Raw genomic sequence first — 285,438 nt, 5'->3', positions numbered from 1 at the left:
CAGCCCTTCAGTCTCCGAACAGAACAGTCGGGCGGTCACTTGGTTGACAAAAAGTCAGCGAGGGTGTAACGATTCTGAAACCACGAGACCGAAACATGATACAAATGGTCATGATCTTGTGCTGTGATACCGAAAGACAGAACTGAAACAACCCCACTTCGCCGACCCGGTGTTGAGCTCTCATTATGTACTCATTTTTTATTTCACCATTAACGCATGAGCTGTGAGATATTGTTTCAACCTTTATTCTATTTCTTCTAATTATAATACGTATTTAAAGTTAGAGCAATGGGGAACATAAAAATCAGTGCTGTAGCAACATTTTAGTTAACCCCAAATGTATTCAATTCAAAAATACATTTAAAAAAAACTTGAGGTCTGAACCAACTTGTTATAAAAAATCCAAGTACAGTGACTCTACTAGGGGAAAACGACCAGGTCAGCAGAGGCAGTCCCTCAGTTGGATCAGTCTGTTGGGTAATGGCGTCCCCTCCCTTTTCTCTTGAATCCTTCCCCATCTACTGTGCATCTCACCCCCCCCTTTTCTGCATTTCCACTCTCTCCGACTACCTCTCCCTTGATCCTCTCCTCCTCTCTGCTTCGTCCTTTTCTCTGCCCACCCTCTTCCCTCCCTCTCTCCCCAGAGTTGTGCTTTTCTCTGACATTTGGCTGGACAAAGGCGAGTCACACCTGAGCGCTGGGTTAAAACTATTATAGGCCCTCTCCCTGTGGTACACTGCCCTTTGCCACCACTGTCTGTGACTGGAACTGCATGCATGTGTGTGTGCGTGCGTGCGTGTTGTATGCCTACACACCTCTTTGTGCTCAATTTAGCATGCAGGAGGTTATTATAGTAAATTCCATATATTTGTGTTTTCTTTTTTTTTTTTTTTTTACATGATACATTCACAATAGTAAAACCAAGAAATTCAGCATCAAGAGCAGAAAATTGGGGCACTGTTGAGTTTCATTAATAATAACAAAAACAGGAAAAGAAGTCCAAATTACGACTGCGGGGGACACATACAATTAAGTCTGTTAACTGATTGGAAGTCACAGTGCAAACTGTGGTGGAAGTATTTACCCAAAAGGCTAATGGGCAAAAAATGTACAGAGTAATAAATTGCTGCTTTCAAAATGCCAACGTAGGAAAATATCTTAAATGGAGCGTATAACAAATCTAAAGCATCAAACAGGGTGTGGGAGACAGAGGTGGGGAAAGAGAGAAAGAAAGAGTGGAAAAACAGAGGGAGGGAGACAAACAGGGGCTGCTTTGGGGCCAGTCACCACAGGGTGTGTGTGTATGAGTGTGTATGAGTGTGTATGTGTATGTATGTGCGTGTGCGTGTGTCTTGGGAGGGCACAGTGGGGGAGTTTAGGGGCATGGAGGAAGGGATCAGAGCTTTGGGGCCAGCTCCACAGGGAACAGAGAAGATGGGGAGAGAATGGAGGGAGGGTGTGGGGGAAGGGAGAGAGAGGGCGAAAAGGACGGGATGTGGTCAGTTTTGAGTTTGAGAACACAGCGGGTAGGGACAGCACGGAGGGAGGGAGGGAGGGAGGGAGGGAGGGAGGCACATATTGTGGTCAGGGAGGAGAGGAGAGGAGAGGAGAGGAGAGGAGAGGAGAGGAGAGGAGAGGAGAGGAGAGGAGAGGAGAGGAGAGGAGAGGAGAGGAACATGGCTAGATGTCCCAGTGAGTGAGAGAGGGATGAGGAAGTGGACAAAGAATTGGAAAAGAGAAGTAGAAGGGCAGAAATGAAGGACGGCTGCACGTTCCACTTGGAAGGAGAGAAAGAAGAAGCAGAGAGAGGGAGAGAGCAACAGGGAAGAAAAAGGGAAAAAGTCCCAGGTGTCTGCAAGAGGAGGGGGGGGAGAAAAAAGAAAAGAAAAGGAGGGTAGAGGTTCTGGGGGTCCTGGTTGTTGGCAGGGGTGCAGGAATCCAAGGGAATGGCCTGTTCCTCATTATCCAGACATCCCCCTCACGTAGACACACATACGCGGAAGAGGCCCCCACATGGCCCCATGACAACTCTATCCTGACCCATTCACACACTCACACACACACACACACTGACAGAGATGTAAAACACACACACATATACATACACACTCATACAGAACCAAATATATATATAGATAGATACACATAAGGATTGCACGCTGCACATGCATGTTCAGGGTCACACTTACAAACAAACAGGCTACATTCCCCAAACCAAAATACAATTATAAACAAACATAAACACAGAGATATAAAACCGCAGCATTTGGGATTTAGCATTTCTAAAAACTCAACAGTCCACAAGATTTGGGTGTGGAATGAAAGAGGGAAAAAAATCAATTACATATACTTGTTTTTTCTACTGGGTTTATGGAAGAAGAAAAAAACCTTCACACAGAACAGAAGTAGTGGACATGATAAAACTGTAAATGATAAACCGCTGATTTAGCCTAATGCAACTAGGTCCAGAATGTAGCGGGTTAGGTGTCATCTGGTGTGTTTTGTGCAACAATGGTTTCCTCTCATGTCCACATTTCACATGTTTTACACTCGGGTATGAACTCAACCCTACTGTGTCTGCTTCAGTCCTCCAAGCAAAGCCCTACTGGGTAGAGCAGAGAGATGAGAGGTAATCTACACTCTCTCGCACCGTGTGGTGGGATCATGACGGACCAAGACGTGAACAAGCTGTAAACATGCTCAGGCACTGGATTGAGCCTCTAGTTGCACTGTCCTTTTCAATCTGCTGCTGTGTCAGTGGAGCTGGTGAGGGCTGTCCAATTACGCCTTTCAACATAACTCTCACTCTGCTACTGTTGCCACCTGTTTGAGTCAGCCCCTTCCCCCTACCCTTTACCTGTGGGCCACTTTCTCAAGGTTCCCTGAGGTGTTTAGAGCCTCTCTACCTCCTCTCACTTTCAGATGGCCTCAGTGCTGTGGTTGGAGTGATACAAAAGAGGAAGTCCTGACTAAAATCTGCTGTTGTTTAGACAGTAGCACTACATTGCTGGCACATGATTGGATAACTGCACTTTAACACAATCAGTATTCATTCAAACATTGCATTGCATGTCATATTATAAATATAATTTAAAGCACTAAGTTGCTTTTGACACATATAGTGACCGGAGGGATTGTTTAATAAAATGATCAGAGTGAGAAAAACCTGGCATTTAAGAGACGGCTACAGTATTAGGCTTAAAAAAAAAGGCAAAGCAGTTCAGTGGGGTCAACGTGGTGTTTCTGTTTGTAATAATGCAGTTAGCTTCAACCCCACTGGAGTTTGGAACACAACACTGTAGCTGAGTCATTCACGACATAATGAAATCTACAAAATAGCTGCAGGATTGTCTCAGTGTTGGCAAACAGAAAAAAAGAGAAAGATTGAATTCTACATCGCCTGTATTATATTGAGTTGCTGGTTGTTTGTGCACTGGTTGGTTTGACAGTTTGCACAGTCAGATGGAGCGTGATACTTTGCACTGTTTATCATCTCTGAGTCATCGTCTCCAGTTTTTTTCTAAAATTTAACACCATGATTGATTTGGCTCAATGGATACTTACAAATACGATGCTGTCCTTAGCGCTTAGTTTGACAGGAATATTTTGCTGCATGGCTATTAATGGCGAAATACATCAAGGGCCTCATCTCTATGCTCCGAGGTCAGCTGTCTATTATTAATAATACTAGTTCATAATCTAGACCAGTCTAATGTGTATGCACAAGTTATAAATAAATGATTAAAAAAATACTACCATAAATCCAATAGGGATTGAGGCTACTGTTAACACTCTGATTCAAGGTTTTCGCTCTTTTTTGAGCCACTCTCCATTTTCTACAATGTCTTTTACAAGTGATTTAATGATTGTTGATGTTACCAACAATCACTGTCTAGTATTTGTGACTGATAAGAGCCAATCAGGGGGCCCGGTGGGTGCCTATCATTCTCAAAGGTTTACTATGTGCAGATCCACACTACAGCAGCAAGTTTTTCAGAGTTTCAAGAAGTCTGTTTTAGGGCTGGAAAACTCAAACATATGGATTTTATGTGATGTACAAAATGCAGAGGTGGTGCTCATGTTCCCCTAGTTCATGAATGCACACATTAATTAACTGACATGAGCACGAGTAAGTTTGTAAAAGGCTGCAACTGTAAGTTTAGATACTTTTAATACTTTTAATTGCCTAGCCTTGGTTAGAAACTGATTAAACAGTACAAATCTACTTCTTATGAGTCGTCTTATTGCAGATTTAATTCAAGGTCCAGTTGAGTCTAAAACGAGCATATAGAGTACACATCTGCAATCAAACCAGTCTGACTGCAGAGATCAGACAAATGTTAGTTATTCAAAGATATGTAAATGTATATTTTTATAATCTGACTATGTAAATATTTGATCAATAAATACACACAAACGCACTGACACACACACACACCACACAGGGAAGCTGTAAACCCTTTGGCTGAAGAATTCTAATGAATGTTTGCAGACAGTCTTTTCTGTCTCCACCTTGCACAGTAACCTAAAAAAAAAATCCCACACACTGTACTGGACTAAAGATTTAAGTTTTTGCTATACACATGTACACACATGCACGCACACACACACATAAATACAGCCTCAAAAACAGACACACACAAATATTTACTCTCTGCAAGATCTATACACAGGCACACAAGGACAGGCAGAAGAAGAGGGGAGAGATGAGAAAGAAAGAAGAGGGGAAGAGGGAAGTTACATTTTTAATCGAGTGTTTCTTTTCCTCTGAGCAAAGTAGGACTGAATACAAGAGGGTTAGCTGGTGCCAACACACACACAACACACTTTCTTGTGTCCTTTGGCAAATTCTTCTTTTTCACTCTTGCATTAAGTAAGAAAAAAGGGAAGAGAGTCAAAGTAGGAGGAAAGGGAGGGAGGGAGGGAGGGAGGGAGGAGAAGGAGGAGGAGGAGGAAGACGGGGACGAGGAGGGGAAAAGGGGGGGAAGAAGGGAAGAGAAAAGAGAGGAGAAAAGAGAAAACGTCCCTGCAGAGTCTTTCTCCCTTCCTGGAGCGAGCGCGGGCCCCTGCAGCGCCGCCTGTGTAATTTCCAGTGGCAGTGAATACAGGTATTAATAAAAGCCCCATGGGGAAGAGCACACAATATAACCCTACATTTTCAGGCATTATGAAAGGACGCCCCCAGGGGTCCTTGGGCTCAAATTTCTGAGATGCAGGCATTGTAAAAAGACGCCCCCGGGGGAGGACCCCGCAATAGAAATCTGCTGAATTCAAAGCATTTCCAGAGCCCTGGTGGGAGCCATTACTCCCACTGGAGGAGCAGAGATTTTTTTTCACCCTCTCCTCTCTCCTTCCAACCGCTCTCTCTCTTTTTTACCAAACATGTGTTGCTGACATGTTGACAGATTGCTCAGTGAGGTGTTTAGGTGCATGCACAAGGCACGTCTGCTGAGACACGAGCTCCCTCACTCCCTCCCTCCCTCTCCCTCTCCCTCTCTCTTTCTCTTTCCCTCCCTCCTTCCCTTACCAGTTCCCAAGTTCCATCCCTCCCTCCCTCCCTCCGACTGCAAACCTCTCAGCGCGCCCAAAACTGCTCCCATCCATATTTCATAAAGGAGAAACTAGGCTGAAAGAGAGAGACGGAGCCAGAGAGAGGATGGAAAGAGTTTAGGCAAGAGGGAGAGAGAAAGAGAGAGAGAGAGAGGAGTGTGGTGGGGGGGAGAGGAGGAGGGGGGAGAGAAAGGACGACAGGAAAAAAAAAAAGAGGAAAAAGGGAAGATAAAGAGAGACAAAGCGGGATCAAGGGAGGGGAACGGGAGGAGGAGAGGACAGATAAAGAGAAATAGAGCGATGTAGAGAGTGGGAGAACTCTGCAGTGAAAAATGAACCCTGTGATGAAAAATGACTTCACAACAACCCTTCTCCATCTCACCCCCTCCCTGTCAACCCTCCATCCCTCCCTCTCCCTCTCTGCATGTTGTACCTCCTCCCACCCCCCCTCAACTTCTTCTATTGCTCTCCTCCTCCCTCCCTCCCTCCCTCCCTCCCTCCATCCCCCTCCTCTCCTCTGGTGCCGGGCTCCTGCTCTCTCCCTGGAAAACCTGAGCGGCAGCCAGCTGTGTCTGTGTGTGTGCGCTGTGCACTTGTATGTATGCCAAGGGCTTAGCACAGGAATCTTCGGGCCACCCCCGGGTACAGAGACACAGAGGGGTGGGGGGCGGGGGTGGAGAGGGGGTAAAAAAAAAAAAAAAAATGGGAAGAGGGGCACATGGCGATGAAGAGGGCAAGAAGGGAGGGAGGGAGAGGCAAAAAGACAGGAGCAAAGAGGATGAAAGCCAAGAGGAGGGAAAAAAAGGAGCGAACATAAAGGAAATGACTAGGAGCATGATATTTATTTTTGTCAATCAAAAGCAGCTACCGGTTTTAAAAAACACACACACACACACACACACACACACTGACATGAGACACAGTAAGTGGCAGGCCAGAGTGCAGGAGGCTGTCTGTAATTTTGTTTCAGATTACACCCCTCCTACCTCTCCGTCTCTCCCTCTCTTGTAGAAAGTGATCTGTGGTTTTAATAAGAGTCTTGGCCTCACAGGACTCAGCTGCTATCCTGACGACAGACACACTGAGGTGTGTGTTGCGTGTGTTGTGTGTGTGTTGTGTACGTGTATGTGTGTGCGTGTAGTTCTCTGCTCGAGAGGGTGATTCTCTGCATGTGTGTGTGACAGCGGGTTGCGACAGACGGTAAGAGCTTAGCAGTGGGGAGACGTCCCGCGGGAGGCCAACCAGTTACCCAAGGGCCCCTCTGCTAACAGACGTGTTTCTCCTCCCTGCTCCTGCTCCATGTTTTTCTCCCCCCCTCCACACCCTAACCTCCATCTTTCACCTTCTTTCTGCACAACTTTATTTTTTTTCTTTATACCTTCACTCTCTCGCCCTCCTCCTCCTCACCTGTCTTCATCCTGGTACCCGTTACTCCTTTTCCACTCCTCTTCTGTCTCTCCCTCATTTCCTCCTCTGTCTCCCCCTCCCTCCCTCCCAGCTAGTAGACAGGCTCCCTAGTAATCTCTCCTCTCCCCTACTGAGAGAGGGAAGCGAATAGACGAGAGTGCAGCTGTATGTGCTCAATTAACAGAGACCTCACAAATACCTTCGGAGAGGATATGCACAGTATCTTGCTCTCTCTCCCTGCACACACACACACACACACACACACACAAACAATTTTCCACCCACACCATCTCGCCGTCTAAGAAGCAACTAGCTGGGTTAATGACTTGCTATTTGTCACTGACAGAGCCGGTTTCCACCCCCCTGCCTTGACTGACAGCTCCCTCGTTTACTCCGTGCCTACCTACCTTCTCATCGCTTCCTCTTCCCCCTCCAGTGGCTTTTACTGACATCTTTAACAATCTCTCGCCCTCTCGCCCTTCTCACTCACACCTACCCATGCACGTGTGGACACTGTTGACATGTGTGTGGGTGTGTGCAGAAGTGTGTCTGACTGCCAGGCAGCTTTTTATATAAAACCCCCCAGTTAAATGGACAGTAGCCACAAACAAAGAGGGGCCTCCATAGTCCGTAGCCTCTAAAACACATCACAACGACCCAACCTTACAACGCCGTGGCCAGAGTGACCACTTTTGGGTATCCCCTAATGGGTTGAGTTAGTGTGTATGTCTGTATTTGTGTGTCTGTATTTGTGTGTGTGTTGATGTGGCGGAGCAGGGCCAGAGAATGTTCTCCATTTGATCTGTAGGAGGCTTTTTTCCGCTCCTCCTCTCCACAGGGAGTCTCTGCTCCACATTCTGACTCCTACTGAGACCCATCGACACTTCCCCAACTCGCACACTCACTCTGTCTCTCTCACACGTACTGTACTGTACACACACAGGATATAGGCCCACATGGACTGTAAGTAGTAGACACGTCACACACACAATATACGATATATCTCAGCAAGTGAGCTGGAAAAGAGCCTCTTAAAGATGAAGGTTCACGATATTGCACATGGCTCCACAGTGAAAATAAATTGACTATATTGCAGTTACATGTTCAGGAAAATCAGCATACAGTACATGCACAGTGTTGGGAAGTGACTTAACTGCATACAACTACATATAATTACTGAGGAATCACACTGACAATTTAAGACCAAGGCCATCACACTGGCTTAAAGGTGCAGTGCCAGAGAATAACAATGGTATTTTCACTGGGGCTCCTAATCTGGATCACACACACTACACAACCAGCTGAGCAGTCCAAGCTCATGCACATTAATGTGGCATTACATTAACCAGATGTGTAGGGTCTGTGGGTATGTGCGTGTTTGAGTGGGCGCACACACATTTATGTGTCATTGATCTGTGCCACTGTGATTGTGTGTGTGTGTGTGTGTGTTTGTCCAATTTCCACTCAAATTAATGGTGCCTCTTTATAGGCCTTCTGCTAGAGTGGCACTGAATTACTTGGTGCTTCACTCTCGCACCTGGGACCCATTCGATGTTATAGCTGCGGCTAGCTGCTAACTTGGGACCCATTTGCTACAACAGTATAGTTAGCATTACAGATACCAGTGCTTTTTCTGCAGAGAATTCAGCACTAACTAACATGGTTTGTAAAGCAGCACCTGGGGCTCACACATGTACAGATATTATTCACCATTGGATCACTGACAACACGTCTTCAAGAGACTTTATGAGATTAGCATGAGCTAATTTCATGTTGCAGACAGAAGGATGAGATCGTTAAAGTAAGTAAAAAGTGTTTTATATGCATTTCTTCTGTATGAAGTGTAAATGTGTTAGACAAGGCAAACCTCCAAGCTCTGCTGCCAACTGATGCATCATCTCACTGCGCCTTAAGTCAACTCCAAATGTTTCTTTTGTTTTTTGTTTTTCCCATGCAAAGCTTACAGCGGGCTAACATCACAGTTGCATCATAGCTAGTTACTTCTGGCAAGATGGCCCCCTGTCTGTCACCCCCAACCAAGATGGCTGATGTCTGAGTTGTTTGGTTCTGCTCAGGGACAAACACAACACACCACCTACAAAATGCATGAACACATTAACTCTCTCATGCAGATCTTGAGTGGCGTGTGTTTATCCCCAATAGACTGTGTGTGTTTTGTGTGTGTGTGTGTTTGTGTGTCCCATGCCCTCCTACTAAACTGGCTCCCAGGGGCCTCCACCAGAGAACTTAAAAGGATTCTTTAGTCCCTGTTTTTTAATTTAGCCTTCTCCTCAATAATAACCAGAAAGCCATGGTCCTACCACTAACTTCACAAACACGCACACACAACAGTCAAATACACACATGTGCAACCATATAATAGCAAACACCAACACATGGATGAACCCAAGTACACAAGCCCCCCAGACCCCCACCCTGCATGCAAGTGCACACACACACATCCCGCCAAGCTGTGGGATTACTCTGCAATCTCAACCACTCTTTCTCCAGGGAAAAACATGTTTTATCATTTCATTTCATTTCTTTCTTGTGCGCTCCCTCTTACCCTCCCCTTCCTCCCTCGGCTTTCTCGCTCAGCAACATGTAGCCCTCCCCAGACTCCAGTGCTGAAATCACAGGCCACATCCCGCGCTCTGATAGCAGCCCTGTGCTTTTGGCGGTGTGATTCTCTCCGAGTGTGTGCTGTATGTGTGTCTGAAGTGAAACGGCACGCAGGAGTAAATGACTATGTAGTGTGTGTGTGTGTGTGTGTGTATGTCTACTTAAGGGTAATTTGTTGGTAATAAGAGTAAGGGAACCAAAAAAACAAGAACAATTCTGAAAAGCATAAACAGGTTTCCTGTTTTGTAAAAAAAATTCTTTAAAAAAAGCAATTACCAGTTCATGTACTGTATGCTAAATTACATCATGGCTTACTTTGAATTAGTGTAGGATTAAACTGATTCTTCACAACAGTCAGCCATGGCTAACAGGACTTAAGTGGAACAAGTCTAGAGTCTAATATCTGCAAGAAAGGAGGAACTCTCATACTGAGCCTCAAGCAGAGTGAAGTATCCCTGCATGATTTCTGTTGTTTGAATTAACTTCATTTACATCATTCTCATAATTTCTAGTTATTAAAGACCATGAGGCCACCGGGAAGCACCAATCAACTTAGGTACTATGTAACATTATTAGACAGCACAGGACAAAGCTCACTGTCACCTGTCATCCCTCTCTGTCTTACTACATATAGAATTTCAGCTGCTCATTTCATTTCTTTATTCTTGCATCTCCGAGCATCTCCCTAACGCTGTCAGTGGGATTGGATGTCAAGTCAGCGGGTGAATAAGAGGTTGCTGAGGCAGGGGTCTTATCATCTACATTACACAGTCTCTGGGAACACTGTCTCTACCAGTTTAAACAAAGCCCTCCATCACCACCCCTCCTTATTTCTTCATCCCCCTATCAAAAGTAAACACACACACACACACACACACACACACACACTTGCTAAGAGGCAGACTGCTTTGCAGTGGCAAGAAAGTGTGTGTTTGTTCATGTGTGTGTGTGTGTGTGTGTGTGTGTGTGTGTGTGTGGTGTGCGTGTGTGTTGGCTTGTTAAGCGAGCGTTTGGATTAATCTGTAGGAACCAGATGCCCCCGCCGCGTTCCTTTCAGCCTCTCCATTAATTACACCAGTACTAATAACGGCTTTTGTAGAGTGTGTATGTGTGTGTGTGTGTGTCTGTGTGCACAAGTCTGTCCCTGTGGGACATATGGGTATAACTGAATCCAATAGCTATAGGTATTCAGAAACAAGGGAGAGTCTGAGTCACCCAGGAACTTCTAAAATTGGTGATTCTGCATGATGCAACTAAACTCTTTCATCTCGTCTGAAAGCGGCGCATCCTTCCCACTGAAAAACACACTTATAAGCTAGACATTAAATCAGCTTAATACCACAGTTTCAAATCTTTTCATTTGTTGTGGCAAGAGTTCAGACTACACTCAGATACATTTCCTTTCCTTTATTTTGGTTCCTTTTCATGTTTTCCCTCTTCTGATTATTTTTCACTTGACAATTTCTACCCATAAATTACAACATTATCTTAAATAAATTTGTATCCCATACAAGTATACAAATGCACTATGGCTCCTTCATATATGATGATTGTGGACATTTAGTTGTTCTATTCACAACGATAAAACTCTTACCAGCGGGGCAGTGGTTGGTTCTGTGTTCGGTGAGCTCGGCCAGACAGTCAAAGTCCTGCTGACAGTTGTCACAGGTGAAAATGGACTCGTCATCTAGGTCGTCGTCGTGTTCTCGTTCATCACGGTCATCGTGATCCTCTGGTTCTCCATCCTCGGCTCCTGTCCCCTGACCTTCTTTGGCCTCTGTCTCTCTGTCAGATGCTGGGACTTCTGAGGACACAAACAACATAGAACCACAACGGTGATCAGTACACTCCGCTATACAGACTCGTTTTGAATTTCTCTTACATTCAGTCATAAATAGAGGGACATTAATGAGGAAGGACATGTGACACAGTCCAAGCTATATTGTAAGTTTATGAGTTATGATTATGACCTTGTATCATCCCAGTCAGTTGTCATCTTTATTTTTTGAAGTTGTCCTCACATTTTTAGATCTGACAAAGATCTCCTTGGAGTAATAATATTTTCGTAATCTTTCCACCATCCGTATTTCATCAATGACATGTGCAGCCTGACTTAATTGCACTGAGCGTGTGGAACGTCACTTTAGCACGAGACGGAGTGTGTGTGTGAATGTGTGTGTCCTGGTAGCAGACAGGCAGAGTGTGAGAAGGGACCAGTGAAAAGCTGCATCGGCCCAATCCTCACTTCTCCATTGTGTCGCCATTTTCACACCTTATTAACACATTATAAACGCTGAGGATCCAATAGGACTGACACTGAAGACACCAGCTTGACAGAGGGAGGGGAGGGCAGAGGAGAGGAGAGGAGAGGAGAGGAGAGGAGAGGAGAGGAGAGGAGAGGAGAGGAGAGGAAAGGAAAGGAAAGGAAAGGAAAGGAAAGGAAGAAAGTGTGCTATGATATGAAGAAGTTCAATCAGAGCTTCAGTGAAATGGACAGCCCAAAAACAATATGGCTCCATCTCTGGCTGTTGCTGGACACAAACACTTCAACCACGACTTCAGGAGAGAAAACGTGATCACGAGTGAACGTGAGCTAAATGAGAGAGAGGTGCAGGAGGCTTCAACCCACTCTGATTTATTATGGGAGAGGTGTGGTGGGAATGGGGGAGATAGGGATGCTGGGAGGTGGGGAATGGGGGACTGAGGTGATGGGGTGTTTGGGGAGCTGCAGGAGAGGAAGACAGTGATGAAGGGAGAGAAGGAGGAATAGATGAAGGGATTGGGGAAGGACAGAGGGAGGGTTTTGGCCATCTGTCCAGTGGTGAGAGCACCGTCTGGCCAGGGAGAGAAAGTGGCCCCTTGGCTGACAAAACACACGCACGCGCACACGCTCGCGCTCACATAAACACATCACACGTATGCACGCTGCAGGCACACCGGTCATTGTGCACTGAACTCACACACAAACACATACAGATACGGATACACGTGTGTGCAGCCGTGCACACAGATGTGTACACACTAGCGTCACACTGACTGGATATGTAAATAAATGCACACATTCACAAATGCACTTAGATTCATGTGTGTGCTGGACTGGAAATATGTGCAGCCGTGTTGTGCGACTTAAAACGACTCTACTAGATATAACCAGGATGTGATTGTTGATACAGAACATATTTTATTAGACATTAATTGTTAAACTTTGTCCTAATTACTGTATGGATTTCATGAATTGTAACTAAAACCATATTTTGTGAGGTTACAGTGACCTTTGACCTGCAACCACCAAATTCTAATCAGTTCATCCTGGAATCAAAGAGGATGTTTTGTTTTGTTTTTTTTGGTAGATGTAATAAAAAATGTCCTCTTGGCCTTTCCAATACAGTAAGTCTCATTCAGAAGAACATGAGGTCACTGCAACCATGACCTTTGACTCCATAAACCTAATCAGTTTATGGACATTTGTGTAAAATCTGAAAAATTTCCATCGAGCCGTTACTGAGATATCTCGTTCATGGGAATGGGACAGACGCCTGGAAAACATAAAGTCTGCGGCCACAGCTGTCGCCCATGCAAAGGCATAAAAAATATAGAATTTCCACATATGACGGAGAAGTAAAGATTGTCCCTGTTGCAACAGATTTTAAAACCAAATGTTACCTGGGAGGTTTTAATAGTCCCAAATGCATCACTACAAAAAGCACAGGAGCACACGTTAGGTTGACTGAGTTTGACAACATATCTGTGCCTCTCTATTTGCCCCTTCCAACACCGTTAAACTAAGGATTTGTTACATCCAAAACTGACCTTTAGGAAATCCCTTTCTGGAGTGAGTAAGCCTGCAAATGGCTGTCTCACAGTGTGGACTGGGAAAAGAAAGCTTAACCTGAAACGATGGCGCTTAGACACAGTGAGGGACTCACCTGTGACTCTCATTGTGATCGTTATTTTATGTCAGCACAAAACACAATACGGCTGCTGCTGCTGCTGCTGTCCTTAACCTGTGTGTATGTTTATGTTGTTGGGATTCACTTCACAAGCATAAAATAGGGAATTTACAGGCAGCGGCCCAGGAGCTCCCGTTCACCTTGGTTTACAAGCAGCATTTATGATCACCCATTTCACACCCATTCAGTTGTCTCAGCAGATATATTTTCCTCAGTGTGCTCCAGGTGTGTGTATAAACATGTTTTTAAAAACCACCTGAAAATCCATACAATATGTGGCAGTGCAGAAATGTTTTAAATCTGAACACTGAGCTGGACACAGTCTAATAAATCTGACATTATTTGTCGGTTTTCCTAATTTTTGTCTTATTTTCTTCCTAAACTCCCCAACATCTCTTTTTCTCTTTCTCTACAATACCCCACCCCCACCACACCAGAAAGAAGCAGCAGGCCTACTTAATGAAAGCAGGCAACTCCCATGGGTGCTTAGGGTGCAGAGGGGTATGTGTGTGTGTGTGGTGGGATATTGATTGAATAGTACGACACTAGTCCCTTGCAAATAGTATGTGTGCACCATCAGCACGCAGTCTCTCTCTCTCTCTCTCTTTCTTTCTTTCACACACACAGACACAAACACACAGCCATCAGCGGGATATAGGTATAGTCACTCATAGACACACAGACACCCACATGCACACACACTCGCTCTACAGAGAACCATTATCTCTGTGTTACAGACTGTCCCTACGCCAGGAATAACTGCACATTCTCTCACATAAACACCAAAAGAACACACACAAGCACAAACACCAACTCTCCAATCCTCAACCCAGACACCCTGTGTTATTCTTACATCACCCCGAGACACACAATAAATCAAAATTAAGTCCTGTAGTAAAAATATACAGAAAACGTTAAAAATAGGAATTTTCAACATTAAATGAAAAGCACGGCATACGCGCAATAACTTTGGCGTCAAAGAGTTTGTTTCAGAGGAATGGTTTTCTAATAGTCCTTGAGTCACCGAGCCCTGCTGATTTTTATTCTAGCCATGTAATGAGGGACTGAATCACACCTGAGATGCACAGTCAAGGCAATTAATTGAATCAACTAGCTGGTAAAATAGAAAACCAGCAGTATCCAAGGTCCTCGGGACAAGGATTGAAACCCATTGTTTGGTAGAAGAAAAAATGTATTTATGTGGAAAAAAAATCACTTGCTTTTCCCTTACTTGTCTGCAGTTAGATATATAGTCTTTAAATGCCAATATTAGCAGTCTGACTAGTATAAGAGTGTTTGGTTACAGGTTTATATATGCAGGGCCGTTGTATAGGGGAGAAAGGTGATGATAATTCTAGGGGCCCAGCGCCCAGTAGTGCCCACAAAAAACCCAGTAGTCTAATCTTTGTATGACTGATTTATTCTGCATAATATCCTGACTAATACTAATAGTAATGCTGCATTAGCATCAAAACCAAGTAGGCTAAATAAAAAATGATAATACATATGTACTCTAAGAAAAAAAACTGGAAAAGTCAGGGGGTAGGGGCCCACTTTAGTATTCTTTAATGGGGCCCAGAATTCCTAGCAACGGCCCTGTATATATGCGCACTAAATGTTTAAGTGCAGAATAAAGATTCACTTCACTTGCATACACAGCTGTTAATTCAGCCTAAGAACTGATATGAATACCAATATTATATATGTATTTTATCAATGGATACAAAAAATACTTTTCATCAATAACACTATGATTGCTTAACCACATGTAGTTGTTTTTTTCGGGACTGATCTGGGACCCTCATAAATGCAGGGATAATAAATTGGACCTACACACTTCACATTCATATTAAATATCAACGGCTATTTTAAGAAAGTTTTCATCTGCACACCCATGTGTGTGACACCGTGCAACATCAGGGTTGGAAGTGGAGAAAAGATGTTTTTACACCGCGTGTCTCCTGAGGAAACGTAATAAGCAATATTCTTGGCTGCACCCACCAGCCTCAGTAACCTGATGACAATGGGCTGTTTATTAACAGATAAAAATATAAATATATAAATGGATACCTCAGGAATAATGAGGTCACTTTGCATATCTGCAGGAAAGATATATGCAGGTGGTGTGTGTGTATGTGTGTGTGTGTGTGTGTGCGCAGCATGAGTGCGTGTGTGCGTGTTCATGTGTTTGTGCGCACCCTGGGTAATTAGATAAAGAGAAGTGAATTAGCAGAGTCCACAGTGCAGAATGATGTTACATAGCCTAACCACGCCTAGCCGAGACCCACTAATCACCACTCGTTAGATTCACAGACGAGTGTGTGTACGTGTGTTTGCGTGTGTTCATGGCATGGGTGTGTTTGTTAAGATTGTCTGTGTGCATGTACGTGTGTGTGTGTGTTCTCTCATTACCCATGTTAAAATGAGTTCATTGAGGTAATTAGCGAGCTAAATGATAATAAGCTGAAGCCATAAACATACCACAAAAGGAGACAGATAGACTATAACAGTGGTTTTGTTTCGTCTTGTTTGAAAAAAGTGGGATATAAACTGAACAGAGAAACCTCAGCACACGATCCAAGTTCACTCAATATGGACACACTCCATCCTCCTGTCAGACTGGTAGTTTCACAGCGCTGTCGCGAGCCGCTGCCAAGACAAACTAGTGGACACACAAACTGGAACACCAAAAATCAAACGCACACAGTCAGCATGACCACCGTACATCTCCATATATCCTGTGGGATGAAAACTGGGGAGCTAATGAACTTTGGGAAGTGTTCCTGAACTGCCCCTGGGTGATAGAAGTGCACTAAAAGAGGAGCTGAAGGGGAATAAAACATACCCTAATACTGCAAAGGTAAAGTAGTTATTCAAGTGTTAGATTTGGCAGCCAGGAGCTGGGACTGTGGTCTGTCTGGGACACACTCTGCAGCTCAGAGAGATGTATATCTGCTAGCCAAGCATGCATAAAACACACACACACACACACTCACCTATGTCTGTGTGAGCCTAAAACAGGCTTCAAAAGGTGGTGAAAAAAAGTGTGTGTGTAGCTTCCAGGAGAATGTTTAGAAACCAAACAGTCTCGACACAAGGCTTTCATTCTGCTCCACATCGCACTCCACACTGGTCCAGGATACACAGGCACCTGGCTGGGCACCACCACCTTCAGCAGGCCTAAGAACCAGCCACAAGGTTAAAAGCAAAGCTGCATCATATGACTTACATAGAGCACCCAACGGGCAGAGTTTACACAGTCAAAACCCTGGCTTCACACGCTGCACAATGCAGAAAGGTACGTTACAGCTATTCTCAGTCATTTCAAAAGATTTCTACTAATTTCCGTGTCCAGGTCCAACTGTGTGGTCATTAAGCACGCTCAAACGCTGATTGAAAATCTCTGTGAATGTCATTTGTTCCTGCTGTTTCCGTTATCACTGTAAACACAGGTTATTGTTCTTCAGTCATGATGAATCACCGTCTGTACTGTACAGTTTACAAAGCTTTAAATAGACCTCTAACAGGAGTCTTGTGATGAGTTCCACCACAACCTTCAGCAAAATACACAACAAGTGGAGTAGTCGCTTTAGTGTCAGTGTGGTACACATCAGCAAGACATGACAGCCGTTGACATCTTGTTGTGTTTTTTTTTTGGTTTTTGTTATTAGTATTCCTCATACATGGGCTCCAGACGCACTACAAGCAGGGTTATAGTTCTGTAGTGCTTCACCTACATTATAAAAGCTGCTCGAATGGGTGTTTTTCACAGCAGATATTTGAACCAGTCATTGAGGAAAAAAGCACAGGTGTTAAAGTAATGATGGCCCTGTCCTATTCATCTGCCCCACTGACCCATGACAGACTGACTGACTGAGCCAACACCGAACCAGGACCCTGAAACAGAAGCAGCTGAATGAAAATCAGCTATTATCTTAATTATTTACACTTGTGCATTTTTTCTGCAATGACATGTTAAAGGTCCAGTGTGTAAAATGGGTGGAAAACCATGATATCTAGCATTTAGATTCTAGACTGCAGCTTTCACTCACCCCTCCCGTCGGCTAAGTGACGGTGGCCTCCGAGGACAAAAAAAACTTGTCCGGAAATATATATTATAACTCAAAAACCTCTTACTACACTGTACCGACTAACTACTAACTCACTCTCTCTGCCGTTTCCTCCTACTTCTTCTTTCCTTCTGCCGCCTTCCTCTTTGGTTTATTTATGCATGCGGAACGTGCAAAACTTGTTAAACGCACTCTCTGGCTGGCTGGATTTTCCATTCGGCCTGCCATACAAATATGGCGGCACAAGAAGGCGACAGTCTCTAAAGCAAGACCCTTCCAAAAGAATAATTGTAAGGCTACGAAAACCAAACGAGTTTTATTTTATAGCGATTATACACTTGTACAAATATATTCATGGGTAGTATATTCAGATTTTGCCAATAAACCTTGCCAAATATTACACACTGGACCTTTAAGACCTCTTGCAGGATAATGTATTTCAACCAATGTAATTTTTAACAATTGTTTTTTTTTTGGTACATATCCTGAAAACAATAAAAACCTCCTATAACCATTATTATAAGCAAAACTTTCTATAATCTCGATTGTAAACTAACACAACAGCTCTGCAATACCTTCATAAAAGGTACGTAACGCCACTTGATTGTAGTCACTGCATTATTCTAACTTTAACCTGCTCCTGAGTATAATATACAAAATGCACTCTATTTACCCAGCCAGGCTTAAAATGCCTTTTTACTATGGGAAGATACAGTTAGCTACACAGCACACAAAGGCCCAACTATCTGAGCTCAAAATGTTGAGAATCAAGCAGCAACAAAGAATAGTGGACACATTTGGCACCAAGTGCACACTCAACTGCACACACACACACACACACACACACACACAGGCTGAACAGGTGCAGCTGGACACAACAACACAGCCCTTGCTCTCTCTCAGGAGATTGACTCCCCCAGCCCTCTCTCACCCTCTGCCTCACACTGTTTGCAAGTGTGAGTGTGTGTGTGTGTGCGGGTGTGTGTTGGGTGGCTATATAAAGAAGCCATCTCTCCTCTCCTCTCCTCTCCTCACCCCCCTCCCTCTTACCTTCCACCTCATGTTCTTTTTCCCCCACTATAGCCTGTTTGTATGTGTTTTCACAATACAAGCCACAGCCCCTAGGGAGACGATCTGTGCCACAGGGTACCAGTCATGCACACACACACACACACACACACACACACACACACAGACACACACAGACCCCTGGGATGTGGGATGTGCTGCGGCAGGGGAGAGCAGCACCCAACACCAATGTCTGGAAACAGGATGATGAAAGAGCCATTCACGTCATGGAAGGAAGCAGACATGACACACACACACACACACACACACACACACACACACACAGTAAGACAGACTGTATATAAACAAACAAACACATAAAATTCAGTCGGACATGCACTACACACACGCTGCTGACAGATCGGCAGAAAAGAGTTTTCACAATTAAGTTGACAGCTGCGCACTTATTTGAATTTGTGGTACACGCACCAACAAAAATTGCACACATGAAAAAAAAAACAAAGGGCTTAAATGCTGCAATACAGACAAAAACACAGATGCTGTCACAAGCAGGCAATGCACACACACACACACACACACACACACACATAGACAGGAACTGTTTTCCTGTGGTAGCCTTGGGGAAATTAAAACTACATTATGGACCTCCAGAGGGTAGCGGTGAGAGAGGGAGAGAGAGGAATTGGAAAAGAGAGAGAGAGGAAGCAGAGAGAAAGAGAGAGAGAAGGGCCAGTGTCCTGTTTATCTCAGCGCTGGTCATCATGAAGATATTACAGTCAACCCACTAATTTCTCCTTATTCTCCCTCCTCCTATAAAATGCTCTTTTTTACATTTTCTCCCTCGCGTTTATTTCCCTTCCTGACAATGATCACATCCCTGTATCAGATGGAGGGATGGACAGATCACGGATGAGATTATGTATCTATCAATCTATCATAAAGTCAAGATATGAGTAATACACTTCCTTTTTTTATGATTCTTATTATCAGGGGTATCTTGAGTCAAGTTTATTTCTCTCTTTTGAGGAAGATACTTTCCATCAGATTTTATTGCAGTAAGTTATCCCCTTACAAACCAAGTAAATGTAAATCCACTGAGAAATAGACATTAGAAAACATAGGGTCAAAGGTCAAACTCACTTTGCTCATCTGTCCCCCACAAGGACCTAAGATCATGTAACCAGATGCTCAGCGTTGTTGTACGTTGTGGATGAATTTTGAAAACGGCATAAATGAAAACTGAACAGACATGAATGAAAGCTGAATCATCTGTACCGATGCTTTCTGTCATCCGATAGGTGGAGGCAACTTCCTGGCTGGCAACTCACATCTGTGTCCCCGTACGCCAATAAACACAAGCACACACACGCACACAGACACACGCACACATTCACTCAGTTCTGAAAGTCTGAGTAACAATAATGCAGGAGGTCTCAGTTTCTCAGTTTCAGCTTGGGGACCTGACAAACCTTTTCCATGATGACTCACTGGCTCTTTCTACAGTATGTGACTCTGTGCACATTTGAGTGTATTTTGTCCAAGAGAAACAGTAAGTGTGTATGTGTAAGTGTATGTGTGCGTAGACTACGGTAGATAGTCAGACAAGGAATGAGAAAAACAAGGCTCTAGAGAAAGAGAGGAGGTTTTCATCACAGACACAGACACACATATCAGCAGCACATGCCTCTGAAGCGCACTCCCGCCTGGTTGGACATGTGTCTCACCCCGTCCTGGTTTGTTCTTCTGCATGAGACTCAACATACAGTACAACCAAGTTTGAACAGACAACTTTGACAACTTTGTTGCTACCTGTCCTTCACCAACTCCCCCCTTCTCATCTTCCTTTTCTATTCCTGCCAACTTCTCTATTTTTCTTCTCCCGGCCTGCAGGGAGAGCAAAGGAACGAGGGAGAAAACAAGGGAGGAAGATGACAAGTTGTTTTTCTGTCCCGCCGAGGAGCGGTGTTGGGAAGAGAGGAAAGAGACCAAGGGCGCACACTGGCACCTTCGGCCTTCAATGGCTCTTCTCTGGGCGAGGAAGGAGGCGAAGGAAGGGAGGGAGGGAGGGAGGGAGGAAACGGAGGAAAGGGGAGAATAGGTTGGCTCGGTGCTATTCCCTTCGAGTCACCCTCGCGCCGCCCCCCCTCCTTCCCTCCCGCGGGTCTTTCCAAACTCAACACACATTTTCCAGAGAAAATGAAAGAGAGACAGAGAGGGAGAGAGAGAAAAGAATCGAGAAAAAGCAGAGGAGGGGTGGAAGTTTGTGAATTTAATAGCAGAATGGGAAGGTATACGTTTCCATTCTCTCTTTCTCACCCCGTCCTTGTCAACACCATCTCCCAGGGAGTAAAGAAACCAAGGCCTTTTCTCTTTTTAATCATCTTGAATAAGTGATGGACAACAGTGTCTGTCTTTTTTTCTCTCTCTCTTTCACACAAACACACACACACACACACACACAATTATTATGAGCAGACATAAACAGAAGAAGAAAGAGTGGCAGACAAGGAGAAAGAAAGAAAGAAAGAAAGAAAGAAAGAAAGAAAGAAAGAAAGAAAGAAAGAAAGAAAGAAAGAAAGAAAGAAAGAAAGAAAAAGACGAGCTCAGCGGGACAGAAAAAGTGATGCAGAGGATGCTGGGACAGGGAATTGACGGTAAAATCCAAATTTGAAGAGTGGCTGAGTAAGGGAATATGGGACAGTATGTTTTTATGAGAGGAAGAGTGTGAGATAGGTGTGTGTGTGTGTGTGTGTGTGTGTGTCTGTGTATGTGTGTGTGTGTGTGTGTGTGTGTGTGTGTGTGTGTGTGTGTGTGTGTGTGTGTGTGTGTGTGTGTGTGTGTGCGTGGGAGTGTGTGTCTGTGTCATGGGACTCCAGTTTCCTGCAGGAACTGACACACACAGCAGTTCTAGTGAGCCACCCAGGACCTCAGTCAGCACCCCCCGTAACACACACGCACGCACACACACACAACCACACACACACACACACACACAGATGTAGACCCGTGCAGCAGCCCCTGGAGGAGAGTTAGCACAGGTCTGAAGGAGGGAGGGCGGTAAGGATGGGAGGGTTCAGCACGTCATCCACACCCCAGGGGTCATACTTTCCTATCCTTCTATCCCTGTAGAGCTGAGCGAGAGACAGGGCAGGAGAGGTAGAGAGAGAGAGATATAACTGCATATTTACCACATTCAGCAGTATCTTATTTCCCTGTTGGGATCTAGTCAGAGGAAGTGTTTAAGTGTTCTCTGATAGGCTGCAAACCAGAGCAGAAAAACCAGCTCCAGCTGACATACGACCTAAAGTAGTCAAAGCGTGTTTCTGGCATCATTTGGGGAAATGTTTAGTCTTCCCTAACCCTTACAGCAGTGGTGATACAAACATTAAAATGTGAACTGCTGCCTCATGTTTGCATGACTCAGTCAGCCAGACTAGTTTCAGGTTACATCCCTGTTTATCCATTTGTGTGAAATGTGGTCATAGATTGAGTGCATACATTGAGTAATGGCTGAAAAGAGATTTCTAGTTTCTCCGTGAACCTTCGGCCACTAAAATTTAATCAGTTTGTCCTTGAGTCCAAGTGAAGGTTTGTACTAAATGTGAATAAATTCCTATGAGATGTTATAGAGATATTGCCCTCACAAAGCCAAAAACTGTGTTTTGTGAATGTGAGGTCACTGCGCCCTTGACCTTTGACCCCTAGAATCTATTCAGTTCATCCACGTGTACAAGTGAAAATTTGGGCCAAATTTGAAGGGATTCCCATCAGGGGGTTCTTGAGATATTGCGCTTACAAGGCCAAAACTGTGTTGTATGAGGTCACCACAGCTGTGACCTTTGACCCCCCCCCCAAAAAATCTAATCAGTTCATCCTTGAGTCCAAGTTTGTGTCTGCACCTTTAGGGAGTGACAGAAATGTCCATGAGAATGGGACGGATGGACAACCTTAAAAACAATATGCCTCTGGCTCTGGTTGTCGCAGGCGTGGAGCCATAAAAAAGGTGGAAGAGGTAAAAGAAGAGAGAAGGAGAGAAAGAAAAAGACAGAGAAGGTGAGAGACATACAGGGAGGAAGGAAAAAGAAATTCAAGGAGATTCATGAAGGCAGCCAGAGGCATGAATCCAGAGAAGGACAGAAAAAGGCAACGCAGCAGAGGATGCTGGGACAAGGAGCTGACAGAAAATCCACATTGGAAGAGAGGCTGAGTAAGGGAATAATACTACACCTATTAACGATACTGTATTTCCACTCATGTCATTTATACTAGAATCATTGGGCTGTAATGATAAGTGATGAATCATTCAGGCATTTTTAAGCAGAAATGGAACAAAATCCCTCCCTCTAACTTCTCAAATAAGAATATGTTTCTCCTTTGGTGCTAAAATGTAAATAAATGTACTTGATTTTAACACTTTAGGTTGGAGAAATAACTCTGGTAACTGTAATCTAATCATCTAATGGAGAGAGCTGAGGCTGAGGCTTCAAAATTACTTTTTAAGTACGACAGACTTTGCATCTGCTGAACTCCATTAATTATTCTTTCATGATCTTTCAAGACAATAAAGGAAAAATCATTTAATAAGTTTTGTGTTGTCTTTAATTCATACAGTACCACTTGCAGTTGAAACTTGAAACCTTCTGGGCTTCACTGAAAAAACGGATCCAAATCAACGGAGTACATTAAAATTAATTGAGCAGAAATAAGGACAGCTTAGATTTCACATTAGATTATAATTATTTTTAATGAAAACATATGCTTTAATTATGGCCTGCTTTTCCAAGTCACTGTAGCTGTACAAAAATGTTTTTTAATCCGCCTTAAAACATCCATATCGCTGCCATCCTTCTGTCTAGACCCAAGATCTATATTATTTCTCATATCATACACGGACCTCAGAGAGCAGTTGGTTCAGTTCTTTTTCAATAAAGGCAAAAGGCAGAGTCAGGATAATTTCAAAATTTCCATCTCAGGGTGGAAACGAGAGAGAGAGAGAGAGAAGAGAAGATGGAGGAGGGGAGGGAGAGACTAAGAGCGAGAGAAATGGAGAAGTTGGTTAGGAGAAACCACAAGGAAAAACAAAATCCAAGAAAAGAATAAGAAGAAAAGCCCTTCCATCTCTCTGACTTCCTCCCAAGATATCACCAGACCACAGAGACCAGTGAAAAAGCATACAAATCTCTCTCTTGTCCCTCCTTCCACCCATCTTTCTCTCTCCATATCCCTTTTGTCATCTCTCTTTCCATTCAGTCCGACTCCTGAGACCAGCGAGAGCTCTCTTTCCACATCCCCCTCTTTTCAAATCTCCTCTTCTCTCTCTTATGATTTTCCCTTCTCCTAATACTTTCACCAATCCCTCCATCCTAATTCCTTCTACACTCACTTCATTTCTCCATCTCTCCCTCTTTCTTCTCCTTGATATCCCCCAGAGCTGGTCATTATAAACCATGTGGAATTGATATTACAAATTGTGTGCGTCTGTGTATTTGTGTGTGCATATGTGTGCGTCTGTGTCCGTGCGTGTGTGTGTGTGTGTGTGTGTGTGTGTGAGGGAGACGCATAGACTTGTGTCTCCTCTGACAGCTGCTTGGAACTCTATTAGTGTGAGTGTGTGTGTGTGTGTGAGTGTGTGTGTGTGTGTGTGTGTGTGTGTGTGTGTGTGTGTGTGTGTGTGTGTGCGTGCACTAACCTGTCTGGACAGTTGATTCATCCCAGGTGCCTCCACACTCTGAAGACTCCCCTTCTTCTACCGCTGAGGAGAGATGAAGAGGGACACGGGGAGAGAAACAAATTTTTTTTAAAAGGAGGTTTTAAATTTATTGCATGTCAACAAGTAAAAGAGCTCCATTTTCTCCACGGAGAGCCAGGACTCTCAGACATTATAGATCTACACCGTTTCAGGGGTTTCAAGGAGTCCAACACAACCAAAAATGGGCTCAGCCTGAATCAGAGGTGAAACAATCAATCAATCAAGGAAAATTAATTAATTGTTCATTTTTGACAATCAATTTATTTGTGTAGTTAAGACATAAAAAGAAACATAAAATCATTGTTTCCAGTTTTTCCGTTGTGCAGATTTTTTTTTGTCTCTTTTAATAAACCAAATAATGTTCAGGAGGTTTTAAACAAGAATTTCTCACTAACTTCTCACATTTCATACAGCAAATAATCAATTAATCGTGAAAATAATCAGTCAGTTTCAGTGCTAAACTAATTTTACCAAGGCAGACTAGAGTATACTGCACAATCACGTCATGTGACCTGAGACAATAAGGTTTTAGATAAACCTTTTAAACATTACTGTTAGACTTGAGGAGTCTTAAACATAGATAGACACATAGATTCATGGTTTTAATTACAAATCTAACATTGTCTCAGATGGTTATCCAAATTAATTTTGCATTCACCGTCTACAAAAACTCCAGATTTAAAGATTTATCCCTTTCAACAAACCTTCACCACCAGAACAGTATTTCAAAGGGAGCATAGTGACGTCTGCAAGTATAAACTGTACCTCTTGTGTAAATGAAATTTCGTTCACACTCCTAAAATAGCCAGGGGAAGCAACAAACGTGCGGGTATTGACAATGACAATGTCCTGAGACCACTCGGACACACACACGGAGTTGATCAGAGCTGGAATGTGACACTGACTTCCTGGGTACAACAGGAAGGAGGGAAGTGCAGCTGGCACACAAACAGGAAATGGCTGGAGTCACCACACAATGGGGTTTCCTGTTCACCCCCTCCCCACCGCGCGACTCCTCAACTTTTCACTTACTCACCTCTGTCTCCGATCATTCAAAATCACAGTTCTCATCCTGCTCTCTCCGGTGACCTCCACCCCTCAAACTCTTTATACCGCTCCTCATATTCCTCACTCCATATCCTCACCGGCTCCCTCCTGACCAACCCCGTCCTCCACTTCTCAGCTGTGCCAAGAACTCAAATGAAAACAAGAAGTTATAAATCAGCGAAGTGTTCCTTTTAAAAGAAAAACAAAACCCGCCTTGGTGTGTCTTGTTTCAGTTCAACGTGCAGCCAAAACAAAGAAAAATACAGAGAGTAAAATTATACCAATGGTCACATTTGACTGGTGAACACGCAAAATCGCTGCTGCGCCGGCTCAACTGAACCCCACACAGTTACTGTAGGTCACTCTTCACTATCAGTTTACTTACATGCAAAGTGTTCAATAACAACCAACAATGCAGTGGAGTCACTTCATCAGTTATCAGCTGTCAGGATTTCCATCCAACACAGCCAATCTGACAACATGAACTGAATTAATTCAGTGGATTAGAAAAGGAAAAGAAATGACACGTGCGGGGCGGTGCGTGGCGCAGTGGGTAGAGCGGCCGCCCCATGTAGAGGCTACAGTCCTCACCGCAGGCGTCCCCGGTTCGAATCCCGCGTCGGGCAGACCTTTCCTGCGTGTCATTCCCCCTCTCTCTGCCTCCCCATTTCCTGTCTATCTCTACTGTCATCACTATCAAATAAAGGCAAAAAGCCGAAAAATATACTTTAAAAAAAAAAAAAAAGAAATGACACGTGCCGGCTTATTCATGCATGTTCAGTGTAACTTAAGGTAGCTCCTTCTGCTGCAGTGAATAAGTGCGTCCCAAACATGCTCATCTCATCCAATAAAAACGGTTCCACTTCCCATATCCACTCCAAAAGTTAAAATCATCGTCCATCTAACACCCAATTAACTTGGATGTTCCTGCTGCATTATGTATTTAATAATGACTTATAAATTATGATGCTTTCATAGCCACATCTAGACAGATTTCTTTCTGTAATATTTTCATACTGCAGAGAAATCTTGCTAATACAGAGATAATTACCGCAACGCTAGATGTCTACCTGCTCTCCTGAGGTGTGTGATGTGTCGGTCTGTAGAAAACTCTAACCTTTGTGGAGGAAGGCAGATGAGGAAGCTCCTTCTTTAATGCAGGAACAAATTGAGCATTATAACATAATTAACAATACAAGACAAGAAAGGCTATTGTACTGAACTTAAACTGGGCCCAGAGTTGGGATGAGTATGAAAAGCACAATCATTCAAACATTTGTTCCACAGAAGATCTTGCTTTATTGCAAAGTCATCTTTCCCTCCCTCCCTCTCTCTCTCTCTCTTGCTCATGTTCATAACATCTTCTTTGTGACGTACTGCATTATTATGCTGGAAGTGGCCATTAAAGCATAGCAACAAGGAAGCATTTCCCACACCATTAGGCACATGGAAGGGCTGCGTCTATGGATTCACGCTGTTGACACCATACCCTGCCCCCGCCGTCTGCAGCCTCAGCAGAAACCCTGATTCATCAGACCAGGCTACGTCTTCGCCGACTGTCCTGTTTTTCGGTGAGCCACGCCAGCCTAAGACTGACCTCTCTCAGCAACAAGATACTTCCACCTGCAGACCTGCCACTCACTGGCTGTTTTTTATTTTTTGTTTTGTTTTGTTTTGTTTTTCACTCCATTCTCAGTAAAAACTCTGGAGACTCTTTTGTGTGAAAATCCCAGGAGATCGGCAGTTTCACAAATACTCGAACCAACTCGCCACAGTTACTGAGAGTCCTACTATGCTGAAGTTTGATGTGAACAGTGAATGAATTTGCCCAGTGAGCGTAAATCAAAAGCAGAACAAGCCTGATGGAGAGAAATTAGACATCTTTAAATATGGATCTCACCACAGGTATGACATACTGTGCAGAAGAGCTGAATCCCAACAACTATTGAACCAAACCTGGACTGCAGTATTAGGATCTAGTCTGAATCGCCCTTTCAGCATCTGGAGCTGGTTCTCAGGGCCAGATGTGTGGACCACGGCGTGCTAATAACAGCCTAATGGATCCCTGGACAAACACATATGCGCACACACTGTACGGCAAACACACACACACACACACACACACGTGTTCACTCGAGACAGAGACGAACAGGAGTTTGACTTGAAGGAGGCCGTACGTCTGCCTGAACAGAACCCGGCGCAGATAGAGACCTCCCACCACGACCAACATGTCTGCCAAACACAGCAGACAGAAACAGACGAGAGAAGGTGTGGAGAGAGAGAACCAGAAGGAAAACAAAGTACTTCCTCTCAGCTAATAAAAAGGGTTTCCCCCGAATAGCAGATTACCTTCGGTTGCATATTACTGCGTTTATATTAGATGGGTCGTACCTGCACTGTCTTGAGCTGTATGCAATAGAAAGTACATGCGAGTTACTATAATATGCATTTATATGAGATGATAAATGCAGTTGTATGATGTTACATTTCTATTACCTACATGACATCTATCGCCTATGGCCAGTTTCAATGTGTTTGTATCCCTGATAAAGAAGGTGGACTCATGACAAAACAACATGGTTCGGGTTGTTAGGAAAAGTTTTGGATGTTAGAGAGACCTAAATGTACTGGTAACTCTGCCTCTAATAAGAGCCCATTTTTCTTGATGAGACTGTGGGGAATACAGTGTGTTTCATTAGCCAAGCACACATAGCTTTATTTAGACTCCCAGATTCCTCTCTGCCCCCCTCAGAGACACACACAGTGTTACTGTGAACCCCACACACACCAGGGGGTTGGTGGGGTAATGAGAGTGGTGGTGGTGGAGGAAGGTTTTCGTCGAGCATGCTCATGCATACAACTGTTAGTAAAAGCCGGACCCATTCAAATCCAAGTCTGTGCAGGTGTATGTGTGTGTGCGTCCCTGTGGTGCTATGCTTTCAGAGAGAGGCCTGGATATGAACGTCAGTATATACGTGGAGGTGAAAAAAAAAAATTAATAAAAACAACATGCAAGGTATCCATCCAATTAATGAGCCTTTCCACTTGTGTGTTGCTCCATCTCTTTTCCGCCTACAGTACATCTCACTTCCCTTCGCACTCAGGCCTCTAGTTTGAAAATATAAATTGGCAGCAGAAGCCGATTAAAAACCGAGCGCTTTTTGCAGGCGCTAACATACAGTATCCCAGCACAAGGAGCTGACGGTTGTTAGAAAGGCCGCTCTTGTTTGACATGAGACGCCAATTTGCAGGAAGAAGTGTCTTGTTTTTAAGAAGTGGTAATATCAGACGACAGAAGACAGTGAACTGAAATCTTCTTTAAAAAAAACAAAAAAAAACATTATATTTAGCTATGACAAGAACTTACGATATCAGGTGCTTAGCGAGTGTAGTTGGTGCATGGCTCATTAATTATTTCTGATGAGCCGCAACTGTACTTGGTCAAAATTTACTGCATGAGCATTCACACTGCACGTTGATATTATTTACTGTCAGTTTTGTTGCAGATGTGTCAGGTAAATAACAAGTTCATGGAGTCTGGTGACAGGTTAACCAATGTTAATCTGCCAATAAATAAAGTTTACCAGGTCCTTTAAGAGAAAAACACTAATACCGATCTACTCGGTAACTCAGCTGAGTTACCTTGTGTACCATACACACTGGTACACAAGTACTGAGCAGGTCAATAATCACAGAGACATCCGAGGCCTCGAGATCACATGACAACCTGCCCTAAAAACAACACTAACAAACACATTGCACAAATTCACCATAAACCTGCGCGTGATATGTGTGAGTGTGTGACACAAAGAAAACAAGATGCTGCAGGGAACATCTGGGAGCATCTATACACATTTTGCACTCACACACAATAATTAAGCCTCACTTTTGTTGTTGCATACACTGACCCCGGAGACACCTTGTTCTGTCAAATAATGTCTTTTAGTTGTGTTTTCCAGCAAATACACCAGACATAGTTCCTGTTAATGAGAACAGTGAAGTGATTTCCCAGAAAAGTGGGGTGTTGTGTGCTTTAAACTGGAGTGTTGTGCGCCCTACTAAGGGTTTGTAGTGTAGTATCTCTCCTGAATGCAGTCTCACAGTGTGTATTAGTACAGACTAAAAATACAGACTGTTTAGATTGATTTGGCATCCTGGGTAATTTCCGGAGAATGGTGTTAGAAGTCTGCAGACGACAGGAACGTCAAATACGAAGTTCATTTGTCATCACATTTAGAGGAATCACTGCTGTTCACACACACACAAGTCTTATGTGTGTGTGTGTGTGTGTGTGTGTGTGTGTGTGTGTGTGTGTGTGTGTGTGTGTGTGTGTGTCAATTACTGGAGTTACCAAACACATTCTCTGTCACATGTAAACACACACACAAAAACAAATTGATGTAGAATAAACATGTCAACAGCACATACCCACTCAGTGATGGTTCTCACCATCAAAGTAGAGTCTGTGTAAATAGGAAACGTTGTCTAATGAGGAGACACACCATTACTAAAAAGAGAAAAAAAAGGACCAAGCAGCAATGAGTGCATCTGACATAAAAGTGCATCTGCTTGCATATTTTAAAATCCCACATGAATGATAAATGATAATGAATTAAAAAATTAATTAAGGCAAAGTGCAATCAAGGTGCTTGTTTTATCAAACCGCACAGCTCGGATCACCTGCTCCAAGCACAAAGCCAAATTAACAGCCCAGTCACATAAAATATACGATGCGCCTTTCTTTCAGATGACTGAACACCTGCAGCCATCATACAGCCCATGAATGATCTGCGACTTCCATCTGCAGCCTCTAATTTTAGCAGTGCAGTGCAAATATTTACACATGGGTCTTAGACCGACGACAATTAATTACATTTTCCAACACAGTACCTGAACAGACCTGCTGTTGTACTGACTAGAAAACTATTTCAAGTGTATATACTGAATCAACTCATTTGAAGTGTGGATAATATGACCTCAGACTGTGTTGGAAATTGGCAGGAATATGAAGTCAACTTGATGGCCTTTAGTTAGTTAGACATTATGTATATGTACTTTTCTTTTTTTTAATCTATACCCATTCAAAGCCTCTACCTGCTTCTGTTAATCTTTATATTAAAGCAAGGAATTTAAAGCCCTGACTAAAGTTTGTTGCATCAAATAAAGCACTCATTAAGAAAAAGCAGGTTAACTGTACTGAAGCTGGCATATAATGTTAAACACACAGCTGTTAGGTACAGCTGTATTGGCAAGATCCAATTTTAGATTTTACTTTACATCAAGGGAGAGGAGAGGAGAGGAGAGGAGAGGAGAGGAGAGGAGAGGAGAGGAGAGGAGAGGAGAGGAGAGGAGAGGAGAGGAGAGAGGACTCTGCATCATGATGATGTTATCATAAACAAATATTTACACACATGCCGTCATTAATTATCCATGTGCATGTGTATGCACACAAACGCACACTGCTACAAAGCAGTATCACTGCACATTTCTCCACCTCCATCTCTTCCTAGTGTATTTACAACCTCATCTCATTTCCCTCCCTCTCTCCCTTACTCACATTTCTATCCTGTCTTTCCTTGTTCATTATCCTCTCGTCTCTCTCCCCTCCATATCTACAGTGTTTCTCCCCTGACCACTGCCAACCCTCCCTGCTTTGTTCTAACATCCATCTTCCTCAGTCATCCATTGTCGATTTCTTTTCTTTCTCTCCACATCTCTTCCTCCCGTTCCCTCAGCATCTCCTCTCTTCTACCACATTCCCATCTGCGCCCCCTTCTATCCCTGTCTCTCGTTGTCTTCTGTCCCATGAAAGCAGTTACAGCATCAATAAGAAAGCCCTTTGTCTTTTTTTTTTTCCTCCAAAACAACACATGCATGTGCGCACAGTATCAGGGCCATTTATTCCCAAGGCAGCCCAAGGCTCTGGTGTTCCCAGATCTCTTTGACGAACGGGTCACTGTGGCCAATCATGTGGCCCGGAGAGGCGGGATGTGGGTCAGTGTAGCCAATGATAGGCTGATTCTTTTCCCCGAGCGGCGGGCTGATTGACAACTGGTGCTGGACAGAAGTCAAGAGGGTAATTGTCAGCCGACTCTCCCTCTCTCTTTATCTGTCTGTCTCGCCTTCTCATCCTAGACACTCCTTTTTTTTCTTCCTCCCTCCTCCCTCCCTCCCTGTCTCACCCCTCTCACTTCCCCTCTTCAACCCACTTCCTAGCCCCCACCTCCCTACACTAACCCGCTTTCTCCCTACGGCTCCGGAGGGATTCTCTCATTGGCTGCCCTTCCTGTCCCTCAGGAACGACTTTGTGACGCTACTGGCCGAGGGCTGATGCCAATCTCCATCCCCAGCCCACCCCCCGGGAGCCCCACCAACTTCAATGGCCTGTGTCAAACACACACACACATGCAAACACTTCTAGTCAGGGGACAGGGACAGAAGCTGATTAACCAAATACTTTTATCAGCAGTAAAACCGCTCTCTCTGCCTGCGTGCATTCGGAACAAAACAGCCTTAAAATACATAGACACACACACTGACACACATCCCGAGCACCGAGCCACTGGCCAGAAACACCAGGCTAGTCTGGGGTTTGGGACAGTGTGGGTATGTGTGCACGCATGCTTTTGTTTGTGGGAGTGTGTGTGTAAAGGGACAGAGGTAGCAGAGGGCTTAGATGGATGGCAGAGAGAAAGAACAACAACCAAACAAGCCTGGCGGACAAGCTCCATCGCCCTCTCTATCTTCCTCTCTCCACTGTCTCTGTCCTCTCTCCTCTCATCGTTTTCCCTTTCTCTTCCTCTATTTTTGGTCCAGACTGTTTCTACTACCTGATTTTTTTGTTTTTTGTTTTGTTATCCCCCCCTTCTCTTACTTTCAATCATCGCTACTTTTTCTTCCCATCACTCCTCCCTCTGCGTCACCTTTGCAATAATAATCTTTTCATCCGTTTTGTCCCTCACCTTCTCCTTTTGTTCCTTTCTGTTTGTGAGCTCACTGTGGTTTTAAACCATGCTGTGCTGTCCCGTCGAGTCGCTATGCAACCTCCCCAACATCCCCAAACATACCCCCGACATAATATGACAACATAAACACACATGCTCCCTCACTTTCTATTACACACACACACACACATGCCCACATCAGTTCACCCCCCGAAAGGCTTGAGTAAAAAAAATATTGATCTAAGACTAAAGACATGAAAGCCTGAATCAATCACCCCTAATACAGGTGTAAAAATGAAAGCCTTGTAATGTTTGTTTTTTTTTCAAACGCCGCTGTTTCATTCTTTCAGCCATGTTCACCAAAAAGTTGACACTATTGTCCCCCATTGAAAGTGCTGCATATGAATACCACAAAACAGACGCGCAATAACGGGAAAATGTTCCACTTTCTAAATTACTTTTGAAACACTTATAGTGTTGTTAAAAGAAGAGGTGATGTAACAGGGTGGTAAACATGACCATATCCCAACTTTTTTTTTTTTTTATGTGTTGCTGGCATTTCAAAAAGGGGCAAAATAATTTCCAAAAACCAATGAAATTTCTCAGTTTCAACGTTGGATATATCGTCTTTGTGCCATTTTCAATTAAATATGGTGTTTAAATGTTTTGAAAATCACCCAATTCTGCTTCTGTTTACATCCTCTATAGATATTTTGGAAATGGGAGTGAGTACTTCAGAAGTGAGCCTCCTCTTCACACATGCGTCTAAACTCAATGTATGAAAATGAGGACGTGGTTTAAAGCTGCTGTAAACACTTTAAATACTGGTGGCATTTCGCTAAAGCCTGCTGGAAATGATAAATGTGGCTAGATGATGCAACACAACAATTAGCATATTCATAAAACGTTGAATGTTCAGTTTCAGCTGTTCCACAATACTTGAACACAACTTTCTGTTCTCATCTACATTTTTATCTTTCTCTGTTTATGATGGGGTTATAGGGTTAGCAAGTAGGAAACAGTGACAGCATCACAGGGCGTTAAGGCAACAAGTTAAAGGGGGCTGAAAAGAAAAAGCATTAAAAGGCACTAAGTTTGCAATGATTCCTGAAAACACCCCCTGATTATTCACCACCAAAGCACTCATGAAGAACTCAAGAACTCAAAGTCATGGTATCAAGTCATTTTGAAAAACTAATGGGGACACTCCAACATTTGGCCGACTGACCAATAACCTCATCACTCAGTCAGTCAGTCAGTGAATCATTTATAGGGCTGTCCCCGTCTGTTAAGGTCCAGCCAACGAGAGGAAACACGGGGTTTATTAAACTAAAGAGCTGCTTATTAACAAACAGTAAATTCACCTCTCTCAACACCTACAGAGCATTACACTCATTTTCACACACAGACACACACTCAGACAAGCACAGAGTTGATGTTCAGGGCCAAACAACACAGCTTGAGATTAAAGAGCCTCTCTGATCTGACATTTGTTTTTCTGTCTGTCAGAGAGAGTGTGGCGGGAAGAGGAATCAATAGCAGAGGAGAGACGAGGGGAGCAAAGAAGTGGAGAGGAAGGAGAGGGAGGAGGAAAGGGGAAAACAAAAAGAGATGGATTTTGAGGGGAAGTTTGCGAAGGAGAGGAAAGAGTTGAGGATGAAAACGCCGGTGAGAAAGCACGAGAGGTGAAGGAGGGCAGCGAGGAGAAAGATAAGGAGTAGGACAGAGAGAGAAAGAGAGGGCAAGAGGAGGAGAGGGAGAGCATTCCTCTGGAGTACCTCGACTCTGGGGAAGGCGCCAGAAATAACTGAACTAGAAGTTCCCCCAGCAGCCTCCAATCACCATTACAGACAGGGACACACACACACACACACATACACACACACACACACACACACACAAGTCAAATACAGGCACTGAGTTCACCATTAGAAGACTGAGCTCCAACACAGACAGGCTCAAATGTTGTCAAGAACAGATGCAACAAATTATGAAATATAGCAGTTGTAGTGCATGTTTATCCACTCAGACACACAGTGCACATGAACAGCAGCAGCAGAGAAGGCTGGAGGCTGGAGGGGTGGGGAGGGGAGGGGAGGGGAGGGGTATACATAATTGCCTTCTCTTGTAGTACAGGCTCGGGAGTGCTTTTTGACTGAAGACACCAATTTCACGCTAAGGCATTATTTAGCTTGATACAAACTTGATTAGACTTTACAGGAGGAGAGAGAAAGGGAGAGAGACAGTGACGGAGAGGAAGAGGGAAATAAACAGCTTTGTGTCATGCCGCATCGCTGGCGGACAGATTAACTCACTCGTCACTCTCCTTCTGGGAGTAACAAGAAAAATATACACACAAGCGCGTGTGCGCTTGGAGCGTGGCTGGTTGTTTGTTTGTTTGAGCAGACGTGTAATCAAGAGTCTTATCCTGAACGCAAACTGTACTTTCCATTTTTGGAACAACCCAGAAATCTGTGTTTAAACTTTAGGCTTTTATCCACAGTAGTTCATCATTGCAGGGTGACGACTGGGGGGTTTTATTCTTTTTTTCTTTACAACTCTTTACAGAGTCAGCATCTTAATAGTTCCCCATCGCTTCCTGATAAAACGTTCAATAAGTTAATGTTGCTTAGCAACACATACAATCCTGGCCAGTGAGGAGAGTTTTAGCTAATATTGCTCAGCAACACATTTTAGTCCCATGGTGGAAAAATCAATCAACCAATGCTTGAAGTGTAGGAGTGACTCATTATAGATAAGATATGAGCCACGATCAAAATGATCAATATCTTTAATCTCTAGTGAAAACTGGGCAGTCGACAGTATCCGTGCATTTAAGCTTCAAGAGCCTTCAAGTGACTGTGCTTTGGTAGAAGAAACCCACAGGTCAGAGTGCTGTCAATAAACAACAACAGATATTATTCTCCTGAAGAGAGTTCAGGCTGCTTGTTAGTCATTTAATACGTCTGCAAATGTGGCAATTCATTTGTTTATGGGCAGAGAGGAGAGGAGGAGATGGGGGAGAGGAAAGGAGGAGGAGAGGAGGAGAGAGGAGGAAGAGGGGAGAGTGGATGTGCAGGTCCCCTGACTGCTTATCAACTCTGAATCTAAGACAGACAGTACTTCTGCATTTTTAAAATAGGCCTGCACTGACCAACACACACACACACCTTCACACTGTTCTCACCACGCAATCTCTTATTCTCTTTCTGCTACCTCCTCCTCCTCCTCCTCCGACACAGCCTCTTTATTTCATTCTGTCTTGATACGGACATAAAGCTTTTATTAGGGACCAGACATACAACAGAAGACAGGCCCTCATCCTCCTCTGCTGTTGTTTCTACACAGTACAATTAAAGACTTTTCAGAGCCTACGCTGCAGTCATAAAAGTGCACATTTACTCGCCTAACCTCACTAAGCCTGTGCTAAAACCTTGTTTATCCTGAGAAAGAAGCAGAGCAAAGAGAAAAGGACATCAAGAGAGAATGTTTAACTTCTAAAAAGAAAAGGGCATCACTCTTTATTTCAATTCTTACTGTGTTCAAGTCTGAATATTGACATTCATGACTACACTTTGCTAAATCATGCTCAAAAGAGAATATCATTTTAAAGTTGCAAAAACATGTCTATCAAATATTCTTCCACATTTCCAGTCTTTCTTTCAGAGTGGAGTCTATCTCTCTCTGTCTTGCTCTCTCACTTTTCCTACTCTCTCGCTCTATCTCTTTCTCTCTCTCTCTCGCCCCATTGTAGGTGTCACAGCAGGACGCCTTTGCCTTTTGACTGGGAGGTGAATGGAAAAGAGCTGGAAAAACCAACTGAAGACACAAGCACTGAAAAGAACCATTGGTAAGTCTATAGTGGAGCGCACTACAAAGACCCTGCAATGAAAAAGGAACACAACACAAGCAGCTTGTTATGTGGAGGACTCAACGCTCTGAGGACAATGAACATTAGTCTGGGTCCATCGTCTGTCTGTGTGTGTGTGTGTGTGTGTGTGTGTGTGTGTGTGTGTGTGTGTGTGTGTGTGTGTGTGTGTGTGTGTGTGTGTGTGTGTGTGTGTGTGTGTGTGTGTGTGTGTGTGTGTGTGTGTGTGTGCGCTTAGGCAAAGAGCAAGCAGAAAAAATGAATGAGTGACTGAATGAATGAGTGAAAAAAAACTGTTGTGGGGCCTCGGTGGTTTGTGGAGGAAATGTTACTCCTTTATTCCACTTTGCCTTTCTGTATAAAATTAAAAAAGGTACAAATACAGAATGTGTGTGTGTGTGTGTGGGGGGGGGGTTCAACACCAGATCGACGTCTATGTAAAGGGGAAAGCTGGCACAGCAGGACAGACACCAATAGTCACTGGGGGCAGCCTTATGCTGGCTTTGTTTGGTTCAGTGTGAACAAGCAAAGTCATTTTAACAGCAATAAAAGTGGGAGTGGGATGCGTGGAATTTTATTTTATTTTTTTTAAAGTGGTGGATATGCAGGGGCAGAGCACCCGCCCCATGTGTTGAGGCTATAGTCCTCACTGCAGGCGGCCCCGGTTCGAATCCCGCATCAAGCGGCCCTATCCTGCGTGTCATTCCTCCCCATCTCTGCCTCTCATTTCCTGTCTCTCTCTCTCAACTGTCCTAAAAAAAAAAAAAAGGCAGTGGATATGCAACCATATAAAAAAAGATATATTTCTTAATTTTACTAATCCTAATTTACTCCTAAAAAAGATAAATGATGCAATCTGGAAAAGCAGTACTCGATGAATGAGATATGCTTGATGTTTGCGTAACCTAATTTAAAAAAGAAAGAAAAAAAAACTCATTACAGCAACTGTTTTCAACACAGGAAAACACACAATCTTCGACGAGTAGATCAATAGAAATAAGTATTTTGCCTGCAGACCTGATGAGACCTATGAGTTTTGACCTGGTCATACTCGTGAGGTTACGCAGGGTCAGACCAGCAGCAGACAAAAGGTTTCAACACCTCACACACACACACACACACACACATACACAGATTTTCCATTTCCCAAAAGTCACCCCTTCATCAACAGCAGTGTGTGTGCGTGTGTCAGAGAGAGAAGGGAGGGGACGCAGCCGAATAAATATATTATGCATCAGCCAGGTGTGCAGAGGGGCACTGCTAATTGCCCCCACCACTAATGTTTAATGTACAGAATAGGAAGGAAAAGGAAGGAGGGAGGGGGGGGTCATGAGAGGGAGGGGGGGCAGAAGGGTAGAAATGCAGGATGCTGCAGGAGAGGAAAGGAGGGAAGAGGGGGGGTGAGGGGGGGCTGAATGAGGAAGAAATTACTGCAATTAGGTCCAAAATAATAAGCTTGTATTTCTGTTCCCTTACCAATTCTACATAATTTATCACAGATATGAATGCCTGCTGGCTATATCCACTTCAGAGTCTTGTCTGTGAAATCCTTGCATCTCCAAAGAGTCAACAACAACCTTTTTTTTTCCAGAAGTAACACCCAGTGCACTTTTAAAGCAAACATGGATTTTCAATGTTTAAATATTAAGTGATAATAATAATAACAAACAATAATAAGTGGCGGTTTAAAGTTAGGCTATAATTCCTCCAGAATATACGACTGCGGACAAATTAATCATGGAATTCATAGGATTATAGGAATGTAGAAATACCATCTGTAGGTATTTTCTTTTTTCAAAAGCTCAATTCTTCAGAAGTTAGTGTTTATTAAATCTTTTTTCTGGTATTGCACGATTCTAATCTCTGATACCACTCTGTCCTCTGGTAACATTTTACAAATAAGAACATAATTGATCTTGTGTTGCTTTTATTAGGTATCCAATATGCTAGAACAGACACCACAGGACATAAGTCTTAATTAAACAACCCAATCTAGACAGATAAATACACTGCAGGCAAATAGTCAGTGTTGAAAGAAGTAACGAGCGTAAATCTCTTAGAGAGAGACTGTGAGCGACTGCATGTACATAAATGCACACACACGCCCTTCTAGGAAACTTAGAAGGGCCCCTGTCCTCTGAGAGTATCTCGTGATGGGGGATACGGACTTGGCAAGCAGGGCCTGGATTGACTGGATGTGTGTGCGCGCCATGTGTGCGTGTATAGTCACACCAGCATCATCTTTCCCGTCTAAAAAGATGAGGTTATGGGCACGCACAGAGCTCAGCTTCTCTGTGCCCGTGTGTGTGTGTGTGTGTGTGTGTGTGTGTGTGTCTCCAGAGGGGTGGGTGTGCGTTAAGGTCCAGTGAGTTTGCAGCTGATAAACGAGGCTAGCTAAGCCGCTACAATGGCACAGTCCTGGCCCATGATGCCCCTGTTCTCACACACTCTCACACACATGAGTACATGCACAACCCACACCAGGCTGGCCGCTGATAAGGAGTTGTCGCTGGCATACACACACCTCACTGAGGGACTTCACCCTTTCTGGACACACATGTGAATTCTCTCACACACACATTTCCGCAGCTATCCTTGTTGGGACATTGCAGTGGTTTCCGTTCTTGTGGACAGCTTGACCCTAAGTATGAACACATCCTCAGAAATAAGGTTTTGCCTCATTAGGACCAGGCTTTGGTCCTCATGAGGGCTTCTGGTCCTGACAAGATCGGTGTTTATAGTAGAAAACATCCCAAAGAGGTACAAAAACACGCACACATACACACACAGTATAAAAACCTGACCCAGTCTTCCAGATGTTATGACTTTTCCCCAATCCATTACATTAAACAAAACCAAACCTGATGAAGGATGGTTCTTAATCTGGATTTATCAAGTCAACACCATGGTTTGTTGTTTTCCCAAGACATTTCGCCGAGTTCACGTCGACTTTCAGGGATCAAAAAGATCACGTAACCGCCAGATGCTCAGAATCACAGAGCACGGAATAACCAGAAAAACAGAAATCTATTTCAGTCGTGTACATACAGTGGGGTGTTTTATTGGGCAGAGTCGTTATTTCTTCCACCCTGGATACAGTATGATCCTGATATATTTTGATACATGATCAAAGGAAGCCAATATGAAAACACCACAAATTACTATCAAGTATCAACCAATGAATCTTACTGACAAAAAAAGATTCTGTTCCAACAAGTGAGTTATTGAAAATCTTCCAGTTTCCATAAAAAATGTACTCAACCTAAAGTTTCAGTTGACATGAGTCGTGCCAGAGTAGGAGAAGCACGGGTTCTACTAAAGGCAAACTGGCTCCATTGTAAGTGCTCCAGTGTGTTATGATAGCGTGAGAAAAACCTGCACAGCACCAGAACTCAAAACAGAGCTAAGTGGAATTTAGCCATCATTCTTTTCTTTCCTTTTTTGTTTACACCTCTGCTTTTCCTTGTTTTCTGTGAGCGAGATGTTTTCTACTGAGTTACATTCTACTCTCCGAGCCTTCAATTGTTCAGTAATTTCATTTTAATTGGGAGCAGATCAACATGACTCCTGTTACATTCGATGCATGGTGCTACTGGGCTCCACCAATCAACAATTACATTATCCTGTTTTGTCCTATTTAAAAAAAATAAAAAAAACTACCAAAGACTCAAATCCACCCCCTGCCGAGGAGTCAATGGAATTCCTAACAAAGCTTTCAGAAAGCCATTTAATGGTTCAGCAAACCTTAATGCAAAGCCAATACAAGCTTTTAGAAATGAGTTACTCAATGTGACTGTACCCACACTGATTGTCCTACTGCTAACACATATTTATAGCTGCACAAACAACAAGATAAACTGTAAATCTTTAGTATAATTATAACACATTCAAAGCATTCCAGTGCTTCAAACACTTAAACACTCAGGATTTACCTGCAAAAAGACACACTGTTGTCTCTGAATAATCCAAGCCACATGTGTAGTGTCTCTGAGTTTTATAAGAGCCAGTTGCCCTATGAAAGGCTTTGTGCTCTGCCAAAGGGTGACATTAAAACTGATCTAATGGTAAAGCCAGATGGGGAGAGAGAGGCAAGGAGAGAAAGAAAAATAGACAGGAGAGAGAAACAGGATGAGAAATGAGAGATTAACTGTACTGTACAGTGTATTCGGAAAGTATTCAGACTTTGTTTATACGTTAAATAAATTTAGCCTACGAAAAAATCCTGGTTTTGCTTTGTCATTATGCGGTATTGCATGTTTATGGGTTGAGGTTTTTATTTTAGAGCAAAACGGTTGCATAACAAAATGAGAAAAAGTTGAGGGGGTCTGAATATTTTCCGAATGCACCGTACTGTACTCTAGCATACAATTCCTCACAGTGCTACCGCTGGCGTTGGGATAATACCAGGTTCCACAGCGCTCATATGAACAAAAATAACAAGTGCACTTGGTCCCTACACAAATGACCAGCAAATAACACCGGATGATTTTATTTGGAGGGGAGTCATAAGTAGATTCAGCAACTATCAAACTGGCTTGTAACTTGATGACACTTCCCAGCACAATTAATTTTTACCCACATTCAGCGGGTTGGCGGTTGTTAATTTCAAGTCTTGAGTAGTTAATTGACAATAACTTTAACTCCAGGCAATGAATAATTACTATCCCAGAGTCTCTTATTAGATTTAAATCACATACTTACATGAAACATCATGCAGCCCTTGCGCATATAAAAAAAAAACTGAGATTGTGTAGAGTACAATAGAAATGATTATACCATTATTTTATTCGTCAAATGACGAATATCAAGCCATTTTGATTAGCGATTATTGATTATCCCTAAAATGTAAAAAAGTAAAGTTTGGACTTATGAATTTTTATAGGCTAATTGATTAAAGTGAAAATGAAAATAACCTTGTTGCAAGATGATGTAGCTAGTCACCATCACCTGCTTAATGAAGAAATTGCAAACTAAAAAACAACCCACAAACACATTCTTAGTTCTTAAATCCTCTCCTGAACTAAAAATGTGTGTCATCAGCAAATAACACAAACGGTAATAACTTTGATGTTTCAAAAATGTCGTCAATGTAATGATTAAAAAGTTCAGGCCCCCAAAACAGAGCCTTTTGGGACCCCACACACAATGTTCATATACTCCTAGAAAACAGCACGTATAGTCTTTTATCTAAATAGCTACCTAACCAGTTCAGAGCAACTACTTGAACACTGTATGATTTTAATTTTGAAATTACTATTTTATGATCTATAGTGTCAAATTCTTTCTTTAAATCAATCAATACACCAATTGTAAATGTCTTATTTTTTATGGCTGTGGTCATTTCTTCAGTTATTTTCATCAGCGCTAAAGTGGTAGATCTTTTTGATTGAAAACCAAACTGACTCTCACTCAAAAGTTTTTTATTTTATTTTTTGCAAAAACTTTTTCAAGCACTTTGGAAAATTGTGATAATTATACTGGCCTGTAGTTAGTAAAACTTTGCTTGTATCCTAATTTATAAAATGGAATAACCTTTGCCACTTTAATTTTATCTGGGAAAACTCCCGTAGAAAGAGGAAGATTAAAGATATAACTCAAAACCATCATTATCGGTTGATGTCTTATTTTCGCATTTAGAAACAATCGATAGGATTTCTTCATCACTCACTTGTCCCAGACATGATTTGAGTGGTCAAAGAAGAAAGATAGAGAGAAACAAACACAGACAGCAAAAGATATGTAAAGGAGGAGATCAAGTGGAAATGATGCCATTAGCCCAGAAGAGTTCAGCTCAACACACGTCAGCAGTTAACTCAACCTCCCCCTCTTGGTCAAAGGATTCACTTGGCTCCACTAACCATAAACACTCTAAACAAACCAAGTAAATGCTAAAAAAGTAAGTGCTCCCTCTTTTCTCCCGTTTCCAGTCTTCCCTGCTTTCTCTCCCCTCCATCTCCTTGTCATATGCGCTCAACTCCCGTTTAATGTCCTGCAAATGAAGCGGATTTATTAATGTGTAATTAAGTAATAATCATCACTACATAATGCATGAGAGACTCAAGGGGCTAAGAGCTGAGAGAGAGAGAGAAAGAGGAGAGAGATACGAGGTAGCGAGGCTGCCAGAGCAGACAGAGCAGGAGATTTTTGCTGCCTCGCCTCACTAAAGACACACATTAAAAACGGATTAATCCACTGAAATAATAGTTTGATAAGAGAGGAGCCGTGCTCTCTCATTTCTTCCTCCAGCTCACCCCTCCTTTTTCTCTCACCCCATCAGCTAGTTTCATGGCCCATCATCATGCCATTAGTCCATGTTCAATTAACAGACCGCAATTAGTTAAGTCCCCCCACTGTTGACAAGGCCTAATCACTGTAAAGGCAGGACTGGTCAAGTAAATCCATCAGAGGAACTTAGCCGCAGTGGTGAAACATGGAGAAGCGCTAATATCAAGACTAATGCTGCTGTTTGTTTTAATTGGCTACATAGTTTCATATTTGTGTATATATAGCTATATGTTTGTGTGTGTGTGTGTGCACATAATTACAGATGTCGTCACAATAAGTCCTATGTTTTTTTTAAAGGTCCAGTGTGTAATACGGGGTAAAACCGTGATATTCAGTGTTCAGATTCTAGTTTGCAGCGCTCACTCGCTGGCTCGCACTCACCCCTCCCATCGGCAAAGTGACAGTGAACCCAAAATACTTGTTTACCACGACTGGGAGTATTTCGGGAGCATGGAGCGATGGCGTGAAGATCTAAACCATTTTACGATATGTCTGCTGTTTCCTACTCCTTCTTCTTTCTTCATTGGTTTCTTTATGCACGCGAAACTCACGAAACACGCTCTCTGGCTGGCTGGATTTTCCGTTCGGGCTGCCATACAAACATGGCAGCGCAAGATGGCGACACTCTCGAAAGCAAGACCCTTGCTATATAAAAAAGAAGAATTATACGAAAACCAAACTAATTTTATTTTATATCGATTATACGCTTATACAAATATATTCACGGGTAGTATATTAAGATTCTGCCAATAAACCTTGCCAATTATTACACACTGAACCTTTAACATTCTATTGAAAAATACAGGCAAATTGGCAGCGATACAGAACTTCTTTTGTATCCTTAATAGAATCAGCCAAAAAGTTTTTAAAAATTTGCTTTAAAAAAGTGAATCCCAACCTGAAAAAGAGGAACTGTTGTCTGTGTTTCACCACAATACAAATCACAATGTAATGAGACACTGAGCCTAAAAGTGCATAAGAAAACTTACTTTACCATTTACCATAGCTCTAGCTTCAGTAGTGTTCTTCCTCAAATCATTATATTTACCAAATAAAAAAAGAAAGAAAAGAAAACTTAACTATTTATTCTCACAAGTAAGAGCAGGTAATGCCTCTGATATCCCTGTCTAGGTTATATCCAAAATATAATTTCCTCACTGTGATGAAAGATACGGTGTTTGTTTTATTTGTCACATGCCAAGACAGAGTGTAAAATATGCAAAGCAGAGAAATGAGGGTCAGACTCAGCATCAGATCTATTATGATGTATCGTGATTTTCAATATTATCAAATATCAGCCCCAGTCCATCTTAGGAGTCAGAGTCAGGGTTGGCTTTCTTTTCCAGAAAAAAAAAACAAAAGTCTTTCCAGGCCGGGGCCATCTGAGACAGTGCAAATCTATAGCAGGAGATGAATGAAGTGGGACTTTGTGCTTGTTTGTTATTGTTTCAGCATGCCTGGCTGGCCAGTAAGTCCGCAAGCAGGCCAGCCAGTCAGAGTTGGGTGAGCAGGTGAAAGACGGAAGAACATGAAAACACAGATAATCCCCCGGCGATGCTCACCTCGTCCTGGCCTCCATCACTCCCTCCTCTCTGCCCACTCACCTGCTCCCGCGCTGCCCCCAAACACCACTCCCCTCTCTACCCTTTACCCTTCACCCGCTCTTTCTCCTCCATCTCTATCTGTCTCTCCTACAGCTCTCTCTCTCTCTCTCTCTCTCTCTCTCATCTTCCCCCAACACCAAGTCTTGCCAAGCTGTCAGAGGGGCAAGGTGTGTGGGGCAGATAGCAACACGCATGTACACACACAGATGCATGAGTACACATACACAAAAACACACCCCCGCTTATGCAAGCTAGACCACAAGGGCTATGTTACCTTTGCTGCACACACACAGTGGTGGTCGTCTGCCTCAGCTTTGCTTCGCTCTGCTTCGCTTGGCTGCCTGACTAAAGCTAAGCTCTGGTTATCCAGGCTGCTGAGGTCCGACACACACACACACACACACACATCCATACACACACACAAACACAGACGCACAACGCATGCATGTCTATGATGCATGCAAACGCAAACACAAGGATGTACATCTTGCAAGCATAATCATATCCACACACACACACACACTGACAGAGCAGTGACGGAGCAGCAGTGGACAGATTCACTGGTCCACAGCAGCTGATTTGTTCACTGACAAAGTGCAGCAAGCATCAACAACACTACAGCAGGAGGCAAAAACAATGACATCCAACCACAGCATTCACATATTCACATAAATCAACAATTCATACAATGCCACGCACATGATAATTGATATGGGTGACTGCTCCAGTCATTTCTCAAACACTTGCTGGTTACAGCTTTGAAAATGTTACGATTATTTCATTAATTCAACACTCAAACAATGTGAATTTGGCACTTTAGACCCTCAGATGACCGTTTATTGTTATATTTGAGACTTAAAAGGCTGAAGCCTTGGTAATTTTTTAATCAAAACAACAGTTGCAGCCCGTCTCTAAAACATTGATTTCCATTTGCCATTATTTACCAGCTGCGGCTTCCAAGCATGGCTGTCAAGTGAAGACAGTGCATTTAATACATAACTGAAATGAGAAACACTGAAAAGTGGCAACCTACCAAGAAAAAAAGCAGATAATGACAGTGACAACTATGACTAATTATAGGTCTTTTTGTGGTCCTGTTAACTGAGCACAACATTACCCAATATTGGCAGAGCTGGAGTTAATCTAAGTATCTACAGCAAAACAGATATGTTGCAATATGTGCATCCATCAACATACTCAAAGTGCTTTTTGTAGCCATTTTAGTGCCAGTACTTTATAATGTTTTCAAGTGTAGAGAAAGAAAGGAAACAGATTGTGCTGCAGTATTATGAGTCAACCCAAGACCACACGTAAGACAATATAAAACACCAAAGTCCTATTTTTCCGAAACACTTGCATGCCAAATCTAGTTTCAATTTGGAGACTCTCTTAGTTCCTTTTAAAAATCCAAACTTAACAAGATGCAGAATCTATTTATGTATCTAGTATTGTTTTTGGCAAAAACTGGTCGTTATTCTTTTCACAACCATTTCTAATTTTATTATAAATATGAAGATGGACTGCAATAACTGAAAACTGGAACCAGCTTTTCAGCAGATTCCTGAGGAGACTGGGGAATCTGTTGACTACCACATCACTCACAGTCCTGTCCTGACCACCCTGTAAGTCTATACTGAAAAGCTGCTCCTTCAACTTCTGCACATAAACCGTAATAGATGTTAGCATCACGAACTTATCCCCTAGTGAACACAATAACAGGCACTGTCAGTACTTCATGTGTGGCATGTACGAAGCCGCCTACTATTGATGAAATGAATCCCACCCGCACCTCACATGAAGCAGGCTTAACTTCGCACCCCGTAGGAGAGGCTGAAATCCTGCAGCGAAGATCATGCTGCTAATCAAACTAACCACCCAGTTTGAATCACTGTCAGAAATCTGCCTCTTTCCCAGATAGACACAGAGGGAGAAAGTCTATATGATGGAGGGGAAATGGAGGAGGGGGTGGCAACCACATGGTCAGCTCGTCCCGTTGCCCATCTGGGTCCCATAAAGGAAACATGGAGGCCAAGGCCACCACATGCCCTCATGCATGATGCCCACTCACCCATGCACAGCAATGAATACTATTTCATGGGAATGGGAACTGAGGCTTCATTTTGCAATAATAATAACCTTCTTTTTTTTTTAATTTGCAGAAATCCCATAAACGTTTTGGACTTGGATGAAATTTAATAAGATGAATCAGTCAGTTCCAGTGCTGCATCTGTGAACCAACCTCTCAGGGCACTGTTTTAAAGTAGGAGAGTAAATCCTCATTTTTTATTTTTTTTTAAAAAGGTACAAGCCCAAATGTCCACAAATATTCTGAATTGTGAGATTAAATTGTAAGACTATGCGTAAACAACCCTGTGGCAGAAACTACATAATCTTTAAAAAAAAAAGAAAATTAGATCTTTAAGTCAAAATGTGATCATTGTTTTGATGTGAAAGCAAATGTGAGGAGACTCTACAGGCATGTCGAGTCAAGCGATTTGATGGGGTCAAACAGTCACGTTTACAACAACAAAGCAGCAGTGTGCAGTTTCAGGACAAGTGCAATAAATCACAACATGTCCATAATCCAGATTGCCAGTGAATCACACAAACGCACTCAATCCCGAGAAGCGACACACCAAAACTATCATCTCCTTCCTGTCCTGTCAGTGTGGCAGCTAATTGAAAACAATTAGCCTGGTGGACCAGCAGCAAACACACAGATTGCACCGTAGCTCTTTGAAAGCTTCTTTCTGACAATGATATGACCATTAGGAACAATAAATAACCAGTCAAATTTAACTACAGCATTTATTTTCTATTAAAGCCACTCTAACAGAGTCCATGGCCATTTACAAACAATTTGTGGAGCAAACACTAAAAGTCACCTTACTCGCCAGATCTTCACATAAGTGACATTGATTTACCTCTGATGTACAACTAGCTGCACACAGACTGCATGCAACCCTCTGGGAGGAATAAAATTAAATTAGCTGACACAAGGCACCAGAGTTGGGCATGGTTTTTTGGTCACTGGCTTCATTCACCGCTCCAAAATTAAGTGTCCGTTCACATGAGGCACAAAATAAACAGTTTCTTACCTTTAACGGAGCGCGGCTTGGCCTGTTTTCGTCTAGACATCTCTGGTCTGGAGCTGCTTCTTCTAATTTTGATTTTCTAATTGTTTTCTTCTTCTTTTTCTTGTTCTGCTTTTTTGTTCCGTTTCGTGTTTTCAGCAAACCATGCAGGCGAGCACAGTCAGGGTTATCTTTGCTCCTCCACTTCGCTGCTGCTGCTGCTGCTGCTGCTGCTGCCTCCTTCTCCGCCTGTTGCAATGCGGCAGCTTGTGAGTCTGAGTGGGGAAACGAGTCGTTAGTCCAACGACAACAAACCCCAACACGCCGGGAGTGAAGCGGCTGGGAGGCGACACTCGGCTCCTCCGGTGCGTTTTCCCTCTTCGCCCCGGCCGCGCAACCTGTAGAATAAACAGGACCAACTTCCCGTCGTTGGTCCCTTCTTCTCCGTTACCGCGACGCAGAAAACCCTCCTTTCTTTTTCTTTTCTTAAATTCTTCTTTTTCTTCTTGTTCTTTCTTTGCTTTCTCCTCCGTGCGCGTTTATTCTGCTTCTCCGGGTACAGCACCGGACGCTCGTGCCGCTCCAACTGGCGGACCGGGGCGCGAGCTGCCAGCCACGCGCGCGTCAAACACCTGAACAGGTCCCGCGCGGTATTAACTAAAAGTGACAGCGGCACCGTCCGAGTGTGAGGTTGTCGGTGGCGGCGGCGGCGGCGGTGTCGGTGGTGCCACAACGGTACGTGACGGTCCAGGTGAGGAGAAGCGGCGGAGAGTGTTTTTTTGGGGGGGGGTGGGGGGTGAAATTGCTTTCAAAATCAAACGTGGCTTCCTCCCTCGCGCTCCTGGCGTCTTCGTTGGTGTGATGTTTTTTTGTTTTGTTTTTTTAGTTTATCGAAACTATTTTCTGTCTGTTAGGTTTTTCATTTCCCTCCTGGAAAGCGGCACCGATCCGAACCGACCAGCCGTCAATGTTTCGTCCCGCTATTCTACTCTAGGCAGTGGTGGTGGTGGTGGTGGTGGTCTGGTGGCATGGACATTGCGCTCTTCCCCTGCATCTCCACCCCGAGGGGAATACTGCTTTTACTACCCACGCTTTCTTTTTTGTTAATATTTCCCAATGCACTGCCGGCGGTATTAATAGCAGCCTTAATATTTCTAGCAGTCTAACCCTTCGCTAGCCTCTGTCTCCCTGCTTTTTCTTTGTCCTGACTCTGGCTACCAGTCTCCCTCCTCCTCCTCTGCCTGCCTCTGCTGGCGGGGCTGCGGCGCAGACACACATAATAAAGCCAAGGCAGGCAGTGCTTGGCTGGAAATGTAGCCGCGTCCCAGCAGGGGGATGTGAGAGAAGGGTCCCGGCGGGGGAGCGCTCTGATCCCGCAGGGAGCAGCTCGGCACAGCCCGGGTTGGCTGAGGCAGAGAGGCAGGAGAGAGGCAGGCAGGGCTGTTGGAGAGAGAGAGAGAGAGAGAGAGAGAGAGGGGAGGCAGGGGGAGAGTTAGGCAACAGCGCCCAGCTGTGGCCGACCGACACAACTACAACAGGGATTCAGAGACTACAGAGGGAAGAGACTGGGAAAATGTGGGTCGGATTTAAGTGGGACGTGGAAGAGGTGCTATAGGTTAAGGTGTAATCTTTATAAATTTGATCATCGATTAACAGTTGACAAACATAGGCATGTAGGCCTATACAACAAACTATGAGGGGGGGTCAGCCAGCAACTATCCTTAGCTGTTATTGTCACAACACAAGTCACATGACAAGACAGTGTTTTGTATCTCTAGTTGTTAAAGTTATTTCCCATCAGTCATTATTATCTTAAATATCTGTAGGCTAAGAAAAGCAGTCAAGCAGCTGTGAATGAAAATATCCTGCTATAGGTGGCCAGAGGGAACAAACTAGTGATTTGCCACCACAGCATCATGGTCAGAGTTGAATGGGCTCTTTTGATCTCCCTGCTCCCTGTTTACTGCAATTCCTCAACAGTAGTTAATGGAAACTAGTTTACTGAACATTTATTTTGCCTGCTTGTTGAAAATTCAGTGCAGAAAAAAAAAGTGCAGCTGAAATGAAGTTGAATAAAAGTTATATTTATCACCTATCCATGTGTTGTGTATTGGGCTTGAGCAAACACCTTCACCTAAAACTAGTCCAAATTATGTTTGTATTGTATTATGTTTAAATGCAACAGCAGCCATAAGTCTCCTTGTTTGCAAAGATGTAGCTTAATGGGTGCAAATATATAGCTTTTGTCATTTTTGGACAGAAAATGATTTACATGTCATTTAATTGAATAATATGCAGGGATTTTTTGACTGTGTGTTGTTGGTATGCATCTCCTGTACAGCACCTAAAACTATGTTCAGTGTGCAGTGATATTGTGTGAAAGCTAATAGGCCAGTTCTCACTCACTAACCTCCCAATACCATCATGAATTTGAATTTGATGTTTTGCCCCTAATACATTTTAATATCTAGTATTTTGGTCCACACGTTCAGAAAAAGATTGAAGCAGGAGAAGCAATACAGAGCTTGCAGGGAACAAATGCGTATGTAGCTTCACCCTGTAATATGGTTCATTCCCCCCATAAAATTCATCACTGTATTTTGGAACGTCATACTTTTTTCTTTTTTTTAAATCGTGAAATGCTCTCATTTTCTTGAGGGTTTATCGTTTCACTTATTTGTGGTGGATTAATTTCTTTATGGCAGTTTCTGACAGGATTAGTCTAAGCCTATTCATTTAGGGTGAGCAGAACCTATCCGTGCGTAATGAACATTTTCCACACTTTATATCATGACCACATGAAAATATCAGTTTCCATGCAGTCATGAGAATACATGAGCATAGACCTTTGTGTTGCAGTAATGTACCATCAAAGGCTTAAAAAAAAATACCACCGTGTCCTCCATTGCCCTTTTCTCTGCTGCTTTTTTTTTTTTTTTTTTTAGAGAGAGAATTACTTTTGCATTACAGGCTACTTTCTCTCATAGTGAGAATGAATCGTTTGACTTACTGTATAAACATAATTCAATTAGCCAAACAAAAGCATGTGCAGCAGTGACTGTATGGCATGTGTGTGCATGTGTGTGTGTGTGTGTGCGTGCATGTGCGTCTTCTTCAAAGTTCCTTTATTTCCAGTAAAGGAAAGAGGGACACGTCTGTGTACAATATAAAGGAGACAAAGAGGGAAAAAATGAAAATCACTGGGTGCTTTGTTCTTCACACTCTGCTCCAACTGAGCGCTCTCTGACCGCAGCTGAGCTTTTCTATGTTCTCTCTCTCTCTCTCTCCCTCTCCGTCTCTCCCTGACTTTTCCTCTCTCTGTCTGTCTGTTCTCTCTCTCTCTCTCTCTCTCTCTCTCTCTCTGGTTGTCATGGATAACTGGGTAACGTGGAGCTCCCTGTGCTGACCAACAGGACCACTGCCCTCTGCAGACTGAGCCTCCCTGCCCACCCTTCCCACACTGACTCACCCCCACCCGGTCCTCCCATGGAGACACAGAGCAGCCTTTAAGATTGACCCCCTGCTGGAGTTTGGGAAGGTGGGGGGCTCTTGTCTCTGTGCTACCCCCCACACCCCCACCCCCACCCCGCCGCTTCCTCAACCCCTACCCTCCCTCCCCATCCCTCCTGTCTCCCTCTGCCTCACCCCCCAACCTTCACCTCTCCCTCCCTATGAAATGAGTGCACGCCAGGAACCGTGTGTGTGTGTGTGTGTGTGTGTGTGAGTGTGTACATGTGCATACTTGCATAGCTCCCCCAGTGTGACTGCTGCTGGCATGGAGGGGAAAAACCCCTCTCCCAGTGGTTGGTCCCCCCTCCACCCCTGTCCCCCTCCTCATTTCTGCCGGTAAATACAAAGAGTGGGAAAAAAGCCCACATTACAAGCTCCTTAAGGGTCAAGGACAGGCCCCACTCTGAATAGCTTCTAAGAGTCGTATTGTTGAATCACATAGCTAGCGATTACACCCTCTGTCATCTCTGCGCGGATTTGGCTTTTTTATACACACAACAAGAGAACATCAAGTAGCAGAGACTGAATAAGTCAGCCAACAGACATGCACTGGTAACTGATACAGACAGGACAGCAATGGAATAAACCAGGGGCAGATGTAGAATTACAGCCCCCAGAAAAAAAAGGGGGATTTGGCTTAAAGGTTTCATATCTTAACAGCAGTCGCTTTTACTGTGGAATGTGAAAGAAGAGAGATTATGACAGAAAATAAGGTGCCAGAGGAATGTGATTTCAAAAAATACATTCCTCAAAAAGCTGCTGCGGCGAGACAGTTTCACTAAAAGAAACACCTTTGATCCACCCATGAATATAGTACATGTCACTGTCTAATAAATTTAACAACCCCGATCTAAACTCTGCTACCACCCACTCGGGGAAACGATTATTGACTTAAAAACAGAGGAGTTCATTTCATTAGACCTGGTGGAGCTGCATATTTTCTGATGACGAGAAATATTTAGGTGTCATCACTAGAGCATTTACAGAACTTACACAATTCAATTATTTTTATGCAACTTCTTTAATGTTGACAGAGTTTGTTATCTTTTGGGTAAGCTTTAGTTAAAGAGCCTACACACTTAAGAAATCCAGTTCTCTTCATTCATGCAAACCTGATTATCAGCAGGTTATCAGCAGGTTATATAAATAACCCTGGTTCTCTGATTGGCATGAGTTAGAATATCTTTATATGAACATACATATGCAAAGGTGAGGATGCAAACACAGTTTGGTTATGCTCCATACCTGCCTTAGTATTCCCAAAAGAAAGCTGTATGTATGTGCTTTGCCCAGGTGACTAAGGGTAATCTAAGGATCCACATTGGGAACATTTAGTTGGATAATGGTAATTAAAATACCTGAATGCAATAAACCGGGAGTTACCGACTGGGAGGCAGACCGCAGAACTGGATTGGATGCAGGATGGGAGCAAGCGGAACAAAATGTAGCTGGGAAACGAGCACTAGGAGGTAAAGCTGGAAGAGTTTAGTCAACAGTGATATTTATTTAACAATGAAAAGACAAAAGTCTTACTTTGATGGAGAAACAATCCAATTTCTGGTGGGCAAGGAATCCAAAGTCCATAAGCAGAGGCAATAACCAGCAAGGGAATTCACAAAAGTGTAAAACCTAGACCAAGGCAGGAAGGGAAACAATCAAATACACAACAGGGAAGATATTACACATACATCAGGAAGTACAGAGTTCATGTGAAGTTACTGAGAGGGCAGATCCAGTACCAACAGCCACTGAGCAACCCTTCTTCTGCAGGGATGGATCAGAAATACTGTGGGCAATATCTAAACTTCTTCAGTTCCTTTGCCTTCAGAAATCACCACATTGTGAGTTTTTATGTCAGTTCCAAGCCTCAGTCTTTAACCATCCAGGTGTTGCACCCTCAACACTGACATGTAGGTCCCTCTCAAATCACCGGGTAGCACACATTTAGTAGTGATAAACAAAGCTGTGTAACTGGAATCAGACATCTCAGTTTGGGCAGGAACATGAAAAGACAGGAGCCCAGAAGCACCTTCAGATGAGACAGGAGGACAGATAGAACAGCAGGCAGGCGACTCATTGATTCAGATACTGGTTGGACGTTAGCAGGCCCAACATTGGCTTCAGGAGAAGCAGTTTGGAGGCAAGCAGGTCTGAGGCTAGCTGACTGGGGAGCAGGTTGGACACTAGCCAACTTGGATACATCCATGGTGGCTTGCTGACTGGGAAACAGGCTGGAAGTTAGCAGGCCCAGAACCAAGAAGAGAGCAAGTTTGTGAACAGCTAGGTTGCTCCAAAAAGGTGGAAGGAAGGTCCCTGGAAACACAGCCGCAGGGAAGTGTGCAAATCAAAACACAAAGATGCAGAGTGAGCTTGAACAACAGGCTCAAGAGGAACAGAGGCTGGAGAAGGGCTAGCACAAAACTTTCACCTGTGGAATGATACTTCTTGGGCAAACTCAAGGAACCAATGGGAATGGGAACCAACTTATGACAGACTGGTGACAAATGTAGACACTCAAGTGGGCGGGTTCACTCATGTGCTTTTGATGGAAGCAGAGGACAATAAGCTTCAGGCAAATGAGTCAAGATGAATTAACAACAGGCCATTAAAAACACAGGTCAGGTGACTTGAACAGGCAAAACGAACAAGACCAAGAACAGGTTACGGGCAGGCTGGCATGAATATTATGACAAGCGTAAAGCAGAAGCAACACAGACGATCTGGCAGAGGACAATGTGGAAATGAGCCAAAATAGCCGACAGGGCTAATGGGAAATGGGAACAGGTGTGCGAGTGGGCAGGGAAGGTCAGGAGACTGGGACAGGTAGGAAAGCCCAAGGGCATCTGGTGCACGGGTGGAGAATGGTAGAAGAATGAATGTGCCTGAGGGAAGTGAGAAATAGCTGACAGGGGGGAAAGATTGAGCAAAATTAATGGGGCTTAGACTGTGCATGTGACATCAGGCCCATTGCAATAAGACATCTCACAGCACGCTTTGAAACGAACAGATGTACACCCATGAAACCAACTGGAAGGACCGGATAGTGAAATGTGACCGATGACAGCAGCAGCAGCATCACGTGACCGGTGAGGTGACGCCACATAAAACACAGAGAGTGTGTGACGCGTCCTCAGCAAACATTAGACCCACTGGTCTGCTGAGTGCAGAGTCAGGGTCACACACCGCTGAGAGCTCACTGCCAGTTCATTCTTTTGTCTTTCGTCCTCTCACACACACACACATAAACACAAACACTCCATCTCCATCTACTGTAGCTGCCTGGTATCAAAGCCTGAAAATCCTGAGGTGAGGAGGTAGCACAGTGTATTCTCCACGCCCTCACAAAGCACTTGGTCCATTGTGCTGCTTGCCTGCCTGCCACTAGTGGATAGAGTTCATGTTATATTTATGTAGCCTAAAGCACACTCTCTCCGCATCTTCCTTTATCATTCTCTCCGTTCCTCCCTCCCCATCTCTCTCTCCATGTCCTCTGCTGTGTTGAACTCTCGCCAGCTCCACTAGGTCTTCCCTCTGCAGACAACAATGTTCCATCTCGTTGCTTTTGCCCTAGATATCAGCTATTTTTACATGGGATAATTAGACATAACTGAATTAAATACTGCAGAGCTACATTCTTTTGTCTCCAATTATTATGGGCTGGATGCACAAATGTAAATTGCACATGTGTGTGTGTGTGTGGAATGTGTTTGAATGAATGTAGTTGTGTGTGTGTTTGAGAGTGCTGTCGATATGCACACAAGGTATGCCGTTGCTCTGCATTACCACCCCAAACTTATGTGAATTTGGATTTGAAAGTATTTGTGGATGCATAGGGCACAACCAGAGATTTTGTATGCTCACACAGGGAGGTAGCATGTGGGGTGAGTGTGTATGTGTGTGCATGTGTGTGTATGTGTGTGTGTGTGTGTGTAGGCTGCATCGGTAAGTGAGAACAAGGGAGAACATTTAGCCTGCGGTTAGTTATTAATAAATATTCAGCATGGAGACACAGGGAGAAGATCAACATTATTTTTAATATTTGTTTTGAGCGTTTGTTAAGCCTGTTATTCCGCACACAGTCTCACCTGCCATCCGCAAGGTCTTTGTGGAGGTATCAGTGTGTGCGATTATGTGTGTGTGTGAGAGCAACAGAGAGAGAGAGAGAGAGAGTGGTTGCTACAGGATCCCAGCTGTCTGAAGTCTCTAAAGAAACAAAATCTGGTGGTAATGATGATGGTGATGATGACAATGATGATGCTTATGGTGATTAGGATGTTTCTGATGAAGACACTGATTTGACTTTGAGGATGATCACTGCTTCAATCGTTGTTGCTATTGTTGGTGTCATTATGATGATGACACATGATGATGAATCTCATATAGATCCAGATTGTTGCCAGTAAGAAATAACTGAGCTGTGGTAATGCTGGTGTTGTAGATGGCTTCTTCGACAATCTAGGGAATTAATAAAGGATCGTTTTTTTTTCAACTAACTCAATAAAAGTGAGAATAATTTCAATTTTGTTACCAAATCTGATTTCACTTTACTTCACTGTTAACAAATCTAATTAGAGCATGGGCCTGAGCTCAGTGCGTTTGACGGCTCACTGTGACTGTTTTTCAGTTAAATTCTGCAGGAGAAGATGACGAGTGAGCTGTAATGTCTCAGCTACTTTAAGATTCACTTCTCAGATTTTTGCCGTTTTATTGCCAAGGTTTTGAAAAATAAATCTAAAAAATAGTTCCTATGATTGAGGCACTCGAATCATAGGAGCTAATTTTTAAAGAAATCGTTAAAAAATGTATGAAATATGCGTATGCTCTTTGTTTCTCGGTTATTATTGTTCATCAAATAAGTCTGATGAATTTCTGGGTTCAGCCAAAGGAATTATAGAACCATTTCTTTATGGTTGCTTTGAACAAAAAAGTGTGAAAGTGTGTGTATGTGTGTGTGTGTGTGTGTAATTGCACACACACACACACACATACATACAATGACACGTCTGTATTCCTGTGTGTCTCCCTCTCTCAGGGTTGTGCCTGCTTCAGTCATGTGGGGTTGTTAAAAAGAAACAGTGGCAATGTGACAACACTTGAACGCAAACCAAATCGACTTTTCTTTCGTTCCCTTTTTTCTTCATATTCTCCTTTTCTCATTGAGTGCTCGCCTCCTAACAATGCCACGTTTCCCCCAACGATCTGCCTCTGTAGGGAACCCACCCCCTTCCTCCTAATTTCCACCTAAACAGAAAAGAGCCCCGTTAAAGAGCATCATTAGTGCCAGGCCATTTTTTTGTTTTCGTACTCTCGGAAGAAAGAGGAAGTGTTATCTGTGGCGGACAAACTTAACCCAATTAAGATCTGGTGGGGCATAGGGGCTTGGCTCAGGACACAGCTGGGGCTGCCAGCTTGCCAACCAGGCACGCAGCCAGACAGTCAGCCAGACAACCAGCCAGGCAGACAAGGCAAGTAGCCAGCCGGCCACTAAGTCAGCCAGCAAAACAGTCAGCCAGCCAGGAAACCAAGCAGCTGCCTACTCAGTACACCCAGCAGCCTGGCAGCCAGACAGCTAACCAGCCAGAAAACCAGCCTGCCAAACAGTTCGCCAAGCACTCTGTCAGGTAGCCAGACCCATCAGACAGCCAGCCTCTTTATCCTGTGAAGTGATTTTGACTTCTGTTTAAACAACTGGTCTGCTCGTTTTCTTGTTGACAGTCTGAGATCTCAGCTGTGTTGCAGACACAGTGTGTGAACGGTCGTCAGTGGTGCCAACCCGCTGCAGGAGTAGGTAGTTAATAAAGACGTGCGAGTTTGCAATCATCATGTGTGCATGTAGGTTTTTGTTTTTGTGTCTTTCTTTTATTTTTTTCTGAAATAATAATCCTCAAGGCCCCCAAACAGGTATGTTAGTTTAGAGTAGGGTTGCAAAATTCCGGGAATTTTCAAAGTTGGAAACTTTCCATGGGAATTAACGGGAATATATGGGAATTAATGGGAATAGAATAAACGGGAATAAATCAGAAATTTACAAAATTGAAGGTTGGCCCTTAACAGGGAACTTAAATATAGTTGGAGAAAATATATTGTAGCATAATCTTGGCTAAAACAACCAAATTTAATGCAAGTGCACTTGAATATCTATGCTATTTTACATATTTTACTCAACATTCATGTTTTTGTGGTTCAGTAAAAGAACTGATTGTTCAAACAAGAATTAAAACTTGATAAAGTCCTTTTAATTGTATTATTTTGCACGGATGTTTGCTTATGACAAAACAAAATACTTACATATATATGTTTGGATATGATACAGCTTGTTTAAATTACCCCCAATTTCTAGTTAATTCCCATAAATTCCCATAATTCCCGTGTAAAGTTTACAATTTGGAATATTTCCAAAATTCCCCAGCTTAACTTCCCATGGAAAGTTTCCGGAAAGTTTCCGGAAATTTACTGGAAATTTTCCGCCCCTTTGCAACCCTAGTTTAGAGTCAACAAAATGTGTCTGTGTAACACAGTAACTGTTATCAACCTCTACCCTGAAGTAGCCTCCACTGGGCAGCTCTCTCTGTGAAGAAATCAGTCCTAGCTCAACGGTACCTGTATCCCCATCCTGGTGGTGGCATCAAGTTTCATTGCCATTGTTTTTGGTAGCTGGGTTCGGCATGGAAAAATCCTTGAAAACAAAAGAATAATGAAATTGTTACCAATACCAGTATGTTTTGACAAGACTGCAAAATCCCCACATTTAAACAATGATTGTGAATTTTGTGCTCTATATTTTGTGTTCAGACTGAAACAGATTTGCTTTATGTTACTGTACATTTCCACTTGCTTCGGATACTTGTCAAATATCAGACAACAAAAACTCTGTCAAGAGGATTATAATATTACTGGAGGGATTAAAGGAGGGATAAACTTTTTTAACAGTCTTTTTTTTTAGCCAGAGCTCTGTCAATAGTCAGAGTATTGCGTTAAGATAGATGTGGGGGAACAAAAAAAAAACTCAACTTATCTTTTAACTGACAATGGATTAAATATTAAGTCCCTATGTCAAATACTCCTACTTTAATAAAACATGTTTCATAAAGGTCTCAGAGATACAAGTTCTTTGGATTGCTCTTTATTCGTCTTTCTGGACCTCTGTTAGCCTTCGACGTTATAACACGTTTCTTTAAATGCAGCACTGCAGGGCAGAACACACGGCTCAGACGGCTACAATGAAGGAGCGGTGCTATTTGCTAAACATGTGAGAACTGTCTGTCTGCTAATTGTGTGTCTCGCTGTAATGCAATGGATGCAACACAATGCCCATAAACGAGAGTATACTGTACCCCACACACACACACACACACACACACACACACACATACGCACACAACAGCAGCATATTTCAAAATCATCAAACCTTCTTCCCCTGGTGCCACACCTCATACTGGCACACACACAAACACGCTCACCCCATGATCCATACACAAGTGCCAGATACACACTCCAACAGCCAAACATGTTGATAATTAGTGCCTTGTTATTGGAAGGTGTTATCACAACAATTAACACCCTAATGTGTGTATGCACGTGTTTGTGTGTGTGTGTGTGTGTGTGTGTGTGTGTCTAAGATGGCAGCAATAGGAGGGAAGGTGCTGGCTTGTGTGTAGTATATGTGTGTGTATGACTTCACGTGATGCTGGGTGGTGAGGAGGTGTGTGTGCATTCCATTAATTCTATCATGTGGGCCTGGCATGCACACACACACACACACACACACACACATAAACATACACACGCATACAGAGACACACACACACACACACACAGTAAGGGTCCGATGTAACAATGAAACAGTTTCCCATTTGATGAAGTTCCTGTGAATTCTGACACAACAGCAGCAGGAGTAGGTGGAGTGATAGATTCTGATTGATATCCAGTGGAGAGTGGGTGAGGAGATTGGGCTGGTGGGCGGGGGCCAAGGAGAAGGGGGGGAGGGGGGAGAGACGATAGGTAACAGAGGGGGGGGGAATCAGGTGGGAGTTGCAGAGGAGGATTTTGTGTAACTGTGTAGTTTTAATCACATATTTGCACTGTTTCCTATTTACCCAATTTCCACCTAAATAACTCCCGCCTTGGATGTAATGCAAATGCAAAATAAATGGCTCAACTCCAGAGGTGAGGGGGTGGAGACGGTATGACGGAGGGATGGGGGATCGGGGAGGGGTGGGGAACGCTGCTGAGAGGATGAGGAGGTAGAGAAGAGCAAAGTGTGTGTCAGAGTGTGTATTCAAAATGTGAGCATTTTTATAATTAGCAAACCCGGATTAAGTTTTAAAATATGTTCTTTCTAAGGTGGTATTTTTTACAACCTGAATAATAATCTTATTATTGCCCAGCATTATTTAGTGTTTGTCATCATTGGTGGCATGTAATAGTGTAATATACTCTGCCTTTAGCTTTGATTACCGCATGCATTTGCTGTGACATCGTTTCGATAAGCTTCTGCAATGTCACAACATTTATTTCTGTCCAGAGTTGCATTAACTTTTCAAAGATTCTCAGTGTGGTTCAGGTCTGGACTCTGTGGTCAGATTAGACCACATTTATTCCTTGAAGATGATGGTTCCCCACTCTCCTTCCAGTTTTTAATAATGCGTTGGACAGTTCTAACCCAATTTAGTTTCAGCAATCTCCTTAGATGTTTTATTTGCTTGATGTATGCCAATAATTTGACCCTTCTGAAACAGATAAACATATTTTCCACAACCACAGGATGTGTCTTCCAACATGGTTGTACTGAAACATAATCATCCATGCAGTAATTATCCAATGGGAGACTCTAACCTATTAGCTTAGTTAAATCCAAGTGGTGACTTTTTTTTGGGATGGAGAGAGTATGTTTTCCAAAGTAACTTTTATTCAGTCGAGCAGTGACTGTGACTGAAAATAAGCTTACAGGTAGACGGGTAGATGAAGGTGAGTGGCTGAGCTGGCAGACAAATAAGCAGAAGCAGGTACCAGGAGAAAACTCCAGCGACTGGCACAAAGGGAAAGAAAAAGAAGAAAAAACCCAAACACTATGAGACAAAATCAGCCGAAGCACATGGAAACACCAGGGAACAGAAGAGAAGAGCGAGGGTGACGCAGAGGCCCAAGTCCCACTGTCCACACCTCACGGACACACAGACTAAGTCCACGAGGGGTTCAGACCGTCTCGGAGTAAAACCGTGAAGCACACGAGGCCTCTCACAGATGTTTGGAGCCCTTTATGCACACTTTCTGTAAGTAGCCTACGCTCTCCTGCAGACTGTGGCTGTGGGAATTACTCACAGTTCACAGCCAAGCAATGTTAAACACAGGGTTACCATAGTTACCAGGGGATGCATGGACCCGTCAAAAACAATCATTAAACAGGAAAAAAGGAAGTAGCCTATAAACACCTGTGATTCATTGCCAGAACTGTGTGTAGGTAGCCTATGGAGATTGTGTCTTGATCTTGGCCCACAAATAGGGAGCAGCAGAAGAAAAATCAATAATCAATAGGATAAAACCCACATTTGCTTCGATAATTTCTAAGCAACAAGCAAGTTTGAGTCTGTGATTTTAGTGTACTTACTTTTGTTCCATGTTTTTTTTTAAACTTTATCTGTTTTTTATTCCATCTATTCACACTAATTATTATTCTCAGTTTTTTTCTTCATTAGTTAGGCTATCAACCCGTTAAATTAATCATTTTTTCCCTTAACTTTATCATTTCAACTATCCGTATGTTATTGGTATTGGTGTATATTATTCTCTAAAATAAAGTCTATTTTGTAGCTACAGCTCTTTGAGGTAATTTCATCTTGATTTGTATGAACGGTGCTATTTATAGCTTGATTGACTGATATTTCCTCCCATGACATTAGCAAGGTGCTGTAGCCCAATGAAAGTTGCCTTTAAACACAACAAAAAGCACAGCACGGCTTGTCACAGGAGCTATCTAGTCACGACTATCAGCAATATAGTCACGACTATCAGTATTAGCAACATTTATCAAACATTAGTCCATGGTATCACTATTAGGCTACTAAAACTACTACTGTTTACTGTTATCATTCAGTACTGCCACTTACATAATGGGCTAGTGAAACTAACAGCTAATTGTTAGGAAAAACTCAAACAAAAGCTGAAACCAAGGTGTGGATAGGCCTACACCATGGACACATCGCCACCATACCTCAGAGTGGCGTAAACTATAATGTAATAAAATAGTAGGCTACAGATGTTAAAGCAGAAGTAAGCGATCCGGTCGTTTTGGCTAACTTCATGTCAGCCGATGGAGTTAGCAGTCCCCGCCTTCGTCCCTACGTCACCACATTCACGCGCATCCCTTGGCTGCACACACAGAGAGGACCGCCCCTTTATGCCATTCTCTCTCCTCATTGGATAAAAGTTGTAGGATACAAGGAAAGTTTTCTCCTCGGCTTACAGCAGAGCAGAGTGACTGACAGACCCGTGTTTCAGACCAAACACTCTATATAAGTGATTGCTGTCGGAAGATATAACTATTTAAGACTTATATTAACACAAACATTCCGCTTACTTCTGCTTTAAGGTCAAAATATAGCTACAGGTGCATCAAAACAAAACAGGCCGACTAGGGGGAAAAAGTCAACAATACAAAAAAGGCACAGAAAAACTGATGAGTACATTTACAGGTACAACAGTTGTGTTACCTTAAAACACACACATGCACGTGCATGCAACTACTCTAATCATTTTAGCCATTAGCTCTTGCAGACACTCCTGTAAAAGTAAGAAAAATACTTCTGAAAGACACTTAATATGAGTTTAAGATAGTTGAACACCAACAGTATGTGTTGCTGTTTCTCTGCACACAAACAACTTTCACACATACCACACAGTGTCCAATCAAAGTATATGTATGGGTGTGTGTGTGTGTGTGTGTGTGTGTGTGTGTGTGTGTGTGTGTGTGTGTGTGTGTGTGTGTGGGCTGGTGTAATGAAGTGGAGACGGTTGTCCATTACTTCCTGAGCTGATGGCTCCTCACAGCAGTGCAGTCGCAGCTGGAAGAGAGGAGGAGGAGGAGGAGGAGGAGGAGGAGGAGGAGGAGGAGGAGGAGGAGGAGGAGGAGGAGGAGGCACCAACATGGAGGAGAATACCGGACACACTCAGACATATTCACCCTCTGTGTGTTTGCCTGCCAGAGACTGTACAGCAGTTCTCAAATGAGAAGTTATTAGTCCCCCCCCACCCCGTCCTTTTTTTTTTTTTTACAGAAAATAATAATAACAGTTTAGCTTTAAAATTAAGAAGCAAATATAAACTACCAAGGTTTGGCAAGTTCCACCAGAATCTGATTTAGCCTACTGATTTCTTTTTTAATCAAACTTTTCTTAATTATCCTGTTATTACAGATACTTAATTATACCTATTTGTTTTCTTATTTACTTGATTTTACATGACATTTTGTATCTTGATTAAGATATTTAACAGTTACTAAGAAAGTAAGTGTTAATTTGATATTAGTTCCTATAAATTTTGAGAAAAAATTCACTCACTGTTAAGTTGTAAGAGTCAGATTCATCAGCTGAACATTACACAACTCATAAAGTAAACTTAACAACCATGAGGTGTTTTTCCTGTATCTATAACATGTAGAAAGTGAACCCTCTCTGTGTGCATTGTACTGCAGGTAGTTCTACAACTCTACACATTCTGGCAGTTTTTGTGTGAGTGTGTGTGTTTTACTTCTTTTACTCCAGTGGGTCTCTGGTTTAGTCAGGTTTGGAAAAAACATGACAGGGAAAAGTTTGGTCACATCAGAGGACTGTAGTTGTCAGATCCATCTCCAATTCCTCCTGGTCTGACCTACGGGCTACGGAGAAAAAGAGAAGGTGTGTGTCGCCATCTACAGTTAAAAAACAGAACTTCATCCTACAAGCTTTCTTTTTGTGCACCTGGTCGGGACTAATCTGGTTGGTGTGTATTTGTGCACATAAACCTGCAGCCACTTATGTATATCAAGCTGTTTTTTAGAATTAATTTAAACTAATGTGAATCAATAGTCTATTTTCCCACCTCATGCGGTAACAGGAGCACCTGGCATCACATGATTATAAATTAACAAAGGTTTAAGACAAGTGTGGTGTCCTGAATAATCCGGTCTGCACCCTCACCGGTTATTTCTGTACTCATCATGCTTGATTAGAGCTGGACTGTGGGTGCACAGAACTCATGTGTCTCTGATCCTCTTTACTTTGGTTAAATCACTTAAAAAAGGAGAAAAATACAGCGTCATTTTTGCTGGTTCACCAAGTTTCATGATTTCATATAACTTCAGAATAGCTCCACATGACCTCTGACACCTGAAGGTCCCAAACACCAGTGGTACATCAAATACTGTAGGTATTTTTCACTTAATTAACCTAAGAGAGTAGGATGTCATACAGTCATCATTCTCAGGGTAAGCCACTTGAAATTACTGACCTCATAATTTCCAAGTTCAACCTGAAAAGAAAGAAATTGAAAATGCCTGCAAGGCTGTAAAGGGATGTTACATACACAACACACAAAACAAACATCAGCTGTTCTCAGTTCTGTAGCTAGTTACTGAAAATTGCCCGTGGCTACTGAATATGTAACTTGCAATAAATCTTTCTAACTAAACTGATGTTAATTTGTTTGAATTTTTCACATGGACATTTGAGTCTATACCCAGGGCCACAAAACCTATTAACTCTCCTCAGTGACTCATACACGTACACACGTGCAGTCAGTATTCACAGCGGGTGTGTACTTAACCTAATGTCAACTTTATTTGTTATGGTTCAGAAATAGTCAAGCTTTTGTATCTTTCCTGCTCTTTAGTTGTTGAACATGAATATCACTAGTCCACAGCACAAAGGTGCAGTACACGATTTGAGCATCATCTTCAAAAAAGGAAAAGGTTACTTTCTTTTAATCTCATACTTGACTGCTCAAGTGATCTTTAACACTCTGATGGTTAAAACAAAAATGGTGTCATAGTGCTAGAAGAAGAAAAAAACTTGCAATTGAATACACAATACAAGACATATCTGCATTGGTGCCCTTATCTGAACTCCACAAATGCTATTATGTAAATTATAGAAGTCACGATGTTGAAAACTAATCAACGGCACAGAGCTGGAAATGTTTGTTAAATAGTTTGTTATTGAGTAAACCTGTGAGATTTTTTCCCCTGAATTACAATTAGCCATGGTGTGAATGTGATAATCTCCTCACAACTCAAACAATCAGAGAGCCTAACAAGGCACATGACTTACTGACAGAGAATATATCAGAAGAACCGTATTTATTCCTGGCTTCTGAGTCCCCCCACACCGCACAATGGTGATTTTTTTTAATATGGTCAAGACAAAGGTTACAAAACCTCAAGATGTCAGATACTTTCACTGCCAACATGTAGTCCTCCTTTTCCAGATGAAAAGCACTCTGAAGAAATACATGACGACTATGTTTATAAAAAACTGACAAGAATTGAAGTTGAATGTAACAAATTAGAAGGTTTGACGATTTGTCATAAAAGTTGCCAAAAGTTGTGCATGCAAACTCAGAATGAGAACTATTCTACAAAACTCCTTAAAGGGATAGTAGCATTTTTTTTAAAGTGGGGTTGTATGATCTACAAATAGCCCCTAAGTACTTTAATTGCAGTAGCAGACTGCAGTAATCTGAGTACTGAAATCAATCTGAGTACTGAAATCAAAAACATTTCGAGTATAATCATGTTTAAAAAGAGACATAAAGAAATGATTCTCCAGAGGTACATTGAATAATTCACACAAGGTGTTTGCTTACTTACTATTTGGATTAAAATGTGTAATGTGTAAAATGTTTAATTAGAACATATAGTTAAAATGATAGGGGTAGGATTAGATAAGTTTATACTTCTTCCTACTCCTTTTCGCTCATGTAAACTGCGTTGCTTATGAGATGTTGTGTATACATTTTTTTTCTGTTCACTTATTATATTATTATTTTATCTTATTTATTTTATTTTTTTTACACTGTCGTTTACATGATCGAAATAAAGATATCAATCAAGACTCTCTACACTCCTCCCGTTAGCAATGCCAGCCCATAGCCCTGCCTAGAGATTTACAACATACATTGTTGTGAATGGACCCAAAGAAATGGCCTATTTTCGCGGCCTAAAAGAGGTTTTTTTCTACTGCAATTAAAGTACTTAGGGGCTATTTGTAGATCATACAACCCCACTTTTAAAAAATGCTACTATCCCTTTAAAGCCCCTGTACAGACTTTTCATTTAGTGTTGATTTTGGCGGCCCCTGTGGACAAAAGCGGAGAGATGTGTGGCTGTGTAGATTTGTTTTGGAAACGTCGGAAAGAAGACGGGACTTGCTTTTTTTTTTTTTTTTTTGCAGCGTAATGTATCTATTTGTATCGTTTCGTCAGTGGTCCGACCCAACCATGCCTTCCAGAGGTATAGAATTAGACTACTTAGAAATAGCCTATCTTCACACTGATGGGCTCATTTGCTGTTGTAGGTAACAGAGACACATCAGCAGAAACCAGAGACTTTTGCGTATCCAGTTAAAAGCTCCGTACAGGGGCTTTAATCGATCTAATCCTACTTATGTGAAAAATAAATTTTGATATAAACAAAATACAATTGCAGCCAAGAATACAGCGTATAAAGACAAACTTTAATTGGTTGATGGGATTCTCTCCTCAGGAGATTCCTTAAGAAATCCTCATCATGCACCAGCATCAGAACCATCTTGAAACACTGTGTACAGCAGGTAGGCTACTCGTTATATTCACGATATACATAAAAATACCATTTTCCTTTTTGTTGCTTTTAATATCAAACAGCGGTCCTGTTGTTTTGCGGTTTTATTTTATGAATTCAGATAAACAATGGTTATTTCTTCTCATGTGCAGCTTTGTCACTGTGACCTACACCAAACATACGGAGTCAAACTGGACATACAGAAAATTATTTATTAAGAGATGACTGTGAGTGAGAGGTGCAGAACAGCATAAAGAGAAAAAAATGAACAGAGGAGAATTGGAGAATAGTCTGTGCCATCCTCTCACACAATAATAGCACAATATATAGCATTTACTACAATCATTTCAACTGAAAGTGGCTTACTATAATTTTTTGGGTGTTTTTTGTTTTTTTTTCTAAAAAAAAAAAGAGGAACCTACTCAGGGGGCCAGGAGGAGTCTTCTCTTCTAAAGTTAGGTGTAATTGTACACTGCTGGCACTGCTGGCAGTCTGCATGTGTAACTGTGTGTGTGTGTGTGTCTGTTATTTGTTAATGTCGGGAGCCACTCGGCCGGGGAAGAGGGGGCCCTGATAAAGAGAGAGAAAAGGGAAAAAAAGACAAAAAAATAAAACTTTCATTGTTTATGCCCATTGTACTATTTTAATTCATAGTACCTATTTACAAATGTAGAATAATAATCTTAGAAAATACACAATACACATCTATTAAAAAAAAAAGAGAGAGAATAATTTATTTCGAGACACTCACCTGGAGCAGCAAGAAGTGGAGGGCGGGAACTCTTTAGGGTGGGCGGGGCGCCTCGAATATGAGGGCCCCTGGGGCCTGCGTGGTACGGATGAGGATGGTGCAGTAGGGGCCCACGACCCCCAGAAGGGCCGCTGTAGGGGCTGTGTGGGGGTGGGAGGCCTCGTGATGCTGCGGCTCCTAGTGATGGACCAGGGGGCCGGTGCAAGGACAGCAGCGGAGGAGGTTTGGTTTTGGGATAAGAACCTAAAAATAATGAGAAAAAGGGGACACAATCATTGCAAAGCTGCTTTTTGTACTTCAATATGCAAATAGTACCAAAAGATCCGAAACTGGCCTTTATAACTAAATGGATAACCAAATTTGTTTTGGTTGTTTGGCTGTTTGTGGTTCCAACACTATTATCTGAATTATCTTAAGAAGGTGATCAAGTCCAACCTGGTGAAGGCAGGAGAGGTGCAGGTGGAGGAGGAGAGTGGTCCACCATGGGCCCCCCTCCTGCTGCAGACTGAGGCTGAGGGGGCCCGGGTGGAGTGGGGAGCAATGGAGGTGGTTTTCCCAATCCTGGAGGTAACATATTCCCTCTCTCCCCCTCAGTGTGGGAAACTGGGGGAGAGAGAAAGACAGAAAAATGAAAGAACCACAATAAGCGAGGAAGACATGACCCACAGAGCCAGAACAGGAGAAGATAACAGGTTAACGGGTGTAATAATCAGTAGAACTGCAGTGTAATCAGGGTCTCACGTTGTATGTGCTCCTGCCGGGAACGGACGTACTCCGAGACGGTTTCCAGCTCCTCGGGGTAAAGATGCACCCCGTCTGCCAACAGCGTCAGGAGCTGCCGTGTTTCAGAGGGAACAGTGTGGCGCTCGATCTTCTCTCGATCCAGAAAGTCATCCAGCAGCTGCGACGCCTGTGCTGCTATGTCTGCAGGGTCCCTCAGGGGCCGCTCTTTGACCAGCCCGAGACTGTACTCGGCCGCAACAAAGTCCATGGCCTGGTCTTTGGGCATGTTGCGATGGACTGGGAGGGAAATGGGAGGGTTAATGGTGAGGTGTCAGGGAACTGAAGTGGGACAAAGAGGTGAAATAAGACAAGACAATATCCGTAGATATTCCTGCAAAGTTTGTGGACTCCTTAACACGATGCTCAGGTCAAACTGAGACGCTTCTTGTTTTATATAATGTTGGGATTGGAATTTTGTTCTTTGGTAGGTAGGACTTTTGAATGCATATTGTGGTTTATACTAGGAGGGAGTGGGTGGCGGCATGGTGAGGGGCATGCAAGTTGTGTACAAATTTACATGTATTACATTTCTGGACATTTAAATGAGGATTCAGAAAGGAACAATACTACTTTACATTATCTGTGTATTGAAGTCATCTACAATAAATAATTCCTATATTATATTTGTTTTAGGACAAGTACTGATTGATATTTTGGGTGTGTGGACTAGAAAATAAAATATATTTATCATTTTCATCTTTTGATTTTTGTTGTTGTGAGTTACACAAAAGATATCATAATTACATCACTTTTTACAGTTGTGATGTTCTTTTTTCATATATTCAATATATTTTATTTGTATTATGCAGATTTGTTTGTGCATGGAGTGTGATAAAAACAAATCATCAGTTATTGAGAAATGACTGTGGTTGGGAAGAAAAGCTCAGCATCCTTAACTTGCAGAGGATACTGACCTTATAACTTGCTGTGTCTCAATTCACGTACTTCCAGACACACTACCTTTTTTTAAGTGCAAGTACTGTGTAGCCACATTAGTAGTCTACTTAAAGTTGGTGCAAGGTCACATGTTCATCATTTCTTGTGAGTGCGGTGAGGACTGTGTTTGACTTGGGACATTAGTCTGTCAAGATTAACATACTAGGCCAGTACACACTGTGTACACAGTACATGGGAGTGTCCTGACTAATGTACCCAAATTGAGACACAGCACCTGTTTCAAAATGTGTTACACCGAGTCAACTGAAGGGAAATTACACTTTATTATTACAACCCGAGTTTTTATTTTTGTTGAATAGTAAGTCTTTCTGTAAACAAGAGATGTTTACAACAGGGAAACAGTTTTACTTCCTCTTGCAAGTAGTTTGACTCGTAATTTAAACTGTTAACAACCTAAAATGTTGACCGTTTAACTGCTGATCCTCACAAAGAAAATGGAAAAAATTGTAATATAGCATAGTTTTCCTTGGACATACATACTTTGCAACTTTTAAACTTATATCAGTTTATTTGTATGTAATTGGATATACGTAAGTGGATCGTCTGCAAAGATTCACACACTAATGCACATATTTGAGTGGAAATATGTGAACATGTCAATGATTATTATGTAGATTTGATTGAATAGGATGACTTTTTGAAAACGTATATGCTTTAGACACAGAGACTGTGTCACGACAGTTAAATGCAGGTTTGCAGCTTTGGAACTATATACGTTTGTGGTTTAATAGTATATCCTGTTTTTATATGGAGTTCCACAAAATCTGTGACAGATTTTGTGTTCAGAGATGATGTACAATAAAACATAAAAGTTAAACTACATTAGCCCGTTGAACTGAGCCTAGAAGACGGATAGAGGGTTGTAACTGAGGTGGTCTGGGTATATTGGAGGAATACGAGGGGTACGAACTTACTTTTGAGGGATTCTGAGAATATGATAACAGTGCAGGAGGACAGAGCTATGTTTGTCTGCTCCACGAGAATACATAACGGGGAGCCGTCCGCTCGGACATCCTGCAGGGCCCGGGTGAGGCCTGATTCCAACTGAAGGTAGAGCATTTCCACTGACAGGCCACGCTCCTGCAAGCACTGGCTTAGCGATTTGGGGTAATCCCTTTGAGAGGAAGAGAAACACTTTGTTAACTTGACATTTCTATATTACCTGGCTCAACTGGCACGTGAAGAACCCCAAATCATGTCTTTGAGAAGAACAGAGTTATGTCTTTATTTAAAATGTGTTTTACCAACAAAATGTAACAATGAGTCATCATTTCATTAGTGGTGTGTGTAGAACAAATGTAACTTTAAGTGACACTTACACAAGTTTTTTTTTTTTTACACCCCAGTAGATGTAAATTTAATGTGTCGGTGCTATTTGTTAGCAGCCAATCTAAGAAAGTGTAGTTTAAAGTGACTGGCATTGATTAACCCAGCCACACAAATGACTCCAGTAAGGGGTTTATGTTTTTGTAGAGTGGCTTGTGAATTCTCTATAAATATAATGAAACTGGATCACTGCTGGATTTCAAGGGTGAAACAGTGTTTACTATTCAAAAGAAGTTTTCATAATACAATCTGAAATGTGCATTTAATCTTGTACTACCTTTAATACTTGTTCGTTGTACATTTTGAATTTACAGCAAATTTTTGGATTTACAATCCCTGTAAATACAGCTCATTAACATCGCTGTATATTGTCCCTTAAAAAAGGTATAATGAGAATACTCTGACTCTCATGAATTCAGTCGATTTGTTTTTGTTTGGTGCTTTTTCCACCCCAAAGTTAGGTGGCTCATAAGTTAGCTGCTCCAACTGTGTCACAGTAATGTGCAGACACAGCTGCCACAAGTGGCACAACTTCACAGGTGCCATCTGTGTACGATTATCTTGTGCATGAATTACTTCTTTGATACCACATTGTGTAGTGAGTGTAAATACTTTATGCACTTTGACCACAACTACTTTGTACCTTATTTGCAGCAGTGTTAGCTTTACAGAATAGGCTTTGTGTAATGGGGTGAGGGCAGATTCAGTTATAGCTGTTAATTCACCAGCTATGTGTGGCCTCCACTTCCGAAGCTGAGGCAAAAGCAACACTGAGTGTTTTTTTAAATCATAAGATAAAGACTATTTGACTTGCGTGTGTAGCGTGTTATGTAACAGTAGGAGCTTTTCATGAAATAAACTTGTTTTTGTGAGAATATGTGATTTAAGTAGCATTTGAGATGTGCAGTGAAAATGAATGAATGTTGTGTGATGACATTTCAATGGGGGACTGTATTCTAGGACTTTGAAAAGATTGACACATAGGTGTGAATGTGTGTGTTACTGTTAGAGACATATCAGTTTATACATTACAAGGCCGTTAAGATTACAAAATATGAATGTGCAAAAATTGATGACAAACGCATAGTCATGGACAGTGATTAACAAAATGTGTATCTAGGGTTACACTTTAGAGGAGTTACAAAAGTGCCTCTGTTAACAGCACACCAATATACAGCTCTTTATGTTCAATTCTTTTTGTGTGAGAAAAAAAAGGAAGACAAAAATGTGTCTCTTTAAATATGCATGTTTGATGCAGTACTGAAAATCTATATTAAATAAAGTGGTTGAAATTTGGATCAGCTAATATGACTCCCGACCGAGAAGATCCTTTACGCCCGTCATTTCCCCAGTCTCTCGCCCTGTTTTCCTGTCTCTCTACAGTTTCCTATCAAATAAAGGTAAAAATATCTTTAAAAAAGAAAGAAAGAAGAAAGTTGGATCTTATATTTGCAGAACTTCCAAAATATACAACAAAACATGCTCCTGGGAATAGAAGGTGATAGGAGTTTGGGTGCAACAGGAACAAAATACACACACTGAAAGTAGATTTTGAAATATTGAAGAAGAATGGCCAGGGTAAGGAAAGAAACAGGCACTTTGTTGGTGATCACAAACCAAAATGAATGGGACAGACATAATCATTAAAGACAACATAGAAAGCAAACTTATAAACCCGTTTAAAAAGGACAAACTGTCCCGACATTTCTTTTTCATCATGACTGATGATGATTTACCCTGTAAAATTTGCAAATGTAAAAAGTCGCTGAGTACTGCTATCAAACGTACAAAACCACCATCTAACAAGTCCAAAACTGCTGAGAAACTGATTAATTCATTACATACAATATATTTTTATATTGTATAGATAACTAATGGCTGAGCTTTGCCAGGTTTGCTAGCTCTTTACTGCAGCATAGGTCTCAAAATGAAATAATCGCTACACTATTGTATACATTCCTTATTGCCCATGAAAAGACAAAAATCAGTAATGTGTTAATATGTTATACAATATATATACACAAGACAAACACAAACAAAGCTCTTAACCCAACAATGAAATCAGACTGGCAGTCAGAAGAGTGAATTACTATTTGTGGAATAAATAAATGTATCAAATGCATCACTGTTAAGTGAGACATGATAACTTAAATTCATTGGGAAGAGAGTTTTATGCACAAGGGGTGAGTAAAGTCAGTATGTTCATTTTTAAAAGAGTATTATATGAACTTAGTGCCAGAAATGATCTATAATGTTTATTTTAGTCGTGTAATTGACATTCACAGGAGTTCCTTGAGTTACCAACACAAATGTATCAAATGTTGATGTCCTTAAGCCTAGTCTAAAATATGGACTTCATAAATTCAAGACAACGCTTGCTTCAAGTAGGTCTTGAAGGTTGTATCCATCACAAACACCAGTAAAACCAGAGGATGAGTCACTAAAGCCAAATCTCAATAGAATATCCACAAATGCTTGCACTTAAAAAAAAAAAAAAAAAGAGCTAGTTTTTGGCTGACAATTAAATGAAATCCATTAATCATACCGACTGGCAGCCTGGTGTAAACTATCAAAGCCTGCATGTAAAAATCACCCACATCTCCACATTAAGTGCTTTCAAAATGTATATAGTACTCACAGGCACTCGTTGGTGACAGAGAGGACCACGCAGTCGGCCGGCTTCCGTTCCTCCTGCACCTGTCTGTAAAACTTCTGATACAGGGCTTTACGTCTGTCTGCCGGAGTGGAGCTCTCGGGCTTTGCAATAACTGCAAAGGGAAAAAAAATCATTCAATGTGAAAAAAACTTGTGTGTTTTTTACTTTGTTATATAAAGAAAGCATCTCACCATTTGGCTGATGGCTGTAGGCTTCATACTTTACACTTCCACTGAAGTTTTGCATTTGATCTAGTTCTTCATAACTGAAAGAAAAATGGTGAAACAGGGGCATCTTTAATGCTACATTGAAATGAAATGAAATTAGTCTGCCTATACTTTCACTCAGTCAATCAAAGTGATGACTTGAAAACAGAGTTCCTGAGATTATTACTCCATGTCCAGACAGGTGATAGTTAAAACCATGGACTGTGGTTAAAACCAACAGCAAGGCATGCATCAAAAAGCCTAATTTCAGAAATTAATCATTTTTACTGTTGCACTCTCATGGCATCATGTACACACAATGGTTTCACTATCACAAACATTTCATTGATATATTTTTCCCTTCAAATATTGCAGAACATTTGCAGTGCTACAGCATTCAAATATGAATTGCCTTATTACCAACTACTGCAACGAGCACATATTACAAAGAGACTCCTGCAAAAAAGTACCAAAAGTTTGGAAGCTATGTTATATAGCCTGGTGTTTATTTTATCCAATACTAAGATCGATTAAAAAAATATAATCTGCACTAGTAGAAACAACATAATTGAACATATCACCAACAAATTTTTTTAAACAGAAAATGATGTAGCTCTCTTAGTGTTTTTCTTCTACAGAATCAGTTTGACTAACATTTTACTCACGGTACATTAAAAACAAAGAGTTCAACTAACGTTACTAATTGTTTTTCTTGCCTATGAAATCCAAAGCGTGTTGTAGTGCCCCTCTAGAATAAATATGTCAATATCGTGTCCACTATTTAATCGCTGAAATCATAAATTAATCAATTAGTTGATCAATGAGGCTTTTATACCTATCCAGGACATCCTTCAGCTCCTCGGTCCTCTCCTCTCTGGGGTAAGGCGCTGCTCTCCGGAACAGACGCAGTTGTTGAGCACTGCAAAACACAATTGTAATTTTTTTTAAGAGCCATGTCAAATATTTCCTATAGCAAGGTGGTAGCAAGGTGGGAGGCTGATAAATATCGGTTGATAAAAGCTAAAAACCCGTGCGGTATTTGTTTGTTTTGTTTTTTTCGTCGCGGTGCTACCTAGCATGCTAGCTATGCTAACAGGTCGCCTAGTTACCTTCCGTTGGGGTTGGCCGGCGGCCGGCGGACGGCTGCAGACGGTTTCGCCCAAGCCGACATGTTGTTGTGTGCGCTGCAAAATCGCGTTTGTAAATTTTAAGATCGCAGTGAAAGGGTGAAGATATTATTTTCTCCTGGCGTTAATCCACCAGTTCCTCTACTAACTACACCCTCTCCGCACTGGAGAGGAGGAGGAGGAAGAGGTGGGAACAGAGGAGGAGGAGGAGGAGGGGGAGGGCGCAGGTCTTCTTCGCTACCGCCACCTACAGGACGGCGACGTAAAAGGCCTCGTGAAACGAAAACAGTTTTTTGTTTTTTTTACTGTCAAAGATACTTTTTTATTGCACAAATGGTTATGTACAAACATCAATGGCTTACATTCCCTAAACACTGGTGCTTATGATAATCCAGGGGGGGGGACAACAACAAAATACACAGAAGATTCGAATGTAAGACTATAAAACAAAACAAAGGCTATGGCTTAAATCATACTTATCAATACTAAACAGTTTAATGGCATATTTCTTTTTCATAAGATTGAGGACTTTTATGAAATGAAGAAATTCATTATGAAACATGTAAAACCTAGGAGTTGATTTTAGAAATTTACACTTGTGTGATGAGAATATTTTTGATGAGAAAGTCATCCTCCAAATTATCTGTGACAAGTCCGTATATGACATAGTCCATCATCTTTATGAGAGAAGAGATTCAGCTGGATCGATGTATGAAGCCAGTCATGAATATCAAAGCATGGAACCAGTTTTTACCCAGCTTTAATCCTGTGTCCCCCACATCTCTTTCTTTAATTTCCTTATGATAATTTTTCTTTTTTTTATTATCATTTATATATTTCTGATTGTTCATTGGTATGTTCTGTTTTCTTTTTGTATGACATAGGTGGAGGCATCTACTAAGCTCTTTGAGTTTCCGCCTCTTCCAGCACTGTAAATTATCTAATTGTTCCTTTTACTTGTGTATTTTTAACTGTGCAAGAATACATCTAAATCTAAAAGATATGCCAAATTCATGTGAAATAAGAAATGTAAAGATCAAACCGGAACTTCAGCGATGCTCCCATGCAGTTTCCCCATCCCATATAAATCACATACCACCTTGCTCTAATTACCCTAAAAGGGTCAGTACACCAAAACTATAAGAAGAGAGCTTTAACATTTTTTTCACTGAGGGTTAGGGTTGAGTTATGGTTTATCATCATTATCAGTCCACTGTTTGGGTTAGGGTTAGTAGATTCATATTTCTTTGACCCACCAACTGCAACATTTCTTCTGGAAAATAGATGAGGACTCGGAAGTTTATTCAAAAGCACAATTTGCTGCATGGGTAGCCTATCTATCATCCCCTATATAAGGATGTACAAATAAAACCATTCTCAACCACAGGAAAAACATCCATTCTCTTGGTGAAGCTTGCAGGGTTGTAATGGATTTTTACACCCCTCTTTTGTCATGTAGGGTTTAATACCCACTCATAACGATATACAGCAACTTCAACCTACCTTTTCTGATCACGGCAGCACTGGATTCCTGTGCTCATATAGACCATGGTGCAACATCTCTGTTCTAGAAGAATCCGCAGGATCGTTGCATGATCTGTAATTGTAAATCAAACCAGTTATAGATGTTTTATTCAAAATTATTGCTAAATAATAAAATCTAACTGTATGACATAACATTTAGCAACAGCCTGGCAATTCATATTGTCTTTCATTACCATCCTTGTCTGCTATGGGTCTATTCCAAGTTTGCAGGGATATAACAGGAGCTGTTGAAAATGTTTGATTTTTCTGTGCTAAAGAGATATGTGTGACTATTACTCTTAGATTTTAATTATCTAGGACTGATGAAAAAGCTGAATGAATAGATGGCGTGGAGATTTTTCTCTTGTTTGTGGTGCTTAAAGCATAACAATGCACTGGTTTAATGTTTATGACAATGTAGGCTAGATCTAAAAGTAACATGCAATAAGAAGTGTGATGATGCCTCTCATATTTTATTTAATCAATCTGGCTTCACCACCACCACCACCACCACCACTACAACTGTCTGCGTTGTCAGTTTCCCATATCTAATACAGGCTGCTATGCTATTCATTTGCATAGCCTACATAGTCGCTTCCGTACAGGTGCTCACATTCTTCCATTCATATATAATTTTTTTTTCAAACATATACAAGGCACCCCGTTTATGCGTACGCTACGGTTATAAATGAGGCCCCAGGTGTCTACTAGCGAACACCTTACGCTTGTGTCGAGCGGATAAGCTCACGCACTCGTCTCTCAAACCGTGAGCGCGCCGCGGTGGTGGTGACAGTCGCCATTTTATTTTGAAAATCAAACAGTACTGGAGACACAGCGACCCTACTATTTCGTCAAGTTTGCTCTGAGAAGCAAGAAGGGATGAACATCTGAATTACTTTTCTTGCAAGCAAGGTGAGACTTATAACATATTTACGTAAACAACCGTCGACTCACTATATATATACATATACATATAACACATATGTAAACGATCTTTATCCGGAGGATGGCCGTTAGCTAGCCACCAGCGCGGGGGTAGGTGTATTTCCTGAAGAGCAGCAGCTGTCATATTGCTTATATTAAGAAAAGTAATAATTACTGAGTTTAGCCGCATTCTTAGTGTAAAGTGTAGCTTTCTTGGATCATATTTATCAAATCATTGAGGAAGACAATAGTGGCATAAGGGTCGCTGAAACGTTTCCGCGTCGTTAAAAAAAATGGCACTTGCAACTATAATGCTAGCGGATCCATAGACTAGTCGGAGCCCGTAGAAATAGCTAACGTGAACAAGGTTAATGCTAATGCTAACCCATCCGCAATACTCGCGGCCTTCAGGCTCGCGGCCAAGGCATGTGTGGTGGTTTTGGTGTCTTAATAACAATTTTCCATCAAGTTACACTTCTATTTTTTATGTGTGTCGTTGTAACATAATTGTTTGAATTTGCCGATTTAGAAAAAAAAAAACCAGCTTGAGGCTCGTGTTAGCTCCATGTAAATGCTAATTTGATTAGCATTAGCTCGTAGCCTACAGGGAGTTGGTGAGAGTTTTAATAGAGGTTAACGTTAGCTATCGACCACGGGTTATCTATACCGATTTGTGAAGACATTAATGTAAATTAAAAGGCCCCAAACTATACCATATTAAATGAGTACAAATCATCGGTGTGTTTAACCATCCCGTAAACGTGTGGGCTAACATTAACTTAAACTACAACCTAGCAAGTGTTTACCAGCGTCATGGTGATGTTAGCTTCAGTAGTTAGCTAGTTGGTCTTACTGGCCACAAGAGTATGGTCACTGAAATGTGACGCTTATTTCAAATCCCTTTATTAACTCTTCTTCATATCAAGCGAAATGTCTGTTTTTAACAATTAATACTCCGCTTAACGCGCTGTAACATGCGGTTAGACTGTGAGCACTTTAACTGTCAATATTTGCTAACTTAAATTAGCTTGCTCTTTGTCTCAGTGGGCGAGTTCAACTCATGTAATTTACACCTCAGAAAACTACTGGTTAAATCGTTTATGCACCGTTGTATTGATTGATGAAACAGTGGTAGTAATTATGCTATTGTAAACAGAAGTAGTTGTTTAGTACCGTGAGAACCATAACTAAGTCTGAATCTGTGTGCCAGACATTGAGGCCTAGTACAGGCTACTGGCACGACGAGTTTATATAATTCTGCAATATCTCCGTGAATATGTTTTTTCTCAGTTACGAAGGTTAAACTCGTACTGTCCGAATTGGTAGAGAAATATCTGTCCAGCAGACCTGAAAATACGTTTCACTGCACCATGTATCTGCCATGCACATAGGCCTCAAAGCCTACTATGTTGTGTTGATAGTGGATGGTAAATATTGCCCTACAGGAAAGTAAGACAACAGCATTCAAAGTTTTAGTTCAAACTATTTGCAGTGGCATTCCTGCGTTGTTTCTCATTTCTCATTCATATGTTTGTAACGTTATTATCAAATGTTTAACGTGCAAAAAACAAAAAAAAACTTACACACTCTTGTCTTTTCATTACAGATGCTGAACTTGATTTTAAACTGAAGGACTTTACCTAGCACCGGGAACCACTGATCGGAAGACACATTTGGAAGTCAATATTTTTCACACCTTTGGGGGGGGGGAGCAGAAGTAACCTATCACTGAAGTGACTAAAGGGGAATAATGGTGATTTTGCGCCGTGCTCGGCCGCCTGCTTCCGCCCCAACCAGCAATGAATCTTGACTCGCTCTCGCTGGCTTTGTCTCAAATCAGCTATCTGGTGGACAATTTAACAAAGAAAAACTACAGAGCCAGCCAGCAAGAAATACAGCATGTAAGTGGTATCAAAAACATCAAGTGTATTTTCTGTCATCACAGAGCTTAGAGTTTAGCAGTGTGAGGTGCACTGAAATATCTCCATGTGTCTACATTGATGTTTTCCCTGTCTTCTCAGATTGTAAATCGTCACGGTCCTGAGGCAGACAGGCATCTACTACGCTGTCTCTTCTCCCATGTGGATTTCAGTGGCGATGGTAAAAGCAGTGGCAAGGACTTTCACCAGGTAATTTTTGATTTGAAAAACATTAGCCTTAGTTATAGACGTTGTGTTGCTGGATAAACAAATTGTTTTTATTTAAAAGCTGTTTTAGGAGAAGCATTTGTTGTTCAGTCTACTTAAAATTTGTATTTAAAACATAAATCACTGAAGTTGATCTACTCTTCTCCTGAGGTTAAATTAATTTGACAGATCCTATTTACTGTTTGTGGATGTGTTCACAACCAGATGGCTGAGAAAACATAGAAATAAGAGCCCCTCATCTAATTAACACTCTTAATGATAGGAATAATGCATGAATAAAGCGATCTAAAATGCACAAAAATCTTCCAGCAGTCTTTGTTAAATTATCATTAATATTTCATATTTTACTTGGCCCTTATCTCAAAACTGTCCCAAACCATGAATACACAAGTGTGAATAACATTACCTGAAAATTGTGCCATTTTTAACAGTTGTTGCTCTAGTGCCTGCAACATGGGCACAATTTGTTTGTAGCTTTTCTTTTCCCCCAGAAAATAATCAAAGTGACACATTTTGCTTCCAGGGTGTAGAATTGACTGTTAGTGAGATCTTGGTAGCTGGTACCTGTTAGTTGGATGGCTATTGTTTGAACAAGTTCAATCTTCCTGAATGGCATTTTGGATGGTTGGGTAGCCTCAGTCAGTACGTTTACATGACACTTGAAAAAAACAAATTATTGCCTTAATCCGACTATAACTGGACAACTGAAGTGCATGTAAACACCTTAGTCCGACTGAAGGAGTTGGAGAACTCAGATTAAGACACCCAGATAATGCGATTGGAATTTGATTTTCTCCGTCATGTAAACACCTTAGTCGGACTGAAGCTGGACAATGCATGTGCGCATGCTCCACAACAGTAGAGACGGCACCAAGTGGAGCAGAGAAGCCGCCCGAACCCGGCAAAGTAAAGAAAAAAAACCCAACATCAGCGCCGATTCAATGCATTTTACGCAGCGCAACCAGCAAGAGTGTTTTATTTTTTTTTAAAAAGAGAGAGAGAGAGAGAGAGGAAAAAAGGAAGCCCGTATCCTATTCTCAGCGCGCATCCAGCCCAGACTGGCGTGTCTGGTCGGGAACTGCAGTATTCAGTTTTTTACGAGGTGACAGAAAAGTAAGCAGGACAGGGGGCGTATTAACCCGCTGAAACAACGGGTGACGCCGCATGGGGGGGCGGACCCCGTCAGTTATTCGGTTTTCTCAGTTGCATGTAAATTGAGACAAGGACAGAAGTCCGACTTGACGCCAAAATCGGATTTTGAGCATAGCTCGATTAAGCTCTGCATGTAAACGAGTAATTCACCCTTTCGAGGATGTCTGTACCATCATCCTAACATGTAACTCCAGCAGTAGACATTCATAACCACTTCATGCCATTATTTGCCATGTGTCTTGAAGTGAGAGACAGGCCAGGCACTGCACTTATCTCTCGCTTTACTTTTGCCACACAATAATTTGTGGCAGAGTTTAACGCTGGGTTCTTCACGGAGGGACTTTCTGTAAATGTGCATTGTCAACCCTGATTATAAATGAAATGATTTCGCCCCCCTCTCTCCTTTGATTTCAGAGGATTGTGCACAGTGTTAAAATCAGAGGGAAAATAGTCGTAGTAATGGACTAGTTTAAAATACTGCGGAACCTGCACATGCTCCTTCTATGGGATGCTGTCTGTCTGGAAACTTTGCAATTTGTACTTAAGTTTCTTGTCCTTTCAAATCACCTAATGCATCAAACGATCTTTTCTGAACTGATGGCCTCAACCCTTATGATATTGATAATCTCATCATTAGCTCTCCTTGTTCACATGTGTTTTTCTGTCCCTGCTTGTGCAAACAGCTCTGACAGTTTAGTTGGGAAACTCGTATTTCTTGCCGGGTTTCTCATTAACTTCAGATCAATTGGCAGATTCTTTGATTTACAGTTTTAATGGGATTTTTAATCCTATTATGCTGATGGTAGAATTTTCATGACTGTGTAGACATGTGAGTTAATACTGATATATTGGGTAATACGTTTGGTGTAGGAGACTTATTGTCTTATTTTGTTTTTCATCTGCCTGTGTTCTCTTTTCCTCTCTTCTTCTCGGTACATTTTGCTTTTCAACTTGCCCAAGACACAGTTTCTGATCCAGGAGTGTGTGTCGCTGATATCAAAGCCAAACTTTATCTCTACTCTGTGTTACGCCATTGACAATCCCCTGCACTACCAGAAGGTAAGGAGCAGATACTAGAATTTCCATGTTGACAATGTGTTAGTTTGAATATATGTACATGTGTTAACATATTACTGGTGTGTATGAATAAGAATTTACATGATTTACAACATGTGTTCATTGAATTGTCTTTCAGAGTTTGAAACCATCGGCCCATTTATTCACTCAATTGAGTAAAGTTCTTAAGCTCAGCAAGGTCCAAGAGGTAAGCCAACTCTGCAGTGGGGTTCATTATTTGCTAAACTGGAGGAGACGGTAGTCATAGTTTGACGACTTAAATGTACTGTCATCTTTTTACATGTTGGATATAAGTCTCTATTTGTAATGAAGAAACATATTACAAAGTGTTTGAGAACTTATTCATTTATTTCCTAGGTGATATTTGGCCTTGCTTTGCTCAACTCCAGCAACACAGACCTTCGCGGCTTTGGTAAGTAGTGCACTTATTGTTTTTACGTGTACATGCAATAGTTGCTGGTTGCAGTTAAGTCGTGGCAGTTCATGGATTACACTTGGGTTAAAGCAAGATTTGCAATTCACCAATCACTTGGACAAACCGGATACTTGTACGTGTAGGACAATAGTGTTAGGGACAAGAAAGCTAGTATGTTGATCTAGCCTTCTCATTAGTAATAATAAAGACTTGTAATGTTTTTGCACAAGAGAAAAGGAGTTTCTGTTAATCATCTTGACTATTAATAGGAATACAGGGAAAAATAACATTTTCTGCTAATTTCTTAGTCTAAATTAGATGTTTTTGTCTGTGCCTCAGCTGCGCAGTTCATCAAGCAGAAACTTCCTGACCTCCTGCGGTCATACGTGGACGCTGATCTCGGAGGAAACCAGGAAGGTGGCTTCCAGGACATTGCTATAGAGGTCTTGCACCTACTGCTCTCCCATCTACTGTTTGGACAGAAGGGAGCCAGTGGGGTAGGGCAAGAGCAGATTGACGCCTTCCTCAAGACACTTTGCCGAGGTATGGCGGCTTGATGCATAGCGGTGGTGTGGTTTTCCCAGTGTTTGCTGTGCCACATTTGTTTTATTTGTTTGTGTGTATTGTTTCAGATTTCCCCCAGGAGCGCTGCCCTGTGGTGCTCGCACCACTGCTGTACCCTGAAAAACGGGACATTCTCATGGACAGGATCCTGCCAGACTCGGGGGAGTTAGCTAAGACCATGATGGAGAGTTCTCTTGCAGAATTCATGCAAGAAGTTGGCTACGGCTTCTGTACTAGGTAAATCAATGTCAAAACTCTTTCAAACTTCTTCCGCAACTAACACATTCTGATTAAAATTTCAAAATACTCATTAAAATACTACTATAAATCTTTAAATGTAATGCCAATGAATGCAGTGTTAAAATTGGAAAGACAGCTCATGATGCATTCAACTAACTAACAATGTGCTGTTGCATGCTCTGTGCACGACCGAAACACTTGATACTGACTCCATTTGGTACACACAATGCCATTTTGCAATTTACCTAATTTGGACATGTGACATCACAACAAATTTACTAACATGTTTTGCAACATTAGAAGTTGAACTACGAAAAAAAAAGTCTTAGAGCTAAAAACAAGGAGTAAGTTAAATTGATATGTGGCAAAGATGATGATGGCTCATAGTTGACACTTACCTGTTTGGTCTTTTTCTCTCCCCAGTGTGGATGAGTGCAGAAACATAATCCTCCAGTATGGGGTGAGAGAGGTGACAGCGAGCCAAGTAGCCAGGGTCCTGGGCATGATGGCTCGTACCCACTCTGGCCTAACTGATGGCATCCCACTGCAGGTGAGTTAATGCATGCATGTTTCTAATTGAATGGACGAGCCATGGACTGCCAGAAGTGAAAGGTTCCTTTAACTCAGAAAGTTTGATTTACTGGGAGCCAAATCCGCACAAGGCATCCCGCAATTAAATACATAAAAAATAACTTATCTAACCTAAAAATGCTTTCCCTTTTGTGTTTCCTCTTACAGTCCATCTCCGCTCCTGGAAGTGGTATCTGGAGTGATGGTAAGGATAAGAACGATGGTTCGCAGGCACACACATGGAATGTGGAGGTCCTCATAGATGTCGTCAAAGAAGTGGTAAGTGAACTGGATCAGTTGAAATCGGTTTATCACAAATTGTTAGCTGTAATAGCTGTAACTTCTTAGAGTTTTAGAATCTATTTTTTTGTATCATATTATTCTCCAAAGTGAGTGAGGTTTAACTTGTTTTTTTTTCTGAACCGTAGAATCCCAACTTGAACTTCAAAGAGGTGACATACGAACTGGATCACCCAGGTTTTATAATCCGGGACAGTAAAGGCCTGCAAATAGTGGTGTACGGCATTCAGAGGGGGTTGGGCATCGAGGTGTTTCCAGTCGACCTCATCTATCGTCCATGGAAACACGCAGAGGGACAGGTAACTGACCCACATCTGCTCAAGCAGGACTGTGTAACTACAGGTGTTAGGATAAAGAGAAAATGACTCTTAATGCTAAGAGTGAGATCGATTTCTGTCTGGACATGATGCATCTTAAGTGGTTAAAGTGGCTTTACATTCCCTTTTTAAATCGCTATGTGCTTTGTTTATTTTTTCAGCTGTCATTCATTCAGCACTCCCTGATGAGCCCAGAGGTGTTTTGTTTTGCCGACTACCCTTGCCACAATGTGGCCACAGACATACTCAAGGCCCCACCAGAGGATGACAACCGGGAGATTGCCACATGGTATGGAGCTTAAAGCTTAAAATATGAAGCTCATAGAGCTGTGTAGCATTTGACTAGTTATCTTAATTGGGTTAAAGTTTAGTATGCACATTTTGTTTATGTTGTCAACATGTATGCATGTATTTAGCTGCACATTTGAAGCAAAAAGTCACATTTTGCCATGTAAAAGTAAATATCCATATAGGCAAGAATGTTTTACTGCAACCTGTTACAGTAGAAGAGTAGTGTTACCCACTGATTGTGACTGTTGAGATTACATCACTTGGAGTGACATTGTACACCTTCCTAATTTGAACCCTTTATTGCCACTGAGGGGCGTTTGACTGACTGTCACTAACTCCTCACAGGAAAAGTCTGGACCTGGTGGAGAGCCTGCTCAGGCTGTCTGAGGTGGGTCAGTATGAGCAGGTGAAGCAGCTGTTCAGCTTTCCGATCAAGCACTGCCCAGACATGCTGGTGCTGGCATTACTGCAGATCTCCACCTCCTGGCACACACTGCGCCATGAACTCATCTCTACCCTGATGCCCATCTTTCTGGGCAACCACCCGAATTCTGCCATTATCCTGCACTATGCCTGGCATGGACAGGTTGGTGTTGGAGTCATTCTTATTATTGATCTTTTATGATCTCAAATCAAGAGGTCATGTTTTTTTTTCTTCTGTGATTACTTTGGTTATTTGTTACCTTGATTATACGCTTATGAAAACCCTGATGGCTCTTCTTCCAGGGACAGTCTCCCTCCATCCGTCAGCTAATAATGCATTCGATGGCCGAGTGGTACATGAGAGGGGAGCAGTATGACCAAGCTAAGCTGTCTCGCATCCTGGATGTGGCCCAGGACTTGAAGGTTTGTTTGTTTGAATCCCCACTGGCATGAAAATTACTTTAATCTTCAAGAGAAAGCACAATGATTACTGATTAATTACTGTCGCACTGAACTTGTTCCCTTTTCTTCAATTTTTTAAAATTTTTTTTTACAATGTACTATTTTTAAGCAGCTTTTTATTAGCGGTTCAGAGGGACATAATACTTATCCTGTAAACATTCAGTCCGGTTTCTTGGTGTTTGCAATAATTCGTATTTAAGTTTAGTTAATAATTTTGTTCTGTCTTGTTTACATGTTTATTTTTTATGATGCTGAGTACTTACAGGAGTTTTCTTCTCTCCAGTCTTTGTCGATGCTGCTGAATGGTACTCCATTTGCCTTTGTTATTGACCTTGCTGCACTTGCCTCTCGCCGTGAATACCTCAAACTTGATAAATGGCTGACTGACAAAATCAGAGAGCATGGGGTATGTCTTTGAAGCGCATTTACTTTCAAAAGTAATCGAGCTAGTTGGTTTCCTAGTTCAACTCGTACCTTTTGAACGTATTACACTAACAGTGTTGTATTTTGCAATAATTTGGTGGTGTTTGTTTGTGCTAGGAACCTTTTATCCAGGCGTGTGTGACATTCCTGAAAAGGCGCTGCCCATCCATTATGGGGGGACTGGCCCCGGACAAAGACCAGCCCAAAAGCGCCCAGCTGCCACCAGAGACCTTAGCCACCATGCTGGCCTGCCTCCAGTCCTGTGCTGCGTAAGAGAGATCCAGCTTTGTTTTCACTGCTGTACTGTTAGTTTGTCTGATGCATTTGGAGGTTGTTGTTGTTGTTGTTTTTTACCATAAAAGACTTGTGTCACTTTTAAAACTGAAGTTGTCCGTGCCTCCCCCTTTTAACCTTAGACATGTTTTACTCCATCCTTAGGAGCGTGTCCCAGGAGTTGTCTGAGACCATCCTGACCATGGTTGCCAACTGCAGCAATGTAATGAATAAAGCTCGGCAGCCACCGCCAGGAGTAATGCCGAAGGGACGTGCCCCCAGCACCAGCAGCCTAGATGCCATCTCACCAGTACAGGTATCCTCATGTGTAGACTATATCATGCCTGTACGTGCAAACTTTGATATGCCTCTACAGGGTTAGAACTTGGGGGCAACAAAACGGATCTATCTTCTACATTGTCCTATCAGTGAAGATCTTGGATATGTTGCTTTACGACACCGGGTTTGTACTTGCTTAATCATCTCTCTTGCTCTTCTTTAGATGGACCCCCTGTCTGGCATGGGTACTTTGAACTTGGGGGGCACAGCCACCTCTCACACCCAGAGCATGCAGGGTTTCCCAACCTCACTGAGTTCAGCTTTTAGTAACCCCCAGTCCCCAGCCAAGGCCTTCCCGCCACTCTCCAACCCAAACCCAAGCACAGCATTTGGGGGCATTGGCAGCCTGTCCTCGCAGCTCCCCGGTATGGACTCTGGTACTATGAAATTTATTTTCTTCATTTTAGATAAACATAAAGTATTTTCATTCTAAGTATAAAGTGTGTTGTCGTAGCCATTGGAATCAGTCTCATTTCACAGTGAAGTGAAAAGGGACTGATTGGAGCAATTAGTTGCACTAAATTGTACCCAGGTTCAGACCTGTAACTTTACAAGATGATATAATTTTAAAGCAGCAAGGTATGATTGTAAGAGGTAACAAATTTGTACAAAGTCTAGTGGTAGTTGAGGCAGAGATGTAGGTGTGGACTTGATTTCTGAAGTGTTGTTTCTCTTCTAGGTCCCTTGGGCTCAGGCATTGGCTCTGGTATTGGCTCAAGTCTAGGGATGCCAACAGTTAGCACCGACCCTTTTGGCACCAGGAAGATGAGCACACCAGGCCTGAATCCACCTACCTTCCAGCAGAGTAAGATGAAGGCCTGTAAGTGGTGGTGGTAGTGGTGTGACTGAGAGCCCTGCCCTGCACTGCTCAGTACTGTATTTCCTCTGCAGTGATTAATGTTATTGTCTTGATTGCAAATGTATTTCTAGTGCATCAATATGAATTTCAAGCCCTGACCAAGAGCTTATAAAATATTCATTTCAAACATCTTTCTCACATTTTTGTGACTTTTTCGATTCTTGTCATTATACATTAAAAATTGACTCTAGAGGAAATACAGATCAGTCTTCCATTCCTTGTCTGCTTCTGCAGACAGCCCCACTTAAGTGTCATATATCTCTTATAAGCATCAAAAAGAGGTCTAACTTGACCTGATCAGTTGGAAACCTTTTTGCTTCCTGATATGCCACTTAACTGCCCAGTAACTGTCATCAGTGTGTGAGTTACTTTGCCTGCGTTGCACCAGACTTGGATGACATCACTGAACTGAACAAAAAATTAACTCAATATCACTTATTTCGTCTCCCAGCTGACCTTTCTCAGGTGTGGCCCGAGGCAAACCAGCACTTTAGTAAGGAGATAGACGACGAAGCAAACAGTTACTTTCAGCGCATCTACAACCACCCACCTCACCCAACGATGTCTGTGGATGAAGTACGTAGCGATGATCGTTTCTTGCAAAAACACAAACCTGAATATTGAATACTGACCTGAATTTGTGCTTATCTACATGAGCCAAATAATGCTGCTGCTCTTGAAATTAATTATTATCCCACTGCATTGTTGTCTAGGTACTAGAGATGCTGCAGAGGTTCAAGGACTCTACCATCAAGCGGGAGCGAGAGGTGTTCAATTGCATGCTGCGGAACTTGTTTGAGGAATACCGGTTCTTCCCCCAGTACCCGGACAAGGAGCTGCACATCACTGCCTGCCTTTTTGGTGGAATTATTGAGAAGGGTCTTGTCACCTACATGGCCCTGGGCTTGGCCCTGCGATATGTCCTTGAAGCCTTAAGAAAACCATATGGATCTAAAATGTATTACTTTGGAATTGCGGCCCTTGATAGGTTCAAAAACAGGTATTGACATGCTTTGTGTTGTAAAGCTAGTGTAATGTAAATAACACCAGTCAACTAGTGTCAGACTAACGTATCTTCTATCTCTAGACTAAAGGACTACCCTCAGTATTGTCAACATCTCGCTTCAATTGCCCACTTCTTGCAGTTCCCCCACCATTTACAAGAGGTAATCAGGTTTCCTTAATTTAATTTTTACGCTTGTTTGCCATTCTGGAAGTAAGTAGGTTTGTCCCAGTTGCTGATGACAGGATAGGTTTCATCCCATTCAGATAAATTAAATCTCCCGCTCTGTACCTTTCAATATCCTGTGTGTGCAGTATATCGAGTATGGCCAACAGTCACGGGACCCTCCGGTGAAGATGCAAGGCTCCATCACCACGCCCGGCAGTCTAGCGCTGGCACAAGTCCAAGCCCAGGCCCAGTCGCAGCAACCTGGAGGACCCAAACCCCCACAGCCAGGACAGCCCAGCACCCTCGTCACCACCGCCACCACCACCACCACAGCAGCTAAGACCACCACTATTACAAGACCAACGGCTACCAGCGGCTTCAAGAAGGATGTGCCTGTGAGTTCCCACTGTTACCCAAACGCCTGAATATGTTTGACAATGCCTTTTGATTGCTTTGAAAAAATACAGTATTTAAGAGACGACTGTTGAAACTGATAATGTCTGTGCTCCTGTTCTCAGCCCTCCATAAACACTACCAACATCGACACCCTGCTGGTGGCCACTGACCAAACAGAAAGGATTGTAGAGCCTCCAGAGAATGTCCAGGAAAAGATCGCTTTTATCTTCAACAATCTCTCTCAGTCCAACATGACACAGAAGGTAAAGGAACACTTGACAAAACACAACATCTCAAAAACCTTAATAGCCAAATAAGACTTTCTTGCTAATGGTGTCTGTTTTTGTCCAGGTTGAGGAGTTGAAAGAAACTGTGAAGGAGGAGTTTATGCCCTGGGTGTCTCAGTACCTGGTGATGAAGCGCGTCAGCATTGAGCCCAACTTCCACAGTCTGTACTCCAACTTTCTGGACACTCTCAAGAACCCTGAGTTTGTCAAGATGGTTCTCAATGAGACTTACAGGAATATAAAGGTGAGATACTTGTGTGCTGTAAAATCTTCAAACTAGAAACACTTTGTTCTTTTGAGCATTTGCTACCTACTACAAATAGTTTTCAAGTGTTTTGCCAAATACTTCCCTAATACCAATTAATCTTTCCACTATCAAATCTTAAGACAACATTTACCGTCCCAGATCATTTGTTTGCCTTCATGTACCAGAGTTGAAGTGCTGCCAGACATAGTCATAATTTGTCAAATCCTGACACTTCCCCCCCGTCTCTATTTTTTCCTCTCACAGGTCCTCTTGACCTCGGACAAGGCAGCTGCCAATTTCTCTGATCGCTCCCTGCTGAAGAATCTGGGCCACTGGTTGGGCATGATTACACTGGCCAAAAACAAGCCAATCCTCTATACAGTAAGAATTGAAATTGCTCTGTAAAACTGTGTGCTGGGTCAACTGTGAAGCTTTTCAATTGGTTAAGTTTATTTTTCCTTATTTTTCACAGGATCTTGAAGTCAAGTCTCTGTTACTGGAAGCCTATGTGAAAGGCCAACAGGAGCTACTATATGTTGTTCCCTTTGTGGCCAAAGTTTTGGAGTCCAGTCTGCGTAGCATGGTGAGTAACAAAAATTTAGGCCAAGAGACTTTTCAATGCAATTGGCCATTTCACTAACACGTGTTTCTCTGATGCTGTAGGTTTTCAGGCCCCAGAACCCCTGGACCATGGCCATCATGAATGTCCTTGCTGAGCTCCATCAGGAACACGACCTCAAGGTAATAGACTACCCTCAGTATTAGCCTTTTAAACTCACGCAGCTCTCAGACCAGAGTTTAAGTGCTTTTCATTGAAACAATAATTTAATGAAGGATATACACTTACCTTGCTTCATAACAGTAATATATTTTACTTGATTAATGTAACCCAGCTAGATCAACAATACGACTTAAGCCTAAATAAACCTAAGGCTACGCAAGGCAAGGCAACACGCATGTCAAATGTTGCTGTAATATATAGTTAAAAACTGAAATTATTATTATTGTATAAATCTAAACAAATCCAATGGAAAAAAATTGTAATTATTATTGCTCACCTTATTTTCTTGTTTACTGCAGCTGAACTTGAAGTTTGAGATCGAAGTTCTGTGTAAGAACTTGTCCCTGGACATCAACGACCTGAAGCCAGGGACCCTGCTGAAAGACAAGGACAAGCTCAAGAGCCTGGAGGAGCAGCTGTCGGCACCAAAGAAAGAGGCAAAGCCCCCAGAGGAGATGCTACCAGTTTCTACCACAGGTGGATGCTCCATATTTGTTCTTCACATTTGAAGTATTGAAGTGTTTGCTCTATGTTTTGTCTGACAAACCTTAATATATAAATGCATAGTTTATGCATTGTAATAAATCTGGATGATTTGTGTTGAGCTGTGAAGAGTATTGACCTCATGTGAAAATACAAATTGACTGACATTCATGAACCTGACTCATCTATATTAGATTTTGAACATGAGGTTAATAATTTCACATCACTGCCTGAAGGATGTACTGTATGTTGTCATTTTCTGTCACTGCATCGCCAACCTCTGTTTTGTCAGCTATCTTTATGGCGATTCCTTTTGAATAATTTATTGTAATTTGAGAATGCTCTTGGTGCTTTTAGACTTTGTGTTGATTGTTTTTGTTATTTGCTTGCTTTCTGTTGATTGTCTGGACATGCTGCTTTTTTTCTCGTGATTTTAATCAAACTAGCGTTTTGTGACCAACAGGAGACTTTGTTCCATTTGCAGCTCCCCCCTCAACCCCAGCTGCCACCACCACCACTTGCACAACCACCGGGCCCCCCACCCCACAGTTCAGTTACCATGACATCAATGTGTATGCCTTGGCAGGCCTGGCTCCACACATCAATATAAATGTCAACGTAAGTACCGGGCACCTGCAAACCACTGGCAGAGATGGTGGTGAAGCCGGCGTACCATCCAAGATGCACATCTTCTCTTGAATCTTTCCTCTCCCCTCGTTGAAGCCTGTCTCCCTCTTTTCTCATATTGATTTCAATCCCTTTCTTGACTCATGCTCCATCTCTTCCCTCTCTCGTTGTCCAGATCCCCCTGCTACAGGCCCATCCTCAATTGAAGCAGTGTGTACGGCAGTCAGTAGAGCGAGCTGTGCAGGAGCTAGTGCATCCTGTGGTTGATCGCTCTATCAAAATTGCCATGACAACATGCGAGCAGATCATTAGGAAGGATTTTGCCCTGGATTCGGAGGAGTCCCGCATGCGCGTTGCTGCCCACCATATGATGAGGAACCTGACTGCAGGCATGGCCATGATCACCTGCCGGGAGCCCCTGCTCATGAGCATCGCCACCAACCTTAAGAACAGCTTTGCCGCTGCCCTGAGGGTAAGCTGCTGAATACCCACATGAAACTCCCTCAATTTCAAGTGCTCTCTTTTCCCTGCACACCCACCCTTTCCTTTTTGTCTGATAGTTTGTATCATTCCTGCCTCTTTAACTTACACTGTTAATTCTCCCAGGCACCAACCCCCCAACAGAGGGAAATGATGGAAGAGGCTGCAGCACGGATTGCTCAAGACAACTGTGAACTGGCTTGCTGCTTCATTCAGAAAACAGCTGTGGAGAAGGCCGGCCCTGAGATGGACAAGAGACTTGCCACGGTGAGACTCGACAACTAGCACACCAGCTGGAAACACAATTCTGATCCTATCAGCTGTTGCAAGTGTCACTGCAAGCTGTTTCTCATTATCAGTATTACTTTTCAACAATTACTCAAAATTGGGTGCCATGGCAACACTACTAAAGAACTGTGCATGCCTCTCTTGATGGGTTATTTCTATTAGTAACATGACTAAAGACAATACTGGCAAACATCTATGCAAGAGGTAAACTCCTGCTAGGATGCATGAGGACTTTGCAAGTATAAACTGTATAATTTTAATTCTCATCTTTGGTTATACAAGTTCACAAACATTATATGAATATTTTGCTTATAAGAAAAAGTACCAAATGTGTTAATCACATCTCTATTCTTTTAGGAGTTTGAGCTGAGAAAGCACGCACGCCAAGAGGGACGGCGTTATTGTGATCCTGTTGTTCTGACGTACCAAGCTGAACGCATGCCTGAGCAGATCAGACTGAAGGTAAGATCACTCTAATATCTAATCATGTATAAAGCAGATATTTAGCCACAGACTCATGATGGTCTGTGGATAAAGTTTTTTGTTTTTTCTGAAAAGTAACAAATGCATGTCTGTGTTGTAGGTGGGAGGAGTGGACCCTAAGCAGCTGGCTGTATATGAGGAGTTTGCCAGGAACGTTCCAGGTTTCCTACCCAGCAATGATCTCTCACAGCCCACTGGCTTCTTGGCTCAGCCCATGAAGGTGATTTTCTTTTTCTTCCTTTCTTTTGACCCCAAACAAAACTGCACTTATAGTCCCAGATATCTATTGCCATTTTAAATCTACACACCCGATGACATATTTCTATATTTCTGTTTACAGCAACAGGCATGGGCCACAGACGATGTAGCTCAGATCTACGATAAGTGCATGGCAGACTTGGAGCAACATCTTCATGCCATCCCTCCTGCTCTTGCCATGAACCCCCTGACCCAGGCCTTGCGCAGCTTGCTGGAAGCTGTGGCTCTGGCCAGGAACTCTAGGGATGGCATCGCTGCACTTGGCCTCTTGCAGAAGGTACAACAAGTACTTTTTACATCTGTAGTGGAGTCTAAAATTTAAAGAGAGGCTAGGTCCAGGCTTAATCTGTGTTGGTCAGTGCTTAGGTTTGCTCTCTCTGTCTCTCAGGCTGTTGAAGGTCTTCTGGATGCAACCAGCGGGGCCGACGCTGACCTGCTGCTTCGCTACAGAGAGTGCCACTTGCTGGTGCTGAAGGCGCTGCAGGACGGACGTGCCTATGGGCCACAGTGGTGCAATAAGCAGATCACCAGGTGAATAAGGAAGCGTCTGATTCCAAATTGTTGCTGCCTGTGGTGCATGACATAAGCAGGATAGTTTGTAATTATTACTTAGGGTGTCTAATTTTAATGCTGTGTTTGTTTACAGGTGTCTGATTGAATGCCGTGATGAGTACAAATACAACGTAGAAGCAGTGGAGCTTCTGATTAGGAACCATCTTGTGAATATGCAGCAGTACGATTTGCACCTGGCACAGGTACACACATAGCATCACTTAAACAGTTAAAATCAGTTCAGTGCTCTGTTTTTGTAGGTGTCATACCTCTGTATAAACACTGTTGTTAATGCATTAAGTTGATCAGGGGATTGTGATTCAGCTGCTCATGTGTCTGACAAAGGGAAGCTTCACATTGCATTATTTTAATCTCAAGTTTGTGTTTCCTTCCAGTCAATGGAGAATGGATTGCACTACATGGCAGTTGCGTTTGCCATGCAGTTGGTGAAACTGCTGCTGGTGGATGAACGCAGTGTCAGCCATGTCACAGAGGCTGATCTCTTCCACACTATTGAGACTTTGATGAGGACCTGTGCACACTCCAGAGCCAACGCACCTGAGGGGTAAAGAACTATTACAATGTTAAAACTACAAAGAAATTGTTTTAATAGGTTTCTTGGGCCAAACCAGGTCTAATCAATGTTTTACCAGTTCATTGTAAATTTCAAACATGCCATTAGATGCTGCTTTCATGTTTTAAAAACTGTCTCCTTTCTTCTTCACATCCACAGTCTTCCCCAGCTGATGGATGTTGTTCGCTCCAACTACGAAGCCATGATCGACCGGGCCCACGGTGGACCCAACTTTATGATGCACTCTGGGATTTCACAGGCTTCAGAGTATGACGATCCCCCAGGCCTGAGGGAGAAGGCCGAGTACCTCCTCAGAGAGTGGGTGAACCTGTACCACTCGGCTGCAGCTGGCAGGGACAGCACCAAAGCCTTCTCTGCCTTTGTTGGCCAGGTAAGCAGTTGATTATCAGTTAAATACAAAGTGCTCAAAGACCAGGGCTTTGCTTGTGTTTATCTCATGTCTTTTCTCCTCTCATCTCTCTAGATGCACCAGCAAGGCATCTTGAAGACTGATGACCTGATCACAAGGTTCTTCCGGCTGTGCACAGAAATGTGTGTGGAGATAAGCTATCGGGCACAGGCTGAGCAGCAGCACAACCCAGCAGCCAGTGCAGCCATCATCAGAGCCAAGTGTTACCACAACCTGGATGCCTTTGTTAGGCTCATCGCCCTGCTGGTCAAACACTCTGGAGAGGCCACCAACACGGTGACAAAAATCAACCTCCTCAACAAGGTACAGCATTATGGTGTACCAAAAAGCAGACGCAGTACAAGGGTGGAGAGCTTAGGCCAACAATTGTATTTTTTTGGCTTTCGCTTTCTATTAAATCAACTAAATTGGGGGCATGATCTAGTTGGCCTGAAACAATTGCCTGTGTCATGAGGACTGCATCAGCTCAAAGTGTACAAGACTGATCTTATACTTGAGCTGATATAGTTACAAATGATGCAGAACAAATTGGGGATTCATGATCTGCTTTCCATAGATTTTGACAGTCCTATAAAGAGCTAGGGGTTCAAACCTGGTTGGACAAACTAGTCTTTCTCACTTAAAATGCACTGATTTCACATGATGTGATTGATTCTGATCACATTTTGCCTTCACATCTGCCTCCAGGTGCTTGGTATTGTAGTTGGGGTGTTGATCCAGGATCATGATGTCCGCCAGACAGAGTTCCAGCAGCTGCCATACCACCGCATTTTTATCATGCTGCTGCTGGAGCTCAATGCTCCTGAACACGTCCTGGAGACCATCAACTTCCAGACACTCACAGCCTTCTGGTAAGAATCCATTCCACATTCATCAACTACAACCTGACCGTCGCTCCTCATTGGAGATCTTGTCAGTAAAAAAAAAAAAGGAGGAAGTTGGTCCTCAATATTAAGATGTAGTGAATGTTGTTGCTGTTTAATTTAATTGATCCTTTGATCTGCAGCAATACCTTCCACATCCTGAGACCCACCAAAGCACCCGGCTTTGTGTACGCCTGGCTGGAACTCATCTCCCATCGTATCTTCATCGCCAGGATGCTAGCACATACACCGCAGCAGAAGGTACGCAATTATCTAATTATCACATGCATTTTAAAAGCTGACATTCAGGATCATAAATGGACAAATCTTGCTGTTTGCCCAATCTTAATGGTTTTTTGAGTTTTGATCTCATTCCTCATGATGTCTTCCAGGGTTGGCCCATGTACGCACAACTGCTGATCGATCTCTTCAAGTACCTGGCCCCTTTCCTGAGGAATGTAGAGCTCAACAAACCTATGCAAATCCTCTACAAGGTGAGGAAAAGCTGCCCCAATGAGACAAGCTTGACGAACACAGACACGGCCATGTTTCTTTACATATTGTCGTTTTTCAGCCTTTTTGTTTTTTTCCAGTTATTGAGTGACAAAGTGGTTAAAAATCACAGTGTACTGCAGTGCAGTAAATAATGTTGTGTTGTACCAGTATCATGACACTTAATTGATGACTGAAGAGTAACAGTTTTATTTCAGTAGCTAGTATTACATCATTGTCATCATGTCAGTTTCTGTGGTTATTATACAGAATCTGAAACTCATCACATTGCTCCCCTTGTCTTTTGTTTCTTGGATGTTTCAGGGCACACTGCGAGTGCTCCTGGTCCTACTGCACGACTTCCCAGAGTTCCTGTGTGACTACCACTATGGCTTCTGTGATGTTATCCCACCCAACTGCATCCAGCTGCGCAACCTCATCCTCAGTGCCTTCCCGCGCAACATGAGGCTCCCTGACCCCTTCACACCAAATCTAAAGGTAGAGTCTCCGTCACTCGGGGATAGTGTGGTGTCAATAGGAGTTTTTTCTGCTTTGTTTAAACACTGATTACAAGACCAAAAAAATGATCTAACAACTCTGTCCTTTCCCTGCAGGTGGACATGCTGAGTGAGATTAACATCGCTCCCCGTATCCTCACCAACTTCACAGGCGTGATGCCTTCCCAGTTCAAGAAGGATCTGGACTCGTACCTGAAGACCCGATCACCGGTCACTTTCCTGTCTGAACTGCGCAGCAATCTGCAGGTAGGACCAGTGTCCATTTCTTTGAAGGTATTATTCTTTAAGTTGGCATCAATATACCTTAGTTTTTGACAGTGCAGTTTTGTGTTTAATATTTCTTATATTTTCTCAGGTGTCCAATGAGCCAGGAAATCGCTACAACATCCAGCTGATCAACGCTCTAGTATTGTATGTGGGCACCCAGGCTATTGCTCACATCCACAACAAGGGCAGCACCCCCTCCATGAGCACCATCACTCACTCTGCACACATGGACATCTTCCAGAACCTGGCTGTGGACCTGGACACTGAGGGTAAGATATCAGCACACACAAAATATCTGTTAGACGAGCAGTTCAAAGCTTTTTATTATTGATAAATAAAAGTCAGGCAACGTTAAAAACATCAGGCCATCTGTGCGTCGGTATTACTTGGTAGCAGCAAGTTCTGTTTTTGTCGTAACCCAGAACCAGAGTTTGAAGGTTTCTGCTGTCGTGTCTCCTCAGGACGTTACCTGTTCTTGAATGCGATCGCCAATCAGCTGCGCTACCCCAACAGCCACACTCATTACTTCAGCTGCACTATGCTCTATCTGTTTGCTGAGGCGAACACTGAGGCCATCCAGGAGCAGATCACCAGGTGAGTCTGACAGTCTTCATTATTTCGTATAAAAGAGGGGAATTCACCCATCCACCGCCAGGTTCATGTGAAGCGCCGGTGTTGCTAACCAATGCGCCTCTCCCCCTCCTCACCTCCAGGGTCCTGTTGGAGCGGCTGATCGTCAACAGGCCTCACCCATGGGGTCTCCTCATCACCTTCATCGAGCTGATCAAGAATCCTGCCTTCAAGTTCTGGAGCCACGACTTTGTGCACTGTGCCCCTGAGATTGAAAAGTAGGTTCCCTGTTGTATGAATAAAAGAGTTAAACTCTGTTATATAATCAATACTGTCCTTAAAATAGCAAAGATATATATCAGCCCTCACCTTTTGAACTGTTCTGCCGATGTTAATGTCTTGCTCCTCCTCTCTGTCCTCAGGCTGTTCCAGTCCGTAGCCCAGTGCTGCATGGGACAGAAGCAGGCCCAGCAGGTGATGGAAGGCACCGGTGCCAGCTAGCCTGTGTACCAGCCAGCTCAAAGCCCTCGGGAGAGATGCCGCGGCCTTGACCCACTCCCCCCACCACACACACACGTTGGCACTGGATAAACTGGCAACCACAGTCATTTGAAATGTGGACAAAAGGACTACTGCTCACGGATCTAAAGATTAGATTTTTGTTTATCCCTTTGGGGGCTGAATTGAGATGGAGAGAATGGGTTGGGACATGCTGTTTAATATACTTTTTTGATGCTTTGATGTAAATATTGAAAAAAAGGGAGAACGGGAGAGTAAATAAGTGGAGAACAATTCACATGTCAAATAAAATGTATCCTGACATGTAAAGACATCTTAACATATTTTCACTCACTACCAAAGTCCTTGGTTTGCTTCTCTCCACACAGATCCTTTTTTTCAGACCGTTTTTGTTTTGATTTCAGAGGCTGAATGGTAGATGATTGAAGAAAAAAGCTGCCTGCTATTTTCATTTGATTCCTTTTTATCCCTGAGTGGGACAGGAAGATGTAGTTTAGTCTGCCAGGTGGGGTGGGGGTCTGCTCCTGGTGTGTTGGTGGAGACAGTTTGCCGATTGTTTTCCCCAAACTGGCTCTGGACGTCTCTCCCTGGCACTTGTAAAATTGTGCAAAGTGATGGTTACATCGTATCTTGACAATTTGTACAAAGACCCAAATTGAAGAACAACAATAGAAGGACCAATACAGCCCATTTTGTAACATTTTGAATGTTTTGTAAATGTATTGGTCCATGTGTTGTATTTTGTAGTCCTTTCTAGTTTGCCTTTAGTTCTTGCTACTTAACTGCAGTATGCATACATACAGGAAATAAAGCATTCAAACTGCAACGCACCTGTGTTCTTTTAGTAAGATGTTGCCAATCTACCAACAGTTTCAATCACAAGGAAACTTTGAGTATCTAGTTAAACCCTCAACGTTAGTTTTCTAGACAGAGGTGCAGGTCTTACTTTTATATTTCCATCAAGTCAAGATTGATTAGCATCATGATGAAAACTACAATGTGTTTTTATTGGCCCAGTCTGAGCTCCTACAGTCACAAGACCAGACGATGCGAGAACTCAAATGCCAATAACAGACGTCCAGTTTTCAAGCTGTAGATTATCCAGTGTTACAATATCTACATTTGGTTAAATTACTTTCTGTATAAAATTATATATTTTAATTCATTTGTAGGTTCTTTGCTGAGTCTCTACAACTTCACTTTTGCATATTTGAAATGTGTTTTTTCCTCATTTTACTGCACTATTATGCAAATTGGGGGAGTCTTTGAGAAATTTTGCAGGTCAATTGAATTTAGCACCAAATTATTTGCAGACTGAAACAAATAGTCATCATTATACCCGTGTATATCAATGTACAGGTAATGGGAAAACATTCAACATAAACTGCAGAGTACACAACAAAAAAAAACGGATGAAACTCTTCTGGAAAAACATTTATTGACAATGTGTTTTGAGAGGGAAGTATTTTTTTTTTCTTCTTTGGATAAAAAAAGTTTCCACTGTGAGTCCTGGTCTGAGTCACGGTTGAAGTCACACCTTGGTGAGCTCCATCACTCTGTGCAGGATGCTCTTCTGTCCATACTGAACCTGCAGTGCTTTCCGCTGCCTGGGACTCAGTCCAGCTACGGCTGCCTCGTCCTGTATCAGCGCCCGGTCTCTGTCTACGATCTTCCCCTCGTCCTCCTCTCCGTCTCCACGGGACCTCAGAGTCAGACGAGCCGCTTCGTGAACCAGCCGTTTCCACGAAGCCTTTAACTCGGGTAGACCCTCGTTGGAGAAAGCAAAGGAAATCCTGTCGTCGTCCTCCTCGTCTTCCTCCCACCCTTCATTTTCTTTGAAGTCTGAGAACTGCTCCTCTGACATGCACAGCACCTGATGACAACACAAAGCAACAATCATGTTTTTGATCGTCCCTAATAACAAGATGGTTCTGCAGAGTTGTTGTAACTTCTCCTCCTCACCTTGAGCACGGTGTGCAGCTCTGTGTCTGTGAGGCAGCCCTGTTTACCAAACACAAACGCTCCCTTCTCCTGCATCATCTCACACAGAAACTCCACCTGCTCCTCCACCAGCTGCCGGTCCAAGTCGGACTGAATACCTGTGTGGAGGAGAAGATGAGGAGATCAGGCGTCGAGTCCTTCCACCGGATTAAAGACAACATTTTTTTTTTAAAATGGGCTCAGATTCGGCTGAGAAAATAATTTCTTTCTATTCTCAACAAGACTTTCTTGCGATGACTCTGTGGTCGCCTGTCAATCACCTTGTGTGGCGAGTTTGTAGAGGGTGGCGTGGGGGATGTCGGCGGTGTCGTTGCTGTTGCTTTGATGCGTTTCTGTGAAGCCGTACATGTGAAGCAGCTGCCAGTTGGCCATCTGCCCGTAGGTGTTGAACACCTCCTCGCCTCTACGGATGGGCCGCACACAAACCATCTTCAGACTGTCCTGAGAGGAGGCAGGACGCACAGAGAGGATGATGGGGAAAAAAATAAAGGAGTTTGCGGTTTATTTCAGAAAAAAACATACTTCATCACTTGTTCAGGTGAAACGCTGTGCTGTCAGACAACAGGGATGTCAAACATATGGCCCGTGGGCCAAAACTGGCCCGCCAGATGGTCCAATCCGGCCCGCCGGATGAGTTTGCCAAGTTTGAAAATCACATAGAAGCCATAAGAAATATAATAATGTTGAAATCTATGTATTTTTCTCAATAAATTTCAGGTTGTTCATAACACGTTTTGTAAAACGGAGGGTCCATTTGCACTAAAACAAAGGGAATATTTCTCGTTCTCATTACTTATAGGTTTTGTGCTATTATTGAACTGGTCCGGCCCAAATTGTGTTGTATGCGGCCCCTGAACTAAAATGAGTTTGACACCCCTGCTCTACGTACAACAAACACTGACTCACTGGTGTGAACTCCAGATTAGCGTTGTGATTGGACACATGGTTCAACATGTCAGCCATGGGAACCATCATCGGTGGGTTGGGGGCCTTCTCCTCTTCCTCATCCTCATCCTCAGCATCATCTTCCTCGTCCTGTGGCTCTTGGAAACTACAGAAAGAAAGATGAAGAAGATGAAGATCAGGAAAAGGCAAAAAAAACTAAACAAAAAGCAGATACCGGTACTTCCATGTCCGTGAGCGTGCTGATGGCTGACCTGTAGGCCATGACGAAGGCCACCAGCTGCGTGTACAGCTCCAGCGTGTGTGTGCTGGGGTCCCACAGGTCAGGATGCTTGGCGATGAAAGGCAGGACCACATCTGTATATTCCCTGCAGATGTTCGTCAAGTCTGTGTCCACCGCCTCTGGAATCCCCGTTCCCCTCAGCAGCCTGCCTCTCTCCTCTTTAGACCTGGACACACGTCGGACGGACATCTTTACAAATTCGATCCTGAGCAGATAAAAGGCGGTTACATTACAGCATCTACCAAAATGATGGGAAACTGTTTTTTACCAGAACATGGGGTGATCCAGCGTCTTGAAGTCGGTCCACAGAGAGAGGTAGGGCTTCCAGTGGGACTGTGAGAGCGTGTACTCGTACAGCAGAGACAGCAGCAGGGGGACCCAGCCTGAAGAGCTCTCCAGAGACGACCGCTCTGTGAAAGAGGGAAAGAGGGAGAGGATGATGTATGCAGCTTTGATGTGGAGAAGAAAAAAGAAGAAACTTCGTCTTTGTAGTTGTGAAAGCTACCTTTCTCCAGCAAAGCAGAGACTTTAGTTGTTCCCTGGTGGAGGAGAGCTGATCTGGGGATGGTGAATAAAACCTCCCCCTCCTCTATGTTGTCCTTAGCCAGCATCCCATACTCTGCCACTGTTCCCTCTTTACTCACATACACCTGCAGAGAGAGGCATTCAATCTAAGACTCTACACTTAGGTAGAAAAATTAATCTTTAACAACCTAAATCCTGATTTTTTTTTTTAAGAGATGGAGGGAAAATGGAAATAATAATAATCCTTGGAGCTGTCAGACACCTACCTTACTGTTGAGGACCAGACCCACTCTGCTGCACCACTGGAGGAAGTTCTCCAGAGGACTGAACTGTGAGCCGTCATCTACCTGTCAGCAAGAGTGGGTGAAAACATGAGGATAGTTTATCCACTGATCAGTCTTTGTATTGAAATAGGTGACTGCTGTTATTGATGTGACTGTAAATATAGATTAACAATTCATTCTGGGAATCTGATTTGAAACATAGTAATTTTCAGAAACAACACACAAATCACAGTCACAACATTAAAACCAGTCACTTGTGTGTGCACTATTAGGTCTAGGTGCACTTGATTCTCACTATTAGATCCATTCATAGAAGTTATACAACTACGGTGATGTTAAAGGGTTGTCCAACTGCTCTGTTTTCCGTTTGTATAGTCAAATTAACTCATATGCTGTCAATTCAAATTAGGCAATAAACGCAACAAACACTGTACAGATATGTTCCCCCAGACATACACACAGCACTGCCTTTCTCTAACTAGCACATGAAGCTCAGCTACAAACACAACAACATGCTGTCTACACACAGAGCCGACTGTGTACAGTGCAGCTAAATAATCATTTTTTATTTTTTATTTTAAAGATTTAAAACAATAGAGTTTTAACCTTGGGTCTCTTCGCGTCTGTTGCCATTTTAGCGCTGGTGCTAGTAAACTAGCTCAAAGCTAACTACAGCATTGAGGACACGTGGTGTGAATGACTGTGGGATCTGTTCACCCCTGCGCTGTGTCTTGCAGGAGCTATCTGATGCGATAGATAGGCGATATCAAAGATATTCAATAAATGGAAAGATACTCCATGAGCGGCTGCTCCAATGATATGAAATGGTATACACTTCCTGTCTCTCTAAGTGGGCGTGGCCAACCGTCACCCCACCTCGTCTGCGAACGTATGTGTGGATTTATACAATTTTTAGGTAGATGAAAGTGAGATATTTATATTTTCTTATGATAACATTAAATATTTACACTACTAACAGTAATATTTAGCATGCCAAAAATAATTTAAATCATTTTCACGGGAGTTCGCGGCCATTTGTTTGACGTTGCCTAGGAGATCGGTGCCAAATCTCGCGAGAGTGTGTCGTAGAGACAGAGACAGGTCTGGAACAAAGTGGATTTTCTCCGGATCTCTCCGTCTGAAAATTACCATTTTGGTGTCAAACTGTTCAGAAGAGATGTGGCTTGTGAAAAATGAGTCCAAAATTTGCTTCAGTGACCGTGGGGAGAAAGGCCCGACCATAATCGGTGTTCACATTAAATTGTCCCATAGGAATCAATACACTCCAAGCTGCCTCTGGTCTCTCTAAAGGGGCGTGGCCGTGCAGAAGCCCACGTGACATGCATACAGGAAGCTGACTCGTCATGAAAGGTCTTGGTTTATAAACCGTCTTTGGCGATATCAACCAAAAGCCTCGTTTCCGTTTAGATCTACTGGGATAGCTTTATCAACAGAAAAAGTGGAGGGAAAATAATTAATTTAATTTAATTTAATGGATAATTGCCAAAATGTTACTAAAAAAAAAATCACATAAACATATAGGCTATATTATGTAAAAAAAAAAAAGAAAAAAAAAAAAGAAATCAAATGTGGATACCGGTCTAGATATGTGTATTTGTGTTTATTTGTGTTTTATGTTGTATAACACAGTTTCTCAAGTTTCGGCATCGTTATTGTAATCAGTTTGTAGGGTTTGTGCACAGATTGATGGCACATATGGTGTGTGAGTGCTCTCTACAGACAGTTTAAGGAACTGCAACAAGGAAGCCACATGGTTTTACTTCTGAAGGATGACCATATATAATACATCCATGAGGATGACCCACAACCACTTTGCTTTCAAGGGGTCACATTTAGGTCTTTTCCCATGAATGAACCATAACTTCTAATGTTGTAATGTAAACATTTTTGCCCCTGTGATAATGGAGGGTTTGGGAAACAACAGGAGTTACTTTTTAATTGGTAAACAAGTCAGCAGCATGAATTTGATCAATTTGTGATCTTCCTGACAAAGTAAATCCTGATGAACGGTATCAGACAGGCACATTTCCAGCTCAGGGTAAGTATGGTGAATTGTCTGAATAACTGAAATTTATTTATTCATTTATTCTTTATTTTTAATTTATATATAGACACGTATGCACATGAATTATATTCATTTTCTATCTGTCACAGTGAATCCAGGAGGGACAGTATATGTGACAGCCACAGATTTCCAGCTTTCAGAATTGTTAATTGCTTCCATGTTGTGTTTGTTAGCCTCAGGGCCGTTGTATAGGGGAGAAAGGTGAAGGTGATGATACTGTAATTCTAGGGGCCCAGCGCCCGGTGGGGCCCATAAAAAACCCCAGTAGTGTAATCTTTCTGATTGATTTATTCTGCATAAGACCCTGACTAATACTCATAGTACACTGTAAAAACTCAACATCTTTCCAAGAATATTTGTCTTATTTCTTGTCCAAATGTCTCATTTCTAGTCAAAGCTAATCTCTTTCCACTTAAAATAAGACTCATAACCTAAAAATTAACTTGTTTTTAGATCATCAGAAAAATCTGCCAGTGAAAGCATGTTTTTTGTGCTTGTAATAAGGAAGAAAAACTTGTTCCACTATCAGATTTTTTCTACTTATTCCAAGTGAAAATATGCTTGAAAGGAGTAAAAAGTGTCTAAAAACAAGCTACTTTTAATATGATGAGTCTTATTTTAAGTATAATGAGATTTGTTTTGACTAGAAATTACATTTTGACTAGAAATAAGACAAATATTCTTGGTAAGATACTTGAGTTTTTGCAGTGTAATGCTGCATTAGCATAAAAAAAATAGGCTAAATAAAAAATGATAATACATACGTACGTAGTCTAAGAAAAAAAAACTGGAAAAGTTAGGGGGAGGGGCCCACTTTAGTATTCTTTAAGGGGGCCCAGAATTCCTAGCAACGGTCCTGGTTAGCCTTACATGATATTTAATGTCAGATGTTATTCACACTGACCAATATGCTCAGTAATTCAGAAAAAAATCTGCTCCCTTTGCATGATTTTTTTTAAATTTTGTTTTATTTTATTTTAGATAACAAGTGTCCCCTTCTGCATCCCTCCCTCCCTTCCTCACACATACCTGCCGGGTGTTATGCAGCCAGGCGCTGTAGGTGGCAGTGTGGAGCACAGCGTCGTTGAGTGAGGAACACATTTACAAACAGAGGAAGACATCACAATAATATTTACCTGCAGCCAACTATGAGGTAAGTCAGTGTACGCACATGTTTTTTTGTTTTGTTTTTTGTCTAGTTTCTAAGAGAACAGTAGACTTGTTCTCTAGATATTATGATGTCGCTGACACGGTTCGTGCATTAAAAACACGTGAACGAGTGGATAAGATGCTCCGTGTTATTGTTAGCTAGCGTGTTAGCCTAGCATGTCAAATGACCTGTGACGTAAGAGTTTTAAACGCTGTATTTGTGCTTTAGTAATAAAGAAACGCTGTGCTCAGCAGCTGTTTGACAGTGTGGCACTGACACTATGGTGTTCATGAGTGTTTACCATTAGACTGTGGCGTTTAATAACGACCAAACCTCCCCAGTTCGTGGCTGCCAAATACAAGTAAGTTAGGTGAACTGGTGATGAAAACAGGCACTGGAGTGAGCTTCTCGTTAAAAATGCAGGGGAAAGGTGAGCTGCGCTGCAAAAAGCCTGAAACAAAGAGATGAATCATTGACCAGTTGTCAGGGAAAACAAGAAACGTATCGATAAGAGACAATTCAACCTGAGACATGGTCCACAGAGAGGGGTCCTGTGACTGTCTTGTGGTAGAGTAATGATTGAGAGGTGCAATATTATATAACCCTAACCCTATATTATATAGACAGGTAAAGAGGTTTATGGTTAAATAGGTCTACTTTGTCATTGACTGTTTTCTGTTTCCTTCTTTCTTTGCAGGCGTCCTGATCTAATGCTGTTGGTGGAAAGCTGATACATGATGATGTTTTTCTCCATCATGGAGGCAGTCGTGGACTTCCTCAGTGTGTTTCACATTCAGGCCAGTGGGCTGCCTGTGACACTTAGCCTCTTCCTAATTTTTCTGGGTCTTCTCTACTGGTGAGTAACTATACTTTAAATCCCTGTGTTTCTGTATAATGCCTGCAGCGGCTGTGGGAAGAGTCAGTTATGTAATGTTGTGTTAGTAACGTAAGGGACACATTTGTACACACACAAGGAAAGTCTAGATCAGACAACAGCAGACCATTTGGTCAAATGTTAGTCTGTATTTGTTTTTATTCTATTCATTCATGGCTTGTTAACTCTGTGCTCCTCTAGGTATTCAGTTTACCCATACTCAGTCCTCTCTCGATGTGGCATCAAACATCCAAAGCCGGTACCTTTCTATGGGAATATATTCATGTTTCGCCAGGTAAGACATTGCTGCAGTTTTCATGAAATTTCAATACATCCGTCCCATGTTCTCTCACTTGTTTTTAACTTTATCTGAAGTCTAAATTATGTGGATTATGAGACATTTTAAGTACCAGATTTTTTCAGTCCTCGGATAAAAAATGTTATTTTCATTTGAAATAGCTGGCAAAAGCCTATTTGTCTCTATTCTCTCTTGATACCTCCCACATGTGAACATTTAAAAATAGACAAACCCACATAGATGTTTTCACAAATGTGCTTCATTATCAAGGCCTCTTATACATCTTATCTTATGTGATGATGTGATGCCTTCATGTACCACTGCACAGGAGAATGATACAATCTTTATTTTATGTCATTCTTCTCTCTGTGGCTTTTAGTTTTGGTCAAGGATAAGATGAGTGCTGTCTCTTTTATTAGACTGTCTGTTCCCTGCTATATCCAGCTTTTACAGAGGCATGTAAAACACTGCCACAATGTTGTTACCCTTTCTGCAAAAAACATGAAGTTAACATTGTTGTCAAATGTTCTTTTCAGGGCTTTTTAAACCCACTCAACAATATCATAAGGACACATGGCAGAGTTTGTGGGTAAATTACAAATTTAACTTATACATCAACGTTTTATAAAACACTTTACGGACCTAATTTTCCAGCACAGTGAAATGTGATGGATACTAAGTAGGTCTAAAACCTATTGTTGTAATTACACTGTGGTATATATTTGGTATATATTAGGTACTATTTGGGGCGGAGACCGGTGGTGGTGGTAGCAGACCCTGACATGCTCAGACAGGTGATGGTCAGAGACTTCAGCAGTTTCCCAAACAGAATGGTGAGGACCGTAACGAAAGCAAAACATGTACAGTATGTGCTTACTTATTATTCAAATGTTATGATAATGAACATGTGTGTCTTCACTCTCTGCTTCTCTGCAATATACTGTACAGACCATTCGCTTTGCTACCAAGCCCATGACTGACTGTCTGCTCATGCTGAGAAATGAGCGCTGGAAGAGAGTGCGGAGCATCCTGACGCCGTCCTTCAGTGCTGCCAAGATGAAAGAGGTGACATAAGAAGGGCTGGGGTTTTCAGGGTACAAATGAAACCAGCCAGTATTTCAAATTTGTCATGTAGTGTGTTGTACCACACACACAACTGAGGGAAAACATCTGTCTGATAAGTTAATGCCAGGGATAATGGGTAGGGGTGTGGAGTTGAGAACAGACAGAAACTGCAACTATGAAATACTCGCTTTTCGTAAAAAAATCTTAACAAGACAGTTTATAAAAGGTTGATAATGAAGTTTCTTTCATGACTATAGTTACAATGCTGTGAAACTATTGCCTTGTTTTATATGCATCTTTCTCCATTACCAGGCATCTCAGTAATTATGCCAAGTCTGTCCTCTCTATTTGGTCATAGATGGTCCCACTCATCAACACAGCCACTGACGGCCTGATGAACAACTTGGATTCGCATGCTGAGTCAGGAGAGGCGTTTGATATCCACAAGTAATCACACACACACAATGACCTATAAAATTAAGAGTAACAGAGTTGTTTCCTGTCTGTTATTACATATTTGTTTGCATTTGTTTTTTTACAGGTGTTTTGGCTGCTTCACCATGGATGTTATCGCCAGTGTGGCATTTGGAACTCAGGTGGACTCTCAGAACGACCCAGACGACCCGTTTGTCCGCCACGCTCAGATGTTCTTCTCCTTCTCTTTCTTCAGACCCATCATGCTGTTTTTCAGTCAGTTCAATCTATTTTGTATCATTATATGTACATACATTGTATATTGTATAGGGATGTTGAGCCTTACACCAGCAAATCTGCTTTGTGTGTCCAGTTGCTTTTCCGTTCATCATGGCTCCTCTGGCGGGACTCATCCCCAACAAAAGACGAGACCAGATGAATCAGTTCTTTATTAACAACATTCAGAGGATCATCAAGCAGAGAGAAGAGCAGCCAGCCGAGCAGGTGAATCTTCAAAATACTTAATTATCTTGAAGTGCAAATTGTATGTTAAAGGGACAAAGAGGAGTTTTGGAAAAGCGAAGCATTTTCACACTACATTTATGAGCCTCCGCGCGCACCGTGAAATTCTTTGACCGGCGCAAGACGGACTCATGTTTTCATTCATCAAGAATTAAAGTCAGAGGTTCAAAGAGGTTCACATACCGTCGTAGTTCTGACCATAAATGGCGATTTGGCTGCGTTATTCTCATGACTCGCCACGAAGGAAACGCTGGTCGGCTCGACCAGCATTTCCGCCACCACTAATAATAACAAAATAACGATAGAGACAGAACGATATATTTATCGAAAATGGGCCCATTAACAAGTGTGGGTAGCGTAGATTCATCCACATTAACGTGAGACTTTTTTATAACCGAATAGAAACTCCTCGTTGTCCCTTTAAATGGCGTCAAGAGAGCTTACACTTTACGTATATATTGCATCATGTGTTTGCATTTATTTCCATGCTTCCTGCTTTTTTCTTGTTAGTTAAAAAAAAAAATTGATTTAATGATTTTCTGTTTTGTCTGCAGAGGCGTCGAGACTTCCTTCAGCTGATGTTGGACGCTCGGACCAGCAGAGAGTCTGTGTCTCTGGAACACTTTGACACAACAAACCACACCGACGAGCTCGATCACAGGAACCAGCCGCCGCAGCCGTCGACGTCGGATCAGGACAGCAACCGTCCTCACCAACAGGAGCCTCCCGCCAGACGTCCTCAGAAGAAGATGATGTCAGAGGACGAGATTGTGGGTCAGGCTTTTGTTTTCCTCCTGGCGGGCTACGAAACCAGCAGCAACACGCTGGCCTTCACCTGCTACCTCCTGGCCATCCACCCTGAATGTCAACACAAAGTACAGGAGGAGGTGGACGAGTTCTTTACTAGACATGTGAGTGCTGTGATGCACTTTTGTCTTTTCTCCGTCATCTAAGTATGACATGAGTTGACAGTTGTGGACTGTGATTGGTTTCTTTTCTGCTGCGTGTTGTTGCAGGATTCACCTGATTACACAAATGTTCAGGAGCTGAAGTATTTGGACATGGTTATAAGTGAAGCACTGCGCCTCTACCCTCCTGGATTCAGGTAAAGGATGATGTTAAATCAGGATAAAGGATGTGTGTTTAGAGGATTTATCACTATTATACTATTTATTATGCAGATCAAAATAATCATGGACAAGAGAAGAGAAAAGTAAATACAAACCATACAGGTTCAATCTCTTTTATTTTGTCCCTCAAAGGTTTGCACGAGACATTGACGAGGACTGTGTGGTGAACGGCCAGCTCCTCCCTAAAGGAGCCACTCTGGAGATTCCCGCAGCCTTCCTTCACTACGACCCTGAACACTGGCCTGAGCCTGAGAGGTTCATCCCTGAGAGGTAGGAGACCACAGGAATAGTTCAACAAAACTACAAACTTGTGTTTCAGTCTCATATAGAATTATCATTTGACTCAGTGTATTTACTGATGTTGATTTTATTTCAAACAATCAATTTCTTTCTTGATTTTTTCTTGATTTCCTCCATCCACCCATCCATGTTCTGCTGTTTATTCAAAGTCAAGCTGCATGTATCTTTAGGAATTGTTGTACATACTGCTGCGGTTCTTAAAAAAGTATGATAAAACAATAACTAACTGTAGGTTTTACACATTATTTCATACTTCAGCTGCTTAGACAGTGAAGCAGGTATTAAATTGCGTTGGATGGGGCATTAAAATGTCTGAAGTTTGTTTTAGTGAGGCCTGTAGATCCCATGTGCAACTTACACTACATACCTCTTACATTTATGTTTTAAACTCATTCAGAAATGTAACCAGCTGTTACTCCCCAGATTCACACCAGAGGCCAAGGCCGGCCGACACCCATTTGTGTACCTGCCCTTTGGGGCTGGTCCCCGCAACTGTGTGGGAATGAGACTCGCTCAGCTGGAGATCAAAATGGCTTTGGTTCGTCTGTTTCACAAGTTCAGTGTTGTGGCCTGCTCAGAGACAAAGGTGAGTTGGATAGTTTAAAAAAAGGATCTATTACTCTACTGTTCTACTGACCAACATACAGACATTTACTTAAAGGGACAACGAGGAGTTGACAGACTCATGTTTTCATTCATCAAGAATTAAAGTCAGAGGTTTGAAGACGATCACATACCGTCGTAGTTCCGAACATAAACGGTGATTCGGCGGCGTTATTCTCATGACTCGCCGCAAAACCGAAAGTAAGGAAACGCTGGTCGGCTCGCCCAGCATTTTCACCACCACTAATAATAACAAAATAACGATAGAGACAAAACTATATATTTATCGAAAATGGGCCCATTAACAAGTGTGGGTAACGTAGATTCATCCACATTAATGTGAGACTTTTTTATTGTTGCGGAATTTTTCGTTCTGCCGATGGAGAAACTCCTCGTTGTCCCTTTAAAGTATCTGCTCGGCTGAAATGGAAATATAATTGCAGGGACACAGTCTGGCAGTGAATACATGTTTTAAGAAAATGACTTCTGCATTTGCATCCGGTTCCTTGAGGTTCCTTCACATATTGTATTCTTGTTTCTGTGCAGGTTCCTCTTGAGTTGAAGTCATCCAGCACTTTAGGACCAAAAAATGGGATATTTGTTAAAATTACAAGAAGAAGCACTGGAGATCAATTGAATTCTTCACCAGAGGAGTAGGAGTTCAGTTACAACTCGTCATCTAGGTCCATTTTAAGTGATACAGACAGTATTTGAGCAAATGAAAATATTTCAATAGAAATATGTCCTGCATACCTTGATTATTGTGCTCATCTAGTGCCTTTTTTCACAAGGAGAGAGCTGGAAAGTGGACTGATGAGTATCACTATGTTGTAAATGATAGGAGCGTAAATACAGTATATGGCTGCTCCTATCAAGTGCTGTGGAGAACAGTTGTCCCACTCAGTTCCTTCTGCTTCATCAGTTATTATGGTGATGAAAAAATAAAGATGACAGACGGATCTGGAGGACATGAATACAATGAGGAGCGAACAAAAGAGTAAAATTGTGCTCTATGTAAAGGAGTGCTACTCTCAGCCTATTACCTCAGTGTGTAGTATTACTGAATATGTGGCAGCTGTGATTTTCCACAAGCCATAACTGTACTGTAGAAAAGGACATCATCTGCTCAATCAAAAGCTGCTGTTTTAGAATTGTGCATAATAGGTTTTTATATTTAATCACTGCTCTCTTGATGATTTTATTCATATTTTTTTACTGAAACATTTACCATTTCTCATGTAGGAAGCAAAATCCATCTGAGACTGAATTTCAATCGATGTTTGGGAATGATTTTGAGTTAATGAATTTATGGATTTTAATTTTGCACTTATGGAATAAGAGTTACTGATGATTAATTCAAATGTTTCTGTGAAACCTTGATGTGTGTATATTCCAGCAGAAACGATCAAATGTGACTGAAGGCAGAAGACTTGAATGTCCCTGTCTGAATGATATACTTTCAAAATTGGGGCATATGCCACTTTGGTGTAACTATAACTAATAATAAATAATGCACTGTGGAAATAAAGGGGTTAAATAATTACACTCTTAATGGCATTTTAAGTGTTTATTACTTAATCAGTGAATTTCATTGTATATGTATGTGAACACCAGATTGTTGATACTTTTGTGACCACAACAAAACACCACCAATCACCAACATAAAGATTGTTACCACCAATCCACTCAATAGTATATTATGTAGTTCAGATTAATTTCATCATAAAATTAGTCTCTTGTACTGGTTTTATTTTTGATACATTATTTAGCTGAAAAAACTATAAATATTTTGACAGCAGGACTGTCACTCACTGCCATTTCTAAATATATCTACCACTATTATAAAACTTCACAAACCTTTAATAAAGCCACTAGTTACTAAGTAATGAGCACCCCATATTTATTTAACCCTTACTAAAATATATGTATGATTTTAAGGATGTGTTGTAGTGCTGTAGACCATAAAAGGTTATGTACATGTCTTCCTAGAATAAAGTAGCAGACAAGACAAGACACCAGGGGGTCTGGAAGAATTGACAGCAGCAGTGATTGATACTTGTTAACCTAGATAGGAGAGGACCTAAAATCTTATCCACCTGTTACCGATGCATTCCAGAGAGCTCATATATTACAGATCCTGGACTCATCTCTTCACTGGCAGATCAATGAATCCAGAAAATGCATCATTACAATGACTTACGAGTAATTGATAATATACTCTGGATAAATCTGATCTTTTTCAAAGATCACATAGATGCTGGGGTCGCTTTCATCGTCAACACAACTGTCATAGCGGGTTTGTTCTTCCGTTTTACTGTTATCTTTTAGCGGGGGTAGAGGGATGTCTTCGCCTCCCCTGCAGTACTCCCCCACCAGGACCAGAGCAACAAACATGATCTTGTTTGTGCTTTTTTTGATGCTGGCGTATCTGTCCGAGTAGGATGCATCTCTGGCAAAGTAGCTCCCTAAGAAATAAGGAAGTGTTAGTGTTGACACAGTTTGATGACTTCTCTTCTACTGCCACAGTTAAAGTGTGCTGCTTTTCAGTTTTGTGGGTACTGCACACTGTATAATCATTGTATTATTGGATGGGCTGCTGAGGCATCACTGTACCTTTGCCATAGGCTGTACCATGGTCACCACACCTCCTCCAGTCAAGGTTTTCCTTACAGATGTTCTTGACCAGGTTTTCATCAGTCCCGTGGAACAACTGCAGAGGATTCACATCTGTCCCTCCGTTCCTCACCTTCATCAGTTTTTTCTGCCTGAACAGGCCACATAAAAAAATTGAATGTAATTATGTGTTTTAGGGACACACAAGGTTATGAGCATTCATTCATATGGATCTCATGTTTGTCTTCTTATGGTACAGCCAACAGATGACTAGTCTGTTTTAGTTAAGCTTAGTTTGGCATTAAGACTAATAAAGGGGCAAACAGTAAAACTAGCTCTGGCCCACAGGCAACCAGCAGAAACTTAGGAAAAAGGTACAGTGCCTGACCCAAGAGTGACTGTGGCACAATATTTTTGTGAACCTAGTGTGTTATTTTTACACAGTGGAGAGACTTTTGAGATTGAGACAAATGAGACTTTAACATGCTGGTGGGTAAACAGTCTCTCTTTAATAAAGTGATTTACCTTTGAAATTTGTCCCACAGTACACGGTTCTGGATCCTCTGGATACTGTTAATTTTACCCTGGGGCATAGTCTGCTCAAACAACCACTTAATCTTTCTGTAATCCTCCACGGAGATGGAGAGAGGTACAAGCTGAATGATAAGAGTAAAATTTAGAAGTCATTATCTTTATGAAGGAACAAAAATCAATGGATGCTTCAAAGATACCTGTATATATACACTATATATTCACTCATTTATGAAGGAACAAAACATAGTAAACGAAAAAATATAAGGCACATGAATACATGTCATAAACACACCTTATATCCATAATGAGGTAGGGCATTCCTGTCCCAGTTGGGTGGGAAACTTTCAGCTGTGGAGGAGCTGGTACTGGATGATGATGCACTACAGAGAGGAAAAAAAGGCACTGAGGTTGTTTTAGAATTGAAAGGACCATGCAAAATCCGTCGGTAAATGCAAATGAAAATACCTTTCCATCTGAGGAGACACAAAGCGAGGCCTCCTCCTGACCTCTCTCTTAGTTTTGTATTCTAAATTCTCTCGATACATCTGGGGTGTTCCTGGTTTTCCTTTGAAGTGGAGAATATACTGATGGTTTCCAGCGCTGAAAGGAATCTCTGCATCTCTGTCTGCCAGGTACTTCTTCTCCAGAGTCTCAGAAGTGACAGAGGCTAGTGTGTCACTATCACCCTAACACAAAGAGCAGAGGACAGTCCAGAAGTCTTTGTCTTGGATTAAATGTGGACAAATACAATCATGAAAAGTGAAGAGGGGAACATGGCAAGTGTAAATCTACTTTTTTCCCCCATCAGAATTATTATTATTACCATTAATATTAAGAATTACAAGCTCTTAAAACTGAATTCATCTGATCATGACCTCAACAAAGATTTACTGCTGTATGGTTTCTACAGGTGTGACTGACCTGTCCAAAGGCCTGCCATTTCCCAGTCTCATCCTTCCAGTACCAAAGCCACTGTGTTGTAAGGATGAAGTGAGGGGGCTTTGAGACAGAGGAGGCAGTGGACAGACGACGAACTGGAGACCCTTCATATGTCATCGTCATGAAGTTTACTGCCTGTGCAACGGCGGATGCTGAGCTGAGAGCAAACAGCGTTAAGTAGAGTAAAATTTCTCAAGAGAAGTAGAAGTATATTTCAAATAATGTGAATGAAGGAGTTAAAATCTAGTTTCTCTCTGGGGTTTTCCTCATTAATGCACCTTTGAAGACTAGAGGGCAATTGATATGTGTCATGTCCTGGGTCACAGTAGGCCATCTCAGTGTCCTCCATGTTTGGCAAATCCTTCCAGGTCTCACCATCACTGTCTAAAACCTGCCATCTGTAAGGCAGGTCCCAATGGACATATCTGCAGTTCTCTGGTTAAAAAAAAGGAAAAAAAGAAAGGATTGAAAGCACTCAATTAGACAGTGATTCACTAGACATTTTTTATTTTCTCACAGATCCACAGAGTAGCCTATGTCTTATGGAGTAACTACTGTATGTGACTTATCAACTCTTACAGCATTGTTACCTCCGTATTTGCAGCGTCCTCGAATGAAGTACAGGCAGATTTCATTATTATCAGCACCACTTGTGGGTTTGGATGAAAGACCAGAACTGGATCCAGAACTGTTGTGGGAAGGCTTCTGTGCACAGTTTCCTGCTTCTGGTAGTACTGCAAAAGACACACAGAGATAGGTATACTTCTTTTGGTGTATCACTTCACAAAAGTGTCAGATTTTGATTAGAATAAAGTCTTTACCAGAACCAGGAGTTCCCGATAAACTCATGATGAGGATTTTTTTTCTGTAGATCTCTTGAAGGCTTTTTATAGTCTCCTCACTGCATCCAAGTAACAATTTCATTCCTTGTTCACTGATTTTATGGGCTCTCCAACAGTAAGTCCCAAAGTCACAGGCATCCTCGAAGTAGTGCTGACAGATGTGAAGCTTTTCACAGTTGCCAAACGTGCAGGAACCACGCCAACCACTGCCCTTGTTGTATTTTGCACATATCTAAAGGGGTATATATAAACGGATGACCATAAAAACAATCTATTGCACTTCATTCAGATACATTACTTTCTATAACATACAGTGTAACAAGAGACAAAACCTACCTCAGGGAGCAGTTGTGGGTCATTCTGCAGTAACAGCTGGAACAACTGTTTTTCCGTCAAGTCTTGAAGACCATGTTTCTTTAAAATCTCTGCATTGTAAGGCTCAGCCAGACTATGGGGATCATTACATTTATCTCTAAAAATGATAATAGGACAAAAATACTTACTCAATTAAGGTAGACACACAGTTAAGGTAGACACACAGACATTGAGAAATTTCCAATTTTCCTGTCATGTATTCACACAGCTGATACTGGCACTTGATAACCAAGGTATTGGCCCAAAAAGCCCATAATTATCATTTGTGACTTAAACTTAAAGATAATATAATTAGTGTCATAACAATTCTTTTAATGACAAAGTCTCTGTACATTCTCTAACTGCTACCTATTTAGTGGTAATTTCTTTTTGACAACAGTCTCAAACTGCAGAACTTCAGGATAGGGATTCTTATGCTTTAAGGTTAAGGGTGAAAATAGGCCCTGATGGGCTGAGATGACTCCAAGTAGGCTACCTCAAGAGCACATATCTTTCAGACTTCTCACTGGTAAGGATTAGGCTACATTTGTTTAACTTTGTAAGAAGAAAGCAGTGCCTATGGTTAAACTCTGGCTAACTGAGTTGACAGAAACTCAGCATTTTGGGAGAGTTTCATTTTTTTCTTAAAACAATCTCTGAGATTCTGAGAAGATTGATTTTCCCAATTTCCTACATGGAATCAAAAAGCCTGAATGCTGTCAGTGACAATATAATATCAGCCTACACTAGCTGTGTTATTTGGAGGAAGTGATAGGGATTTGCCATTTTCATGGCAGACATATACAGCAGGTGTGTCATGGCAAGCAAATGTATTTTTAGCATTATGTGCATTCATGCAGCCTGGTATCCAGTGTTTCCTGACTGACTGGATGCCATAGTCAGTGGTTCAATGTTGCCATTGTCTGAATTTACAGACTATTATCATCAGACAGGGAAAAAAGAAAATAAGGTGTGTCCACATTTCTTCTACAGTGGCTCAAACTTTATGATAGGCTACTTAACCCAAATTTAAATAAGTAATTTCCCAATTATTATTATTATTATTATTATTATTTTTTGCCAGTTATGCCTAAAGAAATTCAACTTTGAAATAGTTTTTTAACTTTTACGCTTACGGTACCATTTTAATTTTACTGCTAAATAAGAAACAACTTAAATGTCCTATGGCAGTGAATTACTTACCCGAAGGTGCAGTTCCCGCGGACATAATCACGGCACAGGTGTAAACTGTCGCACTGACAGGGTTTTTTCACACAGACCCGCAGACTGGTTTTAGCTAATACCAGACTATCAGGGCTGATTAATTGACCACCGGCCGCCTCTCCTCTTTTAATGACCACTTTCCTGTCGTCGGACAGGACACTTCGCAGGAGTGAGTCCCCATCAGGCAAACTTGCGATGATCTCGTGCAGCCTCTTGAAGTCCAAACATCCCTGGTGGTCGCACAGGGTCTTGATGACTCTTGATGAGCCTACAGGTGATGAAGACATCCTGAAAAGAGCTTTCACCGCCTTAGCGAATTAACATGAAACTACTGATGATGATGAGTAACCTGTTCTGTCTCCTGATTACTGAGATGCAAAACTGAAAGTGGAAATAAACAAATGATGGGTGTGGATATGTCAATCATACTGATGGATTCCAGTCATATTTCTTGAATGGGTCAGATACAGCCATAGCTGCAGAATCAGATTACCTTCCCCTATATATTTTTTGACATTGGTTGACTTCTCTTCACTTGACATCTAATTGCATAATATCTACTCTTTGTGACTGGTCCTTATAGCAACTGAATAACCCAAGTCCAGAGATGCGACCTGCTCAGCCTGAGACAAAGGTGGGTTGATAGTAGGCTATAACCTACTGAGAAAAGCAATCCAATGAACATGATTTGGGGTTTCAGAAAGAGACTCAACTCACAAAGGAAAAGGAAATGTTACTGCGCTTTCCCACTGTCCCATGTACACATCTTTACTTTATCATCTGCTCAGATAAAAATGTAAAGATAGGCTACCTACAGGCTGTCAGTAAATTGACAGTGTGAAATCATATTCAATCAAATGTGATTGAAGGCATGGTGTACATTTAAAACAGGTCAGATGCTGCTTGGGTGTAAATATTGTAACATAATAACACTGAAAATAAGGGTGGTTAAATGATTACACAGACTACTTTAATGGCATGTTAAAATGTGTTTATTACTTAACAATTAGTGAATTTTATTGTACATGTGAATGTCAAGTCATTTTTGTCGATGTCTCTGTGACCACAACAAAACAGACTGACAATCACAAAGAAAGATTTTTACGATCATCATCAGAATCATTTGTTCATGTGTATTCTAAAGTGCTAAATATTTTCTTTTCTTTTTTTTTATTGAGGATTCGTCCAGACCCACTGTAATAATCACACACTTCTGCTCCACTATATTTCAAAGTGAAGTATTCTAAATATCAGTTTATAGAACATAAAGCTTTGCTATAAATGAAACCACTCAACATTAAATAAAACCTTATTTAAAGTTGAGTTGTGGTTGAGATAAGCTCCACCTTCAAATGGGGCCATTTTGCTGTCTTTACTTTAGATACCTGAAGCAGACTTAGTTGATAAAGCTATATTTTTTAAAGTATTTTGGGGCTTTTAGGCCTTTAACTGACAGGACAGCTGTAGAGAGACAGTAAATAGGGAGACGGAGAGAGGGGGAAAGACATGCAGCAAAGTGCCACTGGTGGAATTGAACCAGGGCTGCTGCATTAAGGCCTATAGCCCCAGCCTAGTGCCTACTCTACCCACTGAGCTAAATGATGCCCAGATGAAGCTGTTATACATTTTGTTAAGGATCTAAATACATCTACCACCACCGGTACACTTCAAAAACCTTTAACAAAGCCACCACCGGCGACTAATCAGAGCAAAGAGCATCCCATAATAGTTGTACCATGACAAATCATTCAGAAAGGGACAACACCATTATGATTTAGGAGTAATTGATAATATACTCTGGATAAATCTGTTGCTTTTCAAAGATGACGTAGATGCTGGGGCTGCTTTCGTTGTCAACACAGCTGTCATAGTAGAGGGATCTGCTTTTTCCTTTTGGTGGGGGCCGGACGTAGCTGCCGCTTCCCCTGCAGTACTCCCCCACCAGGACCAGAGCAACAAACATGATCTTGTTCGTGCTTTTTTTGATGCTGGCGTATCTGTCGGAGTAGGATGCCTCTCTGGCAAAGTAGCTCCCTAAGAAATAAGGAAGTGTTAGTGTTGACGCAGTTTGATGACTTCTCTTCTACTGCCACAGTTAAAGTGTGCTGCTTTTCCATTTCTGTGAGTTTCGTATGATACTGCACACTGTGTAGTCGCTGTATTATTGGATGGGCTGCTGAGGCGTCACTGTACCTTTGCCGTAGGCTGTGCCATGGATACCACACATCCTCCAGTCAAAGTTTTGCTCACAGATGGCCTCGATCAGGGATTCGTCAGTCCCGTGGAACAGGTACAGCTGATTCACATCTGTCCCTCCGTTCCTCACCTTCATCTGGTCTTTCTGCCTAAATGTGCCACAAAAAACATTTGAATGAAACTATTTGTTTTAGGGAAACACATGGTTATTAGCTTTCATTTCACAAGGCTTTGGTGTTGAGGTAGACAGGCAACCAGCAGAAACTTTAGGAAATGACACTCCCTGACCAAGAATGAATGCAGTAGTGTGTCATTTATACGCAAATGAGAGAGGAGTTTTAGGCAAATGTTGTTTTGACAGAGCCAGGCTAGCTTATTCCCTATTTGTTAGGTAGCTTCATATTTAACACAGATGCATTATGCATTTTCTTAGTATAAGTGAATCAGCTACCGTTGCAAGAGCTGTTGAACTCTTAGGGTTAGGGTTAAAAGAGTGATTTACCATTGAAAGACTTTCCACAGTGAGGGGTTCTGGATCCTCTGGATGCTGTTAATTTTACCCTGGGGCATAGTGCGCTTAAACAACACCTCAATCATATTGTAGTCCTTCACAGATTTGGAGAGAGGCACAAGCTGAAAGATAAAAATAAAATATCATTAATGAAAGATGTAAATATTCACTCATTTATGAAGGAACAAAACATAGTAAACAAAAAAATATAAGGCACATGAATACATGCCATTAACACACCTTGTATCCAAAATCAGGTAGAGCATTCTTGTCCCAGTTCGGTGGGAAACTTTCAGCTGTGGAGGAGGAGGAGGAGCTGGTGCTGGGTGCTGATGCACTACAGAGAATAAAAAAATTATGTAGGAGCGCTGTATGTAGTGAGGTCACTTGATAAACCGAGATTTCCAAAGCAGCAGCAGAGTTTTAGAATTTAAAGGAGTGTGTAAAATCTGTTGGTAAATGCAAATGAAAATACCTTTCCACCTTCATCTTCACATCATTAGCTGACACAAAGCGAGGCCTCCTCCTGACCTCTCTCTTAGTTTTGTATTTTAAGTTCTCTTGATACATCTGGGGTGTTCCTGGTTTGCCTTTGAAGTGAAGGATATACTGATGGTTTCCAGCGCTGAAAGGGATCTCTGCATCTCTGTCTGCCAGGTACACATTCTCCAGAGTCTCAGAAGTGACAGAGGCTGGTGTGTCACCATCACCCTAACACAAAGAGCAGAGGACAGTCCAGAAAGGTTTAGATTTTTAATTTGTCTGGAATTAAATGTGGAAAAATTATTTGTGGGGAGTGAAGAGGAGAAAATAGCAAATCTAAATCTACTAATCTACTACTTTTTCGACTCTTTCAAACTGTTACTGTTTAGGGTCACAAGTTCTCACAAGTTTTACAAGTTTGTCTGACCTGTCCAAACGCCTGCCATTTCCCAGTCTCATCCTTCCAGTACCAAAGCCACTGTGTTGTAAGGATGAAGTGAGGGGGCTTTGAGACAGAGGAGGCAGTGGACAGGCGACGAACTGGAGACCCTTCATATGTCATCGTCATGAAGTTTACTGTCTGTGTAACAGGGGGTGCAGAGCTGAAACAAGCAGTGTAAACACAGTAAATCAGAAGATTGAAGTGAAAAAGTATTTATTTCTCTGCAATATATTTAGATTTATAAACTTTAATTCTATATATGCATATCTGTGGTGTGTATCTTCTTGCACACACCTCTGAAGACCAAGGAAACGGAACAGTCCTGAGATGGGCAATGGTTGATTTGTGCTATTAGTGTCATGTTCTGGGTCACAGTAGGCCTTCTCAGTGTCCTCCATGTTTGGCAAATCCTTCCAGGTCTCACCATCACTGTCTAAAACCTGCCATCTGTAAGGCAGGTGCCAGTGGACACGCACGCACTTCTCTGGGAAAAAGGATACAAAGCACTCATTTAGGCACAGATAGAGTATTGTGTCTTGAGGCGTTACTGTACTGTAATTGTTACACATCAGTTCTACCAACAATGTTGTTACCTTTGAAGCTGCAGTGTCTGCGGATGAAGAAGAGGCAGATTTCATTCCTGTCAGCATCAATCACAGGTTTAGCTGGACAAGCAGAGCTGGTGGGGGATCCGGGGTTCCTCTGGGAGGGCTGCTGGGGATCCTGGCGAGACGCCGGCTGCGGAGGGATTCTCACCTCTGGTAACGCTGAAAATGACACACATAGATAGGCTACATATACATATTTTTTATTTAAAGTCTCATTGGCTGACAAAAAACAGAGTCAATGAAATCAATTCTTTACCAGGAGCAGGAGTAGCCCTTAAACCCATGATGATGAATTTATTTTTGTAGATCTCATGAAGGTTTTCTTTATTCTCCTGACTGAATCCACGGAGAGACTTCATTCCCTGCGCATCAATTTCATGGGCTCTCTTACAGGAAGTGCCGAACTTACAGTCACCCTGGAAATAGTGCTGGCAAATGTGAAGCTTGGTGCAGGAGGTCTCAAACCTGCATGAACCATGCAAACCACTGCCCTTGTTGTAATGTCCACATATCTGGAGGGGTGTATACAAGAAAATGACCATATCAGAACAATCTGTTATACTTCAGAAATATACACTATTTCTGCACCATAACAAACAACAATACCTTACCTCAGGGAGCAGGTATGGATCATTTTGCAGCAGCAGCTGGAATAGCTGTTTTTCTGTCAAGTGTTGAAGACCATGCCTCTTCAAAAGCTCTCCGTTGTATGGAGAAGTCGGGTCATGGGAATTTTTACACCTCTGTCTAAAAATGACAAAATAAAATTACTTTCTCAGTGGGGGTTTACAATTAACCCATTAGAACAAGGCGTGTCTTTACAAAAACAGTAGAGCTTCACAAACTTACACAAGGTCTACAAAATGCTGCTGGGGGACATGAATTTTCTTGTGGCAGCACAGGTGCCTATACAGTGAAGTGATTCAACTGTCAGTGCAGTACAATGTGTTGTATGTGAGTTACAGTGCAGCTCAATGCCTCAAATGAGTGCTGTTTGTGTAGTTATCAGGGTAGGGCCTCTCTAAAAAATACATTTAGGTCTCTGTGGATGGTTGTATAGAGAGGATAGTGCTCAGATGGTTTTCAGATATCCCTGTTCTTATCTCTGCTTCCTGTTCTGTTTTTTCCACATTCATTTAAAGTGTACACCATTAAATGCTCTGTATGCAGGCTCTCTAATGTTGTACAGATTATTACAGTTTTGTTAACCGCATTCCATTTAAGTGACTACATTCCTGTCTGGTGTCATACATGTTGACTCACTGGACACTTTATACACCCGAGGCCTTAAATATGAAAACAAGTATGACTTGTGCTTCCTGCTGTCACCCTGCTGCCCTCTTCTGGACTGATTTCATATGCATTTGATATACTTCATTTTACTGGGAGAAAAATAATGAAGAACTTGAATGTTTGTCATCTTGCAGTGGGCTAACATTTATAAGTTTAATATTCACACATACATAGGCTATGCATTCTTCTCTCTACTATTTAGTTACATAACTGTTGACCTCCCTTTGTGAGATTGATGGTTATGAGATTATGATTATGAGGATCCTTAAAGTAAAATTAAATTCAAATTTTTAAAATACTTGAAGAAGTAAACAAAGGCACACCAGGCCTTACAGAAATGTGGTGAGAGTTATGAGTTTTACCTGCAGACAACAAAAGTTATCAGTGTGGGTGTGTGGACCTTTAAAGTTTAAAACGCCTATAAGTAGGCCAAGGCTACTGTTATTGGCCTCGGTTTGCCTAAGATACGGCTCCTAAACAAACCTCAAATATTTACCAAGGGTTTCACCAACTTTAATTATCCAGTAGCCAATTAAGTTTATAATTTTAATTAAATTAAAAAAGCTTAGCCTACAGCAGTGGGATCACTTAGGATACTTACCCGAAAGTGCAGTCTCCGCAGACATAATACCTGCACAGGTGCAAGGCATCGCACTGCTGACACTCCCCGGGTTTTCTCTGACAGACCCGCAGACTGGTTTTAGCCACCACCAGACTGTCAGGACCGATTATCTGACCACCGGTCACCTTCTCTCTGCCGGTTCTTATGGCTATCCTGCCGTCGTCAAAGAGGACACTTCGCAGGACTGGTTCAGCAACAGTGAACCTCTTCGCGATAGTTTCATTTAAGCGCTGGAAATCCAAACATCCCTGGTGGTCGCACAGGGTCTTAATGGTAAAGTCAGAGATGACAGAAGTCATGCTGAAATAGCTGTCACCGTCTTAGGGAAGTAGCATGTAGCTGCTGCTAAACAGTGACTGACCCAGCTGTTCGAGAGTTACGGAGAAATGAAACCGAAACTGTAAAAGTGAAGAGGGGGGGGGGGGGGGGGGAGAAAGCCCCACCCCCCTTCTCCGCCATGAAAGCCTTCTAGTCTATGGGCAAAACAAAATCGTCTACTCCGTAATTTACTGTTTTACAATGCCTGGAAATCACTGCTGTGTTAAAAACTGCTCCAGTGATCAGTGATTTACTTTCTCCTTATTCTTTCTTGTAATTTGTTGATCTGTTGGCGCAAAAAAGAGCTAGAAGTTAGTCGCGTCTCTGTGATGTTCTGATGACGTTGCCCCTGGCAACCGATAGCGTCTCCTTCCATCAGCCGGTCGGCACGTGACTCCTCACTCTCAATTGAGAGTGAGGAGTTGTCGTCACAGCTCAGAGCCCCACCCCCCTTCTCCGCCATGATGGAAGGATTCCGGTGGCAAAAGCCTTACTAGTCTATGGGCAAAACAAAATCGTCTACTCCGTAATTTACTGTTTTACAATGCCTGGAAATCACTGCTGTGTTAAAAACTGCTCCAGTGATTTACTTTCTCCTTATTCTTTCTTGTAATTTGTTGAGCTGTTGGCGCAAAAAAGAGCTAGAATTTAGTCCGTCTCTGTGCTGTTCTGATGACGTTGCCCCTGGCAACCGATAGCGTCTCCTTCCATCATGGCCGACCGGACTGTAAAAAGCTCAAACCCCGCCCAGATTAGACCAAATCGGCACGTGACTCCTCACTCTCAATAGCATAAGAGGCCAAAAAACTGTCATCAATTTTTATACCGGTATCTACATCTACCAGACACAACCAACCATTAACAAGCAAAAGACTGTTACCATAAAAAAAAACAGTAGCATTTATTATGCATTCAACAGTGCAAAAATATGTTTTATTTTATTTTTTTTGGCATATTGTACATTCGCCAGGACTCACTGAAGTAATCCCACAGATTCCCATTCATTCATTACTGTATTTCTATAATTTCATACTTACATTCCACTACCAGAGGGAAATGTGTCAGTTAAGAAAATGTAAAGCTCTGCAAGAGATCAAACCACCCAACAGTTCAGATGATCTCCACCTTAATGGCAGGTCATTGGGCTTCTTTTTGCTGTTGTGAACTGAAATTATGCTTTTGCTAAAGTAGGTTATCTTACATTTTATAAAGGATCTGAACAGTTATTGTACCAGACTGAACAAGCCTTTAACAACGCCACCAGTTGCTACTAATCAGAGGAAAGAACAGTTTTACCCTGACCGAAACCTTCACCAAAGGACAACAACAGCAGTATGACTTACAAGTAATCAATAACATACTCTGGATAAATCTGTTGTTTTTCAAAGATGACGTAGATGCTGGGGTTGATTTCGTTGTCAACACAACTGTCATAGAGGGATCTGCTGCTTCCTTTTGGTGGGGGCCGGACGTAGTCCCTCCTTCCTTTGCAGTACTCCCCCACCAGGACCAACGCAACAAACATGATCTTGTTAAGGCTTTGTTTGATGCTGGCATATTTGCTTGAGTAGGATGCATCTCTGGCAAAGTAGCTCCCTAACAAATAAGGAAGTGCTAGTATTAACACAGTTTCAAGAAAGTGTGATGACTTCTGTACAGTTACTGTAAAGCTAGTTGGCCTGGTGAGGTTGCCTTACTGTACCTTTGCCGTAGGCTGTGCCATGGACGCCGCACATCCTCCAGTCAAAGTTTTGCTCACAGATGGCCTCGATCAGGGATTCGTCAGTCCCGTGGAACAAGTATGGTGTTTCCACATCTGTCCCTCCATTCCTCACCTTCATCTGGTCTTTCTGCCTGAATGTGCAACATATGCATTTGCTGATTAGTTTTTGTTCATGTGGCTCTAATGTCAGTCCGTCAAGTACTGTATAAAGGTACAGCGACCAGCCTAGTTTATCTTACTTTAGGATTATAATATGTTTGAATGGGAAACAAGCTTATTAGCTTTCATGCATACGACTTATGTCTGTAAGAGCAGTCTAAAGCTACAGTCAGTCGGTGATTATCTTATTTTATCTTTGTTTGGCTGAAGCATAAATGCTGAAGGTAGGGTGAAACACCAAGTCTGTCTCTGGTCTTAAGGTAGACAGGAAACCATCAGAAGGAAGTAACTGTGCCCCGCAAAGAACGCAGCCTGAGAGGTGCTGGTAGGCAGATTTGATTGTGTCTGGACTGAGCCAGTTCAGCTGCTCTCCCCTATTTGTGTGGTGGCTCTACATCCAACCAAGTGTTATCAGCTTTGCAAAAAAGGTAAAGAAGTTATCAACGCAAGTAATGTCAAATCTTTTCTTTAAAAAACAGGGGTTTACCATTGAAAGACTTTCCACAGTGAAGGGTTCTGGATCCGCCGGATGCTCTTAATTTTACTCAGGGGCATAGTGTTCTTAAACAACTTCCTTATCATTTTATAGTCCCCCTCAGATTTGGAGAGACGCACAAGCTGAAAGTTAAGAGTAAAGTACAAATAAAAACATTCATTAACGGTGAATATAAGTATATATTTATTCTTTATGAAGGAACAAAACAGTAAGAGACTTGTACATAAGGTTTGTCTCTGTCAATCCTACGTTAGACTGGAAACCTGTCCAGGTGTACTCCCACAGTCCTCCACAGATAAATGCTATAGCTAATGGATGGATGGAATAATAAATGGTGTTAGGAGGATACCTTGTATCCAAAATCAGGTAGGGCACTCTTGTCCCAGTGGGATGGGAAACTTTCAGCAGTGGAAGTGCTGGAGCTGGGTGAAGATGCACTGCAGGAAAGACAAACATATTCAGAACTGTCTAACTGGAGGCACTGCAGTTTTAAAGTCGCAAGGACCATGTAAAACATCTTTCAATAAATGCAAATGAAAATACCTTTCCACCTTTGCCTTCACGTCGTGAGGAGACACAAAGCGAGGCCTCCTCCTGACCTCTCTCTTAGTTTTGTATTTTAAGTTCTCTTGATACATCTGGGGTGTTCCTGGTTTGCCTTTGAAGTGAAGGATATACTGATGTTTTCCAGCACTGAAAGGGATCTCTGCATCTCTGTCTGCCAGGTACACATTCTCCAGAGTCTCAGAAGTGACAGAGGCTGGTGTGTCACCATCACCCTAACACAAAGAGCAGAGGACAGTCTAGTTTAGATTTTTTCATTTACCAGGGAATGTGGGAAAGATAATTAACAAAGGGTGAATAAAACAAGGCCCTGTTACTGGCCTATTAAAACTGACTTCATCTGATCATGACTGAACAAATTCAAAGCTGTATTATTAGTAAGATTTTGTCTGACCTGTCCGAACTCCGTCCATTTCCCAGTCTCATCCTTCCAGTACCAAAGCCATTGTGTTGTAAGGATGAAGTGAGGGGGCTTTGAGACAGAGGAGGCAGTGGACAGACGACGAACTGGAGACCCTTCATATGTCATCGTCATGAAGTTTACTGCCTGTGCAACGGCGGATGCAGAGCTGAGAGAAAACAGTGTAAATACAGTAAAAAATAGTTTCTCTGCACTATACTTATAAACTTAAAGACTGTGTGCATCTCTGTGGTGCGTTTCTTCGCTCATGCACCTTTGAAGACCAAGGCGACGGAACATCTCTGAGATGGGTTGATCTGTGTCATGTCCGGGGTCACAGAAGGCCTTCTCAATGTCTTCTATATTTTTCAAATCCTTCCAGGTCTTACCATCAGTGTCTAAAACCTGCCATCTGTAAGGTAGGGTCCAATGGACATGAACGCACCTCTCTGAAAAAACAAAACAGTGATAGAAAGCACCAGTTTAGGCAGTGATACACCAGACATTTTTTTTCATTTCTCACAGATCCACATGAGTACATCTTGTCTTGCGTGTCTTATCAGGGCATCCTAGTTACCGGTGAACCTGCAGTGTCTCCGAATGAAGTAGAGGCATATTTCCTTTTTGTCAGCATCATTTGTGGGTTTAGATGGACAGGCAGACCTGGTGGTGGGGCGCCCAGGATTGGTGAGGGAAGGCTGCAGGGAAGACTGGTGGGAATGCTGTTGGAAAGCTGAGGTGGAAGGCTGCTGAGTGGGATTTGTCATTTTTGGCAATACTGCAAATGACACACATACAGTATCAATGTTGGAAACCATTTATGTAGTATATCAGTTAGGAAATATAATTCCTAAAAATATACATATTCTTTACCAGAAGCAGGAGCAGTCCTTAGATTCATGATGATCAATTTATTTCTGTAGATTCTAGGAAGGTTTTGAATGTTCTCCTCACTGAATCCACGGAAAACCTTCACTCCTTGTGCATGAATATTATGGGCTCTCTTACACGAAGAACCAAACTTACAGTCACCCTGGAAATAGTGCTGGCAGACATGAAGCTTGGTGCAGTCAACGCCAAACCTGCAGGAACCATGCAAACCATTGCCCTTGTTGTAATGTGGGCATATCTAGATGGGTGTATAGAGGAGGATGGCTGTATTACCAGAAAAATATACGTTCAAAAGCGTGCATTCTTTTTTATACTCTAATACGAGGCAAAACCTACCTCAGGCAACAGATAGGGATCATTTTGCAGAAGCAGCTGGAACAGCTGTTTTTCTGTCAAATCCTGAAGACCATGTCTCATCAAAAGCTCTGCATTGTAGGACGAGGCCAGACTGTGGGGATTTTTACACTTATATCTAAAAATGACAAAAATGCTTCATAAAGAACAATAACAACCACCACAGCAATAATAATAATAGTGATATGTTGGAAAAAAGTATTCACATCCAAACTACAATCTACAATACAGGCTGGTTTTACTGGTTAAACAATAATGGAAGTGGCAGGATAAGGTAATCTACGGTACTTGCTATTTTCAGGGAAACTGAAAGGTATTTCAAAGCTTTACACTTCATTTTCTAACAGCATAAAAGATGCATTGATGATGCTATCAGGCTACTGGACACAGAAGCAGACATTACAGTAAATAAGGACAAAAAAAATGTAACAAAAGGAAATCTGTGTGTGTGTGTGTGCAGGGCAGGCCTCTGTCACTCAAACGTTGCTTCTGCTGCTCTACAGTTATCATACAGGCCTAACCCTCTATGGTACGCATTATGATGCCAGTGGGGAAAAAAATGTTTGGAGTGTTTTTATGTCTCAAAATAGACCAAATAAACATAATCTAAAGAAATTTTTAAAAATTATTTATTTTTGGAAGTTTTCTGTTTCCTTTGAAAAAGTCTGCAAAAAAGGGTTTCAGTCATAGACTGTAAAAAGGTTTCAGTATGGCTTCTTGAAAGTCATGTGATAAATTAAAGCATTGTTAGTGGTTCTCTAAGGCAGCGTTTCTCAAACTTTTTTCAGTCAGGGCACCTTTCAAAAGTGCATAAAATCTCACGGCACCCCTGTGTAAAATATAATTCAAAATGACACTGCACAGCCTAAATGTAAATGTCCTGTTTATTTAGACGGGACAGTATTACAGTATTTATGCATAGGTGCCTCTGTAGCCTACATATGCACACACACGCACACAATAATCCGCAATGTGAGAGGAAGAGAGAAAGGTCTACATGCGCGCAGCGCAGGCACGCGTTCAGATGAATATCCGCCGGCGGTCTCCGCTCCGTTCTGACTCCGTTACGAACAATCAGAGAGGAGGGGGTGTGATACGTGTGTGATCAATGTGAGACGTGTGCCTGGTACGACGCATTTTTTTCATAGCGTCCGGTGTCCGGTGGACACGGACCCCACTGCTCTGAGTACCCGTGACCAACGGCCGTGTCCACGGAGCGGTCTCTCTCTCTCTCTCTGAACGCTGCAGAAACGAGCCGCCTCACGTCCGAGCCGCTTGACAAGCGCGGCGCTGTTCCAAAAGTTGAACATATTTCAACTCTGAGCGCTCTGAGCGCCGCAACAAAAAAAGGAAGCTCCGAGAGCTTTTTTCTGAGCTCCATAGGATCTGACGCCCAGTGCGCTAAAAGGGCGTCCGGTGGACATGGCCCCTTTGCATATATGCATCGTATGAAATGTCAGAAGAGGTATTTTTTTCACGGCACCCTTGACGCAGTCAGACGGCACCCCAGTGTGCCGCGGCACCCACTTTGAGAAAGGCTGCTCTAAGGTCTCCTCTCTTTTTTAAAGTATTACAGCATTAAATGGGATGAATTGTGGAGATGTGAGAGGCCAAAAAGTGGTATGTTGCCTGTGGGCAACATGGTACCATAGAGGGTTGAGCTTTTAACACCCAGTTGTAAAGGGTAGCTTCTGCTTTTAAAGAAAAAATACAAATCCTCCAACCGTGGTAGCTACAGCAGCCAATTAAGTTTCTTACCCAAAAGTGCAGTCTCCGCAGACATAATACCTGCACAGGTGTAAATCCTCACATTGCAGACACTCTCCGTTCTTTGTCTGACAGACCCGCAGACTGGTTTTAGCCACCACCAGACTGTCAGGACCGATTGACTGACCCAGGGTCGGCTTCATTCTTCCTTCCTTGATAGACAGTTTATCGTCGTCGTAGAGGAATCTCGACAGCAGGAACTCCTTCCCGGGGAACCTCAGTGCGACAATCTGTCCCAGGCGCTGGAAGTCCAAAGAACCGTGGTGGTCGCACAGGGTCTTGATGATGAATTCAGAGATTGAAGTCATCCTCCTGGAATAAACTTTTACTGCATCAGCAAAGTGGCATGTAGCGGATCTGCTAAACAATGCAGCAGCAGGGGCTGAGCTAACTCGTCTGACAGAGAAATGAAACTGAAAGTGAGAAGAGAGGGGAAATTTGTTTGAAGGCCTGCCCCTTTAACAATTACCCTCTCAACACAACACTCACTCAACTCAACACTCTAAAAAAAAAAAGTTTTATGGGTGTGGGCATGACAAACTAAACTGACAACTACGGTAATAACCACACGGGTTATGTCAGCTCTTCTGTGGAAATGTGTTTTAAATTCACATAGCCTGCCCTGGCCCCTGAATGCAACACTCTCCCATAGCAACCACTGCAGACTTTCAGTGTACCTTAGCAACCATGGAGGACGAGCCGAGCTCTCGGTGATAATGGGGGAAGAAAGGGGGAAAGAGGTCACACAAAAAGAACAAAAACAGCTCCGCCACGAATGGACCGAAGAAGAGCTAAGGTAATAATATAAATTCAAGAACGTCGTTTGGTTAAAAATGGTTTTTACCGTACAATTATCAACTTTATTTAAGCTATTTTGTACAGCATGCTAACGTTGGCTAGTTAGGCTAGCCAAAAGCAGAAGGTTAGACATGAATATATTTAAATTAGGTCAGTATGACTGTTAAAATGGTTTAAGCACACTTATAAAAACTGGTATTTAGAAGCATTTAGGTTTAACTGTTAGATTTGCAACTTCTGAAACCAAACTTGTAGCTGTGACACTTTTCCTTGACTGACTGAAGTCGCTGTTATTCGCCTCCTCTCCAGAAGATCCACTGCAGCCCTGCTGGCAGAAAACGACATGTTTGAACGGTTCCTCAGCCGCCTGGATCAGCAGGACCTGGTGCCCCAGGCCGGGGGAGAGGCCTCAGGAGCAGCAGCCTCCCAGCTGGAGGGTGGGGTATGTATCACCCAGTGATCAGAGCTAAAGTTAGGCTATACCTATAATCAAAACGGGCATTTATTGTTGTCCTACATTTCACTGTGGAAATCAACACAGTGAAGAAAGACCCCTTATTCTGGACAGAAACAGAATGACACCTCGAGCTCACAAATTAGGATGAAGAATTCAAAACACAAGAGAGTTTAAAGTAAGCAAATTCTGTAGCCAATAATGTGTCTTCTTACCCCAGTAATACACATTACAAAAATTATAGTTGAACAGGTAAGAGGACATCTTTGCTGCCCATAAAGTAGGAATAATTTTGTTTTCAGACACATTCCTCTTTATTATTCCTATTGTAAAGGTTAATTGTGGTTTAATTTTCACAGTGATTTGTTTGGAAGAGATTGATCATTTAAGTTTTGAGAAGATAAACACTTTATCAAGAATAAAACACATTGTCACAATCATTTAATGAAAAGAGGTTAAAAAAAATGTATTCCAACTTATGGGCAGCCGTGTGTATTGGTTTTGACAGGCAAAAGTCCCATTGTTAGTTTTGTAATAATAATAACAAAATGTATTTATTTTCTTCATGATGGTAATTCTTGAGAATTACACTGTTCCGCTGACAAAAACTTTCTGCACTGCACTCTCAGGGCCGTGGGCGGAGGCGGAGGTCTCCTCGGTCCTGCATATCAGATGGAATCCAGCAGCTGACCTTGGAACAGAAACTTTATGTGGCACGGAGGGAGGTGGCAGAGACACAACAAGACCATGGGAAGCTCATACAGAGATATAAAAGAATCCAGGACAACTACAAGGTTAGCTCCTATCACACAAACAAATACAAACTTACAGTGATTTCCACTCACTCATCCTGCTTGTCCCTCCAGGCCACAATGAAAGAGGCAGAATTGCATCTTGCAGAGATCAGAAAGGCCAAGAAAGAGTTTGAACGCAGAATACTCAAACCTATGAAGGACAACAGATTGGACATGAAGGAGCCAGAGAAGGTGCTCCATTACATCAAAGACAAGTTCAAGGTAGACATTTGGTTTGGTCCAAATAAGTATTTGCACAAAAAAGTATTTAAATAGATTCTCAACCATAACAGGATCTTTGATTCATAAAAGCTATTATTCTCAGGGCTATGTAAATAAATAACTAAAATTCATAAATGCATGTGTATTATAGTTCAGATATTTGGTGCTTTTTTCAGTTTTTTTTTTTTTTTTACCAGGATTTTATATGGCTTTAATATTTAAAGCCATAAAAAATCCACAACAACCACATTGTATTTAACTTTTCTTTCATGGGAGGAGGAAGAGATATGGGATATGCAGTTTTTTTCAAACTTATTTTTTGTCCTTTTATCTGCCCTGTTCTCTCACACACACACACACACACACACACACACACACACACACATACACACACACACACACACACACACACACACACACACACACAAAAACACAGGTCACTCAGTTGGAGAAGTTAAATCTGAAGATCCAGGCACTGAGGGTCGAGGAGAGGAAGCTCCAGCAGCAACTTCAACAGAAAAAAGAGATGGGAAAAGCCGAGTATGAGGTAGAGAATGAAAGTGACAGGATGAACAGAGATGCAAAGAGATCAGAAAGTTGAATGTGTTGTCTGTGAGTTAAACTATTTTTCAAGAGAGCAGTGAATTAGAGTCTTTAATCAGCTCAGGTTGGTTAATTGTGTACTTTATTCTGCCTGAGAAATGTAACAATGCACGGTGCTGTGTCTTGTATTTAGGAAATTTTCCAGGAGTACAATGAGCCAAGAATCGACAAAAATTTGGATGAATATCAAGTCGACTGTTTGAAAGTACAACGTGCCCTCGGTTCACACAAGGTGCCTTTTTTTTATAATGTTGCTTGACAGAAGTCTCTTGTCTAATTTAGTGTATCATTATTAAAAACACACCCCATGTTTGCAGTAAAGGTGAACTCCCTTTGTGTATATGTAAACAGGAGAAGCTGCAGAGTGTCACCCGGGAGTCTACAGAGTTGAGCAACGACATCGCCAGCAGGAAGCAGATGCTGGCAAAAATTGAGGAGGAGATCCAGCACGCTGAAGAGGTTTGTTCTTAGTCCAAAAAATAGTTTATGTTATCAGTCTCCCCATGCAAATCAAATGGCAATGTAAGTAGCATAAAATGAAATAAGACATAATACTTTAATTTCCCCTTTTCATTTCTCTTTAAACCATGTTTACTATCTCTCTTGTCCTTTAAACTAATTCCCTTTATGTGCTCCATCCCTCCATTATTAGGAGCGTTTGAAGGCAGAGGCCCTCAACCAACGGCTGCGCCGCCAGATGTCAGATTATCAGACCCCTGATATAACTGAGTACATGCATGTAAAAGATAAATATAAAAAGCTGCAACAGAGCATTCACACCTGGGAGAGGAAAGTTGGGATTGCCGAGGTAAACCGATTTTTTTCAGAAGTGTATTTTCTTCTTTACTACTCTTATCAAACCACAGCATGTTTCGGTCCAGCTGTGGGGGAAGAATGTTCTGTGACAACATCCAAAACAAAGAAATCTTTCTTCTCTGTTTCCACCAGATGGCCTTGAAGACCCACACCAAAGCCTGGAGCAAACAGAGAGTCACTCTTACTCCCGCAAACAGCGCTGTGGCTGGATGGAGGTCTGAGGAACGCAAAGTCCCTGTTAAGCTCCCGTACATAGCAGAACACAACGCTTAGACAGAGGAGGCATACATTATTCTTTAAAGAATGAATGAAGGGCTGGATGGAGACTGTGCTACAGTTAGAAACGTACTGTTTCATAATATTAGTTATTCAACATCTGATTATGTGTCATAATTTAATACCTTCCCGTAATCATTGTTTAGAAATGTAGAAATAAAACAATACACCCACTGTCAGTTTGAAGGTGTCCTATACTTTTTCAGTCATACGTATTGATAGAAAGATCTTTACCATGCATAATAATAAGGAACAAATTCTGCAGATGATTTGTAAATGTAAAAGCTCCATCAAGCTGAAAACACACTGGATAATAAAAACACCTTCTTATACGATACTGATGAGTATACTATGATTACAGTATTCTCAGTCCAATACACCTCACTACCCATAGTTGTTTCTGAGTGATGTTTATATATTTTGAATGCCCAGTGTGCAGTGCTTCTCCGAGTGAATCTGTAGATAATATAAAACATGGGGGGAAAAGAATCCACCTGAGATTCGACAAACTATTTTCTTTATTAGAAAGAAATCCTTAGAGGTATAAGCCCTCAAAGAACTCTAAATGTTATGATGTTACATGCCATATTTACAGTTATATACATAAAAGTGCAATGTCACAATGGGTAAGCTGTTTTTATTTATTATCAATTCTGTCATATAACTGTTTGGAAAATGGCATTATTACTTATTAATGTGTCTTCTTCCTGCACCGCATTTCCTCAAAAACACAGCATCTGACATGAAAATGCAACAGGACAGAATGTCTGAAGTTCCTCTAAAACATTTTCAAAGGCACTTTCACAAGTACATACTACAGATGTACATAACACCACAGAGTAGCCTAAAGCCTACAGATGGCATAACTGAGTCCTACTGTTGTTGATGATGTTACATTAGTGACAAAAGCATTTTATACAACTGGCTTCATACTGTGGGTGAACACCTGCATCTCTGGATATTTGTTCTACATTTGTTTGTTCTATACCGAAGTCTCTACCCAGAAACACAACAAAGATAACAACAAAGATTATAAAAATAATGAAAGTTAGTTATTCATTCAGAAATCAATTCAACTTCTGATTATTACACACACACGCGCACACAATTTCTGTCAAGTCAAAGATAGTGTAAACCTTCTGTTAGAGAGCACTGCTAACTCATTGCAAACCCAATCTCTTCTATGTGTTATTATGCTAGCCAAACATTCCCAGGACATGCACCCAATTCTGTTATTTGTACAGTACAGAGGTTACTTTAAAAAAAAAGAAAAAAAAAAAAGGACACATACAGGGTCACAGTCACACCGTTGGAACTCACTGGCACATACTGTTTTATGGGGCTATTGCATTTTGACTTGGGAACATAATGGAGCTGACTTGACTGGAGCTGTTCCTCGCTGATTGGGAGTCTTCCTCCGGTTTCCGTGTTGCACTCCAGACAATCGGAGTGTCTTCTTCCACAAAGTCCACAAAGAAAGGCTCAGCGTCAGTACAAAAAAACACTGAACTGTCATTCTCAGCTTAACATAAAACAAGACAAGAGGGACACCTGGAGCAAGTAGCTGTTTCCAGAGAGATCCCGACTAAGAAAAGCGAAGGGAAAAGGGTGAATGAACACGTTAGGGGTGGGGGTCGGCTTTTACACTAACAGTCATTAGGTCCATGGCTACTGGCAGCGCTCTCACACGGCGCTGCCTTCGAGTCTATACACATCAGTCAATATGAAGAATGCCTACATCATTATATGGAGGGTCAACATCCATGCTTTACACTTATACAGCCATGTCTTTGGGTAGATAAAGCCAAGCAAGGCATTAAAAGAAGCTATGGCGTGTGGTTCACACTGTATAATGTGTTGTATATACTGTAGGTAGGAGATGATTTGTCATAACGTTTCACACGGTTCCCCACGGGCTATACAGATGTAAAGGCATAACTTATTAGGCATATTTGATCCCTTCATCACCAGTAATTGATGCAGGAAATCTAGAGTTCAGTTCATAATGAAATAGTGGTTTTATCCAATAGTCATATTAAGTTCCAGGCCATGTGGGAATATGTTCAAATCATTTTTTGAGCAAATCCAGCACAGAGGTGATCTTTTTGTACATTTTCTGAGACACAACTGACAATGGTATGCCTTGCCAAAGAGAGTTGCAGTTTACACGCTAGTGAGTCAGTACTACGACTAATTTATTAACAGAGTACCATTTGTTATTGAAAAAAAAGCTCTCCAGGCCTGTTATCAGTCCCAACCTTCAAACCATCTCTGTCCATGTAGTCACAGCACCTTTTGTTAAAGTATTTATATTATCTGAAATCAGTCGCATCTCAAAGTCAGTAAGGCCTACGAAGCAGGTCACACCGCCCCTCTGAGGTCCTTCTCATCAGGCTCTGTGTCAGGTTCAGTGGTAAACAGAGGAGCTACATGCACCATGTTTTGTTCAAAGTTTACACAGTCCAGGAGTGTCTGTAAACTAAACTAACTAGAATACGTTTTTCTAAAACCTCGAGGGAAGCCTTTGTGATTTGTTGTTTGAATTCTTTTTTTTTTTTAAAGAAAAAAGTATGTTAGATAATATTAACCTAAGCATATTAACACATAACTGTGCATGTTATCAACACCACATTTGCCTGAATGACAAACCTGTCTCCATCTGTGGCTCCATCACCAGTCCCCCCCCTCCCCCTCCCGCTCTATAGGTTCTCGTTTTCAGCTTCAAAACACTACAATATATTTTCCTGTCCAGTTCAATGTATGTTACACACTCTGAGATATTTATTCGCAGTATATCTATTAAAGTCTAGACAGTGTTAGCATTTTTGCAGCCCCCTGGAAGTTGATTGAGAGTTTTGTTTTGTTTTGTTTTTGTTTTAAATCTCTGGTTGTGGTCCTGGAGGTTACATGGTGCAGGACTTGTCCAGAGCGTCCTGAGCAGATGTAGCTGGAGGCTGTGGGGCCTGGCTGGATTTGGGCAGGACCATGGGCTTGGGCCTCAAGGCGGGGGGTTTGAGCTGCACCCCCATGCGGGGCGCTACCACTGGCTTGAAGGTGCTCATGGTGTCGCTGGAGGAGCTGGTGCTGCGGCGGATGGGCGGCTCGGTGTTGGCGGTGGACCTCAGCATGACGCCGTGGATGGGGCTGAGGGACTCGCTGGAGCTGGCCGGCGTGGGACCCCCGCCGCTGCCGCCGCCACCGCCGCCGGAGTTCTGCCGCTGCTCCAGGGTGTCCAGCACCACGTCGGGGGCGTGCTTAGCCGAGCTCTGCCGCTCCAGCTCACGCAGCTCGTTCAGAGCAGTGTTCATGGTTTCTTCTATGTCCTGCGGGAGGATAAAGGAGAGCGTGTGTGTGAGAGGAGGGAGAGGATGTGGGAGGACGACAAGGACATAGATGAGCCAGATGAATAAAAGAAGAGGTAGGTTGGGGTTAAGAGGGAGAGTAAATTAGAAGAAAGGGTAGAAGGGAGAGATGAAAAAGGGGGGAAAAATAAAACAAGATGAAACGAACACATCAAAGGACAGAGATGGCAGAGTTAGATACGCAGGAACAGAAAAAAAAAAACTATATTAACAGGACCACAGTGACAGTTTTTCAAAAACCAAGCATGCACTTTCCATGCAGAGAGTTAAGAGTTTTACTTCACACCAGCACCACTCCCTCTGCATGCTCATGATTTTTGGATAGCAAAGGAGATGCAAAGATGACGCGTGGTGTTCATCTGAGCATGCTCCCAGTAGGCAGACTAGACAGACAGCCCAGCACAGTTCGGATGAAGCGCTCTCTGTGACCTCTGCTTTCAAACCTATAGGCTCTAAACAAGCAGCCTTTATGGATTTACCATTCAGAACACGTGACAACAATCAAATTAGAGCCACCACTTTCTCTTATCAGCGGTGATGCAAAAGCAGATGTCAAATTATTACCAGCCAGGCAACAACGACTTTCCATTTTGTGACAGAATTTGGTACGCTCGCAATCAAGACTGCAGTAAATTTATGGTGATGAGTCCCAACGTCAGGCTACGCTCCCTGCTGTCTGCCTGAGAAGCCAGTCTTTTGCGTGTATTTAGCACACAGACACGGTTGCAGCCAGAGGAAGCAGAAGACAGGGACTGACTATGTTTTTACAGGGCGGGGCAGGGCTTTGATGGTGGAGGGAGCTGCGGTCGGGTCGCCGCTCGTCCCGCGCTGACCTGTGCGATGCTCTCCGGGTCCAGGGGCTTGCCGCCGTGGTGGTGGTGGTGATGGTGGTGGTGGGCGTCGGTGAAGCCCGTGTACTGGCCCGAGGAGGTGGAGCGGCGGATCGGGGGGCTTTCCATCTTCTTCAGCGACTCGTGGCGGCTGATGTTGGTCAGGCTGCCGTGGCCGGTCCGACGGCGCCGCTCGGGGGAGTCCATGGGCAGGTGGTTGCGACTCCGCAGCATGTCCCGCGGGCTGAAGTGGCCCAGGACCGGGGAGCCCATCTCCGGAGTGCCGCCGTGTCCGCCGTGACCCTGCTGGGAGGCGTGCACCATGCAGTGGACGTCACTGGGGCGGGCAGGGGGCCGGCGAGACGGTGGCTCTGATCTTTTCTTGTGCCTACTGGGATAGAAAGACAACAAAACATATATATGTGTATTATTGAACAGAAAATTGCAATCAAATGCAGTTACTTTCTCTTTCTGACCCATTTCCTATTCACCAAAATGTTTTCCTTGTTTTTGCATAAACTATATATTCAAGAATTTAAAGCAGAAGTAAGCGGAATGTTTGTGTCGATATAAGTCTTAAAGGGATAGTAGCATTTTTTTAAAGTGGGGTTGTATGATCTACAAATAGCCCCCAAGTACTTTAATTGCATAAAAACACAGTTTTTATTTGGACCTAACCAACTGCTGATCGGCGGGCGCTAACCGTGGGCGGAGGGATACGTGAGTTGGTTAGGTCCAAATAAAAACTGTGTTTTTCCTGCACTTTGAAGGGCTGGAAAAAATTATAATATAGTGAACAATGGAACTGTGAATTTTTTTTCACGTAAAACCTCTTTTAGGCCGCGAAAATAGACCGTTTCTTTGGGTCTGTTCACAACACTGTATGTTGTAAATCTCTGGGCAGGGCTATGGGCTGGCGTTGCGAACGGGAGGAGTGTAGAGAGTCTTCTACTGCAATTAAAGTACTTAGGGGCTATTTGTAGATCATACAACCCCACTTTAAAAAAATGCTACTATCCCTTTAAATAGTTATATCTTCCGACGGCAATCACTTATATAGAGTGTTTGGTCTGAAACATGGGTCTGTCAGTCACTCTGCTTTGCTGTAAGCCGAGGAGAAAACTTTCCTTGTATCCTACAAGCTTTATCCAATGAGGAGAGAGAACGGCATAAAGGGGCGGTCCTCTCTGTGTGTGCAGCCAAGGGATGCGCGTGAATGTGGTGACGTAGGGACGAGGACCAATAGATCCATGACGAGGGCGGGGGCTGCTAACTCCATCGGCTGACAGGAAGTTAGCCAAAAAAGACCGGATCGCTTACTTCTGCTTTAAGCTTTTGATTGAATATACCCAATATAAGTAAATATATTTAAAACTTGCAGGTTGCATCATCAGTTATGTTGCAAAATCAGTTCTATGAGAGAAACCCTGATGTCAGTGCAGCCCATAAACTTATTTGGAGAGCAGGTAGAGTGGACCTGGACGTCGGCCACAGGAGGGAAGCCTGTGGCTCGTCACAGCAACCAAAACAGGCTCCCTGGGAGAAGCTACAGCTGCTTCAGCAGAATGGGCTGTCCTCTGTCTGAACCTGGACCTCCTCACAAACACACACACACACAAACACAACCACACACCTAATTTAACACTCCCATCAGAAAACACTGTGTGTGCAACACAGCTGAGTACGCATGGACACATGTCAGATCAGACACACACTTCTTCATCGTCAAAGATTCATCCCTGCTGAGCCGTACATGACGTCTCTGAGAGCTGAAAGCAGGGCTATGGCTCCATAAAAGGTCAATAGAGCAGCACATCCTCCTCTGTATGGCTCCAATACGCTCTGCTCTGCATATTTATGAGTTCTAGTCAGAGCTGTAATGTTTAATCAAAGAAGTTATCATCACTATCATGAGTGTAGCAGCAGGATGGCTTAAGAAGATATCTGAGCATGTCTGCTGGCAAAGAATTAGAATTTAATCTTGACAATTTCATAATCTAGTATATTGCTTGATATTTATGACTCGGAAAAAAGAGGGAAGTTTCATATTTGTTAAACATTTTCCGGAGTGGCAAAAAAATGAAATATTACATCAATACCACCTGAAAGGTGATGTGTGTCAGGTGAACTGTTTTAATGACTCTTCTGTCTGTGTTACTGCGTCTTTGTGATGATGAACAAGCAGTGAATTACTCATCCTTTAATCACTTCTCAGAAGCAAATGGCCTCATTTGGGAGTTTACATCTGCTTAATGAACGCTGTCTCAGCCATTATCATTACGATACACAGGCACCATCATCACTCTGCTAAATAAAAAGCAATAATGAGTACAGATATGAAGAACTGTGAGAGAACGTAATTGCAGATTTTCCTGTAGCGCCGCCGCTGCTGCTGAGGTATCTCCCCAAACCTGCTGTTTTCATCACAGGAAACTACTCATCCACATTAGTTAGAAAACTCATTGTGCTTATGTAACACTCTGAAACCCAAACCTGCTCACACACACACACACATACACACACACCGCAAAACACTCTGGATATGAATATTGAAAAAAATCCTCAAAAAATGTGAGCTAATGATCATGAAAAACTTCTTGACGGCACTAATGGATACTAATGTTAGATAAGCCTTTTGAAAAAGACTGGGTGGTGGAGTGGTGCAGGCTCGGTGCCTGATGAGAGAAAAATATATATATTTTTCAGACTGCAGTGAGAAATCTGAAAGAGTAAACAAGTGCAGGAAGCGCTTCGAGCCTGCAGGGGGCGCAGTCTACATTCACAACACCAGTCCCCCTTTGGGACAGAGTGTACTACAACAGGCATTGCAACTTACTCTGCAAGCTGTCACCACACTGACAGCTCACCCTTTGTTTATTATGGCCTCGGCTAATAATAATATAAATCACAAGACATGCCCTGAGTTCCTCTGCATCAAAGCAGAAAGCGGACCAACTGTGATACTTGGTGCGATGAAACAGAACTCTAATGTAACTGTCTTGTTTATGGATTTGCCATGATTGTGGTGCCAAAACTCCGACAGAGGTTCGTCTGGTGAGGGTGCTGTTGATTGAAAACGCCAGGAGAGGAAAGAATCTAAATAAAGCCGAGGATATAAATGATTCAAGGCGTATGAGGATTGTCTGAATGGAAGAGCAGGGAAGTGAGTGAGTGAGTGAGGGTTGGGAGGGGAAGGGGGGGCGGGGGGGGGGGGTCACCTGGGAGCTGGTGACAGATAGAGAGTGGCTTTGGGATGTTAGAGGAGCTTCATTAAGGCTGTTGTGAAAAAAAAAAAAAAAAAAAAGATTGATTGAGCCATGTTCTTATTCTGCATACAAATACCTGCAGTGGTGTAAATATCGCCTCTAGTATGAATCATCAACATTTCAACAGTGGAGTAGAGAGGGGAGTGAGTATGGCTCTGAATAAAATAGCGTTTGTTCATGCGTTTGGCAAGAGCCAGCAACAGACGTTTCAAGGTCGCTTACTCCACCGGCAGAAATGTAGCACTGAAGAGAAGCAAGAGACAAAATACTGGCACGCAACCAGCGGACGCTGCCAAAAAGACTGAGGTGTGATCGGATATGTGTGTGTCCTCCCTGTGTGTGTGCGTGCGTGTTGTGCTGATGATGACTAAGCACCGATGTGAAATGGGCATTTAATACTTCATACTTTACATTGTGAACTGTCTGGGCAGTGGGCAGTGGGAATAAAATAAAGTGGGAGAAGTGTATTGCTCTTTTGGCAGCAGGGCTGAGAGAGGTGGGCTGAAGATACAGGATGACAGGAGGAGGCAGCGTATGATAACGCTGAGGACTGGGTGTTCAGTGTTCATCTATTTCCTGCTTCCTTCAGGATGCTGTTCATAATACCAAACACCAAACACCATCTCTACGTGTGTGTGTTGGTCTCTCTGTGACACGTCTATCCGTTCTACAAGTATCCGAGTGTGTGGCCGTATTCACACCTGAAGCTCATTATGCATGTTGGATGCTGCAGCGCTGACGTCGCAGACATGCAGCTGGACTGTTGTGTGTTTTGGATCGACTGACTCATTAGATAAAGCTGATGTGAACTTTAAGATGTGTTCTGGTTACTGTCTGAGGAGGACTGATATTAATCAACACAGCTGCGAGCTTATTAGAATGTGTGTTTTTGTATTTTAGAATAAGAAACCCTTAAAGCAGAAGTAAGCGATCCGGTCGTTTTGGCTAATGCTGCGTTCCAGGCAGGCTTTTGAAACCGTAAATTACAGCTTCAACTTCAACTACAGCGTCACAACTTACGACTTTGTAGCGTTCCAGGCAACCCACTCGTGTTTTTCCGACCTGTTTTACCTGTGAAAGTCACTATAACGGCCACTCGTAACTTCCGACCCGTGAACTCGTACCAGATCGAACTGGTACGAGTTCACAGGTCGGAAATACACGAGTTACGGGTTGCCTTGAACGCACCATAACGTCTTGTCAGCCGGTGGAGTTAGCAGCCCCCGCCCTCGTCATGGATCTATTGGTCCTCGTCCCTACGTCGCCACATTCAGGCGCATCCCTTGGCTGCACACACAGCCCTTCATGCTGTTCTCTCTCCTCATTGGATAAAACTTGTAGGATACGAGAAAAGTTTTCTCCTCGGCTCAGAGCAGAGCAGAGTGACTGACAGACCCGTGTTTCGGTCCAAACACTCTATGTAAGTGATTGCTGTCGGAAGATATAACTATTTAAGACTTATATTAACACAAAAATATCGCTTACTTCTGCTTTAATATGTCGTTTTCATACCGCAAGTTTGAGGTACAGTGAAATCTGTGGTATTTCTTGTCTACTAATGTGACGTACCGTACTTACCTTTGGATATTGAGGACAGATCTACAGCACTCCAGATGTTTTATAATGCAAGGAATGAAGGAATCACTAAAGAGCGGCTTAAATGTTGCAGTTCAATATACAGCAGTTATTTATACCAGTTTGAAAACCAACCTGGTGATGTAGGCCTCAGAGATCCGGGTGTCAGTGGGCGAGCTGATGTCTTTCCCCGAGCATTTATCCTCTCCAGCGTGGCCGCTGCTGGCCTCGCTGTCAGCCTTCTGACTCAGAGTGTCAGAGAAGTTGTCATCTCTGGGACACAGAGATGGAGTGACATTGAGACATAGAAAGAGCAAGAGGAAGTGACAGACAAACCGATTCAGAGAGAAAGAAGAAAAAAAAAGAAAATAATCAGCAAATCAGTCGATCTTTCATATTTGCGCTGTTCTTTGATGACAGCGTTTCATATCAGTTTTCCTCGTGTCAGCATGTCTCCCCCTCTCCCCTAAGGTCCAGAGAGTCGGATGATTCATATTTCAGGGCTTCTCAGTATTCTGGTGATGCACTGTGGTGTTGACACACACACACAGGCCAGCTGTATGGGTTTCAGTGAGGTGTGTGACTGGATACCGGGTACAGTTGGCGTCTGTCAGGTGGCAGAGCTACTGAGCCTCACTGCTGCCCGTTATCATGTGAATTAGCCGATATAAACCACAGTGGATGCACTCGTTTATCCACATGGACGCACACAGACCAGAGGAGAGACGGCAGTAAAACTAAATTTACAGACAAGGCATAAGATAGTTCAAACACCCTGACAGTGGAGACTTGAGAGGACGCATCCTGTGCTGAAGTGCTCTCTCAGACGTGACTCATTCTGGACTCTTTTATAGGACAAGTGAAGATCACAACCTTGTGTGCCGTTTTTACACTCCTCAGCCTGCTGTTTAAGTAGAGAGCAGCGTGTTACTACTACTCCTGGACAAACTGTACAGCTGTAAATTCCACTGCTCTTTCATTAACTAAGAAGACACCCCCCCCCTCCCCACACTACCCCCCGGTGAATTATTGATAGAGGCACAGTGACGGGACAACAAAAGAGGAAGGAGGAGAAGGAGGAAAGAGAGGAAGGCATTCAAAATGGACAATTTGTCGGCCGGCTACTAAGTGATTGGAGTGATTTTGTTCCCACTGAATCTAGTCCATTAGGCACCAACGGTCGCCATGGCAGAGAGTACGCTTGTTAGTGTTGAGAGTCAGAAACAGAGACAGAAGGGCCGGTTAAGGACCCTGGAGATGGGGGCTGAGCGGGGGAACGACAGCGGTGGGCAGGGTAAACAAGGCTGAAGGTCCTCCACACACACACACACACACACATGACCCTGCAGCCAAATGATGCCCGCTGGCCCTTCTTCTGCAGCAAAGTCAACAAGGACAAGTGGGTGGGGGAGACCTGGAGGATTATTCTTTAAACCACCAACTCTAACGCTCTGAGTGGAGCTGGCACTGGTTGGGCTGCCCGAGGAAAAGTCATTATGTAAGAGAGAAGAAAAGAACATTTCCTCAGTGCACTACTTGATTTTATTTGTATTGTATTGTATATTTATGTATTTGCTAAACCTTAAAGGAAAAGGCAGAGAGCCTTCACAGTTCGGGTACACAACTCCCAGTGAAACAACCAACTGTTGTTTTTACACTTTGTCCTGATTAAACAATTACATGTTAATTGTGAACTTTGGAGCTGATTGTAGGCAGAGAGCAGCTAAACTATGCTTAGCTCATCAGCTGTTTGTTGTAGCACCGCATTTAGTGAACAGTAGTGTGGCGGCATCATCCTTTAGCAAGACAGTGAATAAACACCTTTCACCAATGTTTAACTACTCCTTTAAAACAGCCCTCAGTAAGAGCTCAGGTCACCAGAGGTAAACTGGCTGGTTAGTATTCACTGTGCGCATACAGACTTTGCACAAGAGATAAACACACCTCATATACAACTTCTCTATAAAGTGTTCTCTTCAATTCTAATATCAGATGTCTCTGCATGGATTATATTCAGTATATTCATATTAAAAGCACTCACATGTCTTGGACCACGATGTATTGGTGTGGCACCAGGCCGTCGATGCCATTGTGCCGTCCCTCCCACCAGTCTTCAGACGCTCTCTGGTAGAGCAGCAGGGACGCCCCCTTCTTGAAGGACAACTCTCTGGAAGAGCGTCCAACATAGTCAAACTTGGCGATGGCTTCGATGGGGTCACCCTCTGTCAGCAGAGAGAGAGAGAGAGAGAGGATCGGACAGGTCAGGAATGTCAGACAGGGGCAAAGACATCAAGAAGAGAGACAGAGAGACATTTTTAATGATTGACATTAAGTGGTGCAGCTTTATGAAAATGAAAATCTCAGTCTTGATGATACAATACAATACATGCACTTAAAAACAAATTCTGGCTCTGATGCAGGACATTGTAATATTGGCGTGTCTACACACGTGGATGCACACTATGGGCACATGGAGTTCAAAGTGTGCTAAGCCAGTTGGTTATTTCAGTTGTAGTCAATAGTAACCCAGCTCTCCAACACCAGGCCAGGGCCACAGAGAGCCCCGAGGAGCTTTAGCAGGATATTTATAGCAGCTGATGAGAGGAGATCTATATGACTCAGGGGCATGTCAGTCACTGCATGGATCCTTAGATTGGGTTGATCACCACTCAATAACTGTACAAAGAGCCCAGGATCACTGACATGGGATCAGTTAACATGTTGAAAACCAGGACGTTATTCTAAACAATACTAATTACTGTAGAGATAAGATGAGCAGTTACTAGTCACAATATATTTATCCACTATGTCAGCTTTATGTTGAAGAAAACATGTGTGGTTTCAACAACAGCCTCAGTCGACTCTCCTATTCCAAAAGGTACAAGTCTCCAAGCCAATATGCATGCACTACAGCAACACAGGTCTAAAAATAGCTTCTTTATTCCTCCCTCACTCCTCCTGCCCTCCTCCCATCTCACTTTCTCACTTTAAGTCAGACGGGTGTGGGGGGGGGTGAGGGTCCCTGGACAGATGTAGCCTCACCCTCTTTATCAACACTGCCGGCTAAGAGTAAATGGCTGAAGCTTGTATGGGTTGTAAAAAGCCATCATGATATATCTTTCACAGGGGAAGTAATTCCCAAATGAGCCGAGAGGCCACGTGAGAGAGGAAATACTGCCGGGATTCGGAGCAGAGCGAAGGTTTCTTCATTTCTCTCACTGTCCTTTTCAACCTCATCTATTTTTATTCTATTTTTTCTTTCTCCCTCAACCTTTAGGTCCACAGCTTCCTTGCGTCACTGGCTTGTCAGGATTGACAGGGTGGATGTAACGTGGCTCCAATGAAATGTGACAAGCAGGAATTTACTGTCTGAATTAATTGGGCTGCACTGCAGCGGACAAGGCTGTTAATAAAGTTGACGGCACCCTTATCAGTCAAGGGGGATTTCTCTTCATCTCTTTATTTTCTCCATCTCTTTCTCTCACTTCAACCTATCCATCCATCCTCCTTTAGGTCTATAAATGTTTGCCCAACATCTCTGCTGAACACACACGCGCGGCAGCACTGCAGTGACGCGGCTGGGGCTGAAAGCAGCGGGTTATAAACTCAGATCTCACTGCGGTAAAGGATTCCCTCTGTCATGTTGTGCAATTATAACTGAGAATCGCTTCAGACTCAACCACCCGAGGTTGTGCACACACACACACACGTACACTCTCACATTGTGACTGGAGTTAAAGAAATGCTGCACCGTTAGAGCTGGAGGCCTGTGGTGTAAGAGATACGAACTGTCAGATGTCTTACACAAGCCAGTGGAGCGGAGTTGGGGTGGATGTTGCTCTACATCCACATTCATAGAAATAGGGGAGAATAAGGCTGTTATGAGATATGGGTAGGATCAATACATCAGCGGAGGAGGGTGTCATTTCTTTCTACATCTACATTTTTCTTTAAAGACAAACATTAATCCTTGGTGCTTGCTGCCATAAACGGAGGAGACTCCATGCTGGGCTTTTTCCAGACCCTAATTACCAGACTTCTCGGTAAAAAAAAAAGCTAATAATTTGTGACATTTGAATACGGGTACTTAGATGTGTATCATGTAAATAAATTATGCAATTAAAGCAGAAGTAAGCGGAATGTTTGTGTTAATATAAGTCTTAAATAATAGTTATATCTTCCGACAGCAATCACTTATATAGAGTGTTTGGTATGAAACACGGGTCTGTCAGTCACTCTGCTCTGCTGTAAGCCGAGGAGAAAACTTTCCTTGTATCCTACAACCTTTATCCAATGAGGAGAGAGAACGGCATAAAGGGGCGGTCCTCTCTGTGTGTGCAGCCAAGGGATGCGCGTGAATGTGGTGACGTAGGGACGAGGGCGGGGACTGCTAACTCCATCTGCTGACAGGAAGTTAGCCAAAACGACCGGATCGCTTACTTCTGCTTTAATCTTTTGTTTTCATTATTCTGAATTTGTGTGCCATTATGTCACCAAATAATTTCCAGGAGATTGTAGCTTGGTACAATAGTCTGGAAAAGACCTGGAAAAGTATAAAATCAAATTCCATACTTGCATAGGAACCCAGTGTTTCAGCCTCCCAGTACAATAAAGCAGACTGCCCTTTAATAGCAATATATACTGTATACAGTATGCCTGCTGGGGCACTTGACAACAAGGACATCCTGCTGTACTCCTGAAAAGTGATATATAATCAATGTGCCAGTTAGTTGACCTCCGACCTTGTAGAGAATTTACCAGCAGATAGAACATCAATGTATTGACGGTTTGCGAGAAGTGCCACTCTGAAAAACCGACAGTTTATCTCCCTGCATGACAGCCACGGTCATGTGCGTGAGCCCTGAGAATAAACACATCTGGTCTGAGTACAGCCCAGGTTTGTGACTTTCATTCACTAATAATATTATTGTTACTTTAAAATCAGAGGTGAGGACAACCTTGAACCTTGTGTGGGTGTGACCGACTGCTCTGATACATACAGTATGTAGGTGGTGTAATGTATGTTAGAGGTTTTATAAAGCCAGGCTGCAGCTTTTCTGCCTCTCGGATGTTATTACATTCAAGTCACAGAGCTTAGCATCTGATTTTCTGAAAAATATACCAGAGGGTCATGCAGTAACACTCATCCTTATTCTGAAGGTTTGTCCAGAAAGCAAGAAGAGACCTCTAACCATCTGGATTAAAGAAAAAAAGTTCTGTCTGCTGCACTTTAAGAAAGATTTTTTATCCTAGTTCGGTAGATGTCTTTCATAATTTAGTGCAAAATATTAAAACATCATGTTATATAGAAAAATCAGCATGTACAGCTAACAACTAACTGGGCCACCTTCACTTTACTATTCATCAACCATCGTTGTTTGAGTAGAGAAGTTGAGGGAAAACATGAAACTGAAAGCTTAAAAATTGTTTTTCATCCATAAAGTTTGAGAAAATCTTTGAGTATCCTTAAAATACATTTGAGTAGGTGATATCAAATGTCCAACCAAGATCACCAGGTGCACATATTTTCAGAAAATTGGATGATTAGCTCTATGACTCAGATATAATGGTAATACCTGAGAGGCACAAAGTGGGAAAAGGCTTTTAACAAGATGTTATTTTCATCGTGATAATCAGGCTCCCACACATATGTCTAACACCTGATTAAAGCAACGATCATAGCGTGTGTGTGTGTGTGTGTATGTGTGTGTATGTGCAAATCTGGCCAGTCCAGATCACCCATCTGAGCAAATGAGCTGTGACACACTCCAGGGGGCCATGCTGTTGAGACGATGAGATTTCCGGGCAGCTACTTAGACCAGCATGTGGAATGATTTTTAGCTCCCTCTCCCTCTCTCTGTCTCTCCCTTTGAGGGCAAATGAACATTGAGGAGTGAGGAGAGAATAAAAAAATATATATCCCCACTTCAGTCTGCAGAAGAGAGTGCTGGTAACTAAACAGGAAAAGAAGTTTGCTTTTGTGTCTGAAATCCAAATGAGGTCACGGGGATTTAAAAATAACTGATGACAATAACTTGACAAGGCTCCACAGGGAGGGACTCAGCCGGTGCGGACATCCTCCCCAGTCTGCTCAGAGAAAGCTTTTGGAACAAAATCATGGTAGCGTGGGATTTCTGGAAAACATAATCTTCCATTAATTACTCAAAGAACTGAGAGCTGACATCTGTTTTTTTTTTTTTTTTTTTTTTAACAGCGGGAATCCTCCCATGCAGAACTTTCCTCCGTCTGATCGAGACGTCCTCTGCAGTTACAGAGGACGTCCATGTGACGACTTTAATTTGGAAGCAGCAGAGTGATTAACAGCTGATGTAACGGGAGGAGGAGGAGGAGGAGGAGGAGGAGGAGGAGGAGGAGGAGGAGGAGATGGAGCACATTTCCAAACTGTGTCTATGGAGACGGATGACGAATGATGACGGGGAGCCCCGAAAAAATCGGTCTCTGGGTGTGAAAAGGAGACAGGATTGGGGCAGTTGTTGTCACCATGGAAACAGGTTTAGGGAAGTCTGTTACCAAGGTAAGATATGAAGACTTGGCTCAACTATAGGTGGATTCTTTCTTTTGCTCACGTCGTCTGCATCTGGACAGCCCTGTCAGTGATGTTTATCACTGTTTAATGAGTGGAGCCTGTATTGTCTTTTTGCGCTGGAAGTTCAACAGCAACGCCTGATTCTGTCTGATATTTTGGTTTCAGCAAACTCTGTCATTATTTGATTTGGACCACATGGACCGGTGTCCATTTCATTCAGACAAAGGACCACATGTATGATCACACAGCTCGAGCGATTCCCACCCAGGTCTGAAACGAATCTGTGATTCCCTTCAGTGTGTCCACATGAGCCTGCAGTTGTTGTTTTTTTCATATCTCCATATTTCTTTTGGACACATGGAAATGTAGTTAAACGCAGAGAAAACACAGACCGTATAATTTTTTGAAAAGCCATTAAAACCTGACACTCCTGACACACACACCATACAGTCGCTATTCTCTCACAAATCACTAAAACAGATTTTTTTCAGGGTAATGAAAAAAAACTAAAAAACACAAATATCAAGGGAATTGATTTCAACCCAAGACTATAAACCTCTCTTTTCCTACGGGGTCGAGTAGGTGCAGAGCAGACCACCATGGAAATTTGTAAATGGGGACGTAGCGATGTCCCAAAGCCCCGAGGGAAAACCAGCATTAGAATATGAATGTCTGTCCGTCACTCAGAGCCCAGTTCCCTTGCCCTTCAAGGTTACTGCATTTAACAGGCTGAAAGGCAGGATTAGCAGCTGGGGTTAACCCTCGCAACGCACAGGATCGAGGTACGGCAAAGTATGTAGACAAGACGGTACAGCGTTTTATGTTATGTGTTTTTACATGTGGCATATTTCTACTACTAATAATAAGTATTTGTGTAATTCTCATGTGTGTGTATGTGTGTGTGTGTGTGTGTGTGTGTGTGTGTGTGCATGTTTGTACAGGCACTCACCGTCCTCGCTGGTGTGTGTCTCTGTCCCTCCCTCATTGTCTACCTCCTCCAGGGTCCCATGCTCACTGTAGGGGCTTTCACTGTGGAGACACAATGCAAATCATCAGGGTCACAGCCACGACAGGGGTGAAGGGTCGGGGGGGGGTAAAGCACTGTTTGAAAACAGACCACCAGAGAACTGATTTTTCCTTCCTGTTGTGTAGGTTCATGTCTTTTTTTAACTTAATTTCTAAAAAAAAAAAAAGACACATAAATTCAGTTTCTCTTCAAATCTCATTCCAGTCAAGATGACAGTGCGGGGAAGTCTTTACAAATAATACAACCTAGAGGAAGTTCACACAGCGGTCACTATCTGTATTCTGTGAGAGGCTTAGCTCCTCTATCTGTGGTTGGGCCTCTTTTTTCTAAATGGTCTTCTTCTGGCATCGTGCTGAGAGAGCTGGCAGTAATACCAGAGACACACACACACATACACACACATCTCCACAGATTACCCCTGCCAGGAAGTGAGTGTCTCTCCTCCCATGCTAACATGTCACTAGCCACCTCCTCTTCTGCAATAAAAGCGAGGTAGCAGAGGCAACAAATCTCCCCCGGGGGCTTCGTGTGAGCCTCCTCCCCCCCCCCCGGGGGGAGACGCAGCAGTCGTGCTCAGACAGGTGATTAGCTGGAGCCTGGGATAAATCTTTGTCAGTCTGTGGTGATGTGAGGGGCGAAGAAAAAAAAAAAAAGGAGCGACAGGGACAGATAACGAGAGGAAGAAACAAGTGGTAAGCCGAGCTCACAGATGTGGAGCTGGCAAAGAGCCCCAGGTTTGATCCGTCTGACTCCAGTGCGTGCTGCAATCCACCTAATCATCCTCCACCCTGCCAGGTGACCTCTTTCTTTTTTTTTTTTCCTCCTGCCGTGATGATGATGGTGGTAATTAAAGTGATTGTTTCAGTCTGTCTCACTTAGGAAGCAGGGGCCACCATGTAAAGTCAGCCCTGAGACGAGCTCTACCTTGTCATGTTCCTGAACCACAGACACCTAATTGGCGTGTGTAATTACTCACATCAACTCCAATGACATACTACTGACACAGCTGTAGCGCTGTAGAGAGTGCAGACAAACTTGCATCTTGAGGGAGTCAATAAAAATAAACAGAATGGGGAAAACCAGTGTAGCTGCATTAAAGGGATAGTTCACCCAAAATTCAAATTTCACTCACTTCCTTCCACCTCACACTTCCTCCGTGCCTTCTCTGAGTTACAGCAGCACTGCATGTCCATATGACGGTTACAAATGGGCCTCACTTTTCTTCGTTCAAAAAGACACACCAAAAAAACATCCAAATACCTCCATAGTGCTCGTCTGTAATGTCCGCCTTGTATTGAAGCCCCAACATGAGAAATTGTTCCGAAAAAGATTAAATAAGTCTATGTTTTAAGGCTGTTTGTAGCGGAAGCTCCCAGTGTCTCAGTTCACTGCTTTGCCTGTGTCTGTGCAAATCTCACGCGATTTACACTGACACCCAGTTCACGGCTCCGCAAATCGCGCAAGATTCTGGCAGTGCAACACTGGGAGGTTCCGCTACAAACAACCTTAAAACATAGACTTATTTAATTTTTTTCGGAACAATTTCTCATGTTGGGGCTTCAATACAAGAGGGATATTACAGACAAGCACTATGGAGGTATTTGGATGTTTTTTGGTGTGTCTTTTTGGACGAAGAAAAGTGAGGCCCATTCGCAACCGGGACATGCAGTGCTGCACGGAGCCCCGCTGTAACTCAGAGAAGGCACGGAGGACTCTGAAACTTCTCCCAGCCCTTAGTCGACATGAGGGTGAGTAGATAATGAGTGAAATTTGAATTTTGGGTGAACTATCCCCTTAAGCGATCAGCTCTTAATCCTGGTTAACCTACAACTTGACCCCTCCGACACCAGTGACCAGGTGGCCCGGTGCCTTCGCTGCTCATTGTCAGTGGCAGATCTCAGTGGTGTATCCTCTTCTGTGTAAGAAACTCAGACACAATCTGAAAAAGAAAAAGTGTATTTTTTTTTTCGGATTCCTCACCAATAGTCTCCTCCAGCCATGCACTTCTCATAAATGGGCCCGTCCAGTTCTTTGGCATCAGGGAAGATGGTCTCGTGGTGGATGATGATGGTCTTGATGATCTCGTTGACGTGGGCCTGGCAGGACACCTGGTCCTGGCTGTCTGGCGTGGGCATGAGCGTCGGGCCGAAGCATATGGCCAGGTTGTACGGGTCCATCATGTTCTCGTCGCTGTACTGGGACAAACTGGACAGAGGGAGGGGAAGATAAAGAGATCAAGACAAATGAAAATAACATTGGGGACAGTATTATTCAATTAACAAAGGGCAGCCCTTGTAAAATAGACAGAAGGATGGATTTACAGCTTAATGTTGATTAACTTACTGGTTGAGGAAGGCAAAGAGGTAGCGCATGACGATGAGGACTGATCTGGGAATGGTGAGGAGGATCTTACGGATGTACAGCGCTCTGTCATACAGGTTTTCTATTCCTAGAGTAGAAAAACAAATGACAGGGAGAAGGAGGTTAAAAAGGAAAATGCTGCATTACAAGCAAATACTGTTAGATTAATTAAGGTAAAAGGTAGGAATCCAGAGTCCATGTTTGTCCATACACTTCATAGATCATATTAATACCTTGCAAGGCTGTAGATGAAAAAACACTTGTTCAGATATTGATTATAACCACACCAAGTCCCAAGATAAGAATACAGGAGCAAATTGAAGCTTAGTCAATTACTTATGTGTGTCTCTGGGGAAACGGCAAAGAGCAGTGTTACGTAAAGTGTGTATATGTGCGTGTGTGTGTGTGTGTGTGTATAGAGGCTCTAACTCTAGCATTGACCTTCACCTCAGCTTGTGTTCGCCTGCTGACACCACAGAGGAAGAGAAAGAGGAGAAGGAAGTCAGCAGTTACTGTAGTGTCTGACAACAAGGATGACAACTACTTTTTCCTGCTTTATTTTGTCCAAATCTCGTCCTTTACTTTTTTTTTCCCTGCCTTGCATGACTGAGAGGAGAGAAACAAACCTCCCCACCAGATGTTGATGTTATACAGAGGCCAACCAGTCTAACTCTTTCTCATATCAAAATGCTTGAGGTGCCAACCTTGATGTCTTTCACTCCTGTCACATTTGCTCTGCTGTGGCACTTGCGGCAGCCTTTTTTTTTTTTTGATTTGGCTGATCTGGGGCTGCGTTGGCTGCTAAAAATAGTCCTGCCACCCTCCAGCCGCCCTGTGCCATCTGGGATTTAGGGCTTCTGGGATACTTTGTGATGTAATTCATTTTTCATGAATACCTAACTGGGATTCTGGGGAGGCTCCTTGGGACTTCAGTAGGAAGATTTTACTCCAATGAAAACTTACACGCAATCTAGAAACACACACACATGTAAGCACATCTGTGTAGAAAAACATGGTGCATGATTGTGCAAATCACGGTCGAGTGAAAGAGCTCGCAGGGAAAGATGATCTCTTTGCTGGTCTGAGCTGCTCCGTATGAAATAAGCAGAGGGTTTTTAATATGGAGCCTGCTGGGCGTTCGGCCCACACTGCAATCATTGGCATGTTGAGCTGGGGAATGTAAACAGGGAATCCCCATCACTCATCCTGCACAAATGTGTTAAAGTACGCCCAGGACACAAACACAGACACACTTCGCACACTCACCAGCACCAGCACACACACACACGCACGAAGCCACAGAAGGCATTACACCACACGTTGTGTCCGTGTGACTCTTGTTCTTTTTTGTGTATGTTCATTGTTCTTTAACAGAGGCAAAAGCAACCCCCTGCCCCGCTCTCTGTCATGTCTTAAAGCCACACAAAGAGCTGACTGATCTGTGATCTGACCCAGTGACATGACAATAACGACTGTTCTTGTGAGGACCTCTGTGTGGATTCAGCTCTGCTTCTCAAACGCTGCTCAGTTCTGTGGACATTTAACATTCCTCCACCGTCCCGTAAGCATGACCAGCTTTGTGCCACTTATGACAGATAATATCCCCTCAGCACTCAGCCGAATACCACAGAGTAATACCACAGAGCCGTGCTCGCACACAGTGTCAAAACAAGAAACCGGAGCCATTCTGCTGATGAACGAGCTGCGTGAGGAGCTTCATTTTGATGGATGATTTTTTCAAATTTTGTTTAAAAAAAAAAAAATAAAAAAAAACATCAGACAAAGTTTTGGGAAATGTATTTTCACAAGTGAAGTAAGCTGTGTGAGTTAGTTTGACAGTGAGGATCCACTTTCTTTGTGACTGGGATGAACCAATTTAAAGGGATAGTAGCATTTTTTTTTAAGTGGGGTTGTATGATCTACAAATAGCCCCTAAGTACTTTAATTGCAGTAGAAGACTCTCTGCACTCCTCCCGTTAGCAACGCCAGCCCATAGCCCTGCCCAGAGATTTACAACATACATTGTTGTGAATGGACCCAAAGAAACGGCCTATTTTCACGGCCTAAAAGAGGTTTTACCTGAAAAAAAATACACAGTTCCATTGTTCGCTATAATATAATTTTTTCCAGCCCTTCAAAGTGCAGGAAAAAAACAGTTTTTATTTGGACCTAACCAACTGCTGATCGGCGGGCGCTAACCCTGGGCGGAGGGATACGTGAGTTGGTTAGGTCCAAATAAAAACTGTGTTTTTCCTGCACTTTGAAGGGCCGTGAAAATAGGCCGTTTCTTTGGGTCTGTTCACAACACTGTATGTTGTAAATCTCTGGGCAGGGCTATGGGCTGGCGTTGCTAACGGGAAGAGTGCAGAGAGTCTTCTACTGCAATTAGAGTACTTAGGGGCTATTTGGTGATCATACAACCCCACTTTTAAAAAAAATGATACTATCCCTTTAAGACAAATAAACAAACTTGTAGGTAAATGATTTTAACAGAAAAATGTTATTATGTCATAATCAACAACAAAGACGGAGCACAATAGATGTGTGTTCTTACTGATGCAGGAGAGCAGATCATTGAACCTCTCTTTGGGGAAGAGAGGGTTCTCCAGGCCGCGGAAGTAAAGTTTGAGAACGCCGGCCACTGAATTGATGTCATGATTGTTCTCATCATCCGTCAGCGGGTCGTTTCCTACGACACACAACAGGCCCGCAGGTCATTAACACTTTCAAACAATGACTCAGTGTGAAATCTACCTAATTAATAACAAAAACAACTATGTCATATTTGATTAGGTGATAATATCCAGCTGTAATGCGTTTAAGAAGCTTCTTGTACCTCTCTCAAATGAATTCTTGATGTCGTTGACTTCCAGCTGGGATCCAGATACACGGAATATTCCTTGATGTTGGAGGCCTGCACAGAGACGGAAGAAGTTTCAGAAGAAGCTGGAGAAAAAAAAGAAGCTGGAAAAGCTCCTTTGGTCCGACACATCCTGTTCTTTAAGACCCTTCACTTTTCTAATTAAGGATAATTAATGAGTCAGGGAGACTGCAATCAAGTTTTACTAAAGGTTCTCCCAGCTGGGATTAGGACTTTGCTACTAAGGGGGAGAAGTCAAAGGTCAGGAGGAACATAATTAGTCTGCTGTTTGCCTCGTTTTGGATTAACAGCTGGCTGCTCGATGAGATACAGGACATGGACCTACAAACGCTCACAAGATCTCATTGGTATACGTGTTAAACGCCTGGAGTTTTAACTTTCTTTCTGAATGACATCTGGTTTAAGACCTGTATTCTAGTCCTCAGAGCTATCTGTCTGCCTCACGGTACATTACATCTGCAAAGTTGGGTGGAAACCGCTGTAAACAGGATGGAATCTGCATTTTCCCATGACTGTGACTGAAGTGGAACAAACTCAAATCCCAACATGAAAACAATAAAATAAACGTCCACGCCCCCAAAAGATCAACGCCTGGATATGAAGTCAGACTGAAGAAGTGCAGCAGTTTGGTTCATTCATCATATCAGATATAAATACAGTGCATCACAATTCATGACTGAAGTGACATAATGCTCTGCTGCTCATTCTACTATAATAACCAACTCACCATACAAGTTTATGTAGCGAATACAGCTTTCCACCACACGGGGGATAGCTTGTCCAGAGTCCTTGGAAGGCAGAGTAAACAAAAACACCCAAATGTCAGATCATGTACAGTTTGCCCTTTTGTTACAAGTACAAGAGCTAGAGCCCGACCCATTCTGGATTTATAAACACACACAGGGAATACCAATAACCCAGAGGAGGAATGTGACATTTAACATTTGCTTAACATTTCTTACTTGTGATAAAGAAAATTCAAATCACTATTCATAAAGATGAGCATCAAACAAAACAGCTGTGTATTAAAAAAAATACAAATATACATGTGAATTTTATAACTGCAGTTTACTGCTCTACAAATTACTTTTTGCATATCTGCAAACATACAGACTGAGGCCACTCTGTCACCATCATCCAGTGTGTGTTGATTCTATGCAAATGAATCGGTCGGGCAACTAGTCAATGTGCTGTAAAAGTATACAAACATGCACACAGTGTAAGTGAAGTTTGGAGGTTAAAATACAAAGTGAGGGTTAATTTGTTGAGAGTTGACCAAGACAGACCGAGTTGACTTCACCAGATATTTAGCTATTCATGTGCAATGCTTATGAAATATCACAAAGTGTAAAATAATAATAATAATAATAATAATAATAATAATAATAATAATAATGATAATAATAGAGTTGCAACAAAAACAAGCGCAAACGGGCGCATGCAAACATGTTGTCCAACAGATTTCAATTGGCCTCCAGTGCTGCTAAATATACTTGGCCTTGCTGCGCTGGCAATCAAGTGCACCCTGTGTTTAAATTAACGAGAGCTTATCTAAAGAGCCACACACTCGATACAGAGCTGGGTGCAGAATGAGATGAGGTGAGGGCAGATGAGAGGGAGCAGCACAGTCTCCTTCACAGAAAACACATTCCTCTCACGCACACAGACCTGCCCTGTGCTCTTGTTCTGCCTCGGCGCCAGCTGCTCCTGTGGCTCAGCGCTGGACAGTGACTCAGTACGTGCCTTTAATGATACAGTGGATCTGTTTACAGCCCTCGGGGGTATAAGCGCACGAGTCCAAACACAAGCAACCATGCCAAAATCGACTATCTATCGTTAGCTGCGAGGGCTGAGGCACAGGTCTGGGTGCAGCAGTATTATGTAATTTTATCTCTCTGGTTATGCGAGACTGAAGGGGTGACTGCTTTGTACCAGACAAACTCAATTTTCATGTTGGAAGAGGTTCATGCCGAGAATTTCCAAACACAGTTCAATATAAATACACAACGTTCCCACGAAATCTCGAAGGGATTTTGATTGGCCCAAATTTTCTTCAATTCGGTCTGTCTCGAGTCCACTCGCACGTCATTCAGTTGATGATTGTTAGGCAACGACAAAAACACAACATGGGGTGAAGATGTTGTTAAGGCAGGACAGATAAGAGGAAATGAGCGCAGGCAAGCAGCATGGGCCCCCCCAAGATGCTTCAAGGTGTCTACCTGATGTCGAGCGTGTGAGTTCCGTCGTCCGCGGCTACAGAGAAATGTCGCAAGAGCCAGAGAGAGACAGACAGAGAGAGAGAGAGAGAAAGCAAGACCCAGATTAGGACCACCAAAGCCTTTTTTTTTACCAAAAGCGCACCCTCATTCCACTCTGTGCTGGCATCAAACCCACAAGAAAACAGTTAAGGACCGGACAGGACCAGGTAGGTGGGAGCTGGACACGGCCACCAGTGAGAGGCAGTGAAGAGGCTGGAGGAGGGAGGCAGCAGCTCGCCTTATCAGTCTGGCATCCGCTCCCCTGGCTGCCATTTACTCTGCTGCTTTTACTGGCCTCTGCTCTCACTCTGGCAGAGGGCGGAGGGAATATCTCTCTGCCAGAGCGGCTCAGCGATGCCAGGTCAGCAGTGAGTCAGGGGAGCTGAGCTGACGGAGACAAACATTTATCCCCTCCAAACCACCGCCGCTGCTGCTGCTGCTGCTGCTGCTGCTGCTGCTGCTGCTCTCCTCCTGCAGCCCTCCATATGTATCAGTGCCACCCCCCCTTTCATGTCAGACGCCGACTGCGAGAGCTCACTGACTCATGAGGAAGGTTTCCAGATTCCATCTTAGCACAAATATGTTGTTGTTGTTTTTGTTTTTTCTTGGTTTATTAAAATATAAATCAAAGCTAAGATGCTTTTTGGGGGAACCCACCAAAATGACCAGAAAGCCAGAGCAAGACAGAAAATAGAAAGGAGGAGGAGCGATGTCAGGCGGGCAGACTGATAATAAGTACCTTGATAAATGACTCCAAATTGCCATTAAATAACCTAACATTAAAAACAGAGCGGGGTCTAGCCCGCCGGGTGCCAGTGTGGGTTTTGAGCTGCCCATTGGGATGTCTAGAATACAAAGAATGCATTAGAATAAGTAAACAGTGCGGCCCTGCACTCAGAACGGTCCATCTCTGCACTGCACTCCTATTCTTCAAAACCTCCATGTCCTTCAAAAAAAATAGAAAAAAAGAACTTGAATAAAGTTGAGGTCGACTAATCTCTAAAATCAAATTCTCTGCCAGACTCAAGATGATGGACGGGTGAATGGGAGTATTTCCAGACACTGCTGAATTAACCTTTTCTTTATAATCCAGTCTTTTCTTTCTCCACAAGATATCACAGGGCTGTAAAATATCAGACCCCCGCCGGGAGCATCATACGTGTCAGTGTCCAGCTCATGACAGGCCCTGTGGGAGATTGCCTCTCTTAGTTTGTGTGAATGTGTGCGTGACTTTAACGCAATATGGCTCCTGGTGACCTGTTAGGACCGAGATGAAAAGAGCTCAGGACTTTGGTCTCTTCTGCTTCTCAGTCCTAATGGCAAAACTATCCAGCTGGAAAGGCCTGAAAGTGTTTTAGATTAGATCTCATCAAGCCAACACAAACTCTTTGACAGCTCTGCAGTATGAATAAAACATTGCTGTTACTTTACATCTTTTTGTCTATCAACTTCTCAATTCATCTTTTCCTCTCAACATTTTTAATCAAATGTTTAAGTACTGTGTTTTTGAGAAAATACAAGAAAGATGTATCTGTGGTTTTCTGTAACACTGAATGACATTGTTGGATGGAAAACACAAAACATAAAAAAAAAAAAATTCAACTTGAAAAACGAATGTGATGTGTTTTCAAAGATGCAAAACTTGGACCTGAGGATTCAACTGATCCATCTGTTCCCAATCGTTTCTTTTTGTTGCACTTTCAACTCGACTCCAAAATATTAAAATTTCATGCAAATTCTTTCGCCTCTCCTCTATCGCCTTTTTTTTTTTTTTTTAGGTTAAATATTCTCCCCGTCAGAGCCTCTGATTATCGTTAACAGCCTGACAGGCAGCGCCGTTGGGACCATCAAGTACACCAACCCACCCCAGACGACACCAAACTGGGCTCAAAAACACGGAGAAGTGCACATCTGCTCGGTGCTCTCCGGGGAACTTTGTTTTTCCGTGTCCAGCTACAGACTCCACTGCGCTCATGGACACAGAGGATTTCATACGGCGACTACCTGAGGCAAAGTGTCCTCGTGTTGATGAGCTGCAACAAGAGTCTGATGGCAAAAAAAAAAGGTACTGGACTGGATGTGTGTCTGAAATATGCAGTAAGTGTGTGCTTTACCTTGTGGTCATGTAGTCAGCTCTGTGGCCTGCGGGTTCAGAGAGAGAAAGAGAAGAGATGTGAGGGGAAGTTAAAAGTGTTGACATGCCAGGACCTGTCTCTTGAGGTCCCTGCAGTGCATTGTGCATGGGCCTAGTGAAGCGTTTGGAGGTTGCCATCTGTCCGCAACCGCTGGCCTCTTGAGCAGCACAAACAAAACCAGTGCACACACACACACACACACACTTAAGTGCACACACGGGCAACACTTTAGCTTCATTACAATTACAGTATAAACAAACATCCAGCAGGCACATGGCTGTACCGTTTACAACTGACGCACTAATCATTATAGTAATTCACAGAGATACAAGTTTGGACAAGCAAAGGAAGAATGAGAAGAGAGCAGCTTCTAAATGGTTTTGGAGAACAGGAGTATTTTCGTTTTGTGTGGCCATCTGTTCCAGTGAACAGGATCTGACCTGTCTATGTGTGTGTGTGTGTGTGTGTGTGTGTGTGTGACTCACACTGCGCCTCAGCTCATTGACAACAATATGATTAAGGAGCATGTGGTAGAAGCAGCAGAGTTTTCTCTTCCTCATTAGCGCACGGCTCCATTAGTCACTACGCTGACAGTTTGACTGAGACCACCAGGACGGCCGGTTACAGCACTGACTGACAGATACGCTCTGGGTGGACTGTAGATTAGCCGCCGATGCCTCAAGGAGATCCCACCAGTGTAGAACAAGGAGAGGCCGTCGTAATGACCACCACCCCTCTAATACACGGCAGTCCATTAAGTTTGGGGAGTAAATCAGTCACTAAGACGGATAATACAAGTTCACAATCCCCCCTCAGCCATGGTTTGCCTGGCTAAAACCCAGATTACCATCTAGGAGCTCTGACTGGAGGAAAAAGCAGGCAAACAATGGGAAATTTGCCACAGAGAGAGGCGGAAATGGCTGGAGCAATGAAAATATTACTTAAATTTATTTAAGTTGGCTATTTAGGACACTGATTAGTGTTAATAATGTGCTCAGTATTGCTCACGGACGATTGTTGGGAGTGAATTTGACATTCAGAGGTACGAGTTAAGAGTAAGTGTGCTCCACATGGTGTGAGGGCAAGAACAGGAGGGTAAGTAAAGAAGGGAACGGTCGTGAGTGACTCTACCTTCGCCGAGCGTCCTCTTCAGCAAGTCGTGTTTAGCCTGCAGTTTGGAGATGAGATTACTGCCCTCCAGAAACTCCCGGAATTTCTGCGGAGAATTGAGAGTAATTACACGGTGGCCCCCGAGTGCCAGCCGGAGCGCCCGCTCTTAAGACAGCAATCTACGATAAGGCAGCCAAGGGCAAAGGACATGCTGAGAGTCTTTTTAAAGCCTTTATCAGAGCATGTCCATCTTCAGACTGGAACAGGATCGTGGTTAGCCTTACAAGATGGAAATATTTTGGGGAGAGCAACCCCCCCCCCTCTGCCATGCCATCTGATCAAAGGCTTGGTGCGTGAGATTCAGAGTTTTAGTTCTAATTTACATGCCCAGATTAGGCACATTAAAGTCCAGATAAAAGCTTTGAATTCATGTTCTCAGTTTCATCTTAAAGAGATTTTTTTAGCAACAATTAAACAGAGAAACTTCTTTTAAAACATCTAAGTTTAGAAAGCAAAAACAGAGACATCAGAGATCTATCTGGAGTCACTCTGAAGTCCTTTCCCTTTGGATTTTCTCACTTGTTTCCACCAGGATCTTCTCTTTTTAAACCACCACTCACCATGAAGTAGAACTGCTCTGTCTCCTGCTGGTTGGCCCTCCTCTTAGCGATGCTAGGTTTGCTGAGGTACGTCTCGGACACCGTGGACTTGACCGACTCGGTGGACCGGCTGTGGTGGAAACACTCGGACACGTCATAGTCTTCAATGGTCACCATGTCCTGGATGGTGGTCAGGGTGGCCTCTGATGTCTTTTTGATCTGTGGACAAAAAGGAGAAGGGAGGGGAAGATGAGGAGGAGTCGTCTGTCCGAGCAAAGAGTTCCCTACTTAAGAGCTGGATGTCACTTCTTAATGTTTCCGTCACTGCATACTCAGCAGCTTGTAACATCGCACTCCTTAAAACGGCACTCTCCATCCCACGACACTTTGAAAACTCTTGGTGTTTTCTGACAAGACGGGAAAAAAAAATCCACCGGCCTCCTGAACACGACTCGGAGCCAAAGCAATCCATCTGCATGCACTCAGGAGGGAGCGGAGGTGAACGGTCGCAAGCTTTTAAGATTCATATCCATAACCGCCTTGTCCCTGTCAATGCGAGTGCTTCTCTTGGATCTTATAAATGTCAGGACTTGGCTGAGCACGGACTGCCACTTAGCGAGAGAGATGTTCAGCCAGCAGCGCGAGTGCTGCGGGGCATGACCATGTCGACTATACGATGACAACAGACGACAGAGTCCGTGACAAACAAAACGGGAGGGCAAATGAGTTTTTAACAGCTCCATAAAAGTTTGAGAGACCAGAGCAGGTACAAAACTGGTTGTATAGAAGTTTTTTTTTTTTTTAAAGTCTGCCGAACACCCAGGTGAAGGTATGTTGGTATATTAAAGCTGCTGCTGTACCAACACTTCAACCTCTCAGTGGCACTACAGGAAAAGTGAGGGGGTCAGAAAAGTCAATGGACTTCTTCCTCTGAAAACCATGAATGCCTGTAGAAAAGTTCATGGTAATGTATCATAGAGTTGTTGACATGTTTTAGTCTGGCTCAAAGAGTTTGCAATGACCAACCGACAATGTCTTCTAAACCATAGCGGTCACTTATTGTTGCTGTCATTAATTTTATCACAATATTTAGATAAAAATTAGTTGTTAGGACAATTAAAGCAGAAGTAAGCGATATTTTTGTGTTAATATAAGTCTTAAATAGTTATATCTTCCAACAGCAATCACTTACATAGAGTGTTTGGACCGAAACACGGGTCTGTCAGTCACTCTGCTCTGCTCTGAGCCGAGGAGAAAACTTTTCTCGTATCCTACAAGTTTTATCCAATGAGGAGAGAGAACGGCATGAAGGGCTGTGTGTGCAGCCCGGTGCAGCCAAGGGATGCGCCTGAATGTGGTGACGTAGGGACGAGGACCAATAGATCCATGTCGAGGGCGGGGGCTGCTAACTCCGTCGGCTGACAAGACGTTCAAGGCAACTCGTAACTCGTGTTTTTCCGACCTGTGAAGTCGTACCAGTTCGATCTGGTACGAGTTCACGGGTCGGAAGTTACGAGTGGCCGTTATAGTGACTTTCACAGGTAAAACAGGTCGGAAAAACACGAGTGGGTTGCCTGGAACGCTACAAAGTTGTGACTTGAAGCTGTAATTTACGGTTTCAAAAGCCTGCCTGGAACACAGCATTAGCCAAAACGACCGGATCGCTTACTTCTGCTTTAAGTCTCAACTACATCACAGTGCATGAAAAAGAAACAGTTGAAAAGACCCAATTTTGAGCAGCACAACTTACTTTTACTTGCTATAATTGCACATATGATCAGTAACATTGAGTGAGGACATTAATTAAACTGATTAAAGCCACAGGCTAGTCAGGGGACAACACCAACTCCCCAGTTTACCGACATAATATTAATATAGGGACATACTGACTGAGGGCATACGCAGCTTAAGGAGTAAGACAATGGCAGAAAGACAGAGGAGACAGACAGACAAGGAGGAAGAGCTTAGCGACTGTCAAGCGTGAGCATGAATCACTGATGTGAAAAATCTGCAGAGGGAGAGAGGCCCAGCTGAGGCAGAAAACACAGACGACCACCTCCCAGGAAAAATCCACCAAAATGCTGCTCTGCATTCAAGAGAAACTCTCTGGGGGCGGTGAGAGGTGCTAGTGCATCACAGCTAAACTGTGTGTGCTTTTAAATTTAAAAAGGAAAGGTGGGAGCCCCACAGGGCAATGAGTCCTTGAGTGAGGCGCAGCTGGAATCCCTCCTAATTATTCTTAATGGTCAGGAGGACCCCTGCTAGAAAGTAGTGACCCCAGCATTAAGCGAGTCTGACCTCAGTACTAATGACAGAAAATGCCTGATGTACCCATTAGGGTTACAAACACACACACACATGGAGACAACAGTGGATTACAGTTTGTTTCTTTAAACTCTGTGACCTGTGACTCATCTGGCCTTCCAGACAGAACAAAGGCCACCTGAAAAGCTCGATGGACTTCAGCTCTTTCATGTGTGGCTGTGATAGATCACAGCGCTGACACCCCTGTTTGCCGGTGACACAATGTGGATACAGTTACAGTGGCATTCATCAAAACACACTGCGAGTCTGAACACGGCTAATAATGACAGCGTGGAAAAGAAAACGGGGGATTCTGCAAATCACAAAAACGTCACAAAAGCTTCAGCCTGAGACAGTGAGTGATTTTGATTTATTATTGAGTTTCTGTACTGGAATGAAAAAAAACAACCTGCTGGCTGCAGTAGAGCAGAGTTCTTGCTCTGTCACACCGCCACTTAACAAGTATGCACTATAGTTTTTATCCACAGCAGGTCCCTAAAGAAGGTAAATCACTGACATACAGTCATAATTATCAGGCTTTGAATGAGTTTGGGCTCCCTCCGCCCGGTTCCCAGGCCGCCTCATTCCAGGTGGCCCCCGTGGAGGCGAGAGGCCCAGCTGTCATCATGTGAAGACAGGACCCATGCACGCGAGAGAATCGCTTCCAGTGAAAAAGCTGTTGAGTTTATCCATTATTCAGCGGACCAATAGTTACCAGTGTTCACTGCTGGGCTCAATTACAACAGGGCTTTCAGAGAGACCTGATGGAAACGCCCATCAGTCTCTGCAGCTGCACAACAGACCTGAGGAAAGTCTCTGGGATTGAGTTAAGTTTGTTTATTTTTAACAAAAGAACCCAGACTCAGGTGAGTTTTCGGACCAACACGAGGAGCTCGGTCATTCAGCTGTCATTCAGAGGACCGACAACGAGACCGTGTTATCAAAATCCAAAATAATTCCACTCTTCACACTTACAAATCAATGTTATTCCACTGGGCAGCGGTACAACATCGCCCACAGTTATCACAACATATCTCAAAACACAGACTGCTGTCCGTAGCTTTCAACAGACCCTGTAGTGAATGTGTAATCTGCTGATCATCCTGCCACACACACACACACACACACACACACACACACACACACACACACACACACACACACACACACACACACACACACACACACACACACACACACACACACACACACACACACACACACACACACACACACAAGCTCGCAGGCTTTGATGTGCCTCCCTGAGATTTATCTGAGGAAAAAACAAACACTGCCTGAGAAGGAGATTGCATTAGATTGCCAGAGTTTTAGTGTGAAATGTCTTGAGAACAACCGTTCAGTGGTTTTGTGCGTCCAGTGAGATGACGAACAGACGGCAGATGGGGAAAATCAGTCCGTGCGGGCTCTGGCTTTAAAAGGCCACATTATTAAATGAGAAAAGGAGATGAAGCACGATGACTGACCGAGGAGCCGAAATGAACGGCGTTCCCAGCGTTAAGCCTTTTTTAATGATAGAAGATTCGGTTGTAATTTCTGCAGCCGAGGCACCCAGCAGGGCTGTGTTAACCCAAACAACTTAGTAAGAGTCTCCCCACGTCGCAGCCCACTCGCCACTGATGCAGAGTAAATTATTTAGCAATGTTTTCTTTCGCCATTTCACAGGAGTCAGAGAGGTTTGAGGAAACAGCTGTACTTCTATTAAGCTCTGCCCTGCAGCTTTTCCTGGCCGGATATAGACGGGGACTCTTTTCTCTCTGCTGTACATTTGACAGCCGTTGCTTGTAAATCTCCACAATGCCTTGAAAGTTCATTTTCAAGGATGTATCTGGCGCGCCGTGCCCGGGAAGAGAGGCCATCTGGTGATCCTAACACAAGGCAGCAGCGCCCTCCAATTCTGACCCACCAGGACATCCGCTTCAGAGGCGGAGGCAAACAAGGACATGGAGCAACCAGGGCTTGTCATCGTACCCCCACGTACACACAAACACACACTCTCGAATACACACGGGCTCATGTGTACGTGCGCAGTTGCAGAAATACCTTAAATAGTGCAGGCAGTGTTCATTCGTGATGACACCAGAAGGACACAGACTGACAGTGTGATGTAAAATAATGAACTAATTTGAATTATTGATTGTTTTTTTGTTTTTTTCAGTTCTGCTTGGCAATCAAAATTATAATAAAATGGCAATAATTCACAATCTTTAAACTCATATGGTGAGCTGTTGGATGGAGAGTGAAGTCCTTGGCAAGGTGTGTGTGGAAAGCTACTCCCACTGTGTGCACCTGTGGTTGCTCATGACACGATGGAAAAACAAGCCAATTATTAACTGTTGTCGGTTTATGACAATTGTATCCGTATTTGCACAATGAATGAACTCCAAAAACAGCTATCCTATATCCATCATCGTCCATTTCTGTGGATGTGTTTTCAGTGAATTTCGCGAGACTCAACAGCATGATCAAAAGGAATCTGAGGGTGTATAGGGAGATGAGTGACATGCTCCTGTGTGTGTCTCTGTGGGAGAATAAAAGAAAGAAGATGCACTGATGTGGAGGGAGAGAATAAAGACAGGTGGCAGTGAGAGCTCGCAGAGAGGAAGCAGGTCAGACGTGAGACAAGAGCCAGCCTGATAGTCGTGATTGCACTCAGTGAATCAGCAGCCGCCACTGCTTCTCTTCCCTATTGGCCTTTGTTTTCTCTTTTTAAAAAAAAGGTTACTCAAGCATGCTGCAGAAACATTAAAACAACACAGCCCGAGAAGCAGAGATGCACCTTCCAATGTCAAAACAGAGCAGCGCAGGGCGGGTTTTTCTGCAAATAAAAGCAAAAGAGTGAATTCTACCGGTGGGAGCAAAAAAAAAAAGACAGCTTCACAGAAATGGTTTGATGGCTACCTGCAGGGCATGATAAAGAATAAAATACAGAGTGTGTATGTGTGCAGCGAAGGTAGGTTAAAAAAATATATCATCAGTAACTATTCCCTGCCTCACCTTGGATGACTTCTGGCAAAAAGTTAACTTTCTTTAGTAGCTTTTGTAGCTTTAATACTCAATGCATCTGTGAGTATCATGCAACCAACAACTAGCAGCATATTGCAAGAGCTGCTCATCTGATAGACAACACACCTGGAGCAGCAGGGAGTGATTTCGACAAGTTTGATACAACTACACCCCGACATCTCCCCTCCCCTCTCTCCCACATAGACCTGTGGTGTCGGAATAGTCACTTGAATTTGTTACTGCATCATCCTACCTCTTCGTTTTCAATCTTTAGAGTAGCAAGGCGAGACTGCAGCTGCTGGAACCTCAGGATGAGCTCTCCGTTCACCGGCGGCTGCACTGAGATCTGACACACCTGAGGCAGAAAGTAAACAGTCAATGATCAGGTACCTGACAGTGCCTTCTACAGAAGGAATGAAGTCACGTAACCTGGTTTAAAACAAGACACAATCAGGCGTCTGAATTCTTCTTCAATTGCAGAGCAAACCACAGTGACTTTTGCTGAGTGAATGCAGACAGCAACACAACAGCAGCTAGTAACAGGCCAGACATGATATCAGCATTGGCAGTGCCAGCCAAGCAGTAAAACTCTTTGCACATGTCGTGCTACGTGGCTGCTGGGGGAGGGATAACACATGATTTATCAATTTTAGTGTCCCATAAAACCTAATCTGACAGTTAAACGCTGCACTTAGGCCACTGAGAATCACACCTCATTAAGTCTGAGACTTTTCTAATCTCCTCCAAATTCGCTCACATGTTTCTTTGTGTGTTTGTAATGCAACACATATGATTTAGATCTAAATATAGCACTTTTCCAATTTAGCAATCAACTCATTTGGTTCTAAACCAGTTAAAAACGGACAGTTTTCATACCTCGTCTCCCATGTGAGACTGGAACTCAAATTTGGCCGGTGGGCAGAAGGCCGTGGGGTACATCTCCATGAACCTCTGCCGGTCACTACGTGGGTCCAGACTGTCCACGGCATTTTCGATGATGTCGAGACCCTCGTGGCGCGATGTCTCGAGGTTGTATTCAGCAGACAGGTAGGTCCGCAGGGCTCGATTCAGACTGGCATGATATCCCAGATCGCAGCACTGGATGGAAAGAAGGAGGGTCGACGTCAGATACGACTTACAGATGACAGAGATTTGGGAAGATGAGTGGGCGGCTATCATTTAATGAACTTATCTAGAAGGAAAAACTTGAAATCTAAAATGTTTTCCCATGAGTCCAACACCCAGGACTCTCTAACAGCAAGTAGCAAAACTGAAGACAGTCTCATGTCGCTGTTGCACAGCTCCCAAAGGCAGAATCTGTGTAAACAAAAGGTTTGCCCCACCGTCAAAATGAAAAACACAGGAATGATCCCACAGGTCTCCTAACACACAAACTAATATTAGACTAGAGCTGCATCCAGCAAGTGTTGTTTGATTAGTTGTGTGAAAAAATGCAAATTGCAATTTCCTACAGCAAATGATCACATGAAAAGCTAAATCTATAAAGAGTTCAGTGGTTAAACTATATATATTTTCTCCCTTAAAAAACACTACTTCTAAGAGTAGTAGTAAATTTTCCCTTGATTGAGTTACGATTAATTGATTAATCAACTCATTGTTTCAACCCTTAAAGAGACAGCGGCTGAATTCAGCTTATAAAAATAAAACACATGTGAATATGTAGGTGAGAAACTGCAGATTAATATTTGAATAAGAGACATTTCTTCAGTAAAACAGTCCAACACTTTATGAGCTCACAGTGCTGCCTCTGTGTTTCACAACCTGAATGTTACCTCCAGGATCGAAATGCTGATTTTTAATAACTAGAACCATCTCCGAGGTCTCTCCTGGGAAGACACACACGCCCCAGGCACCCACAAATACAGAGAAAACACACACTCGCTCAGTTGGCTCACACTCAGAAATCCGACATGGCCTGAGCAAGAGGCAAACATGATCCCACTAACAGCCGGCTTGTACACTTTGTTTTCAAAGTCTCCTTCCTCAGCAACTAAACGTGTGTGAGGATTGAACATACAGCTCACGCAGAGTGCATCCGAACATAGTCGCGCACACACACACCCCGGTGAGATGTGAAAGCGTGTGAGCAAAGTGGGAAGAGGGGTAATTTCAGCGCACAGCATGCTGCTGAAAAGACGTTGCATTTCTCCTCTGCTTCAGTCCTGTCTGGAATATAAAACCCTAAAACGCTCACTAAAAACTCGGCCTCATCCCCGTTTCCTTAGAAACACTACAGAAAATGGTGCTTCTATATATTTCTCTAAAAAGATAAATAAAACCAACCCAGGTGAACCACACTCTAAATAAGTCATGTTTATTGGTATGGTAGCAAAAAAAAACCACACAAAGCAATCAGCTTGAAAGTGGAGTGGAGAGACCTGAGTTTCGTGGTGAATGGAGCGATGACCTAAAGCTATAAATGACAAAAAAAAGTAGGTTTCAGGGTCAGAGTCACTCCCACTCAGACGGTTTGAGATGTAGAGAGATTTCCAAAAAGTGATGTGGTGTCAGACAAACACAGGAGAACTGAATATAATATATATACATATCTGGGATTTCAATAATGTCACAGAGAAGGGAAGGAGAAGAGTTTTTAATTCCGTCCTGCACTGTAATTTCCACCACCCACCATCATTTATATGTCAAGCCCATCTGATAAAGTCATCAGTCTGTCCTCTCTTTTATGATTTTAAATTAAAAGGTCTCTGAAAAACACATCTGGCTAGTCATGAGGAGCAAAAAAGAAACAACTAAATCTACCTTAGGTGGGGAGGGGGGATAAAAAGGCAGTCTAAAGAAAGATGACTGCAAAAGTGTATGTTCAGTTTATGTGAGGTAATCTTCAGCAAGAAACTTTCCCCAGTCTCTCTGGAGACAAACAAGGCTGAGCTGAGGATGAAGTCATCTCAGAGCGGAGCTGACAGAGGCATGTGGTTTTATACTTACATCAATTAAGTCCGACAGGTCGTGGATGTAGTATTTGAACACGGAGGAGTTTGTCGCTTCCAGTGTCAGCAGGTACTCGTTCCGCGCTTTGATCGACTTCAGCTTATTCTCAGAGTACTTGGCTTGACGCTGATGAGAGAATTAGAGGAAGGCATAAGAAGCAGGCAACAACAGAGCGGGCGAGAGAAGGATGAATTTAATGAGCTGAGAATTGCCTTTTTTTTTGACAAGTGATTGTGCTTTTATGTCTCTGCACGCACTGCACGTCACCGCGCCGCGTTAGTGGCAAAACAACAGCTTCAGTACACATTAGAGGAGAAATAACTTTAATTCTGTTATAAATAGCAAGAAAAAAAGGGAACAAAGACAGAAAAAGAAAAGGCCTCAATTAAAAACAGTCCGTGTCCTTTAATTCAACTAGGACACCTCAGTCTAAACCATCTGTCTCTTTACCCGACACTTCCTCTGTCTCAGACAAACAAGAGGCCGTTGGTTAGTCACCATCCACTGACCAATGGGCCCTGACTCACACGCTTTCAATTCATCCATACTTTAACACTTCCCAAATGTATTCCAGGAAGAGCGTAAAAAAGAAATTCCATTCCCCTTGGACTTTAATCGTTTGTCACAGGGATTTAACTGAAAACAGGCCTGTTTGAAGAAGACAAAGCCTGGTCGTTTGGCCTCACTGTGAGTTTTCCTCTACTCGGGTCAGAATGCTTGAAATCCTGAACAGAATTACTCAAATATGCCGAATGGGAAAGAGGAGATGTCAAGTCTAAATACGACCGTAACAAACAGTGGAGGACCGTGAACCTGCGGCGTTCTACCTTTTCTTTCATCTTCTCGATCTTCTTCACAGAGCTTCGCCTTGGATTCCTGTCCTCCATTCGGATGCTGAAGACGGGATCGCCCCTGCCGATCTGCTTCTCCTCCTGCTTCTCGGCCTCCTTCAGCTTGCTCTCGGCGCTGATGCTCTCAGAGTGGTACATGTGGTAGGTCTTCATCACCTGGACACACACAGAAAAAGTGACATTAAGCTGATATAAGCCCCTTACACTTAGTTCATTTACAGGACTATCTCCTTAAAACTGTGCAGTTGCTTAGTTTAGAAATGTTGAGTCTCAGGTGAGTTCCTGTGGAGGTCGAAGGTGACAATAATCCATCTTCACAGCTGAGACTGACCTTTTCTAACCCACAACTAAGGCTTCCCATCCTCTGACCCGCTCATTCATCACAAATCGATTCAACTTCATTCGTAGCAGGCTGCTAGTCTCTCTCTAAACCACAAACCAAGGACAGATTCTCTACAGCCTTTTTATGTGAGGCGCTCATACGACCACATCGACCACAAGTCACTGCAGCTAAATCTGAAGTTCTGCCTTTACTGGTCTGAAAAAAGAAAAAAAAAAAAGACTCAGGAAGCAGATGTGTCTGCTCTCGGCTCTGAAGAAAGAAGTTGACTGCTCCTTTTTAGGGTTTGATTGACAATTCAGCTCTTCTCTATTACTGTAAGTCAATACAAGTAAATGGACACAGAGACAGTTTAAAGACATTTTATTCAGATGACATTAAAGCTGCACCTTTTGTGAGAATAAATATAGCTACAATGGGCCCATGTCCTGCGAAAGACTTCTGGAAAATGAGGACCAACATTTGATATTTATTTCTATTCAAAATGCAGCATGCAGGCAAGAATTAAATGGTAATATTTCTTTTCCTGGAGGCTGTAATGGAAAATAAGTTGAACCCTTCAGCCCTTGGTGTCATTGCTCTGCAGTAAATTAGTACCAAAAAAAAAGAAGCACGACCTTGACAGTGACCTGTTGATTAGCACTACTTCCTATGTTCTGAGTCACCATCGGAGGAAGAGGTTGGACTGCCAGCGTTACTCATGCGTACTCACTGGATCCATTTAAGCAGTGACTAAATCGTTAAGTAGCAGGTAAACCACAAAAACACAAACAATGAGTCGTTCAAGGGCAGAGAGGATGTAAACGTCTTATTGAGACGGGTTCAGAGTAAGGATGTCGTCAGAGGAATGGAGGACACACAGACGTCTGGGAAGTCTCTAACACTAACATGGAGTCAAGGGTTTCCGCTAGAAAAAAATGGCACCAGACAACGTGACCGTCCGGCAGGTTTTCAATTTACTGAAAAATTGTTGAAATTCCGGTCAAGTCTGAATTTATTGAGCTTAAAATGATAAATGGTATGAAGGCTATTATGAATTATATCAAGGCATGCCAATTTATAATCTTTTTATTGAAAACAGGGATGCACATTTTGAATATTTTATAACCGATCACTGACGCTGGTTAACCGATTAATAACAGTAACTGCCTCTGTGACTATAGGCAACCCGATCCTCTATTGTCGAATGTCGATTGAGAGGATGATCGACAACGTTTTTATTTTCCTTTTCCTTTTTTCTTACCGATGTAAAAAGTGTCCAACATAAAAAAAACAAGAATTGCTTTAATGGCATTGAATTCTTAGAAGTTCTATGAATCTCTTGTCCTAATTACTATTAATCAAACTCTTTTCATTCATACATTTGTAAATCTAAATGAGTCGTACTGTCCAGAGTATCAAGTAACAGAAAATCCATTTAAATGCAAAAGCAGCAGCGCAGAGCTCCGGTGGTTTAACCTGGAATGAACCAACTCCTGCAAATTACAGCTCCACAACCTGTGTATGCAACACACTTGTCAACACAAAACCTCAGATTCAGCAGAAATAGAGACTCTCCCTTCTCAAAATCTAAACATCTTTAACCCAGACTGAGTTATTTATGTGCGAGTGGAACAACAGAGCGAAGCCTGGTTTGTCTGGAGCGCTTTCCCTTTGGTGGGGTTTGCCCTAACTGGAACCAGTTTAGAGATGGGTGACTGACCTTGGGCCCTGTACTCCTCACTTACTGGTCTGGAGCCTGCTGCTGGTGTGTTTACTTTGGTGCTTCTTTTAGAGGGGACATATTTAGAGATGGAGCAGACCTGTTATTTCATTGGCAGAGGTCGACATCGGGACTGTGGCTGTCTGATGCAATAGCTGCACAGTGTGTGCGGATATTATATTTGTGTGTGTGTGTGTGTGTGTCCTCCCACAGGGGCTAAACCAGGTCAAATCTGGAGTGTGGATTGTGGTGAGTGTGACACACTCATTGAGTTTGGAGTAACACGTTGTTGTGTTTGGAGCAGCACAGCCATGGACTGGAAGTGTAGCCACTGTGGTCCTCCATGGTGAGTAACAGGAGACTCTGTAAGCAAAGTGAGCTGCGTTTCACTCCATCTCTTGGGGGACGAACGTCAACTGCCTCGGCTTGTATATCGCCATCTGTGTAAATCCCAGGTCGTCATGACGATCAATAAGGAGCCCAAGACAATGATGTTGAATGTAAGTGGGGAATGACACACTGCCTTGTTCAGCCGTCCCGTCTCAGTGCATGTAATTGCCTGACAACATCTGTGCGACTTGTGTTGGGGAAACTAAGGTAGTGAAATTAGCTATTGATTCATGATTTAGGCAGCTCGCTCCAGCAGGTTCAAAGCCACAAGAAGATGTTCAGCTTGTTCAGCGATGCACAAGTTTGATGGGCTGGTGACACGGTGAAATGAGGAAGTTTAACCCCTGGGTTGAAAAGGTCTGCAGCAACGGTTATGTTTACATTTAGTGCTTCTAAAAATATATACAGCAGGCATCTCTGTGGGCGAGTGGTCTCAGGCACGTACAGTATAATATGATCAAAGACTGCAGGAGAAAAGCCTTTGCTAGGTGCAATCTTATACGATCCCTCCCCACATGGTCTGCCTGTGTCTAGTGTCAACAATTAAATAAAGGCAAGGCCAAAATCAAGAAAATAGACACGGCAACATCACTGCCATTTGGCTCCAACCCCCTGGTGTGGCTTTGCAAGAGTTTGTTTTGAAGAGGAAGAAAACACAGGTAATAAGAGCCATTAAAAACAGAGAGAATGCTGATAATTCACAGTTTGAATATTCAATCCATGAGGGGTAAAAGGGGAAATTACGTTTCATGTTTTTGTGCAGCAAAATAAATCATTTCCTATGGTTTCAAATCAGTTTGGGTCTGTTTTTTTTAATGTTTAATATAGTATAGTCTCCGAGCAACAGGGTTAAAGATGCCAAGCTGTTACAAAGAGTATTTGTTAGCTTAGTGCAATAAACCAGTCTCAACCACAGCACAGACTAATGTCCTTAAGTGCATCAGTTAAAAAAAAAAGAAGGAGTCATTACTACTTACTGTGTAAAGCTCGTTTAGGACCTTCATTAAGTCTTCCTGGAGTTGAAAGGCTATTTCCTTGCTCTGAAAAAGAAATACAGAAGGAAAGACATTGAGACCAATAAAGTCAATCACAAATTTGATGCAATAAAATATGGATAAAGATTTTTCCCAAGCAAAAATTATAGTTAATGCGCCTGTCAAACCAAACACACCCATTTTGCCGGTGCTGTCTGCCATGTTTAAGCTCCATTATAAACATTGCAGTGACCACTTTTATCAAATGCACACTGTTTACTGTGTATAAGGTTTCATATGAATGTAGACGGCGAGCAGATGTTGGACAATGAGCTCGGCCTGGTTTGACTGGTACAAGCACAAAACAGAGCGCTGCATTTATCATCCCGGGTCAAACACAGGGTTTCTGTGGAGCGGTATCAGCGTCACGACGGCTTTTCCACACAAATCGTCGAACGCAGCTCAAGTTTCACCGTCCACATGCTTAACACATTATCTGGGCTTCCATGGCTGAATGTGAAAGATTTTTTCCCAAATATGTTAACTCAATCAGCCGTGCCACAAGGCTGACTCGGTAACACAATCACACACACGCCCACATTAATGCATCTCACGGTTGTGGGATACAGTTTAACACTGATGCCGCGATGGATTTAGTCTGGCTTTCACTATTAATTTAACTGTGAAGCGCCCATATTTCCTTCACACTGACTCATATAGTGTATTTTTACAAGATTATGAGTCAGGACAATGAATTTTTTGATCTCTCCTCTGCAGTCGATACCACGCACTGCAACCTGGATGATGTTACGGTGTTGGCCTGTACTCCAGGTCTTTCTCTAACCCAATTATCCTCAGACAAATCTCATTCTGGGAGCCGCTCGCAGCAAAAGGCTGTGAGAGGGCATCAAACCACTGAGTGCAGTAAGATGGAGTGGTGGTTTACTTCTGATCAAGAAGTGGAGTGCACTGTGGATTTTTTTAAAGGGCCCTCAAAGTCAAAATAAACTAAAGTTAGATCTACAAGTGCAATCTGTCTTTACTACCCTGTGGTGGTTTGTGTTCTGTAGAAACACTATGCAAGCAGGTTCTTTCATACATGGGTTCTTTTTGTACCTGTATTATTCAATATTCACATGTGTGAGCAGGAAGGCACCATTATGTTACATGCACTTGTCACTGGTTTCAAGCTTTTCACCCTGATGGGGGTGATAAACAATGTAGTCATGTGCCAACAAAGGTGAGAAGAAGACTGCAAGCTAGTGAGCATGGGTTTAAATTTGAAAAAAATAATAAAAATGAAATGACGAAAATGCATTTGTCACCTCCAAAACACATACACTGCATTTAGAAAAACACTGATTATAAATATAATTTGTTCGTGCGCGACATTACTACATTTAAGAGATGTTTGTGCACACAACAAAGAGCTAAATGGATGATATCTGGAGAAAAAATATAAAGGAAAGTCCATTCAAAAAGCAGATTTTCAGACCGTGGATTATTGAAGAGTGTTAGATTCATAAAATATGCACAAGATTTATGATGTTTCCTGGATCAAAATCAATCTCTTTCTTGTTAGGATCCAGTGCAAACACAGAGCTGAAGTAAACCAAATACCACTAAAGCTGAATAATCACCAACTGTAAAATGTTTCTTACATTGTCTGCTTCGAGAAAATACACCAACACGAAACCGTTAAACAATGTACGGGATTTCCTGACTTGATGTTAGATAGGTGAGTCACACAGACTCTTGTTGCCTTACACGCGCGAGGCCTCATGTAGATGTTGGCAACAGGTAATGAGCTCTTTTGTGGTCACACACACCTCACTGATCCAGGTGAGTTCACAAGTATGTTCACCAAAATCACACCAATTTTCAGCTCTAGGGGAACTCTGCTGAACTGTGAACGTGCAACAGACCAGGACAGAAGCAACGTTGTGAAAATCTGAGTGTAAAAAACACACTCTCACTGCAGTTTTCACTCACAGGTAAATCTGCACGATGTCCGAGCATGTACGCAGATAGCAAAGAGGATTAGACTCTCAGTCACTGGATGCCAGGCTGGTGCTGAAATTAGAGTATCCTGCTGGGCGCCCTGGCCGATCAGCAACATCTTTATAACAACCACCTGGTCAGACACTTCCCTGGTCTGAGGCTCTTACCTAATCAGAGCACAAAGAGTCTGTAAGCCTGGATAACCAGAGTTTCAGAAGCCACAAACTTGGCAAGTGGCAACCTCAGGCATGTTTAAGAATGGAGTACAGATAAGGGAGCTAGGGAAAGGTCTCGGGGTTTCTGCTGCTAAATTATAGGCACAATCTGGTCCTTGAGTTTATAGTAAACCTTTATATCCATTATATCTCACCAAAGAAAATGGCAGGACGATATCATAAATAAACTGCCTATTACGTAATTGTGAATTTTTTGCATATCATCAAGACTGTGGGGACGCAGGCCTCCTCCTGTGGGAAAATCCATTAGCAACTGTCAGTCCAGAGGACAGAACCTCTGACTGTCTGTCAGGTCTAACACTTGTCAGCTCTTCCCCATTGAGAAGGCTGGGAAGTGGTCCAGAGCTCAATGAAAAGCCTTCTAAGGGATCACATGAGCAGCCCGTGTGTGTGTGTGTGTGTGTGTGTGTGTGTGTGTGTGTGTAAGAGGTAAAGACAGAGATGAAAGTAAATAGTCATTACATTCAAGACATGTTTTAAGTGCTTTCACCAGAGCAGCTATACACCTAACATAATGTCTTTAAAAGAACGTTGAAATCATCTCGCTTTTCAAACTGTCACTAAATGTAACACACATACACCTCAAATTACCAGCGATAACGGCTGTTTACCAAAATGCTGTGTTGTGTAACTGATGTCAGTGATTTAATTTGCACACAGCACAGCATACCCCCTTTCATTTTAAAGGAATCCAAGTTGGGGGGTTTCCAATTTTTGGTCTAATTCATTAAAAGGATCCTACAAATGGGTTTCCCCTTTTAAGCTCATAACCATCTGTATCCCAACCACATTAGAAAGATGAAACAATCCTGGAGAGGAGAAACCAAGTCTGGCTGGTTTAGGGAGCGGTGGGTTTCATATTGCCACTGACATTAATCATAGTATAGAAATGGCAGTTGTGCACCCCTGGGGCCTGTGTGTGTGTGGTGCTCAGTGTTTATCTGAGCGTCTTTCTCACTGTAATACATATCGGATATAAAAAATGAGCTTTGACCAAATGACATGGATAGGCAACCCCTCTATTTAAATGTCAAAAGAATAGTTTAACATTTTAGGAACTACAGTTTAATTGATGAGAGGGAGATGAGAGGATTGATTATGAGTCTCATCAAAAGTACAGAGCTGGAGTCAGGACATGGTTAGCATGGATACAGAAAGACAACAGGGTGTAAAAAAAAAAAAGACTTTCAGAGACTCACTGACATTTTTACCTTTATGTGTATGTGTAAGTTAAACAAAAAAAGATGGAGGTGTTGAAGAGACGTTCAGTTTTTACAGGGCTAGCCCTCCCTTCCTTTCTAATAAACTAGCTACACACATCCTGACTTCAACTTGGTGCTTAAAGGGATAGTAGCATTTTTTTAAAGTGGGGTTGTATGATCTACAAATAGCCCCTAAGTACTTTAATTGTACGTGAATTGGTTAGGTCCAAATAAAAACTGCGTTTTTCTTGCACTTTGAGGGGCTGGAAAAAATTATATTATAGCGAACAATGGAACTGTGTATTTTTTTTCACGTAAAACCTCTTTTAGGCCGTGAAAATAGGCTGTTTCTTTGGGTCCATTCACAGCAATGTATGTTGTAAATCTCTGGGCAGGGCTATGGGCTGGCGTTGCTAACGGGAGGAGTGCAGAGAGTCTTCTTCTGCAATTAAAGTACTTTGGGGCTATTTGTAGATCATACAATCCCACTTTTAAAAAATGATACTATCCCTTTAACACGCAAACACAAGACTGATACTGACCAACTCATCTCCCTTTCATAAATAAGGTGACAAATGTATTTTCAAAATGTTGAATTATTCCTTTAAGATCCACTGTATCATCTTCTCTACACCTCTTTTTCGCAGCAGCAGACACCATGAAGCGTCACGGTAGTAAAAGCACAGATGTTATTAATAACACTAACAGCAGCTCTGCTCCGTTCATCTGTCCCAGTGAGACACGACACTGTGACAGCGTGACAGCGAGCCAGAGTGGACGACGCCGCCCGCAGCCTGAAAGCGACGCGGCCACGCAGAATCAAGCGAACATTCGTTTTATTATTTACACATGTGCTTTTCCTACTGTGACATGTCAAAGTGTCCTCTGTGAAAAGGGCCCATTGTGAAACTCTCATCCCAGCTCATGCTTGTGGCCTGTGGAAAAGTTCGGAGCTGAACGAAGCTTTGGGAAATCCACCTGGTAGCTGCAGCCACAGAACGTGACTTCCATAAATAAAACACGGCGGAGTAAAACAAAGAGCTGGTTGTATGAATAATGAAACATGATAAGATCTATCCAAGCATAAGTGAAGAGAGAGAGGTCCACTACTTGGATTCTTGTATTCAAAGAAAGAAAGAAAGAAAGAAAGAAAGAAGGAGGAAAGTCGCTTTAAAAAAAAAAAGGGACCACAATGCAACACTGAATAAATAAATACACATGTCAAACAGCAAACAGGTCAACTGGAGGATGTTGACGAAGGCACCGGGGCTACTCCGGGGTCCTCCTCTGCTGTCCCACCTCACAGCACGAGACCAGAACATACAAGGAAATAAAAACACAGGTCTTTGATGTGCTGGAAGGATGACAACGGTACAGCTGTCTCCTCCGAGCGGCGAGGGGGAGCCCATGTAACATAGAGGGGGACTTCTCTGTTGTTTGTGCCTCGTTACTGAAGCTCTGCTGAGATCAAAGGCTCGGAGAGGCTTTAATTAGAGGGCGAGCGGTGTCTCAGGTCTCCTATGAACCAGGACCTCCCACCAAGCTGCCATTTGTCTGCGCAGTGTCACCTGGATCCACTGAGAAACTGCGTTGCAAACTTTTAAAGAGGGACGACTATTACACAGTGTGGTTTGGATATGACAGATTCCACAGTAATAATGATGTAGGTGGAGGATTATAGGAGTATTGTGGCTGTACAGGACCGTAGAGAGTTACACTGAACATGTAAATCTGCATTAGATGTGGTTTCATTACAGTCATTGTCTAATGTGTTGAATCAGCAACACAATTAACATCTGAAAAATGAATCTGTTTCACATTTGGCCTCATTAGTAGAACCACGGCACTATCAAAAGGAAGTGGCTGCTGCAGCTTCCTGTTTGTGTATTTGGGGATTTGTGTGAGTATTTAAACACCACACCCCGCCGCCCCCCCCCTCATACAATCAGATAAAACCACCACTATCAAAAGATGTTTCTTTTAAAACAAATATGAATCTGGGTAAGAAGGCAAGAAGGAGAAGAGAAGCAGAAAAAGAGAGAGAAAAAGTCGCACTGGCTAAACTGACACAAAGGCACTCCTCTGAAGAAAAGCCACTTTGTAATTTAGGCCTGTGGTGAGTTCATGTGACTCCTGCAGCATAGGAGCTCATAATCTGTTAGGGAGTAGTCGTCTTTGCGGTGGGAAAGGCAAGCAGGGGCCGGGCTTCGGTCATGAAGCCACAGTTCAGATGGGAGAGTTGAGGCATACTGATCAGAAACTGTGGTGACCGAAGGTTCCCCGATTCACAAAACTAAAACCACAGGAGCCGAGCACGGCTTCAAGCCATCAAACGGAAAGCTGAATATATACTGTATGTGTCCTGCACATCATGCAACTAAATATACTTCATTGCCAAATGAATGGGTTAATTGAAAGTGAAAGACCGTTTATATAACATGGGGCGAGTGGAGATACTGCTGCCCGACCCGACCGCTATGAAAAATCTGGACTGCGTTAGTGGTGAGTTTCAACTTCTGTTTTGTTGATCAAAGAAGGACACATCCGACCTCCTCTAGTAGAGGTCAAACACCAGTACAGTACAAAACAACTGAGGCAAGAGTGAGTGAGTAGTGGGGGAAAAAAACAACTTGAGGAATGAGAACAAAAGTCATCTGTCTTGGCAACTAGGGATTAAAGTGAGTTTGTGTGAGGCTTACTACTACACATCTGAGCAAATCATATACAGAGTTACACATAGCAATGTCTAATGAAGCCCAAAGCGTCTTCCTTCCTGCACCCTGTATGTTAATATCCAACATTTCCCATGGCTTCCTGTGCAAATATGCTGTCGTCAGCTATTCTAATTAAATGCCTGATTTCTTTCCAGTATGTTCAGTTCCTTTTGGATTCTCTTCTCAACCTTAAATCGCCTATATAAGCCTTTTTTTTTCTCTCTCTCCAACCACAAAGCACCTCTATTATTGACTAGCCTATATTGGAAAATGACTCAAGGAGCTGCTGAGCAATTTACTGTGAGATTATCAGTTGTATTGTGTGGCTATGGTGGCCATAGCAGAAATCAACCGTATTCAGGTTAAGTGCGGTCATGTGGCTGACGTGCTCCCCGCCCTCCTCACCTTCTTGAGTAGCCGCGTGGAGTCCTCGCTGATCTGCATGAACCTCATGATGACGTTGTTGAGGTAGATGTCACTCAGTGTGGCGTGGTCCTTACTCTCCCTCCTCACCTGGTTCAGCAGCAGATACCAGCAGTTGACAGGAGACAGCAGGTTCTGGTCTTTCCTAAACCAACCAGAGAGAACAGTCGGTTGTCACATCAGTTGTCAAAGATGGAAAATTAACATTTTTGGTGTTTCAGTTTCGACATGTGACTCATAATATTTAGACATAGGAACCATTGGTGAGTATAAGAGAAGCAGTGATGTAGGATTTAATGACTTTAAAGGGGAACAATGTAAGTCCAGTCGCTTTTCCACTGTTTTGCTAACCCTCCTCCTGGCCATGTGCATTTGTTTTTAAGGAAGTCGGCGAGAAATCAATCAGTAGAGCGGTACATAATGTTATATATCATATATGATGTTACGACGTGTATTATATTTGCGTAGTCTTATCTGTTATAAACAAGAGATTACGGGTTACGGGGCGCGTTTGTGTCGCTGTGCCGCAGAGACGAGAGCTGGGACACGAGGGCAGTGGCGCTGATCTAGCAAAGTTGTTTTTCAGCCAAGAGACACTAGATAGAAGGCAGAGAGCCTCCATTCCCCCTTTCACAAGTTCCAAGTAATGTGTTAAACCATCACAATTACTCCGAAGCTGTTTAATTAAGGCAAAAATGTAGCATAGTTAAGCTAAAAATCCCACATAGTTCCTCTTTAAATCCCCTAAAAACGTTATAGTTCTGTTCCTCGTAGTTCTGCAGCACACCAGAGAGATGAGCTCGTAGACAAACACCTGTGTGCTGCCATGGTTATCTTCACAGCGTATAAACACTTTGCTTTGTTTATATTCGTGACAAGGTCTCGGCCCTAATTCCTTTAGACAATATTTGTCATTTTCACAAGGATATCGTGACACTTCCTCGACATGCAGGATGTCTACAAACGCTTCCAGTGCAGGGCCCTGTTACTAAAATTGAAGAGGGATGCGTCATAGGCTTCCCTTGGTGTTACATGTCCCATATACAGCTGGTTCTAGGTCTAAAACACTCCCCATACATTACGTGTACTACACAATTAAGTTGGAAATACTTTGTATCGCTGACATTTCTGGGGCATTGCTCTCACAGCGCTCTGAGCCAAGCTGACTTCCTATAACCAAGAAACAGCCACAGGCTTTAAATACACTTAGTGGAATGAAGCTGGATGTATTGTGAAATCGAAAAGTAGAATTATGTATGAACTGTGACAGCAGAAGACAGACAAGGAAAGGGAAGAGATGTTAAGAGTGAACGAGAAAGATAGAGATCTGAGTGCTACAGAGCTTAAGAGTAAGAAAAAAAGAAAAAAGTAGAGAAGCCTGAGAGCTGTTTCCTGTGCTGTGTGCCGGCTGCTTCCAAGCTAACTGTAGGACATTGTCCAGGCCAGAGCAGGCTGGGGCCCTGTATTAACACTGGCCTGCAGGCTGACTTCCTCTGGGTTAATCTATGACATTCCTCCTGCTTGCTAAAAAGCAGCACACAATGTCAGCGTGTGTCTGTGTGTGTGTGTGTGTGTGTGTGTGTGTGTGTGTGTGTGTGTGTGTGTGTGTGTGTCTGCACATGAGCTTGTGTTTGGGAGCGATTTTAAGGTTGGGTCTGGGGTCAAGTCTTGCAGGAACCATATGGAAACTAGCCTCTGCTCTCCTGTCACAAAGTGAGTTTGCATACACAGGCAGCACTTGTCAACACAACAGGTGAAACCCTGCGCTCTGCGAGTGACCCAGCCCTGAACTAACCCTCAGCACTGGCACCACATCTGCCGCCAAGAGCACAAACGAAGCATTTCTCCAAACGAATAACTGATACAAATATTCAAACCAGACGCAATGTTCCCCGAGGCTCTGCAAAAACAGGAAGCAAACTACATTTGATAAAGCCAGGGCCAAGCACACTGACATGGAAAACATCCGAGAGTCATTTTTCAAAGACACCAGGCGGACGGTGAATGAAAAAAACTGATTTAGCTAAAAGCTGAGTGATGTAGTGCTGCTACATGCCTGGGCTGCAGGACACGTGCGAGGGAAGCAAAAGCGAGAAGAAGTAGAAAATAAGTGAAGCGGCCTCAGAGCTGCAGCAGCAGGACTGCTGGACAGCATCACACACACGCTCTGTCAAAGAGCAATTACCATAAATCCTTTCTGCATTATGCATCAGCAATACTTTCATTCTATGGTGCTGGATCTATGTGAAGAGAGCATGTGTGTATGCCATGTGTGTTTATTTATTCATGCTCACTTTTTGCATGTGCAGTTGCATAAAGTCCAGGTGGCAGCTGACGTGGAGCTGGACAGAGCACACGATGAGTCTCTGCAGAAGTTTGGCAAAAATCGAGTTTAATTCTTTTGGAAATGCAAAACCGATGAAGTGGCAGCAGCAAATTACCAGGATCAGTCAGAGAGGTTTCAGTCAGGACTTGAATTATCTGACCCTCCTCGCTGTATTTACAACACAGAGCTGGATTCACTATGAAAGGTTTTGACCTAATTCCACATCAGAACTAAACTGATAAACTGATAAACACGTCCTATAAAAGCTCACGATGTCACACAATAAACAAAGGCAGCATCACTCTTTCACGTGAAATCTATGAATGACCCAGAATTCATATTTTAGACGGTCAGGGGATAAAAGTAAAACTGGTTTAAGAGTTGGCAAAAAATTATAAAACTCGTGTCTGGAGAAACTCTGGGTGAGATCACAGATGGGCCTAAGAGGTCCCACGGGCACATCAATAGTTCCTTAAGCACCTTCTGTGTTTGTGAATGGGCTGACCTACTAAATCAAAGTGGAAACCCGTGGTTAAAACAGCAGGGAATGAGAAAGGAAGGAGGGGACTGACACAGGGCCGTGACGACAAAACGACCTCTGGGAGTTGCTTACCCCACATAATGGCAGGAAAATCTCTCAATGTCATCATTTCCCCCCGCAGCCGGGGCAGGAACTGGGTCAGACAGACTCACAGACAGATAGATGGGCCCCCAAGGGGCTCCAACTCAGGTAGGAAGGGGAGAGGCTAATGTCCACAAGAGGCAGAGAGGGGGAATGAATGAAAACAGACGACTCATTAGCAACTTACTGCTTCGTATCAATGCGTGCATGTGTGATTATTCTGTCCATTCATGTCTTTCTGAATGCAGAAGTCGCTCGGTCATTGTCAACAAACTTGCACTCTCATACGGTGGCAGGATGTTGACAATGAAGGATAATTACCTCTTGAGTATGCAGGGTATTGAAACAGGAGCCCTTATCAGCAGCAGAGGCAAAATGGCAAAGTCCTCCAGAGCCTTTGCTGATAACGTCTTTCATTAATGAACTGTGCCGGCTGCCTGTGTAGCTGCAGCACAGTGACCGACGTTCACCTGTAACGCAGCCGTGCAGCCGCTGCCAAGACGTAGTGATCATGACAAGTCCTAATAGAACCAGTCCTATGACATAAAGTCAAAGTTTTAGATTTAAAAGCATGCAACAGAGTGCCAACGCCCGCTAATACATGAATTCAAGTCGATACACAAATGCTTTCAATCATTTCCTCCCATTTACCATACAAACTCAATGCACTGCTGACAGTAATGTCTGGCAATATGCAGAGTGTGCAGGTGCAGCGTGTCCTACACCTTTTTATCCTCCCAGACAGAGAGAGAGGAAGTCCTTTCACCAGAAACTTAATTCTGGATAAAAGCAGCCTATTTAAGATTTAAGATGATCCCAGCTGAGGCTTTGGCAACAATAAATAATTCAATAATTCCTCTGCTCACCGTCTCCATGTCCCTCCTTGAACAAACTTTGCATAATACAGTATATGGCAGTGTGCGTGTGCATGTGCATGTGTGTGTGTTTAAGAAAAAGAAGGAGAGAGGAAGAACGTTTGCCCATATTTGTTCATTTGTGTGTGTGTGTGTGTGTGTGTTCTGCAAACAGCCACTGAGAATCAAATGGACAAGGACTGAATGGCCCTCCCACAGACTGCCACTGTGGGCAGGACACTGTTGTTTTGTTTTCTCACAGGAAGAGACAGAGAAGATACTAAAGACAGGAAACAAAGTTCACAGAGACATGCAGCTTTAACCAGCACCTCACATTTTGTTGAGCAGCGTGTCTTCTGTAGAATTACCTAACCTGACTTTATAACTTTTTACCGTGTTTTGCATTTACCTCTGGAGGTAATGCAGGGGGGAAATGCAACACTTTCATCAGAAACATGCAAACAGCTGTGACCTCTGAACGTGGCAAAAAGACATTTCTGTGTTCAACGTGTTGTGATGCACTCCCTTATCTCTCACGTCTCTCTTTGCAGGAGCCCAAATACGTGTTTTTATAATCCTGAAAAACTTGCTATTATCAGTTAAAAAAAAAAATGTATACCTCAGTTGGAAAATATTTAAAAAGTGGCAAAATGTGGTATGAAAGAGAAAGTGTTGTTGGCTGAATCCTAATGCGAATGTGTGTTTAAAAATATCCATTCACTGTCAACCATCTTCCACTGCTGTCTTGCACCGGCTTTGTCAGATTCAGACAGAGAAGAGCAGCAGCAGCAGCACACAGGGCACTTCCCCTCGAGCAAGATGGATTCCTCTCCAGCAGCGAGCTGGCGCAGCACTCCCACAGGTGGCACAGAGTCTGTGCTTTCTGACAAACACAAACTTCATTTCACTCCTGAAGAGGATGACGGACTCAACTCCGACTGTGTCACAGCTTTATCCCAAGCCTGAAGCCTGAGAGAGAGAGGCAGTTTCAGACCTGTATATGTGTGATAAGAATAAGATACTGGTAATGCCACAAGCAGAGACCTGAGTTTCATCACCAGCAATAATACCTCCAAGCTGGTGATACATAGGAATCAATGGCAAAAAGTAAAGAAAGAAAGTACATTTACTCAAGCACTGAACTTACAGCTAACATTTTTATGCTACTATATAGTTTCATGACATCACAGGCACCAGATCAGTACTATGACTAAAATATTTAAACTATTTTTGATACTAGTATAAGTCTAGTACTGTTTTCTTACCTGAACTTGGGTATTTTTTATTTATAAGGAAAGTAAATTAAAGACCTGAATACTTCACTGATAGTAAAGGCAATATTTGCAGTTTGGTGGGATGCCAGTGTGGGATCATGCCTTTGTAGTTTTAATAGCAACATGATCTGAATGGAGAAGAGTTGGACTACAGAGGGAATGCATCAGCCTGCACCTGTGTTTCACTCTATTGGGTAAAGATTCTTCACGGCAGCTGACACACATACTTTGTATGTATTGCGAGACGGCATGTAGCCGTCTATAGGAAAACTGGACACACTCCAAACTTCAAAACAAACTAAACATTTAACCCATACTGTAAGTTAATAGCTTTAAAACTGAATGAACTGCATCTTGTCAACATGTCTGAACATCAGTAACCGCTGACAACCGTAACAGTGTGTCCCCCCTTTTGATTCCAGCCTGTCTTGACTAATTACCCAAAAAAATGCTATTCATTTAAATGCTACGACAGCATTGTGCTGCTCCACTCGACTGACCTGCTCTGTGAAAAACTGGCTTAAGGCTAGAGATGCAGCAAACGCACTTTTTCACACCACGCTCGAGCCTGTCCAATGAAAACAACCCAGAGAATATGGCGAGCACAGAAGCTCCACTGTACGTCTGTTGTTTATGTGCACACAAAAATATCGGCCACACAGTTTAAAACCCACAGGAGGGATTTAATGTTATTCAGACGTCTTGTATTTGCTTAAGAAATATGCTCCTAGGCACTTGCCAAATGTTTATCCTCTGAATGAAGTGACCAGACTGTACATCACGCGATGAAAACCACAGAGCGCCATACCAGAGTCCCCTCACCAGTCACACACATACACATGGGCACACACAGCTGCTAGACCCATTGCAGCTTCAGACAGAGAGCAGGGGCTATTTGCAGACGGCGAGGACAAACATAGGTTTTATTTTTGTTCCCACCGCAAGTTCAAACAATATGCAAATGTCTGCTTTTTCCATGAGCAGACTCCTACAGTATAATAAGGCCAAAATCTACGGCACATTTAACTGTGTCAAGATCTTGAAAAAGGCTCCAAGTCAAACTGCTTCATGCCTTTGTGCAAGTTTCATTGGACTGCATACCACACAGTGTATATCATAAAAAAAGTTATCGCTCAAGTCTCCCCAGCAAAACTCCACGGCGCTGTACACCACTGTACAATACAGTTCTCTACTGTGGCTCATAATGAGCTCATAATCAAAGAGCGCCCCAGCTACCTTAGTGTGAAATAAAAGGGCTAAAACCCATAGGTGTGGAAGTATTAAGTGTCATAAATTTGAAACAAAGGCATTATAGAGAGCTAGTAGTTAATCATAGTTAATTAGTAGTTAAGAGGTACACAAGACAAGGACTAAGAGAAAGAGTAGTCGGAAGTTCAGAGGACCTAATATTTACAATAAAGATGTAAGAATAATTGACAATAAACTTTAGAAACGTATCTGTCTTTCTTTGACTGATCTTGAATATGAAACAATAATTAATATAACCCATCAGTACAAAAGTCCTATTACAACTCCAACGATATTGGCTGCCACAATCAATTATCATTTTTTGAGAAATCATTTCAGCCAGCATTAATCACTCTAACTGTCAAAAGACTATTCTCAGGATCATAAATCAACCCATGAAAAACCTGGGCACAGACAAACACTGAGCCAGTGTGACTCCTCACTTGTACTGCTGGTGGTCCTTGGTGCTGCGAGTCTTCGCCATGAAGCGCTCGGCCAGCTTCTCCAGGTTCCTGGAGTACTCCATCTCGATCTCAGCCTTCTTCCTGAAGAAGTCCTGGAGGTCCTGCAGCAGCTGGACCCTCATCTCCGTCTGCTGGTCCAGACATTTCTGCTGCTCCACTAACTGGGCCCGGATCTCTGCGGGAGGGAAAACACAAAAACAAAACAGATCAGGATAAAGCCAGAAGTTTATAGGTGAAAAGTAGGTTCATTACACATCGTGTCATGTGGAAAAAGGTACCATGTTTGAAGTATGGATTCTCTAACTTTACAGATACATTGCGTCAAGAAAGCAGCTTTAACAGAACAAACAAAAACACACAGAGGGTACCCTAACCCGACATAAGTCAAGTTTGATCATCATACTATAATTTGTCCAACACACAGGCATTACCCTCATTATATTCATCAACATTCCTCGTCTGTCACTCAGAATAAATTGATGAATCACATAAATAGGGTTAAGAATTTGCAAGGTGAGCAGTTACAGTGAAGCACACGTACAAATTGGTACAACAGAACGGTCAAATGCTGCTTATTATCCCCTAGTTGTGGCTCCTCTGGGTGCTGGTGGAGATGTGAGGTTGGCAACATTGGTCTCAGGTGTTTCATTAAGGCTGAAAATAACTCCAAGATGGATGGAACCCGATTCCCATCAAATCCAGAGTTACAGCACAGAGCAAAGGGCACACACTTGCGCACACACACACACACACACACACACACACAGCCTCATCAGCGCCTGTGACTGAAAACCCGAGTCACTTCAGGAAGCAGAGCAACGATGGAGGGTCTCGTTTAAACAAGTTGTGTGTGCAGGTAAATTACCCTTTGAGGTATTTTCCCCTCATTTACATTTACACACATACACAAGGCACACACACTGGCACACAGAAATTGTTTCCTCTGAGTGTCCTGTCTGGCTAGGGCTGTGTATAATGGATTTCTCCTAATGGGCGGCAGCCAGGGCCAGACATCTTCAGCAGAGGAAACAGATTAATGAGGTGATTTAGAGCCACACGGACACCAATAGAGAGAGGCACAGAGTGATCCCTCATATTAAAGGCAGAAAACACTAAAAGCTGCTACATGCCCTCACAAATTCTGCACAACTCACTGAACTGGGTGCCATTGTAAAGGTAACGTCTTGTAAAGCCTTACTGCCTGTTTCTTGGCGCGCCGACAACATACTGAAAATAACACTCGGCTAAACAGGACAAAGATGCTTTGCTTTTGCAGCAAAGTTTAACAGGCATCACATTTCCCCTGCTGATAGCTGAGGAGTTAATGATAATACAAATACCAATCTATAAAGATCAAGTACTTAACAGTCAGCGTGGCTGTCCTTCGGGAGCATCTTAAAGCCTGATTAAAACTGCTCTGAAATACAAGCGACGGATAAGATGAAGACTATTCTATATATATCATTCACCCTAATTTTTAAATTGCATTATATCACTCATTTAACATATAGACGACTGGGACAGGGTTTTGCCATCTAATGCAGCACAGTCACTGGTACAGGTTCATTGAGGGACCACGAGAGGTTCAGCATCCCTCACACAACATAATGTTCAACAGCGTATGAATTATTCTCTGACATGAGGCAGCGTGGGTTGAAGACATCTCTAGGCTCTCTGCTATTAAACCCATTTATGTAAGAGGAAAAAGTAGATTTTGCACTCTGTGACACAGAGATCCCGTATACTGTAGACCTAATTAATAATAAATCAGTTTCAGTCTGATCCCAGCTGCCCCATCAGCTACCATGATCTTGCTTATGAAACATGCAGCGCTCTTAGGTCTCTTCAATTGGAAGCATTTCAAATTAGTTGTTTCTTTTTTGTTTACCTTATTTGTGGTGACCACAGCATTGCCTTGCACAAATCAAAGCATTTATTTGAATATTTATGCTAATATATATGCTAGTTAAACATGGCTCTCCTAACCATTTATATGTTTTTTTAAAGTTAAATCCAGCACAAGAACAAGTGCCTTGAATGTAAATTAAACACATAAAAATGTGTGAAAGGGTTTCTATGACACCTGTATTCAATTTAAGTATTCAAATGTTCACCAAATAAGAAAATACTTACTCATAATATTATCATCTGTAATTCAGGTTTGATGTAAACTCTGTTGATAAATCTTATCATTTTGTTTTCTTCACTTGTCCGCTGTATTTGCTACTTAAAGCTGATTTAAATGTAGGTCATCGGTGAGGAGCAGCCACAATTACAGCCACAGTTTAAAGATTGTCCTGTTGAGTGTCAGTCACTGACAGGAGGGTTCAGCCTGAGATTTTAAGACATACAAGACATTGGCTGTTTGCATTGCCGTTCACACTTTTACAAAATGTGCTCATTGGGCAGTCTCTGACTACAAGTCATGACAACATTAAACATTTTAATTTGTGTGTAGTTGCCCTAATAATTGTTTTAAGAGTCCATTTTGTGGCTTTAGCGTTCATTCTGACCACCCTAAAGAAAAATCTGTATCTGTTTATCCCTATGAGAGTCTCTCATTGTCGTCAACATCACATGAAGTGGAGATTAAAGTATCACAGAGCTGAGGGAAAGAAAACAGAGAGAGCACATGAGAGGTTCCACACAACCAACCTGCTGCTGCTGCTGCTGCTAAATGAGCAATGTGGAAGTGTAGTGGACTGAAATAAAGATGATTTTGGAGTAGAGTAGTAGAGTAGAGAGCATTTGACAAGACAATTAGACAGCATCAAATGCCTTTGCAAAAATAAAAGCCAAAAGATCCCTGAGAGCCTTTGAGGGAGACCATTAATAGTTCGGCCCGTCGAGCTGCTTTAATGGCCGATCAACTGCTGACTCAATTAGAAAGCTTCCAGTCTAAGAGAAGCCAGGGCTACACTTGTGTGTATGAGTGCGTATGAGCATGGACACGTATTCTTAATGAAGTAATCAAATTACCAGAAGGCTCGGCTCCATCCATCAGCATTAAATCGCCCCACAATCTTGATAAATTAGAGATTTACATCAGGTCTGGTGAAAGCTGTTGATTTTTTTTTTTTTTAATTTTCAAGTAGCAGCTCCGTATTTCTGGCACTCATAAGGATATAAACTACTTACAAGACGAATGGGACACAAGGGAGACGTTTGTGCAATACTAAATCTGAATGAAAGCTTATCACAGCAGTTTAACTCTCCACCAAAGAGGCCCACGGATATCATGATCATCATCAGTGTGGACAATGGGATTTCAACAACAGAGCAGTACCTTGATTGCAGAGAAGAACTCAAAACTTCAACCTTGAGAATGGCAGGCCCCAGACAAACTGGGAAACCTCAGACCACCAATGAGCATCAAGACGGAGGTGGGTTAAAATGTGACTGTATTTAAGTCCGCTCGGCCATTTTGATGCATGAGTTAAAAAAACAACTTGCAATTGTTTCCATCTCCAGAGGATCTGGGGATTAAAACAAAGCTTCCATGGCACTGACACAAAGGCGTGTACTGGATCATTTAACACAATTACGTTCATGACTGCACACGGAAACTCATTAAATCATTCACTTTCATAGTCAAACACCGGCCATTGAAGCTGCAGCACCACGTTGAAGTATGAGGGAATTAATGCTAGAGGGAAACCACCTGTCAGAGGAAATTACAGGTCTGGCACTTTCCAAAAACTAGGATGCACTTTGCAAACTTTTGTTTTGGTTCAGAAAAAACTGAGCAGTGAAACAAAATCAAACCAGGGTCATGACAACAGCAAGGTAGATCTTTTTTTTTCTTATTTTAACCTTCCATTTCTTAAACAACAAGCCGATGTTTTCAACTGAAGAGGAACACTTTTCGTAACTGTAATCCACATCCACCTGCATGTTAAACAACACATGTTCACTTGGGTGTATCCTGGAGAGGCACGCTTTTAATGAGTGGTGATGGCGACAATACATGGTTCACCCACCAAAAGTGAGCTACGGAAAATACATTTTTCCCCATTTATTGGACTTTCAGGTGTCCTTGAATACTCACATATAAACATAAATATTCACATACGGCTTCTGATTATGATCTGACAATAACATAAAAGAATGAGAGGAAGTTACTTCATCCCAAAGGCAAATACTTGAAATGAATAACTAAATTACTTCAGTGTTTGAGGACAGCTAAACAGCTCCCTTTGATCATACTGATGCTTGATCTAAATCCCCCGCTGCAGGCAACATCAGCTGTCTGACTGGTTTCTTATAAAACTAACACGGCCAACACAGATTGGCATGTGTGACCTTGCACCGTACTTTAAAAAAAAAAAGTGGCCCAAGTTTTTCCTCAAACGGGATCCATATTATTGTCATGGGCAGTGTTGCTCTGCTATTACATGGTGCATTCCTGTCGTTCTGAGGTCATCTGTATGGTAAACACGTGTAGGGACTTTTATGCGGAGGGATTTGGGTGTGGGGAGTGTGTGTTGCGTGTGGAGGGGGACATCAAAGCCCTCTGTGATCCCTTTCAAACTGGGGAACGGAGGGGAGATGAGAGCACCTGTGCACTGTGTTGAGAAATGACGCTACAGGAGGAAACGACAACGAACCTGGAAAAATAAAAAAAGTGCGTCCCTCCATTTCTTTCTCTGTGTCCACTCCGCAGGCAAACAGTCCAACCCACGAAGCTCTACGGGCTTTTATATCTATATTCAGGTTCACGCTGCCACGTGTGCACGGCGGCTTGCAGAATTAAAACAGCATCTATAAAGCTGTCAGCAACAAATCCAGCTGACTGATGGACATCCAGTCAATGTGTCCCAGAATGATGTCAATATAAACAAAGAAAGAGCACTGTTTGGTCTTTGTGGTGATCAGTTTGGGACCAAAGCCCCTTTGTTTCTGCACTGGATGTTATCCAATTGCTCCTTTGAAGGCCACATCACATACTTCCCATAACCCCATTCACGGCGACAAATATGTCCAAAGTTGCAGTTCAGAATGGCTTCTGATTTGCCAGATAGGCCTGTTCTATTGTCAAAGAAACTGCCGTGTAAGCGGGATGGGTACTGACCCACAACGTTGACCTACAGAGAGAGAAACTGGGCTTCAGTAAAAACAACTCGCCCACTGTCAGAGGGCCAGAGAGATACGTTTTTTTTTTTTTTCGTTCTCATGAACTCAACGATATGTTCTCCCCCTGCTGCTCTCAATTAACCACGCTACGAATCAATCTGTGCAAAAGGCGTCCGTCACGTCAGATGAGTGAGTGCATCCATGTATTTCTCTATGCGCGCACCAGAAAAGATTATAAACTCTGAGAGTTTCTACAGTTTTCTCCGAGTTGATTACAGTCTCCACCAGCAGCTATCTGGGACATGCTGTACCACATCAGTCCCAGGGCTGCATTTCCACATGTAGAGTGGTTGATCAGCAGCACCTGAAATAGCAGCTGAGGCCTGGGGAGGGACGATACAGGAGGGTGCCCGGCCCCGCCATCTGCTTCAGATCTAGAGTTTGGGAATAGGGGGGTTGTCTGTGCCTCTTCTGGAGGCTGGATACAAGACAGGATAAATACCATCAAAGGTAATTACGAAGCGGCCGATCAGATTTTAACAGAGCACAAGCTTTCAATTACAGATGGAGGGGGGGAATCACATGCCAGAAATAGCAGAGTATCTACAGTACATTTTCTGACATATTTTGTGTATGCTGATAATCCAACAAGGGCCTGCTGCCATACTTAATTACAGAGGGAGTATCAGTCATTTTAATGCTTCTTTGATAAAAGCATACCATATGGTAAACATTATAGAAAAAGAAGTAGTTTCATCCAAGCAATTAGATTGGTAAAAGATGTGCCTACCACATCGCTAATTTCCAGTGAGCATGACTCACTGTAAGCTGTGTTGGTTTTTAATGTTCGGTTTCGTGGTAACCAGGGATCTGCTGTTTGATCTAGTCTACCTTCTAATGTCTGCACACATTTTGTTAGAAGCTTTTCAAACAATACACGTACACTCAATCATTTACATTCCTGTCTCTGTTCTGTTGTTTATACATTAATGTGCCAACACAACAGAAGATCTTTCTCTGAATCATCAACACAAACCATGGGACGAGGCCACGCACAGACTACATAATGAATAAAAGAAGGGGTTCAGGAAAGACTGTATAGATAGTAATGCGAAAAATATTAAGTTGGACCCGTGCCTGTGGCAACACATGGCACACACTTGTGCCAGGGAAGCCGCCACCAGCACAATCTGCACAGTAAGTCTTCAACAGATCTCCAGGCTCTCTCTGTTCGATGTTGAAACCCAGATGTAAAATCCACTTCTGTAAGCACCCATGGCCATCCACCTCTCCTTCTCCCTCCCCACCTAAGGCTGTCTCTGCCCTCTCTCTCTGTATAATGTTAACGACAGGCAGATGGATGGGAGCTAAAGGCCTGCAGGGTCCAGTCCTGTTCAACCAGGCTGCCATGGCGTGTTGGTGAAATAAAGCCAGGTGGACTGGCGTGCTGGGCCCTGAACCAGATGGGAAGACACTTTAGGGAGTAGGGACTGCTACACTAAACACAGACAAGCACAGTTTTCCCCATATATATTGATTTATTTGTGGTGTCCCACGACAGTATCGACACTGACAGCAGTATTGATTTTCTATACCTTTACCTACGCCAAGAATGCTTAGTTTTTACCCATTTGCATCTGTTAAACAGAAGGATTGGGCAAAAAGTAGCAAACAGGTTTGCACCAAATTTGGTGGAGGTGTAGAGTAGAGGCCATAGATGAAACAATAACATTTTGGATGATCTACTATGTTTTGTTTTGTTCATCTCTCTGGGGTTTATGTTATTTGACATTGGCGACCGAGTAGCCCACTGACTAATAGCAATTAACTGTCACTGGGACCGGGTTGTTATTTATTGACACAAAAGGAAGTAATGGAGCTGTCCATATTGTTCAGTTATTTATCTGTCAGATGATCGTTGTCAATGAAAATATTTCTAGAGAACCTTATGTATGATATTGTTTACAGCCACATATAGACGCTCATTCTGTGGGAAACCCTGATGAGAATCACATCATGGAGGTAGATAACAGCGTTTAGTCCGGGTACTCATCTAAAAGTAATCACACAAAGCAGTATCTTCAGAGCAGCAGACAGTATAACTGGTATTTAAAGCTGAAAATGAATGATGTAAACGTAAACGTGACAAACCAGGAATTTACAAGCACACAAGTGCTATGTCAACAAACAGTGGGATTATTTACCCATTCAGTCTGTTTTGTCTATATTCAGCCCCAAACCCTTGCTACTACTAAGAAAAACAAACATCATTCTCCAATAATCATTTTAAACGGAAACACTGTACTATGCTTTATTACAAGAACTCATAAAATAACACTGAATCAAACCCACAGCCAGAGATCACATGTAAGCTGTCAGTGTAACAGCAATCTTCTGACCAGCCAGTCCGCGCCCACTGCTCACTTGACTAATGTCATACTTCCTGTGGCGCCCTCAAGAGTCTCCCTGATGGGAGAAGTTTCTCCGTTTGACGTCCTGACTCATTAGGACCAATAAGTCATGACCCTGCCGCGTCACAGACAATACACTTGTAAATAACGCTGTGCGCTGCTGACTAAAGCTGAGGAGGTCACGTGGTATTCTTGTAAAAAGGAACACTTGTGTGGTGACTTCATTACGTTGGTGGGACCAGTAAGAGATTCATCATGTGCTTGGCATGTCGGACTTTGCTGGACGCCCCCTCTGGTTTACATCCGGGGCTGAGTGCTGGAGTGTGTCACTGATTCCTCCACTTGTTATCTCACATTACCTCACCACTACTGAGGCGATGATACTGGTTTGCAAGCCTTCTATTTACCACGATGTGTCATACCCACTCTTGTCTGTGAAGAAGCACACACACACACACACATAGCGCTGAAAAGGTGAAACATCCTATTTGGGTGAAATAAAGCTCTCAGGGACACAGTTGCAGCTTGAAGTACACTCGAGTCTGTCTGAACTAACACGCCTCTGCCAACGGGGTTCAACAGATCCTCTCCGATCACATAAAGCGCAGCCAAACTACACACAACACTGCCAGCTTTACTAAAGCATTTTATCTCAAAACATTACAGAACTGGCAAAGTGGGCCACATTACAACATCTGACTGACATGTTAGCAGCTTCCAAAACCACAGAGAGGTTTCCAATGGAAGCACTGCAGGCTACTGTGATCCAGGGAATGGCTGTTAATCCGGAGTGGAAAAGAGCCTCTGGCCCGTGGTCCTCTCCGCTTCTTTCAGACGCTACGAGCTGAACCAACAGGATGTTTTATGATCCAATACTACGGCTCCGCTCATGAGAAGTGACTTAGGCATGTAGTAAAGCAACTTATCTGCATGGAAGCTTTGTTGTGCTGGTCGCTGGTGCTGAGGGGAGGAAGACTATCAGCTGTTATTGGGTTTCTATGTGCAGTGCATGTGTGTAACAGTGAGAGGAACACACAAGGCCCCTGTACACAACTTAACAGACAGAGGTAAAAACAAGAGTAAACACACTCCAGCTACTTCTCCACACGACTCCAACACACACACACACACACACACAGGAAATGCAGTGGTTGCTGTGATTCCACTTCTTGTGTTTTCTCTTGGGCTCGGGAGTATTGTGGGCGGCAGAGACCCAGAGAGCTCAGGTTCCTTCCTGCACTCTGATTTTTATAGTCTGATTCAGAAACAGCTCAGCCGCGGCGGGCTAACAGTGCTTACTGTTCAAACAAGAGTCATCTCCAGCAGCCACCAGACGGATGCGAGCCGCCGCACGAATCTCGCCGAGCGAAACGCGCGCACTTAAATCAATGTCAGTTCCACTCAACGAGGTCATATTTAAATGCCGTGATTTCAATATCTGTAATGCAATCATCTCTGCCAATTAGATTCAGCTCTGTCAAAAGGCATAAGAGCCAAAAAGGCATTGTTGCTACGGCAACGCCCCCGCGAATGAGAAGCCCGCAGCGAGCGGGAGAGAGATCAATCACCGCTGACATTGTGGTGGCCTGTAAGGACCGTCGGTTTGATCCAAACAAAATAAGAGAGTGGAGGGGCTGAATGCTGGGACAAGTAAGCACACTTTAGAGGCCCGGCTGTTTGTTCAGCTGCTGGTTAACATCTCGACGTACTGTTTGATCTGGACACCAGTTTGGTGCGTCTGGTCTGCCCGGCATTTTGTGTGGCTGGATGTGTGCCTGTGTGAGTACATGTAAGGTTCGCATTTGTGTTTTAGCAGTTGATAAATGCATGCATGGCACGTAAACTCTGAAAGGATTTAAAGTGAAATTCCGGCGTAAGTGTAAACCATGGTCAAACACACCATAACACCGAGTTAGACCCCCCCTCGAGAGATCAATTTGCCCGACCGCTACATTCACGAGATCCACCAACTTCAGCAAATACCGCAATATCGCCACACACGGCGCTGTCCGGATCCACTGTCTGACCGCAACCAAAACGCCACCATTTGCCCAAAATAATGCTCAGAACTGCACCAAATGTCATCAATAGTACACACAGGGTCCCAGCACGTAGTACGAGTTGTCAAACATCTGCTAGCTTTGCCTGTTTTCTTTAGCAAGGAGATGCAACTCAACTCACCTACTTCTCCTCCGGGAGCCGCTCGTTGGTGAGGAAGCCCTGACGAGTCGATCACCGAGTGCACCGGAGTTCCGCAGCTCAATCAACAATTACCTCATGGAAATACAATCAGAGTTTTTTTTTTTTTTATCTTGCATATCACTTTATAACTATTATTATCGAGTGCTGGCCACGATATAGGCGCAAATGAGCATTTTTAAGAGCTGCGGAACTCCGGTGCACTCGGTGATCAACTCGTCAGGGCTTCCTCACCAACGAGCGGCTCCCGGAAGAGAAGTAGGTGAGTTGAGTTGCATCTCCTTGCTAAAGAAAACAGGCAAAGCTAGCAGATGTTTGACAACTCGTACTACGTGCTGGGACCCTGTGTGTACTATTGATGACATTTGGTGCAGTTCTGAGCATTATTTTGGGCAAATGGTGGCGTTTTGGTTGCGGTCAGACAGTGGATCCGGACAGCGCCGTGTGTGGCGATATTGCGGTATTTGCTGAAGTTGGTGGATCTCGTGAATGTAGCGGTCGGGCAAATTGATCTCTCGAGGGGGGGTCTAACTCGGTGTTACGGTGTGTTTGACCATGGTTTACACTTACGCCGGAATTTCACTTTAATTTGGGTGTCAAATATTCTGCCTATATATATTTGAAAGGCGTCTCTTGGTTTGCCAGAACACAAAAGACCCTAAATGCAATATAGAGGGCGAGAATCAGAATTTGACATACAACTTTGACAGAAAGAGCTAAATCTGCTTTAACTTTAGCACTTCAGGCCGAGGCCGATAAAAAATGTGGCAGAGTGAAATGCTCAGGAGGACAGGAAGTTGTTACATCTGTGTGGCTCCGCATCAGAGAAAACGGAGAATCTGTGAGAAATACATTGATCTCTTTCAGCCTCTTGGCCAGACCTCACCTACTTGTCTCATTCATCTCCAGACCTTACCCAGCTGCTCTGTCTGTTGCCCTAAAGGGACCGGTGTGTGGGTGCTTGTGTGCGAAAGAAAGAAGGAGAGTCGTAGGTAATCAGTAGACTCAAAAACCAGTCCAGGCAAAAACTGTCAGCTTGCCTTAATTTAAAGGCATGTACACACACACACACACACACACACACATACGCACACTGGAGTTGAGAAAAGTAGTACAGTGTCAACAATTTCTATTTTCCCAAGTGAAAAATGACACCTTGCCTTGCATCTGGCCTGCTCTTTGTGCTTTTGTCTGAGGATATTAGTGATGGGAGAGATAAAGGAGCTAAAGCTTATATGTCAAGGCAGCCCGTCAGCTTCTCATTCACAACAAAGCTAACCTCAGGCTAAAGACTTGGCCCGGGCAGGCCTGCGCTTCTTACAGTTGGGATGTTTGTTTGGGGTAACAATACTATGAAAATTTCTGCGGGCGGACAGCTGAAGAGATAAATGCCTTTAAAAAGGGTGTCGCACGAGAAACATCTGGAACGGAGAGCACACAAGCTTTCATCTATAGGAATATTTTCTTCCCCGCGCGGTAAACAAATGGAAACCGGAGCACAGTGGTGGGGACTTGAATAATACAAACTCGGAAAGCCGAACCTAAAGAATGGCGGAGCAGTTATGTGGCCTGCGGTGATAAGCATTTGAGGAAGGGGTTGCTTCTTCTTTGAGACTGTGGATATATATATTCCCCCCTCGCGGGCCCCAAGGAGGCAGGCAAGAAAAGACAGAAAGAGACAGAGGCAGCATATAAATGAACAGTCGCACAATGTGGATCCTCGCCCGTGCACCTGCACACACAAACAGGTGGAGAAGAAGAAGGGGGGGGGGCACCTGTATGAGTCTACACTGCAGGTATGTAGGCGGAGTGAATCAGTTTGACAGCTCTGCGACCTACAAGTTCGCTGCCCTCTGTTCCCCCCTCCCCACATCTGCTGACCTCTGTTCTCCACCCGTCTCCCTCCGCTGCACACTGGACAGTTTGGTCTCAGCTCAGGTTTTGTCAGTGCGGTGTCTCTGACGGCGCCTAGAGCCGCCAGGGTCCGCCCTCCAACACTGCCTCTTATTTCCGTCCATGAGTGAGTCTAATGTTTCCCGGGGTCTCCATAATGTACCTCTCCGTTGTATTCAGTTAAATAAACAGTGCAGAGCAAATAATCATTATCCACTAGGGTTTTTGATTCAGTGCCTACAGTCAAGTTTATTTAATGTCAGAATATGCAGAGAAATGCTCTTGGAGACGAAACAACAGCCCCAAACCAGAAGCTGTTCACTTCATACTGGTACAACAAAAAAAGAAAAAAGAAAGAAGCAGAAAATCCTCACATTTTAAAATCTGAACAATTAATATTTAATTTTTTTGTGAAGGATTCAATCAATAAACACAATCACATACAATATATTTCCACAAGATTTACACTAACACGTCTCTATATTGTGCAAATAAACCAAATCTGTGTGGGCTGGAGCTCTGCTACATACCAGATTGTTTGAATGTTTGCCTCCACACTGACTGTTTGCCTACCTGCCTCTATTGTCCGTCCATCTCTGCCATCTGTCTCTTGTGTCTGTCACCCTGTCCAGCTGTCTGTTTACCCGCTGTGTTTGTGCATCTGCCTTCCTTCACATTATGTACATCTCTATTTCAGAGGCCTGTCCCTTTTGCCTGTCTACCCACACAGCAACGTGGAGACACCAGAGCCGGGGCAGGAACTCCGTGGCCTGCAGCCAGCTGGAGCCGCTACTAGCCGGTTTGGGTTTGACAACGCGTTCCCACAGTCGGGACATTGTGGCACCACTGGGCCAGAGGAAAGTATAGAGGAGGAAGAGGAGATGACTGCACACTATGCTATGGGCTGAGGTGTCACTGACAAGCAGGACCACCCAACCAACATGCAACCCAGAACTCAATCGACAAGTCAGATCATGAGAAACATCTTCATCTGACGTGACAACAAGCTCTCCTGTTTGTCGCTGTGCACCACATGACAATTACTGGATACAAGAATAGCCACGTTTCTTTTTTGTTTTGTTGTGTCTGTGAGTTCAGTCTGTGTTCATTTCATTTCCTTTGAACTTCGACCCAGTGAAAACTTGCACTCTTCGCTTACAAAGCCTGTGAAGAGTTTGTTTTGTCTGACTTGTGCAGCAGATCCACCAAATGTGCCTTCAAGCAAAGCACAAAACAAACAGATGACGAAGGATGTCATTGAACACACCACGACGCTGGAGTACCTTGCTATCTTTGGGGGTTAGAACAGTCTGCTGACTGAGGAGTGTATAAAGACTGGTCCTGGTCTCCCAGACATCTCTGTTGAAGCCTCCCAATCCTCTTATTACACAGTCCATCTCCATAAACACCTGGCTCTATGTGTCCCATCAGACTCTTCAGAAAGGCCGAGGTCCATCATGCAATTTTAGTTGACGGCTCCCCTAAATGAATTCTACATATTACTGCAGCAGAGGACAGGGGAAGCACGCCTCGGAGCTATTTTCATTCTCCCTCTCGTACTCGAATGTTTCATCTTCCCCACTTAATGAAAACAAATACCAGTGAGAAGACTGACCCGTGATTAGCGTGATCCGTCTTTTTATGACTCCAAGAAAAACATCAGTGGATGGAGGGAGGCTGCGTACTTCAAAAATATGTTAATGCAGGAACATGTTCAAAAACAGATTTTACCAGCACAAACACAAACAAAAACAACCTGAGATGGTAGAAAAGAAAAAGTAATGAGCTAGCTCCTTCTTGTTTGTGCTTTAATCAAGGTTTGTCCTGGACTAACAGCCTATTTCAACACTGTGTAAAACTGGAGTCATCTGCATAAAATCAATATTTCCAAAAAAAGACTAGATCAGGCTTAGTTTCAGGCTCTGTACATAATGAATGAATACAGTTCAGGGGTTAATTAACAGAACTGTGGGGTTGTGGCAATGCAAAGACCCACCCTAGGACAGTGAAAAGGCAACCAGGTAAGCTGACAAATAAAAGATACACAAGGTCTAACATCTGCCATCCTCGTTTTTATCATACATAGTGTATTTTAAACATGATATCAATATTTCATTTTTTTTGCCAGTACATCGCAACATCCCTAATACGAAGCATATTTCTGCCACAGGCCGAGGGGCCCACAGCAGTCAATGTGAAGACAATGAGAAGTAAATCAGTATGTGGTTACTTTCCTGCAGTAGGGAGGGAAGACATTTATCTCCACTGATGTGTGGTTGGGTCAGTGATTGATGACACCTTCAGGGGAGAGAGAGAGAGCAAGCAGCCGGCCAGCATGTGTGTGCAACAGACAGAAAGAGCAACAGCCATCCTTAAACTTGCACAGCGGAGTACGTTATGGCTTATAACTGAGGGGTGCGCGAATATAGGGCAAATGAATTCAGAGGAAAAGAAAAAAGCCACATGGGAAACATCATGGCATTCCTTGATTTGTCCTGTATCCACTAAACAGAGAACAAGAAAAACATCACCCTCGGCTCATGTGTTTTTGCTTCTTGTTACTGACCACCCCTCGCTGCGCCCCTCCCCTCGTCCCGCCACAAAAAACAGCACCTCGCAGGATGTGTGGTTTCTGGGCCTTTGATAGGGTTAAGCCAGTTAGAGGAGCTGGAGGGACCGAGGGAGGAACAACCCTACTATTCAAGGCGAGGCCTGTAATTCCAGAGGCATGGACATGTGCTGCAAGCCCGCTGTGGGGAGAGAGGGAGCAAGAGGAGGAGGAAGCAGAAACGGAGCAGGGCTGGTTTTAAGTAGGAAAAGTGTTCAACTCTCAGACAGAAGTGAGTTAAAAAGATTGTTGGAAAAACTGCAGGCTGTTTCTGTTTTTCTGACAACTAAACATTTGCAGAGAGACTACCCTGTACCCAAATATATGGACTTAAACTACTGTTAATCCATAACAGAGAAAAGCTACATCCAAAGTCACTTTATAAGCATGTACACAGTCCACTACAATCTGTGTACCACTAATTAAAATCAATGCAAAAACAGTGAAACATATACATCCCCTGAATCAATTTAACCTATACATCTTACAATGAGAAGGAAAAGACACAGAGATTAATCCCATGAAAAAGAATTTCAAACTTGCAATCAGCTCCAGCCTCCTACTCAAATCTCTCTGGGACAAGTTTAAAAAGACAAGGCTACTTTCAAGGTCAAGAAAAGATGGATAACGTCTTATCTGCAAAGGAGCAGCTGGCTGAGACAAAGCACAGCTGAAAGTTTGCACTGTCATGCGCACTCTAGTATACGCACGCTCCACGCACAGACACATGCCCATTCAGCCTTCTCTAAAAATACTTTTACAAACCCCACTGTGTCTACACACAGGCAGTATTGATTACATGGGTAATGCCTTTAAATTAAGACTCTAAGTAGCACACAGCGTCCCTGTGTGTTAGGCTTTGCGAGTGTTAATAGGATGTATTAACGTTTATTTAGTGATGTGCCCTGTGTGTGTCATTTGTCTGTTTCCTCCTGTCTTGTCTGTGCACTTGTGTGTGAATGAATGATGGTGAATGAATAACCAAGAGCTGTTTATTCTCACTGTTCAACTTGTCTTGTAAGCTGGGGCTGAGATTGCTGCACAGAAAGGAGAAACTCCCCTCCCTTCAACCTCTTCAGTGAGAGAAAACAGTTCATCTTTTCCCACCTGGTGCTCAGAGTTGTGACAGCTGAAATAATCCGCTCTTGGAGACGGCATCAGCCTCGTGTAAACATATTCACTTTGGGGGGAATGTGGAGTCTGAGCTCTGGCAGGAAGAGCAGAGAGATTTAAGAGTTGTCTTTCAGCAGAGCTAATATATATATATATATACAGTCCTCCTCATCAAAACTTTTTAGGATGAAAATTCTGTTTGTTATTGATTATAATCATATAAACAGATACAAGTACACCAAGAGCATCAGCATCAACATCACCGTGATGTTTACTGAGGTATTTCATTCATTCTAGTCTTAACAAGACATGAGACATAACATTCAACCCTTTCTCTACTTGATCTTATTAAATGTCATGGGCAATAAATGCAATTAAAAACATTGGTCACAACTAACATGAGTTCTTATCTGAAATCTATTTCTTTATTGAGCTACGGGGTCATCTCTGTGCACACACTGGACGTCATAACCTCGATGGGACGTGGTGAGCAGAGAACAGGCAACACCTGGTTTATCTGGACAGCTGAAGTCCCATGAGAAGAATTATTGGGAGAGTTGGAGCCACAGTTCCTTCAAGGAAATGAGTCTGATGAGCCCTGCCTCTGTGTGCCTATGTAGCACTCGGCGAGCACTTGATTAGAAACATCTGTGTACCCGTTTATTTGTGTTTTGCAGCAGTGCAAAACACAAATACATGCCAGGAGCTTCAGTAAGTCTTCATATCAACTCAAAATCATATATAGAGCCAAAATCGTGACATACATTATCTCAAACTATTTTTACTGCTGTTAACAGCCAGCAACAGATATCCTCGGCTGCAAAGGGCTGCACAGGCTCAGGAAGAAAATGTAGCCCGGTCTGATGAATCTGGATTTGTGCTGAGGCACGCAGATGGCAGGGTCAGCATTGGCTTGTGTCAACAGTTCAGGCTGGTGCTGGTGGTGTAATGGCGTGGGGAATGTTTTCTTGGCACACTTTGGGCCCCTTAATACAATCAATCATAGTTTGAATGCCATAGCCTGTCTTGTGTATTTGTTGCTGACCATGTGCATCCCTTTATGGACACAATTTACCATCCTCTAATGGCTACTTCCAGAATAATAATAATAATGCACCATGTCACGAAGGAAAAACTGTGCCAAACAGGACTGAAAAAAAAGAGAAACAATGAGTTCAGTGTACTTCAGTTCCTTCCCAGTCACCAGATCTGAATCCAACGGAGCACCTTTGGGGTGTAGTAGTGCAGCAGGCGGCGTGAATGTGCAGCTGCAGGAATAATGTGATGTAATCATGACTCTCGAAGAAATGTTTCCAACATCGTATGGAATCAATGAATGGAGTCAAATTTGTTCTTAATTAAATTAGTTTGTAACTTTTATGTTTTTCTAGTTTTATTATTACTGATAAAAACCTATTTTTTCCAATGCTGATGAGATTATGTTTGTAATTTGCTTTAGTCAGTCAGTATCAAATCATTCAAAATCTAGAGTAGGATGGAAACAATTTAAACAACATCGGGTTTAGCCTCAGAGTTTGGGCACTATCAATGACGACCACGACTAGGCTGCTGAGCTGTGTGTGTGGCACTAAAAGAGAGCAAAACTGGTTTGTTGTGGTTGATTTCCAATTAATGGCCACATATTTACTTTATCTCATGCAGCATCAAACTACATTTTGATTCTCTAAACCCCATTGATAAGTGTCGAGACTTGACCAGCTGTTTGATCCAAACAAAACCAGGCCAAGAGACTCGTATCATTTACAGATAATAACCTGATCGGATGACACCGCACTCAGTCTGAATGTCAGCAGAAGAGCATCAGTATGACTTAGACCTTCATCTGGCTGGTCACAGGCTGGGGATTGAGGGCACAGGGGTTGGGACTAAAATGGGCAGGTTGGGGGGTTAGAGTAATGAAGTGCATGGATGGGTGAGCTAAAGCTGGGATTGAAGATTGAGGGTAGAGAATTAAGGGCAGGTGGAGGACAGTTTGAGGGGAGGGGGGGGGGGGTAAGAGATGACAGTTTAAGTAGAGAGAAAAATCATTTCCCATACATGAGAGTTCATGGGCTTGTGTGTACAGAGCCAGCACGGTCGTTTGTGGTGGGGCTTTTCCTGCAGCCCCGGGAAAATGCCACAGAAATTTTTACCAAGAGTCAAACTTCAAAGCAGGCGCATAATCTAAAATCAAAGAGATATAATTATGCTGATATGAGACACTTCAGAGTTTCAACCAAATATGCACACATGCATTTTTAATGGCTGTTTAAGGGCTGTGAATGAATCATCAGAGACCATCTTAAGACTACAATCATTATCATTTTATTATCATGCAAGTTTCAAATGTTCCCAGAATTAAACAAAATATTAAGTGGAACCCCGTGTTGCTCGGGTTGCAGCTAACCAAAGTGACAGCTAAAATCAAACTTCAAATGAAAGCCAGAGTTTAATGCTATACTACAAGATTCGAATTTCTTCTCGCTCTCAGTCTGATGCAACAACATCTGTAGGGCCAAAGCCGCACTGCGAGGGCATAATAATGAGGCTGCCTTGATCGAGACGGCTCACTGCAGTGCAGCCCGAGTTTGGTGGTTTAAACCGAGACACGGATAAATATTTGCTCCACATTCCTCTACCCGAGATCAAACTTTTTAGAGACCCTCACCAGTCACCTGACAAAGGAACCTTCAAAAGAGGAGGGATGTGGGGGAGGGGGGCGGGGGGGCTCAATTGTACTGAACTAACGTTAAGAGGCTCATTCCTGATGTGTCAGGTTTCAGTATATGAGCACCTTCACACTGCGTCTCCCACTCTGTAGCCTGAGGACCAATCAGTCCCAGTCACAGCCAGCAGGGATTGATTTCTCTCAAAGCATCGGCGGTGAAAGCCAAGCCGTGGAGAATGAGGAAGTCCACAACGACGCCTCCAACGTCCCCTCCCATGGCCACCCCCCCCTTCCTCCCAGGGCACCAGAGGCCAAGATAACATGATCACAGCTCCATCACACACACACACAGAGTAGACAAGAGAATGAGAAGGCTTCACAAGGCCTAATTTTCCAGATAATTATGGTGGAAGCCAATATGGAGGAAGTGACAGAGAGTTACGTGCCGTTATCTCCTCTGACCCCCCCCCTGACCCTCTTTGGGGAGGCTTTAAAGGACAATTCCAGGCGAATTCAACTCAGGGGTGTATTTTCATATCATTTTAGGTCTAAAAGAATGAATCTGAAGATTTTCAGTTTAATCGCTCCTGTTTTGCGGTAGTTGCGTCTGTCCGTGCATCGCCACGGCAGCAATGAATGGGAGTGGATGTAAGTTCCGCTGTTTAGGCTGTTTACAGCCCTCAAAGCCGCAATTTTTTTCCACAGACAGCGTCAGATGGCTACTCAAACATGCACCGAGAAGTTTATTTACTTCAAGCAAGCCGACATGTTTGTAAAAGTCGAACTAATTCAAAGTCTCCCGGAGTCTTGCGCGAGACCCAAGTTGCAGTGCTGGTGTATTCAGGCGCAGTAGGAGCTACCGCTTGTGTCATAAACACAGGAATATCAACTCTTTACTTGCTTGAAGTGTAAATTTTTTTCCACAGACAGCATCAGGTGGAGACTCAAACATGCGCCGAGAAGTTTTTTTTACTTGAAGCAAGTAAAGAGTTGATATTCCTGTGTTTATGACACAAACGGTAGCTTTTCCCACTGCACCTGAACACACCGAGCACGGCAACTGGGTCTCGCGCGAGACTCCGGGAGACTTTGAATTAGATCGACTTTTACAAACATGTCGGCTTGCTTGAAGTAAATAAACTTCTCGGTGCATGTTTGAGTGGCCATCTGATGCTGTCTGTGGAAAAAAATTGCGGCTTTGAGGGCTGGAAACAGCCTAAACAGCGGAACTCACATCCACTCCCATTCATTGCTGCCGTGGCGATGCGCGGACAGACGCAACTACCGCAAAACAGGAGCGATTAAACTGAAAATCTTCAGATTCATTCTTTTAGACCTAAAATGATATGAAAATACACCCCTGAGTTGAATTCGCCTGGAATTGTCCTTTAACTGCCAATCCTCTCCCACTTTGCTGGGGGCCAACCTCTGACTCTGAGAGCAGCCTCCCAAGTTTGATTCTCAGGCACAAAGATGACATCATGACCCCCACTGAAAAAAATGTCTGTCAGTATATCTCATTAGAGCCCTTTGTCATCTTCCCTTGTGTGAACACAACAAAACTTGGCATGACCGGACAGGTGAGATCGAGCGCCTGCAGGAGGCCCCACTCTCGGCACAGTGCTTTTTGGGATTACCACGTGAGATCTGAGCCGAACGGGGCCGGAGAATGCGCCGGACCTCGGGGGCAGCTGCTCAGAGTGCGAGAGCCGAGAGCGGGGGGGGACAAAGAGGGAGGAAGAAGAAAAGAACAGACAGATCAGCTTTCACTGCTCTTTGTTTCTCTACACTATAGCGAGCAAGACTGGGGCTTTCTCTTTTCTGTCTCCCACAGAGCCAGGAGATAGAGGCCACTCTGTCGTGTGTGTGCGTATGTGTGAGAGAGAGAAAAAGAGAGAGAGAGAGAGACCACAGTCCAGTCATGCATGTGCCACACACCTAGCCAGGTTAGCATGCATCACACCCTGTGACACGCCATTAACCAGGACAAATCACAGGACCCCAGGGGAGACGGTAGCTTCCTCCACACAGCCTGATTAAAAAGTGAGATATATGAGGCATGTCCACAGTGTCTGTGTCCACGCTGGGCAGCTGACTGCGCAAGTATCTACACACACACACACACACACACACACACACACACAGCTGACAATTTCTAATTGTTCTAAACAATCTTATTCTGAGCGTCTATGCCGCTTCAGCAATTTTTGCCATCATCCTCCCAGTGATATATTTTTTTCTTCTTGACCATCTGTGTCAAATACGACTTTGCACTACTGGAGGTTATGAGAAAAAGGGCAGACCGGGACAGTATCACGCTCGTTCTATTTCCAGACCAGCCTGATCTACAAAACTAACTTTGCTTTGCAGCTCATGCCACTCCTATTAAACTATAATAAAATGGGCTGTCAGAAGTCTGCAGGGACTTCTTGCAGAGAGCAATGTGCTCCACTTCATCCTAACCTAAAAAAAAAAAAAAGTCGACCAGAAAAAGAAATGACATGGCAAAGTTTTCCAAGAGCTGTGTAGAGGCTATGAACAGTGTTATAGTGTTCAGTCAGTTCAGTTCCCTAAGGAAACAAGCCATGGGTGCTACGGATATCAATACTAGGACATGGTACATACAGTTACGTCGTCAGTCTGCTGAGCAGTCTACAGACAGACAGAGACAGACAGGCAGCATGACTGAGCTGAGGACATGCACGAATGAGAAAGACGTGGTACCCAGGCATCAGTTAACTACAGTCACCCAAACATTAGAGCTGTGCGACATTAAATACAAACAGCTACACATAAGTGTTATCTCACTAACTTGTTGAACCTTCACAGTTCATAAGACGTGGTGGAAACACAAACAGGAATGCTAAAAAGGGGAATTTGGGTTTCTTGTGTAGTTCCTGAGTTTAGTTCCTGTGGCTTCACATTTCCTTTGGTCAAAAAAAAAAAATTCCTAGCAGCACTTTTGCCAGTTACCAAGTTGCACATACAGTACGACTTGCAATAGACTGACCTGAAAACTCATTAATTCATGAAGGAGGTAACACTTTTCATCTGAATGGCCAACAGGTATAAAGGGATCCTTGCTGTCACACCGTGACATGCACAACCATCTAATTGAAAGGAGCTGAGGTCTGAGGACACAGGTCAAGGAGCAGGGGTCAGTTGTTTAGTGACCAGAGGGTCAAGTTGTCGTGGACAGAGGGCCGCCAGCAGGGGTTCAGTGAGAGGACAGGGACAAAAAGGCAGAACACACAGAAACCGAACACCAGAAGTTAATAAAAATGATACATTTTTACTTATCAGCTTCTAGTATTAATCAGATTGTGTGTGTTGTGTGTGTGAGAGAGAGACTGTAAGTGTGCTAGAAATAGTTGATGACTCAGCTGGATTCTTTTCTTTCATCCAACTGTAAACCAGAAGCGAGAAGAGGATACAAAGAGGTATCAGCCATTTCATCTGTTGCATAATAACCGCATGACATGAGGTCTCATGACAATAAAATGATTGTACTATTTGTGGAATCAGCTGACCAGTGCTGCACAGAAGCTCAGACGGTTTTCAGGGAATGTAAAAGCTTCATAAACGACTCAAAAGACCAAAAGAGGAATACAGAGACCTAACTCCATCCTCATATATTAACGGTGCTTTATTTTAGGATTGCTTGCAGCATGGAGAAACTCTTGAAGCTTAGGTTTTGGGGGCCATAGTAAGGCTGGGACACTTCACATGTGTGACCACTGGCAGTGGGACACAATGAGCAGTGGAGGAACATGGCTGACAGGCCTTTATCCGTAAATGGCTTTTTTATCTCTCTCTCTCTCTCTCTTTCTGAAACACCCCACAATATGCATGGCTGCAACCGCAGCTGTGGCTCCAGTTTCCATCTCGGGGGAGGGTGGAGGAAAGTTCAGGCCAGAGCTCACAAGACCTGCCTGGGGGCTGCTGAGACACCAGCGATGGCTGCCGCCCGGTCCTCCTCCGTGCTGCAGCCCACAATGAGCCTCTATTGTGAGGGTGATGAGTTAAAAACTGAGACCATGAGAAACTCTGACAAGCTCCTCTCTCCTTTACCAAACGGACTGAGGAAACCAGAGAGAGGGAGGAAGGGAGGAAGAGGTGACCACATGAAAGAGTGTAGACATTTCATGGTGTTTGCAGCAACGGGACTGCGTTATATTGGAAATAAAAGACAGACATTCGGCTTCTTGGCTCTAAGCTATAATCAATCAGACTAACAGACACAAAGGAGATGCAGCCCCTTGGTTGACATTTCATTGATGGCTTCTTTTTTTAAAACACTGTTTTCCCCCCTCAAACCTTTCCTCAGGGTATAGCCCAAGATGGCAGCCGTCCCTCAAGGGGTGGTCTCTGGCTATTGATTAGGAGGGCAGCCAGCTCAAAGCCTGCTTCCCTCGGGTCATGAGGTCAAGGTAGAAGAACGAAACAAAAAAAGAGGGGGAGGGGACAAGGAGGAGTATGGGAGATCAGTAAATTAAACTTCTGTTCATCAGCGTTATGGGTGGATGGGTAAGAGAGTTTGCGAGAGTGGGTGGAGAAAAGGATTGTTTGGGGGGGGCACTGTGGGAAAAGTTACACCTCCCTAAAGCTGCATTTTAAGAAACACATGTCTTAGGACTTGATGAAATTGACTGTTTTAGGTTTTATGAGAGTAGATATTGCTGTTATAACAGCACTGACATGTACTTACACTGACGTAAGCATATAGTGTGGGAATGATATGAAAACATGTGTTGTTTCAAAACACATCCAGTTGCTAATGTAATTTGGCTAGTCTTTGTCAGGTGCAGGAAATACAACTGGTCATTTGATGCAAGCAGACAAGGCTGGACTTGTCAGCACAATGAAAGCCTCTCGATTGTCGTTCCTGCCAAACACTTGATTGTTCTGAATTGCATTATTTCAGGAAAGCTGGGAAAGCCGCCAGGTGAAGGCGGTCGGAAGTACAGAGACAGCGAGGGCCCGGGATAAAATAAAAGTCAAGTTGTTGTACATCTTTGAGTTTTAAACAAACCCCATTATCACTTTGGACTCAGGTTTTGTTTATGTGTCACTGCTCTGATGAGGCATTACACGGAAATGTTTAATTGTGGAACAAAGGTTAGGTTCTCAGTCTGGACTTAATTAAACCCATTTATCAAAAGAAAATACAGATAAATGCCTGGTGAGTAAAACAGTTGTTTATTTAGTTATGCTTCATACAATTACAAATTTAATGTGATGTGGATAATCTGATTAAAAAGTTAACATGCCTGTTTTAAATAATAATCAGGTAATTGCTTTACTTCAGTCATAATCAAATTAGTTGAGTGGATGTAAAAGCAGTGAGTGACATCAACTTGTGACGCTCAGATGAGTAAATCACACTGAATTGTGTGTGTTGTATAGAAATGAGGCTCTTTGCAGAGCATGATGTCTGCTGGGAATGCAGAGGAAAAAAGTATTCACTGATCCATAAATCCAAATTAAAAAATCGCAACCAGGAGCGGCTCCAGTCAAGCAAATAGCATGAGCGCCATCGGGCTTTGCCAGCGGGAGTACATAAAGGAGCTGCGACTCCATACAGCTCTGCCCCGCTGCCCAGAAGGTTAACTCAAGACAAAACTGCTGTACCTGAGCCAAGCAGCGAGCCCCAGCTTGGGAACAGATTGTCATGGTAAGTAAAACCTTTGACACAGAGAAGAGAGGAGGAGGCCAAAGTGGCAGATGTCACGTTTGTGTAAAAAAAAAGTGAATGCAGGAAATAAGGAGCAGCAAGAGACTTCACTTACAGCGTGTTTGCACTCATCTTAAAAAGCTTTCACCACCGCTTAACACATAAACGGCTTACGCTCGGCAGATGAACCGACGGGACGCACACACACACACACACACAGACGCAGATTAAAACAAGTCAACCAAGTCACAGCTTATGACCTCCGCCTTCACTTATTCCTGAGCTGACCTCGTAGCATCCCCTCCCCCCCGAGTCGTCTTCTTTCTAATCCAGCCTTACTGGGTGGCGGGCAGCCGCAACGGCCTGATGGTCAAACTGTGTCTTGTCTGCCTTCGTGTCTGTCCATCTGCCGGGGCCCAGCAGTAGTTCAAAGGAATTAAAAGTTGTCCAGAAATTAGCCGGAGATCTCTCCAACACACCCTCCTCCCTTTTTACTCCACTTTTCCCCTCCGCGGTTTTAACTCCCCTTGCTTTACTTTCTCCAACCCATTGTCCAATTTAATTAACACCCTGTACTTCCCATTAGTGAATGCAGCGTAGCTACACACTGCATCTCATCCAGCTCATTACCAGGCGCTCAGGTCCCACACAGGGGGCGGGGAGGCCGACAGCAGCAAGAACATGGCATGTGGCAACCAACTTGCTTGGGACAACGCAACAGCACGTTTATTTCTTCAAATCGCTGTATGATTCATTCAGAGGTAGGGCAGCCTGAGCCGGCGTCACGCTGCAGCAGGTTTGATTTGATCCTTTCAGAGAAGAAACTGAATTAACCAGTGTCGGTTACAACTGCAGACAATACACCAAGCTTCTTGTTTTGTCTTCCAACTGCAATAGTGCCACGTGAATTGCAGCCTCTTTTTTTTTTTTTTTTTTTGGTTTAGGAATGCGGGGGCATGGATGGATGAGGGTTGGTTTGGCTGGGGTTTTTTTGGAGGTGGGGGTGAGGGTCAGGAGGAGCTGCTGCAGTAATATCCCAGTGGCCTTTGTGGCCACAATGAAAAGCACAGCAGGGAAAGTGAAGCCTTGCTTGTGCTCAGCAGAGTTTATTAAAACTGCAAAAAGGGTGAGTGGCCACAGATGGTGCTGTCAATAACTATTCACCCACCCATGCAAACGCACGCCCAGGCACACACACAAACACACACAAACACACAGACCAACGCCACACCCAGTGCCATACCGCCGGGTGGAAGCAGGCTACAAACACACACACACATTAATAGAAGGACGGGTGCTAAAAACAGATGGTAAGTGTGTGAATGGACGTGTAATGTTGTGAAGAAAGGCTCCAGGAGGCGTTAGGATTCCATTAGTCTTTAGACCTCTAACTCCTTCAACGCCTCTGAGACGCTTTTAAGACAAAGCATCACTGATCCACTAATATCCAACGTGGAGTTATTAGCTACAACTTAACTGCTGCAGGAAGTAAGAAAAAAAAGCTCTGAACAAACACTGCATATGAATGAACGTGGGTAAAACTGCTTCCATTAATTTGTGCAGGTTTGTGCCTGAACCAAATTTTTTTTTTTTTTTTTAGAACTTTAAAAATTAAAGCTTTGGCCTATTTTATATTATCAGCAGGCATTTAGTGAGCAAATGACTCCAAAGTGGACTCATTCATTTGTTGTGTAAGTTTGTGTTACGCAAAACAAACATTTTTGTTTGATTAATTCTAAATTTGTGAGCAGAGCACATTGGATAAATAAACAGTGATAGACTCAGATGTTGGAGTCATTTGGATGTGTTTGACTTCTCAAAAGCATCACATTAGGTATTGTACTTGTTGCATGCCCAAAACACTGTTGGTGTGTAACAGAATAACAATTGTGAACACAATCATCAGCATGCCATACTCTCTCTGCATACCACATGCTGAAGTTGGGTGACAACCAGATTTATGTTGCACAAAAAAAAAAAACTAAAAACAAAATTACAGCTCCAACACTGCACGATCCAGATGTCACATATGCGTGACATCTGGATGGTGTAATAGACAGTGATCAACACATATTACACATAGATCTGCCGCCACACAATCAAACAACAGTAATTATTACTAATGCAGGAAAACTAATGACTTCTAACCACAAGACAAATCCTATTAATTTGAAAGATAATCACAACCAAACCATCTCAGAGCAGTTTCCTGCCTTTAATCCCTCCTGCATACAAACATGGGGCTGACCACGCTCTTTTGAGTAATGCAGCGGGGGCCGGGGCTCTGATTTCAAATGACAGCGGGGGCAGGTCAAAGGGGGCAGCCTTTATGATGATCCAGGAGAGGAGCCCTGTCAGAAGCTCAAGGGGTCCCGCTTTCGGAGTCACGACCCCCAGGTCACGATCAGCAGGCCACAGACTGACATCAAACCAACACTTTGCCCAAGAGAAAACAAGCCAGTGCTGCTACGTCCCGATCCACCGAGTCCACGGAAACATGAGAGCCACACAGAGAATGCCAGCGTGCCCACAACCTTTCACTTGCCGGTCTAAAATGACTTAAATGGAGCGCAACCGATGTGCACTATAAAGCACTAACAAATTCCACTGTCTTAACCCGATCGTCTTGATGTTTTTTGTTTTTCCAAAACAGACCAGAGTCTTGATTTGAATGCCGATTTTAAGCAATTAGCACAAATTTAATCCCCCCATACCACAGAGCTCTTTCAGTACAAGGATAATTTCCTTGAACTACCAAAATGACAACCATTTTCCTTTCTTCTGTGGGAGGGTAAGAAAAAAAAAAGAGGCTGTTGGAGGGTACTTTAGAAGTGAATGTCAGCTGAATGACAAGTCAGGCTGAGAATTGTACTGTCATCCATTGTAAGGAGGCTTTCAGACAGTCACCATAGGAAATTACATTAAATACCTCACATCTGCTGACTTGAAAAGCAATCCCACTCAGCACACAGCTGCTGCCACGGCTCTGAAAAACACTCAAACTGTGTATATTTTTGAATTGAACAAGTCTTCCCGGAGAATAAATGGCTGCTAGATAACTGGATGAAAGCAGATGACCACGGTTCTCATGTTATGTCCCTTGTCAAAATCAGGACTGAGGCCTGCGGGCGACAGATCAATGTAGTTATGTAAGATGAGACAGAGCTGTCTGTGTCCAAATATTGGGAGAATTAGACAAATTCTTTAAACCGTGAGACAGACAGGATGCAGGCCAAAGGATCAAACGTCTCCTCCAGCTACTTTCTGAGCCGCATGTTGTTCTGCTTCTTGAGTAATCAATGTCTGTTCACCAGAATCCACCTCTGGCTATCAGAGCCACGCTGCAGATGTGATCCCGACTCATTATCACTGCAAACACTTAAGTCATAAAACGCTTTACAGCTGCAAAATTAGGAGCTGCTCTGAAAACAGAATACTTAATGTTGACTGAGTGCAAAAACCATGTAACTACATCGCAAAGCATTTTCTTCCACTACTAACTGCTGATATGCAAACGGGCCTGGCAGCTATTTTTCCACATAAACAGCGTCGTCTGCTTTAGCGGGAGTCATCTGACCTACTGAAGACTCAAGTGTTGTGCTTGACAACAGGCATAAACATGCAAGTTTAGCCGAGATGATACAGTGTGTCTGAATATTGCCTGGTTCTGACAACACAATGTGTCTGCGCCTGCATCCGAGACCGGATTCAAAATAAAGTCAAGATGATCCTCCTCGCGCATCCTGAGATGTCTTTAAAAAATGTGATTATGAATGAAATAAAGCAGCTCTCAAAGTGAATACCCATAGGATGTTTGCCGTGCAAGCCAAATGAGTACAGCACGCCGCTTTGTGCAAATAATTCTTCGCGGTACCTGTGATGTTAACAAATTTATTTACAATGCATGTCAAGCCTCGGTGCATCGCCCCTCTCGGAGCCGAATCCTGCATCTTCAACAAAACAATACACCTGGGGCTCCGTCTGGGTTCCTTTTAAGCAACAGTTTTTTTCTCATCAGCATCAGGTTGCCGTGTGTTATTACCCCTGCTGCGTTCTGCATGACAAATGGAAGGCTTCGTCATCTCTTGTTCAGCATCCCCTATGACTGTGCATCATCCTCTATTATCGGCTAAAAGCCCTTAGTCATCCTCACCGGGAGAGGAAGGGGACGCTGAGCATTCCTTGCAAATGAGAACTTGCGCCTCAGCCACATGCAATCTTGTAATTCCTCAAGCTGAACCGGTCCCTTCTCCCCCCCTTTACACACCCCACACCCCCTCTTCTAAACCCCACGACCCCTGCTAACCCCCCCCCCCCCTTTTTTCCTCTGGATTTAAGGTTGGATGCGGGGGAGACTTCAATAGGTGGTATTTGAGCATTTCAGCATGCTAGCAAGAGCTGAGGAACAGGGCTGATTGGCTGGGGGCCAAATCCCCATGGTTACCCTGGAGCAAACTGCTTCTCTTTTCCTGTGCTGGGTCTGTCTGGGAATAAGCTACCTCCCCTGCTCTGCTCGGTGTGTGCTTTGGGGTTGGGAGGCTTGAAGGAAGTTAAGTTAAGGTGGTATCTTCTTCCACACCTTTAAATCCCCACTCTGAAATCCAAGGAAGGCACATAGCAGTCACATGAGTGTGGGCTTGTGACATTAAGCGAGAAAACACGGTATAAAATAGTATTTAAAAAAAAACAGATCCAAGTGAAAGCTCTGCTGGGGTGCCCCTGAGCAACACATTGAAATCTTAACACACTAGCGCTGACTGACTGAGCTCCTGCTCTTCCTCTCTTTTCAGTTGCATAATCCTGCTGTAATGCTGTGGGAACCATGCGGTAACTACAAAGTCTCCAACTCTGCAACGGGTGACAACAGCCCAGTCACTACAGCCATAACTGTAACAGGTTGTTAAACAAGCACACACAATAAAATGCACCAGTCCAAGCAGTATAAATGATAATAAAAAAAAGGAAAAAAAAAGGTGTTTGATCTGATGAATTGCAGTAACCTGACTGGACAACCAGAACATAGGAGGATCATTTTTATAGGCTAAAAGATAAGAGATCTTTCCCATGGGCAGGTGGTGAATGTGCAAGACTTTACATTGGCTTTCACATGCAAAACTACTAAACCATAGACTACAAGCCCCCCACCCCACCCCCCTACCCCTCCTCCCCTGAGCTCAGCCTTTTTTTTATATTGCTAATGAAGTTCATCCCCTTGTAATACTGACATTAATACTATTAAACTACGGGGCTGGAGGTTTAATTTTACAGCTGGATATTCTAGTTATACATGTTTTATCTTATCCTGAGGTCATATATTACCAACTTTTTCTAGTGAACACTACAGCATTACCAGGTAGTGATGAATAAGCCTGGTTCCAGTTAATCTCACCCCCCTTTCTTTCTTTTTTATTTAACAATATCGCTCCCAGCGGCTTCAACGAGCACATTTCCCCAGCAAAACATGTCTCTTCTCCCCCGTCTCTTTCTTACCTTTCACTTGACTCTCATACTCGGCGATGATTTCTTTATCCTTTTTGAACCTCGGCGTGGACATGTTGCGTTGCTCTTCTCGGCGTCCGAAGCTTGTTGTAAAACTTCTTGTTTAAGAAAAAAAAAGTAGTGTTTGTCAACAACAAGCAGCCAGCAGCAGGATCCTACAGCAGCCGATGCATCCCACACAAGGAGCAGCAGCAGCAGGAGGAGGAGGAGAAGGGGGAAAAAAAACTGAAGACGAGAAGAGGAGGAAAAAGAAGAGGTGCGACACACAAAATGGCACTTTGAACGGATTTAACTCTGCAACAAGCTCGACTTGGAGCAAGAGAGGGAAGCGTTTTGGTTTTTAGTCCGTCATTGTTCCTCTTCCCCGGTGGATAAGAGGTGGATACACCAGCAGCAGAGCCTCAGCCAATGCGCAATCCTGCTCCAACCAATGAATCCACTCAAACTATCGGAGCAGTCGGCGCCGCGCAACAGCACTCACTGCTGCCGCCGCCACAGAAGAGGAAAAAAACAATCACGCAACTTTCAGGCTCTCCGTGGCGGCGTGCTTTTTTTTTTTTTTTTTTCCTCCACTGCTGTTTGAAAAGTAGTGCGTCCGGACGGAGAGCTGTTTCAAAGTCTGGTAGAACCGTGAGCGTGGCTGTCTCTTCTTTTTTTTTTTTTTTTTTGGTAGTGGTTTCCAGTTTAGGACTCGCGCGCTCACCACTCATACACGCACGCGCTCACTCACCCACTCACTCACTCACTCATACCCCTCCACCTCTGGCTCACTCACTCACTCACTCGCCCGCTCTCCCTCGACGGTTTTCTCCAACCAACTCCCAGCAGGCTCAGAGGCAGACAGACAGACAGACACACAGACAGACAGACAGCGGGGCAGGCCGACTGCAGCAGCCGGGGCCAGGCAGGGTGAGGAGGAGAGGAGAGGAAGGAGAGGGAGGGATCTGGATCTGCCGCGCACACACTTACACACACTTATTACACACACGCACACACACACTAGTGGACACCAGTGGACCGACACTCCAGTTCCTCAAAAAAAAAAAGAAAAAAGACTTGAGGCTTTTCATCTAGCTGCCCATGAGTCAGAGCTGTTGGATCAGACTTTAAACATTACTCCACTAGTGACTAATGACTTGCAATTAACACCAAATAGTCCCCCCCCCCCCCACTATCACTTGAAATAATAAAGTTATTTTTTGTTTTTTTTTAATGTCACATCAAACAAATCAACCAAATGCAAATAAGGACATGATAATAATATGATCCCCTTAGATAGGATATCTTGTTTTTATACAGACATAGCCTAGGTGGGATAAGAAGTATATACATATGGGGCCTCAAGTTGCAGAGGACCAGAAAAAGGGGGTTCCTAGAATAAGCCAACAACATGAAAATACTGCTTTTGCCCCCCCCCCCCCCTCCTTTTTTTATAACTTCATCTTTGTTGATTTTCTTTCTCCCTTCATTCAAAAAGCTTTTGCTTCACATTTCAGTGTAGCAGCTGAATATTAACCAGTGCACAGCGCCATCTGCAGGTGAAATGAAAGCACAGGACAAGCAGCACACCCACTGATTTTCTCTTCAGGACAACACTCCATTTTATTTTATTGCACCATCTAAAAAAAATCCATGCAGCACACATCAGTGTAATAAATATAACTGTTGTTTTTGTTTTTCTTTCCTCTTCTTTTTTTTTTTTTTTACAGAAAAAAGTGACTCATGCCACACAAACAACATCCATTGTCTAGCTTCTCACAATACCATTTTCCAACACAGCCTTAAACGCTTAATCGTCTCATTCTACACCTAATAATTAGTGTTTCCTAAAAAATCACAATATAGTGCATACAAACAAAGATATAAAACATAGTCAAAATAACACAAGGACTTAGAAATGCAAAGGCAGCTGAATATTCACTTTCTCTAGATGCCGGGACATTCCACGATTGTAAACATTTAGGTAATAAATATACAGTTATGTCATGGAGCCCTTTACAGGACTTAGACTGACATGTGTTGGCAGGTTTGAAACTTAACTACAGACACAAAAATACACAGGAATATTACACCGAACATCACCAGGTTCACTGTTCCAGTAGTACATCACATTTCTCCACACTACGTTTAAATTAAATCACTGTTAAATGTTATCCCTGTTAATCTTTTTAAAAATTTGTTAATGAAGCACCACAGTCAGACGCCTTTGAAGAAAGTCTCCTCGATGACCTCGACAAACCTCTCTTTCATCTGCTGACGGAAACCGGCGTACCACTCCAGCAGCCTCCTCCTCCGGTCCACCCTCTGCTCCTGGGTCATCCCCCTCTCCCTCTCCAAGATGGCCGGCAGTTCTTTCCAGTCACTGATGAAAATGAAGGGCGCTCCCGCGGCCTTGAGGAGACGTAGCGGGGAGCTGGACCCCGCTGCACAGGTGCCAGGTGTCAGTACATCCTCCACCACGGGCACCGAGCCGTAAGAGCAGGCTTCGTAGATGCGGTAGCACTCTGTGTTGATTCCAACTGGGCAGAGGGTGAGCTCACTCTGGGCCAGAGCAGTCTGGTAGCGTCTCAGGCTGTCGGCTGTCTCCTGGGGGAGCCACCTGAGGCAAGAAGGGACGATACTTTAGTTCCCATAGTCAATATAATAAATATAATAACATATGTTCCTGCTCTGTTCCTTCATGACATGTCATGTTGTAGTTATCTCAACTCAATTAAAATAACAAAAAGGAAATGCTGTGTTTAAAATGTTTACATAAAAAAGAAAAAAATTACAGTGCAGAGATTTTCGTGAGAGATAACAAGATTAAAGAGACAGCCTTAAAAATGTGCCTGTGTAAAATGTGTCTGTGAGTGATAGTGTGAGGCTTCAGCAGCCTGACTCAGCAAATCAAGAGGAAATCTAACAAAGTTTTTGTCATTTTTAGTGCAAAATTCACTCTTATCGTCACTATTCCACCAGTGCAGCTCAGCAAAGACACCGCCTATTAAAACATAATGAAGGGGCGGTGCGTGGCGCAGTGGTTAAGGCGGCCGCCCCATGTAGAGGCTACAGTCCCTGGTTCGAATCCCGCGTCGGGCAGACCTTTCCTGCATGTCATTCCCCTCTCTCTGCCTCCCCCTTTCCTGTCTATCTATACTGTGTGCTATCAAATAAAGGCAAAAACCCCAAAAAATATACTTTAAAAAAAACACAATGAAATGAAGAAAAAAAAATCTCTATATACAGTATATACATAACATTTACATCAGACTATTTTCCAGGGTGTCTTTTCCCCCCAAGTTCAGATATACCATTTAGACTGCGGTGTCTCAACTGGTTACAGTGTTTTTTTAGTTTTAGTTTGTTTTTTAGTAGCATTTTATATGTATTAGTGTTAAAAAAGGAAAATATAGGAAGGTGTCACTGAAAAGATATTTAAACAAATATTCTCAATGGTTTTTAACCTTTTATATTATATAACAAAGTAATATAAGAATGCAATTTTCCACGTCAGTCCTAGACGACGACTTTAATACTTGAGAATGACTCACTTCTCCCTGGCAGTGGTGATGCAGTCTTTGTCCAGGCCTGAGTGTTTCAGCACCTGCATTAGTGTTTCTCTGGAGGAGTTTTTGTAAACAGTTCCTAGGAAATTGCAGAGGTATGGCCTGTTGGAGGTAATCAACTGTGCATTCGGCCTGATCATAGGAAACTGCCTGTAGCTGTAACAGAGGAAAGAAATACAGATCAAAATATTGGACCAAGTTATTAATTTAAATGTCTTGAGGCTTGGTATTGATTATGCCTTTACACTTACGTAGCAACACCAAGAGGCCACTGGAAGACGTCTTTGTCATTGACCCAGGGGCTGTCATACACCACAAACAGCAGGTCCACAAAGCCACCGTTTCTCTTTAAGTACGGGCCAATCCAGTCATTGTTACAGCGCTCGCTGCCCAGCAGGACCACAGCCACATGCAGCACCGTGCGGGACTGAACTAGACCTTGAACATGCTCCAGCCACCGCGTGGAGTAAGTAATCTTCTGCTGTTCGCGGCCGTTCAGGACCAGAATCAGGCTGTTCATGTCCAGAGGGACGTGGCCCTGGACCACAGCAGGACCGGTGTAGAAACTGAAGACAAAAAGGTAGAAGGGGATGGAGGAAGAGAGGGACAAATCATTGTTCAAGGTTCCAGTCCTCTTCAGTGGTTTTTCATATAGTGTGGATTATTTCACAGAGGCCCTAAATAAACATTTTTATGTTTGGCAGTTCCTTAAACAACCCATCTGTGACTTGTTACCTGAAGTCGATCTTCCCTGACTGAAGCTCTCCCTCTCTCCATTGCGCGATCTTGTCAGTTGGGTTGAGGGGTCCCTCTAAAATATGTTCCCACAGGTAAATCCCTGAGGAGAAAAGAAATTTGCTATTGAAGTTAAAAGACCAACATGTACAGTTCAGCAACAGAGTATAGATCTTTTTAATGTCATCTTTATCTACTTCAGTGGATGTGGACACACTACTGGTGTTATCAGGAGTAAATATAAAATAATGCAGTTATTTAAAAACATGGCAGATTGCTTTTTCATTTTACGCTCAAAGAACAAATTAACAACAGTTGTGTTCGCTGATCCATGTGTGGTAACAAAACAAAAACAAAAAAACCTACAATTACAATAAAGTAAGAGCCAGATGTCATATTTAGCAAGTCTCAATGTGCACTCTGTAAATATTTCTCCATTTCTCATTTGTGGGACAAAAGAAACAACATAAAAAAAAAGGATGGATGGATTAAAGATGTGTTCTCATTTTTTTGTAGTCAAGTAGCCTAGATGTCAAGTAGGTCTTAACTCAACTAACTATTTTATTAACTATATTGCCAGTCTTATATTGCATTGTAGACTACTTGTATTAATAGCAGAACAAGCAGCAGAGCATATGAGCTTAAAATAAAAATCATGATTCCTGACATTTTCTAAATTTTAAAAACTTTTTTTTATTTTTTTATTTTATTTTTTACATGCATTTCATAATCAGACAGAAGAAAAATCTGATTGGTGGTGAATAAAGCATTAATTACAGTCAAGCTGTGACACATTACTGGTCTAAAACAACACAACTCACCTATGGCAGCTTTCCCCCAGATTTGGACCTTATATCTTTTAGGTTTGTTCTTGTCAATGCGATCCAGATGCTGTTTAAAGGCATCTCTCTTTTTGTTCAGGGCAGAGTTGTACTCCACCTGTTCATCCTCCCACGGATTCCAGTCTTCTGCTAAAAACGGAGCGGCCGCACCGCCATCTCTGACAACAACACCTGCAAACACAACACACAATTTACATTCAGCTCAAAGCCACACGTTTCTTTTCTTTTATTATTACCTTCGGATAAAGAAACGACCTTCTAAAATTAAGTTTATTTTTTTGTCATTTGTTTTTTCTGTCGTGAAGGCTACTGTTACACATCGGTTGTGTGTGAGGGAGAAATTACCCGACGGCACTCCTGTTTCTTTCTTCACCACCCTGTGAACGCGAGATATTACTTTGGTGCTGAAGAAGACATTATATGCAGCGTAGAGTGAAAATGCCACATAAGCAAAAATAATAAGAAGGAATAGTTTTCGTTTTGGTATTTTCATTTTTCTTTTCTTTCTTTTTTCGCCCCCCCTCTCACGTCACCATTGTGTAGATCGTCTCCATATTTTGTGACAGGACGCTTGTTTACATCACGAGGACGATTGGATACAGGTGGCCTGGAGAGATGCCTGTTCAAAATGTGCGGTTATAATTTCATTTATGTTTAATTTCTACCATTTTATCACGAGTTGTTGCACATTTTAAACACTGTATATATACATTTTCAGTTTGTATTCATTTTTATTTTTTTTAAATTACATATTAACGCGCTATCTGAGCAAAAAACGAACCGGGCACCTCGTTGAAACCTCACGTAAAGCGGAACGTTGGTGAGGCGGAGTGGGTTTCTAGAGGAGCAAATTAAGGGGAGACACGCACAAGATTTCGACACGCAAGGTCGTGTCCCCAACTACGGGGTGAAAGTTTCGTATTTTAGGGCAAAAATGATGTCCATGGCCGCCCGTTCAGGGGCTCTGTCCCTGTACTCGCAGGCAACAAAACAGGCGGTGAAGAGCTTGGTCGTACCCGGAGCGAAGGAGCTGATCCCCGCTGCTGGTAAGGGCGAATGACGGCGGCTGGAGGATGTTACCGAACTGCGTGACATAACCAGAAAATCCGATACAGTGACCTCCTGGTGATTAGTTATGTTGTAAATAGCTGTAACAGTGTTGTTTTATATATACATTTTTTAGTTTAATCTCCTTGTATTTGGTTATCCGACGCTAGTGTTGCTAACGTTGCTAAAGCTAGTCAGAAATAGCCGAGGTGGTAAAATTGCAATCTGTGACCCAAGAGAGTCAACAGTGGTCATTATCAGATGTTTATCAGTGCGCTGTTAAGAGTTTGAAGGTGGCAAGAATAGATTTTTTTCAGTCTTCTAAGTGTGGGATCCTATGAACACATAGCCTAACTTGTAAACATCAAAAGCTGACATGTCAGGACAGGTAGAAATGCCAGCCCGCAGGTCTGCACGCCACTGAGTATGTTGTAAACAGAGCTGACTCTGGATAAATGCTACGACAACTATTGATTTGATTACACCGTTACACAGTTGGGGTCGATTGTTGGATTAAACCAGCAACAAAATATATCAGCAGTAATTGTGATCATCAATAAAATAATTGGATGCAGTTTGTTTCATTTTAATGTGAATACCATTGCTTTCTTGCTTTTTCTGTACTTTGGTTTGTTCAGGTTTACCAGGTTGTTAGGACAAAAGGCTATTTTTAGATTTCACCTTTGGTTATGAATCTGTTCTGCAAATGAGAGCTACATAGACTGTATAATATATTTAGTCTCTTCAGTAACAACAACAACAGATTCACGAATGATTAGTGGCAGCTACAATGACAGCAACATGATATGTCAACTGGGATGATGTTATCTTCACAATTTGTTTCACTGGTTCCTGTAGTACACAATTTTCCTATATTCAATTTGCAATGTCTCTTGATGCATCACAAATTATAGATTTTTATTTATGATAATAACTATTATTATTATTATTATTGATTATTAAGATACATACTTGTCATTTTCTTGTTTAAATAATTTCCTTACAGCGTGACAACATGTTGCCTCCCTCTTTACTTACTGTGTTATGTGTCTTCTGTGCAGCTCCTGGAGCAGTGCGCCTCGCCCACTCAGACATCAAGATCCCTGACTTCTCAGACTACCGTCGCCAGGAGGTGGTGGACGCCAATAAGTCGTCCCAGGACAGCGCTGAAGCGAGAAGGACATTCTCCTACATTATCACTGGAGCGAGCACTGTGGTGGGCATCTATGCGGCCAAGACCGTGGTCAGCCAGTTCGTCTCCTCCATGAGCGCATCAGCCGACGTCCTCGCCTTATCCAAGATCGAGATCAAGCTGGGTGACATCCCTGAAGGCAAAAACATGACCTTCAAGTGGAGAGGAAAGCCCCTGTTTGTCCGTCATCGCACAGAGAAGGAAATTGCCACAGAAGCAGCTGTGAATCTTGGAGAGCTGCGTGACCCCGAGCACGACAAGGATAGAGTGCAAAACCCAAGTTGGGTCATTGTCCTTGGTGTGTGCACCCATCTGGGTTGTGTGCCCATCGCCAATGCCGGAGACTATGGAGGGTACTACTGTCCTTGCCATGGTTCCCACTATGACGCCTCGGGAAGAATAAGGAAGGGACCTGCTCCTCTTAACCTCGAGGTTCCCTATTATGAATTCCCAGATGAGACCACTGTCATCGTTGGATAAATACTGCAGCTGTGTCGCAGTTCTTCTCTGTAATATGTATTTTTAGATGGCTTTGCAAAAGAGTTGGGGGTGGCATGTCTTATGTTCTAATAAAGAGATATTTCCAACTGTATTATTGAGTTATTGTGTCTTTCCACTCACAACTCAGCTTGAAGTCCTTGGTTCTCTGCAGGTTCTCACACGGATTAATAACGTAGTCTCTAATTTCACACTATTTGTTGCACTCATCATGGCAGCATAGACATTTTTTTTTTTTAAATAACAGTGTGTAACACCCACACAGCAAGACACAATTTCAGAAGTCAGCAACAGGAGAAAAACGTGAGATGCATGACTAAAAATGCAGAAGAACACACACCCAGGTGAATACATTTAAAAGGCCTCAAATTGGAGTATGACTGACACAAAAGTGAGGATTACATTTTTAAGACTTGCTAGACTGGACTTTGGCTTTCAGTTTCTGCTTGGTTGTTACATAAGAATTAACTTGACATAAGTGATCATACATGAGACCTACGAGACACATTGGGACCATGTTATGTCTAAATAATGTTTATGTTATTTTTTCCACTTTACTGGTTAAGTGTCAAATGAAGGTGACAGCTTTTGACCTGTCCTGTTGTGGTAGCAACAAAGATTCTCTGAACTGCCAAGTAAGACAAGTGCACATGCACTTTTTTTTATTGATGAAAGCATTTAAACATGAAATTCTTAAAATTGACTCAGTGATTGCAGAATAATACACTGTACTAAAAATTCTACAAATTATAAATAAATACCAAATCAAAAATAATTCACACTGTAGAGTTGTTACTCGCTTAGTACACAATTCTCTGCATTGAAATGACAGTAGGCTGCACCATTTGAGAGTAGTGCTTCACTGTAGCTGCAGTTAGGCAGCTGGTTCACTTAGTGTAACTTCTCAAGTCAGACATTATCATCCCTACAAGTCCAGGCTTGATAAATAAACGATTCCTACTTATAATTGCACTTCCCTTCATATGTCAAACCCAGATATACAGCTGTTTAAATTCACAGCAGTGTGCTAAGTTGCTTTATAATCAATATGACCATGTCTGTGTAATTGTACTGGAGTTTCCTCTCCTTCAATGAAAAACAAACAGTTCACATTATTTTTGTTAGAGTCCCCACTTCTCAGTGCTGAGCCAGGTTTTCCAGTGTTTCCATATTCACTAATCCACGTAGTGCACATCAGCCTGGAGCTCTTTGGTGATGTACCCGAGGAGAGCGGCCGTCAGCTGCTGCTTCATGGTGGCATTGCCCATCACCAGAGCGCTTAGCTGGATCAGATCTGTCCACTGAATGTCTCCAAGGATGAGCATGAGATTGTCATAAAGCTTCTGCTGCTGCTGAGGGCTGAGCTCCATTATGACCTGAGGCAGCGGCTTGAATTGTCCACTGGTCAGCCAGCAGCCCAGGAGGCCTCCGACAGCACCGCCTGCAGAGGTCACAGGTTGCAAACTTGTGAAATGAAGCAGTATTTCTATGATAAAACAACATTACACAATTTATTTCTGTGATGAAACAACATTACACAATTTATTTCTGTGACAAAATGACATTACACACAGGGTGATTTTAGATTAGCAGTGGTCAAAGCTGAATTGTAAATATGTTCAGTTACAAGTTACAGGAGCTGCTGCCCTTTTGCCCCCCCCAACTTACCCACAGCAATACCCAGAGGACCCCCGACCAAACCCCCAGCAAAGGCCAGTCCTCCGGCTGCTGCTGCTCCCTTCCCTGAGCCTTTCACTGTGGTCTGGATCTGCTGATTGGTAGATAACTCACAACACAGCTTCATAACATCATCAACTCGATGGCACATGCTGTGAATCAGAATTATAATATCAGGCAACAAGACAGAAAATGTAACTGCAATGTATTTCATGATTTAAAAAAAGAGTATAAAGCAAGAAATACTGTCAGTTCAAATACACAATCAATCAGACAGTGGCATAGGCTACACAAAACAGCATTTCACTCTGAGAGGATGATAAACATGATCCTGTACACTCTGAATACTGTGATACACTTAGGTCTATATATTTTATAATACCACCACTGAATTGGTCCTGTAATAGCACCGATTGCATCAGAAAGCACAGTAAGTCTAACATTTTTCACCTACATCTTTTCTCTACACTGTCTCATCCATTCAAAGGCTGTGGCGGTAATGACAGTGATACATGTTTACGTACCTTGTTGTATTACGAGACCTTCATCAATATGTTAAGGCTTTTTTAATGGTATTAGTTGAAGGATTGCTCTGTTTATGATCCGACTGATGCCTCCCTTGACTTGTGATCGTGCATGACAGTGGCCGGCCGCAATGCTTTGTGGGAGCAACAAAAATGATGCGTTCAGGGACACTAGAACAGTCACGAAATCTCGACTGAGAGGGTATTGTCTCGGTCTATGGTCTCGGTTGGATAAGAATAGACTGTATATTAAAAAAAAACAAGATAAGAAGAAGAATCAGTAGGTGTATAAAATCAGCAAACATGAAGAAATAAGTTTCTGAAAATGCTATCACATGCTCATGTCATGTTTTACACATTTGGTGGTGAGGAAGAATGAATAAAATAGATTCTCAGTCCCCCAATATAGTATCTGAACTTAATAAATAAGGATGCAATCGTTAATTAAAATATTGATAGGTGTTGGAAGGGTAGTCATGTGTTATCAGCCTGAAACTGAGTATTTGTGTTGTCCATTTAACGCAGCGAGACAAATGCAAGAGCAGAGTGATAGTAACGTTTCCGGAAGTAATTGAAAGCATCAAAGACAGCCAATGGGTGACTGACAAGAAGGGGGCTGGGACCAAAGGTGGATAATGTTTTCTTTCTGAATCCAAAGTTGTTCAGCATAATTGCCCCGTCCAAAATCATGCACCCAACTTCCCATAACCATGGATGATTTTATACAGACATGTGTTCCGGTATAATCTACTATAATGTCCCTATTGCAGATTTACCATGTCACACACGGAGGTTAAACCCGTTTTATTGCTCACTCTTTGATAATGGTTGCTGCTGGTTACTGTTACAGCTGTGTGCTTGTCGCTGCAGCTGCAGCTGCTTTTATTCCCCCACAGTGTGACGACTGTTTATATTTGAGAAAGCATCCACATTTACCCATAGTACACCGGGAGATATAGGGCAGAAGCTGCATCAAGCTGGTTTTAATTTGGTGACAAACGGAAAACACTGTGTTTTGTTTTCAAAATAATTGCTAACTACAGTATGCAATGATTACATAATAACGCAACATTACTTAGACATTTTATTTTTCGTGGCGAAATATTAGTGGTGTTTTGTTCTGTTTTTCTTATTCATTTATTAGTTTACGGTTCACCACTGGGCGTTTATTTTCGTCGGGTTTTTGTTTTCTTTTTACACCTAAACGCGACGTATCGGAGAGGTGTTTTATTTTGAAATCTGTAACCGGAAGTTCCGCGCGATCCCCGGCAGTTTGACATCGGACGGAGGTGCATGCATGGCGCAGAGAGAGTGACGAGGAATATATTCGCAAAAAAATCTTGGAATTACTGTCACCGCGGATATTTTTTTTTTGGAAATGCTGCAGAAATCGTGAAATGAGAGTGTGAAATGCTATCACTTCCGAGAGTGTGGATAACCATCACTGCCCCATTGATGAACACGAGCACAACGGGTCTCAGGAATCGCTGCTGCTGCTGCATTCATAAACACTTCTTTAGGACTCACAACAACCCCTGAGCTTTGTGTGTGTGTGTGTGTGTGCGTGCGTGCGTTTTGTTGTTGGAGAGAGGGGGTCACAAACACTACTACTACTACAGATTACCGTTGTTGCACGTGTGTTGACAATGGAGGAAAAAGGTAAAATGAACAGAGAGCATCTCGGTGGAGGAGTTGTCAGGCTGCGGGAGGAACACGAGAAGGTAAATGTTGCCCCGGGTTGACATGAGACATTAGCCCCAACCACCACCACTGGCCACGAGGTAGACCAGCAGCAAAGGGTTTTGTTTGTTTTTTGTACTGTACGTTTCACACGAAGTGCTTTAAACTTTCAACACACACCTTTGTGTATTTATTGTGCTCTTTGTTGGTGTTGTCTTTACTCTTTCCCCCCTCCACTCACTGCACTGTCCCAGTTTTCGAGAAGCTTCCACCGCTTACAGCCACTCACTCACTCACTCACATGTCCAACTACTTCTTGTTATTTTTTAAACTGGTGCCTAGAGGAAGGAGGAAGGTGTGTGTTTTTAGTTTCATTTCTTCTAAAACTTCTGTTCTGCTGCTGCCAATTTCACTCAACAGGCCTTCCTGGGTTGTAATTGCCCTGCAGACATGAAAAAAAAAAGTGACTCTTAACGGTTTCATTGAATTGCCAACAGCTAGCTAACAGAGCCAGTTAGCTAGTAAGTCTACCATGTCCACGCCCCCTACTCCCTCTCCTCATGAAAAAACATTTAAACATTAAAAAAAAGAAAGAAAAACAGGAAGTATCCGACGATATGTGGCCTACATTAATTTTACTTTCAGTTTAGAAAAGTTTTTCTCCAACTTTATAAAGCTCAGATGGCTTTAATACCTGAATTTTCATACCAGTATTTCTGATTTTGAGTGAGGGGCTGCAGTCAGACTTTTGGAAACCATGGTTTAAGTTACATTTTGAAGGAACATCACCATGTATCACAGAAGTGCAGATGTTCTGGCCAACAGCTGTGTTTCCTTCTATCTCCTACTACTCACCCGATTTGGTTGAATATTTTATTTTATTTTGATGTGAACTTTTTTAATACACATAATTAGTTTGTTGACAGTATCAGTAACTAATCTGAAAACCTTACAGAATTGTGAATCTCCTAACTCAACTAACTTTACACTGTGAAATCCTCAATGCAAGACTGTGTAAATTGCATAGATTTCCAGCATTATTCATATTGACACTATTTGTCCTAAAAACAGGTGGTGACAGACTGTGAAAGTCGGATACAACACTGGTAAGCATTGAGAAAGTCCCATGTACTATTTTATCTTTTGCTTCGTGATAGTGATTTATTTGCGTCTGTTCACAAAAAAAATTGGTACGAAACAGTAGGAACCTTTTTGATTTTGCACAAAGCAGTAAAGAATAGTGGCTATGCACAGGTTTTAATATTGTAGCTTTTTCATTGGAAATATCGAAAATATGTAGTTAATTATACAAAGAAAAGTCATCTAGTGACGCATTATTCTTGAGATTTAAATTGGTATAGGCTACTTTATAGGTAACTTGCAGTCCTATCCTGTAGAAAAACGGATTATATAATTCATAAATAAATCACAGCCAAGAATTTGTAGGACCAGCAGTGGCTCTTCTACTCTTGCACTGGCTGGTCTCTGAGTAATCCATTATCTATGAATACAGCTAATTTGACAAGGAAATTAAATGAATATTTCACTCAGAAATGAAGCTCCTGTCCTCATCTACTCTCCTTTCTGTCACCGAGGTTTGTGTGTTCATTCATTTTATCATAATAACCACGAGTTTGGCTTCCAATTAATCAAGCAAGATTCTATGTAATATTGATGGCTTGCGTTGAGAGTGCCAGCTCTGGTCAAAATCAACAAATGAGACACTCCCTGACCAATCAGAGGCATTTGTTTCAAGTACGGCATAATTAGCCCATTTATTCCCACTTCCCAAACATAGTTGTAGTGACAGGAAGGAGAATTTTCACCACAGCACAAACTTTAAAGGCCCTGCACGCCACCAAAGCGGGTTTCAGCAATAAACTGCTGGATGAACATATTAAGTCATTCACCTTTGTAAATAATAATGTTTCTTTTTGCTCTGTGGCGCTTTGTGAGATCTCCTCTCTGATTCAAGGTCAGATAAGCTACAAAGGTCAAGAGTGTAATCAAGCCTGAGCAACACCAATTCACTTATTTGACTTGTTTGGTATTATCTTATTGGTATATTGAGTCCACTGACCTTGTGTATTTCTCAACATATGTCTGTCTAACTTTAACCACATTGTGCATTAATGTCATGTATCAGATTTATCCTGATTCTGAGTCATCATTACATACATTTTCTGAAAACTCTGTATATTGCCTTGAGCCCATCAACATAGAGTGGATATAGTATTGTCAATGTACTGTTGCTAATCCTCACATGACTAACTCTACTCTTAGTTGTCAACATGGGGAATCTTTCCTAACTTCACTTTTATATCCCATATGATGTGAATGTGGAATTAGTATAAGCTTGCTTAAGCATAACAACTGAAAACTGTCTGGATGTGCCAGACCCATAAAACAAGTAAACATAGCACCGACTTATTCAATTTAAGAGCAATAAAACTTCATAAACATGTTTGTGATATCACTTTCATGTTGTGAGTCTAGTTTTATTGCGCATTGGTCCAATAGTCCAGTGTTGATCACAGCGGTTACCAACACCATTAACAACGGCTCTGTGCTACTCATGTGTCCCAGTAAGTCGTGACAAATGTGACGGTGAGCCACCGTGAACAACAGCAGGACCTTGAAACTCAAAGAGCAAAAAGGGAATTCAGCCATGACTGAGTCTATTATTTACACCTGTGCTTTCCATGCTGTGAGATGTCAAAATGTCATCTGTGGAATAAGCTCTATTTATCATGAGAGAAAAAGAGATTAATTAGTCTGTGTTAAGGGCTTATGGACAAATAATGCTTCCTTGTGCCTAAAAACACTTGTTACAAAAAGGCATTGGAGGTTATACAAACACGACAGGTTCATGTAAAGAGCAAAGGTAACATGAATCTCTGCAGGCTGTCGACGGACACATTTCTGTGTTTGTGATCTGCATGGAAGGAGCCATCATTGTGTAGTGTCCTCTGGCACAACTTCCTTAAAGTTTTACATTGTTCTGCAACAACAAGATGACTAATAGCGACATCTTGAGGCCATTTAGTTTACATCAAGTGTCCTCTGACAGGACAACGTGCATGTCCCCATCTCCCCCGTAACAGTGGTTTGCCTCCTATTGTTCTGTGCATAATCCAAAAATATGCCACGCTAATTAAATTGGACAACAAATGGCTTCATAATAGAGATGGAACTTCAGCTCCAAAGTGAATAATGTGAAGAGTTGTTGACCTAATGTCCTTGTCAACCCATGGATTTGCAGGAAGAAGGTGTCGGGTGACTATGAAGCCCTGAGCGACCGTCTTGAAACTCTTCCAGATCAACTGTGCTATGACATCATGGTGAGTCCCAACCTTGTTTAAAAGGAAAAGAAAACGCACTCACACGACCCAAGGCACTGTTAGGGTTAGTTTCTGCTCTAAATGACATGTTTATCAATAACCACTGTCTCAAGCTGGGCTTAGGTGGCCTCTAATATATCACCCTTCAACTTCGACACCAAATGTTTTATTTCTTCTTTTCTCCCACTTTCATGTCCACGTTCTGACACCTGCTCGGTTTCAATGGTTTTCTGTTCTTCCTCACTCTGCTCTTTGTGCTATAAACAGGTACCCTTTGGCCCTCTGGCCTTCATGCCTGGGAAGCTGGTGCACACCAACGAGGTCACCGTGCTGCTCGGAGACAACTGGTTCTCTAAATGCTCTGCCAAGCAGGCTCAGAAAATTGTGGATCACAGGATGAAATGTGAGTCTGTGTTCTTCTCTCAACAGATTGCTTTGTTTATTTTTAATGTAGCCACTTGACACTGCTGGTCTTCATCCACCAGAGGGTGTAGCTGCATCAGGTCTGGCTGGCTTGTCTCCTACTGATTCACCACATAACTGAAGGAGATACTTAAGTTCAGATCTGTGCTGTGCACACAGATACTGTAAGTGAAACACTGTTACAGTGCAGCCTGGTTTTGTTAAACATGGTTGCAAGCTAAGCTGCGAGGGAACATTTGAAGACCGTATTCACTCTGTTTCTTTTTCATTTTTAAAATCTAGTAAAGGTAGATAGCAACTTTTTCCTCTTCTGTGGTCAAAGCAAGTCGAATCGGTGTGACATTGTGGTTTGCAGACAAATAAGTCAAATGTAACACTGGCTGTGTGAAGCCGTTTTCTCTGCTGCTCGTTCCACGTCTGAAAATCTCATATCAAGTCAAATGGGCCCGAGTAACGATCTCTGATGTGAACATTATTAGGGTGTTTAGTGAAGCAGAAATGTGCTGCCACAGCCCATCCGCAGCCGTCTGCCCCCCTCCCTCCCCCTCACACCCCTCCCCATCCCATCCCACCCCACCAGCCCCCTCCCCTCTGCCTCCTATCTCCTGACCCTGCCCACCCCGCTATTACAGAGCTAAGTGCTGTAATACAAACATGGCTAGCTGAAATGTGTCAGACAGCGGCTGAGTTGTCAGGCCTTCTGTGTTTGACCTTTCCTCACTTCCATTTGATGCACTGACTGGAGGGGCTCCCGATCGCCATGGAAACAAGGGCCCTCTGCTGCTATTAGTAAAAGGGCTTAATTGTTGTGAAGATTTAATGATCCGGACTAGTATTCAGGGCAGAAGATATTATGAACTGTTTGTGTCATCATTTTTCAATTTTTTTCCCCCCAACTTGTTTAGGATTTTAACTCTTTAGCAGCTGGTTGTCATTGCTGTGTTAAATGTTTTATTGAAATCTCTTGTAGCCTGCAGACATTTTTTCTTGCACAATGGATTTTGTCAGTCTGGCTCCAGCTCTCTGCATGCATTTTCATGATAATGCTCTTTCTTTTTCAACAGATGTAAAGAGTGAACTTGACAATCTATCCAAGACTATGAAAAACTTTGAAGCTAGAGTTGGGTTTGCGAAGGATTTGGAAACGATCTCTGCCGTATGTTGCATTACTCTAAATCTTCTCGCAGATACCATATAGCCTAAAGCATAAATGAGGACAAATGTACTGACTCTGTTTGTTCTTCAGGGTAAAGGGGACTATGTCGACATCAGAGAAGAGGCAGGAAACAATGACACTTCTGTCACCAAAGGTATGTCAGCTTTTCCTCTGCCCTGGTTTTTACTTGTGCATTGGTCTTACGAGAAAGCTTTTAACCCAAATTCAGATTGACACGTCAGTTTCCTTTATGTCTACCTTTAACAGGCAGACAAAGAGTAGCTCACAAACCAAATTCTATGCCCAAACTGGATGCCATACTTGATCTAAAAGAGGAAGATGAGATAGATGAAGAGGGCGGAGATGGAGGAAGTAAAAAAAGTGTCCTGACTGAGGAGGAACTCTGGGCTAGATTGGATGAACTGGAGAAACTGGAGGAGCTACAAGATGAGCAGGACAGGTACACCACCTCATTCAGGGACTATTTCTAAAATCATTGATCTGGTATGAAATTGAACTAATTCATAGACTTTTTTCCCCCCAGATTGTCTTATAATGCAGATGTGAATGGGGAGGACACGTCATCCTCTTCCTCAGAGGAGGAGAAGGAGGGAGATGCTGCTCCTCCTGTAAATGGACTGTGTCTGAAACCAAGCTGGAGCTCCGTGCCCTGCAGCAAAGAGCCACCAAATGTGAACCGGAAAGAGGAGGAGCACGACAAGGAGGAGGACGAAGGCGACTGTTTGCCCACCATCTATTTCTCTCACACTGTAGAACCCAAGAAGGTCAGAGTGATAAGATATTGTATCACCTGTTCTTCTCTTTATATTTAGCTCTCTGTATCTGTTTTGGTGACTTTGCCTTTACCTTTACTTTTCCCTGTCTCTCTGTTTTTCTCTCCTTCTCTCTCTCCCCGGTGCTTCAGGTGAGGATAAACACAGGGAAAAACACCACATTGAAGTTCAGTGAAAGGAAAGAGCAGAAAGAACATTCAAAGAGGAAAAAGAAAAACGGTCACAACAACGGACACTCCCACCACGAACTACACAAAATCACAACACCAGCAGACATTTACAGGTAATAAACGACAGCCCAGGACCTTAATGAATTATTGCCGATTATTGCTTTGGTGACACTGGCTGATGATTGGCTTTCCTGTCAGGTTATTTGTGGATGTGAAGAACGGGGAACTCATCCCCAGAAAGTCCATCCTTAAATCCCGGAGCAGGGAGAACAGCGTGTGCAGCGACACCAGCGAGAGCAGCGCGGCGGACTTCGACGAGCGCCGGGTGATCGGACGCAGCTACAGCCACGACGAGGCAACGCACAGCGACACCAGCGACGGCATCACGGAAGAAGACAGTCCCACGGCGGTGCCACTGCACCCCTCCAGCAGATTTGAGGTAAAAGAGACACAGCTGTGTTTTTAATTTTTCCTGATTCTTCTCTCTGTCTCTTTATGTAATCAAATCCCAGTCAAGCTTCTTTGTGTCATCTTCAATCTCAGTTAGAGCGTGAAGGCCTCAGCTGTATACCTATATTATGAAACGGTTTATGAGAATGGCACCTTTGAGCTTCGCGCATCTTAATGAGAACATAACAAAACTCCCACAGAAGCCTCTTTAAGTTGAAGTGGGAGCTGCCTGTGGTCAAACAACTCCTTAAATGTCAGTCGCAGTAGGCAGTGTGAACAGCGAAACACAGCATGAAAACATTCCTCTCTTTTCCTCCAGGCCTTTTCAGGAACAGTGGTAGAAAAGGACCCGATGCCTTCGGCTGTTCCACACTTGACCATCGCTCCGCCAGCGCTGCCAACAATACTCGAGAGGAAACAAGAGGAGGTGGCGCCTGACGTCACCCCATCTGAGCAGGCCCCAAAAAGGGTGTCGAAGTTTAAAGCTGCCAGGTTACAGCAGAAGTGACTTCTGACGAGCAAACATCCACGTTTGACAGTAACTTTTTCTTTTCTTTTTTTCAAAAAACACATTTGTTTCTTTTCTACAACCAATGAGCTGGACAAACCATCCTCTCTTTTACTTTTCCTTCTTCCTACTTAAATCTACTTTCACTTTTTAACCACACAGGGTTTCTGCTATTGAGTACGACTGTTCGATGAGGAATAGTACAGTAGCATTGATAACAAAATCAGCCTTTGTGCTTTTTAACACTTCTCTGTCTCTTTTGCTAATCTGCTGCTTACAGCATAAATGGCACATTGTGATTGTCCATGTTTCTGTTGGGCATGTCCAAACCAGTTGCTGTTACATTGCATACATTCACCTGTCTACTGCTCCTCTGTTGATTCTTGCGGTTGCCAGTTTAGGTGTGACTCTAGGCTGCCATAGCTGCCTTGTTTTGTTTCTTTTTCCAAGTACCGATCATTAAACAGAATCAGGTGCCCGCTCTAACTCTTCCTTATACCTTCTCTTCACCTACCTAATGAATGTATGTACTCCTTTGTCACAAGCTTTATGAAACTAAAACAACAACAAAAAAGAATATTGATGGAAGCTAATAGGAAAATAAATGATTTTGGCTACAAGCCTCGGTTCCTCTTCCTGCTTTGGAAAAAAGACAAAAATTTCTGCTCTCAATGGGATTGTTTCATTTCGCTCTACTGACAGCGTTTTATTTTCTCAATATCTTCATCAGAAACGGTTCAGAAAGGTTTTGTCAAATATTTGCTAGACATCATAGTAATAATGTGTAATGATGATAACACATTTTTGCTTCTGATTCCTGGTGTAAATTGTTTTGGTCTTTAAACAGCTATTACCAGATACTGACTGAGTTAATATGGTCTTTTTTATGAATTATTGTTACTCCTGTTGAATTTCCTGTTGTGCATTAAAATTTGAAGAGCTAAGTAAAGCACCAGCTCAAATTGCAACCAAACCTTCTGAGGGCGCAATAACATTTCATCAAAGTTGTAAAGCCAACCAAACGCAAAGTGCCTACTCCAGTTAGTAAAAGTACAGTCAAACGACAGCCTTAATGGAGGAGAGGGAATTTCCAGGCCAACCACTCTGACAACAAATCAAGTTCAGCATAGGCCCAAAAAACAAAAACTGAACCGTTGAGGGCTGAGAGTAAGTCTGGTTTGTAGATTACGGTTTGCAATTCTTGGCTGCAGCCTGACCGTGAATGAGATAAATTCCTACTACAGCACATTAAATACACAACTGCTCAACTGCTCTATGAGTGCATATGCGGATGATGCAAGATAACTTCCATAACATCAATGGTTGAGGTGAAACACTTAAAAAAACTGAGGTCTCAGACAGCAGCGCAGCAACAAAATCCTTGATATGCAGCAGCACAAAGAAAACCTTTAGCTAGGCATGATAATGAAAACATTTTCAATGTTTCACCCACTCAATAAGAGGAATGCCACATGTATCCCTCCTCTGTTAAAAAAGAAAACAAACTGTGTATTCAGAAAACACCTGCATACTCTTTATGCAGTCCTGAATTAACACACTGATCTCATTCTTTTTAAAAGGTTAAGTGGTAAAGGAAATATTTGGATCCTTTACTAAGTAATCGTATCACTAGGACTCTTTCATTCAAAATCTCACCCAGGTTGAGGACTTAAGGATTAACAACAAAATGTACCTCGGTGGCTTTTTTCACCTGTGTTGGACCTTGACTAGTTTAATAAAGCTATCTGAGAAGTTCAGAGGAGAAAAATGTGTCTTTGGTTGGACACCATTCATTGACATCCGAGACATGACTGGGGGCCTCGGCTAGACACTGCGTTTCTGTAAGGGGAAATACTCCATTAAAGTCAGAGTACCTCAAAATTGTACAGCTCTTGTGTAAATATACTTTGTGTAAATGTGCTGCACCTCTCACCATGGGTGAAGTGTGGAATAGCTGCCAGGCAGAGAGCAAACTGTGCACAAGACAAGATGTGTGCAAGATTTAGTTCGGCCTCATATGACTGCACTCGTATATAAGATGAAGAGGGGGGAAAAAAGAACAGTCTTGTTTATTGCTATTGGGTTATATTACTGGTATGGCTATGATTATTATGATGATTACATTTAAATCTAAACAGATGTAAAAACACTTCATTCATTCATTGTTGAGCAGGATCCAATATATTTTAAAGTTCACAGCTGATGAAAGTGATTCATATTTACACAGTCATATAGGTTAACTCATCATTCTTTTTTATTTTCTTTCTTTTTACAGTTTAGACAGTTTCGTATCACCAGCAAATATTTGAACCTATTCACAAAAGTCACTCTCAGGCCAGATTAACACCTTATGTGGAGAAAAATAGTTTTACAGTAGAAGTGAAAAGACCATAGCCGTGGACTGAACTGTATTGTTGTGGACACAATTTTGATTTCTAGAAGGGCCACTTATACACACCACTGTACTTCATCTCCGCCACAAGTAGCTTTAATTAAAGCTGCGGCTTGTGAGTTGAAAGGCTATCACTCCTCTTTTAGTTAAATGGTGGGAGTGCAGGTCTCTGATAAGAAGCTTTTAAACAGGTCCTGAGGTGACTCTGCCCTCCCTCCCCACACTTCCCCTTCATCAGGATTATTTCTCCAATATGAAAATCCAGGTAGCATGAGACAGATTAGGCAATGCTTAACATGCTAGCGTTGTGTTGGTGAGACACAGATCAATGGACTTATGTAGGTTAAGCTGTGAAGGTATATGCTGGAACATAGCAGAACTACATTTCAAAGAAATCTAGCGTACAAACTATGTAATGGGCTGGAACACAGGCGAGATCTCCATTTCGGGGATTAAGAGGGATTTTAAGAGTTATGTGATGAAGGATTCGAGCAGGTATTGTTGTCCAGACAGGTGCTAGGACCTGAGGCGGAGGGAGGAGGGGGAGGGGGACTTAGCTCCAAATGTCAGACAAACGCACTAAACAGCAGTCAGCAGTGTATCTGCTGTGCTGCACCTTTAATGCATAATATATGTACCTGCATCACTTACACTCTTATGTTGTCTATAAGAGGAACAGGTTTTTGTTTCCTACTCATTACACTAATAAGTCTCAGGTGGAAATCATAGGAGAAAAGCACATGATCTGTGGTGATGTCACAGCTCGGCAACTTTGTCACACCACACACTTATTAAATTCCTGTAAAGAAATGCAGCAAAGTTCAACGAATCAAATCCAGCATGTCGACGTCTGTTTTGGCTCTATATATCTGAAAAAACAAAAATGTAACCCACCAAAAAACTTATATATTTGGAATTTTTTTAATAATAACAAATAATTATTAGAGAGGTTATAATTTGATGCCTAATTTCAAGTTAGTCATTACAAAAATGTGACTATTTGAAAGAAATTTCAAGTTGATTTGCAGGCCAAAATATCAGTATTATTATCTAATTCCAGTTTCTCAAGTGTGAGGAATTGCTGCCTTTAATTTATATCAAATTAAATATATTTGGGCTTTTGACATTTGATTAAACAATTCAAGCAATTTGAAGACATCATTTTCATCATCCAGAGTTTTGATAGAAAAAAAAGCATTTAATTAGCCAGTAATTGACAGATTCATCGTAGATGAAATAACCACCACTAGTTGCAGCTTTAATCACCTTTGAAAATAACTGGAAGGCTTAAAAAAACACAAAAGCCTTGAGGCCACTGCCATTATAAGAAAACAGATATAGAGGGGGAAAAAAGAAAAGAAAGAAAAAGAAAAAAACGTGACCTGTCCAAGTATTTTTTCTTTCATGTAAACTACAACAAATCATCACCACAACATTAAAAGCCAAGGGCATAGTGGCTTTTATGCCGGTTTTTGATTATTATTTACTTCTGATAATGTGCAGGAATTTGTTGAGAGGAAAATGTTTGGAATACATTCATTTATTTGAAGTAAGACGGTTCCTTTCTCCCCTTCCTTGCAGGATGATGTACAGTGAAGGTCACATGTTACATTCAGTTTAGACGCCTTAATAAAGCCATTCAACAACTAAAATGCTGAATCACTGAGGTATAGTCACCGTTTATCCCCTTAGATGTCAGCAAACAGTTTGGCTCCATAAAGCAAGAAGCAGCTACAACCCAGAGAGGTAAACACACCATACCGGATCAGTCTGTGTAGAAATCAAAATCATTTTTAAGTAGGCTATATCATTCAAGAGCAAGTGTAAAGACCACATCCCGTTTACATGCACCAACGGAAGTTTTCAAAAACAAAATAAAACTGCTGCTCTTTGCAGGTAATCCCCACAGCAAATTTGACTCGCACAACACCACATAATACTTTGATATGCGTGAATCTCAGAGGAGGGATTGATGTTGTCTGCGTCCTGGAGACGCCAGTGCACACTTTACGCACGGTGCCAGTCTGTTACACTTACACACCAGCGGCCAGATGAGGGAGACATACGGCTTCGGGACATGTCGAAGTATCCCGAGTAATTTTTATAAGATAGATTTCATTACCTCTTTCCTCAACTGGAAATACAACACAGCAAAGCACAGTGCTGCCTTCGTCCCGGAGGAAGCGCTTGAAGGTTTTTCATTATTGAGTTGTTGTTTTGCTTATTTTTGTAGAGAGAGAGACAGAGAGGGAGATAGAGAAAGAGAAAGAGAGAGAGAGAGAGAGGAAACGGGAGTTGAAGGAGGGAGAAATCTGGGTCCGACTGTGTGTGCTGGGCGTTTTATGATAAAGCGTGTGAAGCGTACGGTCCGTCAGTCAGCAGTCAGTCATCCAGTTTCAACATCACTCTCCGCTGAACTCCAGCTGTCACCCCCGTGTCCTCCGCGTCTCCTCCTCGCATTATCCAGGTAAGAACAAACCACCGCTCACCTATCCGGGATCTTACTCTGTTACTTATCTGTGCAAAGTGTGAGAGTTTTAAGTTTCTGTCGGAGTCGGATTCTGATAGACGTGCGTTTCTCAGAGCTGACACTCTTGCGTTGTTGTTTTTTTTTTCTTTTCTTGATGGGTGCTAGATTGTTAAAAAGTAGAAATAAAAGCGAGGACAAAAAGGTCAGAAAAGAGGAGCAAGTGTGTGTTTATTTGTGCGAATAGATGCGTTAACAGTTGACTATGAACCTGATCCATAATGCTTTCATGTCGACCTTTTTTTTTTCTCCCCCTATGATTCTATAATGATTTCAGTTTAGAGCCATAAACCCCATCACTATAAAACCAGACAGTAGACACCAGTAGCCTACAGTGTCTGCACATACACTTTGCCTGCTGTTCATTGCCTGCTTAAATCACATCATTCACATGTTTTCAAAGTTGCCCCTTTACCTGCTGTGACACAGTCTCTGATAGGCCATGCTTTAGATATTGTAACCTTTTTTTTTTTTTTTTTTTAACATACTGTCACCTGTACAGAGTGGCAGAGCTACTTTCAAAGCCACCCTCACCCCCTGCCTGCCCCCTCCTCTTCCTCCTGTTTCCAAATGCTCTCCTTTGAAGCGATGATGCCCCATCTGTCATATGTGAGCAAAGAGAGACCATGCTCTGCTCTTCTCAATTACTGAATTCTCCTCATGCCAGCTCCGGTGGGACAGGAGGAGGAGCAGGTGGGTGGCAGTCAGTACGATCAATCAACATGAAATATTCAGCTTTGAATATACACATCATTTACTGCTGCTGCTGCTGCCCTTGTTAGAGACACCCCAAAAAGAGTTGGGGCGTTTGTGTGAAGCGTTTCGTAACTGGGACCATGTGTTTGCTGCTGTGACACAGTTCTTGATTTAAAGATGAGGATGTATATGTTCAGGTGATACACTCTTTTCTTTTTTTTTCCTTTTCTTTTTTAAATGAGAAACTATGGCGTAGTAGATGGAGACTGGAGTGGGTGTTTGAAATGATTCTGATCATAAGTGAGAGGAAATTAGAGAGAAGGAGGGTGAGAGGATGAAACTGTATTAAACGTAGCGTCACAGCCGTTTTCTCATTATGCTGCGGTAAAGTCATACAGCTTACATGACAAAGCTCTGCTTGGCAACTTTCTCCCTTGATAGAAGCACTTGTTTGAACATGAGGCACATGATTTGAATATCTGTAATCCATGCTGAAATCAACAGGCCAGATGAACTTTTTGGCACCCTCTTACCACCACATTGAGTAGGATTTTCTTTTCCCCCAAAATGCCTAAGCTATTTAGACTTAGGCTTTAAATCATTTGGAAAAAGAAAAAAAGAAAAGTAAGAAAAAAAAAAGCAAGGCAAAAGTTATTTGTTTTGTCTTTCCCCCGTGAGGACCACGGAAATCCTGGAATTTTGAAATCCTATCACAGGAGAATCTGAACCTTTCCAATCATTCAAACTCTTCAGGAAACTTTTAATCTCCTAAGTGTCTGCCTTGTGATAATAATATCTCTGTGATGTTGCCTCATGAAATTTGCCCGAGTACCATGGCCCTAAGTATTTGAGCTATGAGGCAATACAGTGAAAAGCATAGCCCCCTCATATGAGAACACAACAGTGAATAATTAATAACCTTGCTCCCAATTCCAGGAAAACAATAGCATATTGTAGGAACACTGCACTAATTTAACTAGAGGAGAGAGAAAAAAAAAAAACAGTCGACAACTTCGACAAAATGTGGAATGCATCACCATTGTTGTAAGGCATGTCTGCATGAGTTTTGGTCCAGTTATTCTCGCCACTGCGGCTTTGAATGCTCTCTATACATCCGTGTTATATGCGCCTATACTGTAGTGTTGCTGCCTGTATAATATTGTAGTGTAATGTTGTTTGCCTTTGAGATTAATCAGAACCCATTAAATACCCTGCTCTCACCTGCTGGCAGTATGTGAGGTGGAAGTGCACATGCAGGAAGCTATTTTCCACAGGCCTCCTCTCTTGGCTGTCAGCTCCCATTAAGGGGGAAGGTGTCATATCTGTAACACAGCTGAGTGCAGATGGCAGAGTGGAGGGGATGGCTCACCGATTTAAACAATGATTAATGAACAGAGATGGAAAACAAATTACATTGGACTATTGGAGGCAGGGAATTGTTTTTATGAAAATGTTAATTGTGTCTGCCAGGCTGATACCAGGAGTGGGGGAAGGGTGGAGTGAGGGCAAGGCAGCGAGGCAACCAAGGGGCTACTGATAGGACATCTACTACTCCCCTGGCTCAGATTATCGGCGTGTCTCAGCATGCAATGTTTAATACCGTACCTTGGCTTTAAGACCTCTAATGTGCCATAACTTTCAAGGTTTGGCTTTTTATGATGAACCCCATGAAGAATTGTCGCCCACCACTGCACCAATTAGCGTTATCTCTAATAATAAGTGGTTGTAAGTGACGAGAGAAGGCGCCCTGTTCTAGTTGTAATTATTGCAGGCGGGTGCAGCTGCACTACTTAGGGAGATGATGATAATTATTTTTCTTTTTTTTTTTCATTGCGGGTTGATTATTTAAGAGCATCATACACTCATCAGAGTAATCAGGAGAGAGTGATTAGTGAAAATCCACGAGGCTAACAGCTGCCACATTAAACACTTGCCTCTGTTGCCAACACACTGAGGCAGAGCCCTTCCACAGGACAGAGACGAGCGAAAGCACTTCACCTTCAACTCCAGGACCACATGTGTTTGTTAGAAAGTCAAGGCTGAGGGCACACAGAGAATTAGAGTAAACAGAGCGCCCCATGAAAAGGCATGTTGTTGTGCACCAAGGTCAATCTTCAATGCTTCAATTCACCAGTACAGGAGCGCGCCGAGGGGGAGTCAAAGTTTGATATGGCATTTTTGGAAGTGTGGGAAATAGATGTAGTTACTGTGCAGCGACCTTGCCCTCCTTCTGAATTGTCTCCCATTGTATTAAAATGAGTGAACTCTAAATGCTCTGTTGAATGAGGGCTGTTTGATAAGGTTTGCGATCTAACTCCCAATCTGATACAGAATCCCTCACCCCCACCCCACCCACGCATCTACACAACAACAACGAAAAAAAAACAAAAAAAAAAACTGTCACAATTAGAGATGTGTGCCACGGCCAGCCATGTCCGGTGTTCATGCCGTGTTGCTTGCCACTGTGTAAGGCCTGCTAAACTAAGGGCTAATTCTCTTAGCCCAGATGTTGCCTGAGCACAGTCCTGGGATCCCACTGGGTTGATGAGCTCAATCAGTGAAATGATGAAAAGATGATTTTGTCCCTGTAATTACAGTGTGTAAACTACTTAGCTAGGATTGCAAAGGAAGTCATTTTCTAATTACGCTGGTACCCCGTTGTCTAATGGTGGATGTTTTGTTGTTTTAGAGAGCGCGGGAGAGAGAGGGAGAGAGAGAGAGAGAGAGAGAAGGAGAGGAATATATATATAAATATATATATGTGTGTGTGTGTGTGAGAGAGAGAGAGAGAGTTTGTTTGTGCTTGTGTGTGTGTGTGTGTGTGTGTGAGAGAGAGGAACTTCACGAGGGGCCTGTGCACTGCTGCTGCTGCTGCGGCTGAAAAAAGACCATCACAAGGGCAAGATGGCTGCCAAATGAGAGTTCATTGAATTATCAGCCCAGTTAATGTGCCTTGGATTATGCTCTTTGTTTGTCAGTTTTTTCCTGTAGATGCCATAGCTTAATGAGATACTGTAAGTGGCATTACCAGACTCCCGCTGTGATTTTGTGATGACTCGTTTAATGACTTTTGTCTTAGTGCCTCCAAGTGCTTCAGTTACCGAAAGTAGACACATCTAGTTTTCCCTCCATTTTTTTGCCATCTCTTTTGATTTTCCCTTTTGCAAATATTTACGTAAAAAGAGAAGGATCTTGTTTCTTTAAATGATATAGTGACGACCCTGCGCTGGGCAATCTGTTTTCCTTGCACCGGAGGAAGTTGTACTTCTCGAGAAAGCAAAACATGTCAGTATGTTGCAGACTGAAGAAGCTTCATTCTTTGAGATCTGTGTGAGTTCTGTTGGAGCTGGCTGCTGTCCTGCAGGGCCCAACCATCTGATGCAGCCTACACCATGTGGATAGGCTTCTCTTGTGCAAGGCATCCCCTACGCACCCCACACTGTTAACACACCCCATCGTACGCCAAAGCTTTGTTTGTGTCCAGAAAGAACAGGTGGTCTGTGCAAACAAGATCAACTGTTCACACATTAGTGATTTAAAATACATTCTATATGCACGTGCCTGTGTGTACGCGTGTACGTGTCTACGTGTGTGTGTGCGTGTGTGTGTGTAAGACAGCGTGAGAGAGTGGGTGTCTTTGCATGTGCATGTTGAAGGAGAGTCGAGGAGACAGTGTTTATGTTTCCTTGTTTTTGTGTGTAACTGCCTTTGAAAGCATCAGAGGAAGCTCATGAATGCAAAGTTTGTATAAGACACACACACGCACACATGTGCACACACACACGCACACAGACACACACTATAATGAGGTTATGATACTGCATATTTCCCCCAGTACACTCACTTTACTCACTTTAGTCGTTTTCACATCTTTGTCTCATGCATAAAAATGATTTGTGAACAGTCTGTCATTTTTAAAACTTGTAGTGAATTAAGGGTGTTGACAGGAAAGAGGAAAGATTTCCACCAAGTCATACAGGTACAAACACAGCTGGTCACCGCTCAGCAAACCTGCTGTTTTCAGCCTCGCTTGCAATTGCCATATACCATGTAGCTTTTAGTATGTTGTCAGAGGAACTTATTTTCCCTCTGTTGCATTCAAGGCCGCTAATCTGCATAACTGAGTGAGACAAACAAAAATTAATCGAAAGCCCTCTTTCACTGAACACGTGAAGTCGCTGACTCCCAAGTAACTGCACATCACCACTGCACCACATGCTCGCCAGATTTATTTTTTCAGGGCACAAGCCAGATTTTTGATAGTTGTAGAAGGAGTGGCATAGATTTACTGCATCCACAACAAATGTGTATGTATTCCTTTATGAGTTCTTTAGCTATTACTCACAAGGAGCTAGTTTGTCAGTGCTGTGTGTGCTCTTTCTGTGCTCTGTACTCCCGCAGTAATGAATGGTGCTGGTTAGACTATTCTGTCTCCGTCAGGCTTTTGGGGGGGCCTACAGAGAAGCTCCTATAGGGTTTCATTAATCTGGCTGTCAGAAAGTATATGGGTGCTATCTTTTGTACGGGTCATGGTGGGCAGCTGTGTTACCACTGCCCTCTTCCTTGTACAGGCTCTTCATCCCCTGACAGGGCGGTCCACAGGATGGTTGGCTGGCTGATTTGGAGGGCTGGGGCGTGGGTGGAGTGAGACGCAGGGGGCATAATGCATGGCACGGGGCTTTTACTGTCTGCACATAAGCCTGCTCTGTAATAATGAATCAAACAATTGTTATCTGCAGGCTGGGAAGTCAGGGAATTCCAGGAATGTTTGAGAGTCGTGATCTCTCGTTATGTGTGATTTTGAAGTGGGCAGAGGCATGTTGCAAAGAATCTAGGACATCGACAGTTATGGATTGCACTGTGTCCTTATGGCTAAGGTATATGAGGTATGGCTAAATATATCAGACTGCATCATTAGATATGTATTTCATCAGAATGTTACATCATCATAACACATCTTAACTGCACGAATGAATGAAGCATTTATTGTTGTGCCATGCAGAGAACTATGGCAGGCATTCATGGGCAGACAACACAAAGCTATGTAAGCTAAATCCAAAGAGCTGTTTACACATTTTCCAACAATATCCAAAAACAAAGAGAAGAAAGAGAGCACGAGAGAAATCAGAATGAGAACTAGTTAAATAATCCATTATCCCGTCTTTTCCGGGCTTTTGAGACAAAGTTTGCAAAATGAAACACATAAAAACTGAACAACCATTTCCAACTCTTGATCATCTGTACACCGCAATATATCAGAGTTTGTCAGACTATTTCATTTTAGATTGACACTCATAAATCATTAAATGTTGTATGTTAAAGACTTTGTTCTCTAGCATCAGGCATTCATCGCAAATGTACTCTGTTATCACATTTCCTACTAGTTTATTGCACCTATACTATACTATACTTGAAATAATCTTTTAGTTTTTGGTTGCATTAGCCACCTTACTGTAACTGTTGGCTGCAGGCTTGTGTAGCTGTTTGTGCTGCATTGGTTTTCAGCTCAACCATCCACATAAATTATTAATGCTTTTTAACTGCTGTTAAAAAGACACATGAAATATGCAGTTCTGATCTATAAATTTTATTCACGTGTTTCACTCCAGTGTCACCTAACTATGGATTTACAATACTGTCCATCCATCCTGGCTGACAGTATGCTGCAGCCACAAAGTGGGAAGATTATACATCCACCCTCTAGTAGATTAAATACTGAAATACAGAATCCTGGGCCTGACTGCAGTGAAAATAAATCTAGCAATGTTTGATATTGTCAGATCTAAAACCATCCAGAATGCACAGCTCCCAAGGCTGGTTTAAATGTGTACGTGTCACTTTTTTCTTTTATTGTCTGTGCTAAATCACACCTGCTCCTTGTTCGTCTGTGCGCGGCCACACCTAAGAGGCGCTGCTGTGACACGATGCTTAATAACAATCAAGCACTCTCTCAATCTGCACCAAAAGAGCCTAATCCACTCTGACAGAGAAAACACCTGATGGCCCTGCATGCCGCTCCACATCTCCAGCAATTCCTACATAGCCTAGCCTACACACACACACAGACACACACACTTGTGATGAAGGTTCTGCGCCTTCTTGCTATGCTTAGTTAATCAGAGGAATACCACTTTAGCAAATAAAAAGTGGAGCTAGTGTATGCAAATATCATTCGCTCACTTTCTCCCTGTCAGATATGATTAGGTGAGAACTGTACATTGATCTCAGCTTAGAGCAGAAGCTCAGCTCACACCATAGCTGCAGGCTTGCCATCTCTTAATCTGTGTGGTTTTGTGTACAACTGTTTCATTGTTTCATTACTGTCTTAAGACTATAGGCAGCAGCAGCAACAGCAGCAGCCGCAGCAGCAGGTGGCCCAGGCTCAGTGTCAGACATTTCATCTTGAGGGCCTTCAGTCACATTAAATCCACTGTCTTGGCTTTTTATAAGGTTGTGTTTAGTTTGGGTTACTCTCCTCCTAGTGCTCACCTCGCATCTAGATGGGATGGCCAGGTGTGTGCATTGTTTAATAAAGAGAAAAGAAGACAAGCATGCACAATTGTGCACTAGTCAGAGGCATATCATAAGATGCTGCAAAGCCATTTGAACTCATCTGATCAATCATCATTGATTGGATGCAGACTTCAAAATGGACGCTGTGTACACCATTACACGTCCAAGGCTACTGTACAGTAATGACATTAATAGAGGCAAATGCAATAATAGTTCAAATGACCGTAATCCTTGAAAGTGGGTGGGGGGGAGGAGAGGGGAGAGTCTTATGCCTCCCCCCCACCACCCTGTGCTTACTGCAGAGGAACACCAGGTTAAGCATTATGAAGTGCATCTTTTGTATTCTTGTGTAATCTGCTCACTCTCTTCCTGTCAGATATGATTAGGTCAGTGCCGTATGGTTAAATTGATTTCTGATCTGCAACTTAAAGCAAACACAGTGCTCACACCAGCCACTGCCGCCAGCCTGCCAGCTCTTGATCTGTGCGGTTTTGTGTACATCATTTTCATGACTGACTGAGGTTGCAGTCCAGGATGATGTAAGCCTGTGTTAATTCAGTGTGGACAGTGCAGGCTTTGTTCTGTGCCCTTTGGTGCTGCACTAGAGCTGTGCAGGGCGCGCTTATGTGACCTCTACCATTGTAGCACGATGTGAATTTGAAGCTTTGTTTTGCTGCTACAGCTGAATCAAAAAAAAAAAAAAAAGGGGGGAGCTGGGCAGAGGAAAAGTGAAGCATACTTTAGCTTTCCATTCGGATATTCTGCCTTTAACTTTAGTTTGCATTTTTGCATCATTAAGTTGTTTATTTTCTTTAGTACTCTTGTGACATAATTATCCTGGTAAAGGTTTTATTCAAATATGCAATGGATCTGCTGAAAAAGCTTAACTCTTTTACTTTAATCTTTTTTTTTAAAGCATTTCACAGGTTCGTGAAATGCAAAGGAAGGGCAAGTAGAAGCAGACAGTCTTTGATGTTTGTGCTGCCTTAGTATTTTGTGTCAGTACAAAATGAGATCTAGACAAAGATTTTCACCTTACCCTTTAGTAAAGATGAGATATTTGTTGAGGAAGCCTATGTGGTTTCACCTAATCAGCATTTTCACATTCTCCAACAATAATCTAAAACCACAGGTATACTTAACACAGGATGAGGAGAGTCAGAACCTACTTTGCTCTATTTCCTGACCTATTTGTGGTGCATCACTGGCATTATACAGCAGTTGCAAAAGTACAGATTTACACACCTAATTGACACAGAGCTGTACTTTTATATCTGACTTGCCTTGTTACTGGGCTTTCCAAGCTGCAAATACATGTATTTGAATACATTCTTTGTCTTGGCTGAATCTGAATTCACTTAATGTTCCTTTTGTTTTCTCTTTAGGTCTGAGCTACAACAAACAGACATTTCATCTGAACAGCATGAATCCACATCCTGTTTCAACTGAATAAGAGCAAACAGTCAGCACACAGTTCACTGCTAACCTTCGGACCATCCCACATAGACACTCCTGACCACCATACTGTAACATCAGCCAGTCCCTGAAAGGACAGCTTCATTACCCCATCCACCCATCCAATTAGAAGCCAGATGGCACTTCTGGCCAATCAAATCATGGATGCAAGGATTCTCAGCAGTATGAATGGGAGAGTAGAGCTTTCCCAGTTCCTGAGAGTCACAAATCAAAGCATTGTATCCCAGGTAAATTCTGCTCAGGATGACAACCGCAAGAACAGAAAGTATCCCTGCCCACTCTGCGGAAAGCGTTTCCGCTTTAACAGCATCCTTTCCCTCCATATGCGCACGCACACCGGTGAGAAGCCCTTCAAGTGTCCATACTGCGACCACAGGGCTGCACAGAAGGGCAACCTGAAGATACACCTCCGTACTCACAAGCAAGGCATTCTGGGCAAAGGCCGTGGGAGGATTAGGGAGGAAAACAGGTTGCTTCATGAGCTGGAGGAAAGGGCGATACTGAGAGACAGGCAGATGAGAGCTGGTCATGTTAGCCAACAGCAAACTCCTAATCTACCGCAACTTCAAAGCGTCCAGCTGTCACAGACCATCCCTACGCAAAACCAGTTCTTAACCAACTCCGGTGCAGCGGAGAGCCAGCCGCATACCTCCACATCTCCTACGGTCACCACCGCCAACGACGAGTCCATCCAGCCACAACCCACTGGCTTCCGCTGCTCATTCTGTAAGGGGAAGTTCAGGAAGCAGCAGGAGCTCGAGCGGCACATCAGGATCCTACACAAACCCTACAAGTGCACCTTGTGCGAGTTTGCTGCCTCGCATGAGGAGGAGCTCATCGGCCATGTTGAGACGACACACATAACTGCAGATTCAGGCTCAGGACAGAAGCCTGCTACGGGGTCTGGTGAGAAGGGGAAGCCCGCTGGTGAATTCCCCTGTGAGGTGTGTGGTCAGACCTTTAGCCAGGCCTGGTTCCTGAAGGGACACATGAGGAAACATAAAGACTCATTTGAGCACTGTTGTCAAATCTGTGGCCGTCGTTTCAAAGAACCCTGGTTTCTCAAGAACCACATGAAGGTCCACCTCAACAAGCTGGCTGCTAAGAGTAATCATCCCAGTGAACACGACGCCTCAGTAAGCCTGAGTAATCTCACTCAAGAGCATCAGAGCAACCTCTACTCGCAGTACATCTCTCGCATTCACAACAGGTTCCTCACGGCCGAGAGAGCTGACCATCCAGATTACAACCAGATACTCAGCACAGCAGGTGTCGACATGAAGGTTAGGGAGATGTTAGGGAGGATGATTTCCTCTGGTCCAGGCCCTCTGACAGATGCAGAAAGCTCCTCTTTGTTGGGCTTGAATCATCTCCACCCTCCTCTGAGCTCCACCAGCATGGAATACCTCCAGAAGGTCATGTCTAATAGAGATACGCTCAACAGCGGCAGCGGTTACCCGAGCTGGCAGATCATGACCCCGGGGCCGCATGTTGAACAGCAAATATTCAGCCCTAAAGACCAGCAGCAGTGCTCCTCCTACCTTTCCAAGAGATGCCTCCCTGTCGATGACGGGAAAGTGTGTCTCAGTGACCCAGACGCCAAGGCCATCAGCAGACCCGGTAGCCCCGGCAGCGTGAGTCATCATGGGCCAACGGAGATCATCACAGACACAGGGAACTCCCACGCCGGCAGTGCCATGGACCATCGACCTCAATCTTCCTCTCCAGCTACAGGTAATGCACTCATGGAAAGCTAATTTATTTTAGAAGGCTATTTTAAGATCCTGTTAAAGGGGCACTCGATTTTACACTTTAAGTTTTTGTCAACACTTACCAGAAGTATCGCTCAGCCTGTGAAAACAGCAGGATAATGTCTTTCGTGTCAGTGGGAGGATCCGGCAATATTATTGTTGATGTGGTTTGCATTTCACCCATAGACTACTAAGTGTGTCTTTAATATTCAGTTTGTATTTTTGCTTCTCGGATGAGAATATAAAAGACTTCTCACTAAATTGACAGGAACAAATACAACAATAATAACAAAATATCAAATTAATGCATGTCATAATCCTTTGGCTTCCTCTCCTTTTCTTTTCTTTATATATTTTTTTTCATTTATACATAATAGTTTGTCTAAGTGACAGCACTGGCCTCATCTTTCTTCCCTCTTACTGTAGGTTTATATGAAGCAAAGGGTCAGCAGCACCAGCACACACATTACTGTCAACCACGAGGACTTTGTCTTCCTTTTAAAGATAATGGCATCATGTTGAATTGTAGGGATAATTAGTACCCTCTATTTTATATCCGTCACATCCCCACCCCTTGCCTACGGGGGCACAAGATGTTAATGCATGCCATCTGGTGTTTTTAATGATTTGATATATACCACCCAGTGATTTTTATGATTTGATCTACCACCTGGTATTTTTATTGATAGTGTTCTGTTCCACCTGGTGATTTGGATGATTTGGCTCTCTGGGTAAATGCCTTTCTTGTCATGGCATCCTGCTAACATGTTATCATGAGCCTAAATTACTGCTATAACAGTGTTGTTAAGAGGAGAGGAAAAATAAATCCAAACTTTTGTTCGCTTTCTTCACAGCTTATGACGATGGTTATTTCCTCCCAGTGTCGGAGTGCTGCTGTTATGTACATGAAGTCTGATGCGCTCCCTTGTGGGATTCGATCCACTATCCTCTTAAATGATGGCCGTATAGCAGAGATAAATGGATCAGGTCTAATCTCATTAGATGTTTTGTTTCCATATTGTACGCACATACTGGTATCTGCATATTTACATGTAAATGCTTGCAGTTTATGGCCAAATCCCTTTCTGGTTGCTCTTAAAGAAGCATATTCAAACTCTGTTGTTTGTACTTTCCCTCTCCTCCCCTATCTTCAAGACCATACGGTGTCACTTCCAGAAACATTTATGATAGCTGGCTAGCTGAGGATTTGAGTGTGCACAGTTCTGGGATGGCACATTCTGTATCAGACTCTAATTTCAGTCAATATTAAGCATGGAAACTAATTCATTGTAAAGGTCAGGCGTCATTGCTTTAGTCAATGATGGATCCGGCAGGCTCTCTCTCCCCCTCTCCTCCTCTCCTCTCTGTTCTTAGTCCTGTGTAATGGTAGACTCACTCTGGGGGCTTAGCACCGCATTGTTTAGCTCTGACAATATATCCCAGAGACCTCTGCAGCTGCTCCCTGCGCTCACAATGACAGATTAATTAACACAATCACACGCTGCTGGCCCTGGCTCAACACACAGGTCTGCTGCGGGACAGATAGGTAAATCCTACACATATGGAGAACACGCACCACTTGATGAGGGTTTAATAACAGGGATAAGTTTTTTCGGAGGTGGGGGGTTGTAACTGATCAAGTCTGTCTGTCTCGATGGTTGGATGTGGAGGAAAAGAGAGCAAGAGAGCGAGTGTTTTCTAATTCAGGAGAGCGGAGATGCTGAGGAAGAATTACCACTGCCAGATGTTCAGCTTGAGGAACATTGATTAGTCCAGAATTACTGGCTGCATTATTCATAGTCAGCCTATGGTGGTCATGAAGTTATTGATGTCCTCAATATGGATAGCAAATATAGTACAGTCATGGCTGTCAGAGTGAGAGACGGCTTCTTTGCTTGATACATCCAGATACAGTGCTGGATTTAGATTTTAACTACAAATATCCAGCATCTTAAATTAGAAATCCCCCTTTGATTTCAATAGAGGGCGTGTGTTACAAATTACTTCCCTCAATATCTAATCAGGACAGATTTGAAAATGCACTTTGACTTAAATTATAATCTGAGATTAAGAATAACGACTCCTCTTAAAATGATAAACTAATGAAGGGTGCATGCTTCAGGCCTCTGACCTACATTGGACCAGTGAGATCCCAGCTCCGAATAAAAAAACACGCACAAACATAAAATGCTCTGACAGTTATTAATTAGTCCCATTCAATACTCTTAACCTCAAGGTCAATGAGCAGACACCATGTAATGATGTTGTCCCCACATGTGTTTTGTCCCTCATTCCCTGCTTTTATGCTACTTTTTACTGTAAGCGTTAAAGCCAAGACAGTCTGAAATGATAAGCGTCTGTAAAACTGTGAACGGTAATAAGAGTAGTGGTTTACCAGAAACACAGATAAAGCAGGCTGCTGTACAGAATATCACTTTCATTTGGCTGTTCCAGTTACATCAGCCTATTCTTTGTGATTGCTGACAGTTAAAACATCTTTTAACTAAACGGGACCTTATCTAACTCGGTCCTATGTCGAGGCTTCACAAAATCAGCTCTTATTCAGAGATCAGAGTCAGTCTGACTGGTTTGTCTAAACTGATTACCTGTTGGCTCTTCCGTCTCCCTCTCACTTCTGTCTTTTAATCCTCTTTTTAATTATTATTGCAGATATGAGGCTCAAATTAAGCTCAAAATGCTTGTTTTCCTAGCATGCAGATAAAAAGATTTACCCAGGGAGTTCTGAACACCTGCCTTGAAATATTGTTCCACCGTCTCCTGAATGCCATTTGGCTTAATTGACTTGGAAACGTCCCAAATGCGTCATTGACTATGTGGTCTAATTAATATTAATAATATATGCTATTATAAACATCAAAGAACATCTGGTGCCCCTGTTTTTCTCACCAGTCTTGTGTGTGACTCTCGCTCTCACTCTGTTTCATCTTAAACCAAACCAGCCACCATGTATCTCTGTTTTGCATTTCAGGTGCTTGATTGCATATATAGACAGAGCCAAAGCACCACTGTATGTAGAGTTTGATATCTACAACATAACTGCCAAATGCCTATGTAAGCATATAGTATGTAAGCCAGTGATTGCATTGACGGTGATGTATGGTAGTAAATCTTAAAGCCTATTTCCATATGAAATGAATCACTTGTCCAAGCCCAGCTGCATGCTTTTTTTTCCATAGACACAGCTCACTTGAGGCTTTTATTTATATATTTATTTACCTTTTTCCTCCGCCTTGCACATCCAGTAAGGGCGGATAACTCATACGCATCACTTCATTATATGCTCTGTGTTAGGTGCGAGAGGCTGGGGTTTGTAATGATGCAGTAATTGGAGTTTTGCTTGATAAATCTAAGCTCTAAAATTACTCCCCTCACATAATGTGAGCCTCGGCAGTGTAAGTAAATCTTAAACTGATTAAGTTAGCATGAACCAGGCAATCACAAAGATGGCACCCATCCAAAGGAAGAGAAAAAAGGCAGAGTCTTCAGGCTTTGTGCTGTTTTTTACCGCTCTCATGTAGGCTGGCAAATGGGTTTAGGAAGGTCCACGCTGAAAGATGAGGTCAGATATATGTGTTTTCTGCATTTGGAGCTGGCCGGTAATGTCATCGTAATTTAAGCCACAGAATAATTGAGATATATAGCGTGTCTGAAAGACTTCCATTAAGCTGTTTGAATTTTTTTGTCTGTTACTGGAGACAAGGGTGTGGCACTGATGAAGTCTCTTTCCCGCTCTTGTAAACCCGCACACATCGACACGCATATGTAATGTGTGCAGACATTAAATCAAACATACTGTACACATATAGACACACACACACGCACTCACACACACACACACACACACACACACACACTCAGAGCATAGTACAAACAGGGTTGACTGTCTTTAGTTCAAGGACATGAATTTGCCATTTCAGCTGTGATTTTTCAATTTCATCAGGTTCAGCTCTATTTAATTAATACGTGGGTGTTATTTCACATTTTTTCTGTTTGCAATAGTAAAAACAGCCCTCGTTCTACAACCATTCAGCTCTCAATGGTGGGTTTTCTATTAAAGTTTGAAACAAAGTGAAGTAACAACTACAGATCATTAGATTTAGATTTACTTCAGTGAATTACCTCAGGGTCAGATCTTGAGGTGTATGAAATTGATATTTCTCTGGTGAGAATGAATCACTGTTGTAACTCAGATATTAGTCCATTAAAGAAGAACAATAAGGCATCAATATGCATAGAATTAAATTAATGGTGGTGGGTTTATCTCCCTATCCCAGACGCATCCCTAAAAGACACAGTATAATGTATGACCTGACCTTCAAATGCCAGGAGAGTGTTGGGCAATAAACTGCCAATATTTGTGGCTTAATGGCGTCGGATGACTTTTACTGTAATTGGAATGGCAGCGAAACAGCTGGGCTGTTTAAAGACAGTGCAAGGCTGAGGTCTCAGACAATCACTAACTCAAAATGGTCACAGGGAGTGTGTTTAACCCTGGAGGGTGTCTCTGTGATAGCCATAAGGATTAAACTGTAGGTAAACAGAGAGGAAAAGACATTTAAATTACCTTTAATTAAAAGTTATGGCGTGCAGGATCAAATCTTGTATCCAGATGGATATTATTCACTGGCTAAAAGGAGAAAAATTACCCTTTGTCATTCTTCACAATAATACACTTTGTACTTTTTGAATTATGTTCCCATCACGCCATTTTTCAAGTATGAAGCAAAAATAAACTCAACTGCAGTTCATGGCGCAGTTAATCAGAACCGCTCACATGTTGGACGTTGTTATTTTTGACTGGGAAACCCACTTACTGGTTTTGATGGAATGAGGTTTTTGTCTGCGACATCTGCCTTGTTCTGGTTGCTTTACAATTTCACTGTTTATTATTTCTGGAAGAATCTTGTTTGGTGTTAACATCTTTGGGTGTATTTATTGCACATGGTGGTGGCGTCCATACTGTAAAATGATGGATCACTGGAGCTGAAAGCTGATTACAAGCTTGATTTACTGCAGGGCAGTGCTTAAATCATTCAACTCAGCCTGGTGTGGGATTGCAACATTTTTCATGTTTAGACAACGGTTGTTGGTACATACTTTTCTTAGAACAAAATGCTCAGTATGCCTCATATACGCATACTTTCCTAATTTGATTTGGACTGTATTCTGTTTTTGCTGTTACTGTCTGTGTTAGGTGAGAAAGTCTACAGGTGTCCACTCTCCAGTGACTACACCGCTGCACAGACAGCCTCCCTCGGCTTCCATCTGGATCGCTACCACTTCCCCCACTGGCAGAACAGCAGGGATCTTTCTTCTCCGCTGCAGCCCACCAGCAGCAGCAGCTCCAGCCCCAACCCCAAGCTCAGACCCAGATCCAGGGAAGACTGGAGCCCGGCCGCAGGTCACTACCTTGGTCTGGACAACCACAATGAAACCCCCCTGCTCATCAACAAGCAGTCCGACCTCAGTGACAAAGAGGCAGGCGTAGATGGTTCTGTATCTACTCAAACCAGGAAGTCCCAGTATGAGCCCCTAGATTTGTCCGTCAGGCCAGAGTCGGTCTCGTCTCTCTCAGCCATGTCTCCTGCTGTACTGGTGCAGATGTCTGGCGTTTTTAGTAATGGAATCTCCTCCTCTGTTACCCGCCGGCTACAAAGTTACTCTAATGCCGCAGCTGAACTCAGTGTGAAACCTGCATATCAGTCTGACCTTTTGGTGCAGGGAACAAAAGAAGAGATGAACACGCAGAAAGGAGGAGGCTCCACCAGTCACGATAATGGCGAAGGTGAATTTGAGAAATCTGATCAAGGGAGGGAGGATGAAAATGACGATGCTGCCAAGTGGCAGATGTTGAAAAACAATATCCTGGAGCCAGATGAGCTGAGACAGCCCAGCCCTGATTTCCAAGGTCTGGGTGAGAAGACCCAAGACAAGCCGGGGCAGTGGGGCAGAGCTGTGACCGAATCTCCCATCTCCTCTCTGGAGAACTTGACTCCAGGACAGGCCGATCCCCTCCAGCACCAGGGGGGCCTGCTCTCCTTCCTCAGGTCCCAGGGGAGCCTGAGCAGCGCACCCGCCAGCGCACACAAAGCCAATCTGAACGGCGGGGGGAGTATGGAGAAAGATGTTGCATCAGGTGAGCATCAGCTTATCCATCATATATGATCAATGCAGCTGTGACAGTTATCAAGATGTTGCCAGTGCTGTCTCCAGATTTGAAAGTATCTATTGCCACCTAGTGGACAAAGTCTGGTTCTTCTGTTTTCCATCTTGTTATCTCCTCAAAGACGCTGTGTAGAGTAGACTCCCTCTGAGTGATAGACCACTGCAGATGGGCATATACGAATATCACAGTTAACAAACTTAATTCTATGTATATTTGGCTGAGTGTCATCATGGCTGCACAGTTTGAACCAGTGTTAGTCATTGTCGGTAGCAAGAAGCTATAGAAATCCAAAAAAAGGAAGTTTTTGGCAGTATCTCAGTCCTCATCACCTGACAGCAGAAGTGTGAAGAGTGAGTGTGAGCGTGTGTTTGTGTGTGTGTGAGTGTGTGTGTGTGTGTGTGTGAATAAATCATGCCAATTTAGAACAACACACTTCCCTTCCCTTCCCTTCCAGCACTTTAGTTTTTTTTTTTTTTTCATTAATCCTGCCAGATCTCATGTCTGATCTCAAATAAGGGCGAAAGAAGACACAGGTGTGTGGCACTGATTACCCCTACACTTTAAAGGATGATATAATCTCCTTGTGTGATAGGTTACAAATCGCCCAAGCCAGTGGAGCCCACTGATGGTGAGGCTTAAGCTCTTGTGATGGTGTGATATGCTTGCTGAGTGCAGATTTAATAATGCTGTCTCTCAGGAGAGGGAATCCAACAGCTGGGGTCTTTGATATGCATGTATTATGAGTGCAACATGATACACCTTCCCTCTGATCCCCCTCTTATTCAGAAACTCAATATGTTCATGTGAAAGACAGGAAAGTGCCTGTCAACTCCATTAGGGATTAACATCTGTTCCCTTTCTTTATGATTCTAACAGCAAGATGTACTTTTGTATTTGATTGTACAGATGGTTATTATAATATGCCGAAAAGCACCCCTCCCCTTCAACTTCTGTCCAAGCCGTCACACTGTTCATGTTTCTTTCTCGCTTTTATTGCGTATAATAATGTTTGCATCGAAAAATTAGATAGGATTTAGAAAAGACGACAGGTTTGAGTTTCTTTTTGAGCAAACCACATGTTTGTCAAATTTCCTTAAATATCTCAGAACAATGAGCATCATTAAAGTATTCTTGCCAGCAAACACAACGCAGCAATGTAACTGTTGCTTGTGTGCTTTTTTTTTTTTTTGAACCAATCTGATCACTGCAAAGAAGTTATTTCAAGCATCTTCGTCCTTTTGTCCGCTGCCAATTGATCCACCATATTTTCTCCCACTCTCTCTCGTTCTCTGAGAAAGTGGATGTCAAAGACACAATAAACACCTGTCAGTCAAACTGGACATTTAGACAGGTTAACTGACATTGAGAGTCCATCGAGTGTCCTCTAAAACTCAGCTAAGCAGGTGGCCCGGCAGCCTGTCCTGTCTGCAGTGTTGACCAGGTGGCTTTGTCATGGGGCTGTCTCCTGTTGCCCCCATCCTCTCCATACTGTATGGCACGTCGAGTGGCATGGTGACATATTGCCGGGCAGTTTGGACATGGAGTGATGTGTTTGTGATGACAGTTCAGGTCGGCTCCAATGTGCCAGCAGTGGTAATTGGCCAGATGGTGACCTCTGGTTGAACCTGTCTGCATGCTCATTAGTCTCACCGAGCCCTCCCTTGTGTCTTAAACACACACTCACATCTCTGCACTACTCAGACAAAGCCACTAGATGGCAACATTTACCACTCTTACACATTAAGATGCTGTAGGCTGCAAAAATATTTCTTCACCAGGTATTATGGCATGTATTCATATTTCACAGGCACGATTAGGACAGGGTTTTGAGGTGACAGTCAAGTGCAGTCATGAGGTTTCTAATATAATCTAACTGTTAAACTGGTCGACGAGTTAACTAAACTAATTGTCTCCTCTGTGGCATCAGATCAGACCTCTCAGACGCATGAGAACAAGTGAATATGAGAAGATCGATAAAGAAAGGATTAAGAATGAAAGAACATGGAGGACAGAGAGAAAGAAAAGGCCCTGATTTGAAAGGTTGAAAGGGGTGAGTCATTATCTCATTGTCTGACCTCTGTATACCCTCCGCGGAGAGGGTGACAGAGAGCGAGAGAAAAAGGAGAGAGAAAAGGAGCGAGAAAGATCACCATAGATGGAGATAGATGGAGCGACAGCGAGGTGAAAGAAGAGCGGTAGTGCGGCTGTCTCCATGAGCAGATGTCGTTTGAGGGCAGCGAGAGGGCAGCGCGGCCTGCCTTTGTGCCGTGCTTCTCCCCATAGAGATAATGAAGGGTGGAGCACTGGGAAGGATGTGCAGTCATCACTCACTGTCTGTGTGCCATCAGAGCTCAGGCCTGTGTCATCCGTCACCATTCAGCTCCTCTGGCCCCCGACGGCCCCGCCACTGTCATCATGGTCATTATGTCAGCCTGTGACACACAACACACTCTCACAGCACACACACACACAAATAGTCACAGGAATACACGCAAACATATACATATGTCACGCAAATATGCACTTTTGTGTGAGGACAAGGAGTCTTTTGAAATACTTTGATAATAGTGCTGATATGACAACTAAGTTTCTGTACCAATACAATACTTCTGAGAAACATAAGCATCTAACAAAAACGCTAAAGATTTCACATTATTAAAAGTTGCCTAAACATGAGCCATACATCTTTGATTGAAGAAAATAAGGACTAAAATGATCAAGAAAGATGAACAAGAAAGATGAAACTTTAACCCAAAATCTGATGAAAGAATATGCAATACAAATATGAATGAACACTTAATGCCAAGAGTTCTACTTATTGATAGAATAGGCTCTGTACACACACACACACACACACACACACACACACACACACACACACACACACACACACACACACACACATATATATATATAGGGGAAGAATGTACTGCTTGACTGTCTGTCTCAGAGATAGGTGAGAAGATTGATACCACTCATATTGGTTCATAAAATATGAAGCTACAGCCAGGGGGTAATTAACTCTCCTTAGCTTAGTTTAGCTTAGCTTAGCACAACAGGTGAAAGCAGAGGGAAAAACACAGTCTGGATCTGTCCAAAGGTAGCACAACCCACATACAGTAATACATCCAAAACTCACAAATTGTCACATGACATCTCTTGTTTGATTTGTACAAAAACCAAAGTGTAAAAGAAGCAATTTTTGTTTTTACAGAGTGTTATCTCTGCAACTGTTTTCTTGATTGACGCAGTAATTTAAAAAAAAAAAAAGCCGTCTGGCTGCTCTGGACAAATCAGACTCAGAAAAGTCTTTCTTTCCAAATAGTTATTACACCTAAAGGGACTTCGACGTGATGTATAGTGCAAAGAACAAGAGAGAGGTATAGTTAATAGTTAAACAAGTACAAGACGAGAGGGATCGTTAAATAAGTAAAGGATCATCAATAGATCATTTAGACAAAACTGCAGGAAGGCCAAATGTTTTTGAAAGACCAATAGTGAAGGTGAACCCAAAGTTTCCCAAACTATTGTCTGCAAGAAATCATCACAGTTTAAACAGTAGTACGTGGGATTAAATAAATGAAGTGGTGATGTGGTGAGCTCATTTACAGCCTGTCTGGGTGATGTTGCCATGTTGATCTTCCCAAATCTCAACAATTACTTTGATGAGTACAATATTATCACGGCTGGTGCCAATGATGGCCAACACAAGGAAGAAATGTTGTTGTTCTTTTACTATTGGCACGACTTCATTCGTTCTCTCATCACCACACAATCCCACCCTTCTCATTTCCTGTCCGGCCTCTCTCTGTGTATCCATGCATGTATAGGCTGCATGTATAAGAGTGCATGTAGCCTATGTATGTATGTGTGTGCAGTGGTGTGAGTGTGTGTGTGGACGGTCTAAAGCTGCGGCTTAGAGCAGCCCATGAATGGAGGATCATGTGGTGAAGAGATGGATGGCTCTGAGCCCACTGCTGTCTTCTCTAATTGTAAAATATTAGTTACATTAGACTCTTGCCTGTGATTAATGGAACTTATTTGGAGGTTGCCCTCTCCTGGACCTCCCCTCTCCTCTGGTGGGAGGGAAGAAAGAACAGCAGACCCAGGAAGAAGGGGAGGAGGGAGAGAAAGAGAGGCTGCAGAGGTAGAGAGGGGGAGTCACGCAGGGCAACAAGCCACTGATGTAGACAGGAGACCTTTGGGCTTATCATTAACTGACTTTATGAAAGTGTAATAGGCTACAGGATTGTTCATGTTGTTTGATTGAGGGAAGGAAATCTCGGTTCATCAAGTCACAGTGGATGTGTTCGATGTGAGATGACAGTTTTACACAGTGTCAACGCGTGAACTTAACAAATGCACGGAATTAGAAATGTTTATTTTTGGCTGCAGAACTTTATTTCCTGTTTTTCGAGGCTGGAGGACGTTGAGGGAAAGACAGGTGGAGTTTAACACACAACACAAACTGTACCTGGATTTTGACAAAGCTTTTCTTTTATTATTGTCCCTCCCAGACGGCTCCCCCTCCCTCCCTCAATGTACTACTCTCTCCAACTCTCTCTCTCTCTCTCTCACTCACTTACACACCCACACACACACACACAAGCCTCTCTTTGGCATCCTGATGATATTCAGATGTGTCAGGCCTTATCCTCTCTCTGACTAGTGTGTGAGTGTGTGTGTACGTGTGTAAGTGTGTGTGTCCTTTACGGCCATCAGGTTATTATACACCAACAGATGGAGCATTACCTTTTATTGCTCACACCTTCTGTGAGTTTTCCCACTTTTCCCCCAAAAAACACCTTTTTTATGTAGATGTGAAAGCGAGTGTTCAGCTGCGTGCAGCTGTCTCAGCTCTGATGAGGAGCATGATAGAGAGGAAGAGGCAAGGGTGGGGTGAAAAGGCTGAGACAGCCCTCAGTTTTTGGGAAGTGATGTCAAATGACATCAGCACATAATGGTTTACTGTAACCATGAATCACAGAAAAACACATTGAAGTGTTAGACAGAGGGGAAAAGAGAAAGTCATTATATGAGGTAACATCTCAAAAATAGCACAGCAGTGAACAAGGACACATGGCTGTCTAGGTAGAAAGGTAAATGAGTCATCCAGCGCAGTTTCTGTTTTGATCTAAGCAACACCTCCAGGCTTTGGTGTCATACTGATTTTTATTGAGGTCAGATAAACCTCTGGAAGCTATTAGCAGCCATGCTTTGTTGTTTGTATGCTGTGCCATGTAGGTTCACATTATTTGGCGTGGAGTAATGTAGCGGGCGCTAAAGAGGGGGACAGACAGGAAGTTTTGGCATGCCTTGCCTCCCAGCTGCAGACGTCTGTCATTCCTCAACTCAACACTTGTGTGTGTTTATATGTGTCCGCGTGTGTGTATGTGTGTGCGCGTGTGTGTCTGTGTTTGTGTTGCGAGCAGGAAATGTGTTACAATGACTTAGAACTTGCTGCCCTTTTTATAAAAACCTGTCAGCCCATGAAGCGTCACTGTGTTTTGGTAAAGTCGAGGTGTCAGAAAGTGCAAATTGTTATTATGAGGCCAAATCAGTGTCACAGTTTAGATTACTTTACTTTATTTTTACATTTTCTTCTGCAAAACCACACTAACCCTTTCACATTATTACTAATGGAAAACTTTTTTTTTTAACCCCAATGAAACTTTAAATGTATGAGTGTGATTTTTTTTTTCTCTCTGGCCTTTCAGAGGCTCATTGTTAAAGTTTAACTTCTCACCTGCCAACATCTGGTCTCAAACCACCAAGAATTATAGGTAATATTCAGAATTATAAACACACACCTTTTTTTTCAATCTCATCCAACTCATTTTCACAATATTTTTATGAATAGCAACTGTGTGAAATGTTCAAGTTTTAACGAGAGCAACAGAGTGATTTATTTGCTATAATTTGTTTGAGTTCAGGTAAAAAGCATGAACTGTAAAATGTTGTCACCTTATAAACCATTGAATAGAAATAGATTCTTATTGATATTAATACTTTTGGCAGTCATGTCTGGGCAATTTCAGACCCTGATGAGGTGAAATTACAACAAAACTGAATCTGCACTAAGTCTGTTTTCTCCATCTGCCTTCTGTTTATTTTTTTGGTCCAGTTCGGAAGCCATTCCAGTGCAGATACTGCCCCTACAGCGCTTCCCAGAAGGGAAACCTGAAGACCCACGTCCTCTGCGTCCACCGTAAACCCTTTGACAACAGCCTCTACCCTGACCGCCGCCTCCGACGCTCGCACACGCCCCAGAGGCCATCCAGATTGCCTCCGAGCATCACGGGAGACAACCATGCGCCAGGGAGAGACCAGATTGGCATGACATCACTTTGTGGGACTTGATGTTGTCATGGCAACAGTAGACACAGACTGTTATGATTATTGTTTTAGCTTCACCTCAAAGGGGGTTAGGATGATTGAGATTGTTAAAAAAAAAGAAAAATAAAGAAAGAAAGAGAAAAAGTTAACCAACCTTGATGTACATTCCAGTGTTTACTTGAAGAGCCACAGTACGTATTTATCTGTAGCAAAAAAGAAGCTGCCTATAATAATAATAAAGTCCATTGTGATGTGAAAGTGTAGTGGGGGTATTTAGTGCCGTTCATTTTGTCAAAAGTGTCCAAACGATTTACTTGTGTTTACATGCATCTATCAGTTCAACATTTGTCTGATAGGGAGAATGTACCGTGCCTGCCTAAAGCACTTGTTCTTTCATCCAGTAAATACCCTGTGTTTCATTTTTTTGTAAATATCGCTCGATTTCCCTTCCAGTCCAGAAGTCTTGTCTATCTGTCAGGATATGGTGCCAGATGTTCAGGCTTTAATCGCGGCAGATGTAATGAAGTAGAATGTTGCACATCGGAGCTTCCATTTGTTCTGGATTCCACTCCAGGGAGAAAGCCTCTCTCACATATAATTATTGCCCATTAACTCCTATGCTTCATGCCCTCATGCTGGAACAATGCTCAATTAAGGGGAACCAAGGAAATGGAAAAACTGCAGAGATTCATTGATAGTACATTCAAATCCCTTTTTTTTCCTACAGTTTTTTTTAAATTGCGTGGAACCACCCATGTGTGTATATACCAGATCTGCCCACTAGTGTAAAATAGGTCCAATCAACACAGCTATTGTATGCTGCGACTGCCGTGTATGGTAATTTTTAGCATGATCTGAACTGCCTCAGCCTCCTGTGCCAGTAGTCCGCCTGTGCACCCAGAGATCACCCTGGGCAGCTGTGTGCCTGTTCAGCCGGGCCCTTGTAGCCACAGCGATGTGACTTTGACTGACAGTCGGCCTGACAACTCCATTCATGCACCACCTGCTAGCTGTCAATCAGGGCGGCCATCCTGGGGCTATTGACGGAGCTGTCAGCCTGTGTGAGATGTGTCTGTCAAAGCCCACCCACTCTGCCACTCTGTCTTCCTGCCTGGGCAGTCCGACATTCGTTTGCTGTCCTCCTTCCACCCGTCCTTCCCCTCCACCTGCTTCTCTTTCTTCCTCTCTCTCTCTGTCTGTCTGTCTCCTGCCTGTTTCCCATCAGAGACACACTGCAGCCCCTTAATCCCCGATCCAATCACAGATTCTTTGGGTACACATTTGTCATTTTCAGACCCTCTGGTTTTTGTAATGAAGTGCTTCACAAACACTTCTGCAGGTGACTCCGGCTTGATATACATGTGGTTTTTATCACTGCTTCTTGTTTTTGTGTGACAGTGTCACCAATCCTCTCTCTCCTCTCTTTCTCTCTCAGCCATCTTCCTCCTCCTCCACCACCTCCTCCTTCTCTTCTGCTCACTCACCCTTCATCTCTTTACCTGACAGGTGACAAGGACTGGGCCTCCAGCTGACTGGCTAATCGGAGGCCTGTCATACCTGTCGATACTTTTCCAGAGCCATGGCCAAGCCAGATCAGACCAGACCAGACCATCTTGTGTGTTGGAGCAAGGGCACAGAGTTTTGTGGTTGGAAGGAGGAAATGCTCCAAAACCTCACAGCTTTGTAGAAATTCTGTCACTTGTACCCTTCTCATCAGCCCTCTGGATATGGATCATCCCTAAGGCCTCATCCTGTCAAACCTCCTAATTAAGCGCAGTTTCCCTTAAAGCAGGGCCCTTTAATTAATGCTGGGGAAGTTTGTTAATTACTCCTAATGGTGATGAATGTTTTAGTTAACGTCTCTCTACCATAGTCAATGTCATACTCAGACGTGTTGCTGCTTTGTGAGGGCTCATCTTTCTAGTGTAGTGTACAAGCCTGTTGTTTTTTTTTTCATTGTTCCCGGCGTCGTTGTATGAACTCATCATGTCAGCGTTTTATTTAAAAGGGCAGTTTCTATGTTATCATGTCCCGTTCTGTCGTTCGCAGCCCGATTGGTGTCAGAGACGCGTGAAACACAAAGATGCCAAATTCCTGTGTTTTATCCACCTAAGCTTTGGCTCACCTTGACCTTTCCGCTGTGAATGACATCCTGTTTGCCTGCAGTAAATCAATCCTCATTCTCTGACACCTATAAATAAACACTTCTCCGGAGAAAAGGCAGACATGTCATCTCACACAGTGTCAGCATGGGGTTTATCCAGTGACCTCAGATCGAAATCATGTCATTTATAATTGATCTTAAGTGAAATGTTAAAGTGAATGTATACATTTAAATCACACCGATCATCTGAATACTTAATTGTTTTCCTTTTTTTCCTTCATGCTCATCCTCCCATCATTCCTATTATTTACAGTACCTTATCTGCAGACTATGTTTGAGGTCTCTTTCTCAGCCTCATTGAGAGGGGCGGGCCATGTACAGCTAATCAGCCTGAATAAGTAAAGGAAACAGTTTGACAGGCCAGGTAATGAGAAGTAATGAATCACTAATCACAGTCTCTTACAACCCTTGGAGCACAGATGAAAAATTAAAGGTAATTAGCTTGCACAGTTGTGAAAACAATATTTAAGACTGTTGGCATCACATGGCACAGACTTAACAGATTTTCTCCGCCGACAACATACATCAACACTGCGCTGAAGTCCTAATATCAAGCTGTTATTGGAAAAGCTTTCCCGATGTAATTTTAGTGACTGATCTGATCAGGGTATACAACTCTCCCTTTCTTTTCTTTTTTTTTCTTCTCATAGGCAATCTTGCCAAGACACAAGCATGAAAAATGTTTCACTTAGTTTTTCCTCTAAGGATTTTCTCGACCGAGGAAAAGAAGGAACATGCCAGGAACATGCTTCTGAGATTTAGTTTTGGTTAAAGTAGCACCAAGGAAGAGAGGTGTGTGAGTATTCGGTCTTTACTTCACACACACACATGCACACACACACACACACACACACACACACACACACACACACACACACACACACACACACACACACACACACGAAGAGACATGTGGTCAGAGGAGCTGCAAACCCTCTGCAGCTTTCCCCGGTTCCTGTGCTTGACAGCAGAGTGAGGGATGCTTTGACAGAGCCCGTGTTTGACAAGTCTGCGTGAGACTCAAAGTACAGGATCCAGACATGGGCTGTCAGTCAAAGCCGGCACATCTCCCAGCTGAGACGTGCCAGTTTAGTCACAGTTACAAAGGAACTAATATGCGTTAACTGGAGCAAGGCACACATATGGGCCTGGTAGAGCCCTGTGTCCCGAGGCTGGGATTGAACGGATGCCAAAGAACATAAGCCCAAGATATAAAAAGAATTACAAGGGGACAAATAAAACATGGGGATTATGTCAGAGTGAGAAATGGAGGCGTTGTAATTCTGCATGTGTGCCGGCTCGCCTCTCCCGTTTCAGCATCTAGGGCCTGTGGGCTGTAGCCCCGCAGTCCTGCACCTGTGCTCCAAGAATCCAGGAGCTTTGGAGACAAAATGGAGAGGTGGTTGTCGTACTGTGTGTGTCAGGGAGAGAAGAAAGGCAGGAGGAGGGGAGGGGAAGTTGGAAGAGAAAATTGGGACAGGAACGACCGACCGGGGGTGTTGGAGACGGCAATCGGGCCTCAGAATGCTGTATCTGCCAAATCAGATGCCAGCACCCATGTTTTGAGTTTTAGGCACACATGTAGGAAAGTAACCCTCCCTCACAGCACACAATACACATGTTCAGTTAAATACCAGTGACAGGAAGTGACTCGATTTAAGCCCACAGCTACTCCCCCTGCTCAGTCGCTCGTGTCGTGTTCAAAGTTCATTTGAGTTTCAAGCCTTCTCTCGTTCTCGCTCTCCCTCCTCGCTTTATGCTGAAAAGACCTGTCTCACATAACAAACAATTGCACCAAACACCATTAAAATCACTTCATGGGGATGTGATAGTGCCTCGAGTTAAAGGCTGTAATTGAAAAGCATTTGACAAACCACGCACCGCAAAGCGACAATAGACAAGCTGTGATTCTCACTTGAGTTATTCAGTGGAAATGATTATCATCATTTCATTCCGTGACCTACACAACTTGCTTGAATAGTGCATCTCCGAAACAGCGATTCTTGGATTTGTTCATGCTAACGATCTTCAGACGGATAGACACCCAGATAATGATTTTCCTTTTCACTACATGACTCAGTATATAATGGCCAGCAAACACAGTGTTGTCGTGAAATAAAAAGCAAAAAAATGAGTATCTTATGATTTTTTTTTTCTTGATCAGATGACACCAAAATAGACTTCCTGAATGCCACTTTGACAACTTACTGTTCTCTAACCTGCACTGAAGCGCAGTGTAACCAGTCAAAGCCTCAGAAGTGGAAAGTCTCTCTGGGAAGATGCTCCCGTCCATTGATTTGAAGTGACAGCCACATCCTTGACAAACACACCTGTCATTGTTCAAGTCACATCACATTTTCAGTTTCATAGACAGAAGACAGTAGAGGTGTGCAGGTGTGTGTGTGTGTGTGTGTGTGTGTGGGGGGGGTATGTGTGTTTATGCACATGTGAGCATGACTGCCCATAAGAAAGTTTCTTCACCCCCCCTCCTCCTTTGTGTGTGTGTGTGTGTGTGTGTGTGTGTGTGTGTGTGTGTGTGTGTGTGTGTGTGTTTGGATAGATGGGTCCACTCTGCTACAGCTGTTGTTCAGGAACACAGCCAGATTCTTTCATTGGCTTCTTCAGCCAATGTTTATGAAACAAGACATCTGGGGTATTTATTTTCAAACACGCGTCAGAAATGGATTTAATGTGCCAGAACCTGCTGACCATCACTTTGTGTGTGTGAGTGTGAGTTAGTGTCGCCGGGGCTGGTCAGACGATATTCACCGTGTGTGTGTGTGTGTGTCTCTGCAGTGGTGGTGTGGCAAGTTTTTTTGGGGGGGAGGGGCCGGTTATAGGGACTGAGGGAGGAGGGGAGGGGGTGATGAGCTGCTGCAATAATAAGCAGATTTTAATGATTTACTATAAATCAGCGGCCGAGGCCTCTGCTTGGGGAGACTGAGGGGGATGACAGCTCCTGACTCACACACCTCGCAAATGCCTTGCTGATGATGTGTGTGTGCTTCAGATCATCAATCACAGAGCGCAAGCACACGCACACACACACACACACACACACACACACACACACACACACACACACACACATATGTGCAGACACCACACTTTTACAAAAACATGCTTTCAACACACGCAGGCAGGTGCACACACACATACACACATACACACACAAACATATGTGCTGCCACACACATGTTTCTTGTCTCTAATGTCTCCTCTGCTGTGGCAGGGGACAAATCAATCACGGGTACAGAAGTTCAAGGGGGTAAGAGATTGTCTGGTCCGTTTTTCCCTATGCTATTGATCCCATTTTACTGGCATCATCGCCAAGCTGTCTCGCAAAACCGTGGGACGGCGATGGATTGAAAGTGGATGATTGAGAGAGGAGGTAGGGTGACATTCACTGTAATCTCAGTCCCCACCCATATACCCCCACCCTTACGCCCCGCCCCCCTCCTAACACACAGACAAATCCAATGACATTGAAAGTTAGTACTGTATACTGGGAGTTTTTTGGAGCAGATAGAATCAGGCCCATCAGCTTAAATCTGCAATGTCTCACGTTGAAGGAAGCACACTTGGCAGAGATTAACAGTGGGTTTGTTTTTGTTTTTGTTTCCCTGTCTCTTTGCATTTTGCCTCTCAGCCGTCATACTGTATGCCTGACTGTCTGAAGGTGTTGTGCCATCTCCTGTTCCCCGAATTTGATGAAAAAGACATTGGAGAGAACACCTCCTGACAACAACATCCCAAAGTGTGTGGGAGAATCGGAAAAAAATAGAGAAAAAAATAGAGTGACACATAGCATTTCTGTGAAATTTTGAAATCAGGCTCATGTGGGAAATATTGATGCATGTTCATTTTCCTTGTAAGTACTCACAGTGTTGCCTTATCTCTCCTTCTTACAAACAAATGAGGGGGAATTTTCCCAGTAAATGATGGATGGTGGTTCATGTGCAGTGAACGCAACACTGCTGAAGGCCTCCGAGAGATCACAAGATAAACACATTGCAAACAGATTTTCCAAAAGACTGTCATGTCTGTTCTATCCTGGGAAGGTTTTATAACACTGTCTTCTAGCGAAGTGTTGATTGCCACTGGTCAGATGACACAGCTTAATGATGATCTATATTTTAAAAGGAATAAGTTACACTGACCAGATAGTGCAGAATTTCAAATTTTATATCCTCGCTAATGTCCCTCCAAAGATTTAAGGATGTATTTGGTATCCAAGTTATAACTGTCTGTCCTATTTATAGAAGCTCTTTCCTTGGGCTTCATCAGAAAGTTAATTTTGTAATGATAATTAAAATCATTCACTCCACAACACTGAATGATATCCAAGTGAAGATATACAGTAGTTCATATCATGCGGCACCAAGTTTTACAATGTAAACCCATAATGACAATATAGCTCAAATCATTTACCTTCAGTATTACAATGCAAACTTCAAGCAGTGATAAAGCTCAAATCATTCACCGCACTATTAGTATCAGTATATCACCGTCGGGCTGTTTATCACATTATATCTACATTATGATGATGCACAAGTTTAATTACAGATAGATGGATGCTTCATTCATCTTTCCTGTTGCTGACATCTTGATTAAAAATGTTTAAAGGATTATGTATGGAGCTCCTATTTGTGTCCTTGTGTTTGTCTTTTCAACTTTCATCCACTCGGCTGATTTATTCCCCTTGTCTATAAATAAGTGGACAGGGTCCATGTGATGGATTAGTCTGTTGACATTGTACCAACTGCAGGTAAACAATTACTATTCATGCTTCATCGTCGCAGAATCTATACCAGGATGCTGCCACTTAGCAAGGTACAAAAGGTTAGATTGTGAGCTATTGTTCAGCATTTGGTCAGATGTCATCAATTTCATTTCGTTCTACTGCAATAGCAGAAATTTTGAAGTTTTGGGGAGGTGTAATGAATTCATCTGGATGTCCTGAACTTCATGTGAAAGAAAAAGCAATTTCCAGGAATTCGTTGAATCACATCAATCCTGTAATCAAAGGCAGGCTTGTTTTCACATCAGTGCGGTGACGGTCAGTCAGTGTCTGTGGACTGTCTATGAGTATCCCTTCACTTTGTCACACACACACACACACACACACACACACACACACACACACACACACACACACACACACACACACAAACTCGGGTTGTGGCCACATCCAGCCCCTCGTCATACGTCATTCATTGTTTATTCAGAATCCACTGTTGCTCCAACTCTCAGGCCCTGTGGGCTGGATCAGTCTGCGGTCATTATGCTGATATGAGCAGTGAGTCACTGGAAAAGAAAGAGGGGGTTAAAATCTCTCTCTCTCTCTCTCTCTCTCTCTCTCTCTCTCTCTCTCTCTCTCTCTGTGTGTGTGTGTGTGTATGTGATTATACGTAGTAGGCCTATATCTGTCAGAGAGTGATTACAGTGTTAGGAGTTTATGAAACAGCCTCTGTATCAACAATTATTCATGTCCCCTAGGCCACAGAGTGAAAGGCCTTTTTCAGACTGTGGAAAAGAGGATTAGGCAGAATACTATGAAGATGTGTGACAGAGGGAAACATGTTATACAATACCAGCATTCAAATGCTATTCAACCAGTCTTTTCTCTAGAAGATGATTTGTTTGCTCAATCAGATTCGACTGTACTTAGCTATTGTTTGCTTTTGTTACAGTGAAAATCAAAGGAAAATGTGATTGTTCACAGTCAAGTTAAAGCCAATGAGAATGACAGAGACTGACACCAGTCATCGATCACGACTGAACTGCATGTGGTCATACTCTGACACAGGCTCTGCTGGGTGTTCTGGTGGTCAAGGAAATGCAATAAAACTATTATGATTTACGGGAAGACCACCCACGTTTAATTGTCCTCATTGTGTAATTCTGGTTTATTACCGTCTGAGTCTTATTTCATAGCTTTGGCCATTGTTTCTATCATTTACAGAACGATACACTGTGCTGTTAAGGAACTGCTGAGCTATTGGAACACGCCTTAAATGAAATTAGACGGGGCAAGAAACATTAGCAGTCAAACAATTGTAAACAATTATCTAATCATCTGAACATTATCTAAACCATTTCAGGCAAAGCTGAATCAGAGCGCACCCAAAAGTTGGCTAATGAATTTATACACCCAACTGACCAAACTACAGGACAAACTGAACAGTATACACTGACTGGCCAAAGAACAACTAAACAACAACCAGCGCAGTAATAGAAAGGGAAGCACACAGTTTAAAGTAACACTTTGATAGTTTATGGACATGGTATTATCCAATGTTTTGGGTGAGGTCATCACACCCTAGCCAATGTTTTTTGCAATGATGTTGCATTCAAAGATCTCATCCACAAACATCGTGTAAAATCTTGATGATGAGCTGAGAAACAAATGACAAAATAAAATAAAATGAGTTGTTAAATTCAACAATTCTATTGATACCTTCAACAAAATGACTTCAGACTGGAGGCCAAACATGTGTCAAAGATCTTTTTGACGCTGACTGACGAGCACACATCCAACATCAGAAACCAAAGTGAGCCGATACAAAGCAATAACGATAACGGGTCACATGAAAGTGAGGCATCGATGCGGTTAAGGCAGGTGTTTATGTGCAGACACATTAACAGACAGTGACAGCGGCAGGCTGCTGTTTGGACTCATCCGTGATGGAGGGACAAAGCTGCGGCCCGTGGTTCATCGGCTGAGACATTACTGGGCCATTTCTGTCTGAGGCGGCGTGATGCCTTGTCACCTGACACTGGGCTGCTTTGACAAGCTGTAGCACCTTAGCTGAAGTGCTCTGAGGACCTCGTATACACACGCCATCAGTTTCTCTTACTCATGTTTTCACGGGGACTTGCCTCATATGGAGTGTGTATGTGTGTGCATATGTGTGTGTGTGTGTGTGTGTGATGATCACAGGTATGAGACTCTCATTTCCATTAAAAAGATTTTTCCATTTCTTGAAAGCGTTAAGATTTATTGGGTGGAAAAATAACAGAAACCCCTGATAATATTATAGATTCTGTCTCCACTCTGGCGAATTTCAAACTGGTTATCTTTCACACTAATGATATAAAAAGTTTCATTAATGTAAATGTATAGTACAGGTTCATGAAACTCGTATCTCATTTTATAATTATTACAAAACCGAACATTGTATCAAAAAAAAAAAAAAAAAATCCAGGTGCACAGCAGAGTACACTGCTAAAACCTTAATGCAAGACTTAAGGGAGCTGTTTGACATTTTGAGATAGAGATAGAGTCTCTAGCCAGAGCTGGATGAGAAGATTGATGCCGTTCTCCTTTCTGTTAGATAAGAAGCTGAAGTCAACAGATGGTTAGCTTAGCGTAGTTTAGCTTGGCATTAGAACTGGGAGCAGCTGGTGTTGTCCAAAGGTAACAAAATCTGCCTATACCAGCACCTCTAAAGCTCACTAATTAAAACATTATATCTTGATTGTTTGTTTTCTTACAAAAACAACTGTTAAAATGTCACGTTGTGTTTTTTTTCATTACAGGAGATTATGTGTTGTTCTTCTGAAGTCAAGAAAACAGCAAGACACAGTTTCCAACGCATAAGCCCATTCGAAACAACTTGTCATTTTAAAGGTCCCACATTTTACACTTTTTTGTGGTTTATTTGAAGTTTTGATATCCATGAGCAGACGTACGGTAGTTGTGGGTATAAAAAGCCACCTCCATTTAGTGTTACTTTCTCTCTGGAGCTCTAAAGCAGTTTGGTTTCATCTCCTCTGCCTGGCTTTTTGCCTACTGCTGTAACCTGGCAAAAACTCACTGGTAAATGGCAATGGTTCTTCCTGAAGTTCATTTCTTTAACATTTTTCTGTGTTATATTATCTTGCTCATGTATTGACAGCATGACCAAATGTTTGCTGTTTTTAGTAAAGTTAAGATGATAGGTGTGGGTGGGCGGTGATTAGTAACCAAGAAAGTGATGACTGCTCATTCTAACGCACATTTCCTGCATATATATTGCACTAAGACCTATTTCTATACACATAAGAGATATGAAAATCTAATTTCCCTTCCATTACCAGTCTTTATGCTTCTGGCTGTACATTTAACTATATATGGACATATATGGTGATAAAGGGGTTATTGATTTTCTTATCTAACTCTAAGCAAGGAAGAAACTTATCTTTCTAAAAATGTAAAACATTTCCTTAAATTGTTGAAACAAAGTTCACTGGATGTAAAAACTCACTGTGACTCCCAGCTGAAGTCAGTCAGTCATTCATTGTTTAGCAGATCTTTGTTCTAAGTTGCAGGTGAAGAACTTGTTTACTTACCATTTAATGTCAGGACAACATGAAAGGTCAGAAACAGGATTTGGAAGACAGCTGTTCGTGTTGTAATTATTGATTGAACTGTAGTGGACCGTAGGGAAAACATGTGAATTGTTAAAGTGAGGCGTAAACCTCTTTTAAGTGGTGTGTGTTTGCTTTAAACATTAACCTGTAACTGCCTGCAGCATGCACTGAGTTTGGTGCTTCCAGGTATTGTACATCTGTTTCCTTTCTTCCCGAAAGACGAATGACAAGATTTACTGTATATCTATTGTTACATTTTATGAGCTTATGAATTCTGTGATTTTGTTTTACACATTACAATATGAACATTGTGGTGTGTGTGTGTGTGTGTATATATTGACATGTGTCTATAAACACAATGCATTTGTCCAGTAAGTCTCAGGAGGGATCATTTTCATGTCCCCTCCTCTTCCTCCTCCTCCTCCCTCCAACCCTCAGGAATGGAAGACATTTCTTGTGAGAACAAACCTTTAATTGTCTGCCCTGTCGACATGTAAGGGAAGTGATGCGTTATATTATATCATCACTCTCCCTGACGTCCCCTGAATGACCCCGGAATCAACGATTCAGCTAAATGGACCTATTGTTGCTCACAATTTAATCTTAATCTTTAAGTCATCTGATGAAATATCTATGTGACTTTAAAAAAACAGTCTGTTTAAATCACTTCCTGTGTCTATTTAACTGCCATCGCAGATATCTGATCAGGATTGACACGGGCTCCAGTTACAGTTCGCTCCCAAGGGCCACGGTCGATGAAGAACATCCACCATCCTGGTCGAGCCTTAAACTGTTACTGCTCTATCTCTTTTGTTCTTCCCTCTTTGCGGCAGCACCAGAGGGGGAGAGCTGAAGAGGGACTGCAGCTGAGTGACAACACTGACTGAATTACCCTTCACCCCGTGAGAGTGCAAGTTTGGGTCACTTACTATCGACAAGACTCAGCTGAGCTGGAGGGAAGAAGGGAGCTATTGTTGTCCTTTTTTTGTAGTCCTATTATTGAACTAAATGTTTCTGCAGTTAGACAAAACACACGAAACTACAACTCAGAGTGAAAGAAAGTAAAGTGAGCATACAAATTTCCCCAACACAGTCTCTATTAGCCTATTCTCTGGTGGTGATGGGGGGGGGGGGGGGGGGCAGGCATTCTTTCCAGTGACTGACAACTAAATCAGCTGTGGAATTACAATGCTATTTTTCCCCTTTGTACATGTTGCCTTACACAAGCTGGGCCCTTATTGGATAACTAATTAGGCAAAGAAAGTAAAGTGTGAAATCCTGCATCACTGAAAGGTTTGAGACGGGGGAGAAGGCAATGCATTCTCAGACAAGCGACTGTTTGGTAGACCTTATTGATTCTGAGGCAGAGGCAGAGATCAATGAAAAGAAACAGACTGAGACAAAGAGTGGCATTTAAGGGTGGAAAAAGCTGACATTTTCTCCATCACTGTCACAGCCGCGGCCATAAAGCAGCAGCAAATATTAAAACATTTCTCATATGCGCGGGAGTATTGGCAGAAGAAATTGTTTTCTCCGCGGTGTGATACTCAGGCTGAACTCCCAGTAGAATCCCCGGGGACTGCAGATTGGTGCCTGTGACATATCGGCTCTAGCATTTACACACACCTGCCACTCATTCCCAAACAGCCCAGGAGCAGGGCTGTAGAGGGCAGATAGCAGCCGAGGAGGCTGTCGCTTGGACTGCTGTCAAGGTGGGTAGGTGTGGTGGAATTCATCACTGATAACACGCTTATGTTTTCAGGCCGCACAGAGTGCCTCTATTAGTCAGCAATGCCCTCGACGCTGTATGCTGGTTATGCATATGTAATGAGCATGTGTGTTTATGTGTGAATGACGCTTCTTATCTGTGTGTATGTGCACTTGCGGCGCCATTAGCGCAAAGCACCAAGTGTGTGCGTGTGTGTAAAATATAATGTATGTTTATGTGTGTGCACTAACCAGATTGTGTGTAATTATGAGTGTGTGTCCTGTCCTTCCAGTGCACTCCCTGAGTCTTGAACTCTGAGTGACACGGGTACTGCAGGGTCATATGTCTATTTGTGGGATAAATGATATTATGCTACACTAAGAGAATTACATAGAGGATGTCCCTAGGAGTCACCGGGGCTCAGCAATCAGTCATAGTTACTTTGTGTGTCTCTTAAGCCCCTCTATCTGTGCTCATCCACTGGTCTGGAACGGGTGTTAAATGGATCCTCGACCACATCCTGTCATTATGAGCTTATGATCTGAGCCTTATGACTTAGACTTCGGGAGAAAGAGAGAGAGAGAGAGAGAACATCACAAAGGGAAATTAAGAGGAAGAGATCATTGAAAGAGTACAGCACATTCATTTCTGCGGTCGTCATTCCGCACCCTCTTTCTTTGCATTACCCTGGCACGCACAATCACACATAACCTCTCTCATCTCGACGCATCATGTCTTCGTCTCGTCTCCCACTGTTCACATTTTTCCTTCATCCATCCTTCCCATTAGTCTGCTCTCTTGCTCTCTCTCTCTAAAAACCTGCTCTCCCTGCCTTGCAACTTTTCCTTCACCTCCCTCTCTCCCTCCCTTGCTCCTTCCCTCTCACTTCTTTGCTCTCCCTTGGTGGTATTTGATAGCAGTAAAGCAGGAAGCAGGAGAGCAAACAGCAGGTGAACCCACTCTAATACTCAGCTGTGCCATCTGCTGCAGTCACATGCCTGAGATGCAAACTCGCTCTAACGCCATGATGCCCCATCATACCTGACACATCGATCAATCACCACCAAAGAGCAAGACAGACCGAGGAAGGAGAGAGCGGGGAAATGAAAGGAAATAGCAATCAAAGCAACATTAAACAGTGTATGTCCAATGAATGAAACCAGCCAGTTATGACTGAACGTATTACCTTGTTTTGACTTGAATTATGGCAACTCATCAGGGCTATTTTGAATTATTAAAATACATTGTATCTGCAGCAGTGAATTGCACATCCACTTTTCATTAATTAGTATAATTTTAGGCCATGTACAATCCAAAGATCAATCATAATCAGATCACTTAAGTCTGAGTCTGCTGAATGTCCCTGCCACAAACAGACGAACAATAAGACTCAAACAATAAAAATGAAACCTCTTATTCAACAGTGAGAAAACAACTGAAGGGGGAAAAGCAACAAACCTCGGCTTCAACTCGAAGGTCTTGATCGGGTGTGAAGAACACATTCAATTACAGCAACAGAGTCCACAGGAAATGATTTCAGTCAAAACTGTCCCTACCACAATTAAGCTGTGTTAATTATGTATTTCATTAAGTAAGTGGATTAGAAGCAGCGCTGATGAAATCATAACGGGGTTTGCCGAAGGCCAGGCTCCAGAGAACAGACAGGAAACGACTGATATCTCTCCCTCTTACTTGCACTTCTCTCTTATACCCTGAAATAACCCTATAAATACTTAACACCTTTACCGACCTATCTGCGTTGTCTTCATTCGCATACAATCACCTGGTCTCTGTATCTGCATACCGGTTTTGGTGTAGGATCATATAGTGTAATTGTGCCATAGATACTGTTGACATCCACATGCTGTTTGCAAGTCCTCTGCAAACGATGAAGTCTCTCCATTTCATCTAAGCCAGTTCATTACCATTCAGGTGCAAAAAGGAGATAAAGCGAAATGCACATCGCTCTTTCTGTCTCCCCCTCTTTCACACCCTTACTCTCTCTCTCTCTCTCTCTCTCCCTCACTCACTCACGTGCACTCTTTCATTCTATCTCTCTCTCTCTCCCATTCTCTGTGTTCTCTGATGTTTTATTTGATATCCCACAATAAAGCCTCTCTTTGAACTGCCATCAATTGTGTATGGATTTTTTCTCTGAGGAGAAACAGAGAGCTGTCTGAAAGGGCTCCAGTCCCGCAGGCTGCCTTCATATTGATGCAGAGGAGTATTGCCATCCTCATTGCTGGATCAATCACTCACGTCACTGTTGTTTTATGGCTGGGGCCACTTCACAGAGAGAAGCCTGACAACATCACCGCAGAGGTTTGCAAAACGATACAGCTCTGATAGTTGAGGAGGGTGGAAGAGGCAGTGGAGGGCTGCGGGAAGCTTTCCGAGGCAAGAGGAGATGAATTTAGATTCTGTAACTGTCACACACACATGCCCGAGCACATATCTCTCTTCTCTACAACTTTGGGAGCCTCTGGTTCATTGCTTGGTGTGGTTAAGTCAAATAGAAAAAAAGCATTGAGAGGACGCACAGGATGTCATCAAAGCTTGATTTCAGTCACCTTGCAGATGCTACATCTCTCTGTGAGCGTCGTGAGCTTCTGTGTGTTCATTTTCAGTCCGTACAGTCTGTGGGTGGTGCTAAACATCGCAATTTTCTTTCCTTGTAGCAGTTGCAGCGTAGTGCCTATCAACTAATTGACCACTACACATTTTAAAGCATTTCTGTCTGACGTGTTTTAAAAGAAAATTCATTTTGCCCCAAATATTTTGTCTTCACGCGCCTCCATTTTTAAAGATTGGTGAAATCAAATCTGTCATTTAAGCATTCAGCAGCTTTAGACGCTCTGAAAAACCTCATCTTAATAGACATCATACAGAACTTTCCTCTCTGAGTCCAGCTGAAGTTGAAATCTTGAAATCCCTGCAGCTGTTGTAGCAAACTGTATAGCGTAGTTCCTGCAGCAGCTGTATATTTTAGGATGTGTGGGTTTATGATCTGAGTTGGAGTAGTAGTGGTAGTGTTTTTGCCGCAGACATAGCAGTCCACCATAAACATGAATGGGTTAATTTGCAGAGCCGTTAGCTACAGGTGAGTCTCTCTGCCTCGTCACAAACCATCCCTTTAGCACATGACCTCATGCTAACATAGACAAACATGAGCAAAGGAAGAAAGTAAATGAGAGAACTGACAACCCTTGGGTTTGTTAACACAAGATTAGAGCTGATGCAATACTTAAATTATTGAATATTGATCCGTGTCACTGTCAGCTTCTTCATTTATGATTAGTAGATTATGCAAACTGTCACTCTGCGGATGCCCTCAGTTGCTGCTGCTGCTGCTGCAACTCCTCTATCAACATCTGGTGATGGTGTATGTTCACAGCCATGATGGTGTGATATGATAAGACCAGTGGTGCAGTTGTCCCCGCAGAATCATCGGTGCTGCTCGATTTATTTGAGAGCTCCATCAAAGAGCAGGGCTCCTTCTGCCAAATGCAACTGTGTTATGAACGGTCACTTCCTTGGCATAAAGTGGATTCGCTATGCCATATATCTACACTACAACAGGTGCAGGGATTTCTGTGGATCTGGGGGCCTATTTTATGTCTTTACTTTCAATTGGATGAAAGATATCTGTGAATCCAAGCCCTTTTTCATTTTCATTTTTTTTTTTTTTGGAAAACAGCAGGGGGCTTGCAACAACTGGAGTCTCTCTTTAGAAAATATGTTTCCCATATCTGCGCCTGAGGGTTGGTGAATTAAATATTATCGACAGAATATGAGAATAATACCCAAAGTTAACAAATACAGAAATCTCCTATTAAGCTTTTTTTTTTTTTTTTAGTATTGCAGTAATTAATTTCTCATGGACCATTTATTAAGATGATGATTTAATACAGAAATGTGTCAGCTCTCAGCTGGAAACGACAGCAGGAGGAGGGCTGTCGACTGAAACATAAACTTATAAGTTCAAGTTCAGTTTTGGTCAACTCTCTCACATCTGACAAGCTGGCTGACTATCAGGGGTTTTCAGGTTGACATCTGAGCAGAGAAAGAACAGAGACCTTTCATGAGTTGTTGATCCAGTCGATGGCAGAACTCAATGCACTGTGACTTAAGTTTAGCTGCGGTTGTCCTTGGTGCAGTCCCAGCTTGGTCTGACCCGTTCACATCCAGTGAAGCCTGGTCTTTGAGGTGCAGCAGCAGACACCAGAGTCCCTCTACAGCCATCAGTCATCGCTCTCGCTCTGAACTCTATATGACCTTCCCCTCTGCTCTGGAAGACTAATTGGCTATGTGCACTCTGGCATTTCCATATTCACCTTAAAGAGACAGGGCCTACTTTTTTTTTCTGAATGAACCTCTGTGGGAAGTTGACTCTTTCAGCACCTATTAGGTATCAGAGGGACCTAAAAGCAGTGAGAGCGGGGCGGGGGAGAATGGATGAGGCCTGGTTGGAAAGAAGTGGAAGTCTTCATGTCTGGTGAATGGCCCTTTAATTCCTTCTCCTGACAGAAGGCAATGGCAGCCTGGAGGAGGGTCAGGACACCAGTTGGCATGAATAGACACATTTTTGTCTCGTCTCCAACTTTCTCTGCTCCGTGCCTCCACTGACTGTAACATCTCATTTTTTCCCCCAAGCTGGAAGTCTCAACAGCCATTCTCTTGTCATTGGAAGGCGGGCAGGCAGCTCTCTGTCTCTTCACTCACAGATGAATAGAAAACATTGTGCCAAAAGCTTCAGCCACCAAGCTGTTTTCGATTTCATATAAAATACCGAATTTGAGAACATGTTTGAAAATGACAGGCTGATTGGCTGTGGTCATTTCAGGCTGTGTGGGCCTCATTTTTTTTTTTCCTGTGTTTCATCAGTGGGTGCATTCATCCATTCAGGATAGATTGAAGCAGTAGCCTTTAATAAAGTCACTAGGCTTGAAAATATATGAATAAAATGACATCCACTGCCTTGGATGGATCAAATTGACTTATCCTGGTAATAGCCCAAGGATAATGTGTGCGTGTGTGTGTGCGAGTGAGAGAGAGAGTGTCTATGCGGAAAGAGAGAGAGAGAGAGAGAGAGAAAGAAAAAAAGAGAAAAGAACAGATACGGAGATGAATATAGTTGTAAGACAAAGGCAGGAAGGACAGGAATATCAGAGAAATAAAACAAACTTGACCTGAGGGGACAGAATTCAATGAAAACCTGGAGCTGGACACATGACTTTGAATCTTATTTGTATTGGTGAAAGTGACCCATCTCAGACACAAGCATTATTAGGGATGCTGGGAAGGAGAAAAACAAAGCCATTAAAGGAGAGAGGAGAGGAGGAGGAGGAGTGACAAACTTGATCCTAACAAAGTTAAAGGGTTATTCAACAGAAAACATCAAAATTATGAGTCAAATCTCTCCAATTCTACAGCAATTTGATCGCGCTGAGCCACTGAGGACTCCCAAATCCAATGAAACACCAGAGGGAGGCATAAAAACTCGAACAAAGGGAACAACGATGACAAAGAAAGTTTCATATTTCACTCAATTATAAGAAAAAGAAACACACATTCCCATATCTTGACCCTTTATGCTGCTTTCCTCACATTTTCCCCCCTTTTTGTTCTTGTCCTTGTTCGGCAGCTGGGTGTTATGGTGTGATTTTGACAGTCGTGGTCGTGAACCACAATAATGACAGTCAGAAGCGATGGCTGTACAAGGAGACACATGTCTGTTCTCCGCTCTTCAGATGTCCAGCTTAAACTCCTGTTATGTGTGAATAAAGAGGACAGGAAGTGGCAGTTTGGCAGCTCCAACCAGGAGTGTCACTCTCAATTGCGTCCCCTGCCAGCTCCAGACACATCGCACGGCCGAAGAGGTCACGGGTCTGACTCCTCTTTTTCTCTGTCTCTCTCTGTCTCTCTTTCTCTCTCTCTCTCTCCCTCTGTCTGTTTTCTTCTTTCCCCTCTTTGGTCTGTTTTACAGGACATTCCATTTCAGTGCCACCTACGCAATGCATAACAGTCAAGGAGAAGACAGAATGATGTACGGAAGACACGAGCCAGAGCGACGGCGGCACATTTTTTGAACGGTCCGATAAAACATGAGGCTTGTCTTGTCAGATTACCCTGACACCCTGTGTCAAAATCCCTGCCATGTCTCTGTGAAGCAGAGAAGCAGATGTCCTGAGTTTGCCTTCCTTCTATGGACAGAGCTGTCAAGATTTGCTCGTGAAGGACACCGAAGACAGGCCCAGATGGAAAGAATGAGTTGTCTGAGGTTTAGCTTGTTTCTCTGTCAGGAATGAGTTTCATGACGGGAAACAGTAAGCCCTGTGTTGAAAATTGTGTTGAACTTTCTGTTGAAGAATCTATCCAGCTTAACAAATCACGCCACTAAGCATTCAGTCGTAAAAAATATTCCTTTAGTCAGAACCAAAGTCTGCCAAATCTGCTTGTTTTGAGAGCAATTTTGTGTTAGGCATTACTTTCTCTCTAAAGTCAGTTATTTACCTCAATCTATAATTCAGTACAATGCCATTTATCAGTAGAAGAATCCTGCAATGTTAACTGCAGTGTTATGAGAACTGAAATTGATCGATCGAGAATATGACACTAAACAGCAATCCTTGAATGACGGAAAAATTGTACTTTTTACTCCACTATATTTATCTCACATACTCTAAACTGAGATTTAATATCTAAACCGTGATATTACTTTTTAACATGTAATGCAATATTATAAAATAATCCACTGGGCATCACATAAAATAACTAAAGATAGATGTCCTTGAGAACATTACAATGCTGCTGCTTAGTAATAATACTTCTGTGATAATGTCATTGTACGATTTGAATCCATGGTGTGTAATGCTGTATAGTGTGGTGTGTACTGTGTGGACCTCTTCCACCTCCCCTTAAATGATGGACTTTTCTGCATCACAGGCTTGTGTGCACTCACACTCATAGTCACATTAGTGGTTCTTTGCCTCAGATGCCAGTTGCTGATGTAACAAAACTCTGTAGTTATAGCATTGTATGTATTAAATAAATTGAGAAACCTAGATTAAATGCACTCATAAATGTCATTTGTATCAGATAGGAAATGGTTCTGGATGATAATAAGCCTTAGCCAAACAGAAGGGGAGTCAAATGGATTTTGATTTCACTCCAAATCATTCAGTAGCTTCCCACTAATGTAACTTGATCAGAGCACTCTCAAACCCGAGCTCTGTGAAATGACAGTTGAGATTAATTTTGTCAGCCTTGTAATCGCGCCTTATTGATGTGTTTCCTGTGAAATGGCACATTGAAAAGAGCAGCTCCAGCCACGGGGCAACTGTGTGTATGTAGTAGTCATGGATGGACATTTGATGCTGACCTCCTGATCGCACACCTTCTTACTGTCGGGCAGACACGCAAACAAACTCACAGGTAATGCTCTATTATGCTGATTTATTGAAGGTTAATTTAATCACTCTTGTAATACCTGACCAGAGGGTGTTCTTATCCGTGAAAAACCCAAGTAGCAGGAGAAAAAAAAGGAGAAAAACATGACAACAAATCAAAAAGTGATTTCATGAAGGTGGCACCAGAGACAGGCCAATCCATCAGAAGGGCGGCAGAGTGTGGACGTGTTGCCACGCGTGGTGCCAGGCGAGGTGCCAGGCGGTCCAAGGCACATCCTCCATGCCAGCGCCCTGAGGCTGTGTGTCCTCGTCACAAGGACACAGAGGTTGTTAGGACCAACTGCACTAAATCACATACCTCCTCCCACCCACTGTCATGGCCGACAAAGCAGGTTGGTGCAGAAAGACTGGGAGAGCAACTACTGGTCAAATCCACTGTAATATACATCACATCCTTTTATTCCAATTGATACAGTGATATATGATGTTGTTATGACACTTCCCCGCTTTTGAGAGCACCCCGATGTCAACAAGGCTTTACACAGAGTGAATGATTCCTCCTAAATGCATTTTAGAGTTTTGCACAAATACATTTTCAGAGCTAAGTAAACAATGCAGGCCATTATCTAGATGTATTGTTTATGCATTTTGCGCTTCGTGGCAGAGCAAGTGAGTGAGAAAGCGGCAAAGAGAGAGACGGAAAGACAAAGAAGGAGCAAGAAGAGAGGGAGAAAGAGAGAGAGAGACAGCCTCCTTTCTCCAAAACACATCAGCTTCGTGAACAGCACAGGCAGATTTTCCATTCTGTCAGCATTTTTCTTTACGTGCCGAACAGATAGCTAAAGGTACCACTTAATGTGATGGGAGACAGGATCTAATGGATTGATACACAGGTTTTGACATGCTATTTGAGCATGGAGCTCGCTATAATTGGTCATGTCATTGTGCATTAAACTAACGATATATAGAGTAGTGCCCTGAGACGAGTATCTTTAGCAAATCTGTCAGATATCACACCAAAATACCTATGACAGCTATCTCAGGCAGCGGCAAGCGGCGCACTGCAACACAGCAGCATGAAAACCTGCACCCACTAGTGAAGGCACATTTGGAAATCAGACCACCTTAAACTCAACTCTCTCCGTCTCTCAGCGCCTCTGTCTCCATCTCTTCCTCTCACACAAACCTCTGCGTGTTATTGTTTGCTCATTTTTGTTCGAGCCATCTACATACATTAGAGTTGACGCGGTAGAAATTAAATGCGGTGTTTCCTTCCTGCCACTAAAGGGGGACAGAGCGGTGACCTTTTACATTGCTTGTCATAAAGGCGTGTGACGCCTCCCATACATTAGAGACGGGGGTCAGAGGTCCGAGGTGAAGCTAACTTCACCTCCACCCATGACTCCTGCACTGCTGTCACAGGACATCATGTCACTTTTGGTATGGAGGCTGCACGAATGGACAAGGCTTATATCGTCTTCAATCTTGGCACGCAAGGATTTCAGGAGCCTCACAGCTTTTTTTTTTTCTTCCTTTTTTTAATAAAATGATGTCACAAAGAGACTTGGAGGAGCATTTGATTTGTTGTTCCTTTTTTTTAATAGTGATTAAACCGTGTTATCCTCTAAACCTGTTGATATTTTTAAGACTTTCTCTGATTAACGCAAAGCATTAAAAACACTAGAGAGAGCCGGCTTCTATAAATCTTGCTGGAAGCACAATTTACAGCTTTTTCGGGGCTGCATGCTTGCGACACGGTGGCCTGTTATCGGTTTACACAACTGTACAAGCACACACTAAGACAGGAGCAATATATATCAATGTGCTCTAAAGACATCCGCCACTATTTTGGCAGCCATTTTGTTTTCCTAAATACATAGCCTCTCCTCCTCAGCTGTCGGTCTGTCGCCGCTGTCAGCCACTCTTGTGTGATTGGTCTGATGGGCTTGATGCTCATCACTCTGTCAGGCTCTGCTCGCCTTTCATTAGTCTGGGCCCCTCCATCCGCCACACTCGCACAAATCACATTGACATCCAAACTCCTCAGATCCACAGAGCAATTTAACTGATATTCATTAGAGGGATGACAAGAGCTGATGGGAGATCTGTGGAGTGGAGGAGTGGGGGGACTCATTCTGCTCCTATCCTATCCCTGTCCTGTCCGCCTCCTTTCTTCCCCCTTCACTGCTGACTTTGTTTTAGGAGCATTGAGGCACATCGGCTTCTATAACTACCCAGCCCTCAAGGATAGTCAAGACAAAAGAACAATGGATAACACATCTAATCTCCTCTTTATTATCGCAGAAAAATACAATCGAGAGGAGTTTTGTGTTTTTCATGCTAAATAATTGGCTACAGCAGATCCTCGGTTTTTACATTGCTCTGCTCTAGCAGCCACCATAATGCTCATTCGAGCAGAAGTCCAATCATTTAGCCCTCTCCCTCCAGCCCCTCATTAACCCCCAAAGTGTCAACTATCTCATTAACGCCCCCAACCATCCTCGCCCCCGAGTCCATCACTAAGCCTAAAGCATTCATCAACACTTACAGTGGTGAAAGAAAAAAAAAATTGATCATGTCTGAGAGATAATTTTATAGCAGCATAGACTTGGTAAGCTCGGAAAACTCACAAGATATTTAATAAGGCAGCTCAGCCTTTTTCATTTGCATTATCAATGGCTACCGGTCTGAATCCCATCTTTCAATTATCATCCTTTGTTAAGGGCTTTATTCTGCTTGTCAGATGTGAGTCATCACTGGGTTCTCCCACAACGTTAGACCAATGTATCCTAAACGTTGGAGGGCCGGGAGCAAGTCTGAGGCGGTAATGAGTTTGTGTGAGAAGACGGGGTCAGGACACAGTGTGTGTGTGTTAATTAATCTGTTCCCGGGTGGGAGGAACTGAAGCGAGATGATGAGATTTAAGAGAGTAAATGGGTGTGCTGCACTCGAGCTGTCCTCTGTTGAGTGAGCGAGCAGGGTTAGAGGCTGGGCAAATGCCCGTCACCATAGTAACCAGATAACTTCCCTGGCCCCAAGTCACTCAGTCAGTCCATCATGACAAGCACAGCCTGGGAACATCAAACACAAAGAACATGGTGTCCCTAGGCATCTTCAAATAAGACAAAGGTAGATGGGAGGAAATGTGTGGGCTAAAATGTGTGTGCGTGTGTGAGTGTGTCTCTCTCTCTCTATGTGTGTGCTTTTATCATGCATACAGAAAGCATAAAAAAACTTTCTCATTACATGGCACTGCGCCTGAATTGTGACTACTCTGATGGCATCAACACCTGCCAGTAATATTGTTAGATCCAAAAGCCTGCTTTGAGGGAATAGCACCTGTCTGTGCATTCTGCACCACTGTCAGCTCGTCTCAGTGCGCGTATATAGGATCCGCTTTATTTTTTCCAAGGGACAGTCTTGGAGTCCAGGTGTGTGCCAGATCTGCTGTCTGTGCCCAGGGCTCCTGATGGCATCCAAGCCCCCGTGGTAATCAGCCCACTCTGCCTGCTGTTGCAGCCTGCCTGCCTCCTCCTCCTCCTCCTCCAGTGGCTCGTTTCAGAAACATCTGGTGGTTTACATGCAGCACACACCACCTGCCAGACGCCTTGCAGGCAGTGGCACCACTCGCACCTCTCGAGTCCGCCCCGCAACAACGCGACAACACAGAAATCACCAGGAATATCTAGACAAATTGCGGCTGAGAAGACAACTGCAGAGATAAATGCTGAGGGTTTTTAAGCCCTGTTCAGGGTTTCTGCAGATGTAGGCTGGTGAGCAATCTGTCAGATGATTTGTAAATGCTTAGTCATTACAATGTGGGACAACATTTGGGAGGCGTGTGTGTGTGTGTGTGTGTGTGTTTTTTTTTCTAAGATGCAGATTTTCCACTAAGCCAGGTGAAAAATTAGACTACAGCTCAGAAACTACATTTTGGACAACACAACTCAAAATACACCTTTATCTACAACATTTCTCTGATTGGTAAACATGAATAAGAAAACCAATGTTTTATGCAGCAGTTAATTCAATTTAATCATAGAAGCACAAGGCATTAACATATTTGTAATTTTTTTTTTTTATCAAATAACATTTATAAAACTATTGTGCAAAACAATGTCCTTTTTAATCTTCTTCAAAGGCTCTGCACCAGTGGATAGTCATAGTCCTCTTAAATTAGGAAATATAACAAGTATGCATATTTTAAACAGCAAGTTGTAAGCTTATACATTATATGAACATTTTTACACAGAACTGGATTTTAAGTGCCCCTTACTCAATGATAAAGAACAAGGCAGCTTTTACAATCAGCAAGAAAATTAAGAGGCTGTACAGAGAAAACCATAAAAACAAGCAATGAACTTTTGCTGTTTGGCAGACTCTGGTAAGGAGCTTTCCCAGGCATTTGGCTGTTTTAAGGTGTTGAAAAAAAAAAAAGACCAAAGGGCATTTTAAAATCTGGACAGGACAGGACTGTACAAACGTATCGGTAAAACTTGTTGAACATGCAGTCTACCATCAACTCAAAAAACAAAACTCACCAAAAATACAAAATAAATACAATAGTTAATACATTTCAAGTTATTCGCTGACCTTCTAGTCAAGAGATTCACTGTGATTATGAATCCGTCCTCTGTTGTCTCACATATGTACATAAAGGTGTACGCAGAGTGAGGGAGACAACAAGCTGGGCTGAATATCTTTT

General features: G+C 42.8%; 16 protein-coding genes and 1 long non-coding RNA gene across 46 annotated transcripts in view; 6 read left to right on the top strand and 11 right to left on the bottom strand.

Annotated features, from left to right (window-relative positions):
• znf423 (zinc finger protein 423) overlaps positions 1 to 48,865 on the bottom strand; it is a 144,286-nt gene extending 95,421 nt beyond the window's left edge. The window contains exons 1-3 of one of the 2 annotated variants that reach the window (XM_085779859.1): positions 47,224 to 48,865; positions 24,318 to 24,380; positions 11,174 to 11,383 (exon numbers count right to left, since the gene is read on the bottom strand). In XM_085779859.1, coding sequence (XP_085635985.1) covers positions 11,174 to 11,383; positions 24,318 to 24,380; positions 47,224 to 47,263 — 313 coding nt within the window. In that variant the 5' untranslated portion in view covers positions 47,264 to 48,865. The remainder of the gene's footprint in view (positions 1 to 11,173; positions 11,384 to 24,317; positions 24,381 to 47,223) is intronic. The other variant, XM_085779858.1, reaches the window with a different exon arrangement.
• Positions 48,866 to 65,393: 16,528 nt separating this feature from the next.
• LOC146986162 (nuclear receptor coactivator 5) lies at positions 65,394 to 73,507 on the bottom strand. The gene is made up of 9 exons (XM_085779857.1): positions 73,289 to 73,507; positions 73,015 to 73,098; positions 72,165 to 72,238; positions 71,956 to 72,085; positions 68,906 to 69,105; positions 66,993 to 67,271; positions 66,687 to 66,854; positions 66,252 to 66,494; positions 65,394 to 66,070 (listed from the first exon to the last, which is right to left on the bottom strand). The coding sequence occupies exons 1-9, from the start codon at positions 73,348 to 73,350 to the stop codon at positions 66,033 to 66,035; spliced, it is 1,278 nt and encodes a 425-aa protein (XP_085635983.1). The 5' UTR covers positions 73,351 to 73,507; the 3' UTR covers positions 65,394 to 66,032.
• Positions 73,508 to 75,660: 2,153 nt separating this feature from the next.
• Positions 75,661 to 96,718, top strand: cnot1 (CCR4-NOT transcription complex, subunit 1). Of its 21 annotated transcripts, none has more exons than XM_085779853.1 (49): positions 75,661 to 75,742; positions 77,361 to 77,655; positions 77,776 to 77,883; positions 80,020 to 80,112; positions 80,249 to 80,317; positions 80,488 to 80,542; positions 80,885 to 81,088; positions 81,178 to 81,346; positions 81,773 to 81,899; positions 82,088 to 82,198; positions 82,348 to 82,518; positions 82,698 to 82,825; positions 83,173 to 83,413; positions 83,554 to 83,673; positions 83,996 to 84,118; positions 84,253 to 84,404; positions 84,574 to 84,724; positions 84,911 to 85,112; positions 85,427 to 85,552; positions 86,058 to 86,182; positions 86,320 to 86,606; positions 86,694 to 86,772; positions 86,924 to 87,172; positions 87,296 to 87,436; positions 87,525 to 87,704; positions 87,972 to 88,088; positions 88,180 to 88,290; positions 88,371 to 88,448; positions 88,788 to 88,965; positions 89,456 to 89,589; positions 89,774 to 90,070; positions 90,205 to 90,345; positions 90,724 to 90,828; positions 90,950 to 91,069; positions 91,190 to 91,384; positions 91,496 to 91,638; positions 91,754 to 91,862; positions 92,055 to 92,224; positions 92,393 to 92,624; positions 92,718 to 92,966; positions 93,351 to 93,514; positions 93,670 to 93,787; positions 93,919 to 94,020; positions 94,343 to 94,516; positions 94,633 to 94,782; positions 94,892 to 95,072; positions 95,265 to 95,397; positions 95,517 to 95,651; positions 95,796 to 96,718. In XM_085779853.1, exons 2-49 carry the CDS (start codon positions 77,554 to 77,556, stop codon positions 95,872 to 95,874), a joined length of 7,128 nt encoding a protein of 2,375 aa, XP_085635979.1. In that variant the 5' UTR covers positions 75,661 to 75,742; positions 77,361 to 77,553; the 3' UTR covers positions 95,875 to 96,718. The 21 variants fall into 21 exon arrangements, with proteins under 21 accessions (XP_085635979.1, XP_085635974.1, XP_085635977.1 ...); XM_085779848.1 differs by having other exon boundaries at positions 89,435 to 89,589; XM_085779851.1 differs by having other exon boundaries at positions 84,911 to 85,124.
• A 595-nt stretch (positions 96,719 to 97,313) lies between these two features.
• On the bottom strand, positions 97,314 to 100,621 carry setd6 (SET domain containing 6, protein lysine methyltransferase). Its single transcript, XM_085779833.1, has 9 exons — positions 100,495 to 100,621; positions 99,871 to 99,951; positions 99,585 to 99,729; positions 99,348 to 99,489; positions 99,051 to 99,245; positions 98,800 to 98,944; positions 98,154 to 98,334; positions 97,855 to 97,991; positions 97,314 to 97,765 (listed from the first exon to the last, which is right to left on the bottom strand). The coding sequence occupies exons 1-9, from the start codon at positions 100,519 to 100,521 to the stop codon at positions 97,424 to 97,426; spliced, it is 1,395 nt and encodes a 464-aa protein (XP_085635959.1). The 5' UTR covers positions 100,522 to 100,621; the 3' UTR covers positions 97,314 to 97,423.
• A 2,460-nt stretch (positions 100,622 to 103,081) lies between these two features.
• Positions 103,082 to 109,096, top strand: tbxas1 (thromboxane A synthase 1 (platelet)). Of its 3 annotated transcripts, none has more exons than XM_085779829.1 (14): positions 103,082 to 103,127; positions 103,822 to 103,980; positions 104,200 to 104,293; positions 104,833 to 104,885; positions 105,033 to 105,129; positions 105,245 to 105,361; positions 105,720 to 105,808; positions 105,903 to 106,051; positions 106,149 to 106,279; positions 106,852 to 107,208; positions 107,314 to 107,402; positions 107,560 to 107,697; positions 108,151 to 108,313; positions 108,877 to 109,096. In XM_085779829.1, exons 2-14 carry the CDS (start codon positions 103,859 to 103,861, stop codon positions 108,985 to 108,987), a joined length of 1,710 nt encoding a protein of 569 aa, XP_085635955.1. In that variant the 5' UTR covers positions 103,082 to 103,127; positions 103,822 to 103,858; the 3' UTR covers positions 108,988 to 109,096. The 3 variants fall into 3 exon arrangements, with proteins under 3 accessions (XP_085635955.1, XP_085635956.1, XP_085635957.1); XM_085779830.1 differs by having other exon boundaries at positions 103,082 to 103,137; XM_085779831.1 differs by lacking the exon at positions 103,082 to 103,127 and adding an exon at positions 103,381 to 103,485.
• Positions 109,097 to 110,147: 1,051 nt separating this feature from the next.
• On the bottom strand, positions 110,148 to 115,167 carry LOC146986158 (protein mono-ADP-ribosyltransferase PARP12-like). Its single transcript, XM_085779832.1, has 11 exons — positions 114,816 to 115,167; positions 113,595 to 113,730; positions 113,238 to 113,490; positions 113,007 to 113,150; positions 112,705 to 112,851; positions 112,399 to 112,607; positions 111,943 to 112,163; positions 111,770 to 111,857; positions 111,469 to 111,599; positions 110,944 to 111,095; positions 110,148 to 110,795 (listed from the first exon to the last, which is right to left on the bottom strand). Exons 1-11 carry the CDS (start codon positions 115,121 to 115,123, stop codon positions 110,527 to 110,529), a joined length of 2,058 nt encoding a protein of 685 aa, XP_085635958.1. The 5' UTR covers positions 115,124 to 115,167; the 3' UTR covers positions 110,148 to 110,526.
• A 655-nt stretch (positions 115,168 to 115,822) lies between these two features.
• LOC146986157 (protein mono-ADP-ribosyltransferase PARP12-like) lies at positions 115,823 to 121,393 on the bottom strand. The gene is made up of 11 exons (XM_085779827.1): positions 120,971 to 121,393; positions 119,688 to 119,823; positions 119,333 to 119,588; positions 119,062 to 119,235; positions 118,763 to 118,952; positions 118,454 to 118,628; positions 118,019 to 118,254; positions 117,784 to 117,880; positions 117,535 to 117,665; positions 117,030 to 117,181; positions 115,823 to 116,870 (listed from the first exon to the last, which is right to left on the bottom strand). The coding sequence occupies exons 1-11, from the start codon at positions 121,288 to 121,290 to the stop codon at positions 116,611 to 116,613; spliced, it is 2,127 nt and encodes a 708-aa protein (XP_085635953.1). The 5' UTR covers positions 121,291 to 121,393; the 3' UTR covers positions 115,823 to 116,610.
• Positions 121,394 to 122,255: 862 nt separating this feature from the next.
• On the bottom strand, positions 122,256 to 128,076 carry LOC146986156 (protein mono-ADP-ribosyltransferase PARP12-like). The gene is made up of 11 exons (XM_085779828.1): positions 127,655 to 128,076; positions 125,879 to 126,014; positions 125,525 to 125,780; positions 125,229 to 125,429; positions 124,926 to 125,100; positions 124,646 to 124,820; positions 124,231 to 124,466; positions 124,037 to 124,124; positions 123,679 to 123,809; positions 123,012 to 123,163; positions 122,256 to 122,905 (listed from the first exon to the last, which is right to left on the bottom strand). The coding sequence occupies exons 1-11, from the start codon at positions 127,969 to 127,971 to the stop codon at positions 122,649 to 122,651; spliced, it is 2,124 nt and encodes a 707-aa protein (XP_085635954.1). The 5' UTR covers positions 127,972 to 128,076; the 3' UTR covers positions 122,256 to 122,648.
• Positions 128,077 to 128,335: 259 nt separating this feature from the next.
• cfap263 (cilia and flagella associated protein 263) lies at positions 128,336 to 131,959 on the top strand. The gene is made up of 9 exons (XM_085779825.1): positions 128,336 to 128,459; positions 128,771 to 128,903; positions 129,545 to 129,709; positions 129,782 to 129,931; positions 130,368 to 130,478; positions 130,668 to 130,766; positions 130,886 to 130,993; positions 131,187 to 131,342; positions 131,483 to 131,959. The coding sequence occupies exons 1-9, from the start codon at positions 128,380 to 128,382 to the stop codon at positions 131,621 to 131,623; spliced, it is 1,143 nt and encodes a 380-aa protein (XP_085635951.1). The 5' UTR covers positions 128,336 to 128,379; the 3' UTR covers positions 131,624 to 131,959.
• Positions 131,960 to 132,126: 167 nt separating this feature from the next.
• srgap1a (SLIT-ROBO Rho GTPase activating protein 1a) lies at positions 132,127 to 215,527 on the bottom strand. 6 transcript variants are annotated; one of them, XM_085779819.1, is made up of 22 exons: positions 214,626 to 215,527; positions 185,476 to 185,671; positions 178,691 to 178,853; positions 172,136 to 172,198; positions 168,703 to 168,882; positions 167,873 to 168,001; positions 165,782 to 166,003; positions 165,159 to 165,260; positions 159,599 to 159,796; positions 159,000 to 159,084; positions 157,848 to 157,875; positions 156,473 to 156,578; positions 154,203 to 154,263; positions 153,431 to 153,508; positions 153,149 to 153,283; positions 150,577 to 150,682; positions 150,214 to 150,438; positions 148,156 to 148,235; positions 142,701 to 142,881; positions 140,795 to 140,932; positions 135,822 to 136,209; positions 132,127 to 134,949 (listed from the first exon to the last, which is right to left on the bottom strand). In XM_085779819.1, exons 1-22 carry the CDS (start codon positions 214,687 to 214,689, stop codon positions 134,530 to 134,532), a joined length of 3,348 nt encoding a protein of 1,115 aa, XP_085635945.1. In that variant the 5' UTR covers positions 214,690 to 215,527; the 3' UTR covers positions 132,127 to 134,529. The 6 variants fall into 6 exon arrangements, with proteins under 6 accessions (XP_085635945.1, XP_085635950.1, XP_085635949.1 ...); XM_085779824.1 differs by lacking the exon at positions 156,473 to 156,578 and adding an exon at positions 155,695 to 155,728 and having other exon boundaries at positions 135,746 to 136,209; XM_085779823.1 differs by lacking the exon at positions 156,473 to 156,578 and adding an exon at positions 155,695 to 155,728 and having other exon boundaries at positions 135,757 to 136,209.
• Positions 215,528 to 216,210: 683 nt separating this feature from the next.
• Positions 216,211 to 220,341, bottom strand: rxylt1 (ribitol xylosyltransferase 1). The gene is made up of 6 exons (XM_085779818.1): positions 220,105 to 220,341; positions 219,739 to 219,930; positions 218,918 to 219,020; positions 218,434 to 218,748; positions 218,168 to 218,338; positions 216,211 to 217,233 (listed from the first exon to the last, which is right to left on the bottom strand). The coding sequence occupies exons 1-6, from the start codon at positions 220,250 to 220,252 to the stop codon at positions 216,831 to 216,833; spliced, it is 1,332 nt and encodes a 443-aa protein (XP_085635944.1). The 5' UTR covers positions 220,253 to 220,341; the 3' UTR covers positions 216,211 to 216,830.
• A 266-nt stretch (positions 220,342 to 220,607) lies between these two features.
• LOC146986152 (cytochrome b-c1 complex subunit Rieske, mitochondrial-like) lies at positions 220,608 to 222,590 on the top strand. The gene is made up of 2 exons (XM_085779817.1): positions 220,608 to 220,805; positions 221,868 to 222,590. Exons 1-2 carry the CDS (start codon positions 220,694 to 220,696, stop codon positions 222,476 to 222,478), a joined length of 723 nt encoding a protein of 240 aa, XP_085635943.1. The 5' UTR covers positions 220,608 to 220,693; the 3' UTR covers positions 222,479 to 222,590.
• A 542-nt stretch (positions 222,591 to 223,132) lies between these two features.
• Positions 223,133 to 224,817, bottom strand: LOC146986151 (protein C19orf12 homolog). Its single transcript, XM_085779816.1, has 3 exons — positions 224,698 to 224,817; positions 224,165 to 224,325; positions 223,133 to 223,937 (listed from the first exon to the last, which is right to left on the bottom strand). Exons 2-3 carry the CDS (start codon positions 224,322 to 224,324, stop codon positions 223,672 to 223,674), a joined length of 426 nt encoding a protein of 141 aa, XP_085635942.1. The 5' UTR covers position 224,325; positions 224,698 to 224,817; the 3' UTR covers positions 223,133 to 223,671.
• Positions 224,818 to 225,960: 1,143 nt separating this feature from the next.
• Positions 225,961 to 233,839, top strand: uri1 (URI1 prefoldin like chaperone). Its single transcript, XM_085779815.1, has 11 exons — positions 225,961 to 226,418; positions 227,449 to 227,483; positions 229,640 to 229,718; positions 229,986 to 230,121; positions 231,206 to 231,297; positions 231,388 to 231,451; positions 231,565 to 231,757; positions 231,842 to 232,082; positions 232,223 to 232,374; positions 232,460 to 232,700; positions 233,031 to 233,839. Exons 1-11 carry the CDS (start codon positions 226,344 to 226,346, stop codon positions 233,217 to 233,219), a joined length of 1,497 nt encoding a protein of 498 aa, XP_085635941.1. The 5' UTR covers positions 225,961 to 226,343; the 3' UTR covers positions 233,220 to 233,839.
• Positions 233,840 to 237,664: 3,825 nt separating this feature from the next.
• LOC146986148 (uncharacterized) lies at positions 237,665 to 261,355 on the top strand. Of its 2 annotated transcripts, none has more exons than XM_085779812.1 (4): positions 237,665 to 238,078; positions 246,733 to 248,557; positions 253,790 to 254,731; positions 260,886 to 261,355. In XM_085779812.1, the coding sequence occupies exons 2-4, from the start codon at positions 246,940 to 246,942 to the stop codon at positions 261,119 to 261,121; spliced, it is 2,796 nt and encodes a 931-aa protein (XP_085635938.1). In that variant the 5' UTR covers positions 237,665 to 238,078; positions 246,733 to 246,939; the 3' UTR covers positions 261,122 to 261,355. The 2 variants fall into 2 exon arrangements, with proteins under 2 accessions (XP_085635938.1, XP_085635939.1); XM_085779813.1 differs by lacking the exon at positions 237,665 to 238,078 and adding an exon at positions 238,687 to 238,831.
• LOC146986149 (uncharacterized) lies at positions 237,893 to 238,729 on the bottom strand. The gene is made up of 2 exons (XR_015036016.1): positions 238,627 to 238,729; positions 237,893 to 238,061 (listed from the first exon to the last, which is right to left on the bottom strand). It is a non-coding gene; the product is annotated as an uncharacterized LOC146986149 (long non-coding RNA).
• Positions 261,356 to 284,742: 23,387 nt separating the features above from the next.
• The window catches only part of tshz3a (teashirt zinc finger homeobox 3a), a 17,350-nt gene continuing 16,654 nt past the window's right edge, over positions 284,743 to 285,438 (bottom strand). The window contains exon 2 of the mRNA XM_085779811.1: positions 284,743 to 285,438. This exon is cut by the window's right edge and continues 3,569 nt beyond it. The gene's annotated coding sequence lies outside the window, so the exon portion shown is untranslated.

This window comes from Trachurus japonicus, chromosome 6, assembly GCF_045865225.1.
Source record: "Trachurus japonicus isolate A0001 chromosome 6, Traja_1.0".
Classification (NCBI taxonomy): Eukaryota; Metazoa; Chordata; class Actinopteri; order Carangiformes; family Carangidae; genus Trachurus; species Trachurus japonicus.
The sequence above is the reverse complement of the archived record's forward strand: the minus strand, read 5'-3'. Positions and strand labels throughout refer to the sequence as shown.

Bases quoted from the DNA above. Each gene is read 5' to 3' on its own strand.
- LOC146986162 (XM_085779857.1), bottom strand. From the start codon at position 73,350: ATGTCGGCTTGGGCGAAACCGTCTGCAGCCGTCCGCCGGCCGCCGGCC. The intron at 67,272-68,905 runs GTAAGTTCGTAC...TTTCCCTCCCAG, and splicing joins ATTCTCAGAATCCCTCAAAA to TCCATCGCAACATGCCCAAA. The intron at 66,071-66,251 runs GTGAGTGTCTCG...TCTCTTTATCAG, and splicing joins TCCACTTCTTGCTGCTCCAG to GGCCCCCTCTTCCCCGGCCG.
- cnot1 (XM_085779834.1), top strand. From the start codon at position 77,554: ATGAATCTTGACTCGCTCTCGCTGGCTTTGTCTCAAATCAGCTATCTG. The intron at 85,568-86,057 runs GTAAGTGGTGGT...TTCGTCTCCCAG, and splicing joins GCAGAGTAAGATGAAGGCCT to CTGACCTTTCTCAGGTGTGG. The intron at 90,829-90,949 runs GTAAGATCACTC...TCTGTGTTGTAG, and splicing joins CTGAGCAGATCAGACTGAAG to GTGGGAGGAGTGGACCCTAA.
- setd6 (XM_085779833.1), bottom strand. From the start codon at position 100,521: ATGGCAACAGACGCGAAGAGACCCAAG. The intron at 99,246-99,347 runs GTAAAAAACAGT...ACGTGTGTCCAG, and splicing joins CTGGATCACCCCATGTTCTG to GTCTAAAGAGGAGAGAGGCA. The intron at 97,766-97,854 runs GTGAGGAGGAGA...TGTTGTCATCAG, and splicing joins AGCTGCACACCGTGCTCAAG to GTGCTGTGCATGTCAGAGGA.
- tbxas1 (XM_085779829.1), top strand. From the start codon at position 103,859: ATGATGATGTTTTTCTCCATCATGGAGGCAGTCGTGGACTTCCTCAGT. The intron at 105,362-105,719 runs GTGACATAAGAA...ATTTGGTCATAG, and splicing joins GTGCTGCCAAGATGAAAGAG to ATGGTCCCACTCATCAACAC. The intron at 106,280-106,851 runs GTGAATCTTCAA...TTTTGTCTGCAG, and splicing joins AAGAGCAGCCAGCCGAGCAG to AGGCGTCGAGACTTCCTTCA.
- LOC146986158 (XM_085779832.1), bottom strand. From the start codon at position 115,123: ATGTCTTCATCACCTGTAGGCTCATCAAGAGTCATCAAGACCCTGTGC. The intron at 112,164-112,398 runs GTCAGTCACACC...TCTTTGTGTTAG, and splicing joins AATGGCAGGCCTTTGGACAG to GGTGATAGTGACACACTAGC. The intron at 110,796-110,943 runs GTACAGTGATGC...CTTATTTCTTAG, and splicing joins TGGTACAGCCTATGGCAAAG to GGAGCTACTTTGCCAGAGAT.
- LOC146986157 (XM_085779827.1), bottom strand. From the start codon at position 121,290: ATGACTTCTGTCATCTCTGACTTTACCATTAAGACCCTGTGCGACCAC. The intron at 119,236-119,332 runs GTAAAGAATTGA...TGTCATTTTCAG, and splicing joins AAGGGCTACTCCTGCTCCTG to CGTTACCAGAGGTGAGAATC. The intron at 118,953-119,061 runs GTAACAACATTG...CCTTTTTCCCAG, and splicing joins CAGACACTGCAGCTTCAAAG to AGAAGTGCGTGCGTGTCCAC.
- LOC146986156 (XM_085779828.1), bottom strand. From the start codon at position 127,971: ATGACTTCAATCTCTGAATTCATCATCAAGACCCTGTGCGACCACCAC. The intron at 124,467-124,645 runs GTCAGACAAAAT...TCTTTGTGTTAG, and splicing joins AATGGACGGAGTTCGGACAG to GGTGATGGTGACACACCAGC. The intron at 123,810-124,036 runs GTATCCTCCTAA...CTTAACTTTCAG, and splicing joins TACCTGATTTTGGATACAAG to CTTGTGCGTCTCTCCAAATC.
- cfap263 (XM_085779825.1), top strand. From the start codon at position 128,380: ATGGGGGAAGAAAGGGGGAAAGAGGTCACACAAAAAGAACAAAAACAG. The intron at 128,904-129,544 runs GTATGTATCACC...CTGCACTCTCAG, and splicing joins CCTCCCAGCTGGAGGGTGGG to GGCCGTGGGCGGAGGCGGAG. The intron at 129,710-129,781 runs GTTAGCTCCTAT...TTGTCCCTCCAG, and splicing joins GAATCCAGGACAACTACAAG to GCCACAATGAAAGAGGCAGA.
- srgap1a (XM_085779819.1), bottom strand. From the start codon at position 214,689: ATGTCCACGCCGAGGTTCAAAAAGGATAAAGAAATCATCGCCGAGTAT. The intron at 168,002-168,702 runs GTAGAACGCCGC...TTCTCTCATCAG, and splicing joins TCGAGAAGATGAAAGAAAAG to CGTCAAGCCAAGTACTCTGA. The intron at 159,085-159,598 runs GTGAGTGGTGGT...AATTCTCCGCAG, and splicing joins CAGAGCAGTTCTACTTCATG to AAATTCCGGGAGTTTCTGGA.
- rxylt1 (XM_085779818.1), bottom strand. From the start codon at position 220,252: ATGAAAATACCAAAACGAAAACTATTCCTTCTTATTATTTTTGCTTAT. The intron at 219,931-220,104 runs GTAATTTCTCCC...TTGTGTTTGCAG, and splicing joins AGAAACAGGAGTGCCGTCGG to GTGTTGTTGTCAGAGATGGC. The intron at 218,749-218,917 runs GTAACAAGTCAC...TTTTGTCTTCAG, and splicing joins TCAGGGAAGATCGACTTCAG to TTTCTACACCGGTCCTGCTG.
- LOC146986152 (XM_085779817.1), top strand. From the start codon at position 220,694: ATGATGTCCATGGCCGCCCGTTCAGGGGCTCTGTCCCTGTACTCGCAG. The intron at 220,806-221,867 runs GTAAGGGCGAAT...TCTTCTGTGCAG, and splicing joins GGAGCTGATCCCCGCTGCTG to CTCCTGGAGCAGTGCGCCTC.
- LOC146986151 (XM_085779816.1), bottom strand. From the start codon at position 224,324: ATGTGCCATCGAGTTGATGATGTTATGAAGCTGTGTTGTGAGTTATCT. The intron at 223,938-224,164 runs GTAAGTTGGGGG...TGACCTCTGCAG, and splicing joins TCCTCTGGGTATTGCTGTGG to GCGGTGCTGTCGGAGGCCTC.
- uri1 (XM_085779815.1), top strand. From the start codon at position 226,344: ATGGAGGAAAAAGGTAAAATGAACAGAGAGCATCTCGGTGGAGGAGTT. The intron at 227,484-229,639 runs GTAAGCATTGAG...ATGGATTTGCAG, and splicing joins GAAAGTCGGATACAACACTG to GAAGAAGGTGTCGGGTGACT. The intron at 231,758-231,841 runs GTACACCACCTC...TTTTCCCCCCAG, and splicing joins CTACAAGATGAGCAGGACAG to ATTGTCTTATAATGCAGATG.
- LOC146986148 (XM_085779812.1), top strand. From the start codon at position 246,940: ATGGCACTTCTGGCCAATCAAATCATGGATGCAAGGATTCTCAGCAGT. The intron at 248,558-253,789 runs GTAATGCACTCA...TGTCTGTGTTAG, and splicing joins ATCTTCCTCTCCAGCTACAG to GTGAGAAAGTCTACAGGTGT. The intron at 254,732-260,885 runs GTGAGCATCAGC...TTTTTGGTCCAG, and splicing joins GGAGAAAGATGTTGCATCAG to TTCGGAAGCCATTCCAGTGC.